The sequence below is a fragment of the Schistocerca serialis genome, chromosome 1 (assembly GCF_023864345.2).
Source record: "Schistocerca serialis cubense isolate TAMUIC-IGC-003099 chromosome 1, iqSchSeri2.2, whole genome shotgun sequence".
Lineage (NCBI taxonomy): Eukaryota > Metazoa > Arthropoda > Insecta > Orthoptera > Acrididae > Schistocerca > Schistocerca serialis.
In genome coordinates this window covers 1,018,701,145-1,018,989,502 of record NC_064638.1, presented here as the reverse complement: position 1 = coordinate 1,018,989,502, position 288,358 = coordinate 1,018,701,145, and the positions used below count along the sequence as shown (strand labels likewise).

At 40.8% G+C, this 288,358-nt stretch overlaps 2 protein-coding genes and 1 long non-coding RNA gene across 3 annotated transcripts; 1 reads left to right on the top strand and 2 right to left on the bottom strand.

Annotated features, from left to right (window-relative positions):
• Positions 1-141,606: 141,606 nt before the first annotated feature.
• LOC126458708 (nucleoporin NDC1) lies at positions 141,607-144,243 on the bottom strand. Its single transcript, XM_050095815.1, has one exon. It carries the CDS (start codon positions 144,071-144,073, stop codon positions 142,397-142,399), a length of 1,677 nt encoding a protein of 558 aa, XP_049951772.1. The 5' UTR covers positions 144,074-144,243; the 3' UTR covers positions 141,607-142,396.
• Positions 144,244-146,098: 1,855 nt separating this feature from the next.
• Positions 146,099-146,768, bottom strand: LOC126458697 (uncharacterized). Its single transcript, XR_007585695.1, has 3 exons — positions 146,662-146,768; positions 146,397-146,503; positions 146,099-146,217 (listed from the first exon to the last, which is right to left on the bottom strand). It is a non-coding gene; the product is annotated as an uncharacterized LOC126458697 (long non-coding RNA).
• A 344-nt stretch (positions 146,769-147,112) lies between these two features.
• LOC126413481 (ras-related C3 botulinum toxin substrate 1) lies at positions 147,113-286,718 on the top strand. The gene is made up of 7 exons (XM_050083267.1): positions 147,113-147,321; positions 147,494-147,640; positions 165,438-165,552; positions 180,656-180,773; positions 197,220-197,380; positions 264,149-264,282; positions 284,551-286,718. The coding sequence occupies exons 2-6, from the start codon at positions 147,525-147,527 to the stop codon at positions 264,224-264,226; spliced, it is 588 nt and encodes a 195-aa protein (XP_049939224.1). The 5' UTR covers positions 147,113-147,321; positions 147,494-147,524; the 3' UTR covers positions 264,227-264,282; positions 284,551-286,718.
• The last annotated feature ends 1,640 nt before the right edge of the window (positions 286,719-288,358 follow it).

The window sequence follows — 288,358 nt, the reverse complement described above, 5'->3', positions numbered from 1 at the left end:
TATACAATTAAAACAGGCTTCTTTTTCGTTTTACCGATACATTGTGTTAATGTTTGAAGTAGCATTCATTACAATTGTTGTTCACCATACCTGGCTCCTTTTTTTTTTTTTTTTTGTCACCTGTCTTCTGTGCGGCATCGGTGTTCGTCTTAACAACATGAAAAATTTCCTCTGTAACAATTATGCAATTAATCTGGAGTACAGCTTCGCTTAAATCTTTGTTTGTGATTTACAATTACTGTAAACAACTAAAATACTTTGTCACATCAATTCTCTCTTCTAACAGCGCGAGTGTGTATTATCTGCACCTATCGTAAATTAGCGCTGTTATAGAATTTGTTAGGGACCCTAATCTCAAAAATATTTAAAAAACATTAACTTTTGTAACAAGGTTTTCTGTGGTCGCAGTAAGTATCTCGTTTTGTTTGTTAACGCTTCAGTTCTGAAGGCCACTGGAAATATTTGTAGCGTATCATACCCATAAATTAAAAGCTAATCAGCAAACTTAGTTTAAAGTTATTTGCTTGCTATTCTGTAAAACATTGCACGGGCATAGTTCAGCCCACAGTGTAAGCAGTTCTCAGTAAGTTGCTGTTCGTAAGCAGCGGGAAATCGTCCTGACTTCTGTCGAGCGGTTGGAAGCTATTGCGAAGGGGTTTGTTGGGATAGCTACCGAGAATCTTGTACCAGATACACCAAAGGTATCTCTATTACTGTCCTCTCCTGTGGACGCTGTTTCTTCTGCAGGAAATGCAGGCTCTATCACGACTCGTCCATTTGACTGTGAGTGGCACGTCAATGATATGTCTAGGCGTTCTGTACAAAGGAGACAAGAGACCAGAGAGACCTCAGGATGTTACATGCCCATAGCGTGGTACTTTTTGCTTGCAAAAAACATGGTAGAAGATTTTATTTTTTATCTTTTGCATATAGTTGAGAGTATGTTGAATCCAAGTTTTCGACCTCCAAACCCCTCGGGACGATTCTTTGTGGCCAAAAAAACCAAGAAATTTTGGTACTTTTTCCAGGCTTTCAACTATTACTTGGAAATTATGCGTCCTACCGAAAATTTAACTATCACCAGAATGAAAGAGCACTAAATTTTGCGTCTAATGACCAACTTCAATGTCAAAATCGGTGCATCCGTTTGCCCGCAGTCAGTTGTCAAAGTTCGTTTATTTTTACCAACTTCCCTAAAAAGTCGGACCCCATGCCTGTAATTCAAAAACGGCAAATGAAAAAGTCATGTTACGAATGATGTAGAGCTTGAAATTTCGTGTTACAAAAGAATCCAGTTTTTCAGATTTAGGCACAATTAAGCGTTCATACACTTGAAAGCCAAAGAAATTCCTTTTTTTTTAAGTCAAAGTTATTCGATGAAATGAAATTTCCAGTGGGAAGGCGGCTCTCTAATGAGCACATGCGCGTTTTCTATTTACATTTTTTTAAATTTCTTCAGTCATGTCTGTTATTATTCGTTTTTATCCATGCCTTAGTTGATAAATATGGGCTGCTATAATGAAAACTAAGAACATAGTAACGGCCAATATGTATTCACATATGAGTTATATAAAAATTTGTACAAATGAACAAATAAAATGGCATGACAGTATTTAAAAAAACACAATTTAAATATCAGAGATTCACATTTCATCAAATTTCAGTTCCATCGAGGTCCTTTTTGGAGGTTGCGGCAGGTCGCGGTCCAGCACCCGTTCTTCAGGATCCGTTGCGGCACCTTCACCAACTTCCTCGTCCTAAAAGATGTCTTCGATCTCTTTCTCATGCTCATCGTGCTCAATTTCTGGGGCGTTCTCGCAAGATAAGCCACAACAGTGTTTACACGTCGAGAAGCAGTTCAGTCCACATACTGCTGTACATCCTGTTTTACATGTGCATGAAACCATCTTCAGTAGCATGTGTGGCGCCGCATCTTTCATCATTGTCGCGGGAAACAAGCGTGATAAGTTTTCTTCCGGCCCCACTGGCATAGATCAGTTCTCTTCCCTAGGCGAGATTGCACTTGATGGTAGGATCGCAATTTGTGCAATCTTGTTGGGTCCGATGTTGGAGGTAACCCTTCAAGCTTGAAACATTTTCTCGGGTCAGACTTAAAAAAAGCTCGTAACTGAGCTCGTTCAAAGTTGCGCAGTTGCAATTCCCGTACAGTGTCAACATCTGCTGTTCTCCTGCCTGTGCTATTACCTCTTGAGAGACTGAGCGTTTAACAAATTCAGCTGCTTGCACTTTGAGGTATGGCTGTTGCTCTACAAGGTTTAGCAATTTCCCTTTTCCGCGGCCAAAAAAGAGTATTCGGTATCACATCCTGTGAAGACATCGTTGAAAAGGGCAAATGCAGGATCGAAATTGAAACAATTACGGAAGTATCACACTCCTGCTGATTTCCCTCTTCCCGGTTTATGGAAGTACAAATTGTTGTTTCCTCGACGCGTTAGAAGGACAAGCACGTGAATATCCTCGCTCGCGATTGCTACACTGTCAGACTCAGCAACTTGGGAAATAGCTGTTCCCACGATTAATGAATCCGCATCTTCTTCTGCCTGTAGTACTTGAATACCTCCGTCCTCAAATTTCCGCATGAGCAACAAAATCGAACGGTTCTTGTTGCTCTTTTTTGCGAGAATCTTCTCCTCTGCTACTGCAGCATTTGTATTTTCATCGAAAATTTATATGATGAATAACCTGGTGTCTTTAAACGACAAGATCTTTCAGAAGACTTTGTTCTCCTTTGCGAAGCATCTCTTGGGTGGCCATCGAATATAGCTGTGATTTCGGATCAGTGGTGCTTTCTCATTTAGGTTTCTTTTCTTAGATGCGCCAATCAATCTTTTGGAGCTTTTTATTTTGGGTTCTTCATTCTGTTGGAGAGGTGTGAATGCATCATAGAGAGATGATTTTGTATCTTTATTGAGACGGTCTTCTGTGAACAACGACATGGGGTATGGGTAAATTACAAATGAGAAAGAGAACTTCAAGTCTTTATTACACTGCTTGATAACACACAGTCTGTGAAACCATTTTAATGGGTTTATGGCAGAAATCCTCTTCTTCCTCATCTTGAGAGCTGTAGTGCAGGATGCAAGTTTGTAATCTTGAGGTTGCGTTGAAATGAGACGTTTCTAAAGTTCTCTCCTTTAATTCTGGAGATGCCCTTAGTTCCTTCTTCTAATGTCTCATGACCATTCATCACCAGTTGCTCCACTGCTTATTGACATACGCACATTACATTTTGGAAATGGTGGATGTTTTAACAGCCAGTCGTTCAGTTTATCACCGTCTGCTGCATTTTGATCTCTGCGTAAAGCTGTTAAATCCATATGTTGCTCGCTTGCTCCTCATAATATATCACAGAATTCATCAATTTTTTGACAAATATCCTGTAAGGATGTCGTCCCTGAAGTCTACTTTGTGAGCGCAGTATTTGAAAACCCATGTCCGCAAGTTAAACCGCCTTTTACTTTCATTGTCTTCATTAAAGTTTGCTCCATTATCATATCAGACCGTACGCACACCAAAATTTATCACTGCACCTAATGGTGAAGTAGCCTCCAGTTGTAAATTTTTTGATTTCAGCAGCATCCATTCGGTCTTCCAATGTGAGCATCTGTTGTAAGTAAAGGTTAGGTTAGGTTAGTGTTTTTTAACGTCCCGTCGACAACGAGGTCATTAGAGACGGAACGCAAGCTCGGGTTAGGGAAGGATGGGGAAGGAAATCGGCTGTGCCCTTTCAAAGGAACCATCCCGGAATTTGCCTGAAACGATTTAGGGAAATCACGGAAAACCTAAATCAGGATGGCCGGAGACGGGATTGAACCGTCGTCCTCCCGAATGCGAGTCCAGTGTGCTAACCACTGCGCCACCTCGCTCGGTGTAAGTAAAGGTGAGTACTTCTAGCGTACAGCAAATACCAGCAGCATGAAAGTATGATATCATTTCCTTAATGGTGTTTAAATGCAAATTCCAATTTCCAGTACACTCAGCCTCGATGAACTGTTTTGTGAGCGTAAGCATGCGAAAAAATTGCACCCATAATTTAGCTGTTTTTTCTCTTGCTTCAGTGCTGCAAATCGCATTTTCAAACTTGGTTATCACCTTTATATAATCTTCGTTCTCATGGCACCTGATCACTGATGGCACTTTACGGGGAAGTAACAATTACTCAGTTATTTTCGTTTCATCTTCTTTGAACTCACTCTCCTGAAAGATGTAATATGACAATATCACGTGAACCAGAGTTCGAGCTCTTACTGCTCGAGCGTAAGCTTGCCCATTCAAAACTTTATCAAAATTGTTTCCAGCAAATATTGTGGACAGTAAGTCTCTCAAGCCACTTCCTGCCATTTTTATAACGATGCACCCCAAGAAGAACATTAGAAGGTGAAACCACCTAATAGTACAATGATCACATAACTAATGAGGAGTTATTGAATAGAATTGGGGAGAAGAGGAGTTTGTGGCACAACTTGACAAGACGAACGGACCGGTTGGTAGGATATGTTCTGAGGCATCAAGAGATCACAAATTTAGCATTGGGGGGCAGCGCGGAGGGTAAAAATCGTAGAGGGAGACCAAGAGATGAATACACTAAGCAGATTCAGAAGGATGTAGGTTGCAGTAAGTACTGGGAGATGAAGAAGTTTGCACGGGATAGAGTAGCAAGGAGAGCTGCATCAAACCAGTCTCAGGACTGAAGACCACAACAACACAACATTGTGTCGTGCAAAGCTGGAGGATAATTTTAAAATGGGAGGCACATTATTTTTGAACAAACCGATTGTCGATGATTTGTGGCTGCTTCTATGAGTCGCCGGCCGGTGTGGCCGAGCGGTTCTAGGTACTTCAGTCTGGAACCGCGCGACCGCTACGGTCGCAGGTTTGAATCCTGCCTCGGGTATGGATGTGTGTCCTTAGTTTAGTTAGGTTTAAGTAGTTCTAAGTTCTAGGGGACTGATGACCTCTGATGTTAAGTCCCATAGTGCTCAGAGCCATTTGAACCATTTTTTCTATGAGTCCATTCCACTCTGGCATGTCAGTGAATTTCTTCCACTTTCCATAAAGCCACAGAATCTCATATCCAGAGATCGATAAGTTCAAGCACTCAGGGCCGTTTAAGCCAACACTATTTGTTTTTTGATAGGTGATCAGCTGAGGCACACGAACTGTAGACAAAAATTAAGAAGTTAAACGTCTTCTTTCCCTATCAATGTTCTTGTCACATTTCACAGCTACATATGCACTGACTATCATGATTCTTCCCATGGAGTGGAAATTATGCACCCCGTCAACGGTGCATATGTTAAAATCGGCGTTATCAAAGATGAACTGGATGAATCCGTCACTGGTTATGTTAGGGTGTTCAAGTCGAGCAATCGAGGACGTCTCAAATAGGGACGCTTCCATATATATGGAGCTGCGAAACCAGTTGCAGTAAGAGCATCGACAATAAGTCTTGATCCGAATCTTTTGTTCAAGAATGTAATGAGTCCAATCAGTAGTTGAAATAAAAATGACCATGGTCTTACTGCAGAAATCACTGCATGTGACAAAGCAACACATTTTTCCCCTTTACCTAGAGTCCCTCCTTTGTTTCTCAAAATCAGCGACTTAAAGAACTGATTCAGAGATCACTACTTGGACATATGACAAGAAATCATCAGGTAGGTGATATTGCGATGTATCATAGACATGTGTATGGATGTCCTCACGAAGTATATCTGCAGCAGCGCGTACAATTCTCAGATGTTCTTCTCGTGGATGTGGTAGCTTCCTGTGATAGAAACTATCAGACAGTATCTTATAGCCTGTAGGCCCTACTTTTGAAACTCACTACTGTGCTCTTTTTATATATTTCAACAATCGTTATTTCTTCGCCATACTTCCGGAAATGACGGGTTTTTATGGTCCTTACATCTGCTTCCTAGCCATTGATTTGGTTCTTTAACTCTTGAAAAGTAAACTGGCATTCTTCTGATTGTTCGATACAGGAAGAAATCGTTTCCATTGCTTCATCTATCTATGTGGATCCAGGCCTTCCTTGTTTTCCACCACCCTTGACCGGCCGGCAAAAACCCGTTTGACAAAACCAATGATACAAGCATCCTTAGCACAAAGGTCTTCACCATGGTTACGTCCCAATAATTCGCAGGCTCAGTCATCATCTCATCTTCAGCTACCCCAATAACAGATCTCTTAATTCAAGTTTCATCACTTTATGAAAAACATTTCGCTTTGCATAGGGAAGTATGCTGAGTTTCTCCAAATTAGCATCAATTTCCTCGTCACAATAAAAACAGTTATTATTAAAATCAAATATCTTCTTGTATGATGGAAGATTCGACTCGACGTTGACGGTGCAGGGCTTTTTGTTAAAGGCGATCCAAACAGTTTTGGTTTACTGTACTTTTTCTGACAAGTACTTCTTCAGCCAGACCAGTTAATAGCTTACTATGTCAAAATATCCACGGGTGTGCTGCCGGTCTACAGTGTCCAACGGGCACAATATTTCGGCGATCATACATGTCGCCATCATCAGGTGAACTGACGGACTGAGCTCCTGTGAACGTGCCGGTACGGAGATCCGTACGCTATGGCTGCTCAGAGGGAACTGGGTTCGGTCGCGGCGGCGGCTGATTTAAATACCCTCCGCCCGCGGCGCGCTCCCTCCGCCGTCCGCGCCCCGCGCCACGGTCGCGCGGTGGAACAGATTGCGACGGCGTCTGAGATGACGTCGGAGTGATGGCTCTGTCCGCCGTGGTCGTCACAACTATACGTTTGCTCGATTTACTCTTGATTAACCCGATCGCTGGTTCCCAAGCCTTGCTAAGATTATAGCCACAGTCACGGTTTATGAGGTCGTCATTGGTGCGAATTTCGATGGCCTCTCTAACTGAGAGTGGGCTACGAACAAACGGAGGGAGTCGCCATGGGTAGCCCACTCTCACCGGTGGTAGCGAATTTGTACATGGAGAACTTCGAGGAGGAAGCCCTGTCGTCATCCGTATGGAAACCTACTTGCTTTTTCCGTTACGTGGACGACACGTTCGTCATCTGGCCACATGGTATGGATAAACTCCTTGACTTCCTTACACATCTAAACTCCATACACCCCAACATCAAATTCACTATGGAGACTGAAACGGAGGGTAAATTACCTTTCCTTGACGTCTTGGTCAAGAGAAGGGCTGACGGCACCCTAGGTCATGGGGTGTATCGGAAGACTACGCACACTGATCTGTATTTGAACGCAGACAGCTGCCACCACCCTTCACAGAGGAATGGGGTACTTAAAACTCTAGTACATAGGGCGCGCACTATCTCTGACGCAGAGAGTCTACCCCAGGAATTGGAACATCTGAGAACTGTATTTCGAAAAAATGGGTACTCAGAGTGGCAGATTCAACGTGCTCTCCGCCCAACCACTGCAGCACAACCTCTTGAGATGGATGAAGTCACGAGGGAGGAGGTAGGCACTGCATTTATTCCTTACACAGGCGCACTCTCGGGGAAAATCGCTCGCATTCTGAAGAAACACCGGGTAGGAACTGTGTTTTGTCCTCCAAATAAAACTCGTGCACTGGTGGGGAGTGCCAAAGATGACCTCGGTTTGAGGAAGGCCGGCGTGTACCAGATTCCGTGTCAATGTGGCAAGTCGTATATTGGTCAGACGATGCGTACCGTCGAAGATCGATGCCGTGAACACCAGAGGCACACTCGTCTGATGTATCCGAGCAAGTCGGCGGTCGCTGAACATTGTTTGTCGGAAAATCACGCCATGGAATATGACCGCACGAGGATTCTGGTACAGACGTCGAGATATTGGGACAGCGTTGTTAGAGAGGCCATCGAAATTCGCACCAATGACGACCTCATAAACCGTGACTGTGGCTATAATCTTAGCAAGGCTTGGGAACCAGCGATCGGGTTAATCAAGAGTAAATCGAGCAAACGTATAGTTGTGACGACCACGGCGGACAGAGCCATCACTCCGACGTCATCTCAGACGCCGTCGCAATCTGTTCCACCGCGCGACCGTGGCGCGGGGCGCGGACGGCGGAGGGAGCGCGCCGCGGGCGGAGGGTATTTAAATCAGCCGCCGCCGCGACCGAACCCAGTTCCCTCTGAGCAGCCATAGCGTACGGATCTCCGTACCGGCACGTTCACAGGAGCTCAGTCCGTCAGTTCACCTGATGATGGCGACATGTATGATCGCCGAAATATTGTGCCCGTTGGACACTGTAGACCGGCAGCACACCCGTGGATATTTTGACTATCAAATACGCCGGGAGAAACTCAAGAATCACAACTTACTATGTGTTGCGATTTTCCTGTCTTTACTGGGTTGTAGTAGCGTTTCCAGTCCTTTCCGTTTCACTTTAACCATATCACCATCTGCCAAATTCCCGTCGCATATAAAACACACCTCCGTACAATCTGGAGCACTTATTTTAAATACACTGACGGCTCAACAAAAGTAAACTCGAACGAGGAAACGAAAATTTTACAAGGCACGATGATCTTGAGGACAATTTTAACAGTAACACCAGATCTCGCAGATGAGTCAATTATCTGTTATGAAGTACTGTCTGAAAGAAGCTTTGCAAATAATGAGTCAGATCTTGATAGAATTTCAGAGTAGTGTAGAGACTGACAACTTGCTTAGAATGTTCAGAAATGTGAAATTGTGCACTTTGGAAACAAAAAAAAACGAAGCATCCTACGACTATAACATCAATGTGTCATGGCTGGAATCGATCATCTCACACAAATGCCTGTGTGTAATAATTTGTAGTGGTATGAAACGGAACGATTACGAATTCACAGTATTAGTTAAAACAGGTGGCAGACTGCGCTTCTTTGATAGAATACCAGGGAAATTCACTCAAAATGTGTGAATTCCTAAGGGACCAAACTGATGAAGTCATCGGTCCCAAGACTTACGCACTACTTAAACTAACTTATGCTAAGAACAAAACACACATCCATGCCCGAGGGAGAACTCGAACCTCTGGCAGGAGTGGCCGCGCAATCCGCGACATGATGCCTCAAAACGCGCGGTCACTGCGTGCGGCAAAATGCACTGAGCCGACAGAGTAGATTGCACACAAAACACTTGTGCGACCCGTCGTAGTATATTGCTCAAGTGTAAGGGATCCATATCACATAGGACTGACAGGGGATACTGAACGTATAGAAAGGAGGGCAGCACGAATGGTCTCATGTTGTTTGCCCCATGGGATATGCTTGAAGATAGACTCTAACAATCCCCTGAAAATCTACTTAGAAAGTTTCTAGAACCGACTTTAAGTGATGAATCTAGAACTACATTACAGCTTCCTGCGTACTGTTCCCACAGGGATGGAAAAGACAATATTAGACTAATGACAACACGCACATAGGCATTTAAGGAATCATGCTTCCCACGATCCCAAGTGAATGGTAGAGTGGGACGTCTTCTCTAACACGCACTTCACAGTGTTTTGCAGAGTACAGATGTAGATGTAGGTGTAGAAGCTGTCTTTGTTCTCACAACAGTTTTCAAATTCTGTAGTTGAACCACAATAGGTGTTTCCCATACCACACAACCTTTCTTGACACATACGTGTTAAGAGGACATTGTGCAATATTTTTGATTTTTATCCTTTGGGAGTCCACTGCTTCACCCCAGATAAGAACACCTGGCACTGACTGCTCAGATATTTTGTGATCAGTTTCCTGTAACGATTTTTAAGCAAAAATATTTTTCTACATTTTTAACGTTTCTTTTTACAATTGGTGCTACAACAGCCTTATGGACGGAGATTAGCTCCACTACGGTAACTTAACCGAAACACTGCGAGTTTATTAGTTACCAGAACATCTGAGACCTTGCTCTTACGAGTTCTGTTCCCTGGTTAACAGTTGCGGATAGTTTTCTTGTTTCATTAATTTGTTAGTTTATTTTGTTTATAAATTTTCTAAACATTATCCTGTAAACTGTGCACTAACTCGTCCCATGAGCAAGTGGCTTTGCCTCGCCTAGTCACACGGAATCTGATAAATGGATAAAATAAATACATAAGGCTGACGAATGTCCTCAAAGAAATGGTGAGCAGTCAAGAGCTCACACGTCAAAGAAATTTAAAAATGAACCTACGGAAAAATTTTATTTGACGGCCGTGAAAACCTGGATAATATTTTCTGTAAGTAAACTGCATATCGGCAACCTCTCGATTCGAATAAGGAACCATTGTGTAGAACGCTGTATCACAACCACTACAAAGTGAACCAGCAAAAGAAGTGAATCGGACACAACATTACCAATTACTATGGCAGGAGAGGGCGCTAGGGCTTATAAAACACTCGTTCGACCTATACTTGAGTATTGCTCATCAGTGTGGGATCCGTACCAGCTCGGGTTGACAGAGGAGATAGAGAAGATCCAAAGAAGAGCGGAGAGTTTCGTCACGGGGTTATTTGGTAAGCGTGATAACGTTACGGAGATGTTTAGCAAACTCAAGTGGCAGACTCTGCAAGAGAGGCGCTCTGCATCGCGGTGTAGCTTGCTGTCCAGGTTTCGAGAGGGTGCGTTTCTGGATGAGGTATCGAGTATATTGCTTCCCCCTACTTATACCTCCCGAGGAGATCACGAATGTAAAATTAGAGAGATTAGAGCGCGCACGGAGGCTTTCCGGCAGTCGTTCTTCCCACGAACCACACGCGACTGGAACAGGAAAGGGAGGTAATGACAGTGGCAGGTAAGGTGCCCTCCGCCACACACCGTTGGGTGGCTTGCGGAGTATAAATGTAGATGTAGATGTAGATGACGTATAAGGAACAGTATCACCGTCTAGGTGGAAACCGTGCATACTGTAACAGTGGCTCGATGATACAGCGCATATTAGAGCGCAATCTGTAACAAAGTATGACTGAATAAATGATCGCTAGTATGGAAACAATGCATTTCCGGACATAAGTTCATTAGAACATTTTTGTTCCGTATCTTCTCGTCAATCAGTCCATAGAGCTTGTACACGGTAGAAAAAATCACCCTGTGTATTGCTGCAAAGTACGTTGGTTAAGTCGAGTGTCATGCCCGGAACGGTTTTTTATTTAGAAGTCGCTATTGTTAAATTTATGGAGGGAAAAGGCGTGCACGAATGGAAAATAGAAACATCCAGAGTTGATTCCAGACCTCACTTTGTAAGTGGACCTGACTGCACGCTGCCCACAGTAAGACATTTCAAGGTGTTGTACATTGCTTCCCTCGCGTTGTTTCCACGTCTCCATAATGAGGTTGCAAATGTGCTGCCATATTTCGACCAACATTAGTGTGTAAAGGAAGTGTTTTTTTTCGATTATGAAACTAAATACGTCACTATTACATGGCAACCTGAGTACGATAATCCGTAGAATTGTTTGCTTCTGTCCCTATGCCGACGGTCTGTACTAGATAAAAGCTATATATCTTCAACGCACAAAACTAATTCAATAATACTGAAATTTTGTTTTATTTTTGATCTGTTTTGTTGAGAAATGTGAAACACAAACCAAGTCGTACGCAGTGCGGCTACACTACCACTATGTAATTGAAGGCAGAGGAGGAGAAAGGAAGGGAAAGGGGAGGAACTGATGATATCAAGTGCACCAAGATTTTACGCGGAATCGGTGGCGACGAGGGAAACTTCGAGCCGGACCGGGAACTAGAACGCATGATCTCCTGTTTAGAGCCCAGCTGCGTTAACCACTGCGCCATCCACACACAGTGTTCACCGCAAATGCGCGGACTATCTTAGCACGCCACCCAGCCCACCCACATTCCCATCCAGTGCCACCTATCCGCAGCCCTCGTCCATGTTCTCCATGCTCGCTAATTATAGCCAAAGGAGGCTGAACGATATTGTGAATCCACATGAAGGTTGTGGAGTCGTTGCCCATCGAGGCGAATTAATTACATGAATGCATGGTGTCTGTTCTTCATACATGTCAGAAAGAACAGGTACCACACATTCATATAAGACGTAACCATTTAGAAATGCGGCACGTTCGCAGTTTTCCCCTCCTTCTGCTGTGACAACGTGATCCTACCCTTCAACGGTCCCAACGTACCCTCTAAACCCACCTTGACCAATTCACATGTTGGTGCAACCAGTGGTTCCTACGTATCAACCCCTCCAAGACCCAGGCGATCATCATAGGTCACACCACCCGCTCCTTCTGTTTCCATGATTTCTGTCTCACCATTTATGGCCGTCCTATCCACCTCACTCCTACCCTCAAATACCTTGGCCTCACCCTCGACCGCCACCTCACCTGTATTCCCCATCTCCTTACTATCCAAAACAAAGCTCACAACAGACTCTGCCTCCTGAAACTCCTGTCTGGCCAGACATGGGGTCTGCACCCTTCCACCATCCTTCACACCTACAAATCCTTGATCTGCCCCATCCTCTGCTATGCCAGCATAGCTTGGATTTCCGCCCCTCCCCGGTTCTATAAAGCCCTCCAAATCCTCGAACGCCATGCGCTCTGTCTCGCCTTCCGCATCTGCCTTCCGTCCCCCACGTGCATCCTCTATGACCGGCCGGCCGAAGTGGCCGTGCGGTTAAAGGCGCTGCAGTCTGGAACCGCAAGACCGCTACGGTCGCAGGTTCCAATCCTGCCTCGGGCATGGATGTTTGTGATGTACTTAGGTTAGTTAGGTTTAACTAGTTCTAAGTTCTAGGGGACTAATAACCTCAGCAGTTGAGTCCCATGGTGCTCAGAGCCATTTGAGCCATTTTCCTCTATGACCTCATCCCCTTCCCCCACCTTCTCCTTTTCCTTGAACACATCCGCACACTATATATTGTCTGCCGCCTTGATCCCCCTCACCCTCTGGTGTCTCCCATCCTCTTCACCCCCAACCCATTGCCGCGTCTTTACCGCTGTGTCCCACCCTCTCTCCATCTCCACACCCTCCACCTCCTTTCCCAATGCAACTTCCACTATCTACCCCTCCCGGATGATGAGCTTCGCCCTGATATCTACCCTTCCTACCAACTCTAACCCCATCTTCCTGCCTCATCTTCAGGGCTCCCTCTCCTCCCCCTTCCTTCTCCTGAGCGGCTTCCCCCTCCTACTCTGCCCCTCTCTTGTGCTCCCTTTAAGTGTCTCTGCACTCCCTCCTGCCTTGTCTTCCCTCTTCATCCCCTGCCCCACCAGTCTCCTGCCTCTTTGTGTACCTGCTGACGCCCCTACTCTCTTCACCCTGCCGCCTCCCCTGCTGCCCCTTGCTCTCCCCTCCTTTTCCATCCTCTCCGACCTCTTCCTTGCAGGTCCCCCTGGCAGTTTTATACTTCACCGTGTGTGCTCCAAGTGCGTTTTAAGTGTGTTGTTCTGGAGTGTTTTTAATAATGTGGCCGACTTTTAATCTGTGCATGTGCATTCAGTGTCTCCTTTGTGATTTAAGACTCGCCAACTGTGTTTTTTAACTTTATGGTAACTTTTTTAATTGTCCCCCCCATGTACATCCCCCTGTCAGTGTATTTTTACCTCCATTATCTCCCCTTACTCTGTTTTATGTTCCCCTTTTTTATCCCCTTATATATGTAACATTTTATTCTTGTTATAGTTGTCATGTCACTTGGCTGAAGAGCGGCGGATTGTGCCGCTGACAGCCCTCCCCTGCTCATATGGGGCAGGGGAATGAAATCACACTAAAGAAGAAAAAAAAGTGACAATGTGGTGTGCTAGTAGGGGAAATGTGCCAGGTAGGCTGATTGCTATGGCCCTCGTGCCAGAGTAAGGCCCGCGAGCCGAATTCTTGGCCATCCTTGACGTTTGGGGATGGCAGAGCGTGAACTTCGAGACATCTGAAAAACGGCCTACATGGAGTTCTCAAACTGACACCGAGCATCAGATTGATCATCGTTTTCTGGGCTAAGAATATTCTTGGCGAGTGTATGGAGTTGCCGCAAAATATGATTCTTTAAGAGACAACAGACTGAAAGTAAGGAAGGTAAAAAGTTATTAGGGCTTTCGTGGCCACCTGTTGACAAACTACCTGTCGGCTTCTGTCTCGGGTTCTTCAGCGGACGTTTGCTCGATAATTTTTCTGACATTTCGCCTGAAGGAGTCGCTAATATTGCCAAAGCACCACCAGCAATGGAGAGTGAAGCTTTGAGAATACCATCTATTCGTGCAGGCGAAACGTCAGAAAAATTATCAAATGAACACTGGCCGATGAACCCAAGACAGAAGCCAACAGGTAGTTTGTTAAGGAAGGTAAACAAGCCTTCGCATTCCAGTGTGAGAAATGGTAGAGATTGCTCTTACAGTGAAGACTGCAGCATTCAGTTACTGCACAAGATCTTGAATGTGGGACTTCCAACAAAAATTTCCATCAGACTACAGTGCTAGGAATTTAAAATGGTCATCTTCACTGTTTGGGCACCTTGAAGTTATAAATTCCACAATTAAAAAGTTCTTTTTCAGAAACTGAAAGCATTGTGTTTTGTTCCAATTAAGCGTTAATTTGTTCTCTAAAAGCAACATAGTAATGTTACTAACTACCCTATTAGCTAGACCATTTAATTACATTCTGTGACTTTCACAATTACGCTTGTGTCATCTGCAAAGAGAAAAAGTGGAATTATCTGTCATATTTAGTGGCAAATCATTAATATGTATCAAGAAAAGCAACGGACCCAGAACGTAATCCTGTGGTACCCATCTTTTACATGAGTCCAGTCAGATTCAAATCTCTTTCCTTTTTGTTGACATTGGAGGCAACTCTTCAGCTTCCTACTTTGCATATGTGCAGAGAAACATTGTTGAGCTTTTCTCCCAATTCCATATTGTTACGACTTATGCAAAAATATTGCATGGCCCTCTAAATCACATACTTTTGATGAATCGAAGAAAATACCTACTTTATTCAATCTATGGTTTAGCCCTGCTAAACACATAAATAAATAAACTGCATTTTCTGTGGCTTCTGCTTTCCCAAAGCCAAACTAGGTGTCTGTCAACGAACTGTGAGGGTGGTTTGTTAAGTCTGGAAAAAAGAAAAAATTCTGTTTCCTAAACAGATCGCCGGCCGGTGTGGCCGTGCGGTTAAAGGCGCTTCAGTCTGGAACCGCGTGACCGCTACGGTCGCAGGTTCGAATCCTGCCTCGGGCATGGATGTGTGTGATGTCCTTAGGTTTAATTAGTTCTAAGTTCTAGGCGACTGATGACCTCAGAAGTTAAGTCGCATAGTGCTCAGAGCCATTTGAACCTAAACAGATCAACTAACTTCTCGACATATTCTCCTTTGAGGGACATACAACTGGTCCCAGCGAACCTCCAGCTTTTTCATCCCATGAGATCGACAGGAAGTGCAAAATGGCTAAGCAGGGATGGCTAGAGGACAAATGTAAGGATGTAGAAGCCTATCTCACGAGGGGTAAGATAGATACCGCCTACAGGAAAATTAAAGAGACCTTTGGAGATAAGAGAACGACTTGTATGAATATCAAGAGCTCAGATGGAAACCCAGTTCTAAGCAAAGAAGGGAAAGCAGAAAGGTGGAAGGAGTATATAGAGGGTCTATCCAAGGGCGATGTACTTGAGGACAATATTATGGAAATGGAAGAGGATGTAGATGAAGATGAAATGGGAGATATGATACTGCGTGAAGAGTTTGACAGAGCACTGAAAGACCTGAGTCGAAACAAGGCCCCCAGAGTAGACAACATTCCACTGGAACTACTGACGGTCTTGGGAGAGCCAGTCCTGACAAAACTCTACCATCTGGTGAGCAAGATGTATGAAACAGGCGAAATACCCTCAGACTTCAAGAAGAATATAATAATTCCAATCCCAAAGAAAGAAGGTGTTGACAGATGTGAAAATTACCAAACTATCAGTTTAATAAGTCACAGCTGCAAAATACTAACACGAATTCTTTACAGACGAATGGAAAAACTAGTAGAAGCCGACCTCGGGGAAGATCAGTTTGGATTCCGTAGAAACACTGGAACACGTGAGGCAATACTCACCTTACGACTAATCTTAGAAGAAAGATTAAGGAAAGGCAAACCTACGTTTCTAGCATTTGTAGACTTAGAGAAAGCTTTTGACAGTGTTGACTGGAATACTCTCTTTCAAATTCTAAAGGTGGCAGGGGTAAAATACAGGGAGCGAAAGGCTATTTACAATTTGTACAGAAACCAGATGGCAGTTATAAGAATCGAGGGACATGAAAGGGAAGCAGTGGTTGGGAAGGGAGTAAGACAGGGTTGTAGCCTCTCCCCGATGTTGTTCAATCTGTATATTGAGCAAGCAGTAAAGGAAACAAAAGACAAATTTGGAGTAGGTATTAAAATTCATGGAGAAGAAATAAAAACTTTGAGGTTCGCCAATGACATTGTAATTCTGTCAGAGACTGCAAAGGACTTGGAAGAGCAGTTGAATGGAATGGACAGTGTCTTGAAAGGAGGATATAAGATGAACATCAACAAAGGCAAATCAAGGATAATGGAATGTAATCTAATTAAGTCGGGTGATGCTGAGGGAATTAGATTAGGAAATGAGACACTTAAAGTAGTAAAGGAGTTTTGCTATTTGGGGAGCAAGATAACTGATGATGGTCGAAGTAGAGAGGATATAAAATGTAGACTGGCAATGGCAAGGAAAGCGTTTCTGAAGAAGAGAAATTCGTTAACATAGAGTATAGATTTAAGTGTCAGGAAGTCATTTCTGAAAGTATTTGTATGGAGTGTAGCCATGTATGGAAGTGAAACATGGACGATAAATAGTTTGGACAAGAAGAGAATAGAAGCTTTCGAAATGTGGTGCTACAGAAGAATGCTGAAGATTAGATGGGTAGATCACATAACTAATGAGGAAGTATTGTATAGGATTGAGGAGAAGAGAAGTTTGTGGCACAACTTGACCAGAGGAAGGGATCGGTTGGTAGGACATGTTCTGAGGCATCAAGGGATCACCAATTTAGTATTGGAGGGCAGCGTGGAGGGTAAAAATCGTAGAGGGAGACCAAGAGATGAATACACTAAGCAGATTCAGAAGGATGTAGGTTGCAGTAGGTACTGGGAGATGAAAAAGCTTGCACAGGATAGAGTAGCATGGAGAGCTGCATCAAACCAGTCTAAGGACTGAAGACCACAACAACAACAACAACAACAACGAGAAAAATAGGTACTGTCACACTCTCCAAAATATTCCGTTGACTGCAACTATTACTTCCTCATTCGATGAAAATTTCTTCCCATCAAAATAAAGTTTGAAGAAGGGGAACAGGAAGATTTCATTTGAGCTTAAGTTTTGTGAATAGGGTGGATGAGGAACCACTTCAAACCCCAGTTCATGCGTTTTCGCCATTGTTATCGCTGACGAGTGCGTGCAAGCCTTTTTATTTTTTTCAGCCAGGGCAAGTTTCAAACTATCCAACAATGAGGCATAATAGGGTCCAGTTATCTATGAGACTTATTCATTGGGAATCGCAAAAATTCAGTGGTATCTCATTAACAGCTAAGAAAATGGTCTTGCCTTCTTCAGAGCACTTTCACCAGCCTTTGTCCATTGTTTTCACTGCTGGTTTGACTCCAGTGTATAACGATGGATCCAGGTTTCATGAACAGTTACAAACTGGTACAAAAAGTCTTGCGGATTGCAATTAAACATCACAAGACATTGTGTTGAAATGCTGTGCCGGATGCGCTTTTGGTCGGCTGTGAGCAGTTGTGGAACCCACTTCGCACACGGCTTTTTCATAGCCAGTTCCCCAGGTAGACTATTATGGATTGGTTCTGTTGAGTGCTTACAGTCCCAACTCATGAATTTTTATTCGGCGGTCTTGCATTATCATATCATGGATTTTGTCAATGGTTTCCTTTGCGCTGACCTCAATTAGACGGCGAAAGCGCGCTTCGTCTTCGATGCTTGTCCAACCATGTTTAAATTCATTAATGATCTTCAAAGATAGTGCGAAGTCTGCGTAAACTTCATCCAATTCTGTTTTGATTTGTGTGGCAGCCCAACCCTTCGAATGAAAATGTTTAACAGCAACACGAAACTCGGTTTTCTCCATTTTCATCGCACTCGCAGTCGACACACTGACGAATTCAAACGGCTGTCAACAATGAACTTATGCTGTACATTATTGAAACCGTTTATACGATCCTTGGATAATAAAGCTTACCAATCACGAAGGCGCAACAAAAAGGTTTCATTCTTTCGTGGAAATCTACCAGACTTATCAAACCACCCTTGTATGTGTACTGTAATGTGCCACTTGTCTCTTACGTAAACCCTTTCTCAAATATTTGACGAAAACAGTATCAGCAAAGAAACTGTGTGTCAACTGTCATCATTACTTCTTCCCTCCGTTTAACGAATTGGTTTCACATTAGGGAATTTCAATTAGTGAAGCAGCTGACCACACCAAAAAGACACGCTGCACAAGTGATTGGATACAAGTCTAAGATGTGGTGCACTGATTTTTATAATCTCCATGGGAATCTTTAGACTTTGGTGACTCAATACTCTAATTTCATATTTGCTAGTTCGCTGTAGCTGCATGTGATACAGTTGTCACGGAACTCTAGCCTTTAAGAGTTCTGCAAATTTGACTGTTCCAATAAAATATAGATTTAGCTGCAGACTACTGACAGGAACTGATTATTAAATATTTTACACAATTCTAGTGGATCACTAGCACTTTTAGTCTCACACAAAAGTAGTGTGATATGTTGAGCACCCACGTCCTGACCTGGTACCTTTTTCACAGCTGTCCATAAAGTTTTAATTTTGCCCTGAAGAGCTTTCTTTTCTCTTGGTGTAATAATGCATTGTTTGAGCCCGTCTGATGACATTCTTCAGTTGTTTGCAGTATGGTCTATAGTGAAATTCTTTTAGCTAGGCTGCGACGGTGGTTTGTATTATGATATATCTTTCGTTTCCTCGTACTTAATATTCTAATGCTGCAATTTATCCAGAGTCGTTGGTTATTACAACTGCATAACAAATGTGTGTGAAACATACACCTCAACCATCGTTACGTTCTGTGCCGTAGTTGAACTTGACAAAATAATGGTGCCCACGTGTTGTCCATTTTAGGTTTTCGTCCTTCTTCTTAAAGTTTGTGACATTGCAGTCACATATCGCTGAGCGATATTTGATTATTTCTCTTCTCATTTCTTGGTTGTTTTTGAGGAGAGTGCAAGGAAATAGCCAAAGGGAGGGGGTTCCAGACCCCCCTCCCCCCCCCTCCCTATCAACCAAATGAAACTACACACTGCCTAGATGCCCCGTAGTGAAATTGAAAGGTATTTTTATTTTCAATCATACGACAAAATGAGATATGCACCATTGATAGTCAACAAGCCCATCGATCTTTCAGTTCTTACTTGTAGTTGAATTTAATGTAACATGTGCTGGCATTTATTGTTTTTGCGCTGTGTGCTATGATAATTTCTAATTATCGATTATTTTGTAATAAGAAAGAGGAAAAAACCGATTTTGACTGGTACATCATCGTTACGGTGAGTGAAAAATTTGTACGCAGTACTATAAGACCCTAATTGTTAGCACTGGAGTCTTAATTTGGAGACTGTTAGAAGTTTGGAGTTGCAATATTTCAGTATTTCACATGGCAGCATAACGGTGAGCATCATTAGAAACAACATTACATTAAAATCAGCACGTCAAAATAGCTCTGGCTTTGCCTGTGTCGCCCAAAAATCGCGTCGATCAACAAATTATCACCCAAAGGGTGCTGGTTGTATTTCTTTTAAGAAATGCTCAAAATTCTATTATTGGTAGCAAAATATCGTCCAATGTACTCACGTGGGTAGTACTCAGTTATGAAAACCAGTTCCGATTCGAAGCGATGGGGAAGGGGTTTCCACAGAGTGAAAGGGGTATGTGATGACAGCACGTTCAGTATTTCGTTCGTTTCTAAAAGATTTTTTCAGTGGGCTGCTTGAATTCGTCAGAGTCGACAGCGCTCTGTGTCTCCCCCTCCCCCCCCTCCTCTCCCTTTCGCCCAAAATCTAATTAGCCCTCGTAATACTATAATAACTAAGCCTGTTCTTCCATGCAAATTAAATCTTAAAATATGCATGCTTTCATGCACTCTCAAATGATTAAACATGGACAGTTAAAGGAACAACGTGGAGTATCAGAATTCCATCTGATATTTTGTTATATTTTTTTAAAAATGTACGACAACTAGTTTTCCAAATTCTCCACCCATTGGGCTCGCCCTACGCATTGAGGTGCTGAGCTGAGTTCAGGCGAATCTATGGATTCGAGAGACGAGTTATTCAAATCCATCCGCCGACAACCTCGACAATGGTTTTCTATGGCTTCTTTCCCATTTTCAGTTTAGACAAAGACTGTGATTGGCCTCTTAGTATGAGCCACAGCCAATTCCTTCCGAAATCCTTTCTTCCCTGAGAGAATCCAGTTCTCTTAAAGATCCAGCCTCCCTGCTTAAATGAAAATAGGTGTATTAAAGATAAGCTAAACGTCTCTTTGGAATCTCCCGACACCCAAAGTCATACAATAACTAAATAATAATGTACATTAACCTTATTTAGGCTCTTGCTTTTATGTGCCGATAGATTTTGTAATGCAGAAAATTATGTTTCTACAATGCAAGAAGTGACAGATGTATACTTAAATAAGGAAATTTGGGATGATATAAGGCTGAATAATTCCAGAGTCCTTGAGTTTTCGCCACCAGAAATTATTCTAGTTTCCCTGTCCAACGAAACGCTATCAGATCTGTTTATTGCAACAGCTCTGTCGGTAAAAATGACGGTGTTCCAAACAATCAGCACTCATCCTTTCCTGACCACTTACTTGCTCGAATGCAAAGTGAAAAAAGAAGAGTGAAAATGACGTTGGAGCATGACTGCCTTTTAGTGGTTTTCGAAAACACAGCACTCCTAAGTAACGAGATTACATCCTGTTTGGTGAAACCTCTGAGATCATTATCGAATAAATTTGTTTACTGTTCGTTATGGAAACTTCTTATTTTATGGACTATTTAGACTCGTCTTCTGCCTGGAATCTCATTGACTGTAGTAGAATTGTGTTCAGTGATGGTTCCCACTTCGAATTTTGCTCCGATTACCGGCGAAGACGTATCTGGAGACGCCCTGGATAGCATTGGGATTCCAACCTGACGGTGGCCCGGTGGCCTGAAAACGAGAACGATTCCTTTCCATAGTAGGACCATTTGGTTGTCATTCATGGCACTTCTACAGCACAGCGGTAGGTCGACGATATTTTACGCCCCGATTTGTTTCCCTTCATAAAAAGCCATCCTGGGCTTATATTTAAACAAGATAATGCCCGCCCACACACAGCGAGAGTTCCTTCTTTTTGTCGTCGTGCTTGCCAAACCCTACATTGGCCAGCAAGGTCGCCGGATTTCTCCCCAATTGAGAACCTTTCGAGCACTTTGGGCAGGACCCTCCAAAGTTCTAACGCATCAGTTGGGCAGAATTTGGTACAATATCCCTCAGGAAGACATCCAACAACTCTGTCAATCAATGCGAAGACGAATATCTGCTTGCATAAGGGCCATAGGTGGAGCAACTTGTTAGTGACTTGTCCCAATTTGTAAAGCTCGTTCTTTTGAATAAATCATCCAGTTTTTCTGAAATTGTAATCGTTTGTTTGTCTGTCCACGTACATCACATCAACCGATTTCAGTCCCATTCAGATAATTTCTTCGTGGTGCGTCCTTTTTTTGCCTCAGAGTGTATTTTAGCTAACTTGGTTAACTCGGTCTATAGTTTGCCCGTTGCCGTGATATAAAGAGAATTGATACTGTGTACAAGACGTTCTAATAACGATTTGAGTGACTGAACTACACTACTGCCCATTAAAATTGCCACACCAAGAAGAAATGCAGATGATAAACGGGTATTCATTGGACAAATATATTATACTAGAACTGACATGTCACTACATTTTCACGCAATTTGGGTGCATAGACCCTGAGAAATCAGTACCCAGAACAACCACCTCTGGCCGTAATAACGGCCTTGATACGCCTGGGCATTGAGTCAAACACAGCTTGGATGGAGTGTACAGTACAGCTGCCCATACAGCTTCAACATGATACCACACTTCATCAAGAGTAGTGACTGGCATATTGTGACGAACCAGTTGCTCGGCCACCATTGACCAGACGTTTTCAATTGGTGAGAGATCTGGAGAATGTGCTGGCCAGGGCAGCAGCCGAACACTTTCTGAATCCAGAAAGGACCGTACAGGACCTGCAACATGCTGTCGTGCATTATCCTGCTGAAATGTAGGGTTTCGCATGGATCGAATGAAGGGTAGAGCGCCGGCCAGTGTGGCCGAGCGGTTCTAGGCGCTTCAGTCTGGAACCGCGCGACCACTGCAGCCGCAGGTTCGAATCCTGCCTCGGGCATGGATGTGTGTGACGTCCTTAGGTTAGTAGGGTTTAAGTAGTTCTAAGTTCTAGGGGACTGATGACCTAAGATGTTATGTCCTATAGTGCTCAGAGCCATTTTTGAAGGGTAGAGCTACGGGTCGTAACATATCTGAAATGTAACGTCCACTGTGCAAAGTGCCGTCAATGCGAACAAGAGGTGACTGAGACGTGTAACCAATGTCACCCCATACCATCGCGCCGGGTGATACGCCAGTATGGCGATGACGAATGCACGCTTCCAATGTGCGTCCACCGCGATGCCGCCAAACACGGATCCGACCATCATGATGCTGTAAACAGGACCTGGATTCATCCGAAAAAATGACGTTTTGCCATTCGTGCACCCAGGTTCGTCGTTGAGTACACCATCGCAGGCGCTTCTGTCTATGATGCAGTGTCAAGGGTAACCGCAGCTATGGTCTTCGAGCTGATAGTCCATGCTGCTCCAAACGTCGTCGAACTGTTCGTGAAGATAGTTATGGTCTTGCAAACGTCCCCATCTGTTGACTCAGGGATCGATCCGTTACAGCCATGCGGGTAAGATGCCCGTCATCTCGACTGCTAGTGATACGAGGCCGTTGGGATCCAGCACGGCGTTCCGTATTACCCTCCGGAACCCACCGGTTACATAGTATGCTAACAGTCATTGGATCTCGACCAACGCGAGCAGCAATGTCGCGATAAAATAAACCGCAATCGTGATAGGCTACAATCCGACCTTTATCAAAGTCGGAAACGTGATGGTAGGTATGTCTCCTCCTTACACGAGGCATCACAACAACGTTTTACCAGGCAACGCCGGTCAACTGCTGTTTGTGTATGAGAAATCGGTTGGAAACTTTCCTCATGTCAGCACGTTGCAGGTGTCGCCACCGGCGCCAACCTTGTGTGAATGCTCTGAAAAGCTAATCACTTGCATATCACAGCATCTTCTTCCTGTCGGTTAAATTTCGCGTCTGTAGCCCCGTCATCTTCGTGGTGTAGCAATTTTAATGGCCAATAGTGTATGTATTAAATATTTCTTTCGTCCATTTTAAAATATTCAAAATAATTATTTTTACTCATATTCTTTTGTTTGATAGTTTTTATTCATTTCTAGATGTTGTATTATTATCTCCAAACTGTAATGGTTTTCAGTTGTAGAAACGAAAATATAAAAATTATTTTTTTCGTTACTTTTGTAGCCGTACATGCTTTTATTTGGGGAATGGTTATTTATTTCTCGGGCAGGCTCTGTTTAATTTTAATGTTGTTTTGCATGAGACCTGGACAATACATGTGCTTCAGTGATGTTTACAGTGGAAGGCGGCTACCGATCGTCATTTGGTACTACGTATCTGTGAAACGGTTCAAATGGCTCTGAGCACTATGGGACTTAACATCTGAGGTCATCAGTCCCCTAGAACTTAAACCTAACTAACCTAAGGACTTCACACACATCCATGATCGAGGCAGGATTCGAACTTGCGACCGTAGCAGTCGCGCGGTTCCAGACTGAAGCGCCTAGAACCGCTCGGCCACCGCGGTCGGCACGTATCAGTACATAGAGACGATTCACTTGTGGAATGGCGCTATAACACCTCTTCAGGTTTTACAAGGGCTGCCCACAAAGTAATTCACCGCATTTTTTTTTCTCAGCCGAAAACAATGTTACAAATGCGAAACGTTACGTATGTATTATTTGAAGTCTCCTGAGCGAGCGCACCAAGTTTGCGTCACTTCCGACAGACAGCGTAGCTGCAGGACAGTTCCCAAATGGCGTCTGTAAGTGACGTACGTTACAAGCAACGCGCCGTCACAGAATTTCGCACTGCAGAGAAGGAAACTGTGGGGAATATCGACAAACGTTTGTGCAAGGTCTATGGAGCATCTGCTGTCGACAGAAGTACAGAACGTCGCTGGGCACAGAGAGTGAGATTATCAAAAGGCAGTTCGGCGGAGCTCCCCGATTTGCAGCGGTCGGGGAGGCCATCCACGGTTGTCACACCTGACACACCTGAACTACCACCCTGGGACTTAACACTTGTTTGGGCCATTACAGGATGCATTTCGTGGAAGAGGACGATGAGGAGGGGAGTCACACAGTGAAGCACTGGCTCCGCCACCGGGACAAGTATTGGCACCGACAGGACATGCACGCCCTTGTTTCACACTGGAGGAAGGCCATAGAACGGGATGGATATTACGTGGAAAAATAAGGTGTGTAGATAAAACACCATTCTTTCGTGTGTTTAATTCTCATTATGTTCAATAAAGAATTGCTGAAGAAAAAAATGCGATGCATTTCTTTCTTGGCAACCCTCGCACTACAAGAACGATGTTCTACTGTGAATTATCTTATTCATAATATCCTTGGAACAGTGAGTCCAACCGTCACGACTCTAATGTATTTGTAAATAAACTTCATATAAACGGCAACATATGTTGTACATCATAGAGGAGTTTAGTAGTATTGAAGACTATATATTAATTCGTTGGCAATAGAGTGAAGTTATCATACTACCAAATAAAGGAATATTTAACTGCGGATTTTAAAAAAAAGTTGTTTCCAAAATAAATGAAGATGATGAGCCTTTTTAAGATCTTCTTTAAGTCAGGCTCCCTCCTTCCTTTTACAAAATCCTGGCTACATCCTTGGAGAGTACAGAGCACTGCAAGTCCCTAAAGTATAATTGTACACGACGAATTCATCTCCCCGTACGAAGATCTAAGAATGTGTCACCACGGCGCCGCTCTGCCACTGTGAGAAAATTCGTTGCCTTACCCACAAGATCTGGTTATTCAATCAAATGTGTCTTGCTAGCCAACATGCTTAGGTGCAAAGGGTTTGACCAACCAGTGGAACATGGCTAACAGCCAATACCAACCTCTTGCATATTAAGATAGCCGGCCGGGTTGGCCGAGCGTTTCTAGGCGCTACAGTCTGGAACCGCGCAACCGCTACGGTCGCAGGTTCGAATCCTGCCTCAGGCATGTATGCGTGTAATGTCCTTAGGTTAGTTAGGTTTAAGTAGTTCTAAGTTCTAGGGGACTGATGACCTTAGAAGTTAAGTCCCATAGTGCTCAGAGCCATTTGAACCATTTTTGGATATTAAGATACGTTGTGTAAGCCAAGAGTGCGAAGTTTTTGCGTGATTCCCTTGTATTCATGCATATAAAGCGAAATTCTCGCTCGTATCTGTGTCAATGACTGGGAATCCTCCCCTCCATGTACTTTTTCGAAAAGTGTGGAGTTTTGCCGTCGTGCCAAGGAGGGACAGAGACTTGCGGTTCAGCCCCCCCCCCCCTCCCACACACACACTACAGACAGAGAGAGAAAGAGAGAGAGAGAGACTTCCGGTCCAGGCCCAATTGGTTCACACGTTTCGCAAGTTTTAAGTAAGTGTCGCATTTTGCTATTGCGTTATGAATTTTCTGAACAACTCACAATTTGCAAGATTTGCTACACAACTTGTGATGCCTGATTGTTATTTTTTGAACTGTTTAATGGCTTTTGGGTATCACTTATACAGCCAGTCTCAGACTATAAAAAACAACAATGCTAATTGTATTGTTACGCAGTTCTTGGCCTTGTTTACATTGTTTGAGCAAGCTGCGCAAATTAGAAAAGCTTGCAGCGTTTCCCAACCAGTCTTCCTCGTAGATGACATATTCGTGGGAAATTCAACACTAAATTGAGCTTCTAGAGAGCTTTATGTTTCAGTATTCTAGGTGACTTTTTGCCCAGAGCGCCGGAGTAGTTTCTCAGTCAACTTTACAAGACTATATTCATTTGTGTAATGATATGTAACACCTACAGCCGTCGTTACCATGATATTTATTATGCGGCTACCAGTTTCGGTGGTTCAGTACGTCTTTAGGCCTTAACCTCTTATCAGAAGGATGGACATACAAAAACTTTATATTTATTTCGTTGGAAACTGATTCTCTGCCATTTTAATTTGGTGTGTGTATAGGTTCAAATGGTTCAAATGGCTCTGAGCACTATGGGATTTAACTACTGAGGTCATCAGTCCCGTAGAACTTAGAACTACTTAAACCTAACTAACCTAAGGACATCACAACATCCATCCCCAAGGCAGGATTCTAACCTCCGACCGTAGCGGTCGCGCGATTCTGGACTGTAGCGCCTAGAACCGCTCGGCCACTCCGGCCGGCTGTGTGTCTAGGTCTTACAGTAAATAAATGACGTATTAAACTCAGACTTGATTTGAATTTCCGAACCAAACTATTGCCTACAACTGATCTACATTTACATACATACGCAACCTACCGTACGGTGCGTGGTGGAGGTTTCCTTGTACCACTACTAGTCATTTCTTTTCCTGTTCCACTCACAAATGGAGCGAGCAAACACAACTGCCCAGATGCCTCCCCGTGAGCCCTAGTTTCTCGTGTCTTATCTTTGTGGCCCTTACACGAAATGTGCGTTGGCGGCCGTACACTTCAAATGCCAGATCTCTCAGTTTTCTCAATATTGTTATTCGAAAATAACATCGTCTTTCTTCCAAGATTCCCTTTTGAGCTCCCAAACGGTCTCTGTAACACCTGCGCGTTGTTCTAACCTACTGGTAACAACTCCAGCAGCCAGACTCTGAACTGTTTCATTGTCGTCCTTTAATCTGACTTGGTATGGAACCCAAACACTCGAACAGCGCTCAACAATAGGTCGCACTAACGTCTTATATGCGTTGTCCTTTACACATGAACCACACGCTCCTAGAATTCTCCGAATGAGCCGATGTTGATCATTCGCCTTCCTACCACAAAAATCACATGCTCTTTCCATTTCATATCACTTTGCAAAGTTACGCCCAGATCTTTAAACGACGCGACTGTGTCAAGCAGGACACTACTAATGCTGAATCCAAACATTATACATTTGTTTTTCCTATTCATCCTCATTAACTTACATTTTTTCTACATTTAAAACTAGCTGCGACTCATCACACCAACAAGAAATTTTGTTTAATTCATATTGTCTCGTGCTACAGTCACTCAACTTCGACACCTTTCCGTACACAACAGCGTCATCAATAAACAATCGTGAGTGCTGCCCAGTCTGCCCGCCAGATCTTTCATGTATATAGAAAATAACAGCGGTTTTATCACACTTCCCTGGGGCGCTCCTGAAAATGTCCTTGTCTCTCATGAATACCCGCCATTGAGGAAAACATTCTGGGTTCTATCACTGAAGAAGTCTTCGAGCCACTCATATATCTGGGAACATATTCCATACACTCGTATCTTCGTCAACAGTCTGCAGTTGAGCACCGTGTCAAATGCTTTCCAGAAACATAGAAATATGGAATCTGCCTGTTGCCCTTCATCCATAGTTTGCCATATATCGTGCGAGAAAAGTACAAGCTCAGTTTCATATGAGCGATGTTTTCTAACCATGCTGATTATCGCTTTCAAGAAAATTTATTACATTCCAACTGAAAATATGTCCAATGATTCTGCAGCATACCAATGTTAGGGCTGTTGACATGTAATTTTGTGGGTTCGTTGTTTTAACTGTCATACTTACAGGAGTCACCAGCTTGGAATTAGTAGAGGGGCAAGGATGACACAAGCACAATTTGTCAGTGTGGGTTGCCTACATCAGAGGCAACTATGCACTCATGGGCAAACCGATTTTTCTCTTTTGGTTGGCAGGTCGTTAACCTATTGTTCTGCTACGAGGATTAAGACCCCCTGTGGATAATCCTTCCTTTTGATTGACAGCTCCTTAACCTATTGTCCTCCATCCCCCTATTCCCCTTCTCCTCCCAACCCCTCAGGAAACTCCAGCCCTTCTCCTCACTGATACAGGTACACTTTCAGGCCTGAATTATTCAAATAGCCCCCTCTCACTCTATCAATTTGATTCACTACTTAATTAAACTGACTGATTAAGTATCCCCTCCTCCTCTGATAAACCCACCCACCCTACCCTCCCTTCTCCCTCTCCCTTACCTGGAAATTGGTGGCTCTGTGGTGGAGAGGAAGGATCTCACGACAATAAATTCAATTACTTAGCAGTGGATATAGTGATTATTTATAAAAAAAATTCAGTTTGCAGGGGCTGCATCTCTCTTGCTCTATCATCCTCTGCTGTTTCGGAAGATGCAGGTCTTGTAAAATACATCGAAAAGAAGTAATTAAATTGATCGCTTGTTTTATCCCGATCGTGCAAGGAATGCCGCCATGAAACACCCATCACACGTAATTGCAGTGCTAAAAATCTCTCGATCGCGAAGCATGCACCGTCCACTGGCCCACACAGAACGCAACCCACACAGGCTGCCTGGAGTCGGTCGGAGTGTACCAGCCGGCCCCACCAAGCGATTTGTCCATCAGTGTCCAAGAGGTAGCTGCTTGGGCCCTCGCACTGACAAACTGTGTTTCACGCCAATCCCCGAAAAACCCACCTCTCTCTGTAACGTGCCACTGCCAGGTCTGCACACGCCGTCGGTCGTGATTGGACCGAACCACAAACAAAGTAACGTTTACCCAGTAAACCTCTAAGGAATACCGGTGAACAACTGAGACGCCTTCCTTCCAGAGCAACTGCCTGACTGAGAATTGATCCAGAAATGTTACTGAAGTTAATAAATAATTAATTCCCAGTCACCTGATCCTGATGTAGGGGATATAATACTGATGCGGTAGCTATTTCACACGCGCCAGTTGACGATGTCACAAAGCTAGTAGCATGCTAACTCGAAATACACTTTATAAAAAAAATCGTTGCATACAATGTCAGAGAGTTGTAGTTTGCTTTGCTGCTGACATAGGAACTAGCACACGATATTTCATTCTGCCAGGGCTCTAAACTGTCCGAGCCTTCCTAGAGCACTTTACTTGTGATGCATTTCGCGAACTGCTTCAGGAGTTACTAAATCTGGTGCTGTCCTGAAGGCGACTCAATGAAAACTGGATATTAGTCCACTATTTACACGTCCAGGGGGAGCCGCGAGCAAATTCGTCATAAGCTGGAAGCTGTCTCGGCCTCTTTGAACTGATGTACAAAGGATGGGCCAGACCCAGCCTGGAACAAAGTTGTTTGCTGAAATACTGTTTCCGGGCCTAACCTGCTCGCTTGCTGCTAAGGTTTCTACGGTCCTCTCCGGACTCACAAGAATATTGGGACTACAGTTAAATGTTACGATTGCTGCTGTAATCTGACACTGATCGATGGACTGGAAATGTCTCTTCTTGACGGCTGTGATTCTGGGACGAATCTCACGTTGAAATTTCAATATCTACAGCGCACATAATTTTCCACTTAAAATATCTCTCATACCCTAATGTCTATCGATGTGCTGTATGTATACCTTTGTCACGATAGGAGACACGGTCATTTTTCTGGAAATTCGAGAACATAAGCCATAGTAACTGAAAAAATTATGATATTCCCACACTCACATCGGCTGTATGTCCCGATTCTCCTCAGTTCTGGGAAATTATTCGACGTTTAAGTCTTCCAGTCAGCACTTCTAGAGTGCACGTCATTTATGTTGGCGGCCGAGTTTAGGTGCGCATCAGACGTCACAAAACACAGTCAGCCAATGAACAGAGAACGACGTTGCCAGATCTCGACTGCAATGCAGAGCACAGACGAGTGTCTTCAGTTTTAGAAACGTTCTGTCATAAATAAAGTAATAGAACAAAAGCAATGTCTTGATAGCAGACTTTCCTTTATAGAAAGTTTGGAAAAAGCTTTCTTTATACCAATTGCTTCATATTCTATTAATTAATTAATTAAACCAAACAAGCAATAAGCCTCCTAATTCAGGCGATAGCAAGGAAATGTGTTTGTATCAATCTCACGAACCGTTTTTCGCAATAAAGAACAGTGGTAATTGTTTATTTCCTATTGTACTTCGACGAAGCATGAGTAATTTATAGTCATGCCAACAGTGTTTGTCAGTATTTTGCGTGACATGTTCAAGTCCTCATGGAGTTATATTTGCAAAAGAGCTGTGGTAGTGTAACGGTTAAGGTGTTGGGCTAGCAAATGAAAGGTTATGAGTTCAAAACTTGTATAGTGCTAAATATTTTCTTTATTTAAAAACAATATCGAAGTGTCTTACTTCACGAATTTTATTCGTTTGAATGCATTTTTTTGAAATTTCTAGTGCATTGTCTCTTCATTAACCCTTTCGCTGCTGCAGACACGTGCTCCCCGCATTCCGCGCTGTGCGCGATATTGTCATCACTGCACTGCTCGCCTGTGCAGACACATGGTGTTCCCACTGCTTTGACACTCTTATCATTCGATATCACAAAAACTATTTGGACAGAAAATTTGATTTTTACACATCTTCTTGACTGATACCTTCCCCCCATAAATGACTTAATTTAGTTTCGATGTTCAACGCACTTATTGTGCAGCATTAAATGTAGTAAACCATTGCACGAAATTTTGAAGAGTTTGCAGAGGTAAAAGTCCATAGCGTATGCTTTCCATATGGTCGATTTTAATTGCCACGATGTGGAGGATGAAATGTGGACAAGATACCTAAATTTCATATAAAATTTACGGTATAACAATACCTCATTTAAGTAATATTGAGAAATATTCCGTCTTTCGCGACTGTAATAAAAGTTTTATTTACACCGGGCGCGAATGATAAGAGTGTCAAAGCAGTCGGAACACCATGTGTCTGCACAGGCGAGCAGTGCAGTGACAAAATCGCGCACAACGCGAAATGCAGGGAGCACGTCTTTGTAGCAGCGAAAGGGTTAACGCGGCCGTGGTGGCTTTACTTCATGAACTGCGCGCTCCCCCCTAAACGTAAACTTGCGAACTATGCTATACTATGGCGCTCCTTCTCTTGACGCGTGCGTCGTGTGCAACTGGCAACGCAGCAACCTCCCGCATCTGGGCGGGCATGCGCGAGCCGCCAAGATAAAAGAATTGAACTATAGTAGGTGCTGCATCTTGCCAAGACTCTCTCAAACAAGTGCTGTAAAAGCGCAGGCATTCAGAACTATGTGATAATCAACAGCGCATCCACGGGGTGAAAGACATTACCGATACCGGTTGGTGTACTGTAATCTACGCCGGAGTAGATAGTGCAACAAGGAGAAAGCGAGGATACACTTACGAGTGCCGAGTGCCGCTGAGTGGACGTTTTGTTACAGACATATTGCCCATCTTTTTTGTTCACTATAGCAGATGCAGCTGAACCCTTGCATTGCTATGTTGTGCAGCTGTTTACGAAATGAATCTATTACTCCTTAGGTTCAGCTATACTCCTCAATGCGTTGAAATCAAAATTCACCACGTCAAATCATTCTGCCATGGGCTCTAAGCTGCCCGAGCCTTCCTAGAGCACTTTACTTGTGATGCATTTCGCGAATATGTCAGAAAAAACCACGGCACCTTTACGTTCAAGCAGCAGCGTAACATTTCTGTCTATCATTTATAGGTGTATAACAAATTATAATACGTCTACACTTGCACCAGCTGGGTGTCGTTTCCGAACTACAAAAAAGCCTTGCGCCATCACATATTTGACAATGAACAAAGGATGTAATTACAATTTTAAAAAAGTCCTATAGTCTTTTGGTGTATCGATTTCACCACTCACACGAAAGCTTTCCGTATTTTTGTTTCCTGTAAATACAGCCAATACACAACGGCGCCTTATATATACTCAGACCGGAAAGTCGGAGTTTGTATCAATGCATTCCATGCATATCTACCATAGATCTACCTACCATTACCCAGATCATACAAATTTCCCGTGACTAAGATATCATTGCGAGTGCAATATAAACCAGAGCACGTCCATTCAGGGTTAATTTTCAGGGATGAAGTGTAGGGGCGGAGAAAACGTAGAACTGTTGTAGTCTAAGCACATTTTTAAGTTTCTGCATCTCCTTAACACTTTGGAGCAGGAGGTGGATCACCACGAGGGATCTGTTGTTGCAGCTAAAAAAATTGAGTTTGTTACGAAAAACCAAAAATTCATTTTTCGGTAAAACAATGGAGAATTTGAGGGAACGACGTGAAATTTTGATTAGAACCGAATGGGATGGGTGTTATAGCGTAAGAAAATGCATTGCGAGGCCAAATTGTAAGCGGCCCATCATATTCAATGATAACTTTGTTGCTGTGGAGTTAGCGAAGACTGCAGTAGAGTTTATGAAACGTATTTATGTGGGGATGTGCATGCTAGACCTATCCAAACTCCACATCTACTGTTTTCATTATGAGTTTGTGAAATGTCATTTTGCAGATCCTCTGTTACTTTACATGGATGCAGATAGCGTCATTTAATGGGCGTAAAAATGAGATTCACGTGAAATAATGAAGTACCACGGTAATTAATTCTACACATCCTCACAGACGGCCGATAATCCTTCCGGTATTGTTCCAGAGAACAAGAAGGTTATCGGCCTTATGAAGGACGAGGCGAACGGATTGCCGATTGTGGAGTTTATAGGTCTGCGATCAAAAATGCATGCCTATCGCACATTGGAAAGTGCTACCCAGAAGCGGGCTAAGGATGTGCGTCGTATGGCATCGAGAGCCTTATGTGTCGAAGACTATTTGTAGTGCCTGTACAGCAGCGTTTAGGGTGCTGCACTGCATCCGCCGCATATGGTACGGTGGACTAGAATTTGACCGAGAGGACACAAGGTGTATATATGCACACCGTTTGTGTGAAAGGAAAAAAGTTTAAAATAAGTTGAAAAGCATAAACAGAAAAAAGATGTTTGTATATTTATTTATTAATACGTTATGTACGCACCATGTGCATCTTGTAAATAGAATAGTTTTTAAGTTTTTCATCTGCCACTAGCCTTCCAAGTCAGAGTAGTTTTTAAATATATATATATATATATATATATATATATATATATATATATATATATGTGTGTGTGTGTGTGTGTGTGTGTGTGTGTGTGTGTGTGTGTGTGTGTGTGTGTGTGTGTGTATGTATGTATGTATATATGTATATATAGCTCACAGTCCATGAAAATTAGTATTATTGTAAAAACCTTCGCTATTGGGGCTGTGGAATATGATTTCTAAGTGTACACAGTCCATTAGAATTATTGTAAAAGCAATGCTACTGGGACTGTGGAATTTAGTTGTAGTAAAAGTATCTCCGCATTAGTTTTTAGCGAAGATTTATAAAAAATTGTTAACCTTCTCATCCAGTGCTACTTGAAAAAATTGTAAAAAATATTCTTGACCAGTGTTACTGTTGTAGCGTGTAGCGTGTATCTCTGCAGTGGAGTAGCAGAGTCAAATTGTACGCCAGGAACTATATTGTATTCTCGAGAACTGAACTATAATCTCAAGAAGTGAATTGTATTTGTGTGAACTAAATACACGAAAAAATTCGTTACCAAACGTCTTTGTTGTTATTTATAAAAGAAAATCTATCCCATTTTGCATTATGTATGTGTACATAAGGACTGTGCAGGTCACAAATGACATTAGTTTTTCTGAAGATGAATGCTATGAAGGCGGTGAAGTTTAAGATGGAAGATAATAAAATATATAGAATGGTTACATGGAATTACGCCTATCGTGCAGCACAAATTGGGTTATGGGAGCAGCGGGCACGTGACATTGTCCGCTTCCAAAGACACATAGCAATATATCTAAAATTATATCTAGGAAAACCACAGACATCTGAACAAACCGGTGTACTATCAAAGCGTGAAAAAGATGGGAAAAAAAGCGCACAGAGATTCTGAGGTAAAAATTCATTCATTTCTCAAAGTAATTTTACATATTTATAGGCAGACAGACTGTTTTCACACATTTTCTTCTTCCGAAGTCGACGAAGAGCAGGACATCCGTAGAATTCCAGTCTTGAATAGCAACAAACATGAAAATTCGATTCATCCATGAGATTTACTCCTTCTTCACGTAGATGATGGTCGAATAATCGAAGCGACGTCACCATGTCTTTATAAGGCATGCTGCGATCATCTCAGTGAATTCCGTGGTAGAAACGTGTTAACCACTTGGCAGTCTTCCGTATTTTAGCGCACATCTCATCCTTGAACGACCTCGGTTATGCAATGTTTGCTGAGAATGTCTCTATTATTCCGGCCTTTTCTGTGTATGCCATATCTTTAAATATGAATTGTCTACGATCATAATCATAGAAACCATGAAGTAAAGCAACAGGCCATGAAAAAGGTAGCGGCATGTCTCTTGGCTATGGAACAGACATTATTAATATTCATCACTTCAGCTATACACCCAATACAATACGTCTTAATTGGTGGTGTTTCATCAGTGTGGTATCGTGCATTCGACTCGTAGTGCTTAAAGCAGGGCACATACTTTGAAATGAGTACATCCCTTTTAAATACGTCAGGTAGAAAATAAAATATGTACCACATAATAATGGTACAAGTTGTATAGGGAACATGTAGTAATCAAAAGCGTTCACGTAGCGACGACTTTCAGTCAATTTCATATAAATATACGAGAGCACAATACACACATTTCTTGATTTCATCTGCTCTAACATGCTGTAAGCATTAACATTCTCTTTTCGCAGCGAATCCGTCGTTCTCATGGCTAATTGTCGTAACATAATGAGGAAGTAGAGCTCTGGAATACTTTTTTCTAAGGTGTGACTGCAGCTCTGTTCTTGAACAAGCGGAGTTGTGCAGTTACTACCCCACTTCAGTAGCGATAACTAATTCATGACCATACTTTGCACAGTACACTCGCTACCACTCCTCAAATTCCTTATCAGAATTACGACATTACCTTATTCACAGACATCTTGCATAACCTTGAGATTGAATAACTGAATGACGATGAATTCATAGTGATTATTCAGTACATACAGGGGCAAACAGAAGTTACTGTACTCTTGGAGTAAAGCATCCTTTGCGTTCAAGCCTATAGGAGGTTGTTACCTAATATGCTATTCCTTTTTGAAAATTCGACTCCCGCACACACGTGTTATAGGAACAGGTCTGTATCATCATGTCGCCGTTTCTCGCACATGTAAAAAACGTAATCTTCGTATGATGCTCTACCGACCTCTTTTGTTTTTTCGTATCAAACTCAGTTTTGCCAACTGCAACAACAGATCTGCCTCGCGGTGATTCTCCTCCTGCTCCAAAGTGTTAAGGAGATGCAGGAACTTAAAAATGTGCTTAGACTACAACAATTCTGCGTTTTCTCCACCCATACACTTGATCCCTGAAAATTAACCCTGAATTGACGTGCTCTGGTTTATATTGCACTCGCAATGATATCTTCGTCAGGGGAAATTTGTACGGTCTGGGTGGTGGTAGGTAGATCTACGGTAGATATGCATGGAATGCGTTGATACAAACTCCGACTTCCCGATCTGAGTATATATATAAGACGCCGCTGTGTATTGGCTGTATTTAAAAGTATCGAAAATACGGAAAGCTTTCGTGTAAGTGGTGAAATCGATACACCAAAAGACTCTGAGATCTTTTTAAATTGTAATTACATCCTTTATTCATCGACAAATATGTGATGGCGCGAGGCTTTTTTGCAGTTCGTAAGAGACACCCAGCTGGTGCAAGTGAAGACGTATCATAATTTTTTATACGCCTATAAAAGGTAGATAGTAATGTTACGCTGCTGCTTGAACGTAAAAGTGCTGTGACTTTTTTCTGACATATCACCAGGCGAAAAAATTACGTGTGTCTAGTCGTAAGGGAAGAATAGATTTGACGTGGTGAATTTTGGTTTCAACACCGTGAGGAGTATAGCCGAACCTAAGGGGTAATAGATTCATTTCGTAAACAGCTGCACGACATAGCAATGCAAAGGTTCAACTGCATCTGCTATAGTGAACAAAAAGGATGGGCAAAATGGCGGTAGCAAAACGCCCGCTCAGCGGCACTCGTCAAGTGTATCCTCGCTTTCTCCTTGCTGCACTATCGACTCCGGCGTAGATTACAGTACACCAACCGGTATCGGTAACGTCTTTCGCCCCGTGGGTGCGCTGTTGATTATCACATAGTGCTGGATGCCCGCGCTTTTACAGCACTTGTTTGAGAGAGTCTTGGCAAGATGCAGCACCTACTAGAAGTGCTGACTGGAAGACTTAAACGTCGAATAATTTCCCAGAACTGAGGAGAATCGGGACATACAGCGGGTGTGAGTGTGGGAATATCATAATTTTTTCAGTTACTGTGGCTTATGTTCTGGAAGTTCCAGAAAAATGACCGTGTCTCCTATCGTGACAAGGGTATACATACAGCACATCGATAGACATTAGGGTATGAGAGATATTTTACGTGGAAAATTATGTGCGCTGTGGATATTGAAATTTCAACGTGAGATTCGTCCCAGAATCACAACCGTCAAGAAGAGACATTTCCAGTGCATCGTTCAGTGTCAGACTACAGGAGCAATCGTAACATTTAATTGTAGTTACACTCATAAATATGTGTTTAGTTCCCAGTATTCTGGTGAGTCTGGAGAGGGCCGTAGAAAGCTTGGCAGCAAGCAAGCAGGTAAGGGCCGGAAACAGTATCTCAGCAAACACTTTTGGTCCTCGCTGGGTCTGGCCCATCCTTTATACACCAGTTCAAAGAGTCCGAGACAGCTTCCAGCTTATGACGAATTTGCTCGCAGCACCCCCTGGAAGTGTGAATAGTGGACTCATAGCCAGTTTGCGTTGAGTCACCTTCGGGATTGCGTGTGTCGCTTGCATACTCTGTGGAAATTTGAATAGATTCAATATGTCAAGTGTTTACGCTGGAAGTATTGATAGCGTTCGATCTCCAACTACTCAGGTCCTCCTGGGATGGGGACCCTCCAGAGCTGGCGGGGCTCTCTGGCTGGCATGAGCTTCCATGGCTGTGGTCCTCAGCCGCGTTGACGACCGGTCTCTGAGCGCTGGCACTGTACTGCAAACCAGTGCGTGTGGGCGTTCGGAAGGTGAGTGCGTGGGATGCAAGATGTTTTGAATGATCTCAGTTATCCAACCGTGAATGGATCATGTTTATTAATTCATCGCGGCAGTATTTGTCGTTGTTGTTGCTATCCTGTCACGTGATAGGCCCTTTCCTGAGCTGAGAGAACCAGTCAATTTTGGAATTCTACAACGCTTTAAAAAAGCAGACCTTTGGTGGTCGGGGACTCTATAACTGTGACAGTATAAACTCTCGTCGAAATTTGAAATTCCGGCTATCTTTCATACATCACCGCATCCAATTATGACATCAAACAGTAATCTGTTTGGTTTATTTAATGAAATTTCTTATCGAAAACGCAACACTGTTGTTTACGCATGCAATCTTTTTATGAAGGCAAACTACTGTGCAGCGCCGATGTTTTTTTTTTTTATTTCGAGTAGTTTTAAACTGTGTGAAGCTAATTGTTTCAATGCTGTATTCAATGCTGTATTAACGATTTTATTGATACTTTCCATGACACGTCGTCTGAAGCACCATTTGTGACATCATCAAGATGTGATATTCTGCACCAGGTTTAATAACTCCTGAAGCAATTCGTGAAATGCAGCACAAGAAAAGTGCACCAGGAAGGCTGGGGCAGCTTAGAGCCCATGGTGGAAGGTTTAATAACTCCTGAAGCAATTCGTGAAATGCAGCACAAGAAAAGTGCACTAGGAAGGCTGGGGCAGCTTAGAGCCCATGGTGGAATGAAATATTCCATGTTAGTTCCAATGTCATGTGCAAAGCAAACTACAACTCTGAAACTTCCTGGCAGATTAAAACTGTGTGCCGCTCACTTTGTATGCAACTATCCCTTTATAAAGTGTATTCTGAGTCAGCCTGCTACTAGCTCTGTGACATCGTCAATAGGTGTGTGTGTGAAATAGCTACGTCTGCCTTATATCCCTTACATCACCATCATATGACCAGAAATTATTTATTTATTAATTTCAGAAATATTTCTGGATCGATTATCAGTCAGACATTTGCCCTGGAAGGAAGGCGTTTTTCACGTGCACCGGTATTCCACAGGGGTTTACCAGATAAATGCTGCTTTGTTTCCGGTTCAATCTAACCATGACCAACGGCGCTTGCTGACTCGGCAGTGGTACATTACACGAGGAGAAACAGAGAGAGAGCATGTGTTTCAACAGGAATTTCTCAGATGGTTTTGTTCGGGGATTAGCGTGACATCCGATCTGTCAGTCACAGGGCTCGAGCGACTACCTCTTGGACAGTGTCACGTCGTGTGGCTGCTGACGGACAACTCGCTTGGCGGGGGCTGCCAGTACACTCCGACTCGACTCTGGGCAGCCTGCTTGGGTGGCATTCTGTGTGGATCAGTGGATGGCGCATGCTTTGCAATCGAAAGATTTTTAAAATGGTTCAAATGGCTCTGAGCACTATGGGACTTAACTTCTAAGTTCATCAGTCCCCTAGAACTTAGAACTACTTAAACCTAACCAACCTAAGGACATCACACACATCCATGCCTGAGGCAGGATTCAAACCTGCCACCGTAGCGGTTGCGCGGTTCCAGACTGTAGCACCTAGAACCGCTCGGCCACCGGGGCGGCGAAATATTTTTAACACTGTAATTATGTGTGATGGGTGTTTCATGATGGTATTCCCTTTATGATCAGGATAATAAAAGCAATCGATTTAATTACTTCTTTTCGATACATTTTATAAGACCTGCATCTCCCCAAACAACAGAGAATGATGAGCAAGGAGATCCAACCCTGCAAACTGAATTTTTTTATAAATAAGCAATGCACACTCTGCTAAGTAACTGAATTTCTTGTCTTGAGATCCTTCTTCTCCAGCACAAAGCCGCCATTTTTCATGTAGGGGAGGGGTAGAATGGAGGGTAGGATTGGTGGGTTTACCAGAGGGGAGGGGTTAATTATTTTATCAATTTAATTAAATAGTCAATCAAATTGATAGAGTGAGAGGGGCTATTCGAATAACTCAAGCCTGAAAGTGTACCTGTATTAGTGAGTGGGAGGGCTGGAGGTTTCCTGAGTAGTTGGAAGGAAGAGGAGGGGGAGGGGGAGGGGGTGGGGGAGGGGATGGGGTGGGAGGACAATAGGTTAAGGACCTGTCAATCAAAAGAGAACAATAGGTTTGCCCATGAGTGCATACTTGCCCCTGATGTAGGCAACAAATTGTGCTTGTGTCAGCTTTGTCTTCCTACAGGGATTTTGCATTGGGTGAGAGATTCGCGATAAATGTGTAAACTAAGTAAGGAGCCAGTGCCGTAAAGTACTCTTTGTAAAACCAAATTCAGCTTCCTTCCGGATCTGGCGACTTACTCCTTCAGTTGTTTCTCTATTCCAGGGATGCTTATTACTATGTCATCCATAAGGGAGTCCGTTCGATGGTCAAACGACACTATTTTTGTAATATTCTCCAGCGTGAACGATTTTTTAAACGCAAAATTTATAACTTCGACTTTCGATTTGCTATCATCAACTGCCACCCCAGACTGAAAACGAGTGACTGGACGGAAGCCTTATTCAATTATCGATTTCACGTAGGACAAGAATTTTCTGGAGTTCTCGGCCAGGTCCTCTGCTCAGGTATGTCGGTGGTTATTGTTGTGTGCTTTGCACATAGAACTTTTCACAGAACCAGGAATATCTACTAAATTTTTCCTGTCGCCAGTTGTGCGTTCTTTATCGAATGGAGAGTGCAACAGCCTTTGTTTCTTCAGCATTTTCCGAATTTCTTTGTTAAATCATGGCCAGTCTTTTCCGTCCATAATCCACTTACTAGGCTCATAGTTCTCAGATCCTGGTTAGGCGACCCTCTAAAAAACAAATATAACCCTTGCATTCCTAATTTGTTTATCTCACTGTGACGATGTTCCATTGCAAAGCAGGTGTCGACCATTTTTATTGAAATATTAAATATGAGAGTATTTTGATCTGTAGTTACGGCCTACGATTTACGAGCAACGCACTGAGCTCGTCACAGATATGCTAAATGGCAGGTTTGAGAGACATAAGTGAAACAGGAGAGCAAGTTTGGTTCACGTCGACCCTGATCTACAACACATAACGCCAACTTAACTATTGACATGCATGTGAATTTCAGTCATCTTGTTGAGGAAATGACTAAGGTAACCGTCAAATAGATAACTTAGTCGCAATTGCGTAATCCTCCCACAATACCTAATCTTCGGCAAAATATGACAGTCTGTAAGAAATTTGTAAAGGACAGGAATAAATCCTAAAAATAAACACTACATAGACTACACTGAATTAATGAATGGAATGGTGAGACACTCGACTCTCCTTCGGAAGGATGACCGTTTAAAACCCCATTTGGCCATCCAGATTTAGCGTTTTTGTGGTTTTCCTAAATCTCTTAAAACAATTACCAGGATAGCCAGAATGAGATTTTCACTCTGCAGCGGAGTGTGCGCTGATATGAAACTTCCTGGAAGATTAAAACTGTGTGCCGGGCCGAGACTCGAACTCGGGACCTTTGCCTTTCGCGGGAAAGTGCTCTACCAACTGAGCTACCGAAGTACGACTCATGCCCCGTCCTCACAGCTAATTACCGGGATAGTTCTTTTGGACAGTGAGCGGCCGAGTTCCTTCGCAGTCCTTCCCCAGATCGAGTTCGAGCTCCGTCTCGGACGACCTGGTCGTCGACGGGGCGTGAAACCCGCACTTTCCTTCCTTCTTACTTATATAGCTCATGCTGTTACTTAAAATATCTTCTGTGTCACACAGATAGAAAGAAAACAGGACGAATGCTAATATTCTACCGATATGCAAACGCAAATTTCTTTCTAGGCTGCTTAGCGAGGTACGGTACCGCAATGCTTAAACTACTGGACTCTCATTCAGTTGGAGCGGCGCTAATATCCTCTTTCTACTGCTCCAGTTAGAGTTTCCCACCGTTTCCCTTACTCACAGAACGTCTAAGGCTAAGGCCAAGATGGTTCCTCTGGTAAATTCAATGTTTCCACATCCACTCCTGCAAACTGTGTCTTGTGCCGATACTCCTGGAGAGTCGAGAGCTCGCAATGCATCTACCTATTGTTTTTTGGGTCAGCCCAAAAAAGTACGTATGAAGTGACCACATATTGTGGCGTTCGCTGTTATTCAGTGGTTTGGTATTTAACTAATTTGTAAATGGAAATGATAATCTTATTTTATTACAATGAGTAATTACTAAATAATTTTTCTCCCGGCTAAAGATTCGATCAAGTTGCTAAAGAACTCCAAGTTAACGTCGTGTTAAAGTGTTGTCTGTAAGTTGTGTAAGTGTCACAAAACCACAGTTCATACAACAGATTCTATACAACTATTGATTAAGATGGATGCAGTTATCTACAGCAAAATGATCATTAAAACCACCGAATATCAGCCGCGCACAACACTGACTTATGTTACCTGAAGCAATATTCTTCGCAACTCGTGCGTAATTAATTTCGGCTCGATACATCAGCTAGAAAAGTTTGTTACAACGTTCGTGCTATGGGCACTGTTTTTTAAGAACCAATCTGATTCGAATTATTTTCATTAAAATGAGTTCGGGACGACCGGTACACATTTATTTTTACACATTTGTATCACCTTCGGCATTTATTCTGCAGAGTTGCGTAATTTAAATTTGAATTTGCCGCTGAGATAATCGTTAAGATGGCGGCACACAATTGATAGAGACTTTCTATTGTTAGAGCAAATAAGTAAATATTTAAAATAATACGATACAAATCGCTATCATCAATGGCTGCGCTCGTTGCAGCGGAAAGAAATAATTAACACAGATAATACTTACTGAGAGAGGAATTAGAGTTACAAGTAATTAATCACTCATATTTATAATAATAATGAACTCTATTTTCAAGTAATAATTAACAAATAATTACAATTTCTTAACAGACCTCAGTTTGATATGCGTCCGCAACTTACGAAAGCCAACCAACAAAAGGTAAAAACAAAGGAAGACAAACGCAGATCATAAAAGCACTTTACAATTATCATTGTCTTTGTATGATACACATCGATGTGTCCAATTATATCATAGAATATTATATAAATAATTAATATTTATAAGTTTTCACTGTTCTTTCATACGTCGAATAGATAATGTTTATAACCGTTAGATGCATAATTTCCTCTCGTAGCCAAAAATTTATCACGTGGATGTTACAATGCCCCTTGGGCTGAGAAAAAAAATTAGTTTATCTATTGTATATTTTTTATCAGTCCACGTAATCCACGTAGATTTGCTACTCTCAAGATGCAAATGTTTAGTTTCAATGTTGTTTTAGACATGACAAAATTATAGTTGAATCGAGTAGTTTAAATGACTTCAGTGTCAGTATTATCTCGGAAATTGCTGCCGATACTTCCCGGATTAACCCCCCCCCCCCCCCCCCCCCATTTGGGTTCACTGGACTCGGAAAACCGGGAATAAAACCATCCAAGGGGCTTCAAGAAAATGTAGACACCTACTTTTAACAGTCAGGCTTGACATGAATGTAATAAAATATGCTGGAAAATGCAAATTTATGACTCTGTTGTAAGCATCTGAGATAATGAATGTTTTCTCATGGTGGGGTATCATAAAATTTCCAAAGTCACTCATTTATCGAATGTCATATGAATTTGCTGCTGACGTCGTAAGACCGCCCCCGTGTCGAGCCGCTGGACCGCAGACAGGTAGTGAGTGGCTGCTGCTGGACCGCCCCCGGCCGAGTCGGTGGGGCGTCGGTTGCCGTCGGCTGCATCGTGGTTTGGATCTGCCGCTGGCTAGAAGTCGCGCTGCAGCAGGTCTTGTTTCTCCTTTCCCACGTCCCTCAATTTAAGACGGGTACATGAAATGTCAAAATATAAGTATCAGTGACAAGATAATTACTATTCTCATCCTTGTGGAAAAGTTTATTAGTGTCCATTTCACTTCCATTCACACGGATGGAATTAGACTGTTTTTGGAGTATGTTCTGTATTTTGACACTGTTCAACACAATGTAGTGATTCACATGTAAGTTTATCACAATATGCACATTTCGAACACTGCACCGTTAATCATACAAGTGTCCGTAGTGTGCTTCGTTTACTTAGCGGAATGTAAATATTTTCGCGACGCGCTGGGTAGCCAACGTTGCATTATTGTTTTGCCGCGCGGCTGGCTGTACAGTCTGTCACATTAAATTTGACACGCGGAAACGCTTCATATCAAACTACTAAAGGTCATCAGTTCAAGTTAATTATTAATACAGTCAACAGTACTCAACGTTCATAGCGTTGTTGCTAACTTTGACACTCCAAGAGCATTCATAAGGTTACGTGATCACAGTTTTTATCACTGTTCATAATTATTCACAATGTAAATCACAGTTCTTCACGCGTCCACTAGTTCCTGCGAAACACGTTTCACTGTTCTGATTGCTGTCAGTAGTTTTCCACAGTACTTAACAGACAATCTATATGCAAATGACACTTTTCAAGTAATGAGGTCTGGTACACTTGCACATAAATTCATATTACCATGACTGAATAACAAAATTTAAAATTTTACACTGTCACATGAACATGAGACAATATAAAACTTTCAGAATCTGCTACATTATCTTGATCATGAGATCATTACTGAACTGTCCAGATAACACTACATTTCCATTTTTATTACAGATACATATATTTGTATATTTCTATTTTTTACTTTTTTATTGGGGTTGTTATTTGCCATGTTTTTGGGACAGATGTCCATGTTCGGTTTATCTAACCGGAATGTTGCTCATAACAGCATTTTAAATGACTGTAATGAAACCGTGTATGTAAATCAGTACACATTCAGATTTCGCTTCACTAGTGGTGAAAGCAGTTTATTTTATTTTTTATTTATTTTTTTCTCAGTCACACAGCTCACACACCACCAACACTCGCTACGTGTGTGGAACTACATGACTCAATCTTATGAAAATATTATTGTTATATCCATTCTTACACATGAACAAATATATTACTTAAGCATTTTAATCATTTCTATCCTACGTATGGAAAGGTAAAATTCCTCACATTTAATACAATAACACTCAAGTGTTTATCAAGTTATTTATCCCTTTTAGAGTAAAAATACATTTATTATGGGGATTCTCTACTCCTTGCTCAAATAATTCAAGAACATTACAGTGTAATACTCGACGTAAAAGCTTATAAACTAATACCTACATAATATTATCACATTATTACTGCTAATTATTTTACCATAAACATAATATTTACAGTTATGGGTAGTGCACTTGCACTTCTGATTGGTCCTTTGCATATTCACTTTGTTTTTCGTAGTCCAGGGGACCGAGTAAGATGCTCTGCAATAGGTCTTGTGCGGATATACTTTCATATTATACTGGTAATCTTTGATGATTCCGGGGCGTTCAATGAATACTTCGAGGTATCCGGATAATAATTCTATTAATTGTCTAGTCTCTGTAGCAATAATGCAAGTTGCCTCCCGTACTTTCTCTTCTATTGTTGTGACGATGTCACTCATGTTGCTGAGTGCATCGTTATTTCGATTTTTGTGACACATCTGTGGATGCTTATGATCCAACACTAACAACTTCTGTTTGCTAACAGAAAGATTCATTTTTCTCATCAGCGGAAGGTTCGCACCGAACTCCCGATTCAGCATTAATGTTATGGATCGCTGTTTGTACTTAAGTGCACATGTCCCTCGGGCGAGATCAATTACAGCTTCCCTTTCCCGAAGGAACTCAAGACCCAGAAGCACCGGTACTGACAAGTTATCCATTAGTAGGAACGTCCATAATAAGCGATCATTTCCCAAGGAAACTTCCCCCTGTGTCTGGTATTTTATACTCTGTGCCTTTTTTCCCAATGCCCCTATAACCTTACAATTTGCAACCGGCAAAATCGGCAATCTCCTTATCTCCGATACCTTCTTGAAATAACTGCGACCTGCCTCGGTAGCGCAGTAGGCAGCGCGTAAGTCTCTCTCAAATAACTGCGTGTTCATAACTGATACATTCGCACCTGAGTCAAGCAGAATAGTAGTTGCCACACAATTTACAGCTCCGGTGACACTTGCTTGGATATTTTCCCTTTGTGGCTTATCAGAGACAGCAGGTTCCTGATATAGCTCATCTTCGATCCTGTTGCCATCCTGATACCGCATCATGTTTATTTTTTGTTCTGTCGACCTATTGCCTTCATTGTTGGCCTCAGTCACCTGCGAAGGCCTACGGGGACCGAAATTAGTTTGTTGGCTTCTGAGTGGTTTGTTTTGTTTCTGAAGGTACCTCCACTATTCTAACATTTTGTGAGTTTTCAGTCGGAGGAGGCCTGTTTGGATTCCACCACGGTGGATATTGATTGCTTGGTATAGGTATAGCCTGTACATAATTTATTGGCTGACCTGAATTGATAGAATTTTGCTGCGGCTGCCAATGACTTGGTCCTGGCTGTCGCCAATATTCACTGTCACCCCGAATATTTTTAGGCTTGTCTTTATATGGACTGTCTGACCTGTTGTCATTTCGTCTCTTTCGGTTGCTATTGTTATTGTTTGGGTTTTCATTGTGGTACGGCCTCTGATTACCATTCGGTTGCTGGTGTTCTTCGGCCTTTTGATAATTACTGTTATTATTATTAGGATAACCAAAATTTTGGCTGTAGGGATTCCTACTACTATTATTATTATTATTGTATTTTCAGTTACTATAAGCTTTACTTTTATTTTTCTTTGGACTACCTTCGCCCCTATTTCCATTATTTCCATTCCATGAATTTTTTCTATTAGGACTGTTATTATTGCTGATCACGTCAGAATTTTTTCTGGCGTCTTCTTGCACTAGATCCAGAGGATCAATTACAGACAGAACTTCTTTCAGATCGGTGTCTGTAACATTAAATAATTTTTCTCTAATATGTATGGGTAATATAGCTTTTAACACTCGCAATAAGTCTCTGGTGGTTACTGGCTCATCTCAGTACCGGGTCATGTTAATATATTTTTCAAAGTACTTTCTTAAGGAATCTGACTTCGGATTGCACATTTCTGCGTTGTAAACAATTTTACGGAGTCGCTCTTGAGTAGACGCTGACCAGAATTGATCAAGGAACGCCTTTTCAAAGTCGTGGAAAGTCTTGAAAGTTTCTGCTGCATTTAATGCCCAGAGCGACGCATCACCAGAAATATGTGAAACCACAAACTGTATTTTCTGTTCTTCCGACCATGATTTTGGAAGAACACTTTTGAAGTTTCGAATGAAAACTACTGGATGTATGTTTTTCTTGCTTTCTTCGTTAAATATTTGAAACTGTCTATGCTTAATTAGGCTTTCTTCATGCATCAAAGTAGTTAAGTGCATGAAATTGCTTTCATTCGCAGGTGGTGTGGTTACTTTATTAGAAGTACATTCTATTCCACTATTATTGTTCCTTGGTCTCACATATTGCTCTGGTAATATCGGTTGATGACCAAAATTTGTTCTTCCTTATGGTGCATTAATATTCGCCGTCAGATTATCTGCAATCTTTTGCCTGTCAGTACCAGAGTTGTCATTACTGCATACTGTCAGATTTTCAAAGTTTTGATTTTCAGAGCTCACCACCCTGGCTACTTCTGTTCGGACTTGCTTTCGGATTTCCGAGGGAATGTCCTCCTGCATTATTTCCATAGCGGTAGCCAAGGCTTTGAATTGTTTCTCTAGTCTATCTACTTCAGTTTGAAGACTATTGACCTGAACTGGAATGTTTGTTAACAGTTCAATAGTGGTTTTTACTGCATCGACCTCCTGCTTAAAATGGGTAGTAATAGCATTATCACGATCGACCAACACTTGATTTATCCTACGGACAATTTCTTTATCTCTTTCCAGAAAAATATTGTTTAACTTCTGTTCGGACTTGCTTTCGGATTTCCGAGGGAATGTCCTCCTGCATTATTTCCATAGCTGTAGCCAAGGCTTTGAATTGGTTCTCTAGTCTATCTACTTCAGTTTGAAGACTATTGACCTGAACTGGAATGTTTGTTAACGGTTCAATAGTGGTTTTTACTGCATCGATCTCCTGCTTAAAATGGGTAGTAATAGCATTATCACGATCGACCAACACTTGATTTATCCTACGGACAATTTCTTTATCTCTTTCCAGAAAAATATTGTTTATATTTTCCATAAATTTCTTCTCCTTTTCTTGGTCCCTGAGCTCCTGTTACTGTTTTCCTATAAGCTTTTCCTGTCTACGTTTTTCCTTTTCCTGCTGACGTTGTCTTTCACGCTCCTGCTCTTTAAGCTCGCGTTGTTTTTCACGCTCCTGCTCTTTAATAGTAAACTTTTCAAATAATGCTGTTAGCATATCCTGTATGGACATAGCTTGAGCATTGCTAACTTCTGCCCCTTGCCCAGAAAGAATATTGTCATTAATTCCTAACTGGTTGAATGCAGGAGTGTCAGTTTGTTTTGGCAACTCCTCGGTTTTACTGTCACTCGGGACATCAGTTTCTAAATTATCATTCATAATTAAATTTTCTAATAATTCGACAGAAATATGGGTAGATTGTTCTACCTGAGAATCTGATGTCATCTCTGCATCAGTATGCTCATTCAGTTTATTTTTCTTTTGTTTAACCATTCTATCACCAATATAGCACAACAAATATATAAATCACTGACAAGCACCAGTTGACACAAAATGATCTTATAACTAACACATATACACAAAAAACACTCAAAAATATTATTCTCGCAGCCAGAATATTCAATTATTACTACTTATGGCTTCAAGTACTGATTTTAATTAAAATTGCACACGCAGCAAATGTTATTAGTGTGCTACTATGTAATTACAGAACATGAACATCTGTTCCTACCTGAACTGATTGACAGTTGTGGACTGCGCTGCTTATGTGAAGTTACTCGTGTGTCTAGCACCAGTGCAGATACAGATTCATACAGCAGTTCGGTAGGAAGATATCAATGTTCATGAAACAAATAAATAAACAACGATTAATAGTTTGTTTTGGTACTCTGTACCTCTAATAGATCACAATTTCAATTATTAAAATAAATAAATGTGCATTGGTGGCCCCATGTTGGGCGCCAGTGTGGCATTCACTGTGTTATTCAGTGGTTTGGTATTTAACTAATTTGTAAATGGAAATGATAATCTTATTTTATTACATTGAGTAATTACTAAATAATTTTTCTCCCAGCTAAAGATTCGATCAAGTTGCTAAAGAGCTTCAAATTAACGTCATGGTAAAGTGTTGTCTGTAAGTTGTGTAAGTGTCACTAAATCACAGTTCATACTACAGATTCTATACAACTATTGATTAAGATGGAAGAAGTTATCTTCAGCACAATGATCATTAAAACTACCAAATATCAGCCGTGCACAACACTGACGTATGTTACCTGAAACAATATTCTTCGCAACTCGTGCGTAATTAATTTCGGCTCGATACATCAGCTAGAAAAGTTTGTTACAACGTTCGTGCTATGGGCATTGTTTTTTAAGAACCAATCTGATTCGAATTATTTTCATTAAAATGAGTTCGGGACGACCGGTACACATTTATTTTTACACATTTGTATCACCTTCGGCATTTATTCTGCAGAGTTGCGTAATTTATATTTGAATTTGCCGCTGAGATAATTGTTAAGATGGCGGCAGACAATTGATAGAGACTTTCTATTGTTAGGGCAAATAAGTAAATATTTAAAATGGTTATTAAACGCTATAAAATCTACTTTCGTATTGTGCACTTTTTAGACTTCATCAAGCAAACATTTGATTTGTTTCTAAGGAAAACACAGACAAACACGTGATACAAATCGCTATCATCAATGGCTGCGCTCGTTGCAGCGGAAAGAAATAATTAACACAGATAATGCTTACTGAGAGAGGAATTAGAGTTACAAATAATTAATCACTCATATTTATAATAATAATGAACTCTATTTTCAAGTAATAATTAACAAATAATTACAATTTCTTAACAGACCTCAGTTTGATATGCGTCCGCAACTTACAAAAGCCAACCAACAAAAGGTAAAAACAAAGGAAGACAAATGCAGATCATAAAAGCACTTTACAATTATCATTGTCTTTGTATGATACACATCGATGTGTCCAATTATATCATAGAATATTATATAAATAATTAATATTTATAAGTTTTCACTGTTTTTTCGTATGTCAAATAGATAATGTTTATAACTGTTAGAGGCATAATTTCCTCTTGCAGCCAAAAATTTATCACGTGGATGTTACAATATACCGTACAGGACTTCGTGGTAATTACGTCTGTTTAGTATCAACTGTTACATAAAAACAGTGACTAACGTGTCATTCATTTTTGCACTTTCAGGGCACGGCATAACGAATGTTAAATGGGTGAAAGGGTGAAATTGTATACAGAAAGAAACAGTGCTTGGCTGTTTAGTGAGCCTTAGTAAAGGCCTGGTGGTCTGTAATATTTTCCTAAGTTACACAAAGTGCCAACAATACAGTGGAGCATTGTGCAGAAACTGTATCATACAAGAGGCGGCCAAAACTAAGAAAACGCAAAAAACACAACACGTTGCCGTGCCTAATACTGTATAGGTAAACAATATTGCAACCTCCCCACAAAATAAATTCTCTAGTGTAACCTCCCCACAAAATAAAATAAATAATATGAATAAGATTCTAATTTAGTGTAACCTCAAAACAGAAAATTCATTGACATTTAACCTCCCCACAAAATTCATTCACATTTAATCTAAGCTCAAAAACAGAAAATTTCCTAAACCTCTCAACAGTAAAGAATATAATTATTTCGTTCACATTCAGTGTAACGTCCCAACAAAAAAAATAAATTCAGTAACCTGGTAATAATACAATGTAACTAACCTCTCAAATAAATTGTCGCTGACTTATAATTTTTCAATAATTGACTGTGAATTTAACCTGGTAAATTTTGGACATCAGCAGTGCTGCGTCATGGCCCTGAAAGATCATTCTGAATAAAAAAAGAAAAATTCTTACCTCAATGAAGTCGCCGGATAACGCATATATATCTGCTCTTAAAATAATGTTTTCTGGCACAGCCCTGTACAATGCTGGCCGATAGATTTGTCATTTATGAAAGGAAGCAAATGATTTTTCTTTTGCAACAATCGGGATGATCATGGATGGAAGAAATTAGTAAATTCTTTAAATTGAAATGAATGGCTGTTAAAAATTACTTTATATGAGAAAGATTATTATTACGAGATTATTAAAACATTTACATGGGACTTGAGATGACATTACTACATATGCGCGAGACTGCTTTTTACCTTATACAATAATACTCAGGCTCCGACATCGCTGCACCACGACCGGCCCAGCCAACACGATACACTAGACCAGACCAGAGCAGACTAGCAACAACTTACTGCTACAGCTACACAGTTCGTGCTGCAGTCAACACTGCTCTCTGGTCAGAGATTCTCTTATACCTTGCATATCGTAGGCAGCGCATGAGCAATACATCGAAATTACATTTGCTCGGACCTCTTACATAACCCTCCACTGGGGGGCAAAAATTTTGGCAGCAATGGTGAGTCAATTGGACTTGCCATGAGCAACAAATTTTTCTATAATCTACTTAATTAACTAAGTTTACAGTCACAGAGTATATACATATATATAAGTGCAGAACATGAAATGAAATAGAGTGCACATGCACTGAGTACAGAACGTATCAAGAAATGACAAAATGTATACACAATTAGTACAAAACATATTAACAAATGACATAAAGTGCACATGCACTGTATATATTTTTTACCATTTTACAAGAACTAGGATAGGAAAGGGAAGGATTGCATCATGGTTGTAGCACAGTAGGTTGCACGTAGCTGCACTGAAAGTCCATATCTTTCTACAGAAGCACAACACCAAGTGAGACAATCTGAAGTTCTCTTCCCTGAAGTATTAATCAGTGTAGCCAAGGCACTGAAATGTTGTATTAATATTCGATGTTATCATTTTGGTAGTACATTAGGTACACCAAACAGTAGGACCGTAATTACATCTCCATTGTTCAAGGTGGTGGACAGCATGATGTGTCAACACCACATTCTTGCAGAATCCATACTGTTTCACCAACGTAAAATTAGTGCAAAATCCAAATATAGTGCTCCATGATCATGAGGATGGACAGGACAAACAGATATTACAGTAATTTCTAGTAATTAGGTCAGAAGGTGAAGGACATTAAGTCTTACGCTAGTCATCATTGAGAATTACACTAGTCTATCAACCGATTTGAGTAATTGTTGGCACTCATTGCCTAGTTACTAAACATTTCTGTACTATGTATGGAGTATTACAGAACATTATTCATAAGTCATCTGATTACACTAAATATTGGCACTCATTGGCCAGTTACAAACCATTTTTATGCATTGTTCAGTAGTCATCATTCAAAACAAGAGTTAATTAATGGCATAGCATTTACATAATTCATCTAATTATAGTAATCGTTGGCACTCATTGGCCAGTTACAAACCATTTTTATGCATTGTTCAGAAGTCATAATTCAAAACAAGAGTTAATTAATGGCATAGCATTTACATAATTCATCTAATTATAGTAATCATTTGCACTCATTGGCCAGTTAAAACCATTTTATGCATTATTCAGAAGCCATCATTCAAAACAAGAGTTAATTAATGGCATAGTTATGCATTATTACAAAACATCATTCAGTATTACTCAGAACTCATCATTCAAGTGACATAACATAAATATTATTTACAAAAATTATTGGCATAGCATTTATGCATTATTACAAAACATCTTTCAGTATTACTCAGAATTCTTCAAGTGACGTAGGACATATTTAAAATGTAACACACTGTAACTATTACTCAAGGTCTGTGGTCCAATAATACATAGATATAATGGATTCAATACATCTGAGAAATTTGCATTATATTTAGAACTAGAAATATCTCTTAAACTAGTAGCATTATTTGGTTGTATAGTGGTAATAGCTGGGACTGGTAAAATTTTTTGTTTTTTTTTGTGCTGGCAATGCATTGCGTTGGGATCGATAATTAATTGCTGGTGCATGAAAATATTTGCTTTTGGCTTATTGCTGCAAATAACGATTAATAACGTCATTCGTCATGAGTCAGCTGTAGCAAGGTTATGAAACAAGTAGAGTATATGTGACCACATTCATGAATGACACACACAAATGGGTAAAAAATGCAAGTACTTGAACAGGTTTAATGACTAACTGCTTATAGCACATTAATTTCATGAATAGCTTCTCCTGGAAAAAATACAAAATGGATTATTGAGCTGAAAGAAGAAACGCATATTATGCTGAAAAGTAGTGAACTTCGAATTAACAGGTAATGCAACGTGTACTCAATATGTATGTACTCTAACTGTCCTTTCCAAAACATTCAGTCATTATACCATATGACATAAGACATACTGTCAAAACAAACTGCAACAAATACTTAAATAACTACATAGCATTTCTTAACTAACAGTAAATATATAAACTTCATCATTATTCTCATCTGCAAAGAAAAACTTGATTATTCATATTACCATAACTTCATTACTATCATCACCTGCAAAGAAAAACCTCATTATTCATATTAGCATATTCTTCATATAACTATTCATCATCATTCGCTATTATCTGCAAAAAATACACTTCATTATTCATTATTCATATTACCATTTACTTCATACAACCACTCATGGTATAGAGTTTCTTATTTCTAGCATATTTCATCACTAAAACTAAGATGTGTAGTTCTGTCTGACAGCCTGCATCAATCGCCTCGTATTCTGAAAGAAAAATAATTAGTTAAGACTGCTATCATACGATGTGTACAGTATATTCTTGTTAATGCTGATCCATTTACTCTTCATGACATGGTATTTCATTCTCTTTCATTCATTCCTAAGGTGAAATTTCCATTTCATAGTAATCCACTGTGGTTTGTTTAAGTTATTTCTTTTACACATTATTGCTTTCTGAAAATGATGAATAAGGATTAATATCTTGCATTTAAATCATATACTCATTAAATAAAAACTTGTTTCTAGTGATATAATTAAGCATACAGCATAGCATGACAGAAAACGTATTAGGTCAAAAACATGGATAGTTTTCAAGTGCAAAAAATGTACACACAGTATCATAATGAAGTGGCAAAAAAAATGTAAAATAGTCAAGATGTGAGATATCATAAGGAAAAATGTCAAAGTCAACTGGTGTTTGTTATATCTTAATGATTTCGTAGTGCATACAAACAAAACGGGAAAACAATCATACATACACGAAAAATGGAAAATGTGCACGGTGTGATATATAACGACAAGAAAAGCGACCTGCTAACCTTACCTTGCTGGGTACTTGCCAAGAAAAAATATGATAATCATCAGCAAGTGTTCATATAAATATAATTGCGTAAGTGGTCATATAAAAATCAGGAAATCGCATTACAGTGTGATAAATCATAAAGTATGTTCATTCAAGAAAGGGTTTAATATTGGAGACATGGCGATTACCTTTGCATTTTCTGGTTCTCAAAGTTTCAACGTGTATTACATTGGGGTGAGGAATGCTGCGAATTCGATATGGACCTGCGTATAGAAGCTCAAATTTACTACATCTACTCTTTCCTCTGTTGGATAAATAATGTGTATGTACTAATATCTTCTGTCCAATGTGAAAGTCACGGCGTGTACAAACCTGTTTTTGCTGTCTTCTCCGGCGCTCTGCGGCACGTTTGATGTTGTTCAGCGCAATGTCAATTATTTCATGGTGTCGTAATCGACGAGATGTAGGAAAGGATACTAGTTCTTTAATTTTGTTAGGTGGTTCAACATTTTTCAGTATAACAGTCGGAGATAGCATAGTAGATTCATTTGGTATCGAGTTATTACATCCTGGAATGACAGTATGTGTGTACCCCAATCAATATGGTTTTTATGGCAGTATATTCTACATAGTTTACCAATTTCTTTCATTAGACGTTCACAAAGGTTCGAAGAAGCGTGATACCTGGATATATAGATCGGAGAAATGTTTCTTCTTCGTAACAGACGTGTCCATAACGCAGATCGAAATTGTGGTCCATTGTCTGAAATTACTTTCAATACGTGTCCTACATGAAATAGAAAATGTTTTACAAATGCTTTCGAAACAGTTTTAGCAGTAGCTTTGCGTAACGGAGTGAAGGTTACAAATTTCGAAGTGAGTTCAACAGCGACAAAGATGTAACAAAAACCCCTATTAGTTCTGGGAATCGGACCAAAAATGTCTACAGCGGCCATGTGTCTAAATTTAACAGGTCCAATGGGATGTAACGGAGGAATATGTGAAGTCGTGTCTGACTTAGCTTTCTGGCAGATTTTACGTGACGCTAAAACTCGTCGTATACGTTTCTCCATGTTGGCAAAATAACAGTTCTGTGTCAGTATAAGAAAACATTTTCTGGCTTCATAATGTGCGTAACTTAAATGAGTATACCAAATTAATTTGTTAACAAGCTCGTCAGGAATACATAATAACCAATTGTTGCTGTCAGGGTGAGAGCGGCGAAACAGAATGTTACTGCGTACAGTGTAATGGTTTCTGATGGTAACATTATTCCTATCTTGCCAAAGGCGTTTAATTTCTTTCTACACGTTGTCTTTGCTCTGCTCCTGTGCTATGTGTCGTAATGATGCCGAAATAAAATTTTCGAATGCAACTTGTTGAATATACATGATGCTAAAATTTGCTTGGCAGAAGTTGGTTGCGATGTCTTGCTGATTGTTGCTGAGAGAACGGGATAGTGCGTCTGCTACAATATTTTGTGTACCGGGAATGTGAACAATTGTAAAATTAAATTCCTGTAACTAAAGTTTCCATCTGCTTAATCTGTTGTGTGTAAATTTTGCTGAAAGTAGAAACTGGATAGCTCTATGATCTGTGTAAACGGTCGTATGTCTTCCATAAAGAAAATGCCGAAATCTCGTAAATGCCCATACAACACATAATGTTTCAAGTTCTGTAACAGAATAAATGCGTTCAGCACGTGACAGAATGCAACTCGCAAAGGCGATGTTTTTAATTACTGTATTACCGTCTTCTTCAATTTCCTGAAAAATGTGTACGCCTAAAGCTGTCTTAGAACTGTCGGTGGCAATGGAAAACTTTCTAGTAAGATCTGGGTGTGATAAAAGAGGTGCGTTCAACAAAGCATGTTTCAGATTAGCAAATTCAGACTGCGCTTGGCTATCCCAGGACCAAATAGTGTTTTTACCTGTCAATTGACATAATCTAGGGATGTCTAAAGCAGAGTAATGAATAAATTTACGAAAAAAGTTAATTAAACCCAAAAAGCTGCGTAGTTCTTTCTTCGTCGTAGGAACAGCAATGTCACGTAAAGCTTGAAGTTTTTCCGGGTCAGGCGCAATGCCTTCTGCTGAAATTACATGTCCACGAAATTTTATAGAAGTTTTGCCAAAGTGTGATTTGCTATGATTAACTGTGAGTCCTTGTGCACGAAAAGTTTGTAACAGTTGTTCAAGAATCAGATTGTGTTCAGGCCAGTTAGCTTCTGCAATAAGAATGTCGTCTACATACGTTGTGATTCTGTCTTTTAGTTCTGTCGGAAGTATTGTATTCAAACCGCGAATAAATGCTGCTGAAGAAATTGTTAAACCGAACGGCAATTTGCAAAATTGATAACAGTCACCAAAACAGAGAAAAGCTGTGTACTTTCTGCAGTTCGGATGAAGCTGAATTTGCCAAAATCCCGATTTCAAATCTAACGTGGAATAAATAGCAGTACCATGAAATTTCTGTAGAAGTTCTTCTAGTGTTTGAGGGCGATCTGTTTCATTAATAATAATGTCATTGATGTGACGCGAATCAAGTACGAGGCGAAGTGAACCATCCTTTTTCTTAACAATATGGAGCGGGTTTATGTATGGAGTAACTGCCGGTTCAATAATTCCTTGGTCAAGCATAGTTCTCTGTGAATGTATGGAATAGGATAACGTTTGGCTTTAAATGTATCGTGCTGTTTAAGTTGAAATTCATACATAAAACCGGACATAGTACCACGGATGTTGTCAAAAACTGGACCTTGCTGTAAAAGAATTTTGCGTAGCTCTGAACGTTCGTCGTCTGTATTTGCACTGCTCTGTTTAACTTTATCAGAAATCATTTGCATAACGTCATAGTCGGCTTCGTCTGGAGTATTATAGTTGTGTACGTACGTATCTGTGAACAATGTGGAATGACAGTTACGTGATGATAGCTGCGTCGTGTTGTACCAAAAAACTCGTACCTAAAATAACGTCTGTTGTCAATAAGGGAACAATCCAAAAATTTGAGTGAAACGTATGACCTGCAATACAAAATTATAAGTGTGTCTGTAACTTTACATCTACTCCTTTACCAGAAACTGCTCCTTTTACTTTAGTTTTGCCTAATGGTAACGTAGGATAAATATTCTCTTTGTTGCATTCTTTGAAAGTTTCTTGATTTATAACTGACATAGGTGATCCAGAATCGATTACTGCTCAAAGTTTGGATGATCCAATCTTTACTTCAATGACTGGGTGGGAAATGGTTTTTTGAATAACTTGTTTTTCCTGCAAAAGAGTGTCTCGGATGTCGTCAAAAGTAATAACATTTTCGTGAACAAGATTCTCTGTGTCAAAAGTATTGCTTACGTTGCTGGAAGATGCAACCTGTACTGTATCTAGTCAAATTCTTTCTGACGTGCTGTTATTCGCGCGAGGATGCTGTGGTATTTCGACTATTTGTACTGTTCTGTTATTTCTTCCTGGCGTATTACGTTCGGGATGAACCGGCTGTCTGGTTCATTCACGATAATTTGTTGTTGCGGATGATTCTGCTGCTGGTAAGACCGACTGTCATTAAACGTACGCTGAAAATTGTGCTCATTACTTTTACGTCTGTCATGATAGTCATTTCTATACGGCGCGTTGCGATACGAATTGAAATGATGTGTCTTCTGTACGTAGTGATTTCCTTGTTGCTGTGTGTTACTATTTGGTGGAGCCGACGCTATACGTGTACGCAGCGAAACATTAAAGCTTGGTTGACCTTGCACATTACATTGTTGGTTAGGTATGCTAACCGGCTGGTTTTGTTGCTGTTGTTGGGAAAAACCTCTATTGTTACCAAAATGTGGTTCCTGTTGCTGATAATTTTGACGATACTGATAATTAAAATTTTCTCTGTTATTAAAGTTCTGGTGATTGTCGTTCCTGGAGCGTCTATTACCTTTGCTATTGAAATAGCGTGGCTAATCGTAATTACTGTATGTTGGTTGGCCTTGGTTATGATGTGAAAAATTTTTGTTTATGAAGGAATAATCTGATTGCTGAACTTCCAAAAGCTGTAACAGATCTCTGAATGCCGAAATATTTCCTTTCTGCTGACCCGTTAAAAGTGATACTCTTAAAGATCGTGGTAATTTAGAAATACACAACTGGATAAGTGCAGATTCACTGTATGGCTCACTTAAGTACTGGTTTTGTTGGACCATGTGTTCAAAAAACTGCGTGACAGTGGAAAAATTTGAGTTCTCATAATTCGGTAAACTAATTAATTGATCCTTGATTCCGCGCTGTGTCGTCTTCGACCAATACGCTGACAGAAAAGCATTCTGAAATTCTTCTACGGAGTAGCATTGTCTCGCGATCGGTCTCATACGAGTTGCCGGTTCGCCTTCCAAAAAACTGCAAATAAATTCAAGTTTGTGTGTTACGGGCCAAGTTGGTGGAAAAGCAAAGCTAAATTGTTGTAACCAATCCAAGGGGTGAATCTGTGTTCTGTCATTTTTAAATACCTTAAATTTTCTCACGGATAGAAAGTGCTTGTAATCAAAATTATCGTCTCTGTATGTATGAACAGGTTCAGGGTTGTATGATGATCTGTTCGTCTGTGACTGTTCGGAATCTAACTCACGTACTCTCTGTAAATTACGTAAATTATACTGGCTGTGTGAGTCTGACAAATGTTCGGAGAGTGGCGTATGCTGTGATGTGTTAAAGGCTGAAATATTTTTCATCTCCGTCACTTCTTGCTGTAAAGATGACAATTTTCTACGTAATGTATTATTGGACGAACCTATCTCACTGATCGTCTGCTGTAAATTTTGGAATTCGGGTGTTTGATTAAGCGAAACTGGTAACATATCGTCTGATTTGGTGTCATTATTATTTTCGATAACATCAATACGGCTGGCCAATTCATCATATTTTTCAGTCAGTGCTTTTACTTCATCATCGTTTTTAGTATCACAAGCATTAATTTGTTTTTGTATTTTACGTGTGGTTTTGTTCAATTTCTTTACGTCTTCTTTAATAGCATCGGGATCCTGTATTAATTCCAACTTTTCAAGTCTGTTGGTCATTGTCTGAAAGACTAATGTGTGTGTGTCAGTTTTTGTTTTAAGATCGGAGATTTCATCATGCAATTCGGTGTTCAACTGCTTGATTTCGTCTGATACTGTAGCAATATTGTTGTCTACATATGTTTTTGCTTTCGTAAACAATTTACGCTTATCTTCCTGTCTCTGTGCAGTGATTGTTTCCGTGACTTGTTGCTTTACTTTATTCTGTTCCTGTATAAATTTACTGTAACGTGTTTCACTGTTTTGTAGGTGGTGATTAAAACGTTCGTCAATTTGGCTGTTCTGTTGGTCAAATTTCGCGTCTACTTTCGCATCCAGTGTGCGTGAAAGTTCTGCTGACATTAATTTAAACTCGTTGCGTAACTGTGTTGCGTTTTCAGAGCATTGTTTAGCGACTGCACTAATTTCATCTCTAAGTAATTTAGTTGTGGCTGCATGTGTATTACTTAATTTTTGTGCCACAGATCTAATTTCTTCACTACTATTCCTAGCACAAGCCTTAATTTCCTCACGTAATTGTTCTTTGGTATCATGATATTGCGCGGCAACGTCTGTAATCTGTTCACTAAGTTGTTTGTTCTGTTCATTAAGTTGTTTGAAATTGTTATCTTGCTTATCATTCGACTGTTTGGAATTGTTGTCTAGTTTTTCATTTAGTTGTTGTTTGAGATTTTCATTATTTTCATCAAGTTGTTGTTTGAGATTTTCACTAGTCGTTTGTTTGATTCATTAAATTGTAGCAATAATGCCATAACGTGATCCATGCCAATATTACCTACTCTATTCTCTGTGCTGTTTAATGGCGTACCTGCAATTGTCACGTTTTGTGTAACCATTTGGTCATTCTCTGATTCTTGAAAAGGTTCGCCAATTGGATGTGCACTATGGGTCACTACCTCGGAATCAAATAAATCTGACGTATTTTGACTACATTGTTTATCTTCGTGAGAAAAATTTATCTGTTCACTATGCAAATTTTGCAAATCAGGCGTGTCAAACTGGGCAGCGTTCATCGTATCGGAACGTGCCGCGTCATCAATTGTTACATTTACTGTGGACATGATTGAATTTGTTTGTTCATCATTAGAATCAAAATCATTACTAGTGGTCGGTACGCACTGATTACCTGTAAAAGGAGGATTATCGCTATTACACTGAGTGTCGCAAGTATTATCGGTCAAATTATTCGAGTCGGCTATTTCACTCATTGCACTTTGCGATGTACTGTTAACAGTTTTTCGCGGCATTTTTCACAAATCAAAAGTAAGCACAAAAATGAAACAAAGACGCAGCAAAAATGGAACAAACACAATTACAACAAAGAGCAATAAATTGCCGATGATCTGTGAAAGAAAGAGTGACAAATTAGTAAATGCGTTGCGCCAGATGCAAACTACATTTAAGTAAATAAGAGCAGATATATGACTACTTCTCAGAAATTCACAAAGAAATACGATCCTGGTCGGTTGTCGCCAAGTGTAACCTCCCCACAAAATAAATTTTCTAGTGTAACCTCCCCACAAAATAAAATAAACAATATGAATAAGATTCTAATTTAGTGTAACCTCAAAACAGAAAATTCATTGACATTTAACCTCCCCACAAAATTCATTCACATTTAATCTAAGGTTAAAAACAGAAAATTTCCTAAACCTCTCAACAGTAAAAAATATAATTATTTCGCTCACATTCAGTGTAACGTCCCAACAAAAAAAATAAATTCAGTAACCTGGTAATAATACAATGTAACTAACCTCTCAATTAAATTGTCGCTCACTTACAATTTTTCAATAATTGACTGTGAATTTAACCTTGTAAATTTTGGACGTCAGCAGTGCTGCGTCATGGCCCTGAAAGATCATTCTGAAAAAAAAAGAAAAATTCTTACCTCAATGAAGTCGCCGGATACCGCATATATATCTGCTCTTAAAATAATGTTTTCTGGCACAGCCCTGTGCAATGCTGGCCGATAGATTTGTCATTTATGAAAGGAAGCAACTGATTTTTCTTTTGCAACAATCGGGATGATCATGGATGGGAGAAATTAGTAAATTATTTAAATTGAAATGAATGGTTGTTAAAAATTACTTTATATGAGAAAGATTATTATTATGAGATTTTTAAAACATTTACATGGGACTTAAGATGACATTACTACATATGCGCGAGGCTGCTTTTTACCTTATACAATAATACTCAGGCTCCGGCATCGCTGCACCACGACCGGCCCAGCCAACACGATACACCAGACCAGACCAGAGCAGAATGCAGACTAGCAACAACTTACTGCTACAGCTACACAGTTCGTACTGCAGTCAACACTCATCTCTGGTCAGAGATTCTCTTATACCTTGCATATCGTAGGCAGCGCATGAGCAATACATCGAAATTACATCTGCTCGGACCTCTTACAATATGCATTCAAAATAGCTTCCAGTCGTCTCGAAATGGATAAATATAAACGGATTTATACTCCACAGTATGGTGATACAGCAAACAGTATGTACGAGGAGAAGGAAACGGTCTGGTTGCCATGCTGAAATTACTGTTTATCTATTCGTCAATGATGCACATTTCGCTTGAAGATGCCTTGAATAAGGCGAACGCGCGTCTTTGATAAATAAATAAACAGTAATTACAACATCGTAACCAAGACTGTTTTCTTCTACTCAAACACAAATACAGGTCCTGTACGGCTTTCAAGAGGATCTTATAATGTCCTTCCTGCGAAATGGTGCCATGTTCAGGGAGCGACCGTGGGTAGCGATCACGCACGCTTCTCTCCAAAGTAGACCACAAAGCCTCAATAACATTGACATCTGGTGACTGTCATGCTAGAGGAGATGCAAAAATTCATCCTCGTGGTCACAAAACCAGTCCTGAACGACGTGAGTTGTACGAACTGGGACCCTGTCGTCTTGGAACACAGCATCACCGCTGGGGAACAAACACTGCACTATGGTATCGACCTGAACAGCCGAAATGGTCACATAAATCTCGGCAGTACACGATCTTGTAGATTACCCATGGGGCGCATGGAATACCACAATACGTCTGCCAAATCATCACCGAGCGCTCGCCGTGTTTCATTGTTGGGACGTAAACTTGGACAGAAGTATAAACAATGTGAAACTAGACCCATCTGACAAAATGACTTTCTTCCATTGTTTCGTAGTAGGCTTCGGCACCACCCTTTCCTGTTATCGACATTTGAATCACCGAGGAGAGGTTTCAGAATTCCAGTTCGCGCTGCACTTACTGCTCATGGAGATCCCTTCATGCTGTTTTAATGCTGACAGGGTTCACGAGTGCAACATTCAGTTCTGCAGTGACTTTTACAGTTGTCGTCCTCTTATTTTTCGTCACAATCCTCGTCCATGACCGTCTGACACGATCGCTGGACACACACCTTCGTCCGTGTTGTGACTCAGTGGATGATGTTTTTCATTTTTTCACTGTACGCGGTATAAATCTGCGATATGGTGCCTCTTGCAAAACAGAGACTTCAGCTACTTTGGTTACGAAAGAACCCACCATACGAGCACCAACAATTTGCCCACGTTCGAAGTTACTTAGCTCCGGTACAGTGCGGACACAAGTGCACAGAACATTTTTCTGACCACGACTGACAGTTGCAACTCACTAAGAACATTGCATATGTGCCATTTTTGCTTGGACAGAACCTGCATTTATATGGAAGCATGCATTTCTGGAAGAGTTGCCACACTTCTGTCCAACCTTTAATAACACTGATCGTCTATTAAATTGTGAACGAGCAACCACATTAGTCCTGTTTATTCAAACAATATTTCAGCTTGCCTATAAATTGTGACTCATAATTTTAGCTCGCGTGTACTTCGCGTCGTAGCGTGCTTGTGCCAGTTTTATTGCAGTGTACGACCACAGCGGCTGGGAAGGTCAACACGAACAATGCTTGTGAGCGAATCGACGTCACACACTGCGTGTATGTAAAACTAGGCACCGGTCATAACATCTTCATTGTGATACTTACCTGTTGTACGTTGCTTGGTGTACTAACAACGTGTAGGTACGCGTAAAGCGACAGCCGGTCTGCTTATAAAATGGAATCTGTCTATAGTTGTTATGAAATGTACATTAAAGATGAATAAGTTGCAGCAAAACAGGAAGCGAAGGAGACCTAAATACGATGACTCAATCAGAGATTATTGAGAGTTTCAAAGGTAGCATTAGGCAACGACGGACTGGAATAGATGAAGAAATTAAACAGAAGTTGAATGGGTAGCTTTGGGATATGAAATAGAGAACGCAATATAGCAACAACTAGGCAAAAAGAAATTTTTGGGTAACACATGGATATTAAATTTAGCTGGTGAAGGGAGAAGACAACGTCAGAAAACAGCGTAGGTAACAAGGAATACAGACACCTGAAAAGTGAGCCTGGCAGAAGGCGCAAAGTGACAAAGCAGGAATTGCAAGAAGAGAACCGCAAACCTGTTCAAGTATGCATGATTATGGGAAAGATAGAAGCAGCGCATGGAAAAATTAAAGAAAATTTTGGAGAAAAGGACAGCAGTTGTCTGAACACAAAGAGTGCAGATAGCAAGCCACACTAAGTAATAATATATACAGACAACCGATGGCAGCACTGGCAGTGGAGGACATATAAAGCGTGTGTGTGGGAGGGGGGGGGGGGGGGGGGGGAAGAGAGAGAAACGCGCAAAACTGTGCAGTCGTGACCGTAATGCGAAAATGGAGCGATTTATCTGCTGTCCAAAAGGGTATGATCATTGACTTTCAGGTCAAGGGTGAAAGCATTTCCGAAACGGCTAAGTTTGTGAAGTGGTTAAAGTATACCGTACATTTCAAAATGGCACCATCCAAAACGAGTGCTGAGCCAACTGTGATGCACCACGAGCACAATAGGCCACATTTTATATCCTACCTGCTTCGACCACCATTAGTTATTTTGTTCCCAAATAGCAAAACTCGTCTCCTCCTTTAATGTCTGATTTCCTAATCTAATTCCCTCAGAATCACCTGATTTAATTCGACTACATTCCATTATCCTTGTTTTGCTTGTGTCGATGTTCATTTTATATCCTCCTTTCAAGACACTGTCCATTCCGTTCAACTGCTCTCCAAAGTCCTTTGCTGTCTCTGACAGAATTACAATGTCATCAGTAAACGTCAAAGTTTTTATTTCTTCTCCCTGGACTTTAACTCCTACTCCAATTTTTTTTGTTTCCTTTACTGCTAGCTCAGTATACATATTGAATAACATAGGGGTCGGTTACAGCCCATCTCACCCCCTTCTCAACTACTGCTTCCTATTCTTGCCCAGCTCTTGTAACTGCCATCTGGTTTCCATACAAAAAGTAAATAGTCTTTCGCTCCCTGTCTTTTACCCCTGTCACCTTTAAAATTTGAAAGAAAATATTCCACTCAACATTGTCAGAAGCTTTATCTAAGCCTACAAATGCTTAACCTATCTTCAATGAGAAGTTATATGGTTATATTGCCTCGCATGTTCCTACACTTTTTTCGGAATCCAAACTTATCCTCCCCAAGGTCAGATTCTACAAGTTTTTCTATTGATCTGTAAAGAATTCATGTTAGTATTTTGCAACTGTGACTTATCAAACTGATAGTTCGTTAATTTTCATATCTGTCAGCGTCTGCTTTCTTCTTGAAGTCTGAGGGTATTTCAACTGTCTCATCGATCTTACTTACCAGATGGAAGAGTTTTGACAATTTTACACTGCTAGAAATATAAACAGTTTCAACATATACCGTTTAATATTTCTAGCAGTATAAAAGTGTCTATACTTTATTTCAATATCATATCCCTAATCTAACATACCAACATGCGCTGTATTGGGAAATTTATACACACAGCATTCATGATGATGTGTTCAAGTTCGAGATCTTCAATAATACTTGCACTGAAGTTGGTATTACTTAGCTGTATTTGCTTGGCAGTAACCTTAAAGGTGGATTAACACTTAACGGAACGTCACCATCAAATCAAAAGATTCTCCTCTGTAGTTCAAATGGTGGCATTCACACATGCCGTCAACGGAATGTCTTCGACACAACACGCCAAGGTTTCTTGGGACGAATGTTTCGATGGGCCATAATGTAGCCTACTTCGTGAGCTACTGTTACATTAAGTACACAGTGTGAAGTAATGTGAAAGTATTCCCCACTGACTGCTAGAAAAGGTCTTAATATGTGCTGGAGGACAATACTGAAGGAATACACTGCAAAATATACAATACGTATCTTCTTCAAAGTGCTTTACTCACGATTGTTGCTGTGGAATAACGAAAAGAAAAACCGAGAGTAAAGTTGATACAGCGTGCAAAAGTTTGAAATAACGAATATTTCAAATATGTGACATATTGGTGGTAAGTTGTCTAGCTGTTTGCTTTCTTGACATATGAATTTATTGTCAAGATGAAGACAGATTTGAATAAAATGGAAACATTGCCGTGTCACTGTCAGCCGAAATACTTCAACACCTGTTCCGTCTGAAGCCCGAAGGTCAACAGATGGGTAAAATCCGACAACGTAAAACATGCCTATATAAGCCTTCAGCTCGCTCATGGTCATTTTTTTAATAAAATAGTGATTTGCAACTACGTCACAAGCTGATTTCCTTTCTGCATTTTGCAAGTTTGTGTATTTCAAGATAATACTGAGCATATTTTCATTGCAAAACAGACTCCAGTATTCAAGCTCTGTCTTTGCTAATCTCGTCACTAAACTCACGCCAGATACTTACCTGATGATATTTTCAGAACGGGTCCAAACTTGTTGTTGAGGTGGAGTTTTGGTCCACTTGGATCCATCTTTACCAAAATAAAATGAACTACGTACCTGCTTTTCCGATCGCTTAACTAATTCCGGTAACGCAGCATTGTGGGCAGTATTTTGTAGCTCATTTAGCGGTATATTATCTTCTTTGTCACTGCCTTCACTTGCATGTTGCCCAGTACCACTACTGCCACTGCGCTGCCTTACACAATCCTCATTTTCACTGCCATCTGTTGTAAAGTCGTTTTCACTGTCTGATAATTTTGCCAGCCAACGACATATACGCTCAGTCTCCCTTTCTTGGTTGTCCGTTTTGACTAAAAACATCCAAAAACACGAAACGTTCATGAAAAATGGCACAGAAATACTACTTCGTAGCTGTGGAAGGAGAAAAAATAACCTCTTGCTGTCTGCACCCGTTTATCTCCTTTCACGGACAGCAGCCTACTGAGTGCGTGCATGCATTGGAGAGGGGAATTCAATAATTACAGCTACTGAGAACTTCGACAATGTGCAACTGCGCAACAAAGAACTGCTAAGAAAACAAAATGAGCAGGGTCAAATTGACCCTACCACATCCTCGCCAGATTAAACTAAATTTCATCAATTCATGACGATCTACCATGAACTACAAAATAGCGCCTCTGGTGAGTATTTTATGAACCAGCATCGTTCTGTCGAGATTCATGTACCGTGTAGTGGAATCCTCAGAAAGCCCTGTGACTGTCGACTTTCGAAAACGTGACGGTTACGTGACGGCGACGTTCTGGCAAGTGTGAATCCACCTTAATGCTTTCACAATTTTTCGTTGGCGTATTATAGGACGTGTAGCGTAGCTAACAGGTATTTGTTCACGTTGTTTGGACTGTAATCAATTCCGCAATGCCCAGACGGTACTGCATTTTCAATTCAGAACTTCAGGAGAAATAAGTAACGTTTTCATCACGCAGTATCGTAAACAATGTGATATAACTCTGTTTGCAATTAAAAGAAATTTAGGTACACAAACTCTCATACATTATATAATTTATTTACTTTTAAAACGGGTATCCGTTCGTAATAGAGAGGGTTTAGAACTGTAACCTCTAAATTTAAAGGGAGGCAAACCTCTGCAGACTCAAATTAATTCATCACAGAAGCATTGTGGCCATTAACAACTGAGTGTTACCTAAGGTAGAGGCATTTCCTACTTACCAACTTTTACGATTTAATTACTTTATAATTATTCAGTAACTAGGAATGTATCTATGATTTAGATTATGTTTGTTATATTATCATTTTGTGCCTACTATTCATCTTGTTGTAAGCTTTAATAATGCATAACAATTACAGAGCATTGTTGCATTCCGAGCAGTGACCAGTTATAAATCTGGTTCCAGCTTCAGCTCCCAGAAATACCGTCACCTCATCTAAAATTACACTCCTGGAAATGGAAGAAAGAACACAATGACACCGGTGTGTCAGACCCACCATACTTGCTCCGGACACTGCGAGAGGGCTGTACAAGCAATGATCACACGCACGGCACAGCGGACACACCAGGAACCGCGGTGTTGACCGTCGAATGGCGCTAGCTGCGCAGCATTTGTGCACCGCCGCCGTCAGTGTCAGCCAGTTTGCCGTGGCATACGAAGCTCCATCGCAGTCTTTAACACTGGTAGCATGCCGCGACAGCGTGGACGTGAACCGTATGTGCAGTTGACGGACTTTGAGCGAGGGCGTATAGTGGGCATGCGGGAGGCCGGGTGGACGTACCGCCGAATTGCTCAACACGTGGGGCGTGAGGTCTCCACAGTACATCGATGTTGTCGCCAGTGGTCGGCGGAAGGTGCACGTGCCCGTCGACCTGGGACCGGACCGCAGCGACGCACGGATGCACGCCAAGACCGTAGGATCCTACGCAGTGCCGTAGGGGACCGCACCGCCACTTCCCAGCAAATTAGGGACACTGTTGCTCCTGGGGTATCGGCGAGGACCATTAGCAACCGTCTCCATGAAGCTGGGCTACGGTCCCGCACACCGTTAGGCCGTCTTCCGCTCACGCCCCAACATCGTGCAGCCCGCCTCCAGTGGTGTCGCGACAGGCGTGAATGGAGGGACGAATGGAGACGTGTCGTCTTCAGCGATGAGAGTCGCTTCTGCCTTGGTGCCAATGATGGTCGTATGCGTGTTTGGCGCCATGCAGGTGAGCGCCACAATCAGGACTGCATACGACCGAGGCACACAGGGCCAACACCCGGCATCATGGTGTGGGGAGTGATCTCCTACACTGGCCGTACACCACTGGTGATCGTCGAGGGGACACTGAATAGTGCACGGTACATCCAAACCGTCATCGAACCCATCGTTCTACCATTCCTAGACCGGCAAGGGAACTTGCTGTTACAACAGGACAATGCACGTCCGCATGTATCCCGTGCCACCCAACGTGCTCTAGAAGGTGTAAGTCAACTACCCTGGCCAGCAAGATCTCCGGATCTGTCCCCCATTGAGCATGTTTTGGACTGGATGAAGCGTCGTCTCACGCGGTCTGCACGTCCAGCACGAACGCTGGTCCAACTGAGGCGCCAGGTGGAAATGGCATGGCAAGCCGTTCCACAGGACTACATCCAGCATCTCTACGATCGTCTCCATGGGAGAATAGCAGCCTGCATTGCTGCAAAGGTGGATATACACTGTACTAGTGCCGACATTGTGCATGCTCTGTTGCCTGTGTCTATGTGCCTGTGGTTCTGTCAGTGTGATCATGTGATGTATCTGACCCCAGGAATGTGTCAATAAAGTTTCCCCTTCCTGGGACAATGAATTCACGGTGTTCTTATTTCAATTTCCAGGAGTGTAATTATTTTTATTCTTCTATTGTGATGTCGAGTTTCTTGAACGTTTATAAGTATTGTAAAAATTATAAAATGTTTATTCACATAGGATTGTTGGCTGGGAGACCTCGAGGTCTGGTCTCAGATGCTTAAACGGAAAGGAATTCTTTTTTTAGCACATAACGACATCTTCCCTTCATGATGTACGAGTTGCGTCTTACGTATATCTATAGAGTGTTTATGTCGCTGATGCCAATGCGAAACGAAGGAGAGCATGAATTCTGACACTAGAACGTACGTGTGTTCTTGTCGAATAGAGGCAAAGGGCAATCAACAGACAGGTCACAACAAACAGTCTCATGTGCCCTCACTCTATGATAAATGCTGGAGTAGATTTTACCCAGGACAGGGAGGAATCGAACTCCCATATATAAAACAGCATCGAAAGTCTGATTACTGTGCAGATTAATTAATGTGTTAAATTTTTGACACTAATCTTGTAAGCGAGAAAAAGTTTAGAAAATAAGAGAAATAATGCTTAAAGTTGTTGGCAGTCGCTACGTGCTCTCATTATGAAACAATGGATGAATGTAATCGGGTGATTTTCACGCATCGCAATGTTTGTGACTACATATCTCTGAACTGTGTGTCCTACAGTGATATAATTTTGCAGGTTCATTCAGCGATTTATGTAGATACTGTCTGCAAACTGTGTTGCGAATAAACTCAGTAGTATGGACGTAATCAGTTAAAGCTCTGTGTCTTATGCTGAAGTTTTACTGCACGAACAGCGAAAATGTAGTAAGTGAACAACTTTTTTCCTTTCATAACGAACAACGAAGATGCAGTAACTGAACAACTTTATTCCTTTCATAATTTTGTGGGGAGTATTAACGATAAAAAGCTTCGTAAATGTATGGAGGTAAGTGTAAAATTTGTTGAAAACCACTAAATGTTCTCATTTACAAATATTGTATGAATGAAGTACGGATATTTGCCCACTGGCAATGCATCTGTCCCAAGACAAACATACATTTTCTAGAAATAATAAACTGCCAATCAGTTACAAACTCGAAGGTTTATTAAAATCCCTTTATCTTGGTTTCAACGTTTATAAAAATGTCTTCTGCAGAAGGAAAATATGGACAACCAGATTACATGCTGTAGCGGAGGTACGTTAAAATATAGCCAAAAGGCTTCCTCAGATATAAAATTTCATCTACATGTTAAATTAAAACATGCACAACATTGTTGTCATTATATGTTACATCCTCACCAATGTACAGCTAGTGCACTAGGTTCAGTAGTAGAATTTTTAAGGTGAAAGGATATCGATGATTATATTCTTTGACGACATTGCTATCTCCAGTTAAAGAGAAGGAGAATTACAGAAAGTGATGAATGGAATGAAAAGTCTAATGAATACAGATTATGGACTGAGAGTGAATCAAAGGAAGCGAAAGTAATTGGGAGTAACAGCAACGAAATTAGCGACACATTTAATGTAAAAGTTGGCAAGCACGAAGCAAATGAAGCTAAGGAACTCTGCTACCTTGGAAGAAAAATAACACATGACAGGCGAAGCAAGGTGGCACAAAGAACAAACTAGCACAAGCAAGGAACACATTCCTGGCTCAGAGATTTGTCTCTTAATACGAAACTTAGGTCTTAATTTAAGGGAGAAATTTCTGATAAGGTACGTTTGGAGCACAGCATTGCATGAAAGTGACTCGAGGACTGACGGAAAAGTGAAAAAGAAGAGAATCGAAAGGTTTGAGATATGCTGCAACAGATGGATATTGAAAATTCGTTGAGATAAGGGATGAGGAGGTACACCACAGGATTGGCGAAGGAAGGAATGTGTGGAAAACACTGACAAAAAGAAGCACAGAATGATAGAACATTTGTTAAGGCATTTGGGAATAACTTTCAAGGTACTAGAGAGAACAATAGAGGCTAAAAACTGTAGGGAAAGGCAGAAATTGTAGTACATTTTTAAAAAAAGGACATATTGAGCAAGTGCTACTTTGAGATGAACAGGTTCACACAAGAGATAGATCTGTGGCAGACCACAAGGTACCAGTCAGAAGTTTGATGAAAAAGAAAAGGGAAAAAAAGAGCAAATACATTTGGCACTTTGTGCAAAGCTACAGTAATGCAGTGATTTATATGTGTGAAATAAGAGAATTCTCTTACACCTGATGTCATTAGATTTGAATTCCAGCTGAAGATAAGAGCTAACATGTGCTAAACAACACCAAAATCATATTTAAGTGTTATTAGTTGCCAACAAATCAGGTGCACACCACCTTCTATACTAAAACAAGACAGGTTCGAAAATGTACTGTTTTATATACTGCCATGAATAACATCAAATGACGATTCTAATTCTGGTTACCGTTTTGTGTGGACATTATTCATCACAAGGGAAAAAAAATAGTCTGGGATCATCGAGAAAAAGTATTTTTGGATTATAACAGCATACATGGGCATGCAGGGACGTCTGGTATAACATAGGTTAGTGGGAAATTGTAAGTTATAGCCACAATTTTTTGAGTTGTTGAGTTGTAGGTTACACCAATGTCAAAGATCTCATATCTCAAATGGAAATGATTAACAATATTACGAAAATGTTAGCTGCTACTCACCATATGGTAGAGATGCTGAGTCGCAGAAAGGCACAACAAAAAACTGTCACGAAGTTAGCTTTCAGCCAACAAGGCCTTTGTCAAAAATAGACAACATACACACACACTCACACAAATGCAGCTCACATACACATGACCACATTCTCTGCAGCTGGAGCCAGACTGCGAGCAGCTGTACATTATGGAAGAGGCAATGGAGTGGGGGTAAGGAGGAGGTTGAGATGGGGAGGGGGAGGGATAGCAGGGGAGGGGTGGGCCATCATAAAGTGCTGCTGGTAGCGTGCAGGGACGAGATGGAGAGTAGAGCATTTAGGTGCAGTTGAGAGGTTAGATGGGGAGCGGGCAAGAGAGGGAGGATTGGAGAAAAGGAGAGCAGTAAAAAGACTGCATGCATTGCTGGAATAGAAGAAAGTGTAGTGCTGGAATGGGAACAGGGAAAGGGACAGATGGGTACGGACAATGAGTAACGAAGGTTAAGGCCAGGAGGGCTACAGGAATGTAGGATATATTGCAGGGAGAGCTCCCACCTGTACAATTCAGAAAAGCTGCTATTAGTGGGAAGAATCCAGATCACACAGGCTATGAAGCAGTCATTGAAATGATGAACATTGTGTTGGAATGCATGCTCAGCAATAGGGTGGTCCATTTGTTTCTTGCCCACAGTTTGTCAGTGGCCATTCGTGTGGACAGACAACTTTTTGGTTGTCATGCCCACATAAAATGCAGCACAGCTGTTGTAGCTTAGCTTGTAGATCACATGACTGATTTCACAGGTAGCCCTGCTTCTGATGGCATCGGTGATGTTTGTGAGCAGACTAAGGTAGGCGGTGGTGGGAGGATGTATGGGACAGGTTTTGCATCTAGGTCTATTGCAGGGATATGAGGAGGGGTTGTGCAGGGATGGATGAGGATTTGTGTAGGTTAGGTGGGTGGTGGAATACCATTGTGTTAGGATAATGGATAGGACATTTCTCATTTCAGGGCACAACGAGAGGAAGTCAAAAACTTGGTGGACAATGTGATTCAGTTGCTCCAGTCCTTGATGGTACTGAGTCATTAGTGGAATGCTCCCCTATGGCCAGATGGTGGGACTTTGAAGGTGTTAGGTAACTGGAAAGATAAGGCACAGGAGATCTCTTTTTATACAAGGTTGGGAGAGGGTAATTGCGATCTGTAAAGGCCTCAGTGAGACCCTCAGTATATTTCAAGAGGGATCACTTGCCACTACAGATGTGATGGCCACCGCTAGCTAGGCTGTATGGAAGGGACTTCTTGGTATGTAATGGGTGGCAGCTGTTGAAGTGAAGGTATTGCTGGTGGTTGGTAGGTTTGATACAGACGAGATACTGATATAGGTATCTTTGAGGTGGAGGTCAACATAGGCTGGCCGGAGTGGCTGTGTGATTCTAGCCACTGCAGTCTGGAACCGAACGACTGCTCCGGTCGCAGGTTCGAATCCTGCCTCAGGTATGGATGTGTGTGATGTCCTTAGGTTAATTAGGTTTAATTAACTCTAAGTTCTAGGCGACTGATGACCTCAGAAGTTAAGTCACATAGTGCTTAGAGCCATTTGAACCATTTTTAAATTTTTTTTTTTAGGTCAACATTGAGAAAAGTGAATTGATGGGGTTGGGTAGGACCAGCTGAAGCAAATGGGGTTGAAGGTGTTATGTTCTGGAGCAATATAGATAGGGTGTCCAAACCCTCAATCCAGATCAAGAAGATCTCATCAATGAATCCACCATGGATCCTTGTTCCTTCCATCTGCGTCAATACAGAAAACTTTCCTTGTGTATTGTGTGTGTGTGTGTGTGTGTGTGTGTGTGTGTGTGTGTGTGTGTGTGTGTGTGTATTTTTTATTAAACTGGGGACATAGAAAAGATGAAGACACCTTGTCCGCTGTAGCCCTCAGTGACTCACAACCCCACAACGGGCCACACCAGCCCATCCACCCCAACCGCCGCCCCACAATGAACCCAGGGTTACGGTGCAGTTCTGACCACAGTGGACTCCCCCACCAGGAATGTCTCATACCAGATGAGTGTAACCCCTAATGTTTGCATGGTAGAGTAATTATGGTGTATGCATGCATGGAGACAGTGTTTGCACAGCAGTCACCAACATAGTGTAACTGAGGCAGAATAAGGGGAACCAGTCTGCATTCGCTGAGGTATATGGAAAAACATCTTAAAAACCAACCACAGGCAGGCTGGCGCATTGGACTTCGACACTAATCCACCAGATGGATTCGTGCTGGGGACTGGCATGCCTTGGTGCTCGGGAAGCAGCATGTTAGACTGTGCGGCTAGCTGGGCGGGTTTAAAGTTCCCTTTCCCCTAGCCAAAACCCAGTCCCACATACTGTTCCTGTGTTGTTGCTTGGCTCATGGAATCTCTGCAAGTGACCTTACCATCAAAGTACTCCTCTACAGCTGCCATCCTTCATTACACAATGACCTCCATCAGTTCAGATTCTGCCAATCGTTAGCCCTCACCAACATGCTCCTGAAAAACCATATCAACCAAACCCAAACCTCCTTGCAATACCTTCTCTCCATCTGTAAAATTCTCCTGGTAAGCAATCCTAAATTTATGGAACCCATAACACACATTGAAACTATTGCCCTCCAGGAACTAGAGCAACATGTATAATGCCAGCTTAGGAAACTCTCCAAGCTGCTCACTTCCAACTCCCACCTTGGACTACCACTGTCCACCACCTCTATGACAACCTCCAAACCTCCCCCACATCCCCTCATAGCTGACAAAACCTGTTTTGCAGACATACTATATTTACCTCACCCTCCAAAATTCCCTCCCACCACCACATAAGACCACCTGAAACACAGTCATGAACCTTTCCTCCAAAAGCCTTACCTCTGCAGAAGTATCAGTCCTTTCCAAAGGCCTCACCTTTTGTCCCACTCCCAAATTCAATCATGCAGGACTTTTTAAAGACTTTCTAGCCTTCTTCCACAATAGAAACACTTTTTCACCACTAACCCTATCAATCAGACTCAACCTAAGACCATTGTTGAACCCTGCCTGACTATGTTCATTCCCCCATCCAACCGTGATCCACCACCACTGTCCCCAAATCACCCTCTGTTAACTTTCCTGGATTTCTTAACCTTGAACCTAGCCTTACTATCATTCCCGAAATCCCTCAACATGTAAACAAACCATATGTCCACAGAAAAATCTGCCATCACACCTAAGAGCTGATCCCAGCCTTATAAGCCTACCTGCTGAAAAAGGTTCCATCACTGTTGTTTTGAACTGCAAGGATTACCTGGGAGAAGGACTCCACCATCTGTCAGACTCATCCATCTACAAAACCTGCCACAGTGATCCCATTCCAGGATCTTCATTCTCTCCTCGAATCCTTAAGCCCATCTCAACCTCTCCACAGAGGCCATCTCTCTCCTCACTCCTACCACCCCCGACACTCCTGCCTTCTATGTGCTTCCTCATGTCCATAAACCTAACCACCCAGGATGCCCCATTGTGCCCAGTTACTGTGCCCCCATTGAGAGAATCCTTGCTCTGGTAGACCTTTAGTCTATTACCCACAATCTACCCTCCTCTACAAATGATACAAACCATTTCCTCCACCGACTCTCCACAGTTCCTATTCTACTGCCAAACAGTGCCCTGCTTATCACTATTGATGCCACATCCGTTTACACTAACATCCCTAATGCCCATTGCCTTACTGATATTGAACACTACCTTAACAATATACGATGGATTCCAAACCAACCAACTCCTTCCTAGTCGCCATGACAAACTATTTCCTCACTCACAATAACTCTTCCTTTGAAGGAGAACAAATCTGGAGTATGGCACCATCCTCTGCCAACTTATTCATGGGCCATCTAGAAGAATCCTTCCTAAACACCCAGAATCCCAAATCCTGCATCTGGTTCGAGTAATTGGTGACAGTTTCATGATCTGGATTGAGGGTGAGGACACCCTATCCACATTCCTCCAGAACCTCAACGACTTCAACCCAATTCACTTCAGCTGGTCTCACTCAACCTTTCAAGCCACCTTCCTTGATGTTGACCTCCACCTCAAAGATGGCTATTTTAGTATATCTGTCCATATCAAAGCTACCAACCAACAGCAATACCTCTACTTCGATAGCTGCCACTCATTCCATACCAAGAAGTCCCTTCCAGGGGTCTCACTGAGGCCTTTACAGATAATTAACCTCCCAACCTTGTACAAAAAGAGATCTCCTGTATTTTATCTTTCCTTCATCGACTCTCAATAGTTCCTGATCCATTGTCAAACAGTGCCCTGCTTATCGCTATTGATGCCCCATCCCTAATGCCCATTGCCTTACCGCTATTGAACACTACCTTAACAATACCTGATGGATTCCAAACCAAACAACTCCCACCGTCCAGCCACAGGGGAGCATTCCACTCGTGACTCAGTACCATCCAGAACTGGAGCAACTGGATTGCGTTCTCCACCAAGGTTATAACTACCTCTAATTGTGCCCTGAAATGAGAAATGTCCTACCCACTATCCTTCCCACCCCTCCCACAGTAGTATTCCACCACCCACAGAACCTGCACAAATCCTTATCCATCCCTGCACAACACCTGCTCTCAACTCCCTTGCTCCATGGCTCATACCCCTCTAACAGACCTAGATGAAAAACCTGTTCCATACATCCTCCCACCAGCACCTACTCCAGTCCTTTCACAAACATCACCTATCCCATCAAAGGCAGGGTTTCCTGTGAAACCAGTCATGTGATCTACAAGCTAAGCTGCAACCACTGTGCTGCATTCTACATGGGCCCTCCAGCTAACCCCCCGATTGCATTTGGCTGTTCTACTCTCCACCTCATCCCTGCACACTACCAGATCAGTTTACCATCTCCCACCTCTACCCTGCTATCCCTCTCCCTCTCCGACCCAGCCTCCTCCTTACCCTCACCTAGTTGCCTCTCCCATAATGCGCTGCTGCTTGCAGTCTGGCCAGCTGCCAGAGGTTGTAGTCATGTGTCTGCATTAAAGGTCACCAACAAACTGTGGTCAAGAAACAACGAGACCATCCTTTTGCTGAGCACACAGCCCAACATGTCGTTCCTCATTTCAATAACTGCTCCACAGGCTGCGCCATCTGGATTCGTCCACCAACACCAGCTTTTCTGAATTGCTCTCCCTGCAATATATCCTATGTGCCCATAACCCTCCTGACCTCAAACTTTGTTAGCTATTGTCCTTACCCATCTAGCCGTTTCCCTGTTCCCATTCCAGCACTACACAGTCCTCTATTCCACCAATGCACCCAGTCTCTTTACTTCTCTCCTTTTCTGCTACCTCCCTCTCCCCCGCCCTCCATCTAACCTCCCGACTGCACCTAGCTGCCCTACTCTCCACCTCTTACCTCTACGCTACCAGCAGCACTTTACTGTCCCTCAACCCTACCCTGCTATCCCTCCCCCCCCCCCCCCAGCCTCCTCGTTACACCCACCTGGTTGCCTCCCATAATGTGCTGCTGCTCGCAGTCTGGCTTCAGCTGCCGGAGACTGTGGTCATGTGTGTGTGAGTTGCATTTGTGTGTGTACGTGTATATTTTGTGTATCTTTGACAAATGCTTTTTTGGCTGACTGCTAACTTTCCGACAGTCTTTTTGTAGTGCCTTTCTGCGACTCAGCATCTCCACTAGTCGGTGAGTAACAACTATCCTTTTTATAATATTTTTACATTCCATCCTGGATTTTCCATTGATGGAAACGGGTTAACAACACTTTGCCAATCACAGACAGAATCAAAGAATTGAGGCTTTGTTGAAACAACCATTTTAGTACCGACCTGAAATTATTTACAGAATATACAAGAAATTTAAATCAGGATACCTGTAGTATCTTCTAGATAATGCACTAACTATCCCTGTTGTTGAAACGAAACCATGCATTCCCAAGAAGAGCAATGGTATGTAGGGTATGTTGAAGATGTGACATTATTTTCCACTCATATAGAGCCCGCGTCACGTAGGACGGCGCTTCCGCGCATAGAGGCGGAGCGATAGGCAAGGGTGGAGGGAATGAGGTCTGTGCATGCATGGCGACAGAGAGCGGGCAAGGACTGCGTTGCCCGACTGTGTTGCTGCAGTCAACAGTCAGGGTCATCTGCCTGTGGTGCATCATAATATACATTCGAATCTATGAGCAGAATAATACATTTTAAAACCGATTTCGGTCAGTCCTCCTTATAGGAGGAATCTTACTTGACGTTTTGACATTGCGTCCACTGCTCCACACCATTAGTCCGAGTGACTTCGGAAAGCAGGAACAGCTTTGTGAAGCCATCAAGTACAATTTTTCTCAAAATGACGGTGTCTACGACAAGTATGATTGCTGCAATTGTCATTTATTGCGATTTGGTCTGTATTATAAGTAAAAAAAATGTAATACACAAAAAAATTAACTTCAAACTCAAATCGAAATCATTATATATGCTTGACAACTGTTTCGAATCCAGATATTTTTTAAAATGTGTATAATTCGTGTTTGTGTGTGCATGTGTTTGTAGTTAAATGTAAATTACTTTGAGTAAAACATAATTACTGGTAGCGAAGACTAAAGCAAAAGACTATCACAAAAACTGTAAATATGTTATCATTCCTTTCACTGTCAACTAGCATTATGAGTAGAAACTAACTCGTTCGACACTGCAGCAGACAGAACAATTTACTATCCACTGAATATGGAAACAGTTGACCATCTTCTATGAATAAGTCGAGGAAATGCTGATCGATAACGTCGGAGACCACTGATATCTCGACTGGTAAACCTTCCTGTCATTTTAAGGCATTTTTCAGTTCATGCCTTAAAAATGATAGGGGTGAACTCGTCGCAGTATCGGAGTTTTTGACGAATTTACCCAGCCGCATTCTCGTTAGTAGTTAGAGCATACAATACTCTGGGCAGAGCTTAACTGCTCTTTGGGCAATATGTGGAACATTATAGTCTACATACTTTATGAGATACAAATTCCCAATCAATAAAGGTTAGGAAGTTCTTAGATACTATGTATGTAACTGATATGTTGACAAACAGTTTTTTAAGCCATGATAATGATGATGATATTTGGTTTGTGGAGCGCTCAACTGTGCGATTATCAGCACTCGTACAAATTCCCAATCTTTACGCAGCCCTGTCTCGCCACTTTCACGAATGACGATGAAATTCTGCGGACAACACAAACACCCAGTTTCTGACCAGAGAAAATCCTCCATCTGGCCTGAAATCGAACCCGAGACCAAGTCATCCAGAGGCAGCAACGCTAGCCACTAGACCACGAGCTGTTTACTTTAAGCCATGAGTCTTTAAAATCAAGAATTAATATTACGTAACTTTGTTCCAAAGTCTATATCGTAATACAATCGTCACTGCTACCTAATTGTAAAGTTAGGATACGTTCAAAGCTTGTATATCCATCCTCAACCCCCGATCAAAGTCTTCTTTCTGAAGCTTTTCAGTGTGCCGCACACAGTGTGCCCACGCTGAATGGGGATGTTGTCTATGGCTTCATACACAAGTGATTCAGGTTCTGTAATGTTGAATATTTTGTTTTTTTCCTCACATATCTTTTAACTTGTACCCAAATTAATTCTATCGTATCATACTCACAGTGATATGTGGGTAAACGTAAACCTTTGTGACCATATTCACGTGCATGAAAGTCAAATTTGTATGTTCTGTCGTGTGACCTGTATAAATTAACAAGCTGCACAAGTTCAGCAAGAGTTTGGTTTATAACGCGCAGAACATTAACATTTTTATTTAAGCCAGAGCACTATATCCGCTTTCTTGGTGTTTGTACTTAGCATTTTCTCTGTAACAGGTGAATGATAACTGACATGGTAATTACAATGACCGACTTTGAAGCAAGGTTTGACAAGAATTGTTCAGTGAACGACATTTTGAAAGTGGCAGTGTTCATTTCCGAATGATCGTCACTGCCGTTGTTCTTACACCCAGTTACCAGTTTACTCTCAAGAAAAAAATATTAATAATTATCATCCGAGAACCTATTCCCATGGGAACTTTAAAACTGCCAATACCATCAGTCATTTTCCAGCAGGTATTCTTGGAATGATTCTGATTCATTCACCCATATTTCATTTTGAACTACATGCTCTTCTTGTATCGTGCATATTTATAAGGGATGTGGTTCGAGCTGCACCTATGTTACTTCTTTCAATCAAAAACTCTCTTCTTAGCATATTTGAAATCAATGTCCTTCAAAATTATTTGCGTTGATGAAGTGCTACCTGTGAAGCCAATTTTCTCGTGCTTAGCAGTAACAAGTTTTTGTTATGTCAGGTATTTACTCCTTTATGCATTTCAAACACGACGTACTTTGAAATATCATTGTCAAAACCGTCGATTTGTGTTAAAGATTTCCTGAGATTTCGATGCTTTCCAGGCGACACTAAAGCACATTTTCCTGACGTTTCTACATGTCTGACAACTTCGTTTGGTATTCTCTGTACAGTTCTCCTGCCGATACATGCTTCTGCCGTTCGCTCTTGTGTCTCAGAATGTCAAGGAGTGCCGCTTTCAGGTCCTCCTCTGAACGAGTTGTAAATGTGGTAAATAAACATACTAGCCTGATCTGACATATTTGTATGGCAGTCACACTAAAACATTTACAGAGACAAATTCATAGCTATACTGTAACATTGACAACTGATTGAATAATTCGGTCACACTGTGAATAAAAGTGTATTGTCTCCAAGCATGGCAACAGCGCAGCATTTGGGAGTGTGATTCTCGCAGTCAAGGTGTAAATCGCGGCTAGCAGTTCGGAGAGAGAATGAATCTTACTGGCTGCTTGCAGTCACCGGAGAGGGATGCGCAGAACGGCTGAAAATCGGGTCGCCTTCCTACATGAAGCGATCTTTAGTGCTTTATATGTTTTTTCTCTTGTTTATAAGTTCTTTGAAAAAAATTTTGCAGTACATTGTCCACATACCTGTCAGAACTTACGTTTTGGAGGACAAAGATAGGTCCAATACTTCGTGTTACAATTTTTGTGTACGATAATCCTGGTCTCACTTAAAGTAGATGGTCCTAACGCCATTAATGAGGACTTTCAGAACTCCAACATCGATTGTTCTGCTAGCTCGCATGTCCCAATAAATGCACATCATCAGAAAAGTGCATTTCAGACTCAAACTCTGCCTCATGCACACACTGCAATAGCCAGCTGCAGTACAGATAGTCGAGCAACAGTATCTGAATTGTTCAGTAGCTACTCTTTGTAAGAATTAAAGCACGCATTTGAGCACAGCTCCATGATCAACTGCTGCTGACACTTCAGCTGATTGGTGCAACAATTTCCTTGGACTCCTAACTCGTCTGGTTTATTCTTGGTTAAAGCTGATAGCCACCTACCACACATTCCTAACAATCCCCAGAGTGAGATGCAGTGACTGCAGCTTACCTGTGGCTGAGAGGTCTGCACGTGTAAGGAGGTCGGCATCCGCAATGTAAATATATAAACCACATGTCTTCTATCTGCATCGGCTTATGTTAAAATTCTGTAAACCATTTTAACTTATTCCGTATACGAGAGCACTGTCGGTAGGAATGCTCCAATTTTTGTCTGCTGAAGTCGGGTATGGTAATTTACTTTACATTAAAAAACAATCACACCTATATTTTAATACAATATGTTGTTGTTATCGTCTTCATACTAAAGACTGGTTTGATGCATCTCTCCACGTTAGTCTATCCTGTGAGGGTTGTTGTCTCTACTTAATTACTACACTCAACAGTCATTTGAATTTGCTTCATCCCTTCCTATTCCTAATTCTTACTCAAAACACTTACCTCCATTACCAAAATGACGATTCCCTGATGCCTCTGAACCGATCCCTTCTTTTAGTCAAGTTGTTCCATAAATTTCGTTTTTCCGCAGATGGATTTTGTACCTCATCATTAGTGACAATACTTTATCCACTAACCTGATCTTCAGCATTCTTCTGTAGGGCTAAATTTCAAAAGTATCTATTCTTTTCTTGTCTGAACTGTTTATTGTCCACATTTCGTTTCTGTACAACGCTACACACCAAACAATTGGCTTCAGAAAAGACTTTCTAATATCTAAACTTGTATTTGATGTTAACAAATTCCACTTTTTAAAATGTTTCATATGTTTATTTATTAGCCATTCAGCATGTTTACCACACAATTGGCTTCATCAAAATAAAATTTACATATTTCATATATGTATAGTTGTTACTAATTTTTACATTATACATTATGCATACATATACATACATCTTTTTAATAGTTTGCAATTTGTACATTTTACTCACATCATCATTTTACATATACATAAATACATGTAAACACATAAACGTCTGACTAATCAGACAATTTCAGCTATAATCATCATACAGTTTACATTCAAGAATTAATTATAAAGTTTTACACATTTAGTTGATAGTTACATTATTTCATTGTTAATACATTCCTTTCAAATTACTTTCAAGATATTCTTCAATTGAGTAATATGCTTTATTTTTGAGTCATGTGTCTAATACTTCCTTAAATTTAAAGTGGATGAGGGTTTTGACAGATTGCGGCAGCTTATTATATAACTTTAGACCAGGTGTTTGTGACTGTTGTGTGTCAGTGACTGCCTAGAATAATGTATATCAAGCATGCAGTGCAAATGTAAATTATTTCTCTGTGTAAATTGTTGTATATTTTCTTTTATGTATATTAAGCAGTTATACATATAGAAACTTGGGAGTGTCATTACGTTTAATATACTGAAATGCTCCTTAAAGCTTTCTCTTGGATCCAATCCTTGTAAACATCTAATTGCTTTTGTTTGCCATTTGAATACACAGTTTCTGCCTGGTGAATTACCCCATAACAGAAACCCCTATTGTAGCTGTGACTGAAATAATGCGTAGTAGCTAAGCATCAATAAACTTTCACCGACAGAATTTCTTAGTTTATACAGCAGGAATACTACATGTGCAGGTTTGCCTGTCAGATAGCTTATACGGTCATCCCATGAGAGCCTTTGGTCTATTTTTAGTCCTGTTACTTTGACACTCTGATTCTCTGCTTTCCGTACCTTCAGATTAAAATAAATTTCCTTTGTTTTTGTGTTGTTTGTACATAACTCGTTAGCAATACACCACACCCAACATTTTTCAAAAAGTTCATTATTTTTGTTCACCACCTCTTGCGTACTCTCACCTGTGGAGATCATGGTCATGTCATCAGCATACAAAACATTTTTGCAAGCTATATAGTTTGAGAAGTCATTAACATAGATAATAAAGAGGAAGGCCCAAGAACAGAGCCCTGTGGAATTCCTCTCATAATTTTCATTAAATCTGACCTTTCATTGTGCACATACACTGACTGTTGCCTGTTATTTAGTTATGACTTAATCAAATTAAGTGGTTTGTCCGCAGTACCATAATATTCTAATTTTTTAACAATTATCTCATGTTATACTGAATCAAATGCTTTGCTTAAGTCTATGAGTGTTGCACAGGTGATCAGCTTCCTTTCAAAAGCGTTGTAGATTTCAGTTATCAGGCTTTCAATTGCTTTTATGGTTGAGTGATTAGTTCTAAATCCAAACTGGCAGTCATGAAGTAAGTTATTGCTCTCAAAATACATGTAAATCTCTGTGTGTGAGCAGCTCTCTATGATTTTGGCTAGTATAGGGACAATTGATATTGGTCTATAGTTATCTGGCATTTCTCTGTCATCCTTTTTCTATATGGGGAGTGTAGCTGTAATTTTGAGGCAGTCAGGAAAAATGTCATCATCAAGGATTTTATTTGCAAGGTAGAGTACAGGAGTTCTAATTTCCTTAATTATAGCCTTTATTACAAAGTTACTCAATCCATAGTAGTCTTCTGTTCTAGAGTTGTTCAACTTGTTTACAGAATTATTTATATCTGTAGCAGTTATTCTACTCCAGTTAAATCTGTTACCTTTTTTATTCTGTGATTGCGAAAGAAAAGCTTCCACATCAGTTAAATCATCTCTGTTTCGTACCTGGGTATTTACTGAATTTATGAAGTGTTTGTTGAGAGTGTTGCAAGTAATGGGATTACTGCTTTCTTCTTTCCCCATGTTTATCTCAGTTTTAACAATGTTCCAGGCATCTTTACATTTGTTTTTAGAATTTAAAATATACTCCTCATTTGCTTTCATTTTTGCTGCTTTAATTTCAGATTTGTATATTTTTCTTAAGTTTATATATCTATTCTTGTTTTCTTGATTGCCTTCAATTTTGTCCTTCAGCATGAATAGAAGGATTCTAATTTTATTGAGGTGCAGGGTGTACCACTTTTTTGTGTGTTGTGGTTTATGCATATTGCTATGGTTACATCTCTTAGTAATAAGAGGGCAATTATTGTCTAATGTATTTATTATATTGGATATGGATGCAGAAAAGCTTTCATTTATATCTTTGTCAATGGTTAGTATTCTAGCCCATTCTATTCTACTCAGTTCATTTCTCATTACTTCAATGTTCTCTTCCTTGAGACTCTATATGTAGTTAGCATCGTGGTACCATCAATTGTCAGATTTCCAATTTTGAGCCATATGCCATCATGGTCAGATATCCTAATTTGATGGTATCCCATTCTACTTGATTCCTACAGACATTGCTAATTATATTGTCAAGGCATGCCTCCATTCTGGTCGGTTTTATTGCTAATTATATTGTCAAGGCATGGCTCCATTCTGGTCGGTTTTTCATTTAAGCAGTAGTAATTCATTGATCTTAAGATATTTAGGATGTATACCATAGTTTTTCTCTTTACACTTAATGTCTCTTGTGATAAGTATTTTATACTGCTTGTATTTGGTAGTCACTAAGTCTGTGAATATCTCCTCATCAGAAGCTGGTAGTCGGTAAACTGTTGCAATTATGGGTTTGTGAGTGTGTATAACCAAGGCAGATGCTTTGAATAGTCCTTCAACAGACAAGCTTGTGAGGTCTATGATTGAATATTTTAGTTTCAAGTTTTTGTTGATATAAATGGACACTCCACCATGGGCATTCTTTGGTCTACAGTAGTTTGTTGCCAGTGAGTAGCCAAATGGTACAAATAGGCGTATTTTCTTACTTTTAATCCAATGTTTATTCACACAGAGAATGCGACACTGAATTTCATTCAGCCAATACTGTAGTTCACTGACTTTGTTTCTTAGGGACTGTACATTTATATTAAACAAAAGTAATTCATTTTTACTGTAAGATGGCATAATGCTTACATTGGGCTTAGTTTGTTTATTTACTTTCAGTGTGTTTTTTGTATTGTGATCTAAAGCTCTTTCCCTGATCTGGTTGAGACATATGTTCCAAATTTCTGATGCAAGATAATTTTTTATTTAGCATACTAAGTATTTTTTGGGCCAGCAGTGTCTTTCCTAAACCACTTAGGCCTTGACCATGTCTTGTATGAAAAGTTCTTGAACTGTAACATTTGTCAGAGGGTTGATGGTAACAACTTATATATTCCTTAAGCATTACATTTTTAAACTGTTTGCAAGTTGTTTCAAAATAATTGTTAGCTTTGGTTATTTCTCTGTTTACACATGATGTTTCAATTAAATCATAACAATGAGGTATTTTAAATAATATAACACTTATGTTTGTTGACTTGCCCAGTGTTGTCTTCAGAGCTGTTGTTGCTGCAGCTGTTTCAGAAATGTTTTTCTAGGTATAGCTACACTACACTTTATATCCTCTCTACTTTGGCCATCATCAGTTATTTTGCTAATTCCCTGATCATTGTCTGATTTAATTTGACTAGGTTCCACCAAATTACAATGTCATAAGTAAACCTCAAGTTTTTATTTCTTATTACTGAACATTAATTGCCTTTCCAAATTACTCCCTGGTTTCCTTTGCTGCCTGATCAATATACAGATTTTATAAAATTGGGGATGGACTACAAACTCATCTCACTCCCTTTTCAATCACTCCTTCCCTTTCAGGTCTCTCAACTCTTGTAACTTCTGCAAACGCTATGAATCACCTTTTGTGCCTTCTACTTAACCTCTGCTCCCTCCAGAATTTTAAAGAGTGCTTTGCAATCAACACTGTCAAAAGCTTTCTTTAAATCTACAAATGCTATAAACATAGCTTCATCTTCCTTTGACCTGTCTTCAAAGATGTTGTGGTACTGGATGGTATGATGGAAGTCTGGGACCAACTGATTGAGTTGAGTTACAGAACTGCAAAAATGTGTTTATTCATTTAAATAACAACATTGAAAATACATAACAAATCACAATAACTTGAAAAAATCACTCCCTAGGGCATCTTTGCAAAAGCACCTTTCTGTCTCGAAATTTAACTTGAGCTCAAATGACTAACAGCTTAGACTTTCAGTAACGCCACCAAAATTCTATTAAAAAGAAACATCAAACATGTTAACAACTGCAAAAAGGAGGCTCATAGGCAGCTTAACTCAACATTTTTAAAAATTTAAATGCATCTTGACAGCTGTTAAAATACCATGCTTTACAACCAGAGCATTTTTAAAAACGCAGCTGAATGGTAATAAAACCAATATTTAATACAGAATTCCAGAATGATTATATAAGATGACACTTATGTAACACCATCTTGGAAATCAAACTTTTAAGAACAGTAGATTCGCTTTAATAAGGAACTTCAGTGGTTCAAGCTTTTATGCCAGACATCTTGCTCAAACTTGGCTGCTATTAAAAATCCACCTGGTTTTATTACACATGAAGAATGGTTTCATGATACATTTAGCTGAACAATCCCTCACCATCGATGCATATTGTTTGGATCAAAATTATGCATTATTCAGTGATTTACCTGAAACAGTTCAGTATTGGACATGAGGCACAACAGGTTACCAACACCAATTTAACAGACACCTCTCTTTTGTCAGACAGCTTAAATATTTTAAAAACCTCTTCCAGTGCTAGACCATTTACAACAGTATGTAATAAACCAAAGCAGTACCCACTGGCTACTGGAACACATTTATGAATCATTTTAAACCATAGCTGATCATAATAGTTAAGCCCATTAATTTCCATGCAACAAAGACTTCATACACTGTGCTATGTAACCTGATTACTAATGGGCAATTCATCTGACAAACATGTTACCAAAGTTTACAGCAAAACAAAACAATTCAGTCGCTCTGACTATGTGGTAGCACTATTGCCGTTGTTTTCATAAAATAGCTTTATGAGTGTAGCCCTGCTCACATTGTCCAAACCCATGTTGATTGTCTGCAACGGTAATGCGCACTGATACTTTTATTTCAACCCTATTTTGCCATATCAGTACCGGTACCTAATGATAAGTCATGACATTAACGCTATTAACAACACAAATTCTGCGGAGCATCATCTGAACATCATTCCCATAAAGTTTGGTACCCATACAGTAACCAATTTGCTGTCTACACTGGCTCAAGTAGTGAAAGTTTAATTATAACAAACCTGTACTTCAATCACAAGCAAGATTACCCCTAGGAGTCTAAGCACACGAGCTCTGCAACATCTTCATGCACTCAGGACCTTTTTGAATCGAGTTTGCCATTGATGGTAGGTTCCTTACGGTCGGCCTAATTTCAGAATCATCCCTCAACTTTTTAAATAATTTCAGTTCCACAAATTAATGCCTTTTATTCACGACCGTGTACCATGTGCGCACCCGCAATCCTTTCTTTAAGAAGGCTGAAGCGGGACTCGAAATAATCTGCGATATCATAAAACTAATTCACTTTTATATATGATGGCACGGAGCGCGAGTGCACGCAACCTGTACAGCACACTTGCTCAGGCTCAAGTGACTGACTTCCACCAAACAGAACGGTGGACACCAAGCTGTACCCTTCCAGTACAATGGAGATTCCGCCTCAGCAACATTAATTTTCTGGTTCAAAGATGCATAAGGTTAGATACTATCCGTCCAGAACTTGTTCGACATCTGTACCCCCATAGGACTCAGAACATGAAAGATTCTAATGGCTAAAATATCCTAGAAGAGCAGCTTTTGATAGGGTGTGGAAAAATTTCCGCTAGCAGTAACAATAAAAGATTATTTATTCGTCACACGACCGGTTTCAGGCTTGTGTCCATTCTCATGTGTTTAAACATTTATATACATGTTTATATTGCTGGAGATCCCTGTATAATACAAAAAATTACTATACTTACACTGTGGAAAAACAGTCACCTCAGCGTAATTATAATAATAATGCTTCATCTTTATTTAAGTACAGAGATATTTTCGAAAAATGTTACTTTGCCACTTTCAGTTGTTCTGCTTGTATCTGTTTAGTCACTGAAAATAATTTTTTTTGTATTTGTACAGTGGTCTCCAGAAATATAAACATGCATATGAATGTATAAATACCTGAGGACGGGCACAAGCCCGAAACCGGTCGTGTGACAAATAAATAATTTTTTATTGTGACTGGTAGTGGAAATTTTTCTACACCCTGTAAAGGAACAGTCACACAGTTCAACATCATCCACTATGGATAAAATGCACTTAAAGCTTTTGATAATTTATATGGGGCCTCTGTTACAGCAAAGTAACCGTGAGGGAACTACTAGTGTTACAGATTATGTGTCTAATTACACAGAAATAACCAGTGAAGGACAACTTGTTAAGATCTTTTGCAGTAGCAGATTTCAACAAAACTATCTACTCTTTGCAGGACAGTGTTCATTGAAGCCAGTGTAGTGGCACTCTGTCCCAAATGGATGATAATAATAATAATGACTTGAAACAATAATTATTATCGATCACTTGTAATGAAAATAGACAAAAATCGTAATACTGAGAAATATTTTTTATTTTTATCCACAAAGTAATCATCATTGTTGATATCTGCAGATATGCCCCCCCTCCCATTATCCACATTGATGCAGAATTTCATCCGCAAAGTAATCATTACTGTGGATGTCCATATTGCACAGCTGCCAACAGTTAACTGCTGAAGCATTCGCAACAAAGTGCCGAGTTTGAAGAGCTCACAAAAAGCAGAGAAGCTCATGTAATTCTAAGTAAAGAAAGCTGTTTGAAAACTGAAACTGATAGCAGTGAGATTTTGGGGGAAAATTTAAGTGTATGTCGAAATTATAGGTAAATGGGAAATGGAAGTGGTGTGTTTGTTGCATTAGACAAGAAACTCAAATCCATTGAGACAGAAACTGAAAGTGCACGTGAGATTCTTTGGGCAAGGCTCAGTATCAGGGTTGGGCATAAAATGATAATTGAATCCTTCTACTGCCCACCAGATTCATCTCCTGATGTAACCAAAAACTTCAGAGAAAATTTCAGTTCACTTGTACATAAGTTCCTTAATCAAGCTGTAATCATCAGTAGGGACTTTAATCATCCACCAATTAATTAGGAAAATTGCAGTTTTGTTAGTGGAGGGTGTAATAAGACATCCTGTGAAACTTAACTAAGTCTTCTTTGGAAACTACTTAGAGCAGATAGCTAGGAAACATATTGGATCTGTTGGCAATAAATGGACCTGACCTCTTTGAGGATGTCAACATCAAAACTGGTATCAGTGACCATAACACAGTTGTGGCAACAATTGTAAGTAGGCTATTCAGGTTTTTACGTTGGTAGCGCTCTGTATGAAAATCACTGACTGTGGCTGGTTGGCATTGTTGAAATATTCGCTAGTGTAGTGTTGGGCAGTTGGATGTGAACAGCGTGTAGCGTTGCGCAGTTGGAGGTGAGGTGCCAGCAGTGGTGGATGTGGAGAGAGAGATGCCAGAGTTTTGAGAAGTTACCATAAGTGGACGATCTGGACGTGTGTCCGCCAGAAAAAGGAAATTTGTAAAGATTGGATGTCATGAACTGATACATATATTATGACTTTTGAACACTATTAAGGTAAATAAATTGTTTGTTCTCTATGCCTATCAGTAGTTAGTGCCTTCAGTAGTAAGAATCTTTTATTTAGCTGGCAGTATTGGCGCTTGCTGTATTGCAGTAGTTCGAGTAACGAAGATTTTTGTGAGGTAAGTGATTCATGAAAGGTATAATTCATTGTTAGTCAGGGCCATTCTTTTGTAGGGATTATTGAAAGTCAAATTACGTTGTGCTAAAAATATTGTGTGTCAGTTTAGTGATGATCAGAATATGTAGAGAGATAAATGTCTGAGTGCGTTCAGTTTTGCTCAGCTGTTTGAAAATCAAATAACGTAAGAGTTTTTCCAGCACTCTCATTCTTAATTTGCAAAGGAGACGTTTCATATGTCTACCCTTAGGCCCATTGCACACTTAGGAGGATGGTCCGCGCTCCGATTTCCGAGCGCGGTTGGTAGTCACGTATTCGAATGGGGCACTACACAGTTACGCTTGTATTTGGTAGTCACTAAATCTGTGAATATCTCATCAGAAGCTGGTGGTCAGTAAACTGTTGCAATTATGGGTTTGTGAGTTTGTATAACCAAGGCAGATACTTCGAATAGTCCTTCAACAGACAAGCTTGTGAGTTCTATGATTGAATATTTTAGATTCAAGTTTTTGTTTATATAAATGGACACTCCACCATGGGCATTCTTTGGTCTACAGTAGTTTGTTGCCAGTGAGTAGCCAAATGGTACAAATAGGCTTATTTTCTCACTTTTAATCCAATGTTTATTCACACAGAGAATGCCACATTGAATTTCATCCAGCCAATGCTGTAGTTCACTGACTTTGTTTCTTAGGGACTGTACATTTATATGTAACAAAAGTAATTCATTTTTGCTGTAAGATGGTACATTGCTTACATTGTTTGTTCTCTATCAAAGTCTTTCATTTGCTAACTATGCCTATCAGAAGTTAGTGACTTCAGTAGTTAGAATCTTTTATTTGGCTGGCAGTATTGGCGCTCGCTGTATTGCAGTAGTTCGAGTTATGAAGATTTTTGTGAGGTAAGTGATTCATGAAAGGTATAGGTTATTGTTAGTCAGGGCGATTCTTTTGTAGGGATTATTGAAAGTGCTAAAAATATTGTGTGTCAGTTTAGTGATGATCAGAATAGGTAAAGAGATAAATGTCTGAGTGCGTTCAGTTTTGCTCAGCTGTTTGAAAATCAAATAACGTAAGAGTTTTTCCAGCACTGTCATTCTTAATTTTCAAAGGGGACGTTTCATATGTCTACCCTTAGGCCCGTTGCACACTTACGCGGATGGTCCGCGCTCCGATTTCCGCGCGCGGTTGGTAGTCACGTATTCGAATGGGGCACTACACAGCTACGCGGACGGTCCGCAAGAGGCATAGCCGTCCGCGCGGCCCTTGCGCGCCACGGACCGTCCTCATCAGTTGAATACACTGGAACAAGTTGGTGCGTGCACAGTCCTGCGGATGCCGCGCACACAGTAGAAGCAGAGTACCTCATTTCAGCCGTAGTATTCGACTAGTGTGGTAAATATGGGTGTGATTTAAGAAGTTTCCAGAATGTTTTGTGAAACCGATACAGACATGTTAATTGACGAAGTTGAAGGAAGGCCTCATATATGGGTTCCGTCGCATGGGGACTACAAGAACCGTGAAATGCGATTGAAGGCGTGGCTAGACGTCTGTGCAAATATAATACCGGCTTTGAAGGTTTGAACGAGGCAGATCAGAAAAAGTGTGGTAAGTAGACGCATATTTTCCTTGTGTTTTTATTGTAGTTCTATACAAAATAAAATGATTTACAGTTATAGAATTATAGACATTCACAAATTCAGTTTATGCACAGTACACACATTGATTATGTAGAAAAATTGTACACAACCGCAAATGTCTGTCATTGAGATAAGTGGTCTGTGTTAAGTGAATTTTTGATCCCTGCCAGGGCACAGCTCCTCTACCGACAAAATATTCCGCAAATTTATCTCGTACAGTATTACCCAATTTACTCACAGGTCTAGTTTCCGCCACATCTTCGAAGCCGGTAACATACAGGGTGTCTTCAAAGCTGTATCTGTTTCTTACTCGAACAAAATTATGCAAAATGCTGCATGTTTTGACAATAGATACTGCTAGATCAAGATTGACATACAGGGGGTGGTGAAAAACCCTCCATTTGTGACTTAATATTCCGAAAGTACATTCAATAAACCTTCGGGCTCAGGTAAGTCGGTAATTGAAAATCTTCTTTTTGTGAGCCATGTTTTTTCACGCATATGGCCTTAACACATGTTGTGTTAATGTGAAGCCTTCGTCTGTCACAAGAACATATGGCACTGGAGAATCGTGTATACATGGCAGCGGCTTTGGTGGGGGTAACACTAATTTTCCATTTTCCCCCAAAAGACGCTGTTTTTAAATACATTTGAATCGCAGTTCCTTCCGTATCCTCCGACATCAATCAACGTGAAACAATAGTCAGTGTCACAGATGGCCATAAGAATAATGGAGAAATAATTATTGTAATTGAAGAAAAGTGATCCACTTTTGATTGGTTTTACTGGACGAATATGTTTTCCATCCAGGCTCCGATGCAATGAGGAAAATTGGCGACGTTTTGGAAACGATGGCTAATTTCGTTCCATTTGTCTGTTGACGGCTCAGGCATGCATTCTTCCCTTAATGTAGCCCAAATAGTGGCGCTCACCTGCCTCGTAATCTGACCAGTTGTTGATGCACCCATTAAATAAGAGTAATGGAGATCTGTTAATACGTTTCCGCTTCCAAGATACCTGTAACGTGTAAAGCATATATTTGAAACTTATGTACATTCACAGAGGAAAGTAGGTTTGGCCAAAAAAGTAGTATACAATGTAGAATAATTATTTTGAAAAAGGATATGAAGAAAAAAGTAGGGTTTAGGGACAATAGGTTTAGGTAGCAAACAAATGAAGAGGTAAGATAATGGAAAATAAATAATGAGGTAAGAAATTTGTGAACATACAAATACAGAAAGCGTGCTTAGATAGGATTTTTTTTTTGGGAACAAATTTTGAAATAAGAAGAAAGGTCTGTGGAATGAAGTTTTGGGTTGGACTGTTAGTACCAAATGTCATACTGAAAACAAACCCTGTCCATTCCTTTTGTGTTATTCCACTATGTGTTTGTGTACCCTTGTGTATTTGTGTTCTTTCTGTCTTTATTTGTTTATCTGATTAGAGTTACGTTGTAGGATATTCTAATACTAAGCTACATTCACTATGATGAGGAGTGCTATGATCCTCAAATACTTTGGAAAAATGTTTAGATATTATTTACTCTGTTATGTTTTCCTTTAATGATCATATTATGTCAAATTAATGTTTGAATATTCTCATTTATTTACTTATGTCATAATTCCTGTAACACTGATGTATATGTTTATTTCTTTTCTTTTGTAAAGCCTGTATTTCTACAAATGTTTTCTATATTATTGTGTTCTTTAATGATGTTTTCTGTATCTTTATAATTGTATTCTTATGCTGTAAATTTGTAATTGTATAGACACCAGTTCTTCAAATTAAATATACAGTAGAGTTACTGCACAAGTTTCCGGTGGTCATAGTATATGCACAATATGTGAGAAATCATAAAAAAGGGACTGTTAGTGCTCACATGTGTGTTGGTAATTCAGCAAGGGGCTGGTTAACAGCACAGCTCGGACATTCCAAAAATTTTGTGAGTGCACAAATGGTGGTTTATGGACTTGCTATATTATCCGCAAGACTCTTCGATGGTGATTGTTTACCCACACAGTCGCAACAGATGGGTGCTGACCATCTCTACGGGGACTACAGTGGGTCTGCAACTTGGTGGCCCACCGATACCACCATCTCTATAAGAAGTACTGTGGGTCTGCTCTGTGATGACCTACCTAACAATATTCTTCAAAACTTCGACTGATTCTGCTGTGGGTTTGCTCTGTTGTGGCCCATTACCTGTCTGCATGTCAAGAGTCTGTCTTTCCATTGGAAGAACAACACTACTTCTTCAAGACTGCATGGAATCCACTACTTCCATGTGCACTTTCTTTTACTGCTCAGACTTTTTACTACTGTGATGAGGATCAGGACTGTCTTCATGGACTGTGAGAACAACTTTGCTTTTGACCAACATTGTATCGATAAGGGTGTGCATTTGATATCACTGTTATTGTAATTATGAAATTTTTTATCAAATCAGTATTGTTCATTGCCCAAAACAATTTGTAAATTTTTTTGTTGGGAGCATTGGGGCTAGGTAAGTAGGCTGTTCAGATTTTTATGTTGGTAATGCTCTCTATGAAAATCACTGACTGTGCTGTGTGCAGTCTGTGGCTGGCTGGCATTGTTGGTATATTCGCTATTGTAGTGTTGGGCAGTTGGATGTGAACAACCTGTAGCGTTGGGCAGTTGGTGAGCCGCCAGCAGTGGTGGATGTAGGAAGAGAGATGCTAGAGTTTTGAGAGCGGACGATCTGTACGTGTCTCAGTCAGAAAAAGCAAATTTGTAAGACTGGATGTCATGAACTGATATAGAGGGTGAGTCACCTAACGTTACCGCTGGATATATTTCGTAAACCACATCAAATACTGACGAATCGATTCCACAGACCGAACGTGAGGAGAGGGGCTAGTGTAATTGGTTAATACAAACCATAAAAAAAATGCACGGAAGTATGTTTTTTAACACAAACCTACGTTTTTTTAAACGGAATCCCGTTAGTTTTGTTAGCACATCTGAACATATAAACAAATACGTAATCAGTGCCGTTTGTTGCATTGTGAAATGTTAATTACATCCGGAGATATTGTAACCTAAAGTTGACGCTTGAGCACCACTCCTCCGATATTCGATCGTGTGTATCGGAGAGCACCGAATTACGTAGGGATCCAAAGGGAACGGTGATGGACCTTAGGTACAGAAGAGACTGGAACAGCACATTACGTCCACATGCTAACACCTTTTTATTGGTCTTTTTCACTGACGCACATGTACTTTACCATGAGGGGTGAGGTAAACGTACACATGTGGTTTCCGTTTTCAATTACGAAGTGGAATAGAGTGTGTCCCACTGGAAACGCGTAGACGTATGTGGTATCAGCTTTATGGTGCACCTGCACATTCCGCAATTAACACTAGGCTAACCCTTGACAGGATGTTCGACGAGCGTTTCATAGGACGTGGAGGTCGCATAAATTGGCCAGCCCGTTCTCCTGATCTTACACCTCTGGACTTCTATCTGTAAGGTATGTTAAAGGAGAATGTGTACGGTGATGTGCCTGCAACCCCAGAGGATATGAAACAACGTATTGTGGCAGCCTGCAGCGACATTACACCAGATGTACTGTGGCGTGTACGACATTCATTACGCCAGAGATTACAATTGTGTGCAGCAAATGATGGCCACCACATTGAACATCTATTGGCCCGACATGTCGGGACACACTCTATTCCACTCTGTAATTGAAAACGGAAACCACGTGTGTACGTGTACCTCACCCCTCATGGTATGTACATGTGCGTCAGAGAAAAAGACCAATAAAAAGGTGTTAGATGTGGACGTAATGTGCTGTTCCAGTCTCTTCTGTCGTAAGGTCCATCACCATTCCCTTTGGATCCCTACGTAATTCGGTGCTCTCCGATACACACGATCGAACAGCGGAGGAGTGGTACTCAAGCGTCAACTTTAGGTTACAATATCTCCGGAAGTAATTAACATTTCACAATGCAACCAACGGCACTGATTACGTATTTGTTTATATGTTCAGATTTGCTAACAAAACTAACGGGGTTCCATTTAAAAAACCGTAGGTTTGTATTAAAAAACATACTTCCGTGCATTTTTTTATGGTTTGTATTAACCAATTACACTAGCCCCTCTCCTACCGTTCGGTCTGTGGAATCGATTCGTCAGTATGATGTGGTTTACGAAATATATCCAGCGGTAGTGTTAGGTGACTTACCCTGTATATATATAATGACTTTTGAACGCTATTAAGGTAAATACATTGTTTGTTCTCGATCCAAATCTTTCATTTGCTAACTATGCCTATCAGTAGTTAGTGCCTTCAGTGGTAATAATCTTATTTAGCTGGCAGTATTGGCGCTCGCTGTATTGCAGTAGTTCGAGTAACAAAGATTTTTGAGAGGTAAGTCATTCATGAAAGGTATGGGTTATTGTTAGTCAGGGCCATTCTTTTGTAGGGATTATTGAAAGTCAGACTGCGTTGCGCTAAAAAATATTGTGTCAGTTTGTGATGATCGGAATAAGTAAAGTTCGAATTGTCTGAGCATGTTCAGTTTTTCTCAGTTGATTGAAAATCAAATAACGTAGAAGTTTTTCCAGCAATGTCATTCATAATTTTTCAAAGGGGACGTTTCACAATGATCTCAATGAGAAACTTGAAACTTTGAGCACTGCGAAGGGACATGTAGAGTAGCTCTGGCTCAGGTTTAAAAGAATAGTTGACTATGTACTGGACAGATATGTACCCAGTAAAACAGATCATAATGGGAGGGAACCTAAATTGCCGCGCGGGATTAGCCGAGTGGTCGGGGTGCTGCAGTCATGGACTGTGTGTCGGGTCTTGGCGGAGGTTCGAGTCCTCCCTTGGACATGGGTGTGTGTGTGTTTGTCCTTAGGATAATTTAGGTTAAGTAGTATGTAAGCTTAGGGACTGATGACCTTAGCAGTTAAGTCTCATAAGATTTCACACACATTTAAACATTTTTGAACCTAAATTGTATGCAGCCACTGTAAAGAAACTTCTAAAGAAACGGAGATTACTTCATAATGGGTGTAAAATAAAGTGTAGTGGTATAGATGAATAGAAACTGAATGAAACACATTTGGCTGTCAAGAGAGCAATGCATGATGTCTTCAATGACTACCATACCAGAATACTGTCAAGTGATCTTTCGCAGAACCCAAATAAAATCTGTTCATATGTAAAGGCTAGTAGTGGCACTAAAGTTTAGTGTCCAGTCCCTAGTGAATGGGACAGGAACCGAAATTGATGGTTGTCAAGTAAAAGCTGAAATACTTAACTCTGTTTTCAGACGTTCCTTTTCAGATGTTCCCAGGAGAAATGACCTAATTTAATCCTTATACGATTGAAAAGAATAATGAAATAATTATTAGGGTCAGTGGTGTTGAGAAAAAGCTGAAATTGTTAAAACTGAGCAAAGCTTCAGGGCCCAATGGAATCCGTCAAATTCTATACTGAATTTGCAGCTTAGTTAGCCCCTCTTTTAACTATAATCTATTGTAGATTCTTCAAACAAAAGTCCGTGCCCAGTTCTTCGAAAACCCACAGGTCACATCCATCTGCAAAAGGGATAGTAGAAATGACCCACATAAATGCCGTCCAATATCCTTGACAGCGATTTGTTGTGAATCTTGGAACATATTCTGAGCTCTAACATAATGAGGTATCTTGAACAGAATGATCTCTTCAGTGCCAACCAACATGGATTTGATAATATCGATCCTGTGAAACAAAACTCTCACGTCACAATGAAAGCGTTGGATCAAGGCAATCAGGTAGACGCAGTATTTCTTGATTTCCGAAAAGCATTTTACTCAGTGCCACACCCATGCTTATAGTCAAAAGTACCATCATATGCATCATATGGGGTATGAAGTGAAATTTGTTATTGGATTGAGGACTTTTTGATAGAGAGGACGCAGAATGTTATCTTGAATGGAGTCACCATCAGATGCACAAGTAACATTGGATGTGCCCCTGGGAAGTGTGTTGATTAGTGTTATAGATTTTGCCATTCACACAGATTTAAACAAATATAACAGTAATAAAGATAATGTCTGACAATGTTTGCCGACAAGATAAAGAATGCAACCTATAACACTAGATTGCGTACTCACAGCAGTTCTACTTTGCTGTTTTTGGTAGGACTTGGAAAGAGAGAAAAATTAATGTATGATCGCCGATTCTCGATTGTGTTCAGGAGACGTAATGTTTGATTACGCAAAGGTGGTTTTGTGACTGACCTTTGACCCAGATTGCCTTCATGCATTCAGAATCTTCGATGAAAATACCTTAGGCACCTATTTGAATATCAACAGTAAAAAAATGGAAATGAATGCAAAACAGTGAAATTTTGTAAAAAGAAATCGGATTGGAAATTGAACACATTAATGTCCTCCCGAATACACTCGAGGTACAGCGATGAAGAACGAACCTGTAACAAAACTTACATGGTGAGTTTAAAGAAGAAGCAGAGATTTTCTGTAAAGTGAAGCATCAATATATTCTCAAAGAAAAGGGCGTTAAACTAATAGACATTCACAAATATACAATGAATACAAAACTTACATTTTTATGTTTCTTTCAAACATGGAGCAATCCAATAATCGCTTCTTTCGTCTGTCCGAAATTTCTTAAAAATTAAATATTCTGGCGAGCGCGAAAGTACTTTTTAGCGTCATACGGTTTACCGAAGCGTTTTGCTTGATGATTACATTGTTTTTGTCACTAAATAAAATATAACTTGTAGCAGTGCTATACAACACGCCTTAACAAATCGGCGACCATACGTAAAAAGGTAATGAAACCTCTAGAACATTTCTTAACAAATGATGGACTGTTCTTTCAAATGTTTCGCAGCTTATTGCCATCGAGCGCTGTGGCAATGATTTAAATATCTGCGCCCAGCGGGTCATAGTGTTTATTTGAAATACTTTAAAGCTGGACGTGCGTCTTGGTGTAGGCGCACATTATGAAGTATTTTGTCTCTTTACACATGCGCTGTGATGCTTAATATCTTTACGAACTACAGCCCGATGGCTGTTCCTCTCTTTTATGACAAATATCTCTTTTGCAAAGTACGTGAAATCGAATAATATTACATTGCTTCCCGCGTGAGGAGCGGTGACTCCGCGAGGATCATCGCGACTCACGTGTAGTCGTAATATTCTTGTTTTCGTGAAACAAGTTAGGATTATTCTTTGAAATTCATTACAATAAATCTCACATATGACATTAAACACAGTAGTTGACACAAGGAATGAAAGGTAAATATATTCGTACACATGAAATTAATTCTGACTTGTTCACAGAGTAATTACATGACGATTGGCTTGTACTCTTTCTAATGTATTATACTAAGATAACAAATGTTCATTTCTCAGTAACAGACAGTGAAATTAGGACAAAGATACACATACATAGGTACATAATACATGGCATAACAAATATTAAAAATAATAAAGAAATAAATCATTTGACTTCACAGGAAGTCTTGGAGCACTGTGCACTCTTGGAAAAATATATCACAAAGAATTGACATTCTTGTTCTACAGTGACTTTTACAGGAACATTTTTGTCATGGTCTCGACGGAGATTTCTTGGGGTAAACACGTAGCACTTCACTGATTTATGGCTACTAAAAAAAATAAATAAATAAATAAAAAATTCAGATTTCACTACACTTGGGTAGATATGACTTGCACTGGGAGTGGCAGAATTTCGGTTAAAAATGGTGCCACTGCACATGAGAGGGGAAACTGATTGCACTTTCACAGGGGAGTAAAATTAGGGCATCACTTTCACTGTGGTGGTTGAAGTGGTCGTCTGGACGTAATGATCCGTTGGAAATACTGTACGTCGTGGATCAGGAAATGGAAGATTAGTTCTGCAACGTGTTGAGCCGTTTGGTGGCGGTCTCTATTTCACTTTACACATGTTCGAACTCCCATTCATGTTCCCATACATGAAAAATACAGAGAAAATCTGTATTAGAATGTGCTTACTTACTAATAACTTAGTCTAAAAGGAAATTGGATTAGGTAAGGATAACAATTTTTTTTATGTTCATTAAGTCTCATACTTTTATGAGTGCTTAGCTTTAGTATTGATTCAACTTTCTTGTTTTATTTTTCGTTGAAACGTTTCGGCATTACTTGGCTTGGTCTATAAATTCGGTAAAAATTGTCAAAGTCGAGCTTAAGATTTTTCTGATTAGTGTCTATATAATTTCATAGATATATGAGTGCTTAACTCATTGTTTTATCATAGTATATTTTGATAGCATTTAAAAACATTTGGCGCACGCGCTCGTTGTGCAAAGGAATTTGGATTGTTGAGTGCGCAGCGTACGCAGTGTTAGGTCCGTTTGTCATCGTCACGTGATAATAACTTGACGGTTCGACAATGCTGGTTGCAGTATTCTGCGAGAAGCAGAGCATTTAGTTGCTACCAGTCGTGCTGTAAGTTTTCCACACTTTCATCGACTCTGGAATAGAGGAGCAGCCAGACACGGCAACTTCCGCATCTGTGACGAAGAATATTTCCGTAGAAGGGTGTACAGTACCGGTTGAGGTAAGTACAACACATATTCACTTGCACTGTTCAGCTTTCACATCGTGGTTTCGCGGTACAAGTACTAATAACATTACTTCACACGCGGAATTCCACTCCATGGAGTTATCACCTTCTCAAATGGTACAAATGGCTCTAAGCACTATGGGACAAAACATCTGAGGTCATCAGTCCCCTAGACATAGAACTACGGTACTTAAACCTAACTAACCTAAGGACATCACACACATCCATGCCCGAGGCAGGATTCGAACCTGCGACCATAGCAGCAGGGCGGTTCTGGACTGAAGTGCCTAGAACCTATCGGTCACAGCGGCCGGCTATCACCTTTTCAGTTCACACGTTATTATCTATTCGTTTCCACATGTCTATGGTCGTCACGTTAAGGTTCACACGCTACATTTTTAGACGTGTCATTAATTGCATGTCTGTGGTCGATCCACACATAGCAGCATATACGTATCCATTAATAGCTTGTCTATGGTCGATTCACACGCAGCAGCATATACATGTCCATCAACTGCTGGCTGCATTAACCCTACAGAGTACAGTGAACATTTGGTATACATATTATGTCTGAAAATTATTTACAAGTGAAAAATAGTCTCTGTGACTACAAGGCCCAACGAAAAAAAATATATGTATATACATGTCTCTTATTTATAGTTTGTGCTTCCAAAGGCACTTTACGTTTACACCTACTTCGAAATCTTGTTATTCTTTTCTTTTTACAATAGTTACTCTTTGCTCAGGTTCAGCTCTTTTATTTTCTATCTGTTAATTACGTCGTTAGTTTGAAGACATAGTCAACGTGGCTTTATTGACGCGATGAACAGTTCATGTTCAAGTTTCCACCAGGGAACTTGGGAAGCTTGGTGTTCCTTATTGTGCAATTGCACACAACAAATCTTAATTGAATTCGCGGTTCGCGGAAAATAAGCATAGTCTTTCAATGACTAAAGTGTCACGACTATCCATACATACAGTCTGTACGTATCAAGCACTCAATCAGCCCTTAAAATTCGCTTCTCTACTGGGTAAGGTAGGAAGGTAGGGATGCTGATTGGAGGAAAACACAATAGAATTTAATAGAGTGAAGAAATCTGAAGACACAATGTCAATGACATGAAATGATGAGCTTAACAAAAATTATTCATTACCACCTTAGTTTTTCATGACTAGTTAGTATAATTAAATCGCCGCCCGGAGTGGCCGAGCGGTTCTAGGCGCTACAGTCTGGAACCGCGCGACCGCCACGGTCGCAGGTTCGAATCCTGCCTCGGGCATGGATGTGTGTGATGTCCTTTGGTTAGTTAGGTTTAAGTAGTTCTAAGTTCTAGGGGACTGATGACCTCAGACGTTAAGTCCCATAGTGCTCAGAGCCATTTGAACCATTTTATAATCAAATCGATACAGTAGTTTCAGTATTGTCTGATACAGCTATCTAGGCATTTCTCTATACATATCTAAAATTACTTAAAGCATGCATTAGCAGTGAACAGAGTCCGTTAGCTACCTTCTGTTCCGTGTATTCGTAAAATTGGTTTCTTAAAACACTCGTCGTATCTCGAAGATTTGGCATAGATAATTCTAATACTAAATTAGTTTACTTGCAACTGATTTCCCTAAGTATGTCAGCTACGCCGCGCTGTAGAAAATTTTTATGAATGCATACGGCTTTCACTGTGCAGTAACAAAAATAATTACGATGCGTATTTCTTTCCTGTTACCTGAATCGTCATCGACTTACTACTTCATTCTTACATGCTAAGTTGCTGCCGTTGTTTACTGCGTTTCACAGGTGGTCTTATAGAAATTGTTGTCAAACACACCTTATTCATAACATAACATTAACCTCGTTAGAGTAAGCAACCATAATCAATTGTCATTTATGAGCAGTCACTCTGGTCCGAATGATCAATTTAATTTATCTCATTCATGAAGAGAGCTCTGCTGTACTTAAAACTAGTTACAGCAGGTGGCACTTAACACGTTCCTACTACATTATTTATTTCTCAGCTCTTTGGCTGCAGCCATTCATGACTCAATTAACTTAAAACTACGAGGCTCACTCCAAAATAAATGCACATTATTTTTGTAAAAATAGTTTTCATTCGTCATGTGTGAAAGTTTTACAGTGTGTAGATACATCATCCCACTTGTTTTCAAACTTAGTTCAACCTGTTCCCGTGAGTGGCGCCGTCACAGCATGTCTTCAAGATGGCTGCTACACTTGACGTTCGTCAGAAGCAACGTGCTGTCATAGAATTCTCGTGCTGTGAAAACGAGACAGTGGGAAACATCAACAAGAGGTTGAAAAAGGTTTATGGAGATGCTGTCGATCGCAGTACAGTTAGTCGGTGGGCAAGAAGGTTATGTGATGAAAGCGGGCACAGCAATATTGAAGATTGTCCTCGCAGTGGCAGGCCTCGTATTGCACACACTCCACACAATGTGCAGAGAGTTAACGAATTGGTGACTGCTGACAGATGCATCACAGTGAACGAATTGTCACGCTGTGTTGGGATAGAGGAAGGAAGTGTTTGCAGAATACTGAAAGTGTTGGCGTTAACAAAGGTTTGTGCCAGGTGGGTTCCCAGGATGTTGACAGTGGCTCACAAAGAAACAAGAAAAACGGTATGCAGCGAACTTTTGGAACAGTACGAGAATGGTGGAGATGAATTTCTTGGAGGAACTGTGACAAGTGATGAAACATGGCTCCATCAATTTTTCACCAGAGACGAAAAGGCAATCAGTGGAGTGGCATCATGCAAATTCACCCAAGAAAAAAAAATCAAACCCACACCTTCTGCTTAAAAATTTATGGTGTTTTTCGATTCTGAAGGACTCTTGCTTGTGGACATCATCCCAAGTGGAACCACCATAAATTCTGATGCATATGTGACGAGACTGCAGAAACTTCAAGCTCGACTGAGTCATGTTCAACCACATCGGCAAAAGCAGGATGTTTTGCTGTTGCACGACAATGCATGGCCACATGCCAGTCAAAAAACCATGAAAGCGATCACAAAATTCGGATGGACAACACTGAAACACCCGCCTTACAATCCTCACCTGGCTCCATGTGACTATCATACCTTTGGGAAACTGACAGACTCTCTTCATGGAACAAGGTTTGAAAATGATGACTCCCTTGTGCATGCTGCCAAACAGTGGCTCCAGCAGGTTGGTCCAGAATTTTACTGTGTGGGTATACAGGCACTGGTTCCAAGATGGCGTAAGGCAGTTGAGAGGGATGGAAATTATGTGGAGAAATGAAAATATTGTTCCTAAAGGATGTATCTACACACTGTAAAACTTTCAAACAAGTAGAATAAAAAATGGATTTAAAAAAATAGTGTGCACTTCTTTTGGAGTGACCCTGATAACTATAATGTTAATGCTCTTGTTGAGGCATGTTGACAGGATACTAATCCTGTGCACTATTCTTAATTATGTATCCTGGTACTTCATACATAGTATGCAATTTATAATTATACACATACATACACACACACACACACACACACACACACACACACACACACATATATATATATATATATATATATATATACATACATACATATATACATATATATATATATATATATATGATGAAATTCTTGGAAGAACTGTGACAAGTGATAAAACATGGCTCCATCAATTGTTCACCAGAGACGAAAAGGCAATCAGTGGAGTGGCGTCATGCAAAGTCACCCAAGAAAAAAAAAATCAAACCCACACCTTCTGCTTAAAAAGTTATTTTATATATATATATATATATATATATATATATATATATATATATATATATATATATATATATATCAGCTTAACTTAGCATATATCTTCAAGGATTTGCTCAGTATTTTTCAAGTCTGTATGGTGATACAATTTTTTTATTCGTCCAGATACAGGATCAGCTAATAGATAGCAACCAATGTACGACTTTCTTAGGATGATAAATGGTCCTTCATGTAAGTGCTGCCACTTGCGATTCTTATGATGAATCAAAGATGGCTTGAAGCGGGTCTTCAATAGCACTCGTTCATTTATATGATTTGATAAGACTTTGCTAATGTGCTTATCATGCGCCTTTTTTCTTAGGTCGGCATGAGTGGTTAAAGATATGAGAGCTTGCCTTAAACTGTCGTCTAATGTTACTTCAGGGTGTTGTAATTTCGGAATAGGGTCTCCCATTCATTTCTTTCTAGTCATTTAGAAACTAGTTCACATGGTGTGACTGCTGTTGATGTGTGAGGTAGGTTATTGACAATCTATTCAAAGGGTGTGACGAAATCAATCCAGCGAGTCTGCTGGTTTGGAATATAAGTTCGTATGAAACGATTGAACTCTTTGAAGATTCTCTCTGTGCGATTACTCTGCGGTCTATATCGGGATATCAAAATTTGCCTGATATTGCTGGTTGCAAGAAAATGTCTCCACCGTTTCCCTACAAAAGTTGATGCATTATCGGATAACATGGCTTCAGGTTTGCCAAAGCGAGGAAAATAATCTTTTTCAATTCTTCTGATCAGTGGAAGTGCGTTAGATGACTTCACTGCATAGAGTTTTACATGTTTGGTAAAAAGATCTAACAATACGACCAGATACTTCCCACCTCCTCTTCTCTGAGGAAGCAGATCTGAATAATCTATACTGACGATTTGGTTGCGCCTTTCAGTACGCATCGGTTTTAAAGGTAAGGCATTTGATAGGTTGAAAGGTTTCGCCTTTTGACAAACGGAGCAATTTATTAACAGCTTGTGAACTTTCTTGTGAAGATTAGGTACATAACAATATGCTGAAATTTTGCGTTTACATATCTCCAGGCCATAATTACCCCAGGAAAGGTGAGTGTACCAGATGAGATGTTCAACATAATCTTTAGGAATATAGACACACCACCTCCCTATCAAAAGAGAAGGTCTGTGGAACACAACTTCATTGTGTATTTTATAAAATTTCGACAACAAGTGATCAGGATTATTTCAAAGACGCTGTTTAATTTTTAACCAGTTGCGCTCTGTGTCTTGAAGAGTGTTCATTCGATGGCACAGATGAAGAAAGTAACTTCGATGCAGTGGACCTTTCATGAGAAGTATCTTGTGATTAGAAATCTGTTCTATTAATTCAGTAGACACCGGCAATCTTTCCAGCATAAGTGACAAGAAGAGCTTCTTTGGTTTTCTGAAAGTCATTTTGACATTCAGAAGTCTACATCCAGTGGACGTTTCTCTTGAGTAAATTCAACAACGCTGGATGGTTCATTGATCTGGAATGAAGCGACGGAAGAATGAGGTTAATCCGATGAAACCTTTTAATTGCCTTTTAGTGCAAGGTACAGTAAAATTTTTTATTGCTGTTAACTTGTTGGGATCAGGAGAGATTCCTTCCGAAGAAATTAGATGTCCTAAAAGCTTAACTTTTCTTTTGGTGAATTTGGATTTTTGAAAATTAGTAGTAACTCCGAAATCAGAGAATCTTTGAAAGATCTGTTGTAGAAAAGTTAAATGTTCTTCCCAGGATGCTGTTGCTATCAGTAAATCGTCAACGTAGATGGTTATTTGGTCAAGTAACTCCGGACCTAGCACATGATCAAAGGCTACAATGAAAACACCAGAAACAATGTTTGGACCAAAAGGTACCACTCGAAAATGGTAAGAGCGACCAGCAAAGATGAATGCTGTGTACTTCCCGGATGATGATGGCAATTTCACCTGCCAATAGCTACTGTTGAGGTCAATGAAGGATAGAAATTTCACACCATGGAATCTTTTAATTGTTCCTCCAGGACTTCAGGTCTTGTGCATACTGGCATGATGATTTTAGTGATATTCTTCACGTCCTAGACAAGTCTGACGCTTCCATCATGTTTAAAAATAGACAGCAAAGGACTACTGTAAGGAGAGTCGGGTGGTTTTATTATTTTCTATTTAAGCATTTTACGAATTTCTTGTTTGACTGCTTCCTTACATCTACATCTACATCTATACTCCGCGAGCCACCTTACGGTGTGTGGCGGAGGGTACTTATTGTACCACTATCTGATCCCCCCTTCCCTGTTCCATTCACGAATTGTGCGTGGGAAGAACGACTGCTTGTAAGTCTCCGTATTTGCTCTAATTTCTCGGATCTTTTCGTTGTGATCATTACGTGAGATATATGTGGGCGGTAGTAATATGTTGCCCATCTCTTCCCGGAATGTGCTCTCTCGTAATTTCGATAATAAACCTCTCCGTATTGCGTAACGCCTTTCTTGAAGTGTCCGCCACTGGAGCTTGTTCAGCATCTCCGTAACGCTCTCGCGCTGACTAAATGTCCCCATGACGAATCGCGCTGCTTTTCGCTGGATCATGTCTATCTCTTCTATTAATCCAACCTGGTAAGGGTCCCATACTGATGAGCAATACTCAAGAATCGGACGAACAAGCGTTTTGTAAGCTACTTCTTTCGTCGATGAGTCACATTTTCTTAGAATTCTTCCTATGAATCTCAACCTGGCGCCTGCTTTTCCCACTATTTGTTTTATGTGATCATTCCACTTCAGATCGCTCCGGATAGTAACTCCTAAGTATTTTACGGTCGTTACTGCTTCCAATGATTTACCACCTATGGCATAATCGTACCGGAATGGATTTCTGCCCCTATGTATGCGCATTATATTACATTTATCTACGTTTAGGGAAAGCTGCCAGCTGTCGCACCATGGATTAATCCTCTGCAGGTCCTCCTGGAGTACGTACGAGTCTTCTGATGTTGCTACTTTCTTGTAGACAACCGTGTCATCTGCAAATAGCCTCACGGAGCTACCGATGTTGTCAACTAAGTCATTTATGTATATTGTAAACAATAAAGGTCCTATCACGCTTCCCTGCGGTACTCCCGAAATTACCTCTACATCTGCAGATTTTGAACCGTTAAGAATGACATGTTGTGTTCTTTCTTCTAGGAAATCCTGAATCCAATCACAAACCTGGTCCGATATTCCGTAAGCTCGTATTTTTTTCACTAAACGTAAGTGCGGAACCGTATCAAATGCCTTCCTGAAGTCCAGGAATACGGCATCAATCTGCTCGCCAGTGTCTACGGCACTGTGAATTTCTTGGGCAAATAGGGCGAGCTGAGTTTCACATGATCTCTGTTTGCGGAATCCATGTTGGTTATGATGAAGGAGATTTGTATTATCTAAGAACGTCATAATACGAGAACACAAAACATGTTCCATTATTCTACAACAGATTGACGTAAGCGAAATAGGCCTATAATTATTCGCATCTGATTTATGACCCTTCTTGAAAATGGGAACGACCTGCGCTTTCTTCCAGTCGATAGGTACTTTACGTTCTTCCAGCGATCTACGATAAATTGCTGATAGAAAGGGGGCAAGTTCTTTAGCATAATCACTGTAGAATCTTAAGGGTATCTCGTCTGGTCCGGATGCTTTTCCGCTACTAAGTGATAGCAGTTGTTTTTCAATTCCGATATCGTTTATTTCAATATTTTCCATTTTGGCGTCCGTGCGACGGCTGAAGTCAGGGACCGTGTTACGATTTTCCGCAGTGAAACAGTTTCGGAACACTGAATTCAGTATTTCTGCCTTTCTTCGGTCGTCCTCTGTTTCGGTGCCATCGTGGTCAACGAATGACTGAATAGGGGATTTAGATCCGCTTACCGATTTTACATATGACCAAAACTTTTTAGGGTTCTTGTTTAGATTGTTTGCCAATGTTTTATGTTCGAATTCGTTGAATGCTTCTCTCATTGCTCTCTTTACGCTCTTTTTCGCTTCGTTCAGCTTTTCCTTATCAGCTATGATTCGACTACTCTTAAACCTATGATGAAGCTTTCTTTGTTTCCGTAGTACCTTTCGTACATGATTGTTATACCACGGTGGATCTTTCCCCTCGCTTTGGACCTTAGTCGGTACGAACTTATCTAAGGCGTACTGGACGATGTTTCTGAATTTTTTCCATTTTTGTTCCACATCCTCTTCCTCAGAAATGAACGTTTGATGGTGGTCACTCAGATATTCTGTGATTTGTGCCCCATCACTCTTGTTAAGCAAATATATTTTCCTTCCTTTCTTGGCATTTCTTATTACACTTGTAGTCATTGATGCAACCACTGACTTATGATCACTGATACCCTCTTCTACATTCACGGAGTCGAAAAGTTCCGGTCTATTTGTTGCTATGAGGTCTAAAACGTTAGCTTCACGAGTTGGTTCTCTAACTATCTGCTCGAAGTAATTCTCGGACAAGGCAGTCAGGATAATGTCACAAGAGTCTCTGTCCCTGGCTCCAGTTCTGATTGTGTGACTATCCCATTCTATACCTGGTAGATTGAAGTCTCCCCCTATTACAATAGTATGATCACGAAACTTCTTCACGACGTTCTGCAGGTTCTCTCTGAGGCGCTCAACTACTACGGTTGCTGATGCAGGTGGTCTATAGAAGCATCCGACTATCATATCTGACCCACCTTTGATACTTAACTTAACCCAGATTATTTCACATTCGCATTCGCTAATAACTTCACTGGATATTATTGAATTCTTTACTGCTATAAATACTCCTCCACCATTGGCGTTTATCCTATCCTTGCGGTATATATTCCATTCTGTGTCTAGGATTTCGTTACTGTTCACTTCCGGTTTTAACCAACTTTCCGTTCCTAATACTATATGCGCACTATTTCCTTCAATAAGAGATACTAATTCAGGAACCTTGCCCTGGATACTCCTGCAGTTTACCAATATTACGTTAACTTTTCCTGTTTTTGGTCTCTGAGGACGGACGTTCTTTATCAACGATGATAATGTCCTCTCTGGTAAGCCGTCAGGTATTTTATCGTTTCGCCCAAGGGGGGGTCCCTCTAACCTAAAAAACCCCCGTGTGCATGCCACACGTACTCTGCTACCCTAGTAGCTGCTTCCAGTGTGTAGTGCACGCCTGACCTGTCTAGGGGGGCCCTACAGTTCTCCACCCAATAACGGAGGTCGATGAATTTGCAACCATTATAGTCGCAGAGTCGTCTGAGCCTCTGGTTTAGACCCTCCACACGGCTCCAAACCAGAGGACCGCGATCGACTCTGGGCACTATGCTGCAGATATTAAGCTCAGCTTGCACTCCGCGTGCGATGCTGGTTGTCTTCACCAAATCAGCCAGCCGCCGGAAGGAACCAAGGATGGCCTCAGAACCCAAGCGGCAGGCGTCATTCGTTCCGACATGTGCTACTATCTGCAGCCGGTCACACCCAGTGCGTTCAATAGCTGCCGGAAGGGCCTCCTCCACATTACGGACGAGACCCCCCGGCAAGCACACCGAGTGCACACTGGCATTCTTCCCCGACCTACCCGCTATTTTCCTGAGGGGCTCCATAACCCACCTAACGTTGGAGCTCCCTATAACTAATAGGCCCGCCCTCTGTGACTGTCGGGACCTTACCGGAGAATCGGCCACTGGCCCAACAGGCGAGGCATCCTGTGGTGGCTCGGAAACGATGTCATCACCACTAGGAAGCACCCCGTACCTGTTGGAAAGGGGTAAGGCAGCTGCCACGCGGCCAGATCCCACCTTCGCCTTTCGGCCAGGCACGCGCGAGCCCACCACTGTCCGCCATTCACCCTGGAGTGATAGCTGACCGGTAAGATGCTCACTGCCGGAAGACGCAGCGACATCAGGGGTTCCATGTGATTCCAAGGCCACCGAAGTAGGCATAGGTCTCACCACAGTTGCCCCAACGCCACTACGAGCCGACGCCTGCGCCTCGAGCTCGATGAGCCTAACAGACAAAGCCTCCACCTGCCCCCGAAGAGTGGCCAATTCTCCTTGCGTCCGCTCACAACAACCACAGTCCCTACACATGACTATGTTTACCCTACTCTATACGGTGACAAATTCCCAAGATAATCTTCTGATGAGCTACTCTGATAATCAAGAAACACTAACTGAAATACGAGACGCGAAAACTACGCTAGGTTTTCCCAGAAAAACTATTTAAAAGCTAAGCGCAGCAAATAAGTACAAAAACGCTTTATACAAACAGTACTCGCTGCTGCTGGTGCTTTCGCTCTGGCTGTCACAAGACAACTGCTGATTCAAGTGACTAGTGGCTAACGGCCGCGAAACAAACAAAAGACGGTTTTAGGGCGCTTTCTGTTCTAAACGATCAAGAAAACACTAAGAAATCTAACACGAAAACTACGTAAAGTTTTATCAAGAACTGTTAGTTACTATGCAGAGCAGATAAACACAAATAGAATCCCTTCTTTAGTGGAAGGTCGTAAACAAAATGCAAAATAAACGCTTTATACAAACAGTACTAGCTGCTGCTGGTGCTCTCGCTCTGGCTGTCACAAGACAACTGCTGATTCAAGTGACTAGTGGCTAACGGCCGCGAAACAAACAAAAGACGGTTTTAGGGCGCTTTCTGTTCTAAACGATCAAGAAAACACTAAGAAATCTAACACGAAAACTACGTAAAGTTTTATCAAGAACTGTTAGTTACTATGCAGAGCAGATAAACACAAATAGAATCCCTTCCTTAGTGGAAGGTCGTAAACAAAATGCAAAATAAACGCTTTATACAAACAGTACTCGCTGCTGCTGGTGCTCTCGCTCTGGCTGTCACAAGACAACTGCTGATTCAAGTGACTAGTGGCTAACGGCCGCGAAAAAAACAAAAGACGGTTTTAGGGCGCTTTCTGTTCTAAACGGTCAAGAAAACACTAAGAAATCTAACACGAAAACTACGTAAAGTTTTATCAAGAACTGTTAGTTACTATGCAGAGCAGATAAACACAAATAGAATCCCTTCCTTAGTGGAAGGTCGTAAACAAAATGCAAAATAAACGCTTTATACAAACAGTACTCGTTGCTGCTGGTGCTCTCGCTCTGGCTGTCACAGGCCTGCGGAACAGAGTAGGTTGTTTTACAAAAAAGATCATGGGGTTTCACCTTCATGTGAAATTCATAGGTAGCTATGATACCTGGTTTTCGGGAAAAAATGTTCACAAATTTTGATAGTAACTCATGCAGTTCATATTTCTATCGGTCGTCGAGACCGTCTGTTTCCAAAGTTTTCGTGCATAGCTCGTCTGCAGTTGGTAACAAGTAAGGATCATTGGTGATGTCGCTAGACTCGTCAATCGCACGATAATAATATTGCCTGTCAGAGAGTATGCGTATTTTCACTTTGCGCTCAAGGTTGGTTATCCTGACTTTTGTTCTCATTAGATGTATGTCTAATGTCCTATCGTTGATTCTTAGCGCACATTTACCTTCAGCTAGATCGATAATAGCACGATTATTTCTTAGAAAGTCCATTCCTAACAAGCATGGGACAGCCACGTTCTTAACTACTAAAATGTGGACTGTATATAGTTGGATTCAAATAGTATCGGTGCTTGTACTTGCAGGCTAACCTTCTGTACCAGGGAGCCCAATGCTCCGGATACAGTGCACCCTTGTACAGGGAGTGATTACAGAGCACACCTTTTTGTATACACACATAGACAAAGCACTGACGTTTGCACCTATGTCGATAACGGCAATGATAGGTATATCATAGACGTAAATCAGAGTTGATGCCTGGACTTGGTTCTCCCACAGGTCGTTGTTGTCGTATGTGTTCTATTCGTCTAATAGGTCGTCCCGTAAGTCACTGTCTTCTTCGTATCTAATTACGTTGATATGTTCTTTAATGAAGTTGCCCCCCCCAAATGTTCCACAGCTTCTCCATGGAGGCATAAAGAAACTGCTACTGTTTTCCATCTTGGCTAGAAATGAACTTTCAGTTATTTTCAACTGATTAGTATTCTGTATATTTGGCTGGGAATTTGCGTTCGTACTCCATACTAACTGTGAGTCACTTAATTGCGGGTCATTTGACATTGCGTTTGTTGCTTGATTCGCCTGTGTGTTGAAAATGGTCGGGTTTCCTTGGTTATTGTGACTGGTGGTGTTCGGTAAAGCATGTGACGAATTGTTTTGATTATTGTTCCTCATCTGTTGATTAGGTTGGTGAGGAAAGGTCGCATTCTGAGGGTGAGAAAAATTCATTTGGTGTGAGGGAGTGAAGTTACTTTGCTGATTAAACTGTTGTGGCCTGTTATAATTGTTCCATTTCCTTCCCCCGTGGCGACTGCCATTGTGTTTCCTGTTGTTCTGATACTGGTAATTACCATTGTGATTTAACGGTGAATTACCGTACTGTCACTGTGTGTTTTGATAAATCGGATTTGTATCTATTTTGATTTGGGTATTTGGCATATGGTTGCTCATTGCGGCGATTGAAATTGTTATGATTACTGTAAGGCTGCATGTTCGGTGGTCTCGTGTTGTGTTGGTATGACATACTGTTGACACTGTTTACTACGTGCTGTCGTGGAGCGAGCGGCCAGTTATTATAGCTATTCCGCACACGCACGTCCTCATATATCACATCCAAGTTGTCAATAACGGAAAGGAAAGCTTCTTGGTCGTCTTTGCTTGCATTGACTAATTTTTCCTTTATTGACACTGGAAGTTTCGACTTTAAGATCATGATGACATCTTTGGTTGAAATGGGCGTGTCCCAATATGAATTTTACGTAGGTATTTTTCGAAATAACGCCTCAGACCTCCTCCTTTGGCGTTGAAATGTTCGGGGTTATAGATCTCTTTTCGAAGTCTTTGTTGAATACCTGAACTCCAGAATTTATTCAAAAAATGTCTTTCGAAATCTGCATAGATGCGACATTTGCCTTCTATTTCTGTACCCCAGATTGATCCTTCTCCATGTAAATACCCTAATGTGAACTGTATTCGCTGTTTGTCATTCCATGAATCGGGAAAGGCACCTGAGAATGATTTTAGAAATACCATGGGATGTATATTCCGTTTTTCAGGTATAAATGGCTGGAAAACTCTATGTTTCAAAACACTCTCATCTCGCTTTAGTTCGACAAGTGTCAGCTGATCAGTGTGACTACGTGACGTTGAAGTTTTTTCACACATATTATTTGCTGTTGGTGAGAATTGCACATGATATTCCGGATAGTGCCGAGAAACTGGTCCTTGCGGAAGCGAATAGTCGCTTTGATTATTGCCTTGCAATTCGATAATTTGTTTCTTAAGCTGATCGATGTCATTGGTCAGCTGTTGCTTCCATCCCGCAAGATCATGGCTCAATGCTCGTCTGATTTCACCTAGTTCAGTGCTTAGTGTCACCAGAAGTCCCGGGAGCAGTCAAAATTTCTACTGTGACAAATTTAACTGTGCCTTCCAGTTCGGATTGTACCTTACTCTCTATGTACTGTTCTTTAGATTGTATCCACTCTTCAAATTCCCTATTGAGTGTAGTGCTAATGCCTGTGGTGACATCTTTGATCTTTTTGTCAATATTGAATCTGATATACCCTGGGCAAGGTTTTCAACTCGTTCGCCAATGTTATTGACACCTTCTGTAAGTTGACTTACTCTCTTTGATTTACAGGCGATTTACATAAGTGTACTTGGCTCTGCAAATCCGTGAACTTTCTACTAGTGTTGGCATCGGCGGATTCCACCATGGAAACAATACTGTCAGTTTTGGCATTCACTCTTGCACTTAGCACGCTTGCGTATGCAGTGGTAATGGCTTTAATTTTCTCTTCCATGGTGTCATTCGAACTTTTCATTTGGGCTTGGATGTCGGTGATAACGGAATTAATGTAAGTCATGCGCACTTGAGTATCTTCTATTCTCAATTCTAAGTTTTTTAATTTGGTGTCAACTGTCCTGTTTTGCTCCTGCAACCTGACATCAAAATTTGCTATTTGACTTCCAAGATTACCCATGTGAGCCTCAAGATTGTCACTTTTGTGCGCTAACTGTCCCATTCGAGTGTCAAGATTACTCATGTGAGTTTCAAGACTCGTTTTCATGTCAGCAAACAATTTTAACACATATGTTAGCGAACATTCACGCGGACTGTGGCGCCGACGCATCGCGTACTACTTCATCGCCCGTTAGTCCTTCACTGTCCGCAGCTCGTGGTCCCGGGATCGATTCCCGGCGGGGTCAGGGATTTTCTCTACCTCGTGATGACTGGATGTTGTGTGTTCTTCATCATCATTGACGCGCAAAGTCGCCTAAGTGGCGTCAACTAAAAAGAACTTGCAATACGGCGGCCGAACTTCCCTGCATGCCATACGATCATTTCATTTCATTTCACCACGAGATTCAGATTTGTTTACACCCATGCGCAATCTAAGACAGAGAAGATATTTTATGATTATGATTTTCACTCGTCAGGTGCGCCAACGATTTCGCGTCGTGATTTCTCAGATATTGCTTCAACATAGTGCACAGTTGAAACTCTAACTCTAAGATGCCAGCCGGAGAGGCAAAACAAATGGAAAGCACTTATGCAGCACTGAAACTGGTGCAGATAGCAGCCATTAAGTTTCACCAAAGTTTACAACAATGAGAATTTTTACAAAATTATTTCTAACAATTTTAAACGAAATGGTGTGAAAGAGACTGTTCCAACTGGAAAAAGGAAACGGAAATTTGGAATTTAGAGAACAAAAGGAAAAGGAATAAAGCGTAGGGAACGAATTCCCATTAGCCGATTGGATACTTGGTACAGAAAGCTTCAAACGTAATGAAAAGTCGTACTCACTTTCGTCGTCTTAAATGCTGCAATTTAGGGCTGTTGTGGTTTCGTACTGCGATTTTTTTTTCTTTTACTGGTTTTTCTGCAACTCGCTTCCAAATCTCCTCCAGTTGATTGCGTGAAAAATAAAAAGAACAGAATAGTTTTCAGTGTTGCCCACAAGATAAATAATGCAACCTATAACACTAGATTGCGTACTCATGGCATTTCTGCTTTGTCTTTTTAGTACAACTTGGAAACAGAGAAAAATTAATGTATGATCGCCGATTCTTTATTGTGTTCAAGAGACGAAAGGTTTGATTACGCAAAGGTGGTTTCGTGACTGACCTCTGACCCAGATTGCCTTCATGCATTCAGAATCTTCGATGAAAATACCTAAGGGACCTATTTGAATAATAAAAAAATGGAAATGAATGCAAAACAGTGAAATTTTGTAAAAAGATATCAGATTGGAAATTGAACAGATTAATGTCCTCCCGAATACAATCGAGATACCACGATGAAGAGTGAACCTGTAAAAAACTTACATACATTGAAAAATCATGGTGAGTTCAAAAAAAAGAATAAGCAGAGCTTTTCTGTAATGTGAAGCATCAATATATTCTCAAAGGAAAGGGCGTTAAACTAACAGATATTAACAAATATACAATGAATACAAAACTTACATTTTGGGTCTAGTGCAGCAGGGGATACAACCCGTCGGCTTTGAACTATGACGTCATTCCTTAGTCATAGATCGTAATGTCTTCACTTCGAGGCATAGATAATAAAGCAGTTCTGTGTTCTAATAAGCACTATCATTAAAATAATTGAATGTAAATCTAAAAGCGATCGCTTGATATTGGGTGCATCATTAAACGTGTGACTTAATTAACTTAATTATTTGTTTTTTATTCGGCCGGTACTTAATATTATTCGTAATGATATTAAGGTTTTTTGCTGTTATGTTTCAGTTTCGTTTCTTTACTGATTGCTTAATGAAGTAGGATCAGTTTATTCTATCTCGTGAGATTTTTTTTTTTAAAGCCAAAAAACTCTTATTACGTACTGAAGGGAGCTAGAACACTAAGACGAATCGCTTCTCGGCTTTTGACAAGATATTGCTTAATAAAGTAGGATCAGTTTATTCTATCTCGTGAGATTTTTTTTTTAAAGTCAAAAAACACTTATTACGTACTGAAGGGAGCTAGAACACTAAGAAGAATCGCTTCTCGGCTTTTGACAAGATATTGCTTAATAAAGTAGGATCAGTTTATTCTATCTCGTGAGATTTTTTTTTAAAAAAAAGCCAAAAAACTCTTATTACGTACTGAAGGGAGCTAGAACACTAAGACGAATCGCTTCTCGGCTTTTGACAAGATGTTGCTTAATAAAGTAGGATCAATTTATTCTATCTCGTGAGATTTTTTTTTTAAAAGCCAAAAAACACTTATGAGGTACTGAAGGGAGCTGCTTAATAAAGTAGGATCAGTTTATTCTATCTCGTGAGATTTTTTTTTTTTTTAAGTGAAAAAACACTTATGCTTTTGACAAGATCAATGTTTATCTCTCTCGCATTCCTTTGTTTCTCAACATTCTCCTCAGCTCTTTCATCTCTGTAATACATGCTCTCTGGCGACTTGTGACGTCATTGTTCAAAGCCGACGGGTTGTATCCCCTGCTGCACTAGTCCCTACATTTTTATGTTTCTTTCAAACATGGAGCAATCCAACAATCGGGTCTAGTGTAGCAGGGGATACAACCCGTCGGCTTTGAACAATGACGTCACAAGTCGCCAGAGAGCATGTATTACAAAGATGAAAGAGCTGAGGAGAATGTTGAGAAACAAAGGAATGCGAGAGAGATAAACTTTATTTCACATATGTAAGGGCCAGTAGTATTTTCACGTTAACGATATCGCGTGTTTGTATCTTAGTATTTCTCCGCAAAATACAATGGAAAGAAATGAATGAAATTACTAGCAAAGAATACATCACGTTACATGTATGTCAGTTGTATCTCGAAAGTCTTTCGAACTGTATTGCTTAAGTGCAGTACGGGATACAAGTTCAGCGTAGTCGATTTCTTAGTTTCAACTAGCATTGCTGTCCTGTTGTTCACTTGATCTATGTATCCCCTGCTTCACTAAACCGCAAATGAAACCCGATACAAATTAAAAGCTCATTCGAAGTGTGTTGCTTAAGTACAGACCGGAATACGAGTTTGTCGTGAGGCGATTTCTTCGTTTTCACTAGCATTACTGTCCTGTTCTTCACCTGAACGATGTATCCTCCACTTCAGTAAACCCTAAGTGGAACACGGGATACAAATTGTAGATGTGCTGTTTATTTCGTCTCCGCTATTACTAACATAAAGTAGTATTAGTTTATTCTATCTCGTGAGATTTTTTGTTTTTTAAAGCCAAAAAACACTTATCAGCTACTGAAGCATCAGTATCTTAGGAGCAGTTTATTCTATCTCGTGAGTTTTTTTTTTTAATCCAAAAAACACTTATCAGCTACTGAAGCATCTGTATCTTCTAATGGGTGCGGGAGTTCCGACTCCTTGGGAGGTGGGTGGGTGTGAGTCGGAACTCCTGCACCCATTAGAAGATACAGATGCTTCAGTAGCTGATAAGTGTTTTTTGGCTTTAAAACAAAATCTCACGAGATAGAATAAACTGATCCTAAGATACAGATGCTTCAGTAGCTGATAAGTGTTTTTTGGCTTTTTTTAAAAAAAAATCTCACGAGATAGAATAAACTGATCCTACTTACGAATAGGTGGAAATACATGTACGTTACATTTGCAACCTGTTTCATTTTATATGTTTTGATTGTTTATTTAACCTTTGTGTTTCACTTGTCTTTTGCTGTTATGTTTTAGTTTAGTTTTTTTATTGATTGCTTAATGAAGTAGGATCAGTTTATTCTATCTCGTGAGATTTTTTTTTAAAAAAGCCAAAAAACACTTATCAGCTACTAAAGCATCTGTATCTAATATCAAGCGATCGCTTTTAGATTCAAATTCAATTATTTTAATGATAGCGCTTATTAGAACACAGAACTGCTTTATTATCTATGCCTCAAAGTGAAGACATTACTATCTATGACCAAGGAATGACGTCATTGTTCAAAGCCGACGGGTTGTATCCCCTGCTGCACTAGACCCCAACAATCGCTGCTTTTGTCTGTCCAAGATTTCTTGAAAATTAAATGTTCTTGCGTGCGCGTAAGTACTTTTTAGCGTCACACGGTTTACCGAAGCGTTTTGCTTGGTGATTACATGGTTTTTGTCACTAAATAAAATATAACTTGTAGCAGTGCTACACAACACATCTTAACAAATCGGCGACCAAACGTAAAAAGGTAATGAAACCTCTAGAACATTTCTTAACACATGATGGACTGTTCTTTCAAATGTGTCGCAGCTTATTGCTATCGAGCACTGTGGCAATGATTTAAATATCTGCGCCTAGTGGGTCAGTGTTTATTAGAAATATTTTAATGCTGGACGTGCGTCTTGGTGTAGGCGCACATTATAAAGCATTTTGTCTCTTTACACTTGCTCTGTGATGCTTAATATCTTTACAAACTACAGCCTGATGGCTGTTCCTCTCGTTTATGACAAATATCTCATTTGCAAAGTATCTGAAATCCAGTAATATTACAGTAGGGACCCTTGCTTTTCATGCTGTATGCTAATGACCTTGCAGACAATATTAATAGTAACCTTTGACTTTTTGCAGATGATGCTGTAATCTATAAGGAAGTACTATAAGGAAGTACTATCTTAAAGAAGCTGCATACGTATCACTGAACAACAAATTTGAAGTGAAAGTGTGTAAATTGCATGATTTTGAGTTAGTTATGTTTATTTCAGTATAAAATGATACAAAACCATCTTCATAAATATTTAGCTCTAGTTTTTTTAAAAAAAATAATCTACATTTTTGTATAAATAACTCACTAACTATATATGCATTCATGTTCCAAGATTCAGCATAACAAATTTTAAGTGAATAATTACTTGAATTATGTTGTGTGTTATGCATTGGTAAATGTCAGTGCCATTCCGGAAGTACAAAAGCAAAATATTAAGAAAAAATGAAGATAATATTACATGAATGAAAATACTTTGTACCAGAGCTATGTAAAGCACAAAAGAAAATATGTAAATTAACTGGTCAAAAATGCATATCAAGAATTACAAATGTTAAATGTCCATATGTACAGTATATACAATTACATGTTTTGTTCAAAGATAAATTCCGAAGATGACTATTTTCACTTAGGTTGATGTTTACACATAAGAAGTCAAGATGACTATGTAAGAAACGCATTTTTCAATGATGTGTTGCAACCAAGTTTTTCATAAGATGACAATATGTTATCTACAATCTCCTTGTAATTTATTGCTCGTTTGTTCTCTAAGAACTGTAAACAGACTGTCTTAAAACATTCCCATCACCTTGTATGATTCCATCAGAAGTATAGTCTTCAAAAAGCTCTCTAACCTGTGGGTCTACAAAATGCCCTCCTTTACTTTGGCCTCACTTCAGTAATGGAATTTTTGCCTTAAGTACTTAAATGTGTCACCATCTTAACAAAGTTTTTCATGATACCCAACTTGATGTGCAAGGGCGGGAGCAGAATATTTAATGTTTTTTTATACCTGGTTGAAGAGATTTTCTGGTGGGCCATTCATGTTTAGTGTAATGAGATGCACGAGCTCGGCTAACCCATTCACAGAGAGAAAGCTGTAATATTGAGTACACCCTCACTGCACACCTAATAGCAGTGTAACCACTTTCAAGCCACCACAAATCTGCCATTGAGAGTCATTATAATTGATGGCTACTAGTAAAATTTTTATATTTTGGTATGACTGTTTCATGTGCACACTATGTCCAACTGGAATAGAAGGAAGCTCATTACGAATATGTAAAAGCACTGGTTTTAATTTCAACTTTGACGAATCAATAAAGAATCTCCACTCACCAGGGTTGTAATTAATTCTGAGACCTTCATTAGACCATTTATGTCTACACATGCCACAAGACTATCTTGCATGTTAAAAAAAGAAGTGAATTGTTACTCTCTTAGATTAGATTAGATGTACTTTCATTCCAGTTGATCTGTAGTGAGGAGGTATTCCAGGATGTAGAACATGTCACAAAAACAACAATATATGACAGATATATACAACTCAAACAAATAAGCTAATGTACCATTCCACAGGTCCAAAGTGGAATGATCGTCATTTTTTAATGAACACTATATGAAAGAATCATTTTACAAATACTAATGCACTGAATTTAAAATAAAAGTTTTTTTTTAAATTTATTTATAAGGTAATAAACGCATAATACATCTACTACAATACTTATTTACAATGAACACATTACTGCACTGAAATGGTGCAGAAGTTGGATTGTACTTATTTACACACACACACACACACACACACACACACACACACACACATAAACACTTATTTACAATGAACACATTACTGCACTGAAATTGTGCAGAAGTTATATTGTACAAATCAGTTGGTTCTACTGAGAAATTCATCAATGGAGTAGAAGGAGTTGGCCACCAATGAATCCTTTAGGCTTCTCTTAAACTGAATTTCATTGGATGTTAAGCTTTTTATGGCTGCTGGCAAGTTATTGAAAATGTGTGTTCCTGAATAACGCACACCTTTTTGTACAAGAGTAAGTGACTTTAAATCCTTGTGAAGATTATTCTTATTTCTAGTTTTGATTCCATGAATTGAGCTGTTGGTTTGAAAAAGTGATATATTTTTAATGACAAATTTCATTAAAGAATAAATGTATTGGGAAGCAGTAGTTAGTATCCCTAGTTCCCTAAACAGGCTTCTGCAGGATGTTCTTGAGTTCACACAACATATAACTCTTACTGCACGTTTATGTGCCCAGAAAATTTAAGTTTGACTTGATGAATTACCCCAAGAATAATCCCATATGACATTATTGAATGAAAGTAAGCATAGTATGCCAGCTTTTTCATTTTTATATCCCCTTTGTCTGGCACAATTCGCATCGCAAATAGAGATTTGTTAAGACGCTTCAGCAGTTCTGTGGTGTGCTCCTCCCAGTTGAATTTATTATCAACCTGTAATCCCAAGAATTTAACACTGTCCACTTCTTCTATCTGCTTGTCATCATATGTTATGCATATACTCGTGGGACATCCCTTACAAGTTCTAAACTGCATGCAGTGTGTTTTTTCAAAGTTTAGTGACAAGGAATTGGCTAGGAACCAGTGATTAATGTCTACAAATATTTTATTACCATAGCTGATCTTTCTAAGACTACACATGATTTGCTCTTTATTGCAATGTTTGTATCATCGGCAAACAAAATGAGCTTGGCTTCTGGTAATGTTACTGATGAAAGGTCATTGATATACACAAGAAAAAGTAAGGGCCCTAAAATTGAACCTTGTGAGACCCCACATGTAATTAGTTACCAGTTGGGTGATGCCTGATAGCTTGATACATGTCTCTTTCCTAATAACACCCTTTGTTTCCTGCCAGAGATATAAGATTTGAATCATTTTGCAGCATTTCCTGTTACCCTATAATATTCTAATTTACTTAAAAGGATATTGTGATTTACACAGTCAAATGCCTTTGACAGATCACAAAATATACCAGTTGCCGCAATTTTTTATCTAATGAATTAAGCACATTTTCACTGTAAGTGTAGATAGCCTTCTCAATATTAGAACCCTTTTGAAATCCGAACTGTGACTTTGACAGTATGTTATTTGAGATAAGATGGTTATAAAGCCAATTGTACATTACTTTTTCTAAAAATTTTGAGAAATCTGGCAAAAGTGAAATTGGACGGAAATTTGATGCTATTTCTTTATCTCCCTTTGTGGTGTAATAGACGACAAGTGGTCTATTGCATGCGTCATCTATCGCCCCTGGCCTAGCACAAAATCTAATTAAATGATAAAATTGAGTTGCGGGTTAGGATTTGTTGGTTATGTGCATAAATACTGCGGAAGTATTTGGTTTTTAAATGTGCAGTTAATTCAAACACCGAGCCAGCAACCGGTGTGGACTTTCGTTTAAGCGGCAAGTAGCGGGCCGCCATGGAGCAAACACAGTGAGGCTGATGACGTCGCTCCATGGAGGTCCAGAATCGCGGTGGCGGGATACTTCGAGGCGGTTGTTGGACTTCGGAGAATTAAAAAAAAAACGAAGAATGTATAATGAGGAACTTTGTGAATAACAGCGAAAGTAGGAAGAAGCAATTTAACGGCCGGTAACGCTGTAGGCGGTACCTCAAGAGCTGACTGTATATAGGTATCAGAAAGAAATCGTTGTAACTCTTGGAAAAAAGGAGTTCTGAATAAGAGTTATTACGAGAAGCAGTCAGACAGCATCAGTTACTTGTGAATGATCGCCATAGGCGACATTTTCTTCATCAGCTGCGCCATCCCCTCTTTCACTCGACGAATGTAGTCAACATTAAGACAGAGCTGAACTACGCAAATAATAAAACTCATCAGTGGGGCGGGGATAGCGCACCTTCTTTAACAGTGGCTTAACTTCAGCAAATTTTAATCATTCAGGAAATATTCCACTGATAAATGACTGGTTACACAGATAGCTTAATATGTTAATTAACTCAGAATCACATTCTTTAATTAGCTTTGTTGATATTTCATCATATCCACTAGATGTTTTTGATTTTAAAGATTTTATGATGGACATTATTTCTGTTGGGGTAGTGAGGGTCAAATTCATATTACGGAAGTCACTTTAAATGTCTGGTCTGAGGTATTCCATAGCAGTATCTACAGAACCTGACAACTCCATCTTTTCAGTAATAGTTATGAAATGTTTGTTAAAAAGTTCTGCAACACTATACACATCTGTCAACATTGTATCATTTACTCCTAAAGCTATTTGTCCCTCTTCATGTCTGGTTCTACCGGTCTCCTCCTTCACTATATCCCATATTGTCTTTATTTTGTTATCGGATATGACTATCTTTTCCTTGTAATATATTTGTTTTGATGTCTGTATTACAGTCTTTAATAATTTGCTGTATTTCTTGTAATGTGCTATAGCATCAACATTGGCACTGTTTTGGATTGACAGATACAGTTTTCTTTTTGTTTTACATGATACCCCTATTCCTTGAGTAATCCATGGCTTCTTTGTAGACTTTGCTCTAAACTTGGTAAGTTTTGGGGGAAAACAGTGTTCGAATAAAGTAAGAACTTTATTAGCAAAAGTGTTGTATTTTTTATCCATGCCATGAGCACTGTAAACATCAGTCCAGTGAATATCTCTGAGGAATGTCCCAACATAATAAATTTTTGGCTTATTGATTACCCTCTTGAGCTCAGATTTAACAGATTTTATATCCTGTTCACTGTTAACATGTAACAGAAGGAACTGCATGTCATGATCTGAGAGCCCATTGACTATTGGTTTTGTAATATAATTTTGTTCATTGGACTTTTTTATAAAGATACTATCAATGGCTGTTTGTGAGCAATTGGCTACCCTATTGAGGAACTTTACAGTGGGAATTAAGTTGAATGATAGTGTTATTAACTCAAATAAGTTCGTATTGGGAGAGTCTTTAAGGAAATCTACATTGAAATCACCAGCTACCACTATTTCTTTGTTTTTGGTTGTTAAATGGGCCAGTACAGCTTCAAGGTGGTTTATGAACAGATTAAAGTTACCTGCAGGTGCTCGATATACACTTAATATTATGAAGGATTTTTTGTGAAATTCTACTTCTGTTGCACATGCTTCCATATGCTGTTCTAGGCAAAATTTATGAATGTCTATGTTCTTAAATTTATTACAGTTCCTGATGAATGTGGCAACTCCTCCTTTCTCCATTTCTGATCTACAAAAGTGAGATGCTAACCTAAACCTTGTAACACTTAAAAGTTCTATACCAGTGGTCACATCATCTGCAGTAAAAATGAACAGAAAATTGTCCTGCTGCAATATTGATGCTAAAATCTCAGACTTAGCTTTATAGAGGCCCCAATGTGTAATGAGATCAGAAGTAATCTCGTACTCAGTCAGTTGTTCAAGTATTGGCAATCATTCCCATGTATAACTGGACGTATAGCAGATGGACTGTTAGGATAGATCACTGTCCACTTCTTCTTCTTAGATATTCCCTTCTTGATAGGAGGAACCATACAAATGCAGCAGTGACTGACATGGTTCGTTGGCTCACACCAAATCAGGGGCACTGCAAAGGGCATTGAACATCCTTTCCCATGCATCCATTTCCTGAGGTTGCTGGCATATGGGTTGCAGATCAAATGTGGAGCCCAGGATTTATCCCGATCACCAGTTTTGCACCCAAAATAACAACTGTAAGCTTTTTTAATCAATGGAGTTATTTGCTGTTTTGTGAAGCATATGCCATTTCTCTACACACACTGCAAAATGTGCAGGCACTGTTAACACAAACACATGTCATTTTTGTTCACTTCAATAGCAGTCAACTTGAACAACTGGTAGTTAATCTGGAAACAAATGTGCAAAAATTACTACATGCATTAATAAAGTCACTGAAGTTGAAGAGGAGGGAGTAAAAAAGATGACTAAATTTATATCCAAAATATTGCACACAAGTAAGACCAGGGACAATAACATAATCCATTGTTATTATGACTTTGACAAACCATTATAATATTTCATTTTAACCCTTTGCCTTACGATTTAAGTTCCTTTAGCGTGAGCCGTAAGTGGCTGCAAGGTACGGATGCGCCTTACGATTCCCGGCGCTCACACACGCTAAGGCTGCATTGCACTACGCCTGGTGGCGTCCGAAGTCGTGCAAACGCCCTCGAGATTTGTAAGTACGTGTGTGAGATACCAGTAACGTGACATTTCTACAGGTATCATAAATAATGACGATTAGTTGCCCATTGGAAACGAAACATTCACTGTCTCAAACGCAACGATATATTCACAAACATTTTATTTCTCTTTATAAGCAAACATATATTGATGAAATACATCTTAATAATAATATTCACAACAATGCAATAATCTAAGACTGGATAATATTTTGTTCAAAACATGCTGGGACCTGTTACGTTAGTACGTTGGCAAACACATTTTCAAACGCAACGTCTTCACAATGACATGTACACGAATTTAATAGTCTTCAATTGTATGACATCTTTCAAAACAATCTGGCACATTTAATGCAACCCTGTTCCTTTTGCATTCCCACGTTGTTTCGCTGCGTCGTTTATGCTTTCTGCACACTACACATGCTCTTGCAGGATTTGCTTTTGATGGTGTTGGGTCAATGTGTCTGGGAAAATGTGCCCAATGTTGCGTGTGCAGTCTTTATGGTATATCGCCGGACGCTAATCGTCCCTTCCGATTATATTCCGGTAAAGGTGTAGTTTTCAACAATGATTCTGCAATATGAATCCTATATTCTGCGTAGCTCTGTCGTTTGCCGCAATGTATTTTGTAATACAGAATATATGTGTTAAATAAAGCAACATCAAATAGGTAAAAGAACATCTTGCGGTATCCTTTCATACATTTTCTCATCACAGGGAAGCATGCGAGCATCTGATCTTGGCGATCAATTCCAATCATGCCTCTATTGTATTCGACGAAACATTTTCGTTTCCACGACGCATTGTAGAGAGGTGTGTGTGGCAATCATTTCTGCTGTTAAATGTTTTGTGGAAAGCATGTAAACGTCTCGTTTATCTTTCCATTTTGGTCCCAATATTCCATTACAACTCCTCACTGTATATTCTCCCTTCTTTAATTTTGCCTTCAGGAAGTCTGTGGGCACATTTTTTCTGTTTGAGCGCACTGTTCCAATCACATTAGTTTTATTGGTGAGGAGAGTTTTGAAAAGTTTCGGTGAAGAAAACCAGTTATCTAAATATAGAGTATGCCCTTTGTGTAATACCGACTGTGATAGTTCTAGAGCTACACTTTCAGAGGCACTACCACTAGCACCATGTTTGTCACTACCAGTGTATATCTTAAAATCATAGCAGTATCCTGAACTTGCCTCACACAGTTTATAAATTTAGATACCAAACCTCGCTCTTTTTGATAGGTTAAATTGTTTGTAGGATAAGCGCCCCTTAAATTTCATTAATGGTTCATCAATGGCAATATTCTCTTGCACTGTGTATACTTCCTTAAATTTTTGATTGAACATATCTATTACTGGCCTTTGTTTGTATAGCTTATCTGTGTTGCTGGCTGAACTGTTATTAGCTAGATGCAGAGATCTACTTATGTGCAGAAATCTCCTGAATGGCATCGTCTTCCTAAATATTGGCGTTTCTATAACGGCCCTCGGACACCAATACATCTGAATCGACGGTTTCCTTACTTCAGCCATAATTATACATAGCGCAATGTATATTTTTATTTCATTACAGCCGATAGGAGACCAATTTTGGTCTATTTTTCTTCTATTCTGTTCATTGTTGAGTACGTCTTGTGCAATACATTCGTCTCAGTTACGATGTTTTCCCAAAATTTACTACTAAATATAACATAGAAAACGTCTAATTTTCTTATGCTTGTACTCACGTGCTGTAAAGCTACTTCCTTTATTCCGGGAATTTCCGTATACGTCCAGATTGTTGGTTCATCTAATCTAATCTTCCTTTTGCCACATCCACGACTCAGATTGTTGCTGGTAGGTTTGCTCTTCTTCGTCAGTATCATCTTCAATCACCAGCCGCTTACACCGTTTTCGTACAGGAGGTAAAACGTCGCTATCACTGTCACTGCCGCTGTCAAAAATCCTGCAAAATCATTGTTGGCTTGCCATCACATGTCTCCCTTTCCTCGTGAACACGTTTGCTACACGTCGGAAACATTGTGAAAGTATTTTTGTAATGTCGGCAGGTCCGAATGCGGCGAAGAACACTTCATGTATGCCGCGTGTACTCGATCAGCTCCGCAACGTGTCAGAGACGTTCTGTTTACATTTGGCGCGGCCGACCGACGACGTCTCTTACACGACATGTGCTTGTTCGGCGCGGTAAACTTACCACGTCTCTGATACGTCTAGGTGATGTTTGGCCAGGTCGGCATTCCTAAAACCAGTGTACATTGTATTCTTACATGACACCGGTTCCATCCTTTCCATGCACACCTATAACACGAATTGCATGGGAATGATTTCCAGAATCGTTTACAGTTCTGTCAGTGGACACAGCAGCAAATCCTCGCCAACCCAAATCTCTCCTCCAATGTTCTATTTACTAATGAATTTTCATTCTCAAACAAAGGACAGGTAAATACAAGGAACATGCACTATTGGTCCAGCGACAAGCCACGATGGCTTAGACAGGTGGAACATCAGAGTCAATAGAGTTAACATCTGGTGTGGGATGCTTGGTACTACAATTATCGGCCCTTATTTCATCACTGGTAGTCTAAATGGCACAGCATATGCCAACTTCCTCAGATGAATTCTTCCTCCTCTTCTGGATGAAGTGCCGCTAAGAACCAGAATGTTTGTGTGATATGAACATGATGGATATCCAGCACATAATGCCTTGCATGCATATCGTGTTCTGAATCAAAGGTATCCTGCCAGATGGTTTGGTCGAGGAGGAACAGTTACTTGGCCTGCTAGGTCTCCCGATTTAAATCCTCTGGACTTTTTTTTTTTTGGGATGCATTAGAGATGTTGTCTATCACGATATTCCAACAACTCCAGAGGACATGCAGGAACGTATCGTGCTTGCTTGTAATTCTCTTCAGCAGGCAACACTGGAAGCAGCAAATAATTCTTTAATTCAATGAGTGCACCAGTGTATCGGTGTCACCACTTTGACCATCTTTAAATGTTCTACTCTTGGGCAATGGTACAGGAGAGTCAATGTCAATTTTGTGTTATGTTTTTACTTGGTTTCCATTTGCTTTCTTACAACTCCAGCAAGTGGACGAGTTTGTGTTCCAGGGCTCAAAGTCAGTGTTGTTTTATGTAATTAATAACATTGTGCTACAGTGAATGGTACACTGTGATACATTTTTGAATAAGCATTTAGGAGAGGAAATGAATTACTGAATAAAAATATAGGGTGCCATTTAAAAAAGTCATGCCACTGTTCATATCTTTGTAAAAAAACATAAGTACAACGAAGGCAATCATATTGATTGATGTCACCCTGACGGCTAAAGAACATTTGCTTGAACCATTTTGTAATTTGCATTAGAACAAACAGTTATTTAGGGTGGGACACCCTGTATATCACTCAGATAGGGATGAGGAAGGTAAGTTTTGAATAATTACTGCACACACAGAGGCATTCAATCAATCGTTCTTTGCATGCCCCATGGAAAAAAAAAATGAAATAAACGTATGGCATACATGAATGGAACAGGACAAAACCCTAATAACTGGTACAATGGGACATACTCTCTGCCATGCACCTCATCGTGGTTTGCACAGTATAGATGTAGATGCAGATGCCCATGGACATAACTGAAACTCGGCTGAGTTGGGGGTATTGGTTTGCCCACAGCAGTAGAGATAGGGCTTGAGGTACAATGATTTTCTAAACCACTAAAATGCTTTAGAGCAACTACTGTCACTATCAGCACAAATAAAAGTAAGAAGAACACTTTACATTTTTGGCCCAAGACAAATTTGGAGAATACAACAACAGTATTTCACACAAATAATTGGGTATTAGACAGTGGAAAGTCTTAGCAGCCCTTATGTGAAATGTTCATTGGAAGAAGTAAAATCACTCAGCAGTCTGCTGCAAATCTTGTCAGCAGTATTTCAGAAGAGACACCAATCTGTAGCATTAGGGTGTCACAATCACTTCATTTATTCTGCTCTTCTTGTTTAGTCAGGTCCTGAAGAAGCCTAGTTGGAGCTGTCACATTGGTCAACTTCACCATTCAGAGGTGCTAGGTAGCTATTCTCACTTCATCAACTTCCTGAATAAGCACCCTTGCTCTGTGACGACATCTTCTTATTTCATAACGTGTGGTCATTAAAATTATGGCACCTCTCTCCCTATGACTTCATTTTGCTGCATTGGCAATAGGCAGTTCAATGCTCCAGATTAGGGCATGACACAACACACCTTCTTTCTCTGAATAAATCGGGTCTCTGAATCTGTACCTGTTTACTTATCTGAACAAAAACATTTTAACGAATATTACAAGTTTTGCCATTAATTCCTGCTGTAGCTTCTAATAGCCATCTAGGTACCGTCATGGAGGAAGCAATGCAGGACTTAGTTATGTGTGTACTACATGATGTACTCCTTCCTGCAGTGCTGTCACATTCACCTAAGCATCATCTAGGATGTCTGTCAGGGACTGCAACAACTTTGCTATAGCCATTCTCTCATCCAATAAGTTCAATCAAGTTTGCAGTTTGTCCAAATCCCTGTCAATTGTCCTGCATAGTTGTCTTCACATATCCCATTAACTCTGTAGTTAATTCCACATCACTGTGGTGTTTTTCAACACATCTTGCTCCAAATGTGCCAAATGAGAAATATGCTTTTCCACAGTCATTCTGTTAGTAGCAGCTACTTGTGCCAGCATGTATTTAGTTCCAGGATGTCATCTCTATCTGCTGATCCAAACACCATCTTCAATAACTCTGTGCCTGCATGTAACCATCCCCTTTTCCACCGTAACAATATAGATGGCACTCAATCCATCACTTGTTACAACTGATCCTGTTGCTGCTCATACGAGAGTTGCAGCCTTTGATACTCTCCTGTATTTTCCTTAATATTCCTTCACTCTCAGCTTTGACATGCAGCTCAACGAATGTTTCTTCTAATTTGTGTGTTTCATTTCTTACTTCCCAAGTTATAGGTTAGCCATAATTGCTACTGATGGTTCATTAGCATGACGTTCTCCTGCCTGGGAAACAGCACTCCCAATTTGAGCTGTTGGTTTCATAGTGCATCCACTACAGCTCCCTGAAGAGATGCAGTAACATCAGAATTATCATACTCGTTCTGGATTTTCTCAGAGGTTAAGCCACCTGGGGGAAAGGAATTCACATCATTCTCACTACCCTCTGGAAAAGTTGGCTTACACAATTCATTACTAAATTAACAACATATTACAATAGCACACTCCTTTTCCTTAGAAACTCAACACCTACCCCAAAAACTTAGCAGAATGCAACACAACCCCATTACAATAAGACAATGATATAATTATTATACATATTCATAAAACTATTTTGTATATGCCACCTCACTGATATCTATTAGCATGACCTGAGTGTAAAAGGCATTACATTTACTTTTTGCTAGTCAGGTTCTGTTTCTTTTCTACCCTTGATAGTTTTAACTTTTCTTGCTAGCACCGGCACTAGCAATTGTCTTGAAGTGTCTAAAGCACCCATAAAAGGCTTGCTGCATCCTGAGTGGACAGTGGAAGTTCTTGTTGGTAACTATAACTTCATGTTCATGAATGATGCCATTTCTCTCAACATAGGATTACACAGCCGACCGGTTGCAAATAACTGTTTTGTACATTGACCTAGGTTTCAACACCTACTAAAGATGTCTTCATCAGAATGAAATTTTGACAAACCCTATAAAACAACACAGAAGATTTAGTAAGACAAAAAACAAATTACTCAAGATGACAGTTGTCATGACATACAGAGGTTGCTTACGTAAAATTACACTGCAAAAAAGCAATGGTCAGAATTTCGAGCAGCTATGCTAAAGTCAAAAATAAAATAAAACGTTGCACTCTTTGTCATGTATGCCTAGCTAGGAACACCATGATCTCTATACTACCTGGATGTAGAAGTCTGGTCTCTGAGTATAGACCTGAAGCGTGTTTGTAGATTCATGTGCTTTCCAGTGTCCCCCATGTTGTAGTTTGGCAAAGAAATTTAGATCAGTCTCTATGTGGCAAAGAATCGCAGACTGATTTCTTGTTCTGAACTTTACATCAACACGTGATGTAACAGGCTGATATGAGAGTGGAATCGAGAATCATTTTCTTTTTGGTTCTAGTGCCATTCCCCAACAGCGATGTTGTAGTTTGGAAAGAAACAAAATATAAGCATCTACGGCTGGCACGATCAGACAGCTTTAGTTCAACATCCAGATAGCATAGAGATCACTGTAGGATCATCATCAGAGTGATCAGACCAGTGGCTTACATTGCTGCCAAGAAAGTTGTGCCGCCTATCGGGCGCAGACAGTAACATGTGGCCATATGAAACGTTATAACACAAATAACTGAGAAAAATGACAGTTACTTTCAAAAACAAAATATAAAGGAAGAGAGCTTACGTATTTTTGAAAATACGCAGTAATCAAGCAGATTAAGTATAACTAAGAGCCATCTATTAGGCTTCACAGAAATTACTATTACATAAAGGACAAAATAATATAGAAAAATGTTACAAACAGTTGTACAATCCAGAAACTAGTTGCATTAAGATAACTTTAGTAGCATGTATCTATGAGGCTTGAAGAAAATGATGTTTCGGAACCAGAGGCGGGAAAATATAGTAAAAATAGAGGAGTCAAAATTCTGTGAGCAGTGAATTGAAACCAACAAAAAAAAAAAAAAAAAAAAATATTTTGTTATGTAGTTGTAACTGCTCATTGAGGATGAGGCCATCATTCTTAGAAATATACTTGAATATCTCCATCTTTTCGAGTACAGCGACCCTATGACCCTTCTTTCCTCTATGTAAAATGGAAATTTCTTCAATGCATTTCGATCTGCATCCGCAAGTTAGCAGATGATCAGCAAATGTTGTGTATTAGTGCCTCTTTTTTCCGATACATGTTCCTTGTATCGGACACTAAAAGACCTTCCAGTTTGTCCTTTATAATAAATGGGTCATGCATCACATGTTATTTATATACCCTTGAATTGTGTATAAGAGCAACTGTGGACTTGAGATTGTGAATGAGATTACTTTGCAAGTTATTGTTCATTAATAACTTTTTAACAATGATCAACTGTAAGTTTTATCGACAAGATACTTCCCCAGAATTTGCTGACTGAAAGTTTGCAACAAGTTAACTTCCACTCACTTGGATCCGACACATTTCAACAAACGACTTTTATTTTCATAATCATGCTATATACAAAAACGCAGTGGCTCACTAAACGTTAAGGAAATGGAGAAGCATTCTCTCCTATAAAAGGAACAGCTTTGCTTCCAAAAGAGCTCTCTAATCTCGAAGACAAACCACTGGCAGAAGCTTTGGAGTATCTCAACATTACGGAAAATGTGTATCCACTATTTCCTGACAGAAACTTCATTTCGGTGTTGTCTTTGAGCCACTGAGTTGGAATGTGTTCCTTCAGTAACAGATGTCCTCATTGTACACAAGTTACAGGGTGTTGCTATTCCTGTAGAACTTCCTTATCATCCTGTGGGAACTGTCAACATAAATGTAAATTTTCATTGACATCATATGTAAGATAAATGTGGACATTAGCTAGACATCAGCAACGAAAGAACCGAGACAAGAGTTTTGGGACAGTAGAACATACTTAAGAAAATGCTGAGTGCTCCACATAACTTCACAGAGGCTCAATCTGATCCACAACGTAAATTTCAACACAGTGAATCCATGTGCGGTTTTTGTGGTTGTAACAGGTACTTCCATGTGTCACATGCGGAGCACCTGACTTTTGCAGTGGAACCACTGAACTAGGAGTCAGCACAACCTACCAGTGGCCCATGTGTTCCAGTGGGAGGAGGAAATTTCAAGAGTTCCATCTCAGCCCCACAAGCAGTTATGAAAATAAGGTTCCACCCATACAGAACCCCACATGCCTATGTAAGCCTTATATCACTGAGACGTGGCAGGTTCCCAAGAGGCTACCAGTTAATGACTGTTACACCTCAACAGCTATGCATGTCATCAGTGTGCAGTACACCTTGAGACAGAGATTTTTATCAACTGATTGGTGAAGCCAAGATGCAGGGCCTCATACAGATCTGTCGAATACATAACTCGTATATAGAAATACTTCAATATAAAATACACCGTTTATACCTTATGCTACAGAAACTCCTAGGACACACTATACTATGGAGCTACTTGTGCATACTTAAAACTTATTCAGAACCACAATAAATAAGAATCAACTAACTATGAGGTACTCATTTTAAGTTACTACCTTATTAGAGGCAATCATTTATGACATAAATAGAAACTGAGTTAACTGTACTAGCAAGGCAAAATACTGTCTACAAATTATTATTGTCCCAGCAAAATTATAACACTATATATAACTGGCTATTTTCTTAAGTTTGTGTGAAATTTTGCAACACTGTATTAATTTGGTATTTCAGTGTAGATAAAAATTGCACCTCTACAAAAACAAGTTGTGTCCAGTTTGTGGTTGGCCAAAATAGAATCTGCAGTGCAAGTTCAGAATGAAGTATTACCAACAATCCAAAGTGTAAAGGAACATCTTTCAGTCAGTTGACAGTCAACACCAAGAGCTGGGGCAGGCTTTCAATAACAGGTTAGTGTCAGAGATGTTCATGAAGGATTTACAAGGAGCCTCAAGAAGCATACATTTGATGCTCCTCATGAACTGTGTGTACCTTTAAAAAAATGGATGAAGTTATACAGCTGTACGTGCATAAGAAGAAATTACTGCCAAAGCTTCAGTCACATTGAGACTTGTACTTGACACACTTAATCACAGTAGTGTAGACCTGAATTTCTATTATGGATCTGTTTCAGTGCAGACTATACATGTTTCTAAATAAATTAATAGATACAACAGCAGAACCTGGGTGCAGGGATTCCACACATGTCGACAGACTATAAGAGTAAGACAGCTCTAAGGTGAATGGTGGGTTTGGCATAATGGTTGACTAAGCCCACTAAAACACAGACACCACACCCCAGGACATCTTATCACAACTTTTATTGCAGTGCTGATATATAACTATCTTAATTTTGCAGCAAGACAGTACATAGATCTGATCAATGATTTATATAACACAGCCTTCTGTATTAGGCAACCTGTTGCACCATACATGCTAATAAGCTATCAGGTAAGCAACTGTCAGTGGTTATGCGAACACTTACTGACCATGTTGTACAAATCCTAGATTTGTGGTATATTTAGTTTACAAAATAATGTTTCTTTGGCATGCCTAATCATTTCAATCCAAAGATAGGTGTTATCACTTGTGACACTCACACTCTAATGTATAAGGGTTTGAATGCTAGATAGTTTTTCACATTCGGTCTTGGTTATAATTGAAAAGGAATATACCTCCTCTTTTCCTAGCACAGTCTTCTTTTTTTTTACCCAACTTTTATGTAAGGCCTGAAGTTGGTGTGTACTTTGAATACCTGTTGAACTTAGCATTGATGCAAATGTCACAGGTAGAGCAAAATTCAACTTTGGAGATAGTGTGAACTGACATATGAAAACAATTATGGGGTAGGGGATCCATTCTGTTTTTATTTTAAAAACGGGACATTTTAAAAAGTTTAGAAAAAATCTGGGACAATTAAGGAAAGACAGATAAAAAAGGGACACAAACTGACCTGAAAATTTTAATGAACATAGAAGTATATCGTTTGTGCCAATGAACTCAGAAGATTCCAAATGACTTTTTACAATTATTCTGCTGTACTGTCACCATACTTTTCACTCACATGTATTTTATAAAGACGTGCATGTTCATTTTAACAGTCTTGTGACATTTCTTTGTCTTAACATGGTTCGTCACGTACAAGAGCACAATTTGATTTTCACAATGTACATTACACGGTTTCTCCAACGCCAGTGGTAAAAGCAAACTCACTTTTTACACTGCTCTTAAAATTACTTTTATTTTGGCATTATGAGTTAACATGAATTGGTATGGCTGACAGTGCAAAACATTAACAGTAAATAAACAAAGACTGTAGAACAAATTGTATAAGTGGCCGGTAGTCCTAAAGCACTTTAGCCACACCAAAAAACAATAAAATTGTGACATTTGAGCATCCCCAAAAAGCTACTGGGACAGTTTGTGGGGAGGGGGAAATTAGACTGTCCTCATAGAAATGGGACGAATGGGCACTGTATTACAGGGGGACTTGCCATGGTGTAACTATGCATTTATCACAATAAGTGGACCAACTAAGTATTGAATTCTGGGCCCTTAAATGCAATAGTTCAAATGTGTCTTATGCAGACAGAGTCAGATCTGTTGTTACAGTACAAATAACCAATATTCATGTACGAAACCTTGTTACCAATTATACAATCCTAGAAGATTTCAAGTTAGAAGTAGAAATTGTGAACTCAAAATTAAATTGCCATAATCTGTTGCAGATCACTGTGTGTAACAAACACACAGTTTACAAACAGAAAATTTCAGGACTTGAAATACATCAGTAATGGAATACATACAAGTTGCACGTAGTAATGTTAAATATTCTCTGGTTTATTAACATAGAAAATAATTTGTAGTTAAACTTTCAAAATGTTGTAGAAATAACACCCCTGGTCAGAAAGACGTCAGATTGCTATGGAATATTATCAGAGAAGGGAGAAAACATGTCGCAAAAGAAAAAAAAAATAGTGTGAAAACTGATCAACAGATGGCGCTGTAAGTGTAAGAATACGTAAATGAAAACACCTGTCATGCACACGACCCACTGAAGTTGGTATAAACAAGCTGGGTACACGGCTTTTGCTCTTTTCGCATCTGCGACGTTCGCTGTGACTGTCTTAATGCAGGATCATACTCTGCTCGTTAAGCTGTATTATGAGAATGATGCCTGTGCACACGTCGCTCCGTAGATGTTCTGGACACTGAAGGGTTTGAAAAAAGGCATGGTCCAATGACTGCCGTGGGTCTGGAGAAAATTATTTGGAAATTTGAAAAGGTGAGTTCTTTTGGTAAACAGCCTGGTAGAGGGAGGAAACAAACTTGATTCGATGTCAGTGGCCACAGCAATGCAGGAAAAGGTGAGTGGTGGTGTGCAAACATGTTGTGTACGGAGAAATGCCCGAACATCGGACATAAGCTTGAGCACAGTGTGTAAAATCCTACGAAACATCCTTCTTTGCTATCCACGTGCACGAGTTGCTTCCTGTTGACCTGCCAGCAAGAGAGACCTTTGCTTTAGAATTTCTTGCTTGCATGGAAGTGGACAATGATTGGCCATGGAAGATTTTGTGGACAGATGAAGCCTACTTCCATCTGGCAGGATATGTCAATACACAGAATTGTTGAACACGGGCAATGGAAAATCCACATGCAAATCAACCAGTACCACTCCATCCTGAAAAGGTGACTGTGTGGGTTTATGGCGTCATTTCTCATAGGGCCATATTTTTTTGAAGAGACATGTGCGTCCAGTCACTCGTAAGCACTATGAGTGTCTTTTGCGCAACCATGTCATTGCAGCTCTACAACAGCAGCATGGATGAAATCATTTTTATGCAGGACGGCGCACCTCTGCACATTGCAAATCCAGTTACGCACCTGCTGAAGCACCATTTTGGAAATGCTAGAATTATCAGCCGCCATTCCCCTACAGCCTGGCTGTCCCGACCACCTGATATTAATCCATGTTGTGTTCAGTGTTCCGACTGCAAACTTAGCTGCACTGAAGGTACACATTGCGCAACACATTCTGAATGTGACCCTGGAAGCACTTCAATTAGGTGTTTCTCAATTTCAACTTGTTGCATAAAATGTTGGACAGCATATTGAACATGCTTTGTGTCAGTCACATGGAAATTAATAACCTGATTTGACTGATGCCTTTTATGCAGTTTTTGGCCTCAGGACAGTTAAAAACCGATGTGAGTGATGCTTTTTGTGCGGTTTTTGGCCTCAGGACAATTAAAAACCAATTTTTCTGATCCGATGTGATATGACCATACTCTAAGGCTTATGTAACTAAAAGAATCGCACCTGTAAACTCATGCGCACCGACTAGTACAGTTTGTTTATCAAACGTACACCTTAGACATTGTTGTACGATTTATTTGTCATTTGTAGCCAACCACTATTAAATTATGATGCTTACAGCACCATCTATTGTTACATTTTGTAACTATCTATTTTTCTTCTGCTATACGATTCCCACCGACAATATTCCATTACATTTTGACGTCATTCTGACCAGTGGTGTTATTTCTACAGTGGTTTGAAAGTTTAATTACAATCACCCTGTACACCACCTCATAATGCAGTACACAGTAGCAGGCTTTGTGCAGCTAACTGTGTGGGGCCACAGAAAGCAATGAAGGCATTGGATTGTAAGATCATTTAAGAATGCACATTAATGCATAAATTCAGATTTCAGTAGACTTGACAGCTCTGTACATAAAAAATAAACTGAAGCATCTGTCAGATTTAAAGAATGGTTATGTTTTAGAAGTTTTAAAATTTAATTCCAGAATTACTGGCCCATACTTACCTACAAGAAACAAAATATTTTGTATTGCCTACAGTTACAGTATATGTAAAGGCACACAACATTGTCCTAGCTTTTGGAACTATTAATAGGTGTACAACTTTGCTTCCGTCGTTTGCCGATAGGTGGTGACAACGGTAAGTAGCGGTCGACAGAAACAGATGTCAATCAGTTGGCTTGGACCTCGGTCAACATAACCTCATTCAAACATTAGTCGATTTGTGCCTGCATCATAAAGTTGTTCTTGATTGAAAATTTCAGTTTATGAGCCTAATTCTCATCATTTGTGGGAATTGTTACTGTTTTGTTTCAATATGAAGAAAACAGTGGCTGAGTATCATCGAATGCTCTCAAGCATGCATGGTAAGGACGCTATTAGTGAAAGAACATGTCGTGAGTGGTTTAAATGCTTCAAGAACGGTGATTCTAACATCGTAGACTGGCACAGTGGTGGAAGAGAGAATGTTTTCAAAGACGCAGAATTGGAGACACTGCTGAGTGAAGACTCGCGTCAAACTCAAGAAGAATTGGCACGATTAGTGGGAGTGACACAGCAACTTGGGTCCCGTGTGAGCTGAAACCAAGAGACGTTGAAAGGTGTTTGTGAACAGTTGCAGAGGCAAAAACAGAAGGGATTTCTGCATAGCATGGTGACCAGGGATGAAAAATGTGTTCATTACGATTACCCTAAATGCAAAAAATCATTGGGCTATCCCAATGCTTCCACGTCGACGGCCAAACTGAATATTCACGGCTCCAAGATAATGCTCTGCATTTGGTGGGACCAGCTCAGTGACGTGTACTATGAGGTGTTAAAACCAAGTGAAACAATCACAGGTGCTCGTTATCGAACACGATTAATGTGTTTGAGCAGAGCATTACAAGACAAACAGCAGCAATACAGCAAGAGGCACGATAAAGTGATATTGCAGCACGACAATGCTCGCCCCCGTTGCAAAAGAGGTCAAAACATAATTGGAAACGCTACAATGGGAAGTCCTACCCCACCTGCCATACTCTCCAGACACTGCTCCTTCTATCACCTGTATAGATCAATGGCGCATGGCCTGGCTGACCAACACTTCCGATCTCATGAAGAAGTCACAAATTGAATCGATTCATGGATCACTTCAAAAGATTAACAATTTTTTCAACGTAGAATTCATACACTGCCTAAAAGATGGGAGAAAGTAGCGGCCAGCGATGGAAATTACTTTGAATGGTACATGTGAAACCAATTTGTTTCATTAAAGCCTCAAATGTTGGAGAAAAAATGGCAGAAGCAAAGTTGTACACCTTGTAGTTCCGTCTTCGTGGAGGATATAAAGAAGAATCAGTTAACTAACAAGAAAGGGATAAGTTAACAAAGGATAAAAAGGAAGGGCAGGTCACTAACACAGATGCTGAAATGAGAGGGACTCACTTGTTTTGAGGATGTGATGTGCCTATTGGCAGTCCTAAATGTTACTATATTACACCGTTCAAACAATATATATTATCATTCTTTTTAAAATGCAATGTCATGAACTCTGAGATTTTACCAACAACAAAATCTAGCTGCTTCTTGTTACCAAGTTCCTTACACATTCTGATGTTTGACAGTGGTGGCTCATGCAAAATTTCACCAATGTGTTGGCCTACAGCCTTTTGACTTACATGGGTAGTAATCCTAACTACATTAATTTGACATATATAAATTTAACTGTTTAAGTATATTTAATTTTTATAATTAATCACTTAATATTGTGAAGAATAAAGAAAAAAAATTTTTGAGACCAGCAGGAAACGAACTAAATTCGCTCAGCAGCGAGTCTGCACTCTTGAACCGCTCGGCAGCTACCATGTTTGTCTAACATCCACTGCTGGAATTTTTCTTATTCTCTATGCATAAATCTTTTAGAGAGCATTTTACCTTTTCCTATGTCCCAATTAGGTGAAATATTCTAGGTACTTGAAAGGGGCATTTATCTGCTTCTATTAACATAATTGTGAACCAAATCAGTGAGCCTCATCTTATGCACATCTGTTGTTTGATTTACTGTAAAAAACTTTCATACTAAAAGGTGTCATTTTCCATTTTTTTTGTTCATTGTTAGTTCCATCTTCTAGGCCATTCTCAAATGATTTTCTGGTTCTACAAGAGAAAACTATGCCTTATGTATTGAAATGTCAGTGTCTTTAAATTTGTGTCTTCTATTCATTTTGGTTCAAAAATGCTGTCTTTTTGGTTTTACAGCTTGAATGGAAATGGCTGCAAATAATTGTTAACAAATAAAATGAATACAACAAAAGTGGAGAATGCCACCTTCTTTTATCAAATGCATTGCTGTAGTGTACCTGCCCCCCCCCCCCCCCTTTTAACTTTCATACTAAATTTAATTTGTCCATATACTCGCTTTTTACAACCACCTGTAGTCTTTTGACTTATAAAGGTAGGAATCATAACTAAACTGAATAAATTAATTTTAATTGCACAAATTGAACTATTTAAATATATTTACCTCATAATTAATTCTTTAACACTGCAAGGAATAAAATAAAATGAAGAAAAAAAAATATTAGTAGCAGCCGGAATCAAATCTAGGCCAACAAATTACCAGTCAGTGCTGCTGACCATTCAGCCACGCTCATCATAAACCCCTCTACTCTGTGCAATAGGTTATGTGTAATTTGGAAGAAAAACTGGCCTGGTGCTGTAAGCAACATAGCACTCATAGTGCTGGAAGGGATGGTGTCGCATCGGAGCATGCACAGTCGAAAACAGACAACTGCATCCCTTCTCAGAGCTGAGTGACTGACCATCATTTTTTCTAGGTATCGTGATGAGAGCGCTACAAAACATGTTTTTGTCCACTTTATTCACATACCAGCACCTATTCAAAGAGAAAGGTCATAATTTTACTGTAATTTCAGCTCACACTCCAAGAGAAATGGATTAATTTCAGTGTAATATTTACAGTGTGCTGTAGAACATAACTGTGAAGTTAACATAAGTTTTTTCACCGTATTTCACCAGTGAGCACCTACATTTGATTGTTCATGTTGTGATGCAGTACAAGTAGTATTTATTTAAGGTTTCTCACATGCAGTGTCATTGGTTTTTCACACCGGTTCTACTGTTTTCACGACTATATGCACAGCACACACTTTTACGAAGTTTATTATACACTCGACTACTCAGTGTATATTGTAAACTGTAACAGTGTTTGTTGTGTATACTGTCTACGATGTTATGACAACGTGGAGGAAAAATCTGCAGATGAACAACAAAATGTGATGTTTAGTAAAATAAAGAGAAAGCCGATGGTAGTTGTGGTGTAACATCACCAAAAAATAAATGTGAAACAGTGAACAACAAGAAATTGTGTTCTGCTCAACACACAGTCCTCAAAATACATTTCATCACTCACTAGTGAGAAATCTACGAACTAAAATGCAACATTAATCAAATATTGTAAGAAACTTCTACTTTAAGTTTCATGCTAAGGATTCTGTGATCAGAGAATATGATACTGTTAATGGGTGTTACAATGAAAACTTACCATCTATTCTCCGACATGCAATAAATTATTCTGACAACTTAATATGATCTTAATGATTAAAAATTTATATTTCACAATAATTCTATGAACCAACCTGGATAACTTATTATTAAAATTCCGTTAACTTTAACACTGATAAAGTATCTAGTCTTTCAATTTTCAGGTGAAATTAATGACAAATTGTGCAGTCCAGGCATACTCTCTGTGCAGCGGCTGATTGGCCTGACGTATACAGAGAAGGCCAGCATGAATCGTCACAGGTTTGTTTGATCTGTGGGAGAGTGTCCCATAGGTACTGATGGAACTGAACTGGTAGACTCTTGAAGATACAAGTAAACTGTCCCGAGAAAGTCTATAAACAAAGTTTCAAGAACCGGCTTAAAATGACGACTCCAGGTATATGCTACAATCCCCTGTGTACTGCTTACATAAGGATCGTGAGGATAAGATCAGAATACCACTGTACTGCATGCAGACACATTCAATCATTCTTCCCACACTCCATCTGTGAATGGAACAGGAAGAAACCCTAATAACTGGTACAATGGGACATACTCTCTGCCATGCACCTATCGTTGGTTTGCAGAGTATAGGTGTGAATGTAGAAATGGAAGATGTCTTTACAATTGCTCCCAGCAGAACCATCACACTAATACGGGATGTTGGCTCCATCCCATAACATATGATGTGGCATGTGATGTATACATGCACAAACAGAAAGATAACAGAACACATACAACATTTCTTACGAGTCTGTATTACTTTTTGGAATGTGGGTTGTGGTGACAGACTGATCTGTATGTTAGTCCAGATCTAGGTTACGTTGACAGATGACAGTCTGGCGCAGAGTTGGCAAAGACACAGAAGGTGAATACAAAACCTTAAATATGGTGACATATCGATATCTATGAGATCGAAAAGTGACAATGGTTGTGAGGCAAACCAGTATAGAATGTTTCAGTTAACCAATATTTTCTACCAGGATTTAAGAAAGACTACTTTTAACAATCAGCACATGGACAGAATTTTAAATTCTCTTGTTGAAACAGTCTTAACATTCTTAGTATATATGATGTCCACTACTGTGCGACTATAGATGTAAATAAGGTAGTGGAAAAATCCTAGGAGAGTGTACATAATTTAGAAGTACAGGGAACAACTCACCAAAGAGTGGAAGCATCAAGTCTTAACACTCATGTAAACAAGACTGAAAACCAGCTAGCTTTCGGAAGAATCCTTTTTCGAGCCAGAGCCCCTCCCCCCTTCCAAAAAAGTGCGTGTGTGCCGTCTGCATCGTTTATGTCTGTTGACTATGCCCCACTCTTCAGTGAGTCATTACCTTCCCTTTCAAATTATTTACTGACTACAGATGTGCTTTATGTGACTATCATTCCCTCTGCCATCAATGCTGCCTATGAAATATGTATGCTTGACATTGCAACCTGTGCGACACAATGGTTAAATAACTATTATCTACAGAATTCTGAAGCTTTTGCTTGACTGAATATAAATACAAAAGAGGAAATTAACGATGAACCATTACAACACAAACAATGGAGTTCGGTGATACAAAATTTAAGACAAGATGGCTTTTAAATGAAAACTTTTATAAAAATATATTCATGCCACTTTCCAAATTTTCATATTCATACTAGGCCTATTTACTACAAAATTCTCTCACATAGTTGTAATGGTGCCATTGAAAAACATGTCGTCCTACTTATCTAAAGAGTATGATTTTTTATTACTGACAGTAATCTTCAGACTGGTAAAATATGTATTTCTTTCAAAATAGTACGAATATACCGCTATTCTGATCTGTTCCATGACTAAAAATTTCTTATTCTTACAATCTTAAAAAAAAATCAAACAAAATAAATAAATAAATAAATAGGCTAATAAACAAACATATACAGTATATACTACCATACATTCAGAGGCTTCAGAAATGCCAGTACCAGCATTGTCAGAAACAAACACCAACCTGTGTGGGCTCAATGGCTAGTTCATTTTTACAGTAGCAAATCCTAGGCAGCGTACTATTTAGTACAACAGGTATGGCAAAAAAGATAAGTTCACCACAGTAAAAATAAATCTACACTAAAATGCAATTTTCATTAGTTTTATAAACAGTATCATAACCAACACTACCAACACTATAAGGAAAAAAATCACATTTTATTTAAAATTGTAACAATGACCTTATAAAACATACAAAATAGTTGTAGCATTTAATCACTACAAACACACACACATTCAACATCATAAGTAAAAATATACATAACATATTGGAAAGAGACAACATTTAGATGTTCAATAAATTGTATTCAGACTTAATTTCATTTTGAGCAAAATTTTCTTGATGTAAAGCTCACAAAAACATACTTTCAAGAAAAAGCTTGTGTGGCAAGTACTTTGCATTATTTAACCTTCCAGCTGATTCCTAAAATTCTGCAGCTCTTGGAAGATATCAACTGGCAGCTTTATCTCCCTCAAATAAATGTCATATGTAATAATTAGCTTGAAGAGACTGCGTTCTAATGCACTTTTGAGTGCTTGTTTCATTCTGTTGCTTCTTGCTTCCACATACCTAGTCCTTTTCTGCACAACAAACTTTGGTATTTTTATTACAGCCCTATTTAGATTAACAAGAGAGATTATTATATTAGGAAGGTCTCTGAGAGAAATACCATAATCATCCTCTTTGAAGGATGCTGTTGTAATAAAAGCTAGTCCTTGAGCTGCCCAAATAACAGGGTATGCTTGAGATAAGGTCCAGTGAAGTCTTGAATCTGGGACAACACCACAAAAATATGAAATCACAGTATTTTTGGATATGTAATCTACAATTTGAGTCCAGTATGACTTTATTGCATCAGAAAAAGAAATATTACTACCAAGTGGAGACACGGATTCTTGAACAGACTCATTTAATGACACTAAAGATAAGTTTCGCATGGACACACTGTTAGCTTTAGGTAATGTTGGCTGTGGAGTCTCTCTCTTTTGTGAAGATACGCCAGCACATTTTTCTCCAGACATTTCCATACAAGCTAAATTGATAAATTCTGTGTATGATTTAATTAACTTTATGCATTCTGAAATAACCCCATTCCAGTTGTATGGATGACCACCAGGTTGACTTAAAATATATAATTGCTGTCGACGTAACAAGTCATTCTCTGCTAATAACTTGAGGTCTAAATATGCCAAATTTTGTATTAATGGTAACTGTTGCAGAGCCATGGCGTCTGCAAGTTTAATTTTGTCTGTGTTGCTCTCATTTATTACAATTGGAAACACATATCTTTCAGTAAGATGCAAGTTTAACAAGTATTTGCCTGCTGTGACAGCAAAAACATAAAAGAATGTCAGCCCATAAAAGTAAAATACAACCATGACGTTAAAAGATGCATTTCCTGCAATTTTCAAAGACAAGAGGTTTGATATACAATTTCTTAAAGCACTGCCAAAGATGAAATACAACACGGCAAACATTACAACTGGTGATATACTTCTGATTATGGATTGTTTCAATAGATTGAGAAATTCTTCTTTGATTTGAATTAACCTCAACTGTTGCACAACTGGATATTGTAGAGCATTCGCTTGTAATATACATTCTGTTAAGAAAATATATACCCCCACAAACACGCTACCAACAATGAGGTATAGATTTTCCTCGACCACAGAGCTTCCACCAGTTCCTGTTGTACTGGGGGACCTCTCGTTAACTACCGATAAATAAAAAAACGATGAAAACGTACTAAGCAGTAAAAGTGACAGTGCCAAACAACCATTATGTAACGTGAGAGTGCGCTGAATGCACGATATTCTGTTTGGAGTATAAGGAGTAACGTTTGCAAACTCTGAGCCATGAAGGTATCCAAATGAAACCGTACATGTCATCACTGGAATAAAAAATACCCAGGTTTTTGGTGAAACTAGCACAGTTACAGCATCCACCATCCATGTCAAGGGGCTCCAGAAATCGAAGTGAATAACAGCGAGGAAAGCACATGCTAACAATATCTCAAATATTATAGTCCACGTAACTGCTGACAATATTCTTCTAGAACAGATTTTCTTTCCTTCATTCATGTTTTGTTCGAAACTGGCTGGAACACACGGACATTAACACATTTCTTCAAGCTAGCCGGCAAAAACACACCGCCAAACACACAAATTGTATAACGGTTCAACACCCGCCAAAACACTGAAATGTCTGAACTAGTGGTGGGCAGGAAATCGCGTATCTGTTAGAAATCACAGTGACTGAGAAGTCACAGATATCACAGTAGCAACTTTACAGAATCTAACTGCGATTTCAGTCACAGTTAGCAGTCGCAAGTAGTATTTCACATTGAAAGACGTGAGCCATCTATTGGTCGAATTTAGCACTGCTTTCTGCGATTTCAGTGACAAGTCGCAACTAAGAGTCGCAAGTAGCAACTAAAAAGCGCGGTTAACAGTGGCATCTGTTGGCCGAAGTTCGTACTACGTCCATCTCTGCGGTACGCTATGGAGTCTAACTGCGATTTCCGTGACAAGTCGCAACTAAGAGTCGCAAGTAGCAACTAAAAAGCGCGGTTAACAGTGCCATCTGTGGGTCAAAGTTCGTACTACGTCCATCTCTGCGATACGCTATGGAGTCTAACTGCGATTTCCGTGACAAGTCGCAACTAAGAGTCGCAAGTAGCAACTAGAAAGCGCGGTTAACAGTGCCATCTGTGGGTCAAAGTTCGTACTACGTCCATCTCTGCGGTACGCTATGGAGTCTAACTGCGATTTCCGTGACAAGTCGCAACTAAGAGTCGCAAGTAGCAACTAAAAAGCGCGGTTAACAGTGCCATCTGTGGGTCAAAGTTCGTACTACGTCCATCTCTGCGATACGCTATGGAGTCTAACTGCGATTTCCGTGACAAGTCGCAACTAAGAGTCACAAGTAGCAACTAAAAAGCGCAGTTAGCACTGCCATCTGTTGAGCAAAGTTCATACTACGCTATTCGCTACCGAGTCAAACTGCGATTTCTGTGACAAATCGCAACTAAGAGTCGCAAGTAGCAACTAAAAAGCGCAGTTAACATACTTTTCTTAGTGTCATCTGTTGACCCACGTACGTACTTCGTTATGAGAGCCTTGTGCCTCACGAGATCGATGTGCTGTGTGTGCATGTGAAGGTCTTATTTCAATAGTGGTACAAGTCCATTTTTGTTAATTTTGAGATATAGAGTCGTAAAGTTAAATGAGTGCTGAAAAATCTGCAGTTGAGATACCAGAAATATTCACCATATGGCTTCTTGCTAGAGATGAACCTTTATTTATGTTTGTTTGGATCACTAATTTCAGAAGCATTATAGACAGAAAAGTGTAGGTAATGGACTTGTACCACTATTGAAATAAGCCCTTCATATTAAATGACGACATGCACATTCAGCATCAGTTATGGTTGGTCAAATACTGCTGTGACTCTGAATGTATTATATTAATAAGAAGCGACATTGCCTTTTTCTCCTGAAAATATCGAGTAACGTAACAAATGTGTTTGATTCTGCTTCCAATATGACAGTTTTGGTTAATACTCCACATGCCTACAGGACTTTGCAATGTTAACACAGCAGAACTCAGACATCTGTATAAGTGTAGAGAAATGAAAAGTCATATGAATGCCTCACAGTTCAAGACTCGGGAGAAAAGTTTTACACCTGGTGTTCTACATGGCAACTTCACACACAAGAACTTTTTGCCGACACTACTACCACCTACATAAGTAAGCTTTTCCTGTGTCACTTTCAAGTAATGCACTTAAGCTATTCCTGATTTAACTGGAAGATCTGTACTTCCCACTTTCATATCAACAGCCTCAAAATGCATATTGTAGACTTTGGGATATGTTACAGGTCAGTGTCACACCAAGATTGTGGAGAAAGGGGGGGGGGCGGCATGTCACTCTCCAACAAGTGTTTACCAATAAATAAGTGGCGGAAAATTACGGGTATAGGACGGCTTAACATGTGGAAAATGAGATTTTTATTATTCACTCAATGTATTTAACATTTATTATTCCTTTAAAATCGCACAACAACTTCAATAAAACACTTTAATCAGTCATACACTTATTTCATAATTATTTCACTTTTAAACTGCAAATCCTCTAAGAGCTCTCTTGAATCTTCACGAGTCTCTCTCAACAGCCTTGATGTGGATAGATATGTATAGCAACCAGTAATCAGTCAGAACTGCGTCTGCAAAAACACCACAAGGATTATTAAACAATTTTTGCTGTCACTAATTACTAGCAATATAATTGACAGAGTAGATTGCTAATATTTGCTATATCACATTTGCTAATATTTGCTATATCACATTCGCAAGAACGATCTCACTGAAGTAATTAAGTCCATCAAAACGCTTAGAAACTAACCTGTCGTCTGACGAAAATGGTCTAAAGACTGGCAATTTCTTCAGATCTGTTGACAATGATATTTTGAATTATCACTTTACTGAGTGACTGAAATGTAGTTCAGGTACCTATGAACATAACAATATGTTAGAATTCATTTTCTAAACACGAACTATTACGGTACTGTGCGGCTACTTACATATTAATTACACTATTAATATTTTCACAGTTGTTTCTTTAATACAAAATTAAAGCCACCGGAAGAATAAACGTAAAACATACTTACCAATGACAGGTTTGTTGAGATGCAATTTTCTGTGTGGACAGATGTAACTTTTTCATACGGTGGTACGTCGCAGCAATCGCAGGAGTCACAGAAATCGCAGAAGTAGCAGAAGTCACAGAAATAGCAGAAGTAGCAGAAATCGCAGAAGTAGCAGAAATCGCAGAAGTAGCAGAAATCGCGGAAGTAGCAGAAGTAGCAGTGGCGGAGGGATACGCGACTTAGGTTCCTTAACTGCGACTCTTAACTGCGACAAATCACAGTTAAGAATAACAGATACTGAAAAGTAGCATTCACAGAAATCACTGATATCGGAAAATCGCAGTTTAGCCCATCACTAGTCTGAACGTTGGAGTCAGAGATACAGTAGTTAACAGCGCTTCGGTGAAGCGAGTTTCTTGAACTGTTCTCATAACATAAAATATTTCGATGTTCATAGAATTCGCCTTAAAACTTTTTATTAATTTCTGTCGAACAGTAAGTGTTAATATATTTAAAGAAGCTTATTGCCAGGAAAAACTCAAAGATCACATTTTAAACGGCTTCATCATTGCAATATGGCACTGTAAATAATTGTTTGGCGCTGTCGGAACTGAAGTATTGCGTGTACTACTCGAGAGGTGTGGTGTTTTTGCTGTGAATTTCTGTTATTAGACAATAAAGGTAACTAGCTTGTCATGGAGTAAAAATAAGACCACGTAATATTTATGCGTGAACATGTCTCATCAAGAAGATTTGTTTACCGTTACCAGAAGTTTGAGATCTGTCAACGGGAGCAGTGATTTTTCTTTGTCAATTGATGTTATGATGCTGAAGTAGTTTTTTCTTTTCGCAGACCATCGGATTTTCGTGCTGTGAAGTGCGCAATGTCTTCGGGGAGACCAATTAAATGTGTTGTGGTCGGAGACGGAACGGTGGGAAAAACGTGTATGCTGATATCTTATACAACAGACAGCTTTCCTGGAGAATACGTGCCCACCGTGTAAGTCAACATTGAAAACCATTCACTGTCTGTTTGCAGGCTGAACGTGTCGTTGCGGATACATAAGTCATTTTATTTAAAGCACAACTTATCAGGCAGCATCATCAGCTTAATAAGAGTTGTAGTTATTAGTTGAGGATTTGACATTGGATATTCAATATAATTTCTCGGAAGTAATTAGAAGAACCGTTTTTTTATTTATTTTAAATTGATTGTGACGTTGACATACTATCCTGTAGTAACTTAGGTTCAATAGCAGTATGAAAATTTCCATTTATTTTTCTACACTAGTCTGCAAGGATGACTGCAGTGGTGATATGTTTCACTGCTGCTTCAGTATGTAACCAAATTTCTGTTTGCTGGTTCATTTGAATGAGATTATTGTTATGAATATATTGTGACCATTGCAAGAATTGCAGCTAAATACATTTATCTTTTTGATGGCTATTCTTCATGTGTTTTTATCATAATAGTATGCAGTTAAGTCCCGTGAAACATTTGTATGTTCTTAATCTGCTCATGTTTGTTTTCTGATCTGTCCCAAGATGTATTGAATTAATTTATGAGCTGTTATGTTATAGAAATTTCTCATGTCTTCAGCAAGTTTTCATGTCAATATTTTTGGCAGGCCTACAGTTTGTAACACAGATTTTTCTTTTATAATTACACTTGTGAGAGAGCCTATAAGCCATCTACCTTTCATGAAGTAGATGTGAATACCTTAGTAAAAGGGGTGTGTGACCGTAACAGTAGTTTGCTAAGAAAGGAAAATTAAGTTTCCATTGAATCCTAACTCAGTCACACTATTGAGAGGCAATTTACTGGATAATCAAATTACCAAATGCACACAGTAGATCAGAAATTTAATGATTTCCCAAGACAGGTGAGGTATGAGTGGCAGCAACTTGAAATTAGCAGAGGTTGAGGACTGGCGGATAACGAGAAGGGAGGATATACTGAAGGGCAAGTTCCCATCTCCGGAGTTCTGACAGGTTGGTGTTAATGGGAAGTATCCAGTTACACCGTCCGGGTTATCTGGAAACTTCCCACTAACACCAACCTGTCAGAACTCCGGAGATGGGAACTTGCCCTTCAGTATATCCTCTCTTCTCGTTATCCGCCAAGCATCAACCTCTGCTAATTTCAAGTTGCCGCCACTCATTCTCACCTGTCTTTCAACAACATCTTTGCCTCTTTACTTCCGCCTCGACTGACATCTCTGCCCAAACTCTTTGCCTTTACAAATGTCTGCTTGTGTCTGTGTATGTGCGGATGGATATGTGTGCGAGTGTATACCTGTCCTTTTCCCCCCCTAAAGTAAGTCTTTCCGCTCCCGGGATTGGAATGACTCCTTACCCTCTCCCTTAAAACCCACATCCTTTCGTCTTTCCCTCTCCTTCCCTCTTTCCTGATGAAGCAACCATTTGTTGCGAAAGCTTGAAGTTTGTGTGTATGTTTGTGTGTCTATCGACCTGCCAGCGCTTTTGTTTGGTAAGTCTCATCATCTTTGTTTTTAGATATGTAACTATAAAGAAGGATACTTTGAATTGCCACATGGAGATGGAAAATCTGAATTGGTAGATGCTTGAAGACAGTTATCATATATCCTTTGGAAGCCTTCTTACAGAGTTTCAAGAACCAGAATAACCTGAAAAGTCTAAAAATAAAAGTTCAGCCCACTACATATTGCTCCCACAGTGTATTTTTTGCTACAACTTCTGTAGCCAAACCTTCCTTTTGTAAATTATCTTCGCGTTTGCTGTACCTTTCCCCATGGCTCCTGTTTTTCTGCCATAGGCGAAAGCTGTGTTTTCAACTAAAATATTTTTTATCAACGGCTGAAAAATAAGTTTCATTTCAAATCATGTGATCGGTAGTCTAGGAATCCACTATCCAGTAGTATCTATTCAATGTAACTGCGCTACAGGAAGCCCTCGTACGAACAGCTCCTTGCTTCTTTTTCTCTCTCTCTTAAATTTCCCATTTTCAAGGCAATTTATGGATATGTGACTAACCTTGTGACCATTTTAACAAACAAAAGGACCTTTTTATGTTGCTTAACCTTGTTTGTTCTTGTCCAGTGTTGTGGTATTCAATAAATGGTGTTTTTTATGGTACCTTCGATTACCGGTATTAGCTTTCAAAAACATCATAGAATGTTTATCATTATATTCATGACGTATTGACATAATATATATGCCTATTTTTATCACCTTCATCAAGCTTAGTTATAATCCACAAATCTGAATCGATTTGAATAATTAATTTTCATTTGGTATGACCAAGAAACATAATTCATTCCATTTAGTTTCTCAGCACAATTTCTTTTCTCCGTCATCTCCATATATTTCGAAAATTGTCTACTGTTGTTAAAAGAACATATTTTCTTTCCAGTAAAATTCCGAACTCAGCTTGACGTCAGTTAATGTTCTCCAAATGCATCACACAGAAATGCTCATTCGGTATTAGCAAATGTTTGATTTTTGCCACATGTAGTAGTGTTAAGAAGTTTTCAAAGATACCCATGGGTTTTAGAGTCTTTGGCAAGGCTGTTTGAACCCTAGTGCTGTGATCAAGGTGGCAAAAGTAACTGGAAATTTCAGTATGCTGTGGCCGTCTTGTTTGTTAAATACTGTTATCAGTGTGGCCTTGTGTCTCTGGCCTTCTGAACAAATTACTGTGTGCATGCTATTAGCTACAAATATAGTGAAATAGACTCTTCATATCATAATCAGTAACACTTTATTAAAATGCACAGGGAGCTGGTTAATGACAAATGCTAGATCAAGGTATTTTACGTGGGAGTAGAATTGGTCCAACAACTAGAACAGGCAGTAGCCAAAAGCAACTTCATCACTAATTAACAGTGGAATGCTAAAATTATTCTAAGAGTAAGCGTGCAAGCATCATAGATTACAGCACTTCAGACACCTGGCGCAGAAGCACTTTGATGTAGTTACAAAATTATGTGCAAAACCCACATGCCTTGCACTACACTGTAGCGTAATTTCTCTCTGCTATATGGGCCCCCATCGGAAAAGGAGAGCATTTTTTGTCCAGAGAGCTTCTTTGCATTGACAGTCATGGGAACCGGTGGTGATGAAGCAGTTGGAACTGGGTTGGGATTGTGCTGTTTTGTTCTCATTGGAATTTTTTCTTGAAAGAGGTGTGTAGGTTTCAACAGTTCAGTGAGACAGTAGTGCTTTAGCCATTGACAATAATGTCGAGTGTGTGGTCTTCTCGTTGAACCACTTCATGCGGTCCTGAATAAGATGGGGGTTTTATGCTGTCAGAGCATAGCATTGTGTGTAGGTCTTGGTGTACATATGAAGGACTGGTGCCACGTCAAGACGGTTGTCGGGTCCGGAGATGGGAGATGTGATCTCTCCACTGACAAATAAATTCACCATGTGTCAAGTTGGGTACCCACAAGGACAGTGGATCAACAAACTCCCCTGGCAAGGGTAATGTTTCACCGAACACAAGTTCAACAGCTGGAACGTCCAAATCCAGTTTGTAACTATTTCTCATACTTAGCAATACTATTGGTAGAGAAGCTGCATCATGCCACATCAGGCTGCCTGTAGCGTTTGTGCCAGCATTCTATCATAACATTGTTGGCAGGGTGATAGCTTGTTGTTCTATTATACACAGTGCCACAGAATTTACTCAGTTGTGCAAACATGTTGGACTCAAACTGGCATTGGTGATCTTTTGTGAATTGTGAAGGACAGCCAAAGTGTGACACACAACAAGAAACAAAGGTGGAAGCTAAGGTCTCTGCCTTGATGTTGTCTATTGGTGCAGCGTCTGGCCAGCCAGTAAAGCAGTCTATCATTATTAATTAATATCATTTGCTGTGCAATGGAGGTAAGGGGCTGACAACATCGATATGAACATATGCCAACCGAGCTGTTGTATCTGGAAAGTTGCCCACTGGTATGTGCGCATATCTGTTGTCTTTGCTGTGGTAGCATTTAATACATGTCTGTACTCATTATTGGCAGTCTTTCTTGACTCGTGGCGAAACAAAGCGATTGGAGACTAGTTGTGTTGTAACATGAACTTTAGGTGGCGCAGGTTATGTGTATTATCAAAAACACACTTCATGAACGACCTGGGTAGGAAAGGGTGAGGTTTGCCACTGGACACTCAGTGCAGCTTGACATCGGTATTCAGAATCTCCACTGTTTGAAGTTTGAGCAATGATTCAGAGTCTTCACGCAGGTTGTGCAGCTCCCGGTATTATTGTTGTGCTGTCGTGAGTTCTGTGAAATGTGTTGAATGATCGATGCTGCTGACATGGGGAGGCTTACGGTCAGCAAAGATACTAAATTCTCTGGCTTCCAGTTGAGATCAGAAATATTTAATGGCTTCATAGATTGCTAAAAGCTCTCTGTCAGGCACTCCATTTCTATTGAGACAGAGACAGCTTGTGTGAGAAGAATCCTAGCATCTGTCATGCTCTTGTGCGAAAAGAATGCTAGTGCCTGTCATGCAAAGTTATTGTGACTCTGCACCAGTTGCTGCCTGACTCACGTCAACTACCAAAGCCAATGGTGCACTCAGTTCAGCGTTTGCGAGTAATACCACCTCCACTATACTCTGCTTGGCTGCTTAGAAAGCCGAGATCATTTCATCCATCTGTAAAACTGCTGAGTTTCCCTTGCTCCTTGGGCTGGTGAATGCTGCTGTTAATGGCACTTGAAACTCCACCGCATGAGGTAAATTTTGGGTAATAGAAATTGATGACACTGAGGAAACAATGCAGTTCCTTACAGGTCATTGGCCAAGTAATCTGCAGGATGGCTTCATCTTTCTCCAGCTAGGATAGCAAGCCTGACAGTGTGATACTGTGGTCCAAAAAATCAACTTGTGCGTGGGTGAAGACGCACAAGGATTTAGAATGAAGTCATACCATTCCAATCTTCTGAACATTTTGGTAAGAAGCTGCTGATGTTGCTATGGGAAGGAGAGAAGACCAGACTCTCATCAAGATAAGTGAAGCAAAAGTTAAGTCCTAGTAGCACAGAGTTGATGAACCTTTTTCCATGTGTGCACTGCTTTTCGTAGGCCAAACATTATGGACCTACTCTAGAAAAGGCCAAAAGGAATGGTAAAAGCTGCATCATTCTTTTATATGGAGACCACCAGGGGTTACTCAATGGCTGCATTATGCATTCACGAATTGTGCCATCAAATTCCACTTTAACTATGGTGAATAGGTTTGGTGCCAAGCACTAGGTTCAGCAGGAGACTGGTGGGCCTTCTGTAGTCAGTATGTGATGCCCCGTGTCACAGGGTATCTCCTTCAGTACTTGTAGTGGTTTTGTACGTGCTGGGAATCTCTTCAGTAAGTCAGTGTATTCGCCACTGGTGTCTTGCACAAGTTTAGCACTGTGCACTGCTGAATCTCAACGAAAACTAACAGCTGTCAACCCAGTGTTAGTAAACGGTTGATAATGTGCCAACAAATCCCACCCATTATTGGTCTTGATCTGTCTACAAATGTGAGATCCCATGTGAAGGTGCACCATAGTCTAAGGTCCAGGTTGATTTGCAGGGCTCTGTACAATTTCAGTGAAAAAAATTCGGTTAGCCGACGTTTAGAAATGAGCTAAGAAAGGTTGAATGGCATTACAACAGCTGTATTTTGAGTAATAGTAACTTTAACAGTTATTAAGTAGCTTTCTTGAAATATTTAATGAAACTTTTCCACTTAGAACCACATTAACAAAACTACTAATAAACTTAAATGGACAACTCAGGGTATAAAAATTTCTAGAATCAGAAAGAGGAAACTTCACAATGAGCTGAAATACTATAAAGACAGACATTTTACTGAGTATGTTCATCATTATAAAGCTAAATTTAAAAAAAGTTGTGAAGGCAGCCAAACAGATTGCAAACAATAAGTTCATTGTACAATATAAAAGTAAAACAAAAGCAGTGTGGTCTATTGTTAAATCAGAGTTAGGTGTTAAAGTAGTAATGAAATATCCAGGATTAAAGATGATGATAGCTTTATTGTAAACCCAGCTCAAATATCAGTGTGTTTAAATGAATTCTTCATAAATGTGGCAAAGTTAGATGTTGATGTAGTAGAGTATCAGAGTAAAATAAATCCCTTTGGACTCCACCAAGAAGCTGAGTATTTTATGCATCTTAAAGAAGTCACTGTAAAGGATGTGGAAAATGTTAACATTAAAAAATAAAAACTCTGCTGGGAGGGATGAGATACACACTACAGTGATTAAAGCAGCGTGTGACATAATAGTACCTTCCCTACCTAAAATACTCAACTAATCTTTTGAACAGGCATGTTTTCTCAATGTTTTGAAGAATGCTGAAGTCTGAACTCTGTTCAAGAAAGGATCGAGGGAAGACATGGGAAACAATCACCCTATTTCTATTCTTCCAGTCCTATCAAAAGTGTTAAAGAAAGTAGCTGCAAACCAGATCAAAACTTTTATTGTAAAAATTATACTATTATAAGTAACCAATTCGTATTTCAACCAGGAAAAAACACACTGGATGCAGTGAATTACTTTATTGAAAAGATATGCAGATCAATGGATCAGGGGAGTAAAGTTACAGGTACCTTCTGCGATCTCATAAAAGCTTTTGACTCCGTGAACCATGACTTGCTTATCTACAAATTAGACAAATACAGTTTTCAGGACAATGCTCTTAATTGGCTAACATCACACTCACGCAACGGAAAACAAAGGGTAACTTTTACCCCAAATGCAGTGACTTATTATTCTAAATGAAGTAAAGTATCACAGGGAGTGCCTCAGGGCTCAATTTTGGGGCCAATCCTGGTCCTATTCTACATAAATAACATACCCATAAATATAAATTCCCCATCAAGTCTGTTTCCAGACGATACTTCTGTTTTAATTGAAGATGATGATGCGGAAATTCTGAGCTATGCAGAAAGAATTTCAAGCTTCATCATAAGCACACTAAATACAATAGAAAACTGGTTCCAGTTAAATGAGTTGAAACTGAAAATTGCAAAAACCCATATTGTTTGTTTGAAAATCAAATATTCAAGTTGTATGTAACTCAAAACACACTGTAACAATCAACTTATGAAAGAAGTTGACACAGTCAAATTCCTGGGGCTAAATGTGGACAAGAACTTAAGCTGGAATACACATATTGACTTCTGATTAAATAAACTATTTAATTTTGCATTTGCAATGCAAACACCAGCAAATTACTGACTTGAGTACACAAAAAATTGCTTATCACAGTTATTTTGAATCTGTTATTAGATGTGAGATAATTTTCTGGGGAAGTTCAAGTAGTGTATCTCGAATACTGAAACTGCAAAAGAAAATTGTCAGATACGTGTGCACTGCACAGCAAACAGTCTTGTCGTCCATTATTTTGGAATCCTAACTGTTCCCACGATATATATTTATGAAATTATGATCTTCCTACACAGCAGACAAAAATTATTTGAGGAGAATCATTTTAACCACACGCATAACACGAGAAACAAAATAATTTTGTGCTACCCCCCACACCAGTTGAAATTATGTGTATGAACTTCACAGTAAACAGGGATGACAATGTATTACAAGTTAATGGGCGAAAACATATTTAATATGAAGCCAGAAATTTTAAAAATGAGGCTACAGCAGATTCTGTGGGAGAGATGCACCTATTTAATAGAAGAATTCATAGAGGATGAAATGATAATTGAGAAAGGGGTAATTAAGTGGTAGATTTTATTGTATGTAAAAATAATAAAATTGTACTATTATTGTGATGCTGTTTTTTTAACATCAGCTGTTCTGTGTTTATGGTGAAATTTCGCCACAAATCTGACGTGTCTCCTGTATCTGAACCAAATGATTTAGATTATGTACATTATGAGCCAGATAAACCACAGTTCACAATTCTCTGTTGCAGTTGTGTTGAGCCAATAATCCTTCCATCTTCTTGGTCAGTAAATCCACTTTGGTGGGTAGTACATCATAATTGACCCGTCTTACCATGTGCAAAGAGAAGCTGTAGCACACCACTGGCACTTAAAACTCTGTCGCAGGTGATATAGCGTCAAATATTTTGTCAGCTGACTCTGCAACAGCATCTAAGGGCATGCCAGTTTGTAATGCAATAATGGCTTTCACTTGGGATGACAAGAGATTACTCCACAGCATGTACAAAAGACTATCAGGCATGTTTCACATATCCACCTTACTCCAAAGGTGTTGCAAATGTAAGGGCTTCTTGGGCTAGGACTTGTCTGATGTTTTCTGTCTGTGAAGCGGAGTCCCTTCATATCAGTTCTGTTTTTAACTTCTCATGTGCATCCATCGTGGGCAGAGTGTTGATCACATATTCAAACTCTGCTGCATATTTCTGTTCCAGCTGACTAACAACGGTTGCGAATTTGGTTGTCTCTGCTGTAATTCCAGCATAGAGAAAGCTCACTTCCATCTGCGCAAACTGTAATACTGGGTTATGTGACCAAGAAGGTAACAAATGCATGGTGAATCATGAGACAGAAACGGGCTCCATCAATGTGTCCGTCATGTCAAACGGGAGTCCTTTTCTGTGATACATTCTGGCTAATTTAACCACATTGTAGTCACTAGTGTTGGTGTGGCCTTGTGTCTGTGGCCATCTGAAGAAATTACTGTGTGTGAGTACTGTTAGTTGCCAATACAGTGAAAGAGACTCTTCAGTCAGAATCAGTAACACTTTATTCAAATGCACAGAGAGTTCATTAATAAAAATGTTAGATCGAGATATTCTCCATGGAAGTAGAAGAATCAACCCAACAACTAGAACATGCAATAGTCAAAAGCAACTCTGTAACTAATTAACAACATAATGCTAAAACTATTCTAGGAGTAAGCACACAAGCATCATGGAATACAGTTCCTCTGATGGCTGGCATGGAAGCACTTTGACAGCATTACAAAATTACATGTGAAAAACAAACAAATTGCACTGCACTGCAGTGTCACTTGTGTCTGCTACAGAATTTCCCCTGACAGATTGTTTCCTGTGAGGTTTCTGAATGAGTAAAGTACTTGTGATTGGGCATTGGTTCCTTCGGATAGAGAGGTCAGAGAGGTTCCTATTGATGGCATAGTCAGTAGCTGTGGAACTTTTGCTCAGTTGAACAAGGATGAGGAAGGAAATATAGCAAGACCTATTCAAAGAAACCAGCCTGTTGTTTACTGAAATATATGGGACCTGGGAATCTCAAAACAGATGTAGGAAAAACATGGATTTCTCATCAAGTGATTTTAATTGGAAATGGTGGCTAATAAAGTTCAGAGCATGGCTGAAACACTTCGGGAAATTCGAGTTTTTAATAGGTAGCAGATGAATTTATACAAACTATATAAAGATACGAACTGACAATTTAATTCATGGAATTAATACTAGATATAAAAATCTATGTGAAGATGTCAAGCCGTGTGCTTTGCTGCAGAAAGATTTCTGTTATTCAGAAACATACATTTTCATTAGGTTGTCAGCACCTGTACTAACATAGGCTACTAATAGAGCTCAGTTTAAGAGAAGGTTAAGGATATATTGGTGGCCAAATCCTTTGTCTTAGTAGAACCAATTGATATATATTTTAGTAATATCGGATAAAATGAGCATTTTGTTAAATCTGACATACACGTCTTCAATATAATATGATCTGTGCAAAGATGATGAGTGATTCCAATAGCTTAAGAAGTATCTTTTGTACTTCAGTATATGTTTAGGGCAAGTTTGCTATTACATCTTAAATATAACTATGTTTCATGTTTTTTTACGTATTCCGCAACTATGAGAACCATTTTACTTATGAACAGTACACTGTGCAGGGAACATTAGCATCTCTCTCTCTCTCTCTCTCTTCTCTCTCTCTCTCTCTCTCTCTCTCTCTCTCTCTATCTCTATCCTTTTTAAGGAAAGTTCTGCAAGAATGTAAATAATTTACAAGTAAATGAAGTCACTCACCATACATTAGAAGGATTGAGTTGTGGAAAAGAAAGAAAAATATGGTAGCTTTCGGACCAGTTTATTGAGGCAGCAGGTGTGCGGGATAGGAATGGGCCGTGGTGTGGGGAAGGGGCGGGGCAGCAGGTGCTGCAAAACATGGCTCTGGAGCCACTGAGTTTATGAGGTGCATGATAACATGGAGAACAGGACAAAAGAAAGTGAGGCTACTTGGTTTAGGTAGTAAGTGCAGCGAGTTAGCAGAGGTCGAGGACAGGAGGATTATGGCAACAACGGATGTGTTGCACAACACCCATCTACGTAGTTCAGAAAGCTAATGCTGAGGAGAGGGAGGGGAAGAGGATCCAGATGGCACAGATTGTGAATCATCCATTGAACTGGAGCCTATTTTGCTCAGCAGCTGTTCCACAAGTAGATGGCCAACTCTGCTTGTGGCCGCAGTATATCTCTGGTTGGTGATCTTGGTCAAGTAAAATGCTGTGCAGAAATTGTGTCAGAGCTGGAATAAGTTTCACACCTGTGTCTTCCAAATGGTACAACCGTATGGTAAGGGAGTGGGAGTGGCGTAGGCATGTACCAGGATGTTGTGTAGGTTTGGTGGGTGGTGGAATACTGCTTTAGGAGGGGAAGGAAGGATTGTGGGTAGGATGCCCTTCATTTCTGGGCACAAAGTTAGTCAAAACTCTAGTGAAGATCGTGATTCAGATGCACCAGTCCTTGATGATATTGGATGATGGGGATGTGGGGGGTGCTCCAGTGCAGCTGGTTCTTGGGGCTGGCAGGAGGATTAAGGCTGATGGCAAGAGATCTGTTTGCAGACTAGGTTTGGGAAGTAGTCTGTGAAGGCCTTTGTGAGACCTTCAGCTTATGGGGAAAGGTAATTCTCATCATTAGAGATAGGCCTCCCATAGGTGTCACGCTGTCTGGGAGATTTTTGGTGTGGAAGGGATGATAGCTGCCAAAATGCAGATACTGTTGTTGGCGATTTTGATGTGGATGGGGGTGGAATTGGGCCAATAGAGAACTGGAGGTCAACATCCAGGAAGGTGGCACATATGACGGAAGAGAACCAGGTGAAACGAGTGGGAGAGGTGTCGGGGCTGTGGAGGAATGAGGCTAGAGTCACTGAACCTGAACGAGTTGGTAGCAAGAATGTTTCCAAGTAGGTATCCAGGTGATTATAGTGTAAGGACGGTCAAGAGTCAGCGAAGGAAGTGGTCTGTTCTTTAACATGAGACTCTAGGCTATGAGCTGTTAGTTGGAGTTGTTGGTTGACAGGAAGGGAGATTCTTTCAGTGGGAGCACAGTAAACAGTTACAATGGGCATCCATGATTATTGGATTGATGGATTTTGGGAAGCCAGTGCAAGGTGTGTTTGTGGAAGAACATTGGGGTGATGAAGGAGATGGATTCAGGGGAAAGATTCTAGGAGGCCAAAGGTTTTGAATGGATATTGAAGATTATGTTTGACTTCTGTGATGGAAATCTTTCCTCTTAATCTTCTTTCTCACTCTAACTACCCCCACTGAAAAAGAGAGAGAGAGAGAGAGAGAGAGAGAGAGAGAGAGAGAGAGAGAGAGAGAGAGAGGGAGGGAGGGGATCCCCCTCACACCCAACTCCTACACAGTTCCATAAGTCCAACAGTTTTGTAGGTTCTCAATATTCATACACCCAACAGTCCTGGATGACTCATTGTAGCTGTTTATTTTGCTCCCATTGCAACAATCTCCACTCTGGTTGACGTTACACCTCCAACTTATTGCTTGAAACTTAGCCACTCGTATTAAAATTATGAACCACTTCCTTCACCAGCTATTGACTGTCTCCGCACTGTTACCATCTGTATTCCTTTTCGTCATCACTCTTGATGACACCTCCCTGTACATCACATCTCCCATGTCCATAGCCGTGCTGTTTATAAATACTAGTTATCCCAGCGTCTTTCTGAATCCAAACCCATTACATGATTTCTTCTACATCTGACCAGCTATATCCTCACCCATAAATACTTCTCCTTCGAGGGGGAGATATGTAAACAAATCCGCTGCATGGCCATGGGCATCTGCAAGACAACCTCGTATGTCAATCTGTTTGTGGGACACCTAGAGGAGACCTTTCTAGCCTCGTAAAACCCCTAATCCATCACATAGTTAAGGTTCACTGACAGTATCTTCATGATCTGGACCCAAGGCCAAGACACAATATCCTCAATCCTCCACAACCTCAACTCCACCTCATCATTTGTTGCACCTGGACCTCCTCAGCCCAGTGTGCCACTTTTCTGGACATTGACCTACACCACTCCGATGGTTCCATGCGTACCTTTGCCCACATCAAACCCATCAGCTATCAACATACCTGCATTTTGACAGCCAGTGTCCCTCCTATATAGTCTGGACACCCTTGGATGTCGTATCTACAATGAAAACAACTCCATTGCCCAGTACAGTGAGATCTCACAAGGACTTTCACACACATATATATATATTCACTATACTTCAAACGTAGCCTGCAACCAGTTTTCCAACTCAGTTTCCTCACAAATTCCTAATCCTCCTAACAGCCCCAAGAACCAGCTGCAAAGGAGGATCCCCTCCAATCATCATCCAGTATCTTCAAGAACTGGAGCAACTGAATCATGCCCTGTGTCAGGCTTCTACACCTACATCTGCGTCTATACTCTGCGAACCACCGTGAAGTGCATGGCAGAAGCTACATTCCATTGTACCAGTTATTAGGGTTTCTTCCTGTTCCATAAGAATGATTGTTTGAATGCCTCTGTGCGTGCAGTAAATATCTTATCCTCATGATCCCTATGTGAGCGATATATAGGGAGTTCCAGTATGCAGGGTGTACATAAAGTCCGGGAACACTTTCAATTATTTATTGCACAAGAACGAAGTCATGCATATTGCATTTTGAAGAGAAACTCTGAAAGTTATTTATTTATTTATTTATTCTTTTTTTTTTTACCAACATTCGATATGCGAACCATGAGTGGCCCAGCAGATGTCAATATGGTAATTGAAATCTGGCCATACCCCCCCCCCCCCCAGCATGGCATCGTCGATTGTATCAGTCACTTCCCGTATTCTCTCCCGGAGCTCTGCTACATCATATGGTAGAGGCGGTACAAGATCTTTAATGTGTCCCCACAGAAAAAAGTCACATGGAGTGAGATCTGGTGATCGGGAAGGCCCTTCCGTAGCACGGCCAATCCATCAATGCGGCAGCTCCATGTCATGTTCAGGTACCCATGAACTTCACGATGAAAATGGGGTGGAGCCCCAACCTGCTGAAAGATGAACGGAGAGTCCGATTGTATTTGAGGCATCAGCCATTGCTGCAACATGTCCAAGTAGGAATATTCAGGGACAGTGCCCTCGGCGAAGAAGAATGGCTCGTACAGTTTTTGACGTGACAAGGCACAAAAAACATTTACCGTCGGGGAATCACCCTCAAAATCTTTGTTGGTGGCTTCTTACTGTACTTGGTTCTAAACATCCGTTGAATACCTGTAGCACACTTGTTTTTGTTGAACTCCAACACACAGAAAGCTCGCTCTGCACCTGAACTTGGCAGGTTTGCGACTAGCACTGACTATCGGCAAATTACCAAACTACGCTGTGCCAGTATACATGGGGGGGGGGGGGGGGGGGGAAAGGCTTTCAGTGTTTCTCTTCAAAATGACGTATGTATGATATCTGTACAATGTTTGGTTCTTCTGCAGTAAATAATTGAAAGTGTTCCCAGACTTTATGTACACCCTGTATTCCTAAAATAATCATTTAAAGCCAGTTTGTGAAACTTTGTTGATAGATTTTCTCAGGATAGTTTACATCTATCTCCAAAACTCTTCAAGTTCAGTTCCTTCAGTATCTCTGTGACACTCCCCCACAGATTAAACAAACCTCTGATCATTCGTGCTGCCCTTCTCTGTATACATTCAATAACCTATGTTAGTCCTATCTGGTTTGGGTCCCAGACACTTTAGAACTGGTCTCACGAGTGATTTGTAACCAGTCTCCTTTGTAGATCGTTTGCACTGCCCCAGTATTCTACCAGTAAACCGAAATCTACCATCTGCTTTATGTGAACATTCCATTCCATATCCTTACAAGGTATTTATGTGAGTTGGCCAATTCCAACAGTGACTCATTGATTTTATAGTCATAAGATACTATGTTTTTTAGTTTTGTGAAGTGCCAAATATTACATTTCTGAAATTTAAAGCAAGTTGTCAGTCTCTGCACCACTTTCAAATTTTATCAAGATCTGACTGAATATTTATGCAGCTTCTTTAAGATAGTACTTCATTATTGATATCTGCATCATCTGCAAAAAGTCTAAGGTTACTATTAATATTGCCTGCAAGGTCATTAATATACAACATGAACAGCAAGGGTCCCAACACACTCCCTGGGGCACTCCCAACCTTACTTTTGCGTCTGATGGTGACACCATCCAAGATAACATACTGTGCCCTCCCTATCAAAAAGCCCTCAGTCTAGTAACAAATTTCACTTGATCATGCTTTTGACAATAAGCATAGGTGTGGTACTGAGTCAAATGCTTTTCGGAAATCAAGAAATACTGCATCTACCTGATTACCTTGATCCAACACTTTCATTGTGGTGTTAGAAAAGTGTGAACTATGTTTCACACAATCGATGTTTTCGAAATCCTGGCATTGAGGTGGTCCTTCTATTCAAGAGACCTCATTATGTTAGAGCTTAGAATATGTTCCAAGATTCACAACAAATCAACCGTCAACGATATTGGTGGTAGTTATGTGAGGTAACTTCTACTATCCATCTTGTAGATGGATGTGACCTGTGCTTTTTTTCCAAGAAATGACACGGTCTTTTATTCGAGGGCTCTGTGACAGACTATAGTTAGAAGAGGGACTAACTCAGCCGCAAATTCAGTATAGAACCTGACAGATTCCATGAGGCTCTGGAGCTTTGTTCAGTTTTAATGATTTCAGCTTTTTGTCAACACAATGTCCCTAATAATTATTTCATTCATCTTTTCGGTGGGAAGGGCATTAAATTGGGGCAATTCACTCGGATTTTCCTTTGTAGAGGAACATCTAAAATGGAGTTAAGCATTTCAGCTTTTACTTTGCTACTCTCAATTGCAGTTCCGGTCTCATTCACTAGGAGCTGGATACTAGCTTTGGTGCCACTAACAGTCATTACATTCAACCAGAATTTCTTGGATTTTGTGAAAGATCACTTGACAATATTCTGCTATGATAGTCATTGAAGGTATCGCGCAGAGCTCTCCTGACTGGCAAATGTGTTTCATTCAGTGCGCCTCTATCTGTAGCTCTATGTTTTGTTTTTACACCTAATATGTAGTAATCTCTTGCTTTTTTAGAAATTTCTTTGCAGTGTCTGTATACAGTCTAGGTTCCCTCCCTTATGAACTGTTCTACTGGGTACATATCTATTGAGTGCATGATCACTATTCTTTTAAGCTTGAGCTATACTTCCTCTGCATGCTCCTGCCCTGTGCAGTTTCAAGTTGGTCACTGGGATGTGATTTTTTATCTAGTTTACCAAACATATGTATGTTTTAGTTGTCCTTTGCACTTTGGTAACCATTGTTGCCACAACTGTGTCCTGGTCAGTGGTACCAGTTTTGATGTTGACATCCTAAAAGAGGTCAGGTCCATTTGTTGCCAATACATCCAGTATATTTCCGTCATGAGTCGAGTTCCTAATTATCTGCCCTAGATAGTTTCCAGAGAAGACATTTAGTAAAGTTTCACAGGATGTCTTATCAGACCCACCACTAACAAAACTGTAATTTTCCTAATTAATTGTTGGATGATTAAAGTCCCCACTGATGATTACAGCACTATTGGGGAACTGCCAGGAAGTTTCATATCAGTGCACACTCCGCTGCAGAGTGAAAATCGCGTTCTGCAAGTGAGCTGAGTTTTTCTCTAGAGCTTTTGGTTACATCAGGAGATGAGTCTGGTGGGCAATAGAAGGATGCAATTATCATTTTATGGGCAACCCTTATACCGAGTCGTGTTGAAAGAATCTCACATGCAGCTTCAATTTCTGCCTCGATGGATTTGAGTTTCTTGCCTAATGCAACAAATACAACCCTTTCCCATTTGTCTATACTTAACACATGCAGTTAAATTTTCCCCAAAGTCTCACTGCTATAAATTTCAGATTTCAACCAGCTTTCTATACCTAGTATAATGTGAGCTTCACTGCTTTTCATAAGCTATTCAAACTCTGGCACTTTTTTGTGAATGCTTTCCGCAGTTTACTATTAGGATTTTAATACTCTCACCTGTGGGAGGCTGCTTCTTCTTCTTCTTCTTCTTCTCCTCCTCCTCCTCCTCCTCCTCCTCCTCCTCCTTCTCTCTCTCTCTCTCTCTCCTTCTCCTTCTTCTTCTTCTTCTTCTTCTTCTTCTTCTTCTTCTTCTCTTTTTTTTTACACAGATACTTCTGGGTTTGCTACAGCTCTGTAGCTGGATTGGATGGAGAATTGCCTAATCTAAAAAACCTTGTGTGCACCCCACACACAGTCATCTACCTGCTGGGTAGCAGCCTCTGATGTACAGTGCACACCTGACCCTTTTAGGGGGACCTTACAGTACTCATCTATATGGCGCAAGTCCAGGAACTCACAACCTGGCTTGCCACAGAACTTTCGAAGTTTCTGGTTCAGTCCGTCCGTTTGACTCGGAACCAAAGGTCACGATCAGTTCTAGGCACAATAGCTGCAAATTGAGAGCTTCATTGAAACTCTATGCACAAGGCTGGTCTTCTCAACCTTCTCTGACAGTCACTGGAAGGACCCAAGATTGACATCAGAGGCCACATGACCGGCATCATTTGTTCCGTTTGCCACAATCTGCAGTTGGTTGTACCCTATTCCCTCAGTGGCTGGCAGAATAGTCTCTTCAACATGTGAATGGCGCCCCCAGGCATGCGTACTGAATGCACCTGGTGTCATTTCCTGTCCCTTGCTGCCTTCATCTATCATCGTGCCTGGAAATTGGAGACATCTTATCTACAATCCTGCCTACTTTTCCTATAGTGGTAGTCTGCCCCCCCCCCCCCCCTTGCCCACCTAACCTACACATCATCTTGGTCCATGCTTATTCCACCCCCACTCCAAACCACATGTCATAGTGGTGATGTACCTGTGGAAGGCACAATTGCAAGACCTTCCCCATGATTCACCCAAGCACATCCTTCTGTAGTTCTGTAACAGATTTATCCTATCCCATCAGAGGCAGGGCGACTTGTGAAAGTAGTCGTTTCATACATAATCTTTGCTTCAAAAACTGCACATGACCACGAACCAGCTATTCACCAAAATGAATGGCCACCACTGAACTGTGACCAAGATCAGAGCACCCAGTTATTGTACATGCTGCTGAGCACAACGTGCTCGAGCTCAGCGGCTGCTTCACAAGTCATGCCATCCAGCCCGTTCCCTCCCAGCACCATCTCTTCTGAACTACTTAGATTGGAGTTGTCCTTGCAACACATCTTTTGTTCCTGTAAGCCTCCTGGTCACAACCATGGGGATTTGTCCAAACACTTGCGAAGTTTGAATTCTTTTTTGTGTACCAACGACTCTAAATGTCCCTGAATTATTTATATTAAGTATTCTTGTTTTATGACTTACTCTACATCCTTGAGAATCTCCTCGAGGAGTGTGAAACGAAAAGTATATAAAATCTAATTGATCTAGCTAGAGAGAAAGTCATCAATTCTCCACCTATTTGCCGTGATGCATTAACTATCTGAAAGTAATAAAGGCATTTTTGTTTTAGGTTTGATAACTATTCTGCACCTATGGTTGTGGATGGTATTCCAGTCAGTTTAGGATTATGGGACACTGCTGGCCAAGAAGATTATGACAGATTGAGGCCATTATCTTATCCTCAGGTAAGTAAAGTAATGCCAAGTACTTGCTGTGGGTGGATATAATGAGGAATTCCATTTGTTTGCATACTGGCAAAAGATAATAAGTCAGATGGATTTTGTTCTCACTGAAAAGATTTCCCTTGTGCAGATGATTATAAACATTTTAGTTTACAATTATTTCAGAATTTACTAGAGTTTCAAACACTGTGATTTAAAAATAAATTTTTGTAGGTATTACATGGGTGGTTTCAAACATTTGCAGAATCACCACCAGATGTCAGCACTAGCACAACAAGGTTCCCGCATAATAATAGGACACCCTTTAGTGAACATGTGAAGCATGCTCTGGGTAGAGATCAGTAGTGCAGATGTCTCTCTCTTGTTGTTCCAGTGTAGTGATTTGTAAAGATGGAAAAAATTGATATTCAAGCAGTGATCAAGTAATTAGTTAAGAAATGTATGAAACCAAAGGAAATTCATGCCAGCTTCCATAACACAATGAGAGACTCAGCTCTATCATATGCAACTGTTGCCAAGTGGACAAATGAGCTCAAATTTTATTGGGACTGTTTAAATCATGGTCTCCCAAGATGTGTCACTACCCCAGAAATTATTGCAAAAATGCATAACCTGGTGATGGAGAATAACTGGCTGAAAATGTGAGAAATTGATGAAGCTTTAGGGATGTCATCTGACTGGACTAACCACATTTTAATAGTGGAATTGGATATGAGAAAATTATCTGCTGGATGGGTGCAGGAACAGAAATGCATGAGAATGGAAATATCCGAACAATGTTGGTCCTGTTTTCAGAGCAACCAATGAGATTTCTGGGGCTAGTTGTGACTGAAGATGAAACTTGGGGTCAACTACCATACCCCAGAGAGAAAACAGTGGTCAAAGGGGTGGAAACGTGTTGATTCACCACCATGAAAGAAAGCAAAGGCAGTATGGTTGGCCAGAAAGCTGTGCACCCTCACACAAGTGTTACCATGGCAAAAATATATGAACTAAGTTACAAATTGTTTCCACACCTGTCTCATTTGGCTGTTTTGGCTCCATCAGACTTCTATCTCTTCCCCCGAGCCCAAAATTTGCCTCACTGAACATAGAGTTTCCTCAAATGTTGAACGGCCAGCTGAATTTGATGAGTATTTTGCAGGCGTGGAGGAATCTAAAGTTAAGAGTAGGGATCAAAGCATTGGAACATACGTGGACCAGTGTGTTAGTATACAGGGGGACTACACTGAAAAATCAAGTTTTACTGTGATAAGTCTTTCCTAGAACTTTTCAGCCTATCCTCGTATGAAGATTTTTCACTGCGAACAGATCACTTAGGTAAAATGAGAAACATATTAGAGGAATAATTGATTGTTGAATGTAAATGAGGTTATAAACAGTGTAAAGACTGTGCAGTGTGAGGATAGGAGATTATTTTATTTATTTATTTATTTATTATCCATCTCTTCAGTGATTTGGCTGTAATTGAAAAGACTGTGTCATCACAGATGAATTCAGCTGCCAATATAATATGGTCCGAAAAGTCCTTGGTGAACATTTCCCCTTCTTTCTCACTTCAGTGTTCGACCTTGAGGTTGATTTGCAAGTTCAGTACTCAATTCCCCTCTTCCGTCTGTCTTCCCCTTCACTTCCACATTTTTAGTGCATGCCACGTCATTCATAATCTGCTGCATGTGTGACATCCTTGGTCATTCCCACCTATTCTTTCCATCAGTAGCTCTTTCTGCTATAGTTCCATTGTTGTTATTGTGTCTCAGAATGGGTCCTATGAGTTTCTCTCTCCTGGTTTGGATGTTCTTCCACAGAGATGTGGTTTCATGTACTCATCTCAGCATCTCTTCATTGGTAACTCTGTCTCATCAGCTGATCCTCATCATCCTTCTGTAGCACCAAATCTCCAGGGCTTCTAGCCATCTTCTCTCTTGTTTTCCTATTGTCCAAGTTGCGCACCCATATGGGGCCACACTCCAAACAAATACTTTCATGACCTGTTTTCATGTTTCCAGACTGATGTTCATGTTGATGAGCAAGCACTTCCACAAATTAAATGCAATTCTAGCCTGCGTAAGCTGCTTACAATTTCTTTCTGACTTCTACCAACCCTTGAAATCCTGCTTCCCAAATAGCACCTCTGTTCCAGATCTTATTTCGAAAGGTTCATACTCTTCTTCGGCACTACATACCACCACTTTAGTCTTTCACTTATTTATTCTCATACCATACTGACAGCAGTGCCGAGAACGCCTTGTAGATCTTTTGCCTCCACGACCAGAGCAATATCGTCTGCATAACAGCACGTCTGTCTTCTGCACATTAATTTTGATTCCCAACTCAAGAGTTTCATGAACTTGATCTGTAGCTTCCTGGATACGAGCATTGAATATAAGAGGGGGGGGGGGGGGAGGGGTGGGGGAGAGAGAGAGAGAGAGAGAGAGAGAGAGAGAGAGAGAGAGAGAGAGAGCACACAAATCCCTGTTGCACACCTTTTCTGATTTTTGCATCTTGTCCTTGTTGAAAATCTCTAATCACAGGCGCATCATTTTCGTAGACGCTGAGTATTGTATGTGTGTCTTTGTATTTTAGCTGCTAGTAAACCTTTCGAGATGTGAGGTCATGGTCCGAGAAACTCTTCTGTTCCTGACGTTTCATCCGGGACTACACTGGACATCTTGCCGGCGAAACTTCGGGAACAGAAGAGTTTCTTGGACCATGAACTCACATTCCAAAAGGTTTGCCAGCAGCTATGTCATCCAGTCATGAAAGCCTTCATTCTTTGTATTTTAGGCCTGCTTTCTTCAACACTGGGAACATCTCTTGCCGGATAACATTATCAAATGCCTTTTATAGATGTACACAGCCACTATAAGCTGTTTTTTTTTTTCTTTTTTTCCCAGTATTTGCTTTTCAATAAGAAGGCTCAGTGCCACGACAGCCACTTGCTCCTCATCCTCACCTGAATCCAAACTGATATTCGCACAGCATGTCCTCCACCTTCTCATCAGTTCTCCTCAAAATTATTTTTATGAGAATTTTTGATGGTGTTAGGCTTAAGGTTTGACACTTTTCACATTTTATACCTACTGCCTTCTTCTGTATAAGAACTGTACTGGATTTGTGGAAGTTTGTTGGTATCTCGCCTGTGTTGTAGATGGACCTATTCTGTTTGTCCCTGATCATTTTCATGCTGTTACCAACGTATTTGTTTAGTTCTGCAGGAATGTTGTCAATACTTCATTCTGCTGTAATTTTTAAGAACTTTCTCAGATTATTCTTGCAGAATGTTGTCTCTTTTGTCATCTTGGTCTGCTTCCTCTTCTTTCCCTATTGCATCCTCCAATAAAGGCATCCTGTCGTACAAATCCTCCATGTTTCCATTCCATCTTTTCATCATGTCGTCACAAAACAACATATGCCACCTTGTCTTGTACTGTACACGAAATTGTTGTTTTGTGTGTGTTAATTTTTTTTTGCTTTTCTGTAGGCTTTATTGGTTCTTCCATTTCGCATATTTTCTTCCCGTTCTCTGTTTCCTCAAGAAAACTTTAATTTGCTTTCCTAGCTTCCCTCTTGACTAAATTTCTTTGCATTCTGTATTCAGCTTTTCCTCATTCATCAGTTGCAGTTTTGCATAATCTTCTGTTTATGATAAGCTGAATAACAATTACTGTAATCTATTTCCTCATGTTTTTGTATCTAGTTTTCCCGACTATTTTTCCTGCTGCTGTATATGTGCCAGATTCCATTTGTTAGTAGTCTTCTTTTACTCCCCCATAATCGAAAGTTTTAGGAAGGTTGCCTGTTTCCTGCGCATAATGACTTGCCAGTCCCCCAATTTTTAGTTTTTCTACCTCCCATTTCTGTTTCACTGTCTGTTTCCTCAGACATTTGAATCTGAATGAATTTTTCATCAGGACCAGGTTGTGGTCACCACCTGTGTTTGCAGATGGATAGCTTTTGCAGTCTTTTACTTCATTTCTAAAATGTGATTTTACTAAATTGTAATTGACTTGTTGCCTCCTTAAGTCACCTGGGGCCTTCCAGGTGTGTCTTGTCTGCTTATAATGTTGGAAAAGAGTGTTTGCAACAACTAACTGGTGCTGTGAACAGAACTCTGTTAGTTGGGCAACTCTTTGATTTCTTTTCCAAGAAAGTCTTTAGTTGCCAACATTTCCCTCTCAGGGTGTATACGACCCGGAACAACCGGGAGATCCGGGAATTTTTTCATCCAGGAGAAAACCGGGAAAAACCCGGGAATTGTTTAGAATTCCGGGAATTTTTCATTGTTTTAGTTTTCAGTTAAATTTTTGTGATTTTGACTGGTAAGAACCAATACTCTAACAAAGGATATTACTGTATCCCGCTACTGCAGAATAATACTGCAGCAACAAAACATGAACGAGAGAAAAAAGAAAACGAAAATAATAAAACTTAAGTTGCAAAGGAAATGCACCATATACAACAACAAAACAGTGCTTATACAAGTGTCTGCCAACAGGAAATTGTGTCAAAGGCTTTAGGAAGACTATGCAATGCTTTATAACAACAAACTGCCTCCGATGAGCGTGACGTGACAGCAGTTTAAATTAGATTTGTTTGAGCTGTTGCGGGCAGGCTCTTGAGCATGCGCAGTTGTGTCGCGTATGAGTTGTACCTTCTCCCGCTTCTGGTTACAGAAGTGTGGCTGGGTGCCACTACTTAATACTGCCTCGGTTCGGAAATATCGTAGATTCGGGGCTGATGCACAGAGCAGTCTGAATTGAGGTGGGGAGCGTCCACGTGACCTGTGTTTACGTTGAGTGATTTTGTTGTTTCCTCTTCATTTATTCCGCTCACGCTATATGATAACAAAACGGAATTTCGTGGCCGGGAGCTATCAAATGAATTAAAATACGTTCACATAATTACGGAAGGCGAAAGTATGTTATTAGTTCCAAATTTTATTTCCACCTTTTTGACAGAACAATGAAGTTATTTTTGCCGGTTTGGTAAAGAGATTTGGCTTTTATTAATCTTTTCTGTTCAGGCAGTCAATTTATTTGAAACGAAGTGTTTTCACACTACTGGCTAGTTTCAACTGTTCGCTGCATTTCAAGTGCACGTATGGCATTGTGCCATAATAAAGAACCAAACATGAGATAATACAGTACTGGTACTCCAAGAAAATTTACATACGAATGTGCATTTTAAGCCGAATTATGCGTTTTAGTATGGTTCACGAAATTCCGATGTTCTTGAACTATCATCTGATGTCTTGTTTATTTATGCCATACGTAAGATCATGTAATGTTTTACACGTACGAACATATGGGCTTCCTGCGTCATCGTAGCTGCGCAAGCGCGGTGACGCCTGTTATTTGGCGTTCTCTTGCAACAGCTGAAACGAACCTATTTCTAACAGGTCGCGGGAAAATATTGCGATTGGTGGTTTGAAAAGCGTTACATTCAAAGCAGATTTCCTTTTACGCAAGATGAACTATGTGCAAGAATGCACGATGACAAATGTTGATCGTGTTAGGACAGCAACCAGCCACAAATTTACTTTGAGTTCCTTTATTCAAAGGAAACCGTTACCGGTTTCGAATCGTTGCGATTCATCATCAGACGGTTTACACGCTTTCTTTCTACATTTGGTGTGTTTTTTACAGATTAATTGTCCTAAAATATAAATAAAACACAATTACAAACACGCCACACACAGATGGTTGCGTTGCAGATTTTCGTTGCATGTGACTTACGTGAAACGTCGGTTTCAAGTGATTGTTTCTATAACGTTCATCCAATCGATGTAAATGCATTCCCACTGCATCCTCGTTGTTGCACACGAAATAGTTCTCACTGTACACTTTAGATTTGTCACTGAGTTCATTCCAACCACGCACCACATGTTTTGGTACATACAAAGAGCTTACAAACATATGGGTGTCACAGATGCTATGATACATCGTAACATTTGACGATGATGTTTGGAAAGGATCATATATTCTTTTACAAAACTGTAATGTCTTTTACATTAGTGTAGAGAGATTGAATTTTTTTAAAAAAAAAAAAAAAATATATATATATATATATATATATATATATATATATATATATATATATATATATATATATATATATATATATATATATATATATATATATATATATATATAAAAACAAAGATGATGCTGAAGAAAACCATTCAGTGGGTAACATTGAGGACAACTTAAAGATTTTACATCTAACAGAAAAAGGGGCCACTATGAATATATTAGAAGAATTAGAAATACACACACACAAAAACAGCACCCCAGACTATATCCTTAACGAACAAACAGAGTTGGCTAACGCCCCTTTCCTGAAAAATTTCCAAAAATTACTTTCCAGCCTCCAAAGCAAATAATATTAATACACCTATCTGCAGATCAAGTAGAAAATTTGTATGCTACTATAATTCTCATGCTGCCAAATGTAATTAAATAATGTACTATTTTACCTATACAGCTCTAGATATATATATAAAAAACAAAATTCAATCTCTCTACACTAATGTAAAAGACATTACAGTTTTGTAAAAGAATATATGATCCTTTCCAAACATCATCGTCAAATGTTACGATGTATCATAGCATCTGTGACACCCATATGTTTGTAAGCTCTTTGTATGTACCAAAACATGTGGTGCGTGGTTGGAATGAACTCAGTGACAAATCTAAAGTGTACAGTGAGAACTATTTCGTGTGCAACAACGAGGATGCAGTGGGAATGCATTTACATCGATTGGATGAACGTTATAGAAACAATCACTCGAAACCGACGTTTCACGTAAGTCACATGCAACGAAAATCTGCAACGCAACCATCTGTGTGTGGCGTGTTTGTAATTGTGTTTTATTTATATTTTAGGACAATTAATCTGTAAAAAACACACCAAATGTAGAAAGAAAGCGTGTAAACCGTCTGATGATGAATCGCAACGATTCGAAACCGGTAACGGTTTCCTTTGAATAAAGGAACTCAAAGTAAATTTGTGGCTGGTTGCTGTCCTAACACGATCAACATTTGTCTTCAAAAACAGCCACGGTCTCCAACATGTCATCATATGACAAAATTGCAATATACGATGAATTTCTTAAATCACAAAGCATTTGACTCTCATTCAAAAATCACTCTTTGAGGACGACCATTTAGAAGAATTTCGAGCCCAAAAGATCAGACATTTATGTTGTTTTAGTGGCACATTTGTGTGATGTAGCTTACAGTGTAACACGAGCAAAAAAGATCAACATTAGCTTCTCTTCCAGCTTATTAATCTTAGAGACCAATATTATATGAGAATACTATGTATATTAATTTAAACCAATAACTTTTCTTACTTGTGTTCGCGCTACTTACGAGTGATTTCCCCCCACCCCCCCCCCACCCCCCCCCGAGTTTTGTTTTCTAAAGTACCGGGAAATTTTACTCCCGCATATAAAACCATAGGACTGATGAGTTTCACAGTGCCGAGGAAGAGTATACTATCACTTAACACGGAAAAAGTGTATTTTCATCCGGGAGAAAGTGTATTTTTAACTGGGAAAAATCCGGGAGTTTTTTTTTTTTTTTCTTTTTTTTCCTTGACCACGTATACACCCTGCCTCTTTCAGTTCTCCATCCACATTTGCATCCCAGCCCTGCATGAAAATCCGGTTTTCCTCTCCCTTAATGTGTGTCATTGCAGTACTTATTTCTTTGTATATTTCATCAGCTACTGCATCCTCTGCTTTGGATGTTAGTATTGCATTATCACAATGTACTTTGGCTTAGTTTCACATTGGAGTATTGTCTGTACAATGTGTGTTGTGTGTGTTATACCATATTGTACATATCCCTTGACACTTGAGCCAGTGTTCTTTTTCCTTTTGAAATTACTCCAACTCCTACTCGTGATCTGTCTTGATCAGTTCCAGTGTCAGTGACTGTCCTCATCAGACCAGATGGTTCCTAATTGGTCGTCTCATATCTGATAGACCAAAGATATTGATTTCCAGTTGTTCCATTCTACTTAACTGCACTGCAGCAGTTTCTCACATTTGAAGTGGCTGTTTTAAAATTTGGATTGTTTTCTTCGCCTTGTCTGCATCTTTTGCAATCCCCGCCAAGAGATCCAGTTGCGGGACTATTTTATCTCCAGAAAATTTTACAGAAGTTGTTGTTGTTGTTGTTGTTGTTGTTGTTGTTGTTGTTGTTGTTGTTGTTGTTGTTGTTGTCGTCGTCGTTGTTGTCGTTGTGGTCTTCAGTCCTGAGACTGGTTTGATGCAGCTCTCCATGTTACTCTATCCTGTGCAAGCTTCTTCATCTCTGAGTAATTACTGCAACCTACGTTCTTCTGAATCTGCTTAGTGTATTCATCTCTTGGTCTACCTCTACTATTTTAACCCTCCATGATACCCTCCAATACTAAATTGGTGATCCCTTGATGCCTCAGAACATGTCCTACCAACCGATCCCTTCTTCTAGTCAAGTTGTGCCACAAACTTCTCTTCTCCCCAATCCTATTCAACACCTCCTCATTAGTTATGTGATCTACCCATCTAATCTTCAGCATTCTTCTGTAGCAGCACATTTCGAAAGCTTCTATTCTCTTCTTGTCCAAACTATTTATCGCCCATGTTTCACTTCCATACATGGCTACACTCCATACAAATACTTTCAGAAACGACTTCCTGACACTTAAATCTATACTCGATGTTAACAAATTTCTCTTCTTCAGAAACGTTTTCTTTGCCATTGCCAGTCTACATTTTATATCCTCTCTACTTCGACCATCATCAGTTATTTTGCTTTCCAAATAGCAAAACTCCTTTACTACTTTAAGTGTTACAGAAGATACTGGCATGTTTTATTGCTGATGCTTGTGATATCTGTGGATCTTTAATGTGGTGGTTTCCCTTTGCTGCCACATCCTGTGCTATTGACCATCAGTTGGTTCTTCTACCTTTGGAAGTGGGTCTCATTGCCAGGACAAGTGTGTGCCCTTCCCAGCAAATGCTGGGGTGACAACTTATCCCAGTCATTCTTCAGTTCCTGTCTATCTTAGCTGTCACATAAAGTGGCGTTTATTGGTGGCTAAGGTAGACAGGAACTGAAGCGTGGCTGGGATAAGTAATCACTCCAGCATTTTATTGCACCCGTGGTCTAGGAGTAGCGTCTTTAATTAGCAAAGTGTCCTCAGTCCCGGGTTTGAACCCCGCCACTGCTTAAATTTTAAATAAAAATCAGCATTGGTGGCCGAAGACTTCTGGCATAAAAAGTCACCCTCATTCTACCAACGATGTTCTCAAAGAGGGCAGTGGAGAAGGCTGAGGCTCAGGGCACTCTTGCCCTAGGGTAGAAAACTGCACGTAAAGGCAAACGAATCAGTAATGGTAAACGGCATGAGGTTGCAGAAGGCAGTGGAAAGCACTGCATTAAAGACAAACAATATGTATCCATAGGACATTATGGCCTGTAATTGATAAAATGTAATGATGATTTCTCCATTAGCAAAAGATTCTGGAATAGTCCCCCTTTCTGATCTATGGGTGGGGATTGCCAAGGGGGAGGTGACTATGAGAAAAAGGTTGATTAACCAACAGGAGGGTAACATTCTTTGAGTCAGGGTGTGGAGTGTCAGAAACTTGAACATGCTGGGGAAGCTAAAAAATCAAAAAGGGAAATACAAAGGCTCAGTCTAGATACAGTGGGGGGTCAGTCAAGCGAAATGAAGAAGACAAGTATTTCTGGTCAGAAACTGTTATAATGGGAGTAGAATTCTTTACAAATAGCAAGGTTGAGCAGAGGATGTGTTACTGTGAACAGTTCAGTGATAGGGTTGTTCTCATTGTAATTGACAGTAAGCCAACAGTGACAACAATAGTTCAGGTATACGAGGTGCAGCTAGAAAAAAACCGGACTGATGCTAGAAAAAACATTTATTTACAATTTCATGTTATCTCCTTCAATGTACTCTCCTCCTCGGTCTCTACACCGCTCCATACGAATTTTCCACTGTTCATAGCAATGCTGCAGATCATTTTCGGTAAGTCCATACATTACTTCCGTCGCTTTTTCTTTTACTGCTTCAACAGTCTCAAATCTAATTCCTTTCAAAGCTGACTTGACTTTAGGGAAAAGAAAAAAGTCACAGGGGGCCAAATCAGGTGAGTAGGGTGGATGATCTAAGATGGGAATGTTGTGTTTTGCCAAAAACGTCTTCACTGACAACGCACTGTGAGCTGGGGCATTGACTTGGTGAAGGATCCATAACTTTTTTCTCCACAAATCGTTCCGTTTTCTCCGTACTTGCTCACGTAGGGTAGCCAGGACGCTAATGTAGTAATGCTGATTCACTGTTTGTCCCTCTGGTACCCAATCAATGTGCACAATCCCTTTGATGTCAAAAAAAAACAATCATCATTGCCTTGAATTTCGATTTTGATATTCGTGCCTTTTTTTGTCGTGGAGAACCAGGAGTTTTCCAATGCATCGATTGGCGTTTAGTTTCGGGATCGTAAGTAAAAAACCACGATTCATCGCAAGTAATAACATTTTGTAAGAAGGTGGGATCACTTTCAATGTTTTCCAGGATGTCAGAACAAATCATTCTTTGGCATTCCTTCTGTTCAATTGTGAGACACTTTGGAACCATTTTTGAACACACTTTGTTCATGTTGAAACTTTCATGAAGAATCTGCCTAACACTTTCCTTGTCAACTCCTGTTAACTCAGACACTGCTCTGATTGTTAAACGGCGATGTTGTCGAACAAGTTTACCGATTTTTTTCAATGTTTGCATCAGTTTTTGCTGACAATGGTCTGCCAGTGCGAGTGTCATCACTGGTGTCTTTGCGGCCATCTTTAAATCGTTTAAACCACTCAAACACTTGTGTTCGCGATAAACAATCATCGCCGTACACTTGTTGTAACATTACAAACGTTTCACTTGCAGATTTTCCTAGTTTGAAACAAAATTTGATGTTAACACGCTGTTCTTTCTGTACACTCAACATTTTCCGACGCACAGACAAAACGTCAACTACTTAAAACAGACGCCACGGGCAGACTGAGTGCAGGAGGCAGATGAAACTCGAGCAGTAGGCAGAGCGAGAGTCACGTGACAGGCCATGCGACTTTCAGCCTTATTGCATTCGTTTAATTGTTTTCACCAGTACTAGTCCGGTTTTTTTTCTAGCCACACCTCGTACATGCAGACATCGCAAGCCGAAGAGATACAGAAAGTATGTGAGGATATTGAATGAGTAATACAGTATGCAAAGGGAGGTGGAAAATCTAATAGTCGTGGGGAATGGGAATGCATTTGTAGGGGAAGAAGCAGAAGAAAGGGTTTGGGCAGAATATGGGCTTGATACTAGGAAAGAGAGAGGAGAAAGACTAGAGTTCTGCAATAAATTTCAGCTAGTAATAGCAAATACTTTGTTCAAGAATCATAAGAAGCAAAGATGTACTTGCAAAAGGCCAGGAGATACGGGAAGATTTCAGTTAGATTACATCATAATCAGGCAGAGATTCCAAAATCAGATACTTGATTGTAAGGTGTACCCAGGAGCAGATATAGACTCAGACCATAATTTAGTAATGATGAAGAGTAGGCTGAAGGATAAGAGATTAGCCAGGAGGAGTCAGTACGCAAAGAAGTGAGATACTGAAGTGTTAAGAAATGAAGATACACCCTTTAAGTTCTCGAGGGCTGTAGATATTGCAATAAGAAATAATTCAGTTGGTAGGTCAGTTGAAGAGGAGTGAACATCTCCAAAAAAAAGTTGTAAAGAAAAACATAGGTGCAAAGAAGGTAGTTCTGAGTAAATCATGAGTAAGAGAAGAAATACTTCAGTTGATAGATGAAAGAAGGAAGACAGAAATGTCCTGGGAAATTTAGGACTGCAGAAATGCAGGTTACTGAGGAATGAAATTCATAGGAAGTGCATGGAAGCTAAGACAAAATGGCTGCATGAAAAATGTGAAGAAATTGGGGAAAAAAAAAATCATTGTCAGAAGGACTGACTCAGCATGTTGAAAAGTCAAAGCAACCTGCGATGAAATTAAAAGCAAGGGTGATAACATTAAGACTGGAGCGAGAATTCCACTGTTAAATGCAGGGGAGAAAGTGGATAGGTGAAAAGAGTACATTGAAGATCTCATTGAGGGGAAAGATATGTCTGAAACGATAGAAGAAGAGCCAGTTTAGAAGAGATAGGGGATCCAGTATTAGAATCAGAATTTAAAAGAGCTTTGGAAGACTTTAGCTCAAAAAAGATGGAAGGGATGGATAACATTCTATCAGTATTTCTAAAGTCATTTGGGGAAATGGCAACAAAACGACTATTCACATTGGTATGTAGAATGTATAAGTCTGGCGATAAACTGTCTGACTTTTGGAAAAATATTGTCCGCACAAATGCGAGAATATCGCATAATCAGTTTAACAGCTCCCTGCATCCAAGTTGCTGAAAGGTAAAGGCGCAAGAGAGTTTCAGTTGATAATGGAAGCAAGATTAAATGAAAATCAAGACATGTTCATAGTATTTGTCAACCTGGATGAAGCATTCTACAGTGTCAAATGGTGCAAAATGTTCAAAATTCTGAGGAAAATATGGGTAAGCTATAGGTAGAGATGGGTACTATACAACATGTACAAGAGCCAAGGGGATGTAATAAAAGTGAAAGACCAAGAATGAAGTGCTCGATTAAAAAAGTTGTAAGATGGGAATGTAGTCTTCGCCCCTACTGTTCAATCTCTACATCGAAGAAGCAATGATGGAAATAAAACAAAGGTTCAGGAGTGGAATTAAAACTAAAGATGAAAGAATATCAGTCATACGATTCACTAATGACATTGCTAGCTTCAGTGAAAGCGAAGAAGAATTACATGATATGCTGAATGGGATGAACAGTCTAATGAGTCCAGAATATGGATTGGGAATAAATTGAAGAAAGTACTGAGAAGTAATGGAAATGAGATTAGTGAGAAACTTAATATCAGAGTTGATGGTACAAAGTAGAAGAAGTTAAGGAATTCTACTACCTAAGCAGCAAAATAACTAATGATGGACGAGTAAGGAGGACATCAGATGCAGACTAGCACTGGCAAAAAGAGCATTCCTGGCCAAGAGAAGTCTACTAATATGCAGCTTTGTATGGTAGTGAAACATGGGCTCTGGGAAAACTGGAGCACCAGAGAGTCGAAGCATTCGTGATGTGGCACTTCAGATGAATGTTGAAAATTTGTTGGACTGATAAGGTAAGGAATGAGGAGGTTCTGCGCAGTATTGGAAAGGGAAGGAATATGTGGGAAACACTGACAAGAAGAAGGGATGGGATGATAAGACATCTGTTAAGAAATCAGTGAATAACATACATGGATCTAGAGGGAACAGTAGAGGGTAAAAATTGTAGAGGAAGACAGAGATTGGAATGCATCTGGCAAGTAATTGAGGATGTAGGTTGCAAGTGCTACTCTGAGATGAAGGGGTTGGTGTGGGAGAGGAGTTCTGCATAAAACCAGTCAGAAGACTACTGACTCAAAAAAGAACTGATGTTGCATCCTCTTTGCCTTGGGAAGGTGTAGATCAGGAACTTCCCCATCATTGGGTCTTTGATGTTAATGGCATTTCCTAGAGCCCTCTGGTACTTTTCTTTGTATTCTGTTTATTGCTTTACTCAATATCCCTCCTACTTCCACCCTTTTCCTCCCTCTCTTTTGTGCCATTTCCTTTTCTGGTTTCTCTTTGGTTCGTAATTACACTATTCATTCTACTTTTCATTTCTTTTCCTCTCAGTCCATCTTTATCATGGGTCCGGGTGGCCGGCCCTTAATTCTCCAGCTTCCAAAAACTCTCTCTCATTCCTCCTTGATTAAGAAATAACAGTCTAGAAAGACAGAAAGATTTTTCTAGTTTTAATGTATCTGTCGGCAGCATTTAAATTTCACCGCCTGAAAGTAACTTTTCTAAGTCAGTTCTACTTTCGCTCTATAATTCTATGTGAATGTTTTCTTGCAAACTGAAATGCATAGATATATATATATATATATAGAGGAGGCCTTTAAGCAGCAGTAGATATCAAATGGTTGGCGGTGGTGATGGTGATGGTGATGATGATGATGATGATGATGATCAACATTGAGTTGTTGAGTAACGTACTGCACTGTGTGCTGTAGTAACACTAGTTAGCAGACAGTAATTTCTATCATCTTTATGTTGGCCATTGCAACTGACTCTTGACTGTTGTGGTTTCACCTGAATTGAAGCCTACTGACATTACTCTGTGAGAAACAGTCATCCCATAACTTCCATGAATCTGGCTTGATAGGTATTCTGAAATGATTTATTTTGACCTCTTGTTTTGCAAACGTTATTCGCCATCCTCTTAGATGACCAACAAAGATTCGTCAACATTGTTACATCTACAAACATATTCTGCATAGCGGAGGGTATCTTGTAGCACTGGTTGTCATTCCCTTTCCTCTACCAGTTGCAAATGGAATCAGGAAAAAAGGACTGTTAAAATGCTTCCCTACAAGCCCTTGTCTCTGTGTCCTTACTCAGAGTGTGTGTTGTTGGCTGTAGAATCATTTTGAGCCTGTTGGAAATGTCAGTTCTTTAAACTTTCTCAATAGTGTTTTGCAAAAAGAATGTCTTCTTTCCTTCAGAGATTCCCATTTGTGTTCACAGAGCATTTCCATGATACTTGTGTATTGATTGAACCTGCTGGTAATAAATCTAGCAACACACCTCTCAATTGCCTCAACTTTTTCCTTAAATCAGACACGAGAATGGGTTGCACAAGTGTTCTATGTGTGTTCTCCTTTACAGATGATCTACACTTCCCTAGAATTCTCCCAATTACATCCTGTGCTGTACTTTGTCATTCACTGAGATGACAAACTTTCAATTATCATTAATTTAGGTGCCCAGTATTATATTTAATAATTTGTATAAGGTTTTTGTGGCAGCTGGAAATCATGTCTGCCCCTATAAATATAGTTAGACATTCTGTGTATTTCTTCCATAATCTTATGTTTGAATGAAATTAATAATTTTATGTTCATCTCAGCTATTTAATGCACAATGTTTCTCTTTCAGACAGACGTATTTTTAATTTGCTTTAGTGTGACAAGTCCTTCTTCCTTTGAGAATGTCACTTCAAAATGGTACCCAGAGATAAAACACCACTGTCCAGATGCACCAATGATATTAGTTGGTATGTATTTGATAGGAACTTTATTTGAGGTATATATTAAATTAACAAAGCTTTGCTGTTTTACATTATTTTTTAAGTGCTTATCCTACTTTAATTTGTGTCATTCCCAATAATTTGAGAATTTTAGCACTGAGTACCTGTATTGGGAGACTCTTACAGTTCTGTATTTCTACAGCAATATGTAAAGGATAAATTACTGCTCACCACATAGAGGAAGCATTAACTAAAATGCTAAAATGTTTTAAGCTTTTAGACAGAGTCCTTCTTCAGAAGCAGAAAACTCCCTCACACATTCACATAAGCACAACTCGCACTTGTATGCCCATTGTCTCCAGGCATTGGGGCTCAAGTGTGACTGCATCTTATGTGAGCAGCATTCTGATGGGTTGGGTTGTGGGGGTAAGGAAGAGGCAGAGGCACGGTGGGGGGAGGGGGGGGGGGAGAGAGAGAGAGAGAGAGAGAGAGAGAGAGAGAGAGAGAGAGAGAGTGCGAAGTGGGGGTGGAGGAAGATGCTGTGCTGCCTGTGGGAGCATGTGGTGATGTGGGGCAGGATAGGGCTGCTAGGTGCAGTACTGTGTTTGGGGGGGGGGGGGGGGGGTGAAGGGGAAGAGGGAGAGAGATGAGGAGAGAAGTAGAAAAGGAGAAGGGACTAGTACATGCATTGGTGGTATAGAAAGTGTGTGTAGTGCTGGAGTGGGAGCAGGGAGGGGGATAGGTAGTTAGAGGGCTGTGACTAGTGAAGATTGAGGCCAGGGGGCTACAGAAATTAGGGATGTGTTGAAGGGAAAGTTCCCACCTGCACAGTATTGAAAAGCTGGTGTTGGTAGGAAGAATCAAGATGGCGCAGGCTGTGAATAAGGCATTTAAGTAAAGCACATCATGTTGTGACATATTCAGCAACTGGGTGTTCCAGCTGTGTCTTGGACACAGTTTGGCAGTGGCGATTCATGTGGACAGACAGCTTGTTATTTGTTATGCCCACATAGAAAGTGGCACAGTGGTTGTAGCTTAGTCAGTAGATCACATAGTTGCTTTCTCAGGTGGCCTGCCTTTGACAGGCTAGGAGATGATAGTGACAGAATTGGAGTAGGTGGTTGTAGGAAGATGTATGGCAGTGGTCTTGAATCTAGGTCTATTGCAGGAATGTGAACCAGGAGGCAAGGAGTTGGAAGCCCTCCAGTGCCCAGTGACAGTGGCTGTGTGTGTATACGCGCATTTGTGTCGCTCTGTCCGAAAGTCTAAACAGTTTAGTATTCTTTTTTGTTGTGCCTGTCTGCAGCTCAGTGCCTCCTGTGTGTAGTAAGTTGAAATCTATCCTTTTCATATTGTTGTTCTGTCCTGGACTTTTCGTTGTTTGACTTGTATATTTCTTTTGGAGGATGTTCTGCAGTCTTAGTAAATGGTATGAAATGCATACTACTTTAATGGTAGTCCACCATAGCTGCTTTTATATATGTGTGTGCATATATTTAATTTGCTATCTGTGATGAGCATAGTTCATTTTTATGTGAAACTTCCTGGCAGATTAAAACTGTGTGCCCGACCGAGACTCGAACTCGGGACCTTTGCCTTTCGCGGGCAAGTGCTCTACCATCTGAGCTACCGAAGCACGACTCACGCCCGGTCCTCACAGCTTTACTTCTGCCAGTATCTCGTCTCCTACCTTCCAAACTTTACAGAAGCTCTCCTGCGAACCATGCAGAACTAGCACTCCTGAAAGAAAGGATAATGCGGAGACATGGCTTAGCCACAGCCTGGGGGATGTTTCCAGAATGAGATTTTCACTCTGCAGCGGAGTGTGCGCTGATATGAAACTTCCTGGCAGATTAAAACTGTGTGCCCGACCGAGACTCGAACTCGGGACCTTTGCCTTTCGCGGGCAAGTGCTCTACCATCTGAGCTACCGAAGCACGACTCGCGCCCGGTCCTCACAGCTTTACTTCTGCCAGTATCTCGTCTCCTACCTTCCAAACTTTACAGAAGCTCTCCTGCGAACCATGCAGAACTAGCACTCCTGAAAGAAAGGATAATGCGGAGACATGGCTTAGCCACAGCCTGGGGGATGTTTCCAGAATGAGATTTTCACTCTGCAGCGGAGTGTGCGCTGATATGAAACTTCCTGGCAGATTAAAACTGTGTGCCCGACCGAGACTCGAACTCGGGACCTTTGCCTTTCGCGGGCAAGTGCTCTACCATCTGAGCTACCGAAGCACGACTCACGCCCGGTCCTCACAGCTTTACTTCTGCCAGTATCTCGTCTCCTACCTTCCAAACTTTACAGAAGCTCTCCTGCGAACCATGCAGAACTAGCACTCCTGAAAGAAAGGATAATGCGGAGACATGGCTTAGCCACAGCCTGGGGGATGTTTCCAGAATGAGATTTTCACTCTGCAGCGGAGTGTGCGCTGATATGAAACTTCCTGGCAGATTAAAACTGTGTGCCCGACTGAGACTCGAACTCGGGACCTTTGCCTTTCGCGGGCAAGTGCTCTACCATCTGAGCTACCGAAGCACGACTCACGCCCGGTCCTCACAGCTTTACTTCTGCCAGTATCTCGTCTCCTACCTTCCAAACTTTACAGAAGCTCTCCTGCGAACCATGCAGAACTAGCACTCCTGAAAGAAAGGATAATGCGGAGACATGGCTTAGCCACAGCCTGGGGGATGTTTCCAGAATGAGATTTTCACTCTGCAGCGGAGTGTGCGCTGATATGAAACTTCCTGGCAGATTAAAACTGTGTGCCCGACCGAGACTCGAACTCGGGACCTTTGCCTTTCGCGGGCAAGTGCTCTACCATCTGAGCTACCGAAGCACGACTCGCGCCCGGTCCTCACAGCTTTACTTCTGCCAGTATCTCGTCTCCTACCTTCCAAACTTTACAGAAGCTCTCCTGCGAACCATGCAGAACTAGCACTCCTGAAAGAAAGGATAATGCGGAGACATGGCTTAGCCACAGCCTGGGGGATGTTTCCAGAATGAGATTTTCACTCTGCAGCGGAGTGTGCGCTGATATGAAACTTCCTGGCAGATTAAAACTGTGTGCCCGACCGAGACTCGAACTCGGGACCTTTGCCTTTCGCGGGCAAGTGCTCTACCATCTGAGCTACCGAAGCACGACTCACGCCCGGTCCTCACAGCTTTACTTCTGCCAGTATCTCGTCTCCTACCTTCCAAACTTTACAGAAGCTCTCCTGCGAACCATGCAGAACTAGCACTCCTGAAAGAAAGGATAATGCGGAGACATGGCTTAGCCACAGCCTGGGGGATGTTTCCAGAATGAGATTTTCACTCTGCAGCGGGGTGTGCGCTGATATGAAACTTCCTGGCAGATTAAAACTGTGTGCCCGACCGAGACTCGAACTCGGGACCTTTGCCTTTCGCGGGCAAGTGCTCTACCATCTGAGCTACCGAAGCACGACTCACGCCCGGTCCTCACAGCTTTACTTCTGCCAGTATCTCGTCTCCTACCTTCCAAACTTTACAGAAGCTCTCCTGCGAACCATGCAGAACTAGCACTCCTGAAAGAAAGGACAATGCGGAGACATGGCTTAGCCACAGCCTGGGGGATGTTTCCAGAATGAGATTTTCACTCTGCAGCGGAGTGTGCGCTGATATGAAACTTCCTGGCAGATTAAAACTGTGTGCCCGACCGAGACTCGAACTCGGGACCTTTGCCTTTCGCGGGCAAGTGCTCTACCATCTGAGCTACCGAAGCACGACTCACGCCCGGTCCTCACAGCTTTACTTCTGCCAGTATCTCGTCTCCTACCTTCCAAACTTTACAGAAGCTCTCCTGCCAGGAAGTTTCATATCAGCGCACACTCCGCTGCAGAGTGAAAATCTCATTCTGGAAACATCCCCCAGGCTGTGGCTAAGCCATGTCTCCGCATTATCCTTTCTTTCAGGAGTGCTAGTTCTGCATGGTTCGCAGGAGAGCTTCTGTAAAGTTTGGAAGGTAGGAGACGAGATACTGGCAGAAGTAAAGCTGTGAGGACCGGGCGTGAGTCGTGCTTCGGTAGCTCAGATGGTAGAGCACTTGCCTGCGAAAGGCAAAGGTCCCGAGTTCGAGTCTCGGTCGGGCACACAGTTTTAATCTGCCAGGAAGTTTCATATCAGCGCACACTCCGCTGCAGAGTGAAAATCTCATTCTGGAAACATCCCCCAGGCTGTGGCTAAGCCATGTCTCCGCATTATCCTTTCTTTCAGGAGTGCTAGTTCTGCATGGTTCGCAGGAGAGCTTCTGTAAAGTTTGGAAGGTAGGAGACGAGATACTGGCAGAAGTAAAGCTGTGAGGACCGGGCGTGAGTCGTGCTTCGGTAGCTCAGATGGTAGAGCACTTGCCCGCGAAAGGCAAAGGTCCCGAGTTCGAGTCTCGGTCGGGCACACAGTTTTAATCTGCCAGGAAGTTTCATATCAGCGCACACTCCGCTGCAGAGTGAAAATCTCATTCTGGAAACATCTCCCAGGCTGTGGCTTAGCCATGTCTCCGCATTATCCTTTCTTTCAGGAGTGCTAGTTCTGCATGGTTCGCAGGAGAGCTTCTGTAAAGTTTGGAAGGTAGGAGACGAGATACTGGCAGAAGTAAAGCTGTGAGGACCGGGCGTGAGTCGTGCTTCGGTAGCTCAGATGGTAGAGCACTTGCCCGCGAAAGGCAAAGGTCCCGAGTTCGAGTCTCGGTCGGGCACACAGTTTTAATCTGCCAGGAAGTTTCATATCAGCGCACACTCCGCTGCAGAGTGAAAATCTCATTCTGGCATTTTCATGTGGTGTGCTGTAAGATCATACATAATATTTGAGAAATAGCTCTTAAGATCTAATAGTGTACCACATGAATGTGAGCTATACTCAAAAATGGTAGCAATATATAACATAAATATATAGAAAGCAAGTGTGGCAGGCAGTCATTACAATAGTATGCATTTCTTGCACTTGTGATATGCTATGTCACAGCTATTTTGGGAACAAATGGCATTATGTCTCTATTTTTGGAAACAATTGGCATTATGTCTGTAATTGTAATGTCCAGCCAACCAAGTATGTTTTTACTATTGATGAACACTTTGACTGTAATCAAGTACATGTATTTAATGGGTTATACTGTACACCTGAAATAGTAAAGTAGTAATGATTGCAAAGGAAGGGATATTTTAAACCAACCAGTGGCAGTTAGGCAGATAATTATCAATCAAAAAAATTGTTTTGGCTGCGTACACAGTTCTTACTTTGGACATTGTCGTACAGAAAAATGTGGAGTTACCTGTGGAAGGTGAAGTAACTTGGTTCATTTGCTCTCTCTCTGTAGGCTACATCACATGAAATAAGATTGTAACTGAGTCTATTTAACAGAAAAAATTCAGCCTAAGTAAAAAACATTTTTTATTGTATGTTGGAAAATGAAATTTATTTTTATGCAAAAGGTACAAAATATTTTTCGGTATTTACAGAATATTTGGTATTAGAACCTGAGCTAACATAAGATGCAGAATGCTCTGCATGACAGGAAAAAGTTATTCACAACACAATTTTCACAGAAATGGACATGATCTCATGTACAGTTCTGTTTGCTTGGGAAGTATTCTGTGCTTACATTATGAAACCACAGCAACAAATTTGTGCTGCTGTGATACTTGTATTCGAGCAAGTCGCAGTATCCCGTGCAACTGTAAATGGAGTGCAAAATATTGTTAGGTCAATTTCTAGGCTACACAGATCCTGAAGCCCTGTATCGGAACTCTAACAAAGTTTCACAATGTTTTGGTAATAAACCAGGAAACACGTTGCCCATAGTAATGGTACCTATGAAATAAATGTCGTGTTAGGTTGCCTGTACCAAGCTAACTTTCACACAGACAAAATCTGCCCATGGAGCGTTAATTTTATTGCATATGTTAATAAATAGTAATTCTTTCCGTTGAAATCCTGTGTTTAACTGGAATTCTGATTTATTCATCCCATGACATACATATGCAATTTTATTTGCATACAGGGGACATGTCAAAAGTTTATAATACAGTTACAATAATTTTACAGTAATAAATAATAGTACTAAAATAAATAGTAACAATGAAATTATATTTCTTGGGCTTGTAACAGATATCCAGCTCAAATTTCCAGTTTGTCCTGCTTGAATTCATCCACTGAGTAATAACATTCTAGTATCAGTGGCTCGTATAACTTTCTTTTAACTGGACATAAATTCATCGGCATTATTTGTTCCCTTATAATTTATTATAAATTTTCATTCCCTTATACTGGGTCATTTTGCTTACAGTTTGAGGCAGTGGGTGGGAAGTATAAAATTTTCTATGTTTCCTGTATCGTGTGAAGGAACTCACACACATACAGGGTGACAATTATTGAACTATTGTTAAGAAGTTCAAACTGCACGGTTGGCCACAGGGCATGATGGTAATTTGTATGCTCTATATGGTTTGGTTTAGCAATGAAGCCTACTTTCATTTGGATGGGTTCGTCAATAACCAAAATTGGCGCATGTGGGGAACAGAATTGGCATTTTGCAATAGAGAAGTCTCTTCAGCCTCAACCAGTAACTGTGTGGTGTGCAATGTCCATTCACGGAATAATCAGTGTGATACTCCTTGGCAGCCGATTGGAACATGAAGGTTTTGGAAGATGACGGTGTGCAATGTCCAGTCACGGAATAATTGGCGTGATACTCCTTGATGGCATGGTGACTACCAAATGGTACGTGAAGGTTTTGGAAGACGATTTCATCCTCATTATCCAAAGTGACCCTGATTTCGACAAGATATTGTTCATGCAAGACTGAGCTCGACCCAATCGAAGCAGGAGAGTGTTTGGTATCTTGGACAGGGTGTGTATGACCCGGGACAAACGCGAGATCTGAGAAAAACCCGGGAATTTTTTCATCTAGGAGAAAACCGGGAAAAACCTGGGAACTTTTTAGAATTCCAGGTATATTTCATTGTTTTAGTTTCCTGTTAAATTTTTGTAATTTTGACTGGAAAGAACCGATAATCTAACAAAGGATATTACTGTATCCCGCTACTGCAGAATAATACTTCAACAATAAAACATAAATGAGAGAGAAAAATGAAAATAACTTAAATTGCAAAGGAAATGCGCCATATACGACGACGACACATAGTGCTCATGCAAGCGTCTGCCAACAGCAAAGTGTCTCAAAGGCTTTAGGAAGACTATGCAATGCTTCATAACAACAAATTGCCTCCGATGAGCATGATGTCACAACTGTTTACATTAGATTTGTTTTAGCAGTTATGAGCAGGCTCATGCGCATACACAGTTGTCGCATTTGAGTAGTAGATTCTCCTGCTTCTGGCTACAGAAATGTGGCTGTTGGCTGTGCAAGCAGTTGCAGCAATCAGCTATGCTACCGGGAAAAAGGGGCACCAAATTCATATTCTTGAGGGGAAAAAAACCTGTTTCACAAAGCGATTAGCATCCAGCGCACGTTGGTCTATCGATTATTCATGATTTTGAAATGCATCCCTGTTGGTTTTTGGACATTTTTGAAGACATTTTAAGTTGATTTCTAAATGAATCGTTAGTTGATTTTTGAATGTGTGCTTAGTGTACATGATGTCCCTGTCAGACAGTCTGTGTATGTGCGGATGGATGTGTGTGTGTGTGTGTGTGTGTGTGTGTGTGTGTGTGTGTGTGTGCGTGTGTGCGCGCGAATGTATACCTGTCCTTTTTTCCCCTTAGGGTAAGTCTTTCCGCTCCCGGGATTGGAATGACTCCTTACCCTCTCCCTTAAAACCCACATCCTTTCGTCTTTCCCTCTCCTTCCCTCTTTCCTGATGAAGCAACTGTTTGTTGCGAAAGCTTGAATTTTGTGTGTATGTTTGTGTTTGTTTGTGTGTCTATCGACCTGCCAGCGCTTTTATTTGGTAAGTCTCATCATCTTTGTTTTGTTTGTTGAGCTACCCTGAAAACCAGTACCATACTTAATGTATATTTCCAAGTACTGACTTTCAAGTAACACAGGAGTGTCTAGGGAGTTGATATTTAATGATAAGTCATTAACATGGAAGAAAAACAGGACTGGTCCTAGTATGGAGCCTTGTGGAATACCCTGAGATAATTTTTCTCCAGTCGGAATAATAATTTGCCCCATTTAAGAAATATGTGAACTCTTTGTTTTTTGTTTGATGAGTTGGGTGTAAGCCATTTTAGGGCACTACCCATAATGCCATACTTTTCAAGTAAATAAGCAAAGATTACAGAACCAAACACCTTTTTGAGGTCATAGAAAATTCCTACCACCTTATTGCTCTTGACTAATGATGTGCTTATTTTCTCAGTGAAACTATTGACTGCTTCTTTGTTGTTTCTCCCCTGAATAAAATGCAGAATATTGTGCATGAAGGTTTGGATTTGGGCAGCACCAACTTTTTCAGATTTTTAGATGTGACAGGGAGTATTGAGATAAGATGATAATTTTTCCTGACCTCTCTTAATCTCTTTTTGAAAAGTGGTTTGACTTGGGCATATTCCAGTGCCTCTGGGAAGCAGTCCTCTTCAAAGCATTGTTTTATTATTTTAGCTAATGAGTTTGTCATTTTGTTGTGTACTACTTCAATAACTTTAGTGGGTATTTCATCCCAACCTGCAGAGTTGTAGTGTTTTAATGCTAGGATTGCATTTTCTACCTGCTTCATAGAAACTTTTAAAAATTTTGTAAGCTACCCAGAGTTTTCTTGAAGGCCAAACAGGTTTACTTTGCTGTGCTAATCTACATCCAAGTGCCTGGCAGAGGGTTCATCAAACAACGTTCAAGCTAATTCTCTACTGTTGCACTTTTGAACAGTGCACAGGAAAAATGAACAGTAACTCTTTGTGTGAACTTAGATTTCTCATATTTTGTTATGATGCTCATTCCTGACGTCTGGTCAGGTGAATACAGGGTTATAAATACAAAATCAAGTAGGGGTAATGCAGGAGTCGGTTTAATAATGAATAAAAAAATAGGAGTGCGGGTAAGCTACTACAAACAGCATAGTGAATGCATTATTGTGGCCAAGATAGACACGAAGCCCATGCCTACTACAGTAGTACAAGTTTATATGCCAACTAGCTCTGCAGATGATGAAGTAATTGAAGAAATGTATGATGAAATAAAAGAAATTATTCAGATAGTGAAGGGAGACAAAAATTTGATAGTCATGGGTGACTGCAATTCAGTAGTAGGAAAAGAGAGAGAAGGAAACGTAGTAGGTGAATATGGATTGGGGCTAAGAAATGAAAGAGGAAGCCGCCTGATAGAATTTTGCACAGAGCACAACTTAATCATAGCTAACACTTGGTTCAAGAATCATAAAAGAAGGTTGTATACATGGAAGAAGCCTGGAGATACTGACAGGTTTCAGATAGATTACATACTGGTAAGATAGAGATTTAGGAACCAGGTTTTAAATTGTAAGACATTTCAGGGGCAGATGTGGACTCTGATCACAATCTATTGGTTATGAACTGTAGATTAAAACTGAAGAAACTGCAAAAAGGTGGGAATTTAAGGAGATGGGACCTGGATAAACTGAAAGAACCCGAGGTTGTACAGAGTTTGAGGGAGAGCATAAGGGAACAATTGACAGGAATGGGGGAAAGAAATACAGTAGAAGAAGAATGGGTAGCTTTGAGGAATGAAATAGTGAAGGCAGCAGAGGATCAAGTAGGTAAAAAGACGAGGGCTAGTAGAAATCCTTGGGTAACAGAAGAAATACTGAATTTAATTGATGAAAGGAGAAAATATAAAAATGCAGTAAATGAAGCAGGCAAGAAGGAATACAAACGTTTCAAAAATGAGATTGACAGGAAGTGCAAAATGGCTAAGCAGGGATGGCTAGAGGACAAATGTAAGGATGTAGATGCTTATCTCACTAGGGGTAAGATAGATACTGCCTACAGGAAACTTAGAGAGACCTTTGGAGGAAAGAGAACCACTTGTATCAAGAGCACAGATGGGAATCCAGTTCTAAGCAAAGGAGGGAAAGCAGAAAGGTGGAATGAGTATGTAGAGGGTCTATACAAGGGCGATGTACTTGAGGACAATATTATGGAAATGGAAGAGGATGTAGATGAAGTTGAAATGGGAGATATGATACTGCGTGAAGAGTTCGACAGAGCACTGAAAGACCTAAGTCGAAATAGGGCCCCCGGAGTAGACAACATTCCATTAAAACTACTGACGGCCTTGGGAGAGCCAGTCCTGACAAAACTCTACCATCTGGTGAACAAGATGTATGAGACAGGCGAAATACCCTCAGACTTCAAGAAGAATATAATAATTCCAATCCCAAAGAAAGCAGGTGTTGACAGATGTGAAAATGACCGACCTAACAGCTTAATAAGTCACAGCTGCAAAATACTAATGCGAATACTTTACAGATGAATGGAAAAACTGGTAGAAGCTGACATCGGGAAAGATCAGTTTGGATTTCATAGAAATATTGGTACACATGAGGCAATACTGACCCTACGACTTAACTCAGAAGATAGATTAAGGAAAGGCAAACCTACATTTCTAGCATTTGTAGACTTAGAGAAAGCTTTTGACAATGTTGACTGGAATACTCTCTTTCAAATTCTGAAGGTGGCGGGTGTAAAGTACAGGGAGCGAAAGGCTATTTACAATTTGTACAGAAACCAGATGGCAGTTATAAGAGTCAAGGGGCACGAAAGGGAAGCAGTGGTTGGGAAGGGAGTGAGACAGGGTTGTAGCCTATCCCCAATATTATTCAATCTGTATATTGAGCAAGCAGTGAAGGAAACAAAAGAAAAATTCGGAGTAGATATTAAAATCCATGGAGAAGAAATAAAAACTTTAAGGTTCGCCGATGACATTGTAATTCTGTCAGAGACAGCAAAGGATCTGGAAGAGCAGCTGAACAGAATGGACAGTGTCTTGAAAGGAGGATATAAGATGAACATCAACAAAAGCAAAACGAGGATAATGGAATGTAATCAAATTAAGTCGGGTGACGCTGAGGGAATTAGATTAGGAAATGAGACACTTAAAGTAGTAAAGGAGTTTTGCTATTTGGGGAGCAAAGTAACTGATGATGGTCGAAGTAGAGAGGATATGAAATGTAGACTGGCAATGGCAAGGAAAGCGTTTCTGAAGAAGAGAAATTTGTTAACATCGAGTATTGATTTAAGTGTCAGGAAGTCGTTCCTGAAAGTATTTGTATGGAGCGTAGCCATGTATGGAAGTGAAACATGGACGATAACTAGCTTGGACGAGAAGAGAATAGAAGCTTTCGAAATGTGGTGCTATAGAAGAATACTGAAGATTAGATGGGTAGATCATATAACTAATGAGGAGGTATTGAATAGGATTGGGGGAGAAGAGAAGTTTGTGGCACAACTTAACTAGAAGAAGGGATCGGTTGGTAGGACATGCGCTGAGGCATCAAGGGATCACCAATTTAGTATTGGAGGGCAGTGTGGAGGGTAAAAATCGTAGAGGGAGACCAAGAGATGAATACACTAAGCAGATTCAGAAGGATGTAGGTTGCAGTGGGTACTGGGAGATGAAAAAGCTTGCACAGGATAGAGTAGCATGGAGAGCTGCATCAAACCAGTCTCAGGATTGAAGATCACAACAACAACAACAGCTCATTCCTCTCTATGTAGATGGGTGCCAACAAAATATTTTCACACTCTGAAGAGAAAGTTAGTGCCTGAAATTGTATAAGAAGATCTCGCTACAAAGAAAACCCATTTGTATTAATGATTACCACTCCAATTCATGTATCATATCCATGGCACTGTCACCCGTTTCACAGTAGTACAAAATGAGCTGCCCTTCTTTGAACTTATGTGATGTCTTCTGTCAATTCTATCTGATGTGGATCTCACACTGCACAGTAATACTCCAGCAGAAGATATACAAGTGTGGTATAGGCAGTTTAGTAGATCTGTCACATTTCCTCAGTATTTGGCCAATAAATCATAGTCTTTGGTTTGCCTTCCCCATGATGTTATCTAAGTGATCATTCCAACGTAAGTTATTCATAATTTTAATCTGTAAGTATTTCGTTGAAACTTCAAACCTTTAAATTTTTGTGATTTATCATGTAACCAAAATGTAATGGAGTCATTTTAGTATTCATGTGGAGGACCATGTGACTTTTCCTTATTTAGTCAAATCCACTTTTCGCACCATACAAATATTGTGGCTAAATATTTTCAATTTGTTTGGTGTCTCTCTCAATAGCTGTCAATACTATTTCTTTGAATACAAACCACATCTGGTCTATGCTTATGCAGTGAGATTGGAAGATGTGGAGACTTGTTTCTAGGGAAGGCCTCAAGCAAGTTTTTATCTGCTTTTCTAAATAGATATATTGTGCTTTTATTTTTTGTGGGTTTGGATGTTATGGCATTCAGTCTCAGTACAGCAACCTTTTGGTCACTAATCCCTGTATCCATAGTGATGCTCCCTACTTGCTCAGGATTATTTGTTGTTTAGAAGTCAGGTATATTTTTGCAACCATTTACACTTCGAGTGGGCTCCTGAAGTAGGTAACTATTTGAGATGAGACTCAAGTCGTCCCCCCCCCCCCCCTCCCCCCCCCCCTCCCTCCCAGTAACTGTTACATTTACATCATAATTTTTGAAATTTCTTGGTTACAGCCTTTAACACCTAACTCAGTTTTAATTATTTATTTTGATGGTTTATAGTTAGCCACTTATTTGCAAATTGTTTTGCTGCCTTGGCAACTCATTTCAATATAATATTATTGAGTGTAACATATTCAATGAAATCAGTATCTTTATTATATTTTAATTCACTGTGCAGCTGCCTTTTCCGTACACTGGAAATTTTTCTGCCCTAGGTGATCCACTTTAATTTATTTCTGACTTTGTTGTTGCAAATTCTAGGTGGAAATGTTTTGTTAGTGAAACCAAGAAAACTATTTAGGAATTGTTCAGAGTTTTTGTCATTTGAGTTACAATGATCAAAATGTCATTTTTTACCCACTTTTAACTTATTATTAACTATTAACAAGTTTTCTTTGTTAAGCTTCTTCTCATGTGGGTTTTCACACTTGAAATGTTTCCGTCTGTCTGTAGAAACTCAATGAACAATCACAATGATCTTAATACCTGAATCTATACAAAATTTACACACATCTTCATACACGTAATTTGTTAAAACATTGGCATACAAGTTGCTGGTTGGCTGTTGCCTCTGGTAGGTTTGAAGAAATTCAGTTTGAAACTGTTTCTTTTCGAGGTCAGAATCTTGAAGTATGGCTACTGTCAAATCTGACATCAATATGAAAATCAGCAGCTATTAGGTTATTTTTGTTTTTCCCTCTCCAAAGATCTCCTAGCTTCTTTTGAAACATAGATAAGAATAGTTCTGTGTGTTAAGATTACTGTAACATTTACTGGTGAGTGCAATGTTTCTACAGAGCAGCTCTCGACACATACATGTTATTTAAATAATTAAAACAATTACCAGTTTCATAATTTATATCACTATCCAGAAGTATATCTTAGCCTCTATATGACTTGTTTGTTCTGTAAAAGGTACTTGCTAACCTGATATCTCCATTTTGTGTAGAATTTTAATTTAAATGTATCATTATATCAGCAAGTAAGGCTGTGTTCATGCAAATATTCAAATGTAGTTATTTAAATTATTGCAAGGCTGTAACAGTGTGTCACTGTGTGCATGTTGGGGGTGAGGGGGTGGCAGGATGGTGTCTGCACCGTTAGTGGAAATTGAAGTTTTAAGAGTGAAAGAAGAGAGAACTGGGATACTGCTGGTTCTGGATGCTCACCACTGGACAAAGGGCCAGGCGGTAGAGAATATAATATGCATACAGAATTTATAAAAAAATGATATTCTTTTTATCATGCAAAATGCATCCTAACTTTTTTAATTTTTGGTGCTTATCTTTGAAAGTTCACTTTTAATTCTAGTGTGTGTTCTTTACATGTCATTTTTCTCACAACTGTCATTAGTAAAGAAAGCAGTTGATCTATGTTGCAAAAAAGAATTAATCATTACCTTTGATGTAAGGAGAGCATTTTTCAGAAACATTTAAGTTGGTGTACTGTTAATGTGATTTTGTGATGAAAACATGTACTTGGACTAAGAGCACTAATTTAAGAAACATTTGTGGAAACTGTAGAGCTCCATGTGCCATTGATATTAGGTGTTTCTGTTGACTTTGATGCTGCAGAGAAATCATCAGAAGTGCTACACTGGAAATCTGTCTATATAAATCAGGAGATAGCAGTACCCGTCTATCACAACAGTTCAGTGTGTTTTGCAGCAGATGATGGTTTGATGAAGAGAGAAGCTATTTTCATCCAGCTAATAATAGGGCTTCAATGGAAGGAAAAGCTCCATATTGTAAAAACTTTACAGACTACTGTATTTACTCAAATCCAAGCCACAGTTTTTTCCGATGCAAAGTAAGCAGAAGTTCTGAAAATTGTTGGCAGGTGCTGCTACAATTAACTTCTGCTGTCAAATGTATGTAGCACTACACAAGCATGCTTTGCAGGCACCAAAATCTCTACATCAGTAAACAAAATTAAAAAAAAGGTGGAAGACGAGCTTTTATTTTCTCCGCCCCGAGTTTCGAACACTGCATTTTCATACATTATCCAACGAAGTAAATACAAATTCCATATTGTTCATCTTCGAATGTAGCAGCATTTCAATGTACTACGAAAATCCGACTGGCAAGACTGTTTGCGATGTTTGTCAGTATGGCAAACTCTACGTTCTGAATTTTTTCCTACCTGTGAGAAGAGATGGTTGCTAATAGGAGCTTTTATGAATTGTGAATCACATGCAGTATTCTCTTCACCATAAAAATAATATGAATATAAACATTTTGCCATGTATTCTTTCGTGTTTGCTGCTATCTCATTTAAATCCTGTCTGCCTAATAAACTACGAAACTAGAGCAAAACAACAGCAAACATGGAAGAATATACATATCATGTCATGTTTATATTCGTATTATTCTTATGCCTAATAGTGATACAATCAGAAATGAAGCACAGCAACTGACTAGATTTTTAAATCTAAGATGACACTAATTTCTGTGAAGAATGTAATGTACTAAAGAGGTGTCTGCAAAGATTTTCAAACGGAGAAAAATTTTCGCTAAACTCTCGTTCAGAACATCTTCTATCATACGCAGTCTATTATTTGGTTCTTGTTGATCGTTGTCAAAGAAAGCAGCAGTGTAAGTAACAACAAATAGCAGTCTCTTGCCATTGTTTCGCTAATGAGACAATTCCTCTCTCTCTCTCTCTTTTGTGTGTGTGTGTGTGTGTGTGTGTGTGTGTGTGTGTGTGTGTGTGTGTGTGTGTGTGTGTGTAAGCCGCGGTAGCGCTCACAAAAGCAAGCCATGCCGCGAGCGGCAACAAACAATGCATGACCCAATACAGTAATGCATTTTCAGGCTAGAGTGACGTAAACACTTATAACAAAGAGAACGGCACTTATCAGATCAAAGAAAAATAAGCAATCAATTCAAACCAGACGAAGCACGTGAAAAAGGAGAAGGGTACCCGTATAAATACGGAAGGAGCGCCTGACGCATAGCAATGGCTACCTGGTAAAGCTTAACTGCTAAGCTTATGACTCGAACCAAACTACTGTAGCTGTATTGTAATTCATTCGACCTAAATTGTGTCTCATATTACAATGGACCAACTTTGTTTCACTTTGGAGGTGCAGCCTAAAACTTTTCTCTCCCCTTGAATTTTGAGTCTCAAGTTTCAGGTGCGGCTTAGATTCGGGAAAATTTGTTTTCCTTGATTTCGAGCCTCATTTTTCAGGTGCGGCTTAGATTCGAGTGCGGCTTAGATTCGAGTAAATACGGTATGCTGTTACTGTTTATGAAAGAACATAATATGGTTTGGAAAGAGTTAAGATTGGAAAATGTTACTGTCTCTATGGAAGAACTACTCCTCTTTTCTGATTGGGTTACCAATTAGTCTCAAGAGCTGTACACCATCATCTTCCCTGAAGTGAGGGATCTGTTAGAAAAATAATACACCTTGCCCCATGACTACAAAAAACTGGAAGACCATGTTCCACACCTTGACATACTCCTCTGGCCCCTGAATTACCTGGTTCTTAACCAAACTAAAAGCTGTGGTACCACCTTGATTGTCATGTTCACTGAATAGATCCTTCTCCACATTGTCTTCAACATCTTTGGGAAACATAGCAAACATCACAGGACATGGGATATCCATAAATGTGTGTTTGAGTCTCTACCATCTCATCTAGCCGCAATGTGTGCTGCAAATAATTTTTATTCCAAGTACAAACAGGAAGATGTAATTATTTGACCAGTGTTGTGTGAAGTTTCAGTGATGGGAAAGTACATGAGTGTTCTAAAGATTATTTTAAGATTACTTGTAGAGTTGTAGTTAAAAGTTTTTAATCATTGCAGGAACCAAAATTGATCTCCGTGACGATCGTGAAACTCTGACAGCTCTTGCAGAGCAAGGCCTGTCACCTATTAAGAGGGAACAGGGACAGAAATTAGCAAATAAGATCAGAGCAGTAAAATACATGGAATGCTCAGCTCTAACACAGCGTGGACTCAAACAGGTATTGATTTTGTCCTTATTTACTGCATGTATACTCTGTGATGTTAAGGAGCATCTTTACAAAATTGTTCGAGGCTGTTCTGTGTTTTGGAGACCCAACCAGGTAGCCGTGCGTGTTAAAGCGCCACTCCTGGGACGGGTAGGTGCACCAGCCGTTAATTGAATCCAACCAGCAGATTAATGACAAAGGTTGGCGTGTAGACCATTCCAGAAGTGGTTTTCAGGTGGTTTCCCACTGGTCTACTACCCAAGTCAGTTACACAAACCACAAACATTTCTAAAGCTTTCATTCACTTTCACATGATTAACACTGGACGTAGACAGTTGGGGTACAAAGATTGTTGTAGAGAGTAGTGGAGTGCCAACAGGAAGGGCATCTGGCCACGCCGTGAACTACCTATCCCAAATTCGTTAAAAACCGTGTGACCTTGCACCAGTGCAGCACAAAGGGACAACAAACAGAAGTCCTTCTGTGTTTGGAAGAGAAATTTTTCATTGTAGTGTATATAAACTGCCAAAAAGATGTTCTCCACAATCTTCTTAACTTGCATACTTTTTTTTATTTAATACTACTTAAATCACTATGTTAGAGAGGAGATTACTTGCAATTTCCATGTGGAATGATAATTCTGTGCCATGCAGGAAGTAACAGAGTTGTCAAACATATCCAGCATTGTTGGCAAGATTGTTGTACTACCTACACGAAGGATACCAACAGATCTGTTTCTTGAGTCGTCTGCGAAGTGTCTATAGATTCTATCTCAGACGCCAGTTATACGTACAGAGTCTTATTCGCATCTCTGTTTCTAGGCTAAGGGAGTACAGTGTAATTATTAATAATACTCGTATACACAAACTGCAAATTAAACAGCATACATCAAGAACAGTGACAATTATTTGTGTTTTTCTGTCTTCAGTGTACTGAAAGCTAAAAAACTCATTCACATTTCTGAAGCATCTGCAGTGTTTATATTGTCAAAATTGTAAGTAAACAAAACATCTTTTTCATAATTATAGTGTTAGAAAATATTTTTCGAAGATTGCTATCATTTGCACAATCCCGAAAAGAGAGGAATGAAGAGACAACACAACATTGCAAAATGTTAACATCCACAGACCACTTCACTTCATAAGCTACGAAGAACCAAGTTCCAGTCAAGAAAGGCTACTGGTAGGAAACGATATGCAGTGACAGAAAACGTGGACTCAAAAAGCCATTGAAACTTCAACCAGTCACAGCTAGTGAGGCATCAAGAATGTTCACATTGTCTTGTTGTAGTTGAGGCAAAGGTAGAAAGGAACAGGTTTCCCGCTATGTAAATGACAGAAGCATTGGAATTTACTTGTAAAATAATCTTCTTGCAGTTGAAAACACCTTTTTCCAACTCACTGCCACCTATTTACACATGGATTGTTTGGAATATTTCACCAAAGTTACACATAAATATCTAGCGAACATAGTAGGATAATGCAGCTCCAGTCCTGGAAGTCTGGCGACTATCACTCAGTCACCAAATATTTTCTGGATAGCATTTTACATATAATTGTTTTTTTGTGACAATACTAGTTATTTGTGGGCATTTGTTTGGCTGTGTCTTGACTGTCATGAAGCAAAACCCTCAGAAAATGGCTCAAAAATTCATTTATTTGATGAATGCAAAACAAAACAGATGTAACTTAAACAAGGTAAACACATTTTATACATGTGCTCTGCACTACAGTAACATAAAGCCAGTTTTATCTAAAGCATTTGCATTTACTACCATCTTGCATTTACTACCATCTTGTTCTTCTGCAGTTCAAGGTGTGGGCACTTCTGTATGTTCAGTCTTCACTTTTCAGTGCCATCTTATTCTGTATCTTCCTGTGTCTCTCCTTCTTGGCTGGGCTTATGTGGGATTCTCTCTGCACTCATTCTTTGTTGGTGATGTTTTCATAATGTTTTATTTAGTTCAATCTTTTAATTAATATTAAAATTATCTAGTTCATTCCTAGTGTCATCATTTCTTGGAGACAACGTAGGCAAGTCAAGGATTATGTATGACAGCTAGATGAAAATTTCTAAGTGGAATGCAAGAGGGAATGAAAACAAAGAAATAGAGCTTCACCGTAAATTAAGAGATAAACAGATTAATTGCGTTTACAATACTATACACAATCAATCTATTCCCCCCCCCCCCCCCCCCCCCCCCCCCCCCCCCCCCAGGGGGTCCACAACTCTTTTGTGGATACGTGCGTAGCGAGCACGGGACCCCGAGCTAATGTGGCCCTCCTTCCTTTCCGGGCTGCATACCTTCCCTTTCCGCATCCTCCCCCCCCCCCCCCCCCCCCCCCCCCCAATCTTCGACCCCCCCCCCCCCTCACCTCTGGTTCTTTCCTTCCCTTTCTCCCCCTCTGGGAGTATGGTTTGTGCCTACGTCCGGAGACGGACGGTCGAAACTCATACAAATTCCTTGCTTTCTACACTTGCAAGTCTTCGTCCTTCCTCTGTCCTTCTCTTTTCCTTACCTCTTCTCTTTGCCCTTTTCTCCGCTGCGGCGTTTGAGACCCGTCTTCTTTCCTTTCCCTTTCTCTTTTTTCCTCCCTGTGCGTGTCTGAAGGCCGACCCATGCATTTCCATGCGTAGCCGATGATGGGGTAACGTGTAATTCCCTGCCCCGGGTAGACAGGTAGGACACGTACGTACCCTCTGGTAACGGCCAGGCCCAGGGAGGGGTGATTACCCGAGCTGATACCTTCCGAAAGTGCCGATTGGTCCCTCCGTCCGTTTGTCGGGAGGTGTGACCTGAGGTGTGAACAATCACCTAAGGCGGGAGTGCCCTCAGAGAGGGCCCCCACAAGGGAGGAGCGCGCCATCGGAGACGCCGGTAATCATGGGGGATTCTTCCGCAATGGTTTCCTCACCTTCCACTATGTCTGCTCACAAGCGTAAGTTCACTGAGTCTCAGCCACAGACAGTTCTTCCATCGTTGCCACAGTTCCTTGTTGTTTCTCGGTCTGACGAAGGTCACGACTTCTCCACGGTCAACCCTTTCATTATTCAGAAAGGTGTCGACGCAATTGCAGGTCCTGTAAAGTCTTGTTCCAGATTACGGAATGGCACCCTGTTGTTAGAAACAGTCAGTGCCCTCCAGGCACAAAAATTGCTGCGTACTTCACTGCTCCACACCTTCCCTGTCCGGGTTGAAGCACACCGCACTCTAAATCCCTCGCGTGGAGTCGTTTATACACGCTCCCTCGATGGATTGTCTGACGAAGAAATTCAGCACTACCTGTCTGACCAGGGCGTAACGGCTGTTCATAGAGCTATGAAAAGGGTTGACACGAACATCATTCCAACCCGCACTGTCTTCTTGACATTTGACAAAGTTCAACTCCCATCGAAAATCAAAGCAGGCTATGAGATAATTTCCGTTCACCCTTACGTCCCAAACCCTACGCGTTGCTATCGGTGTCAGCGGTTCAATCACACCAGCCAGTCCTGTTCCAATCCGGCCAAATGTGTTACGTGTGGCAAGGATGCCCATGAGGGTGCTTGTCCACCTCCATCCCCTCACTGCATCAACTGTATGGGTGACCACACTGCTTCCTCTTGAGATTGCCCCGTTTTTAAGGATGAAAAGCTCATCCAGGAAATCAGAGTGAAGGAAAAGGTGTCGACCTTTGCTGCTCGAAAATTATTCGCCAGTAGACAGCCCACCGTGCCTCAGACAGGAAAATACAGCACTGTCCTTGTTTCTCCTCGGCCAACAAAGGAGGCGGCCACGCAGACTTGCGATCTCACCTTTAGTGCCACAGTCGTCAGGTCGGCCAGCGCAAAGATCGCCCGTTCAACCTCACCACTTTTGCCTGCCCACTCTATGGCTCACCCTTCATCGGGTTCTGCTAAATCTCGAGCCCAAAAGTCAGACACCAAGACTTTGAAAAAAGAACATATTCGTGAAGATTTTTTACGTACCCCAACTTCACACCCATCAGTTCCTCCTTCATCTAAACATCATACTTCCAAGAAGGCTACAAAGAAACCCAGTTCATCTCCTTCTCCGCCAAGGCGTGTCCCATCTACAGCACCACCTGGCGGACATTGCCCTCGGCCGTCTTCCGTGTCGCCGAGGCGCACTGCTGGCGGCCGATCAACCGGCCGATCGCTGGTGGCAGGAGCTGCTGCTGAACAACCTATGGATCAGGATCTTCTGCCTTCGGCTAAATGCCATTCCATGCTTTCGGTCGCAAGCTCTGAGCAGTTGTTGAGTTGACAGCAACCTTGGTCACATTTCTCCATTTTCTGTTCACCCTATGTCCATTATCCACTGGAATATCCGCAGCATGCGAGCCAATCGGGATGAATTGACGATCCTCATACGATCCTACTCGCCGGTCATCTTCTGTCTTCAGGAAACAAAGCTGCGTCCCCATGACCGCTTTGTTCTCCCTCATTTTCAGTCCGTCCGATATGATCTCCCCTCTGTTGAAGGCACTCCAGCCCATGGAGGACTCATGATTCTTCTCCATGATACTCTCCATTATCACCCAATCCACTTAAACACTTCCTTCCAAGCTGTCGCCGTCAGTCTTTCCCTTTCTGTATACACGTTCTCTCTTTGTACTGTATACATTCCATCGTCCACACAAATGGCACGAGCTGATCTCCTTCATCTTCTTGGTCAGCTTCCACCCCCTTATTTGCTGGTTAGGGACTTCAATGCCCACCACCTGCTTTGGGGATCTCCACATCCTTGTCCACGTGGCTCACTATTGCTAGACTTCTTCCACCAAGCGGATCTAGTTTGCCTCAACACTGGGGTCCCTACATTTTTGTCTGCCTCCACGACAACTTTATCTCATTTGGACCTTGCGGTCAGTACTGTTCCGCTAGCTCGGCGCTTTGAATGGTTCGCCCTTGATGATACACACTCGAGTGACCACTTTCCATGTGTCCTTAGACTGCAACCTCACCTGCCATATATGCGCCCGCGACGCTGGAAGTTTGCCCAAGCCGATTGGACACTTTTTTCGTCTCTAGTGACATTCGACGACCATCACTTTCCCAGCGTCAACGATGAGGTCAAACACATTACCGACGTTATTCTTACAGCTGCGGAACGTTCAATACCACGCACCTCTGAATTGCCCCGGCGCCCCCCAGTTCCTTGGTGGAACGAGGCATGCCGTGACGCAATACGTGAGCGGCGACCTGCTCTCCGCATTTTCCGGCACCATCCTACTTTGGCCAACTGTATCCGCTATAAACAGTTGCGTGCGCGATGCCGTCGTGTCATCCGCGATAGCAAGAAGGCAAGCTGGAAATTCTTTATTAGCTCATTTAACACCATCACTCCCTCCTCGGAAGTTTGGCATCGGCTTCGACGGTTCTCAGGCGCGCCTAGTTTCTCCCTGGTCTCTGGGCTCACTGTTGCACATGATACATTAGTGGACCCCGTCGCAATTTCTAACTCATTGGGTCAGCACTTTGCTGAGATTTCGAGCTCTTCAAATTACCCGCCAGCGTTTCTCCCGAAGAATCGTGCAGCGGAATTGCGACATCTTGCTTTCTCCTCCCAAAATCGCGAAAGCTACAATACTGTTTTCTCCATGCGGGAACTACAACATGCACTCTCTTCTTCTCGCTCCTCCACCCCAGGACCGGATGGTGTCCACGTCGAAATGTTGCTGCATTTATCAACCCATCGTCTGTGTTACCTCCTTCGCCTTTATAATCGAATTTGGACAGACAGTACTTTTCCCAGACGATGGCGGGAAGCTATCGTCGTTCCTGTTCCGAAACCTGGAAACGACAAACATCTCCCCTCTAGCTATCGCCCCATTTCCCTCACGAGTAGTGTCTGTAAGGTTTTGGAGCGTATGGTGAATTACCGTTTAGCTTGGTGGCTGGAATCCCGCAGTCTTTTAACACCTGCCCAATGCGGATTCCGACAGCATCGTTCTGCAGTTGACCATCTTGTTGCTTTCTCCACTTATATCATGAACAACTTTCTCCGGAAACGCCAAACAGTAGCAATATTTTTTGATCTGGAGAGGGCATACGATACCTGTTGGAGGACAGGCATCCTCCGCACACTTCTCTCTTGGGGCTTTCGAGGTCGGCTGCCCCTTTTTCTTCGCGAATTTATGGCAGAGCGCACATTTAGGGTGCAGGTGAACACTACTCTCTCCCGTACTTTCTCCCAAGAAAACGGGGTACCCCAGGGCTCCGTGCTGAGTGTTGTGCTGTTTGCCATTGCCATAAATCCAATTATGGATTGTCTCCTTCCTGATGTCTCAGGCTCCCTCTTTGTGGACGATTTTGCGATCTACTACAGCTCTCAACGGACCAGCCTTCTTGAACGACGTCTTCAAGGATGTCTCGATCGCCTCCACTCTTGGAGCATCAAAACCGGTGTCCGTTTTTCTCCCAGTAAGACCATTTGTGTTAATTTTTGGCGACGTAAGGAGTTTCTTCTGCCCTCCTTACATCTAGGTCCTGTCAACCCTCCGTTTTCAGACGTCGCTAAATTCTTGGGTCTTATGTTTGACAGAAAACTGTGCTGGTCCTCCCATGTTTCCTATCTTTCGGCTCGCTGTCTGCGATCCCTCAACACCCTCTGTTTCCTGAATAGTACCTCCTGGGGAGCGGACCGAGTGGTCCTTCTCCGCCTCTATCGCGCCTTAGTGCGCTCGAAATTGGACTGTGGAAGCATAGTCTACTCCTCTGCTCGGCCGTCTATTCTTCGGCATCTCAACTCTATCCACCACCGTGGATTACATTTAGTGTCTGGTGCATTTTACACCAGCCCTGTGGAAAGCCTTTATGCTGAGACTGCTGAACCTCCGTTGTCCAATCGGCGAGCAGTCCTTCTGAGTCGTTATGCTAGCCATCTGTCTTCCATGCCAGCTAATCCAGCCCATGACATTTTTTTTGACGCCTCCTTTGATGTAGGGTATGCAGGCCGCCCTTCCTCCCTACTACCACCGGGAGTCCGCTTCCGTCAACTGCTCCATTCTCTTTCCTTCCGCTTTCCTAAAACCTTCTTGACAACTTGGGGTACAGCACCGCCTTGGCTCCATCCTCGGATCTGCCTGCTCCGTGACCTTTGTCGATTTCCCAAGGATGGTACCCCTTCACTTGTTTATCACCGGGCATTTGCTGCTCTATGTGCACAAATGACGGAAGCCACATTTATTTACACCGACGGCTCGAAAACATTGTTAGGTGTAGGGAGTGCCTTATATTGTTGGCGACACCCCAAATCACTTTCGGCTTCCCGACCAGTGTTCGGTTTATACTGCGGAGCTTTACGCTGTTCTCCAGACTGTCCACTACATCCGCCGCCATCAGCGGATACAGTACGTTATCTGCTCAGATTCTCTCAGCTCTCTCCTCAGTCTCCAAGCTCTTTACCTTGTGCACCCTCTGGTCCACCGGATTCAGGACTGTCTGCGCTTGCTCCACCTGGGGGGCGTCTTGGGGGCGTTCCGCTGGCTCCTGGGACACATTGGTATCTGTGGAAATGAGGCGGCCGATATTGCAGCTAAGGCTGCAGTCCCTCTTCTTCGGCCAGCTATTCAATCGATTCTCTTCGCCGATCTACGGAGCGATTTATGTCGTCGTGTTGTTCATTTGTGGCACGCACATTGGTCGACACTTCCCCATAATAAATTGCGGGACGTGAAAGCTCTTCCTTGTGCTTGGACCTCTTCCTCCCGAACGCGTCGTCGGGAGGAGGTAATTTTAACTAGACTCCGGATAGGGCACTGTCTTTTTAGCCATCGACATCTATTAAGCGGCGATTCTCCCCCACTCTGTCCCCACTGCTCTCAGCTGTGGACGGTAAGACACCTTTTAATAGAGTGCCCCTATTTTAACCCGTTACGCTCCTGTCTACAGCTATCGCCTGATATATCGTCGATTTTAGCAGATGACACACGCTCAGCCGATCGCGTTCTCGAATTTATTAGTGCCAGTGAAATGACGTCAGTTATTTGAAGCTTTTTTCTGGGCACAACCAACCCCTTTCTGTAGTGGATTTTTAAGCCTTCCTTCTGCTTTTAGTTTCTCCAATTTTATGACTTTCGTTCCCATTGCTGCTGGTTTCCATTTTCGGTTTTTTACTGTTTCCTAAGTCACGGACCGGGCGCTAATGACCATAGCAAAAAAAACAATCAATCTATTGGTATCTCACCTGAAATGGGTCATTGGTAATGACAGAAAATGTTTTCCAGTCAGAAAATATGGCTCTGCACCAGTCAGTCATTATGCAAAAGCCATTTGATAGACAGTTAAGCATTGCTTTATAGAACTCTTTGGCATAAAAGCTTCATTGTTGTTTAGTCTACTTCTCAGAGTTCTTGCACTTCTAGAAAACCGAGAAATGTATCCCATTTGATGGCAATTGAGAATTGGATTGGCACTATGTTGTCGAACAGACATTGGTTTTCTGTCTCACTGGAAACGGGGTTCCACACTGCCATTTTTTCGTCTGGTACGTCCTGTTTCAACATAACCACTTCACTTATTCCTAGCTATCCTTTTTGGTATGCCGCATTTTCATATGGTTATGGTATCAACTCAGGTGTGCACAGTTTTATGACAGTACACTGCCATGTCTCAGGCTTTTTCCTTTCAAGCATTAATGCCGCACTCAGCCTCATAGTTAAGGACTTCGGCACATTGAGTTTCCCAGCAGAATGAGTCTTTTGTTATTTCTCTAATTTCTTTGAACATACCTATATTCAGCACTGACTGCCAGATATCACAACTTCTTTTAAAATTCAGGCGACAGGCAACACAACTTTCAGAGCAGTTCAAACATCATTCCATAAGTCGTCAGGAGAGCGACCAATTGTCAAATTAACGTCGCATTCAGAATCATATTCAATCCAGAATGGAGTATTGCTTAAGGTAATCAAGTGTTACAGTGATTAAACTTCGATAATACCATATGATTATTTCGATAGCCAAAAGACCTGATAGTGCTCAGCTATAAAGAATTAATTAAGATCGAACAGCAAGAACTCTAGAACATAAGTAGAGGCTCTGCCCTTCACTCCGTTTTGTTAACTTGTTATTGTTATTTTTGAACTCAGTCTTAGGCGTGAAGCAAATAAAAGTTCTCATTCATAAGGCACTTTTTGCATTTCTTGGCAAAGCATCAGTAGCAGTTATATTGCAGTAATAACAAGTAAGTGATAATGTATGATCAGAATGGCATGAGTGCTCAGTGAATGTGATGGTGTTACACTGTCAGGGTGTATACGACCCGGGACAACCGGGAGATCCCGGAAAAAAACGGGAATTTTTTCATCCGGGAGAAAACCAGGAAAAACCCGAGAATTGTTTAGAATTCCGGGAATCTTTCATTGTTTTAGTTTTCAGTTAAATTTTTATGATTTTGACTGGTAAGAACCAATACTCTGACAAAGGGTAGTACTGTATCCCGCTACTGCAGAATAATACCGCAGAAAAATAAGAAAAAAATAAAAAATAAAAAAAAACCTTAAGTTGCAAAGGAAATGCGCTGTATACAACAACAAAACAGTGCTCATACAAGTGTCTACCAACAGCAAAGTGTGTCAAAGGCTTTATGAAGACTATGTAATGCTTTATAACAACAAATTACCTCCGATGAGCGTGATGTGACAACTGTTTGAATTAATTCGTTTGACCTGTTGCGGGCAGGCTCCTGAGCATGCGCAGTTAAGTCGCGTATGAGTAGTACCTCCTCCCACTTCTGGTTACAGTAGTGTGGCTGGCCGCCACTACTTAATATTGCCCCATTTCGGAAATATAGTAAATCTGGGGCTGATGCGCAGAGCAATCTGAGTTGAGGTGGGTAGTCTCCATGTGACCCGTGTTTACGTTCATTAATTTTGTTGTTTCCTCTTCATTTATTGCTCTCACGTTAAATGATAAAAAACGGCTTTTTGTGCCAGGAGCTGTCAGATGAATTAAAATACGTTCGCATAATTACGGAAGGCTAAAATACATTATTAGTTTCAAATTTTATTTCCACCTTTCTGACAGTCAAGCATTAATCACCTTACAGAACAATGAAGTTATTTTTGCTGGTTTGCTAAAGAGATTTGGCTTAAAATTAATCTTTTCTGCTGAGGCAGTCAATTTATTTGAAACAAAGTGTTTAATTTCACACTATTAACTAGTTTCAACTGTTCGCTGCATTTCAAGTGCACGTGTGACATTATGCCATAATAAAGAACCAAACATGAGATAATACAGTACTGGTACTCCAAGAAAATTTACATACGAATGTGCATTTTAAGCCGAATTATGCATTTTAGTATGGTTCACGAAATTCCAACACTCTTCAAGTATCGTCTGATACCTCGTTTCTTTTATGACATATGTAAGATCTTTTAATGTTTTACATGTACAAACATATGGGCTTCCTGTGTCATCATAGCTGCACAAGTGCAGTGACGCCTGTTATCTGGCGCACTTTTGCAACTGCTCAAACAAACCTATTTCTAACAGGTCGCGGGAAAATATTGTGAATGGTGGTTTGAAAAGTGTTAGATTCAAAGCAGATTTCCTTTTGCGCAAGATGAACTATGTACGAGAATGTATGATGAATTTCTTAAGTCACAAAGCGTTTGACTCTGATTTAAAAATCAACTCTTTGAGGATGACCATTTAGAAGTATTTCGAGCCCAGAAGATCAGACATTTATATCGTTATTAAAAATTTTGCTGGAACATTTGTGTGATGTATCTTAAAAGTGTAACACGCGCAAGAAAGATCAACATTATATGTGGAAGGCTAGCTTCTCTTCCAGCTTATTAATCTTCGAGACCAATATCATATGTGAATGGTATGTATATTAATTTAAACCATTAACTTTTCTTACTTGTGTGTTCGCGCTACTTAAGAGTGATCTTGCTATTGGATCACTACATCACGTGACCTATGCTGCCATCAGCTGGCGAGATCACATGACATGAGCTATGACTGTCTTACAAAAATGCATCACAATCTTGATTTCAATGTTTCGGAAAGTAACATGCAGTGTTTGGTGGAATTCAAATTTATACCTTTGTAATACGAAAATATGCAGCGTACATGTTGCTGCACATCAAAGGTCTTTCAAAACGTGTTTTTCCCTCCTGAGTTGCGTTAACTAAAGTGCCGGTAAATTCTACTCCGGTATATAAAACCATAAACATTCAAAGGATTGATGAGTTTTACAGTGCCGAGGAAAAGTATACTGTCACTTAACATGGAGAAAGTGTATTTTCGCCCGGGAGAAAGTGTATTTTTAACCAGGAAATCCGGGAAAAATCCAGAATTTTTTTTTCCCTTGTCCATGTATACACCCTGACTGTCCACCTGGTTTGAATGATGTTAGTGGTGACACACTTACTTTAGCACTGACTACCTGTGTATGGCAGCAAGAGAGGGGAAGAAAACCAATGTGCACTCCGTGTGCATACCGGGGGGAGTCATTCCAGATGTGGAAAGGGTCCTTCCGGATGCCATGAAGGGTACAGGGTGCACCCATCTGCAGGTGGTTGCTCATGTTGGCACCAATGATGTGTGTCGCTATGGACTGGAGGAAATACTCTCTGGCTTCCGGCGGCTATCTGATTTGGTGAAGACTGCCACTCTCGCTAGCGGGATGAAAGCAGAGCACACCATCTGCAGCATCGTCGACAGGACTGACTGCGGACCTTTGGTACAGAGCCGAGTGGAGGGTCTGAATCAGAGACTGAGACGGTTCTGCGACTGTGTGGGCTGCAGATTCCTCGACTTGCGCCATAGGATGGTGGGGTTTCAGGTTCCGCTTGATAGGTCAGGAGTCCACTACACGCAGCAAGCGGCTACACGGGTAGCAGGGGTTGTGTGGCGTGGACTGGGCAGTTTTTTAGGTTAGATGGCCTCTGGCAAGTACAGAAAGGGCAACAGCCTCAAAGGGTGCGGGGCAGTCAGGACATGCGGGGGCCAAGCAGCAATCGGTATTGTAATTGTAAGCTGTCGAAGCTGCATTGGTAAAATACCGGAACTTCAAGCGCTGATAGAAAGCACCGAAGCTGAAATTGTTATAGGTACAGAAAGCTGGTTGAAGCCAGAGATAAATTCTGCCGAAATTTTTACAAAGGCACAGACGGTGTTTAGAAAGGATAGATTGCATGCAACTGGTGGTGGCGTGTTTGTCGCTGTTAGTAGTAGTTTATCCTGTAGTGAAGTAGAAGTGGATAGTTCCTGTGAATTATTGTGGGTGGAGGTTACACTCAACAACCGAGCTAGGTTAATAGTTGGCTCCTTTTACCGACCTCCCGACTCAGCAGCATTAGTGGCAGAACAACTGAGAGAAAATTTGGAATACATTTCACATAAATTTTCTCAGCATGTTTTAGTCTTAGGTGGAGATTTCAATTTACCGGATATAGAATGGGACACTCAGATGTTTAGGACGGGTGCTAGGCACAGAGCATCGAGTGACATTACACTGAGTGCACTATCCGAAAATTACCTCAAGCAATTAAACAGAGAACCGACTCGTGGAGATAACATCTTGGACCTACTGATAACAAACAGACCCGAACTTTTCGACTCTGTAAGTGCAGAACAGGGAATCAGTGATCATAAGGCCATTGCAGCATCCCTGAATATGGGAGTTAATAGGAATATAAAAAAAGGGAGGAAGGTTTATCTGTTTAGCAAGAGTAATAGAAGGCAGATTTCAGACTTCCTAACAGATCAAAATGAAAATTTCTGTTCCGACACTGACGATGTTGAGTGTTTATGGAAAAAGTTCAAGGCAATCGTAAAATGCGTTTTAGACAGGTACGTGCCGAGTAAAACTGTGGGGGACGGGAAAAACCCACCGTGGTTCAACAACAAAGTTAGGAAACTACTGCGAAAGCAAAGAGAGCTTCACTCCAAGTGTAAACGCAGCCAAAACCTCTCAGACGAACAGAAGCTAAACGATGTCAAAGTTGGCGTAAGGAGGGCTATGCGTGAAGCGTTCAGTGAATTCGAAAGTAAAATTCTATGTACCGACTTGACAGAAAATCCTAGGAAGTTCTGGTCTTACGTTAAATCAGTAAGTCGCTCGAAACAGCATATCCAGACACTCCGGGATGATGATGGCATTGAAACAGAGGATAACACGCGTAAAGCTGAAATACTTAACACCTTTTCCAAAGCTGTTTCACAGAGGAAGACCGCACTGCAGTTCCTTCTCTAAATCCTCACACAAACGAAAAAAAAAGGCTGACATTGAAATAAGTTTCCAAGGAATAGAGAAGCAACTGGAATCACTCAACAGAGGAAAGTCCACTGGACCTGACGGGATACCAATTCGATTCTACACAGAGTACGCGAAAGAACTTGCCCCCCTTCTAACAGCCGTGTACCGCAAGTCTCTAGAGGAACGGAAGGTTCCAAATGATTGGAAAAGAGCACAGGTAGTCCCAGTCTTCAAGAAAGGTCGTCGAGTACATGTGCAAAACTATAGACCTATATCTCTGACGTCGATCTGTTGTAGAATTTTAGAACATGTTTTTTGCTCGCATATCATGTCGTCGTGTCCCCCCCCCCCCCCCCCCCCCCCCCCCCTCCCCCCATGAACTATGGACCATGGACCTTGCCGTTGGTGGGGAGGCTTCCGTACCTCAGCGATACAGATAGCCGTACCGTAGGTGCAACCACAACGGAGGGGTATCTGTTGAGAGGCCAGACAAACGTGTGGTTCCTGAAGACGGGCAGCAGCCTTTTCAGTAGTTGCAAGGGCAACAGTCTGGATGATTGACTGATCTGGCCTTGTAACAATAACCAAAACGGCCTTGCTGTGCTGGTACTGCGAACGGCTGAAAGCAAGGGGAAACTACAGCCGTAATTTTTCCCGAGGGCATGCAGCTTTACTGTATGATTAAATGATGATGGCGTCCTCTTGGGTAAAATATTCCGGAGGTAAAATAGTCCCCCATTCGGATCTCCGGGCGGGGACTACTCAAGAGGATGTCGTTATCAGGAGAAAGAAAATTGGCGTTCTACGGATCGGAGTGTGGAATGTCAGATCCCTTAATCGGGCAGGTAGGTTAGAAAATTTAAAAAGGGAGGTGGATAGGTTGAAGTTAGATATAGTGGGAATTAGTGAAGTTCGGTGGCAGGAGGAACAAGACTTTTGGTCAGGTGATTACAGGGTTATAAACACAAAATCAAATAGGGGTAATGCAGAAGTAGGTTTAATAATGAATAGGAAAATAGGAATGCGGGTAAGCTACTACAAAAAGCATAGTGAACGCATTATTGTGGCCAAGATAGATACGAAGCCCACACCTACTACAGTAGTACAAGTTTATATGCCAACTAGCTCTGCAGATGAAGAAGAAATTGAAGAAATGTATGATGAAATAAAAGAAATTATTCAGATTGTGAAGGGAGACGAAAATTTAATAGTCATGGGTGACTGGAATTCGAGTGTAGGAAAAGGGAGATAAGGAAACATAGTAGGTGAATATGGATTGGGGCTAAGAAACGAAAGAGGAAGCCGCCTGGTAGAATTTTGCACAGAGCACAACATAATCATAACTAACACTTGGTTTAAGAATCATGAAAGAAGGTTGTATACATGGAAGAACCCTGGAGATACTAAAACGTATCAGATAGATTATATAATGGCAAGACAGAGATTTAGGAAACAGGTTTTAAATTGTAAGACATTTCCAGGGGCAGATGTGGACTCTGACCACAATCTATTGGTTATGACCTGTAGATTAAAACTGAAGAAACTGCAAAAAGGTGGGAATTTAAGGAGATGGGACCTGGATAAACTGAAAGAACCAGAGGTTGTACAGAGTTTCAGGGAGAGCGTAAGGGACCAACTGACAGGAATGGGGGAAAGAAATACAGTAGAAGAAGAATGGGTAGCTTTGAGGAATGAAATAGTGAAGGCAGCAGAGGATCAAGTAGGTAAAAAGACGAGGGCTAGTAGAAATCCTTGGGTAACAGAAGAAATATTGAATTTAATTGATGAAAGGAGAAAATACAAAAACGCAGTAAATGAAGCAGGCAAAAAGGAATACAAACTCAAAAATGAGATCGACAGGAAGTGCAAAATGGCTAAGCAGGGATGGCTAGAGGACAAATGTAAGGATGTAGATGCCTATCTCACTAGGGGTAAGATAGATACTGCCTACAGGAAAATTAAAGAGTCCTTTGGAGATAAGAGAACGACTTGTATGAATATCAAGAGCTCAGATGGAAACTCAGTTCTAAGCAAAGAAGGGAAAGCAGAAAGGTGGAAGGAGTATATAGAGGGTCTATACAAGGGCGATGTACTTGAGGACAATATTAAGGAAATGGAAGAGGATGTAGATGAAGATGAAATGGGAGATATGATACTGCGTAAAGAGGTTGACAGAGCACTGAAAGACCTGAGTCGAAACAAGGCCCCCGGAGTAGACAACATTCCATTGGAACTACTGACGGCCTTGGGAGAGCCAGTCCTGACAAAACTCTACCATCTGGTGAGCAAGATGTATGAAACAGGCGAAATACCCTCAGACTTCAAGAAGAATATAATAATTCCAATCCCAAAGAAAGCAGGTGTTGACAGATGTGAAAATTACCGAACTATCAGTTTAATAAGTCACAGCTGCAAAATACTAACACGAATTCTTTACAGACGAATGGAAAAACTAGTAGAAGCCAACCTCGGGGAAGATCAGTTTGGATTCCATAGAAACACTGGAACACGTGAGGCAATACTGACCTTACGACTTATCTTAGAAGAAAGATTAAGGAAAGGCAAACCTATGTTTCTAGCATTTGTAGACTTAGAGAAAGCTTTTGACAATGTTGACTGGAATACTCTCTTCCAAATTCTAAAGGCGGCAGGGGTAAAATACAGGGAGCGAAAGGCCATTTACAATTTGTACAGAAACCAGATGGCAGTTATAAGAGTCGAGGGACATGAAAGGGAAGCAGTGGTTGGGAAGGGAGTAGGACAGGGTTGTAGCCTCTCCCCGATGTTGTTCAATCTGTATATTGAGCAAGCAGTAAAGGAAACAAAAGAAAAATTCGGAGTAGGTATTAAAATTCATGGAGAAGAAATAAAAACTTTGAGGTTCGCCGATGACATTGTAATTCTGTTGGAGACAGCAAAGGACTTGGAAGAGCAGTTGAATGGAATGGACAGTGTCTTGAAAGGAGGATATAAGATGAACATCAACAAAAGCAAAACAAGGAAATGGAATGTAGTCAAATTAAGTCGGGTGATGTTGAGGGAATTAGATTAGGAAATGAGGCACTTAAAGTAGTAAAGGAGTTTTGCTATTTGGGGAGCAAAATAACTTATGATGGTCGAAGTAGAGAGGATATAAAATGTAGGCTGGCAATGGCAAGGAAAGTGTTTCTGAAGAAGAGAAATTTGTTAACATCGAGTATTGATTTAAGTGTCAGGAAGTCATTTCTGAAAGTATTCGTGTGGAGTGTAGCCATGTATGGAAGTGAAACATGGACAATAAATAGTTTGGACAAGAAGAGAATAGAAGCTTTCGAAATGTGGTGCTACAGAAGAATGCTGAAGATTAGATGGGTAGACCACATAACTAATGAGGAGGTATTGAATAGGATTGGGGAGAAGAGAAGTTTGTGGCGCAACTTGACCAGAAGAAGGGATCGGTTGGTAGGACATGTTCTGAGGCATCAAGGGATCACCAATTTAATATTGGAGGGCAGCGTGGAGGGTAAAAATCGTAGAGAGAGACCAAGAGATGAATACACTAAGCAGATTCAGAAGGATGTAGGTTGCAGTAGGTACTGGGAGATGAAAACGCTTGCACAGGATAGAGTAGCATGGAGAGCTGCATCAAACCAGTCTCAGGACTGAAGACCACAACAACAACAACATCATGTCGTTTTTGGAAACCCAGAATCTACTCTGTAGGAATCAACATGGATTCCGGAAACAGTGATCGTGTGAGACCCAACTCACTTTATTTGTTCATGAGACCCAGAAAACATTAGATAAAGGCTCCCAGGTAGATGCTATTTTCCTTGACTTCCGGAAGGCATTCGATACAGTTCCACACTGTCGCCTGATAAACAAAGTAAGAGCCTACGGAATATCAGACCAGCTGTGTGACTGGATTGAAGAGTTTTTAGCAGACAGAACATAGCATGTTGTTATCAATGGAGAGACGTCTACAGACGTTAAAGTAACCTCTGGCCTGCCACAGGGGAGTGTTATGGGACCATTGCTTTTCACAATATATATAAATGACCTAGTAGATAGTGTCGGAAGTTCCATGCGGCTTTTCACAGATGATGCTGTAGTATACAGAGAAGTTGCAGCATTAGAAAATTGTAGCGAAATGCAGAAAGATCTGCAGCGGATAGGCACTTGGTGCAGGGAGTGGCAACTGACCCTTAACATAGACAAATGTAATGTATTGCGAATACGTAGAAAGAAGGATCCTTTATTGTATGATTATATGATAGCGGAACAAACACTGGTAGCAGTTACTTCTGTAAAATATCTGGGAGTATGCTTGCGGAACAATTTGAAGTGGAATGATCATATAAAATTAATTGTTGGTAAGGCGGGTACCAGGTTGAGATTCATTGGGAGAGTCCTTAGAAAATGTAGTCCATCAACAAAGGAGGTGGCTTACAAAACACTCTTTCGACCTATACTTGAGTATTGCTCATCAGTGTGGGATCCGTACCGGATCGGGTTGGCGGAGGAGATAGAGAAGATCCAAAGAAGAGCGGCGCATTTCGTCACAGGGTTATTCGGTAACCGTGATAGCGTTACGGAGATGTTTAGCAAACTCAAGTGGCAGACTCTGCATGAGAGGCGCTCTGCATCGCAGTGTAGCTTGCTGTCCAGGTTTCGAGTGGGTGCGTTTCTGGATGAGGTATCGAATATATTGCTACCCCCTACTTATACCTCCCGAGGAGATCACGAATATAAAATTAGAGAGATTCGAGCGCGCACAGAGGCTTTCAGACAGTCGTTCTTCCCGCGAACCATACGCGACTGGAACAGAAAAGGGAGGTAATGACAGTGGCACATAAAGTGCTCTCCGCCACACACCGTAGGGTGGCTTGCGGAATATAAATGTAGATGTAGATGTGTAAGGAGAGTTTGGGGGCATTGGTGCTTCTTATGGGCAACAACTCTGATGAAGCTCTACTTACTTCGTCCTGCTATGTGAGCAAGCATACGCTGTACACAGACTTGCGACTAGGAACACCTGCCCTGCTACAAGTTTTCACATTTCCGTCCAGAGCAAGCAGAGAATGGAACCAAAAACTCCTAATGTCTGGAAGGAAACACTGGTCCATCTGCTCAATATAATATATGAAGCACATGACTCTTTAGCACCAAGTAGACACAGAGTTTGTTCTTGTGATAATTACATTAATTCTATTGAAAGTTCCATATCAGATATTACCGTCTGATGTGCAGCTGAATTGGCAGTCACTACACGTTACAATTAGTTAGGTAATAAGCTTGCAGCATTCCTGCTTCCATTGCTTTGACCATTAGTTACTTGACTATATAGGTGTTACACTTTGATTCATGTGTTCTGATATGAGTTAGGGGCATCACAAAACAATGTCTAAGGAAAGGATGTAGTTAAAGTGTTATCACACAGAAAGCAAGACAAATGTTCACATATTACTAGTATATAAATTGCTGTCCAGAAAATGTTTGGTAACTTACAAGAGAAACTCCCCGTCGCCCCCCACTCCCCTCATATTTAGTGGTAGAATGGCCCAGTAGATGGCATCAAAAACTGACCATGGATCAAGCATGAAAGCAGGAAGAAGGTGTACTGAACTGTAAAATAGATGCGAAATAGAAAGAGTGAACGGTCCAAGCTCAAGATCTGAAACATCGAGCAGGCTCCGAGAATTATGGCTTCATGGTTGTGTGGTTGTGGTGTTGGACTGTAAAGCGGGAGATCCATGTTTGAATCTACCTTGTGCTCCATTTTTTTTCCTCGCAGAATTATCAGCTTTCTATCCAGTCATTGATTTGTCTATTCTCCTTCTGTAGACTTAACAATTGTCATACTATACATTAGTTATAGACAATGAGTTACGTGGTAAGACTGTATTTCCAATGTCCGTCGCAAGTAAATGTAATGAATGGTGAGAGGTGGCGAGATGCTGCATAGACATCTCACAGAAATGAAAGCAACCAATTAACTTGTGTGAACTATATTGCAACAAAGAAATTCTGGGGTCAAAACGTCCAAAATGGGACGCAAGAGTTGTAACATATGGTACTTATGTTGAACAAATAAGAGGTGCGTACATCTGGGGTCCCTTCTTTACACCTCGCTGTTGCAAACAGACGTTGCATCATGGCACAGACACAAATTTGAATACAATGAACATACATGTTAATGGCCAGATGGACAGTTCATAATTTTTTGTGTGTGTGCGTGGGGGAGGGTGGGGGGGGGGGGGGGAGGAGTGGGGCATCAGAGAGATTTGAACACTTATCTCCCCCTTCACAGCCTACCACCATGACCACATAACCATGACGACAGAGCTATTCTTGTTCGCTCAGTGTGGCATATCTTGAGCTTGGACCGTTCACTATTTCTATTTTGCTGCTTTTTTCACTGTTCAGTACACCTTCTTCCTGCTTTCATGCTCGATCCATGTCCAATTTTGACAGGGGCTGTCCACTGGGCCATCTTGCCACTAAATCTAAGGGGGGTGCAATGGGGAATTTCCCTTGTGAGTGACAGTCGATGGACTTCCAGGACTGGAACTGCGTTATCCTACTATGTTCACTAGATATTTGTGTAAATATTCCAAACAATCCATGTATAAATAGGTGACAGTGAGTTGGAAAAAGGTGTTTTCAACTGCAAGAAGATTATTTTACAAGTAAATTCCAATGCCTCTGTCTTTACATAGCAGGAAACCTGCTTCTTTCTACCTTTGCCTCAACTACAGCAATGAGACAATGTGAACATTCTTGATGCCTTGCTAGCTGTGACTGCTTTAAAGTTTCAATGGCTTTTTGAGTCCACGTTTTCTGTCACTGCATATGGTTTCCTGCACAGTAGCCTTCGTTGACTGGGACTTGGTTCTTCGTTGCCTATGAAGTGAAGTATCCTGTGGGCGTTAACATTTTGCAATGTTGTGTTGTTGTGTTCTCTCTTCAGTCCTCTCTTTTCGGGATTGTGCCAATGGTAGCAATCTTTGAAAAATATTTTCTAATACTATAATTATAAAAAAGATGTTTTGTCTACTTATAACTTCAGCAATATAAATACTGGAGATGCTCCAGAAATGTGAATCATACCTGATGATGAGTTTTTAGTTTTCAGTACACTGAAGACTGAAAAACACAAATAATTGTGACTGTTCTTAATATCATTATTGTTAATAATTACGCTGTACTCCCTAAGCCTAGTAACAGAAATGTGTACATAGTATTGTAAAGCGGTTTCCTGCACAGTAGCCTTTCGTGATTGGAATTTAGTTCTTTGTGGTGTATGAAGTGTCCCTGTGGATGTTAACATTTTGCAATCAATGCTTTGCTGTTGTTTCTTCATCTCTTTGTTTTAGGGATAGTGCCAATAATAGCAATCTTATAAAAATATTCTCCAATACTAAAATTTTGTAAAAACATGTATTGCATACTTATAACATTGACAGTGTAAACACTGGAGGTGCTCCAGAAATGTGAATCACATTTGGTGATGAACTATCTATAATCTGTTCATCATAAGAATAAACCCGATGTAAACATTGAACTATGTATTCTTCCACGTTTGTTGGAACGCCATTGGATTTCCGTTTCACATGAGACTGCAGCCAAGCTGTCTCGAGTACTGTCAAGTACGATAATAATGGTACATTTTGCGTTGTGCGTTACTTACACATTGACTTAGTGATAATATGGGGCAACAGCTTTACCGGTGCAGTTAACTTGGGCAACACTGGTGGTCAACTGGTAAAGCTTGCCTTCAGTGACGTGGCCAGCTGCAGTTCACATGTAAAAAGAGATAAGCACAGGAGCACAGCTTCAAATGTCATCTAATTTTTAGGAAGAATGAAATAATACGCTGCAAATCTCCCACAATACGCTCCTTAGACGAATAGAGAAAAACCACAACACTTAATCGTTTTTAGCTAATGTATTATTGTAATTAAAAACAAGAATGATGAAAATTCCTGACTTAACCATGGGGTAATTTTTCTGCACAAGCTGTGTGTAATGTAAGAGAGTATTGAAGGATTGCCCCTGAAGGTATTACTTACAGTCAGTGATCTGGTAATCTCTTAGCTCTTTTCTTATACGAATCCGAGAAATACATTTCAGTTCTTAAAGTATCACTTGCTATGTTGATAACGAGCCTATCAGCAACAGAATCCACGAAGCCAACCAGGTGCAGCATTTTCTCTTCTTCTTTTATGACGAGCCGTTCTATATCCCGCCAGCATTCGGCAGTGACGAGTGAAAAAGCTGCGTGCATTAGTTCCAGTACGTCTGGTCGCTTAACAGTCTTGTTAGTTCTGGGGCCAAATCCTGCAGCTTGGCTCCGGATCAGTTCCGTTCGGTTCATATTGTTTGGTACAGTAGCAAATGTAAATGCGGCATTTGTATGATGTGCTCGATGCTGTGAAAATGATTGCTTTTCATGTTTCTACAATACTTATCTACCTCTATATAGCAAAGATTCACACAGTTATAGCTTTTGGCCATTAAGGCATTTGTCAGCAGTACACACACACACACACACACACACACACACACACACACACACACACACAACTTGCACACATGTCTGCAGTCTCAGAGGACTGAAACCACACTGCGAGCAGCAGCACCAGTGCGTGATGTGGGAGTGGCGATTGGGTGGGGGTAAGGAGGAGGCTGGGGCAGAGAGGGGGAGGGATAGTATGGTGAGAGTGGCGGATAGTGAAGTGTTGCAGTTTAGACAGAGGGCAGGAGAGAAGGTGCAGAGGGTGAGGGGGTAAGTAGCGGAAAGGAGAGAAATCAAAGGAAATTAAAATACTGGGTGTGGCGGTGAAATGATGGCTGTGTAGTGCTGGAATGGGAACAGGGAGGGGGCTGGATGGGTAAGGACAGTGACTAATGAAGCTTGAGGCCAGGATGGTTACAGGAACGTAGGATGTATTGCAGGGAAAGTTCCCACCTGCACAATTCAGAAAAGCTGGTGTTGGTGGGAAGGATCCATATGGCACAGGCTGTGAAGCAGTCATTGAGATGAAGGATATCATGTTTGGCAGTGTGTTCAGCAACAGGGTGGTCCACTTGTTTTTTGGCCACAGTTTGTTGGTGGCCATTCATGCAGACAGTCAGCTTGTTGGTTGTCATGCCTACATAGAATGCAGCAGAGTGGTTGCAGCTTAGCTTGTAAATCATTGGTTTCACAGGTAGCCCTGCCTATGATGGGATAGGTGATGTTAGTGACCAGTCTGGAGTAGCTGGTGGTAGGAGGATGTATGGGACAGGTCTTTCATCTAGGTCTATTACAGGGGTATGAGCCATGAGGTAAGGGATTGGGACCAGGGGTTGTGTAAGGATGGACGAGTATATTGTGTAGGTTCGGTGCACGGCGGAATACCACAGTAGGAGGGTGGGAAGGATAGTGGGCAGGACATTTCTCATTTCAGGGCACGATGAGAGGTAATCAAAACCCTGTCGGAGAATGTAATTCAGTTGCTCCAGTCCCGGATGGTACTGAGTAACAAGAGGAATGCTACTCTGTGGCCGGACAGTGGGACTTTGGGTGGTGGTGGGAGACTGGAAAGATAGGTACAGGAGATTTGTTTTTGTACAAGGATGGGAGGTTAATTACTGCCAGTGAAGGCTTCAGTGACACCCTCATTATATTTTGAGAGGGTCTGCTCGTCACAGCAGATGCGACGATCATGGGTGGCCAGGCTGTACAGAAGGGACTTCTTGGTATGGAATGGGTGGCAGCTGTCGAAGTGGAGATACTGCTGGTGGTTAGTAGGTTTGATATGGGCGGAGGTACTGATGTAGCCATCTCTGAGGTGGAGAACGACATCGAGGAAGGTGGTTTGTTGGTTTGGGTAGGAACAGGTGAAGCCCCTCCTCCCTCCACACCTTCTCTCCTGCCTTCCGTCTAAACTGCAACACTTCACTGTCCGCCACTCCCACCATACTATCCCTCCCCCTCCCCACCCCAGCCTCCTCCTTACCCCCACCTAGTCGCCACTCCCATCATGCACTGATGCTGCTGCTCGCAGTGTGATTTCAGTTCTCTGAGACTGCAGACTTGTGTGCAAGTTGCGTTTGCGTGAGTGTGTGTATGTATGTGTATGTATGTGTGTCTACTGCTGACAAAGGCCGTAATGGCCGAAAGCTATAATTGTGTGAATCTTTTTGTTGTGCCTATCACTACTCAGCACCTGTGCTGTATGGTGAGTAGCAACTTTCCTTCTCTGGTATTGTTACATTTCTGTGATATAAAATGTTGGGCATTGTCCAAATAAAGAAGATTTGAGTTTTCATTTTTGCTGTAAAAAATTAAATTGTTATGTTTTCTTAATTTAAACAACCTTTATGAACAATGCTTCACAAAACACCAATAATTGAGAATTTCTATTCGAAATGGGAACAGGAATTTCGCTTCCAATATGTAATTAGAAGCAAGGAGAGATGCACTATTCATAAAAAAGATGATGAGTTTTATAATTGCTAGATGCAGGTATTTGAAAGTGAACGAGAAAAAAAAAATGATATTGGGGAGGGGGGCTGAACCAATGCACGAATAACGGTAGGTTCACATTCCATTACGCTACTGACGGCATGACATATTCAACATGTAAAGGATTGTCAACTACATAGTATACAAGGCTGGAAAACTTCAAAGCTGATTATCTCCATAAATTTATGAAAAACATTAAGAACAGCCTGTTTCTCGGCACTTTGGGACCGTGATCCACCCACATGTTTCAGTACGTTACAGAAAGCAGCCTCAGCCATTTTCATAATGCACATTAACAGCACGGCAATCAGAGCACAATGCTGCAGAGGCTGTGACTGTACATGATTCTTGAAATAAAAACTACGTAGCTAAAGCGTGATTAAGAAAACTTTGATGGCTTTTAATACCCTTGACTATCTTAAAGTTTCATTTAACGTAACTTAGTAATTAGATATCTAATACATAAGTAGGACCTACTTCCAAGAGTGTAACAACACCAATGCGGGTGCTACGGCTTCTGACCAATCATCGCGTTTGTGTTTGTTTACATCAAGTTTATTCTTATGATGAACGGATTATAGTTTTCAGTATGCTCAAGGTAGAAAAACGTAAACAGTTGTGACAGTTTTTTATGTATGATGATTATTTTGCAGTTGATGCATCTGAGTATTTAATAACTGTGCTCTACTCCCTAAACCTAGTTACAGAAATGCGACTAAGGTTCAGTGGCGTACATTTTTGGTATTTCAGCCCTCAGCAGCTGTGTGTTGGAGACAGAATCTGTAGTCACATCACAACTGACTCAAGGAACGTGTCTGGTGGTATTCTTCATGCTGGTAGTATAACTGAATTTGGCAACAGTGCTGGGATATGTTTGGCAAGTCTGTAAACAGTGAGTTACTTCCTGGATGGCACTGAATTATCATGCTAGATTCACTTGATCTATTCGTATTACTTACGTTGAATAGCCTGAGTGTTTGTTTCATAAGGTGTGAATTAAGGTTATCAATTACTTTCTAGTTCCACATCTTTTACATCGTGATTTAGCTGTCATAGCCACAACTGGGGCAATAAGAGAGAGAGTAATGCTATAGCTCTTCCCTAACACACCTGTGAAGGAAAGGCTGCTCTGGTTCGTGTTTCCGGTTCCGCTGATGGCCTTATTTGTATCGGTTTTGTGACAGAGCTACAGGCAGCCAGATCTATAATTAACAAGAAAACTTTATTTATTAACTGCCTCGTTTCTGTACTATTCAATAGCAACATGGGACAAAAAGTAAACATGGAATGTTTCAAATTTCAGTGTGAGTAATACCTTGCTAATTCCTGATGATATAGGCTCGTTCATGTTACAGATACGTTATGTTTTTACAGTGGACTCCTTTTTGAGCCACCAGATGGAAAATGCTGTGTTGAGACTGCCTTTTGCTCAAGTATGTTTCTTTTGTTGGACTCGGAGATCAATTTCTTGTTAAGAAGTTAACATACAGGTATCTTTAACACCTCACAACTAACAATATTACTTTGGAATTTTTGGTGAGCGAACTGATGTTCAAGGAAAAATGCAGTAATAGTCATTCCTTTGACTTTTGTTGCTTTTTAAGTTAGAGCATCCAGTACTCCTACTCCAGACTCCTGAACCTTGCCTATTGTATGCAAATGTAGCAAGAAATTTAAATGGTCACAGTTCACCACGTAATTCTGTTAGCGAGGCTTCCTGAATGGGGAAAAATCATTCATTCCAGAACAATATTTCTTGAAAGAAGAAAACCACTTTCTGACGTGCTTTTCCCAAAAGCACTCACCCCACACACAATATAAAGGTTCCAAGCTGCCTCTATTGCCTTAACCCTTTTATTAGACCCATAGCAAATAGTATGTCTCAGATGTTAGGCCTTTTCCCACTTTGACTATTTTGCAATTCTTGAACAACATTTATAAGTTTCTTCTTTGCACAATCCCATATTTGACTGCTAGATAAATACTAGAACTGCAAATAAGAAAATGACAGTTGATAATACATTCAAAGCACCATGCTGCATTAGGCTGGTTGGATAGCACCTGGCATTAGGCGGCAGATGGCGTTCAGCTGGTAGCCAGTGCCCGCTGTAGGGGGGGGGGGGGGGGGGGGCAATGTAAACTTTCCTCTTCTTGATGCAGCCACAAACTGTTTAGTGGAATTGTTTCTTGAAGTTTTTGCTATTATTGGTGTGTTAAAAAAAAGGCATCGGGGGCTCTCAAACATGCGACCTCATATCTATCTTGCACGATGTTTACCAGAAGACCATGAGCAGATACAGCTTGTAGCGGCTAGCAAAGAATTACAGCATTTCCTCCATACAGTTCCACATCCTGCAGTGTTGTCAGTTCATGCATATGGCCAGACTTAGAATTCTGAGGGGCTGCTGGTTATATTGGCCACCTTAAGTGAATGACTCCAACTTAATCTCTGCAGCGGCTCTCAGGTGGCTGGGTTTTATGTCTTAGACTCTACAAAAATTATCAACACAATACATTTAAATAAGAAAACAATTTTGTAATTCAATAATTTAATAGCTATTGTACCATTTTCGTATCTTCTCGCCTGCACCCACTAAGGTGGTAAGAAATCTGGTGTAATTGCCACTTAAAATGTACAGGGGGGCACTGCCACACAAAACAAGAGCCCTGTGATGGTAACTGGTGTCAGAGGGTTAGTTTTTTAAGATTAGAATCAGGAGTTAGGCATCCTGTTATGAAAGAAGTTAAAATAACAGAAGAGAATGCTTAAGAGTGCACGGCAAAGTGATGTTAGGTTATTTCTTCAGAATATTGGAGGATTGAGTAATAAGATAGAAGAGCTGCTTCTCTGTTTGGAAAATTTAAAGAACTGTGAAAAAATAGACATCCTGTGCCTGCGTGTGCACCATATAACCACAGAGTTAAGGAACTTACATATAAAAAATTAAATTTGAGTGTTGTACTCAAGTGGAAGTAATGTGGGAAAAATGGGGAGTTATTACCAGTATTAACCCACACAGTGCCAAGGGGGAAGGAGGTACTTATCACCCACCTTTTGAAAATAATGCAATCTAACCAGTTACTTTATATTTTAAAGTTTTGTAAAAACAAGTATAGTTTTTTGATGAATTCTTCTACCAGATTTCATAAATATTTAAATTTTTTAGTGAAACTTAACCAAAAATTTAAGTCCCAGTAGTAGATGTCACTTAATTCAATGAATGTCATATTCACTATTTTCAGGTTCAGGACTTTCCTTACACATCAATATCTTTTTAAAAAGTGTGTTGTGATTAAAAGTCAACAGCTGTTAACAATTTTTTTCTTTCATGTTGGGCATAAAGTATGATCCCCCACCCCCATCCCTCCCTACCCAACCTCCCACTCCTCACTCCCATTGATAGTACACTTTACTGAAAGTGTGTTGGTACTGTTAAGTGTGTGATAAATGATATTTTCGGTTTCTGGATCCTACTTACCACATCAGTATCTCTTTAAAAACTATGTTGTTAATGGGTCATTCCATGTGAAAACAACAAGCCAAAGTATCAGTTTCAATCTCAACATGTTAGATTTTAGTAAAACGTTTAGTATTATGAGGGATGGCTATGTGGTATATGTCACTTGTATATTTTAATTTTTTCTGAGTTATTGATGTCATAAAATTGGGAAAATTGATGAAATTGTCGATTTATGCTGTTAGTTATTTTCCAGTAGTTTGAAGTGGGAAAACTCTAGACTTTACGAGAAATGAAATGTAATATAATACAGTATGTCCTGTTTGAATGAACTTTTTACCTGCTGTACTAAATTTAATATACATTGCCAACCAGGTAATTACATCCATAAGTTATTTGAATGATTAGACGAAGTTCTTAACTATTATTTAACAGATCAGTCACCGGAGCTGTAATATTATAGGTCCTCCCAGTTGTGGTATGCAAATCAAATTTGCTGATTATGGATTTCTTACGAAGTAAATGAATATCTGGTTTCATGGAATAGGCAAGTGCTGAAGCAGGTCCATTATGATGAAGAAATATTACTTTCACTTGGTTGATATCCTCTTCAACACTCAAAACACTTGCAGTCCGCCACTTGTCATCCTGAACACTAGCAACGAATCCTGATATATCTTCAAATTGATTTCTTTGTGCAATGGTTTCAAGTTTTCTTCCTTGAATTCGTCAGGGTTAGAGTAGGTTTTTGTTATTAATTTGTGTGAAGTAATTGGCATGAAGGCATGCTATTTCTGAGTTCCTGCCACTATCTTCACATTTTAAAAGCATTTTGACAAACTAAGGTCTTCATCCTGATGCTTTTGGGCTGTTAAGTATTTAAGTGTACAACTTCTTATGTTCTCCACACATCAGTTATGAAGCTGAAGAGGTGTTATAATTTGATTATTGCAGGCTAGCTGAAGATGCATGTGCAGCCAGTCGCTTAACTGTTCCTGTTACACCATTGCATGGACCTGTCCCATGAGATGTGCATTTTGGTGGAGTTTTGATTTCAGTTCAGTCTGGAAAATTGCCTGTTGTTCTGTGGTGAATGAATGGTGTAACTGAGCTTTTAGTTTTTCAGTTAAAATGTCAAGAGATTATTCTGCTGAATGGGTTATTGTTTTTAAGATCGATCTGTCGGTATGAATCTATTGTTTGTAACATATCGTGAATCAAATTCAATTCAAACAATTCATAAATATAATGGAAAATCCATGATGGAATGCATCTACAAACAAATCCGGGGTATGGCTATGGGCACCCACATGACACCATCCTATGCTAACTTATCCATGGGCTATCTAGAGGAATCCTTCGTAAACACCTAGAATCCTAAGCCCCTTACCTGGTTCAGATTCGTTGATGAGAACTTTGCCATCTGGATCGAGGGTGAGGTCACCCTATCCACTTTCCTCCAGAACCTCAACAATTTCTCCTCCGTTTGCTTCACCTGATCCTACTCAACCTTCCTAGATGTTGACTTCCACCTCAAAGATGGCTACATCAGTACCTCCATCCATATCAAACCTACTAACCATCAGCAATGTCTCCACTTTGACAGCTGCCCACCCGTTCCATACCAAGAAGTTCCTTCCATGCAGCCTAGCCACCCGTTGTCATCACATCTGCAGTGACGAGCAGTCCCTCTCGAAATATACTGAGGGTCTCACTGAAGCCTTCACAGACTGTAATTATCCTTCCACCCTTGTACCAAAATAAATCTCCCTTGCCTTATCTTTCCAGTCTCTCACCACCTCCCAAAATCCCACCGTCCGGCCACAGAGAAGCATTCCCCTTGTAACTCAGTACCACACTGAACTGGAGCAATTGAATTACATTCTCCACCAGGGTTTTGATTACACCCTAAAATGAGAAATATCCTGCCCGCTATCCTTTCCATCCCTCCCACAGTAGTATTCCACCGTCTACCAAACCTACACGATATACTCGTCCATCTCTACACAACCCCTGCTCCCAACCCCTTACACCAACTAATCCAGTCTGGTCACAAACATCACCTATCCCATGAAAGGCAAGGCTACTTGTGAAACTAGTCAGGTAATCTACAAGCTAAGCTGCAACCACTGTGCTGCATTCTGTGTGGGCATGACAACCAACAAGCTGTCTGTCCGCATGAATGGCAACCGACAAAATGTGGCCAAGAAACAAGTGGACCACCCTGTTGCTAAGCACACTGCCAAATATGACATCCTTCATTTCAATGACTGCTTCACAGCATGTGTCGTACGGATCCTTCCCATAAACACCAGCTTTTCTTAATTTTGCAGGTGGGAACTTTCCCTTTGATGTATCCTACGTTGCCTTAACCCTCCTGGCCTCAACCTTTGTTAGTCATTGTCCTCTCCCTTCCAGCCCCTTCTCTGTTCCCTTACCAGCATTACACAGCCCTCATTCCATCATCGCATGCAGTCTTTTTACTTCTCTCCCTTTTCCACTAAGCACCCCCGCCCCCTCCCCACCTCTCCCCTTCTCTCTGTCTAACCTCTCGACTGCAGATAGCTGCCCTACCCTGTCTTCACCTCGTCCCTGCACGCTCTACAGCTGCACGTCACTGTCCTCCACCCCACCCTACTATCCCTCCCTCTCCTTGCCCCAGTCTCCTCCTTACTCTCACCCAATTGCCCCTCCCATCATGCACTGGTGCTGTTGCTCGCAGTATGGCTTCATTTGCCTACGATTGCAGTTTGTTTGTTTGTTTGTTTGTTTGTGTGTGTGTGTGTGTGTGTGTGTGTGTGTGTGGGCGGGCTGTTTTTGACAAAGGCCTTACTGGCCGAAAGCTTTATGTGCGACAGTCTTTTTGGTGTAAAAGTTACGTATAGGATACCCCCTTGCACTTAATGTATGATACACATACGTAACATGCTTCAAGACTTGTCAGGGACTTGTTTATTATCTAATAAAAACTGCTGGTGTAACTGGAACTGATAACTGTCTGTGAAGTAGGAACGTTTCACTCTGTTTCACATGTAATAATCGATGTTTTTCAAAGCCTGCAGCTGTCATTCATTATTTAAATAATGAAATACTGCACTAGTTACGTATTTTTTCATGCTTAGCAGGACGCGTTTCGAGAATTTTTTTCTCGTTGTCAAGTGCAAATATGTACATAAGTATTTTGTGTGGTGTTTGAATATGTGTTGTTCTGTGTCTCTTGCACCATTGTCATCTTTTTGAGGTTATCAGGTACCGTGCCTAATCAGTTATGTAGACACACACACACATACACACACACACACACACACACACACACACACACACACACACACACACACACAATTACTCACACCGTTTGGGTAACATCACAAAAAATGCATACGTAAATACTGCACTTCACAATGAAAATAAATTCTTGAAATATGTTTTGCTCTGCATGAATAAAATACTCAACTGGTGCTGTGTGTACTCAACTGGTGATGTGTTTAAACTAAAAACATGTGAGCAACGCAAAGTGAATGATAGTGTCAACTAGTGCTCCAGCTGGCCATATGCTGAAACACGCTAAATATGGTTTGACAAAGGTGTCACGATGATCACAACAATCACGTAACTGCGTTTGTGCAGTATAGACAGTTTGGAAATGGTTGTGATTGATCACGATATCTTCATTTGAACGAACCTAGTTACTCTGATCAGCCACCATGCCAAGTAGAGTTTGGTAGCGGCGGGAGGTAAGGCACGAATTGTTCCAACTTTTACACATTCACCAGTTCAGATCCACTGAGTATATTGCCCTGATGTAAAGAAACTTAACCATGCCCAACATCATGCCAGTGTCATTTCTTCTCCACAAACATTCTTTCTTAATGCGTAAATATTGTGAAAATTAAACATGTTGATGCAAAATCTGATAAAAATTACCATTGTTGCATAGGAAATTTGACAGGACCGATAAAAATTTTTGTAAACGGTTAAATTCTGGGAATGCAAAAGCAGGGTTATACTGTTTAACACTTTAGTAGAGCAGGAGTACATACTAAACATGACGGGCACTTTTTTTGTCATCAGTCTACTGTGACTGGTTTGATGCGGCCCGCCACGAATTCCTTTCCTGTGCTAACCTCTTCATCTCAGAGTAGCACTTGCAACCTACGTCCTCAATTATTTGCTTGACGTTTTCCAATCTCTGTCTTCCTCTACAGTTTTTGCCCTCTACAGCTCCCTCTAGTACCATGGAAGTCATTCCCTCATGTCTAAGCAGATGTCCTATCATCCTGTCCCTTCTCCTTATCAGTGTTTTCCACATATTCCTTTCCTCTCCGATTCTGCGTAGAACCTCCTCATTCCTTACCTTATCAGTCCACCTAATTTTCAACATTCGTCTATAGCACCACATCTCAAATGCTTCGATTCTCTTCTGTTCCGGTTTTCCCACAGTCCATGTTTCACTACCATACAATGCTGTACTCCAGACATACATCCTCAGAAATTTCTTCCTCAAATTAAGTCCGGTATTTGATATTAGTAGACATCTCTTGGCCAGAAATGCCTTTTTTGCCATAGCAAGTCTGCTTTTGATGTCCTCCTTGCTCCGTCCGTCATTGGTTATTTTACTGCCTAGGTAGCAGAATTCCTTAACTTCATTGACTTCGTGACCATCAATCCTGATGTTAAGTTTCTCGCTGTTCTCATTTCTACTACTTCTCATTACCTTCGTCTTTCTCCGATTTACTCTCAAACCGTACTGTGTACTCATTAGACTGTTCATTCCGTTCAGCAGATCATTTAATTCTTCTTCACTTTCACTCAGGATAGCAATGTCATCAGCGAATCGTATCATTGATATCCTTCCACCTTGTATTTTAATTCCACTCCTGAACCTTTCTTTTATTTCCATCATTGCCTCCTCGATGTACAGATTGAAGAGTAGGGGCGAAAGGCTACAGCCTTGTCTTACACCCTTCTTAATACGAGCACTTCGTTCTTGATCGTCCACTCTTATTATTCCCTCTTGGTTGTTGTACATATTGTATATGACCCGTCTCTCCCGATAGCTTACCCCTACTTTTTTCAGAATCTCGAACAGCTTGCACCATTTTATATTGTCGAACGCTTTCTCCAGATCGACAAATCCTATGAAAGTGTCTTGATTTTTCTTTAGCCTTGCTTCCATTATTAGCCGTAACGTCAGAATTGCCTCTCTCAGCCCTTTACTTTTCCTAAAGCCAAACTGATCGTCACCTAGCACGTTCTCAATTTTGTTTTCCATTCTTCTGTATATTATTCTTGTAAGCAGCTTCGATGCATGAGCTGTTAAGCTGATTGTGCGATAATTCTCGCACTTGTCAGCTCTTGCCGTCTTCGGAATTGTGTGGATGATGCTTTTCTGAAAGTCAGATGGTATATCGCCAGACTCATATATTCTACACATCAACGTGAATAGTCGTTTTGTTGCCACTTCTCCAATGATTTTAGAAATTATGATGGAATGTTATCTATCCCTTCTGCCTTATTTGACCGTAAGTCCTCCAAAGCTCTTTTAAATTCCGATTCTAATACTGGATCCCCTATCTCTTCTAAATCGACTCTTCTTCTATCACATCAGACAAATCTTCACCCTCATGGAGGCTTTCAATGTATTCTTTCCACCTATCTGCTCTCTCCTCTGCATTTAACAGTGGAATTCCCGTTGCACTCTTAATGTTACCACCGTTGCTTTTAATGTCACCAAAGGTTGTTTTGACTTTCCTACATGCTGAGTCTGTCCTTCCGACAATCATATCTTTTTCGATGTCTTCACGTTTTTCCTGCAGCCATTTCGTCTTAGCTTCCCTGCACTTCATATTTATTTCATTCCTCAGCGACTTGTATTTCTGTATTCCTGATTCTCCCGGAACATGTTTGTACTTCCTCCTTTCATCAATCAACTGAAGTATTTCTTCTGTTACCCATGGTTTCTTCGCAGCTACCTTTGCACATATGTTTTCCTTCCCAACTTCTGTGATGGCCCTTTTTAGAGATGTCCATTCCTCTTCAACTGTACTGCCTACTGCGCTATTCCTTATTGCTGTACCTATAGCGTTAGAGAACTTCAAACGTATCTCGTCATTCCTTAGTACTTCTGTATCCCACTTCTTTGCATATTGATTCTTCCTGACTAATGTCTTGAACTTCAGCCTACTCTTCATCACTACTATATTGTGATCTGAGTCTATATCTGCTCCTGGGTACGCCTTACAATCCAGTATCTGATTTCGGAATCTCTGTCTGACCATGATGTAATCTAATTGAAATCTTCCCTTATCTCCCGGCCTTTTCCAATTATACCTCCTCCTCTTGTGATTCTTGAACAGGGTATTCGCTATTACTAGCTGAAACTTGTTACAGAACTCAATTAGTCTTTCTCCTCTTTCATTCCTTGTCCCAAGCCCATATTCTCACGTAACCTTTTCTTCTACTCCTTTCCCTACAACTGCATTCCAGTCACCCATGACTATTAGATTTTCGTCCCCCTTTACATATTGCATTACCCTTTCAATATCCTCATACACTTTCTCTATCTGTTCATCTTCAGCTTGCGACGTCGGCACGTATACCTGAACTATCGTTGTCGGTGTTGGTCTGCTGTCGATTCTGATTAGAACAACCCGGTCACTGAACTGTTCACAGTAACACACCCTCTGCCCTACCTTCCTATTCATAACGAATCCTACACCTGTTATACCATTTTCTGCTGCTGTTTATATTACCCGATACTCATCTGACCAGAAATCCTTGTCTTCCTTCCACTTCACTTCACTGACCCTACTATATCTAGATTGAGCCTTTGCATTTCCCTTTTCAGATTTTCTAGTTTCCCTACCACGTTCAAGCTCCTGACATTCCACGCCCCGACTCGTAGAACGTTATCCTTTTGTTGATTATTCAATCTTTTTCTCATGGTAACCTCCCCCTTGGCAGTCCCCTCCCGGAGATCAGAATGGGGGACTATTCCGGAATCTTTTGCCAATGGAGAGATCATCATGACACTTCTTCAATTACAGGCCACATGTCCTGTGGATACATGTTAAGTGTCTTTAATGCAGTGGTTTCCATTGCCTTCTGCATCCTCATGTCGTTGATCATTGCTGATTCTTCCGCCTTTAGGGGCAATTTCCCACCCCTAGGACAAGAGAGTGCCCTGAACCTCTATCCGCTCCTCCGCCCTCTTTGACAAGGCCATTGGCAGAATTAGGCTGACTTCTTATGCCGAAAGTCTTCGGCCGCCAAATGCTGATTATTTATCAAAATTTAGGCAGTGGCGGGGATCGAACCCGGGACCGAAGACGTTTTGATTATGAATCAAAGACACTACCCCTAGACCACGGGTACGATAGGCACTCCTTATACGAATGTAATACAGTTTCAGAACCAGAAGTGAGTTCTTTTAAATTGACATCTATTACCATCAATTTTACATTCTGATGTTGGATGCCTATACACACACACACACACACACACACACACACACACACACACACACACACACACTCACACACAGTGCGTACCTGATGCATGCGAAACATTGTCAGTTGTATCTTAGTTTTTTTTCTGGATGCCGCTGTTTAAAATACACACATGCTTCATTTAAATTGTATAAAAGCAGTCGCATTTGTTTTTGAGCTCTTTTGCCATCTTCCTCTACAGAGACAAAGTCCTTTGTTCCAAGCATGCATCTGCTAATGTTATCTCTAATATAAAATGCCTCAACCACTTTTACAGTATCTGAACTCAATATTCTGCCAGGTTTAGATTCAGAATAGACAATATCCCATGTGAAACTTCCTGGCAGATTAAAACTGTGTGCCCAACCGGGACTCGAACTCAGGACCTTTGCCTTTCGCGGGCAAGTGCTCTACCATCTGAGCTACCGAAGCACAACTCATGCCCGGTTGCTTTGGTAGCTCAGATGGTAGCAACCGGGCGTGAGTCGTGCTTCGGTAGCTCAGATGGTAGAGCACTTACCCACGAAAGGCAAAGGTCCCGAGTTCGAGTCTCGGTCGGGCACACAGTTTTAATCAGCCAGGATGTTTCATATTAGCACACACTCCGCTGCAGAGTGAAAATCTCATTCTGGAAATATCCCATGTTTTTAACTAGATATTTTGCCTTTCTAGCCATGTGGTTAGAAAAAAGAAATTCTTATTCAGTTTTCTAATATTCCATCTCTGTGGTAGTATTGTAAGTACCGGGTGATCAAAAAGTATGTTGATAGAGACACTAACAGACACACAAAATTCAAGCTTTCGTAAGGAGTCACTCCAATCCCGGGAGCGGAAAGACTTACCTTAGGGGGAAAAAGGGACAGGTATACACTCGCGTGCGCGCGCCCACACACACACACACACACACACACACACACACACACACACACACACACACACACACACACACACATATCCATCCGCACATGTCATATATATTATATATCCTTTCATCTTTCCCTCTCGTTACCTCTTTCTTGATGAAGCAACCGTGGGTTGCGAAAGCTTGAATTTTGTGTGTGTGTTTGTGTTTGTCAGTGTCTCTATCAACATACCAACGCTTTCGTTTGGTAAGTTACATCATCTTTGTTTTTAGATATATTTTTCCCATGTGGAATGTTTCCCTCTACTATGTGTAAATATTGCGAAAATTAAACATGTTGATGCAAAATCTGATAAAAATTAACATTGTGCTCATAGGAAATTTGACAAGACTGATAAAAAATTTTGTAAACGATGGGAAAATATTAATTCTGGGAAAGTAAAAGCAGGGTTATACTGTAGTAGAGCAGGAATACATACTAAACATAACAGGCACTCCTTATACGAATTTAATACAGTTTCAGAACCTGAAGTAAGTTCTTTTAAATTGGCATCTATTACCATCAATTTTACATTCTGAGATTGTTTTATATATATATATATATATATATATATATATATATATATATATATATATATATATATATATATATATATATAAAAACAAAGATGATGTGACTTACCGAACGAAAGCGCTGGCAGGTCGATAGACACACAAACATACACACAAAATTCAAGCTTTCGCAACAAACTGTTGCCTCATCAGGAAAGAGGGAAGGAGAGGGAAAGACGAAAGGATGTGGGTTTTAAGGGAGAGGGTAAGGAGTCATTCCAATCCCGGGAGCGAAAAGACTTACCTTAGGGGGAAAAAAGGACGGGTATACACTCGCACATACACACATATCCATCCACACATATACAGACACAAGCAGACATATTTAAAGACAAGTTTGGGCAGAGATGTCAGTCGAGGCAGAAGTGCAGAGGCAAAGATGTTGTTGAATGATAGGTGAGGTATGGGTGGCGGCAACTTAAAATTAGCTGAGATTGAGGCCTGGTGGGTAACGGGAAGAGAGGATATATTGAAGAGCAAGTTCCCATCTCCGGAGTTCGGATAGGTTGGTGTTGGTGGGAAGTATCCAGATAACCCGGACAGTGTAACACTGTGCCAAGATGTGCTGGCCGTGCACCAAGGCATGTTTAGCCACGGGGTGATCCTCATTGCCAACAAACACTGTCTGCCTGTGTCCATTCATGCGAATGGACAGTTTGTTGCTGGTCATTCCCACATAGAATGCATCACAGTGTAGGCAGGTCAGTTGGTAAATCACGTGGGTGCTTTCACTCGTGGCTCTGCCTTTGATCGTGTACACCTTCCGGGTTACAGGACTGGAGTAGGTGGTGGTGGGAGGGTGCATGGGACAGGTTTTACACCGAGGGCGGTTACAAGGATAGGAGCCAGAGGGTAGGGAAGGTGGTTTGGGGATTTCATAGGGATGAACTAACAGGTTACGAAGGTTAGGTGGACGGCGAAAAGACACTCTTGGTGGAGTGGGGAGGATTTCATGAAGGATGGATCTCATTTCAGGGCAGGATTTGAGGAAGTCGCATCCCTGCTGGAGAGCCACATTCAGAGTCTGGTCCAGTCCCGGAAAGTATCCTGTCACAAGTGGGGCACTTTTGTGGTTCTTCTGTGGGAGGTTCTGGGTTTGAGGGGATGAGGAAGTGGCTCTGGTTATTTGCTTCTGTACCAGGTCGGGAGGGTAGTTACGGGATGCGAAAGCTGTTGTCAGGTTGTTGGTGTAATGGTTCAGGGATTCCGGACTGGAGCAGATCCGTTTGCCATGAAGACCTAGGTTGTAGGGAAGGGACCGTTTGATGTGGAATGGGTGGCAGCTGTCATAATGGAGGTACTGTTGCTTGTTGGTGGGTTTGATGTGGACGGACGTGTGAAGCTGGCCATTGGACAGATGGAGGTCAACGTCAAGGAAGGTGGCGTGGGATTTGGAGTAGGACCAGGTGAATCTGATGGTACCAAATGAGTTGAGGTTGGAGAGGAAATTCTGGTGTTCTTCTTCACTGTGAGTCCAGATCATGAAGATGTCATCAATAAATCTGTACCAAACTTTGGGTTGGCAGGCCTGGGTAACCAAGAAGGCTCCTCTAGGCGACCCATGAATAGGTTGGCGTACGAGGGGGCCATCCTGGTACCCATGGCTGTTCCCTTTAATTGTTGGTATGTCTGGCCTTCAAAAGTGAAGAAGTTGTGGGTCAGGATGAAGCTGGCTAAGGTAATGAGGAAAGAGGTTTTAGGTAGGGTGGCAGGTGATCGGCGTGAAAGGAAATGCTCCATCGCAGCGAGGCCCTGGACGTGCGGAATATTTGTGTATAAGGAAGTGGCATCAATGGTTACAAGGATGGTTTCCAGGGGTAACAGATTGGGTAAGGATTCCAGGCATTCAAGAAAGTGGTTGGTGTCTTTGATGAAGGGTGGGAGACTGCATGTAATGGATTGAAGGTGTTGATCTACGTAGACAGAGATACGTTCTGTGGGGGCTTGGTAACTAGCTACAATGGGGCGGCCGGGATGATTGGGTTTGTGAATTTTAGGAAGAAGGTAGAAGGTAGGGGTGCGGGGTGTCGGTGGGGTCAGGAGGTTGATGGAGTCAGGTGAAAGGTTTTGCAGGGGGCCTAAGGTTCTGAGGATTCCTTGAAGCTCCGCCTGGACATCGGGAATGGGATTACCTTGCCAAACTTTGTATGTGGTGTTGTCTGAAAGCTGACGCAGTCCCTCAGCCACATACTCCCGACGATCAAGTACCACGGTCGTGGAACCCTTGTCCGTCGGAAGAATGACGATGGATCGGTCAGCCTTCAGATCACGGATAGCCTGGGCTTCAGCAGTGGTGATGTTGGGAGTGGGATTACGGTTTTTTAAAAAGGATTGAGATGCAAGGCTGGAAGTCGGAAATTCCTGGCAGGTTTGGAGAGGGTGATTTTGAGGAAGAGGAGGTGGGTCCCGCTGCGATGGAGGACGGAACTGTTCCGGGCAGGGTTCAATTTGGATAGTGTCCTGGGGAGTTGGATCATTAGGAGTACGATTAGGATCATTTTTCTTCGTGGCAAAGTGATATTTCCAGCAGAGAGTACGAGAGTAGGACAGTAAATCTTTGACGAGGGCTGTTTGGTTGAATCTGGGAGTGGGGCTGAAGGTGAGGCCTTTGGATAGGACAGAGGTTTCGGATTGGGAGAGAGGTTTGGAGGAAAGGTTAACTACTGAATTAGGGTGTTGCGGTTCCAGATTGTGTTGATTGGAATTTTGAGGTTTTGTAGGGAGTGGAGCTGGAAGCGGGAGATTGAGTAGATGGGAGAGACTGGGTTTGTGTGCAATGAGAGGAGGTTGAGGTTTGCTGGAAAGGTTGTGAAGGGTGAGTGAGTTGCCTTTCCGGAGGTGGGAAACCAGGAGATTGGATAGTTTTTTGAGGTGGAGGGTAGCATGCTGTTCTAATTTGCGGTTGGCCTGTAGGAGGATGCTCTGAACAGCCGGTGTGTTGAAAGCGGCAAAAAAATTTTTTTGGTCATGGTTTGGAAGTGGGTTACGTATTATTGAGTATATATAGGCGGGATAAAATTGTATAGCAGATTACGGTAAAAAGGAGAAGGTGAATACAAAGTGAAACTACTGGCAAATACAGGAAATATAAATCCAAAGATGTTGTGACTTACCAAACGAAAGCGCTGGCACGTCGATAGACACACAAACATACACACAAAATTCTAGCTTTCGCAACCAACGGTTGCTTTGTCAGGAAAGAGGGAAGGAGAGGGAAAGACGAAAGGATGTGGGTTATAAGGGAGAGGGTAAGGAGTCATTCCAATCCCGGGAGCGGAAAGACTTAATTTAGGGGGAAAAAAGGACAGGTATACACTCTCGCGCGCGCGCACACAAGGTATACACTCTCGCACGCGCGCGCGCGCACACACACACACACACACACACACACACACACACACACACACACACACACATATCCATCTGCACATACGCAGACACAAGCAGACATTTGTAAAGGCAAAGAGTTTGGGCAGAGATGTCAGTCGAGGCGGAAGTAAAGAGGCAAACATGTTGTTGAAAGACAGGTGAGGTATGAGTGGCGGCAACTTGAAATTAGCGGAGGTTGAGGCCTGGCGGATAACGAGAAGAGTGGATATACTGAAGGGCAAGTTCCCATCTCCGGAGTTCTGACAGATTGGTGTTAGTGGGAAGTATCCAGATAATCCGGACGGTGTAACACTGTGCCAAGATCTGCTGGCCGTGCACCAAGGCATATTTAGCCACAGGGTGATCCTCATTACCAACAAACACTGTCTGCCTGTGTCCATTCATGCGAATGGACAGTTTGTTGCTGGTCATTTCCACATAGAAAGCTTCACAGTGTAGGCAGGTCAGTTGGTAAATCACGTGGGTGCTTTCACACGTGGCTCTGCCTTTGATCGTGTACATCTTCCGGGTTACAGGACTGGAGTAGGTGGTGGTGGGAGGGTGCATGGGGCAGGTTTTACACTGGGGGCGGTTACAAGGGTAGGAGCCAGAGGGTAGGGAAGGTGGTTTGGGGATTTCATAGGGATGAACTAAGGGGTTACGAAGGTTAGGCGGATGGCGGAAAGACACTCTTGGTGGAGTGGGGAGGATTTCATTAAGGACTCGACTGACATCTGTGCCCAAACTCTTTGCCTTTACAAACGTCTGCGTGTGTCTGTGTATGTGCGGATGGATGTGTGTGTGTGTGTGTGTGTCTGTGTGTGCGCGTGTGCGTGTGCGTGCGAGTGTATACCTGTCCTTTTTTCCCCCTAAGGTAAGTCTTTCAGCTCCCGGGATTGGAATGACTCCTTACCCTCTCCCTTAAAACCCACATCCTTTCGTCTTTCCCTCTTTCCTGATGAAGCAACCGTTGGTTGTGATAGCTTGAATTTTGTGTGTTTGTTTGTGTGTCAATCAACCTGCCAGCGCTTTCGTTTGGTAAGTCACATCATCTTTGTTTTATATTAAAAAAAAACCCATGTCATTCCAAGCATGTGTGTCAGTTTTTACCTCTGCATCTACATTATTCCATAGTTTATTAAGTTTTCAAATTTATACTGACTTTTTGATCACCCGGTATTTGGATTTGCTCACTCCTCTTGGTAGTATATTTAATTTTTTTTTTTAAGCTGTGAAATTATTTCCATCATATTTTATAATAAGTTCTTCATATTAATTGGAGGGAATTTAAAAAAAAAATTTTTTTTCAAAAGATCTATCCCTTTCTTTGTTTTTTTTTTTATTAGGATACTGTTTCTCTTGCAATTGCTGCTTCTTGATAGGGGATACCCCCACAACCTGTAAGCTGCTATTGAGTGACTCTACAGTAACTTCAGAAGCAGCAGTATTAATGTCATCATCAGAATCCCTTAGGACTATATTTGGGTCCCCTTTTGTTTCTTGTTCTAGACTATCATTAGATTCCCTTTTTCACAATTTAGTAAGCTTCATTCTGCATTTACTAAAGACTTTGCAGGTAAGTTCACACCAGTTATCAAATTCACCATAGATTCTGGAATATTTCCTAAGAATTTCACAACATGATTGTGCTTCCCTTCTTTGAAAGGGTTGCAATGAAAGAGCTGTTCACATACATTCATTGTAAACAGCAGAAATATGCCACTTTGCTGAGTATTGTTGCTAGAAACATAACCTGCATATCACACCCAATTAGGCTGCCACCTGTGGACAAAATTGTAAATTAGGTTTGGTTTCACACACTCCTATCTTTCAACATAGTTTCGTCGTAACTGCCGTCTGCTTCATGTCTGCTGTGCAGCGAGCTATGTTAATTTAAGTATAAACTGTATTTTTATTACTTGTCACTTCTTCTTTCGTGTGTTTTTGCTTTTAGGAAGCTTTAATTGTCGAGTGCTGGTAATAGTGTTCCATAGATTTCGTGTTTGTTTTGAATAGAGTCAGAGTGAGTCCCTTTAGTCAACCATAGTGCCAGTAGTGCTAGTGTTTGTTTTCAATACAGTCCAGAGACAAGTAGTGCTATTTTCATTGTTTTCTACAAGAAGTGTCTAGCAACCACAGTTTAGTCAACAATCAGCCGCCTTTAGTGAATTAGCAATCTAGTTAAAAGTTGATTAACTCTCTACAGTAAATTGATTTCTTAGGATGTGTGACTGCTGTGTACGGACGCAGGAGGAGCTGGCCACTGTTCGCAAACAGCTGAATGTGTTGATGGCCGCGGTCAGCCGTCTTTAGGCTGCTGCCTTGGAGTGTAGCGGCAGTGGGGAGTCTGGTGCTTCGCATGGTACACCCCAGGTGTTATATGCTTCACCCACTGTCCCTGCTGTCGAGACATCTTTGCGGGTACCGGGCGCGGTTGGGTCACCCTCTCCTCAAGGGGAGTGGTGGGTTCAGTGCCATTCGCGGCGCACGAGGCGGAGGGTCAATGTGGAGGCTGGCCGTGTGGCATCGCCCGCTCTGCCTGTGAGTGGACATGTGGCCATTCCTTCAGCAAGGTCCGAGCAGGCACACGGGGGGAGGGGTTTATTAGTTATTGGGAGCTCCAACGTTAGGCGGGTGATGGTGCCCCTTAGGGAAATAACGGAAAGGTCGGGGAAGAAGACCAGTGTTCACTCTGTCTGCTTGCTGGGGGGTCTCATCCGAGATGTGGAGGAGGCCCTGCCGGCGGCGATAGAGAGCACTGGGTGCACCCGACTGCAAATTGTTGCTCATGTCGGCACCAATGACTCCTGCCGTCTGGGTTCAGAAGTCATCCTCAGTTCGTACAGGTGGTTGGCGGAGATGGTGAAGGCAGAAAGCCTCACTCGCGGGGTGGAATCTGAGCTAACTATTTGTAGTATCGTTCCCAGAACCGATCACGGTCCTCTGGTTTGGAGCCGAGTAGAAGGCTTAAACAAGGAGCTCAGACGATTCTGCAGAGATCTGGGGTGCAAATTTCTCGACCTCCGCTATCGGGTGGAGAAATGTAGGGTTGCCCTGAATAGGTCAGGTGTGCACTACATGCTGGAAGCGGCTACAAGGGTTGCGGAGTACGTGTGGAGTGCACATGTGGGTTTTTTAGGTTAGAGAATTCCCTCCCTAGGCCCGACAAGACGCCTCCTGAGACGCGGCAAGGTAGGAGTAGGCAAAATGCAACAGGGAATAACAATATTAATGTGCTAATAGTAAACTGCAGAAGCGTCTATAGAAAGGTCCCAGAACTACTCCCAGTAATAAACAGTCATAATGCCCACATAGTACTAGGGACAGAAAGTTGGCTGAAACCAGACGTAAATAGTAATGAAATCCTAAACTCAGATTGGAATGTATACCGCAGAGACAGGCTGGACAGTGAAGGGGGAGGCGTGTTTATAGCGATAAGAAGTGCAATAGTATCGAAGGAAATTGACGGAGATCCGAAATGTGAAATGATTTGGGTGAAGGTCACGGTTAAAGCAGGCTCAGACATGGTAATTGGATGTCTCTATAGGGCCCCTGGCTCAGCAGCTGTTGTGGCTGAGCACCTGAAGGATAATTTGGAAAATATTTCGAGTAGATTTCCCCACCATGTTATAGTTCTGGGTGGAGATTTTAATTTGCCAGATATAGACTGGGAGACTCAAACATTCATAACAGGTGGCAGGGACAAAGAATCCAGTGAAATTTTTTTAAGTGCATTATCTGAAAACTACCTTGAGCAGTTACAGAGAACCGACTCGTGGCAATAACATATTAGACCTTATGGTGACAAACAGACCCGAACTATTTGAAACAGTTAACGCAGAACAGGGAATCAGCGATCATAAAGCGGTTACTGCATTGATGATTTCAGCTGTAAATAGTAATATTAAAAAAGGTAGGAAGATTTTTCTGTTTAGCAAAAGTGACAAAAAGCATATTACAGAGTACATGACTGCTCAACACAAAAGTTTTTTGTCAAGTACAGATAGTGTTGAGGATCAGTGGACAAAGTTCAAAACCATCGTACAATATGCGTTAGATGAGTACGTGCCAAGCAAGATCGTAAGAGATGGAAAAGAGCCACCGTGGGACAACAACTGAGTTAGAAATCTGCTGCGGAAGCAAAGGGAACTTCACAGCAAACATATAAACATAGCCAAAGTCTTGCAGACAAACAAAAATTGCGCGAAGCGAAATGTAGTGGGAGGAGGGCTATGCGAGAGGCGATCAATGAATTCGAAAGTAAAGTTCTATGTAGTGACTTGGCAGAAAATCCTAAGAAATTTTGGTCTTATGTCAAAGCGGTAGGTGGATCAAAACAAAATGTCCAGACACTCTGTGACCAAAATGGTACTGAAACAGAGGATGACAGACTAAAGGCCGAAATACTAAATGTCTTTTTCCAAAGCTGTTTCACAGAGGAAGACTGCACTGTAGTTCCTTCTCTAGATTGTCGCACAGATGACAAAATGGTAGATATCGAAATAGACGACAGAGGGATAGAGAAACAATTAAAATTGCTCAAATGAAGAAAGGCCACTGGGCCTGATGAGATACCAGTTCGATTTTACACAGAGTACGCGAAGGAACTTGCCCCCCTTCTTGCAGCGGTGTACCGTAAGTATCTAGAAGAGCATAGCGTTCCAAAGGATTGGAAAAGGGCACAGGTCATTCCCGTTTTCAAGAAGGGACGTTGAACAGATGTGCAGACCTATATCTCTAACGTCGATCAGTTGTAGAATTTTGGAACACGTATTATGTTCGAGGATAATGACTTTTCTGGAGACTAGAAATCTACTCTGTAGGAATCAGCATGGGTTTCAAAAAAGGCGGTCGTGTGAAACCCAGCTCGCACTATTCGTCCACGAGATTCAGAGGGCCATAGACTTGGGTTCCCAGGTAGATGCCGTGTTTCTCGCCTTCCGCAAGGCGTTTGATACAGTTCCCCACAGTCGTTTAATGAACAAAGTAAGAGCATATGGACTGTCAGACCAATTGTGTGATTGGATTGAAGAGTTCCTAGATAACAGAACACAGCATGTGATTCTCAATGGAGAGAAGTCTTCCGAAGTAAGAGTGATTTCAGGTGTGCCGCAGGGGAGTGTCATAGGACTGTTGCTTTTCACAATATACATAAATGACCTTGTGGATGACATTGGAAGTTCACTGAGGCTTTTTGCAGATGATGCTGTGGTATATCGAGAGGTTGTAACAATGGAAAAATGTACTGAAATGCAGGAGGATCTGCAGCGAATTGACACATGGTGCAGGGAATGGCAATTGAATCTCAATGTGGACAAGTGTAATGTGCTGCGAATACATAGAAAGATAGATCCCTTATCATTTATCCACAAAATAGCAGGTCAGCAACTGGAAGCAGTTAATTCCATAAATTATCTGGGAGTACGCATTAGGAGTGATTTAAAATGGAATGATCATATAAAGTTGATCGTCGGTAAAGCAGATGCCAGACTGAGATTCATTGGAAGAATCCTAAGGAAATGCAATCCGAAAACAAAGGAAGTAGGTTACAGTATGCTTGTTCGCCCACTGCTTGAATACTGCTGAGCAGTGTGGGATCCGTACCAGATAGGGTTGATAGAAGAGATAGAGAAGATCCAACGGAGAGCAGCACGCTTCGTTACAGGATCATTTAGTAATCGCGAAAGTGTTACGGAGATGATAGATAAACTCCAGTGGAAGACTCTGCAGGAGAGATGCTCAGTAGCTTGGTACATGCTTTTGTTGAAGTTTCGAGAACATACCTTCACCGAAGAGTCAAGCAGTATATTGCTCCCTCCTACGTATACCTCGCGAAGAGACCATGAGGATAAAATCAGAGAGATTAGAGCCCAAACAGAAGCATACCGACAATCCTTCTTTCCACGAACAATACAAGACTGGAATAGAAGGGAGAACTGATAGAGGTACTCAAGGTACCCTCCGCCACACACCGTCAGGTGGCTTGCAGAGTATGGATGTAGATGTAGATATACACTCCTGGAAATTGAAATAAGAACACCGTGAATTCATTGTCCCAGGAAGGGGAAACTTTATTGACACATTCCTGGGGTCAGATACATCACATGATCACACTGACAGAACCACAGGCACATAGACACAGGCAACAGAGCATGCACAATGTCGGCACTAGTACAGTGTATATCCACCTTTCGCAGCAATGCAGGCTGCTATTCTCCCATGGAGACGATCGTAGAGATGCTGGATGTAGTCCTGTGGAACGGCTAGCCATGCCATTTCCACCTGGCGCCTCAGTTGGACCAGCGTTCGTGCTGGACGTGCAGACCGCGTGAGACGACGCTTCATCCAGTCCCAAACTTGCTCAATGGGGGACAGATCCGGAGATCTTGCTGGCCAGGGTAGTTGACTTACACCTTCTAGAGCACGTTGGGTGGCACGGGATACATGCGGACGTGCATTGTCCTGTTGGAACAGCAAGTTCCCTTGCCGGTCTAGGAATGGTAGAACGATGGGTTCGATGACGGTTTGGATGTACTGTGCACTATTCAGTGTCCCCTCGACGATCACCAGTGGTGTACGGCCAGTGTAGGAGATCGCTCCCCACACCATGATGCCGGGTGTTGGCCCTGTGTGCCTCGGTCGTATGCAGTCCTGATTGTGGCGCTCACCTGCACGGCGCCAAACACGCATACGACCATCATTGGCACCAAGGCAGAAGCGACTCTCATCGCTGAAGACGACACGTCTCCATTCGTCCCTCCATTCACGCCTGTCACGACACCACTGGAGGCGGGCTGCACGATGTTGGGGCGTGAGCGGAAGACGGCCTAACGGTGTGCGGGACCGTAGCCCAGCTTCATGAAGACGGTTGCGAATGGTCCTCGCCGATACCCCAGGAGCAACAGTGTCCCTAATTTGCTGGGAAGTGGCGGTGCGGTCCCCTACGGCACTGCGTAGGATCCTACGGTCTTGGCGTGCATCCGTGCGTCGCTGCGGTCCGGTCCCAGGTCGACGGGCACGTGCACCTTCCGCCGACCACTGGCGACAACATCGATGTACTGTGGAGACCTCACGCCCCACGTGTTGAGCAATTCGGCGGTACGTCCACCCGGCCTCCCGCATGCTCACTATACGCCCTCGCTCAAAGTCCGTCAACTGCACATATGGTCCACGTCCACGCTGTCGCGGCATGCTACCAGTGTTAAAGACTGCGATGGAGCTCCGTATGCCACGGCAAACTGGCTGACACTGACGGCGGCGGTGCACAAATGCTGCGCAGCTAGCGCCATTCGACGGCCAACACCGCGGTTCCTGGTGTGTCCGCTGTGCCGTGCGTGTGATCATTGCTTGTACAGCCCTCTCGCAATGTCCAGAGCAAGTATGGTGGGTCTGACACACCGGTGTCAATGTGTTCTTTTTTCCATTTCCAGGAGTGTATTTTAGGGTAATGAGTGTATCACTGGATAAAACTAATAACAACTTGAAAGCTATGTTGAGTTACAGCTTGAAACTTTCAGGTTGTATTAAACACACACGGACTAATATTACATTACTTTATCAAAATTTTAAATTTGTGCGTTTTTCACAAAAAGTAATTCGAAATTTTGGTCAAAAAATTTTTTGTGAAATTTGAAACAAGCATATAATTAAAATATATTAAATGCATGTTTGACCATCAGCTCAGTTTTAATTTAAAACTGAAATGTTGACCAGTTTCAGTCACTGACCATCTTCACGGATTAGGGTTAAAGCAGTTTAGCCCACAACATCCCATATTTTGTTACTTAAATAACGACTACGTCTCATATGTAGGGCCATGAATTCTAGTATAATACACAGAACTTTGAAGAGCAAATGTATAGTGTTTAATTCATTGGAGTCAGACAATGTACACACACTCACTCAAACCAACTCTCACACACGACCACAGTCTGTGGCTGCCAAGACCAGACTCTCTGAGTCTGGGCTCGGCAGCTGGAAACTGTGTGTGTGTGTGTGTGTGTGTGTGTGTGTGTGTGTGTGTGGTCTCATTCTGATAAGGCATTTTTGGCCGAAAGCTTACTTGTTTGGCTTTTTGTTACGCCTATCTACAACTCGGCAACTCCGCTATATGGTGAGTGGCTGTCCTTTTCGTAATATTGTCAGTATTCAATCCTAGATTTTCCATTGTTCTGTAAGAAAGACGATAGAAGAGATTTTGGTTACTATTGATCAGTTTCACTGCCGATATCATTTTCCGATATTATTGAGATGATGTTTTCTAGAATAGTATCCCACCTGAGTGACAATAATGTTCTCAGTAAATCACAGTTTAGACTTCAGAAAAGCTACTCAGCTGAGAAGGCCATTTACACATTCATTTGCCAAATTTTACAGGTATTAAATAACAAAATAGTTATTGTTGGTATGTTGTGTGGCCTACATAATGGGGCAAATAAACGTGGGCAGTGGGACAAATAAAAGTGGCCCGAAGAATGGAGTTCCAGGGTACAAAGAAACACAGTAGAGAGAAGGAAATGCAGTGCTAAGCTGACTTTAGCAGATGTTGAAAGTGACCACCATTTACCCCTTGGCGATTTTGGGCCCTGGTCAGCAAGATGCTGAAGCTGGACTGCTGGAATTGCTGCAATCTCATCCAAAATGTTCTGCTGCAGTTCTTGAAGATTATGATGGTTGTTGCAATATGCCTTAGGCCCGAGAGCTCCCCACCCAAAGTAATTGCACACTGACAGATCCGGTGACCTGGGTGGCCAGATATGGCTGCGATCAAACTGATGTCTGTTAACATCTCTGTCACGTGTGAAGATTGTGTAAATATGCTCCCAGATTTGGCTGGCTGTATGGGCAGTTGCATCATCCTGCTTGAAGTAACTGTAGGTCTTTTCATCCTCTTTTTTAATGCTGGTTATGTGGATAAATTCCTGTGCGATCATATCCACTCATGTGGTTCACTTTTATTTGCCCCACCTCGTATCACAGGCGTCTGACTGTATTGCAGAATTGGTGGAATAGCCAAACAATGGATAATGTCATATCTAACCAAAAGAATACAGGAAATTATATTTAATAATTCATCCAGAGTAATCAGGAAAGCTGTTCCTGACTGAGGAGAAATCACTTATGAGGTTCCCTAAGGCTCTGCCTTAGGTCCACTATTGCTCCTCGTATAGGTAACAACCTTCCACTAATATGCAACAAGCAGAACTACACTGAAGAGCCAAAGAAACTGGAGCACCTACCTAATATCGTGTAAGACGCCCCCACTCCTCCGGGAGCATGCAGAAGTGCCACAACACGACATGGCATGGACTCGACTAATGTCTGATGTCTGAGTGCTGGAGGGAATTGACACCATGAATCCTGCAGGGCTATCCATAAATCCATAAGAGTACTAAGGGGTGGAGATCTCTTCTGAACCGCATGTTGCAAGGCATCCCAGATGTGCTCAATAGTGTTCATGTCTTGGGAGTTTGGTGACCAGCGGAAGTGTTTAAACTCAGAAGAGTGTTCCTGGACCCACTCTATAGCAATTCTGGATGTGTGGGGTGATGCATTGTCCTCCTGGAATTGCCCTAGTCCATTGGAATGCACAGTGGGCATGAATGGATACAGGTAATCAGACAGGGTGTTTATGTACGTGTCACCTGTCAGAGTCGTATCTAGATGTATCTGGGGTCCCATATCACTCCAGCTGCACACGCCCCACACCATTACAGAGCTTCCACCAGCTTGATGAATCCACTACTGACATGCAAGGTCCATGGATTCATGAGGTTGTCTCCATACCTGTACACGGTCATCCGTTCGATACAATTTGAAATGAGACCCGTCCGACCAGGCAACATGTTTCCAGTCATCAAGATTCCAATGACGGTGTTGATGGGCCCAGGCGAGGCGTAAAGCGTGTTGTTCAGTCATAAAGGGTACACTAGTGGGCCTTCGGCTCCAAAAGCCCTGCTTGTTGATGGCCCAGCATTGAAGTCTGCAGCAATTTGTGGAAGGGTTGCACTTCTGTCATGCTGAACGATTCTCTTCAGTCATCATTGGTCCTGTTCTTGCAGAATCTTTTTCCGGACGCATCAGTGTTGGAGACTTGATGTTTTGCTGGATTTCTGATATTCATGGTACACTTGCGAAATGATTGTATGGGAAAATCTCCACTCCATCACTACCTCAGAGATGCTGTGTCCCATTGCTCTTGCACCAACTACAACACCATGTTCAAAGCCATTTAAATCTTGATAACCTGCCATTGTAGCAGCAGTAACCAATCTAACAACTGCACCAGACACTTGTTGTCTTATAGAGGCGTTGCCGACTGCAGCACTGTATTCTGCCTGTTTACATATGTCTATAATTGAATACACATGCCTATATCAGTTTCTTTGGTACTTCAGCATAGTTCTTTTTGCAGATGACACTAACATTGTAACCAATCGAAAAGTACATGTGGCAACAGAAGAAATGGTTAAGAATATCCTTGAAAGTTATTGAGTTTTTTTTGTGATAACACACTCAGTTTCAAAACGGCACAATATACTCAGTTCTGCACATCTAGTTGTTGTGCACTAATGGGTACACTCTTAGTTCCAAAATGACCTAACGTATTCATTGCAGCACATCTAGAGATACTACCTTAATGATAAGTTTTACACATAGTAACGAAATAATGACCAAGTTCAGAACTTCAAAATAGTTAGGTCTTCATTCTGAATGAGAATTTGAACTGGAAAAAACACGTTTTGGAACAATTTAGTTCAGTTACATTTGCTCTTCAAATCCTTGCAAATCTTTGGGAGAGGCAAATCAGTAAACTGAATATTTTGCATATTTTCATTCAATAGTGTCGTATGGAAATTTGACACAGCAAGTAAACCAAGAACTCTTTATCCAAGCACACCATTGTGAAAGACTTAAGAACCATTTGTTTAAGGAGTTAGGTACTTCAACTACTGTTTCACAGTGTATTTATTCCCTCATTAAGCTTGTAAATAATCAATTGTAGTTCAGAAGTTACAATGAACCAGAAGAAAAAATGACATTCAGTACTCCATACTAAGCTTGTTGTTAGCACAAAAAAGGGTGCCAAAGCTGCAACAAAATGTTTGATCGCTTACCTAGTGATATAAAATGTCATAGAATGAAATTAGCTTTGAAAACAAGCAGAAACATATCTCCTTGACAACTCCTTCTATTCTGTAAGATAATTTCTATATTTGTATTCTATAAAACTTGGTGGGGAAGAGTTACTAACTTACATATGTAAAAATGGTCAGCATATGTCCATATTTACAAATTAATATGTAATGTGAATGTAAAATGACTTGTTCCACATCATTACACTCAGTCATACAAATTATCCATGGAACATGAAGAGGAACAAAAATTACTACATTGTTCTTTGAGTTTGATGGTATTTCACCTGTCTCATATATCTTGCATACCAGGTGGCATAGTTTTTTCATGACTGGCTCTCCCTAGGATCTCAATAATGTTGAAGGAATGTCATGTGTGCCAGGGTATTTTTTCAACTTAGATCCTTCAGTATTCTGTAAGATTCTTCTTGCAGGAACACAGTTCACATACCCTTTTCATCTGCTTCCTTTTCCATTTGTGTAATTGATGGTTAGAGGCATTGTTCTACCTTGGTTTAGTTACTTTATTTGCAAGTATTTTTATTTATTGCATTTTGCGCCGTTGGTCAAATTCAACTTTGCAGGCCATTCTCAAGTGCTATAGGTGGCATGGCGACATATCATAGCTCTCATATCAATCTTGGCAGGAGGAACCTTGTCTTTTGCTGGTTTGATGATTTTCCCTTTACTGTAGCATTTCTCAAACCTACACATTTAACTTATATTATGGTTCTGTCCTATGTCTCAGTCAATAACTGTCTAATGCTCCCTTTGAAACTGTTGACAATTTCTGGTTCTGTTAATGTACCCAGGTCCTATCTCCTTAATTTTCTCCCTTTCTACACTTTCTTCAGTTTTGATCTGCCAATCTTAAACAATAAATTATGGCCAGAGATTGCAACTGTCTCAGGAAGTGTTTTGAAGATCTTTTTTTCCTTGTCCTGCTCTTCCTACTGTTGATTTCCTGTGCCCCATCAAAACTAAATTTTCATAGTGATTTGAATAATTTCTTTTATTTCAAGGTTAAATAAGTAGGAGTCACTTTGTGGGCTTGGGTTAAGAGAGGAACAGTAGGTAGGATATAGTCAACAGTGATTTTGTTGATAGTCGTTGCCCCCTTTCTTGCCTTTCCATCTTACTTCCTGAATTGTCTTGTCCATCCAATACTCTCCAGATGAAACTGGACTCAAATTTGGGAGGATGATGGTTCAGACCATCATTCAGCTACACGAATTTAGGTTTTCTCTGATTCCCCTAAATCGCTCCAGGCAAGTGCCATGATAGTTCCTTTGGAAGGGCATGGCTGATTTCGCTTCCCCATCCTTGACACAATCCGAGCTTGTGCTCTGTCTGTAATGATCTCGACATCAACGGGACATTAAAGCCAGTCTTTGTTTCTTCTTTCCTTCCTTGTTGTATTGTTGTTCTTGTTGTGGTCTTCAGTCCAGAGACTGGTTTGATGCAGCTCTCCATGTTACTCTATCCTGTGCAAACTTCTTCATCTCTGAGTAATTAATGCAACCTAGGTCCTTCTGAATCCGCTTAGTGTATTCATCTCTTGGTCTACTTCTACTATTTTAACCCTCCACGATACCTTCCAATACTAAATTGGTGATCCCATGATGCTCAATACGTGTCCTACCAACCAGTCCCTTCTTTTAGTCAGGTTGTGCCACAAATTCCTCTTCTCCCTAATTTTATTCCGTACCTTCTCATTACTTACGTGATCTACCCATCTGATCTTCAGTATTCTTCTGTAGCACCACATTTCAAAAGATTCTTTTCTCTTCTTGTCCAAACTATTTATCATCCATGTTTCACTTCCATACATAGCTACACTTCATACAAATACTTTCAGAAACGACTTCCTGACACTTAAATCTATACTTAATGTTAACAAATTTCTCTTCTTCAGAAACGCTTTCCTTGCCATAGTCAGTCTACATTTTATATCCTCTCTACTTCGACCATCACCAGTTATTTTGCTCCTCAAATAGCAAAACCCATCTACTACTTTAAGTGTCCCATTTCCTAATCTAATCCCCTCAGCATCACCTGACTTCATTCGACTACATTTCATTATGCTCGTTTTGCTTTTTTGATGTTTATCTTATATCGTCCTTTCAAGACACTGTCCATTCCATTCAATTGCTCTTCCAGGTCCTTTGCTGTCTCTGACAGAATTACAGTGTCATCTGCAAACCTTAAAGTTTTTATTACTTCTCCATGGATTTTAATTCCTGCTCCAAATTTTTCTTTTGTGTCCTTTACTGCTTGCTCAATATACAGATTGAACAACATCGGGGAGAGGCTACAACCCTGTCTTACTCCCTTCCCAACCACTGCTTCCCTTTCATGTCCCTCGACTCTTATAACTGCCATCTGGTTTCTGTACAAATTGTAAATAGCCTTTCGCTTCCTGTATTTTACCCCTGCCACCTTCAGAATTTGAAAGAGAATATTCCAGTCAACATTGTCAAAAGCTTTCTCTAAGTCTACAAATGCTAGAAACGTAGGTTTGCCTTTCTTTAATCTTTCTTCTAAGGTAAGTCATAGGGTCAGTATTGCCTCGCGTGTTCCAACATTTCTACGGAATCCAAACTGATCTTCCCCAAGGTCAGCTTCTACCAGTTTTTCCATTAGTCTGTAAAGAATTAACGTTAGTATTTTGCAGCCATGACTTATTAAACTGATAGTTCGGTAATTTTCACATCTGTCAGCACCTGCTTTCTTTGGGATTGGAATTATTATATTCTTCTTGATATCTGAGGGTATATCGCCTGTCTCATAGATCTTGCTCACCAGATGGTAGAGTTTTGTCAGGACTGGCTCTCCTAAGGCTGTCAGTAGTTCTAATGGAATTTTTCTACTCCGGGGGCCTTGTTTCGGCTTAGGTCTTTCAGTGCTCTGTCAAACTCTTCACACAGTATCGTATCTCCCATTTCATCTTCATCTACGTCCATTTCCATAATATTGCCCCCAAGTACATCGCCCTTGTATAGACCCTCTGTATACTCCTTCCACCTTTCTGCTTTCCCATTTTTGCTTAGGACTGGTTTGCCATCTGAGCCCTTGATATACATACAGGTGGTTCTCTTTTCTCCAAAGGTCTAATTTTCCTGTAGGCAGTATCTATCTTACCCCTAGTGATATATGCTTGTGCTTCCTTACATTTGTCCTCTAGCCATCTTTGCTTGGCCATTTTGCACTTCATGTCAATCTCATTTTTGAGATGTTCGTATTCCTTTTTGCCTGGTTCATTTACTGTATTTTTATATTTTCTCCTTTCATCTATTAAATTCAGTGTCTTTTCTGTTACCCAAGGGTTTCTACTAGCCCTTGTCTTTTTACCAACTTGATCCTCTGTGGCCTTCATTATTTCATCTCTCAAAGCTACCCATTCTTGTTCTACAGTATCTCTTTCCCCTGTATTTGTCAATCATTTCCTAATGCTATCTCTGAAACTCTCTGCAACCTCGGTTCTTTCAGTTTATCCAGGTCCCATCTCTTTAAATTCTCACCTTTCTGCTGTTTCTTCAATTTTAATGTACAGTTCATAACCAATAAGTTGTGGTCAGAGTCCACATCTGCCCCTGGAAAAGTCTTACAATTTAAAACCTGGTTCCTAAATCTCTGTCTTACCATTAAATAATCCATCTGAAATCTTCCAGTGTCTTCAGGCCTCTTCCATGTGTTACGACTTCTGCACCATTTTTTAGCAGCAGACACGGTGACTGCGCCCAAGACTGAGACGGCGTAGAGTTTTACAGTTATTTATTGAACTTTCTTTACAATTTCTCCCTCATCGTCGCTGCCCAGCCCTGCAGATCCCTCCGCCTGGCTGTTGGTGTGTAGATTCTCCGACAATGCATGCAACACGTGCCGCTGATCACACTCAGGAGCCTCAGGCCACCAGTGCTCCGATGAAGCCAGGATGCCTTGTGGTTGAGATGAACTCGTCGCTGCTTGGCGCCACAGTACGGGCGCGCCCACGGAGCTGTGTCGCGGTGAGGTCAGCTGCCAACGCCTACTGCACCGGCGGCTGGGAAGCCGTCAGTCATGATGTAACAGTGATCCTGTCTCCCCACACTAGTTACTGGAAATCTAATCTCTATATACATCTTAACTAGACCCTTTGTTACCTTAATCCTAGCCATATGATAAAAAAGTGACACACTCACTTCAATTATCAGCACTACGTGCTCTACCCCCTCTGGAAACTCTCCCTCTGCCTGCTTCAGACTCCATCTGAATTTTTCTGGTGACATCAATGTCACACTCACCTGCCCGTGCAATGCGTAATGTACTGCCTCTTGCAATTCATCCATCCTCACTCCTACATCACCAATGCTGTTAACCAGTTCCTGCAGCAATTTAGCCATTTCCAGCTTCCTTTCCACTATATCCAATCGCGTTTGTACCTGTTCCAGATCCGTATTCAATAATTTCTGTGTTTGTTCTATATATGCTCGTAACCCTGTAGCCATCCCACGCACCACGCGTGTCACATTCAACAACTCTGAACCTAATACCCGTATCTCTGTTGTGTGTATATCCACTAATTTCCCTATGCTTTCCTCCCTCTCGTGAACAACTGTTAAAGAATTGTTCAAACACTCAATATCGTCTCTATCCGCTGTTCCAAAAATTGTTTTCAGCAACTTCCCACCTGCATTCAATCAACCCCCCTTTACTCTCTTTCTCCTCCCTGGAATCATGCTCACGACTTGGCGCAGTTGTTCCCTTATTTCCTTACATGATCTATCCAAAGCCTCGTACTCTTCTTGCATATCCTGTAATATTCTGTTCTTAGATGCAACCGTTTCCACACCTCCTGTAGCTGCCGCATCTCGTTCCTTACCTGTAGGATGTTGAATGCCAGCCGAAGCGTCCCCTCGTGACTCGTGAGGACCACATCCGGTTGTTTCCCGAACAACACCTCACTTCACAACGGCATATCCTGTACCTGGTCAGCTTGTGTCAGCTGCCAGAGGACTACGCCTCATACTATCCACTTGTACCCCATCCTGCATCACCTACAGAATGGAGAGAGAAGGAAAAAACTCCCATCACTACCCCTTAATATCAATAAAATAACCCTAGTCCATGCACAAAAATAATACACACATGATAATTACTGCTGACTTCACATCCCTCGAACGCAACTTATACTTAATACCCGGTTTGCCGTCTCCTTCTGGCGCTTCTTTTCACTTTCTGCCAGAAGGAGAAGTACATATACACGGATCTACTACCCCCTGGAACGGCTTAACTCTACTAACGTGAACCACCATTGTCTTGGTAGGCAATTGTAATTTTACACTGACAGGTGATGTCATTTCCACTACCTGGTACAGTCCCTGGAACTTGTTTGTGAAAGTCTTGGTTCTCCCTTTTGGAACATACGGATTAGCTAGTAGCACCCATTGGCCTACTCTGTACGGTGACAACTTCCTTGTTGTACCTCCCATCCATTCTTGTCGTTCCAACGCTTTTGTGTTAGCTCGTCTAACTCTCTGCCATACTTCCTTAATGGTTTTCACAAATTGCCGTACATGCTTGCCCTCCGCTCCCAGCCTTGGACGAAGCATGCCAAAAGGTGATGGCATCTTCCGCCCATACACCACTTTGTACGTCGACAATCCTATCGACATATGTACCTTACTATTATATGCACTGGTTATGAATTGCAAGTACACATCCCAGTCGGTGTGTTGACTATTTACATAGTGACTCAACATCTTAGCGATCGTGCGATGCACTCTCTCTGTTTGACCGTTTGCTTGCGGGTGGAATGGACTAGTCCGTAGTTACTTTACCTTCAGTAACTTACACAGTTGCTTCATCAGATCAGACTTGAAATTAGTACCTTGATCCAAGATTAAGGACTGAGGTATCCTATACCTGAGCAATCAATTATTAACTAAAGCTTGTGCCACCGCACTTTCTTTCTGATCTGGTAATGCGACCATGACTAAATACCTAGAAAAGTGGTCAGTCACTGTTAACACATACTTATTCCTTGCTGTACTCCTATTAAATGGGCCTAATACATCAATTCCGATTTGTTTCAAAGGTCTGTCTGCCTCTGGTAATCTTTGAAGCTGAATCTTTTGATGGCTCAAGTCCGCACACTGTGCGCATGGCACACAATTCCTGATGTACTTGTCCATGTCTTGATGTTGTGTCCTCCACCAAAACTTCTCCGCTATCCACCTATCAGTAGCTTTTCTCCCACCATGTCCTGAAAGAAAATCGTCATGTGCCTGTTGCAAAACTTCAGATCTTAACGTTGTTGGTACGACGACGCGCGGGCCTCATTTCATCGACCTGCAAAGTAACCCGTCCTGTACTAGGAACTGCGGTTGCTTTCTGAATAATTGGCAATCACTATCCATGGCTTGTGCCCTTTTCCACTCATCTTCAGTCTCCCCTGTTACTTGTAATACTGCCACTTTCCTACTCAATGCATCAGCATTGGCATGTTTCACACCTGGCTTGAGTATCCCCCTGTAATCGAACTCACTGAGTTTCAGCACCCATCTCACTAGCCTACTCGCTGGGTCTTTCAGACCTAATAACCAGTTCAGAGCTGAATGATCCGTCAAAACCTTAAACCTTCTACCGTACAGATACATCGAAAGTACGAAATCCCGTATATTACCACTAACAATTCCTTCTCTGTCGTGGAGTAATTTTGTTCCGCCTTGTTAAGTTGACGAGACGCGGACGCAATCGGATGTTCTTTGCCATCAATTTCTTGCCCAATTACAACCCCAAGAGCATGATTAGACGCGTCACATTGTAGTATAAACTCCTTCGAAAAGTCTGGAAACTTCAAAACTGGATCTGATGTCAGTATCTGTTTCAACTCTTGAAATGCTTTCTCGCACTCTGACGTCCTCTGGAAGGTAACACCTTTTCTTAGCAACTTAGTAAGTGGCCTCCATATTTCTGCGAACCCCTGTACGAATTTTCGATAATAGCTCGCAAGACCAATATACGATTGCAGTTGTTTAACTGTTACGGAACTGGAAAATCTCGATCTGCAGAAGTGAGACGAGGATCTGTCCTTGCCCCGTCCTGACTGATAACATGCCCGAGATAATTTACTTGTGCTTGTGCAAAATGGCATTTGTCCAAACTTAATGTTAGCCATGCTGCCTCTAATCTTTTAAACACCTCCTCTAACCGTTCCACATGCTGCTCTATATCTCTTGAAAAAACTATAATGTCATCCAGCTACACCATGCATTTTTTCGGTTTCAACCTGCGGAGGACTCCATCCAACAACCTCTGAAATGTTGCTGGAGCGTTTTTTAGTCCAAACGGCATTCTTTTATACTTGAAGTGACCTCAATGCATCGTAAATGCTACTTTTTGCCAGTCCTCCGGACATACTTCAATCTGGTGATAACTGCTTCGCAAATCCATAGTAAAGAAAAATTTACACTGCCCTAGGTTGTCTAACGTTTCTGTGATATTTGGAATCGGATATACGTCCGCCACTGTCCATTCATTCAAATGTCTGTAATCGCAACAAAAGTGAATTTTTTTTTACTCGTCCAGTGTCTTCTTCGGGTCTAGGACCACGCTACTAGACCAAGGACTATTATTGTGCTGGATTATCCCACCTTCCAATTGTTGCTCTATTAATTGCTCTACTACTGGTTGTAATTGTTTCAGTAGTCTGTATGGCTTAAGATACACCGGAGCGTGATCCCCAGTCGGAATACGATGCTGTGTTATCGGTGTAGCAGGTAATGTACCCTGTGCTTCAAACAAGGCTTTATACTTTAGTAATAATGCTTCCATACCCCAATAATCATTTCCCCTTAAATGATTTACCTTGTCACAAAGTGCAGAAGTGCTGATGGTTTGCTTTACATCATAGTCTAGCCTCGAACTATTGATGTCCTCTTCATCCATTAACTCTACTGTGGCTATTACTAATCCCTTCGGCAGATCGACATCATCCCGCCCAAAGTTACCTAAACTCACCGGAACCATAAACTGCCCGTTTATGTCCGTTACCCGTGATACACTCCTACGAATAAAGCAATGCTTTTCATCTAAAACCTCATTACTCGGCAGTGGCTCTACCAAGAATAACCTCTGCTGTGGCACATCGACATCCACTGTACCCAGATCAACTGTACCTGTTCGTACTTTGTCACACGAAATCACCTTTAATGCACTTGTACGCAGTTTAGTTGGTATCACCTTAGCTATCGGTGCACCGTGCGACACCGAAACATTTGCAACGGCTGTACCCATTGAGAACAAGTTCCCATCGAGTTCCAGCGTATGTTGCGAAAGGTCAATTTTGGCGTGATGTTTAATCAGAAAGTCCAACCCAAGTATCGCTGAAAATCCCTGTCCCACAGTTGACAACACCTCCATTTGCTACCGGAACCACACGTTTCCTATCTTAAACTTGAGCTGTGCTGTCCCTAGTGAATCTAATTTTTTATCACCTACTGCGCGCAATCTGTATCTCGAAACTTCCAATCCTTTCTTGTCCACGAGGTCCACACTGACAACTGATACATGCGCTCCAGTAACCACTAAAACTCTTCGCCACTTATCTTTTATCCAGACCATCAAACTACAATCCGTCTCTTCGTGCACTCTTTGAGTACCTCTTTTTACTGGAAATGCCTCCCGACAGCTGGAACACTCCCTTTTTCGTTTAACAGTTTTTTGCCTGCTGTATCATTAACCCGTTTCTTGGCTTTACACTGCCATGCCTTATGTCCTGTTTTCTGACAATTGAAACACTGCGGTTCCCGACATTGTCCCTTAAAATGACCTTGCTTCCCACAACGGTAACACTCTTTGGAAGACGAAAAAATTTTCTTGTCATTGCGACTTCTAGTGGTGCTGTCCACTTCCTGCAAATGTGTAGCTATGAGCAATGCTGCTGCTAAGTCACTTGGATTTTCCATTCGTATCCAGCGTGAAAAATCTGCATGACCCCTCGCAAAAATGCATCTAAAGCTCTATTCTCTGCTTCTTTCAATAGAACTTCATTTGCACTCGCATCTTGCGTTAACTCATACGTGTGCGCATTCATTCTCCTAATTGTGTCTGATTCAGTACTTCTACCGTTTCACCCGTTTTTTACATCATCCTCCCCAATTTTTCTCTAAAAAATCTGGCACTGTTTTGTTTCCTAAACCTTTAAAATAATCCCCCAGCCAACTCTGTGAACGTAGTAGCATCCTGTAACCCTTCTTGGTATGCCACATAAGTCTTTGCGTCACCTACTAACCGTAACCTCGCCATTTGCAAACACATTTCATCCGACCAGTCACACAGTCTAGCCGTACAACGTATGTCACCAATGAAAACATTCACATCCTCTGATGTTTTACCCGAGAAGGAAGGTATCAAATTAGCCGCTGAACAATCTGCCACGCCGGAAAAGACAGTACCCTTGTATTGTCCACTATCGCTTCCCGAGCCTGATTGAGTATTTTGCAACAATTGTTGCTCCATCCTCTGCATGTGCTGCTTCTGCAACTTATTTTCTTCAATCAGTTTCTTAACTTGCTCTGTCAATGCGACTATGGCATCACTTGTCCCAGTTGCACGTGTGTCTGGCATTTTCCGTGTGGTATACCTCACCTCACGAAAATAAAATTGTATTACCCAGAAGCAAGTTAATTCCTAGCACATCTAATGGCAAGCCATCTAGACTTACTACATTGCCATGTTACATGACCATAGAAGCCACACACATCACAAGTGCTTGGTACTAATTTATCGCAAGGAGCGACGTGACCTGTTAATCCACACACTACACATTTAGATGGTACTAAGTTAACGTGACTATCATTCCCACAAAACTGCGATAAGTCCACAGGGCTGCTAGGCCTTTCAAACGACACTCTCACATCCCATAATGTTACCCTCGACATGTCTAGCTACACAGAAAACATAGAGAGAAGGCAGTTGCTGGACTCACCGTATTCGGAGTTTCTCGGTTGCTCGGCACAGTGCTAGTCAAAGTCGTGGCATGGGTGCACCTGACACCACTTGTTATGACTTCTGCACCACTTGTTAGCAGCAGACACAGTGGCTGCACCAAGGACTGAGACGGCGTGGAGTTTTACAATTATTTATTGAACTTTCTTTACACTTTCTCCCTCGTTGTCACTGCCCAGCCCTACGGATCCCTCCGCCTGGCTGCTGCTGTGTAGATTCTCCGACAATGCGCGCAACGCGTGCCACTGATCGCACTCGGGAGCCTCAGGCCACCAGTGCTCTGCTGCACTGTGTTTGAGATGAACTCAGCACCCCAGTACGGGCACGCTCACGGAGCCGCGTCACCGTGAGGTCAGCTGCCGACACCTGCTGCACCGGCGGCTGGGAAGCCGTCAGTCGCGATGTCTGCAAGGTCCCACCATGGACGGACCACTTGCCGTCGGGCCGGGTTGCCGTGAAGTCCGGGCGTCAGTCCCCAGCGGCGCCTATAACCAAGACCGCACTGCAGCCGGTCCTACTGGAAGTTATCGCCATAGTTTGTCAGCCATGGTGCCGACCGAACTTGGGCCGACCTCCAGAGCTTGAAGTTGACGTCTGGCGGAGAACTGATGACTCCTGTGAGCTGGAACAGACTTCCGGAATCGTCACCTACGAAGATTGAACATTCGGACACGGACTATGTCCGTCCTCAGATTCGAAGTGCTTCCTGCTGGCTTCTGTCTGTTGTTGCCTGTGCTCCACTATTTATATCCGGCAGGACGACGTTTATTACCCTTGGTGGTAGCTTTTTGTTATTACTCCCGCAGTATATTGCAGCGTAACTTAGCGTGCTAGCCTCACTTCCCCTTACTCAGCACTCTCCAGGCTTCGCTCGGCGCTTGGTCTGTGTGCATCCTTGCGTCAGTCTGTTGGTAGAGTGCTGCTGTCAGCAAGGCTATCTGTGCATGCTTACTTCGCAACGCCTCGGTTGCCAGCGTGCCTCTGTTTTGTCATTCTCTACTGCGTGAAGCAACGCTTACTACATGTGGCCGCAACACATGTATACAACCTTCTTTCATGATTCTTAAACCAAGTGTTAGCTATGATTGAATTATGCTCTGTGCAAAATTCTACCAGGTGGCTTCCTCTTTCATTCCTTACCCCCTTTCCATACTCACCTACTACTTTTCCTTCTCTTCCCTCCCCTACTATCGAATTCCAGTCTCCCATGACTATTAAATTTTCATCTCCCTTAACCATCTGAATAATTTCTTTTATCTCATCATACATTTCTTCAATCTCTTCATCATCTGCGTAGCTAGTTGGCATATAAACTTGTCTTACTGTGGTAGGCGTTGGCTTCGTGTCTGTTTTGGCTACAATAATGCGTTCACTATGCTGTTCGTAGTAACTTACCCGCCCTCCTAGTTTTTTATTTATTATTAAACCCACTCCTGCATTACCCCTATTTGATTTTGTATTTATAGCCCTGTATTCACCTGACCAGAAGTCTTGTTCCTCCTGCCACTGAACTTTACTAATTCCCACTATATCTAGCTTTAAACTATCCATTCCCATTTTTAAATTTTCTAACCTACCTGCCCGATTAAGGGATCTGACATTCAACGCTCCGATACATAGAACGCCAGTGTTCTTTCTCCTGATAATGATGTTCTCTTGAATAGTACCCGCCTAGAGATCCGAATGTGGGACTATTTTACCTCCGGAATATTTTATCCAAGAGGACGCCATCATCATTTAACCATACGGTAAAGCTGCATGCCCTCAGGAAAAATTACGGCTGTAGTTTCCCCTTGCTTTCAGCCGTTCATAGTACCAGTGCAGCAAGGCCATTTTGGTTAATGTTACAATGCCAGATCAGTCAATCATCCAGGCTGTTGCCCCTGCAACTACTGAAATGGCTGCTACCCCTCATCAGGAACCATATGTTTGTCTGGCCTCTCAACAGAAAATCCCCTCTTTTGTGGTTGCACCACAAATCTCTTAAGGCACACAAGCCTCCCCACCAACGGCAAGGTCCATGGTTCATGGGGGGACTTTCCTTCCTTATCAGATGAAAAAGTAGTTTTACAAAGTCAACGACTTCTGTCAACTTTTGTGAGTTTTTGTGCTTGTCTCTAACTGGTAAGTAGAAAATTAGTCTTGTCTGTATTTCATTGTAGTTTCATTTTCAGTATTTTTGCTATAGATTTTTATGCTATAATATAAAACATTTAGTTTAAGGACTACACAGAATATGATAATTTTGTTATTATTTATTTGCAACTGATAATTTAAATGTATGTTTGCGATTTAGCTATACATTAGCCAGGTGAGACCCACATTGTGTGGATCTGTAACTTTTTAAGGGCAGTCGTTGGATTTATATTACTTGTTGATGACTGGCTATGTGTATCATGTTTTGAAAGTAGGTTATTACTAATTTATTGTTTCAAAAGAATTTATGGCAGAGAAATTGATTGATTGGGTTGCAGTTTGTCAAACAGCTTGCAGTAATGTACAATTTAGAATGACTCATAAGAAGGATGTTTATTCTGGAAAATATGTTCCAAAGTGTATGAAGAGAGTAAAGATTCTTATTATTTGGCTTACTATAATATTTACTGTAGCTGTAAAATTAATCAGAGTAACTTAGGGCACCTGTGCTCCCTTAAATATATATTTTTCACATGTATGAATCTCAGTTAAATAATTATGTAATTGAACAGTTGAAAATCCATGATGGACTGTAACAATATTATGAAAAGGAATGTTACCACTCACCATATAGCGGAGATGCTGAGTCGCAGATAGGCAAACATAAAGACTGAAGCCATGTGTGTGCGAGTTGCGTTTGTTTGAGTGTGTTTGTCGTCTAATCATCACGAAGGGCTTACTGGCCAAAAGCTTTATTTGTGACAGTCTTGTTGTTGTGCCTGTTTGTGACCCAGCATCTCCGCTGTATGGTGAGCAGCAACTTTCCTTTTCACAATATAATTATTTAATTTGATAGATAAAATCTACTCACCAAGCAGCGGCAGAACACACACACATAAAAGATGGTTGTAATTCACTGCTTTTGGAGCCAGTGGCTCCTTCTTCAGGCAGAAGGGATGAAGGGGAAGGAAGAGGAGTGAAGGAAAAGGACTGGAGAGATCTAGGAAAATGGATAGATTTCGGGAAGGTCACCCAGAACTGTGGGTCAGGGGAGACTTACCGTACAGAATGAGAAGGAAAGACTGATTGCTGGAAACTGCATCAGACGAGATTTGAAAACCTGAGAGATTAAAGGTGGAAGACAGGGTAATATGCAGACAGAGATTACTACTTAAATATCATGCATGAGTTAATAAGAGTGAAAAGCTAAGTGCATTGTATGTGACCTGAGGTGGGAGGGGGACGTTGAAAAAAGATAGATGGGAAAGACAATGAAAGATGTAGAAAACTAAAACGGAGTTAAGCAAAGAGCAGTTGCAGTGAAGAAATGCTGAAACAGAAAAACATAATGCAAATTAAGGCCAGGTGGATGGCTAGAACTAAGTACATGGTGTAGTGCTAGTTCCCACTGTGGGGTTATGAGAAACTTGTGTCAGGGAAGAATCCAGATGGCGCATGTGGTGAAACAGGCACCAAGGTCATGAATGTCATGTTGCAGAGCATGCTCTGCAGCAGGATATTGTGAGTTGCCAGTATACACCTCTGCCTATGCTGATCATCCTAATTAATAATTTGGTGGTAGTCATGCCGATGTAGAAGACCAAACAGTGTTTACATAACAGCTGATATAAGACATGTAGTTTCGCAGGTGGCTCTCCCTTTGATAGTATATGTTTTGCCAGTTACAGGGCTATCATAGGAGGTGGTACGAGGGGCATAGGCAAGTCTTGTAGTGGGGACGGTCACAGGGGTAGGAGCCATGTGGTAGGGAGATGGGTGCAGAAGGATCATAGGGTGTTACAAGAATATTGCGGAGATTGGGAGGGCAGTGGAAAGATTTTCTAGGTATGGTGAGGAAAATTTCAGATAGAATGGATCTCATTTCAGGGCATGATTTTAGGTATGGTGAGGAAAATTTCAGATAGAATGGATCTCATTTCAGGGCATGATTTTAGGAAGTCATACCCCTGTCGAAGTAGCTGATTAACATATTCCAGACCAGGATAATACTGAGTCACCAATGGTGTGCTCCGAAGTTATTTTTTGGCAGGATCAACAGTACCAGGATTGGATGTGATGGCCCAGGAAATTTACTTTTTAACTAGGATGGTTGGGTAATTATGTGCAGTGAAGGCTGAAGGCTGAGATGAGAATGGTGGTGAATTACAGTAAAGAGTCTGCTTCTGAACAAATACATTTTCCTCTGATGCCAAGGCTATATGGAGGGAACGTTTCACATGGAAAGAATGGCAATTGTCAAAATGTAAATATTGTTGTTTGTTGGTAGGTTTAATGTGGACGGAATTTCAGATAGAATGGATCTCATTTCAGGGCATGATTTTAGGTATGGTGAGGAAAATTTCAGATAGAATGGATCTCATTTCAGGGCATGATTTTAGGAAGTCATACCCCTGTCGAAGTAGCTGATTAACATATTCCAGACCAGGATAATACTGAGTCACCAATGGTGTGCTCCGAAGTTATTTTTTGGCAGGATCAACAGTACCAGGATTGGATGTGATGGCCCAGGAAATTTACTTTTTAAGTAGGATGGTTGGGTAATTATGTGCAGTGAAGGCTGAAGGCTGAGATGAGAATGGTGGTGAATTACAGTAAAGAGGTGAGGATGAGATCAACATCAAGGAAAGTGGCATGGAATTCGAAATAGGACCATGGGAAATTTAATTGGGAGAGGGTATTCAGAGTTTGCAGGAATTTTAGCAGGTCAGCCTCACCATGAATCCATGTGGTAAAGATTTCATCAGTGTATTTAAATCAGACCAGGGGCTGAAGACTTATAGATCCCAGGAATGCCCCCTCCAAGCAACCCATGAAAAGGCTGGCATAGAAAGGAGCCATCCTGGTTCCCATGGCCGTACCCCTGATCTGTTTGTATGTCTGCCCCTCAAAGGTGAAGTAGTTGTTGGTAAGTATAAAGTTGATTAATGTAAGTAGGAATGATGTCGTTGGTTTGGAATCAATTGGGCACTGACTGAGAAAATGTTCAGCAGCAGACAGACCATGTATGTGGGGGATGTTGGTGTAGATGGAGGTTGCATCAATGGTGACAAGCAAGGTGTGTGGTGGGAGTGGGACAGGCCCGGATTTCAGATGTTCTAGGAAATGGTTGGTATCTTTGATGAAGGAGGGGATAATTTTGTCAATAATTGATTGTTTTCTCAGTTAAATAATCGATGTATTACTCATTATGAAACATGTAACTCACTATTTAAATGAAATGCTGTGCCTCATACATGAAGGTTAGAATGTTCTAAGTGGATCTGAAAATTTGTGAAGACAATATAGCACTTTTATAACCACAGAAATGAAATTTTACTGAAGTTATGCTAATGATGGCGGGACAAATTACCATGATTTTGCTGTATTTCTGTACGAGTTTCATGCCTTTTCATAACACTAATACATATCATGGTATTTTTCTTTACATTATGACATCTGATGGATTAAGCTGTAAAGATGACAATGCCGACAGACAGATGAATGCATGTGGTATGAAATGTAGAAAAGAAGTTGCTGTAATTGACTACTGCTTAATATAAAGGTGAAGAGAAACATCAGTGTTAAGAATTGCATTGAAGTTTTCAATGTTTTGACATTATGTTAAAACTCTAATGCTGGAATGATTTATAAGGGAACCAGAAGTTATCAGACATAAAACAGTGAGTTTTCTTTGGATTAGGAAATAGGGAATTCAGAGAGCACTGCATGTACACACTTTATTTCTTAGCCACATTTTACTGTTAATAGTATTACTCATTGTTTATAGTTATACATTTTCAGGGAAGCTTACAACCACCTTGCTTGTAAGTCCTCAAATATTTGTGCAGGTACCTTGTACATGTGCATCCAGCACTGCAAATTTTTGCAGTGATAATCTTATATATCGATACATGAAATTCATTATCATACAACTAAAAATCAGTATATACCCTTTCCTGATACACTTAGTATTGCTAGAATAACTCATACATATTTTACTAATTCATGACATGCTGTCCGCAGGTATTTGATGAGGCAGTCCGTGCTGTATTACGACCAGAACCTCAGAAAAGGCGCCAAAGAAAATGTGCTATACTGTAAAAATTAAGAACAAAAGAACTATATATACAGAAGTGTGTAACTCGATTACACTTAAGGTAAGAGTGTGATAAACGTTTATAAGGGAAGTAGTTGTGTGTTTTAGTTTAAGTGTGCTCGAGAGAACTGAAATGACTTCTTAACAGTTATGGTACTTACAAGAAAAAACGGAGCAGAGCTTGGCGTTCAAACTTGGTCAGTTAGTACAGGAGCTTTCATGTGTAAAATTGTCGTGGCCTAGCCCCCGCAGTCTTGAGCTTAGATTTGTTTGAGCGCAAAGTTTATATTGGTGGCCAGTTCGTTGTTCTGTGGCAAAATAAGACTAAAGTACTGAATTAAAAAAAAAAAAAAAAAAAAAAAAAAAAATTGTGGTTCACCCAAATATTAGGGCATGCAGCAGATATGGTAAATCAGGATTAGAATACATTTTTCATGCTAGCAGTGGCATGTTTTCAAGGATTCCTTCGATGGATTTTATTTATAAACTGATGACTGATAAATATGATTTATGTAAGTACTGCAAAATGTTATTTGATTATATCTGAAAATACAATCTAAACACTTTTCACAGCAGGGGACTTCAAAAAGTAAGTTACACGCTACCATTGCAGGCCATGTAACTTTCATTGAATGCTGCGCTACACACACAAGTGACACAGACACACAACATTATTTTTCAACATAGTCACCAAGTGTGTATAAGCAATGGTCTGAACGTTGTACCAATTGCTCAGTTTCTCAGTGATAGCTACCAGCTTCTTGAACATTTCCCATTTCTGTGTGGCTTTGATCGAATTATTGGCACCATTTCCCTACGGCTCTATGGGACATTGCATTTGGTCCATTACCCCACCAGAAATTTATGGGGAATCTGTGCAATTTAGATACTTTTCCCACAAAAATTGTACTGCCCCTCTTACTTCGACTATGGAGCATGTTTCCTGTTGCTGTGCTGTTTATTTCCCACACTGTGATGCATCTGTTGTCCATATGGCATTGTGCATGCAGGAAAAGCAGAACATCTCATCTAACAACGCACAACTCTTGTTACGCAGTGATCTTAGCTTGGGAAGACAAGCATAACTTATTTTTTGAAATCACTAAGTATATTGTCCATTCTACAATTTTTCTATGACATTTTTCTGCAAAACAGTGACATATTTGGCATTCAGCAATCTGTGCAAATGTGAAACTTCTATGTCCAGGAAACACACATGTGAAACAACTTCCTGCATTTTATTCTTCATCTCATGTAGATGGCATGGAACAACATTGCTGTTGGTGGTGGCAAAGGCTTTGTCTACTGGAGCATTTCCTTGCATTGTCTTTGTCAACACATTCCTCCACCTCTTCTTCTTCTTCACTCTCTCGTTCCTCTTGTATTCTCTCATCTGAATGTGAAATTACGGGTTATTGTTGAATGCAGACCTAGTGTTGCATTGAAAGTATGTATCGCCACATTGTTGTGAGGAAATAAAAGTAATATAAGATACATTAACTTATTACATCTTATTCTTAACACCTTCTGCTTCATAATTACGAAAAACAAGTAGGTATTACCTTTATTTCTTAAAGCCACACTAACACTGCAGAAAACAGGTTTCTTCCATCAGATGCAGAAACTTGCTGGGAAATTGCAGAAATGAAAACAAACAAGTGTTGCACAGAAAGCACATAGCGTAAAGTACAAGCTGCTAACAGGCACAGTAAGTTTAGTTATTAGTCTGAGCTGTGTGTGTGTGTGTGTGTGTGTGTGTGTGTGTGTGTGTGTGTGTGTGAGGGGTGGAGGGTGGGGGGGGGGGGGGGGGGGAATGGGATATAGCTTATATGCTACATGAGGACTGAGGAGGCTAGACAGGGAAATGTAGAATCCGCAAGAAAAGTAATTTCACATCTTAAATTTTGGAAGTGTGTGTTATGTTTAATTTTTTAATTGTTCATTCTTGTAGAACAAATACTTTCCATGAGGTTAATTGCACAACCTCAAAAGATTATACACTCCTGGAAATGGAAAAAAGAACACATTAACACCGGTGTGTCAGACCCACCATACTTGCTCCGGACACTGCGAGAGGGCTGTACAAGCAATGATCACACGCACGGCACAGCGGACACACCAGGAACCGCGGTGTTGGCCGTCGAATGGCGCTAGCTGCGCAGCATTTGTGCACCGCCGCCGTCAGTGTCAGCCAGTTTGCCGTGGCATACGGAGCTCCATCGCAGTCTTTAACACTAGTAGCATGCCGCGACAGCGTGGACGTGAACCGTATGTGCAGTTGACGGACTTTGAGCGAGGGCGTATAGTGGGCATGCGGGAGGCCGGGTGGACGTACCGCCGAATTGCTCAACACGTGGGGCGTGAGGTCTCCACAGTACATCGATGTTGTCGCCAGTGGTCGGCGGAAGGTGCACGTGCCCGTTGACCTGGGACCGGACCGCAGCGACGCACGGATGCACGCCAAGACCGTAGGATCCTACACAGTGCCGTAGGGGACCGCACCGCCACTTCCCAGCAAATTAGGGACACTGTTGCTCCTGGGGTATCGGCGAGGACCATTCGCAACCGTCTCCATGAAGCTGGGCTACGGTCCCGCACACCGTTAGGCCGTCTTCCGCTCACGCCCCAACATCGTGCAGCCCGCCTCCAGTGGTGTCGCGACAGGCGTGAATGGAGGGACGAATGGAGACGTGTCGTCTTCAGCGATGAGAGTCGCTTCTGCCTTGGTGCCAATGATGGTCGTATGCGTGTTTGGCGCCGTGCAAGTGAGCGCCACAATCAGGACTGCATACGACCGAGGCACACAGGGCCAACACCCGGCATCATGGTGTGGGGAGCGATCTCCTACACTGGCCGTACACCACTGGTGATCGTCGAGGGGACACTGAATAGTGCACGGTACATCCAAACCGTCATCGAACCCATCGTTCTACCATTCCTAGACCGGCAAGGGAACTTGCTGTTCCAACAGGACAATACACGTCCGCATGTATCCCGTGCCACCCAACGTGCTCTAGAAGGTGTAAGTCAACTACCCTGGCCAGCAAGATCTCCGGATCTGTCCCCCATTGAGCATGTTTGGGACTGGATGAAGCGTCGTCTCACGCGGTCTGCACGTCCAGCACGAACGCTGGTCCAACTGAGGCGCCAGGTGGAAATGGCATGGCAAGCTGTTCCACAGGACTACATCCAGCATCTCTACGATCGTCTCCATGGGAGAATAGCAGCCTGCATTGCTGCGAAAGATGGATATACACTGTACTAGTGCTGACATTGTGCATGCTCTGTTGCCTGTGTCTATGTGCCTGTGGTTCTGTCAGTGTGATCATGTGATGTATCTGACCCCAGGAATGTGTCAATAAAGTTTCCCCTTCCTGGGACAATGAATTCACGGTGTTCTTATTTCAATTTCCAGGAGTGTACCATAAGAAATCAAGGTGTAGCGGTATGCAGAGTATATTAACATTTCTCTGTGGGTAATAAGACAATGACATATACTTAAAATTGCAAAACAAGCTAAACAGATGTTTTGGTCAACATATATACATTCGGTGGACATACGTTCAGTAACCCCCCCCATGAACCATGGGCCTTGCCGTTGGTGGGGAGGCTTGCGTGCCTCAGCGATACAGATAGCCGTACCGTAGGTGCAACCACAATGGAGGGGTATCTGTTGAGAGGCCAGACAAACGTGTGGTTCCTGAAGAGGGGCAGCAGCCTTTTCAGTAGTTGCAAGGGCAACAGTCTGGATGATTGACTGATCTGGCCTTGTAACAATAACCAAAACGGCATTGCCGTGCCGGTACTGCGAACGGCTGAAAGCAAGGGGAAACTACAGCCGTAATTTTTCCTGAGGGCATGCAGCTTTACTGTATGATTACATGATGATGGCGTCCTCTTGGGTAAAATATTCCGGAGGTAAAATAGTCCCCCATTCGGATCTCCGGGCGGGGACTACTCAAGAGGATGTCGTTATCAGGAGAAAGAAAACTGGCGTTCTACGGATCGGAGCGTGGAATGTCAGATCCCTTAATCGGGCAGGTAGGTTAGAAAATTTAAAAAGGGAAATGGATAGGTTGAAGTTAGATATAGTGGGAATTAGTGAAGTTCGGTGGCAGGAGGAACAAGACTTCTGGTCAGGTGACTACAGGGTTATAAACACAAAATCAAATAGGGGTAATGCAGGAGTAGGTTTAATAATGAATAGGAAAATAGGAATGCGGGTAAGCTACTACAAACAGCATAGTGAACGCATTATTGTGGCCAAGATAGATACGAAGCCCACACCTACTACAGTAGTACAAGTTTATATGCCAACTAGCTCTGCAGATGACGAAGAAATTGAAGAAATGTATGATGAAATAAAAGAAATTATTCAGATTGTGAAGGGAGACGAAAATTTAATAGTCATGGGTGACTGGAATTCGAGTGTAGGAAAAGGGAGAGAAGGAAACATAGTAGGTGAATATGGATTGGGGGATAGAAATGAAAGAGGAACACGCCTGGTAGAATTTTGCACAGAGCACAACATAATCATAACTAACACTTGGTTTAAGAATCATGAAAGAAGGTTGTATACATGGAAGAACCCTGGAGATACTAAAACGTATCAGATAGATTATATAATGGTAAGACAGAGATTTAGGAACCAGGTTTTAAATTGTAAGACATTTCCAGGGGCAGATGTGGACTCTGACCACAATCTATTGGTTATGACCTGTAGATTAAAACTGAAGAAACTGCAAAAAGGTGGGAATTTAAGGAGATGGGACCTGGATAAACTAAAAGAACCAGAGGTTGTACAGAGATTCAGGGAGAGCATAAGGGAGCAATTGACAGGAATGGGGGAAATAAATACAGTAGAAGAAGAATGGGTAGCTTTGAGGGATGAAGTAGTGAAGGCAGCAGAGGATCAAGTAGGTAAAAAGACGAGGGCTAGTAGAAATCCTTGGGTAACTGAAGAAATATTGAATTTAATTGATGAAAGGAGAAAATATAAAAATGCAGTAAGTGAAACAGGCAAAAAGGAATACAAACGTCTCAAAAATGAGATCGACAGGAAGTGCAAAATGGCTAAGCAGGGATGGCTAGAGGACAAATGTAAGGATGTAGAGGCCTATCTCACTAGGGGTAAGATAGATACTGCCTACAGGAAAATTAAAGAGGCCTTTGGAGAGAAGAGAACAACTTGTATGAATATCAAGAGCTCAGATGGAAACCCAGTTCTAAGCAAAGAAGGGAAAGCAGAAAGGTGGAAGGAGTATATAGAGGCTCTATACAAGGGCGATGTACTTGAGGACAATATTATGGAAATGGAAGAGGATGTAGATGAAGATGAAATGGGAGATATGATACTGCGTGAAGAGTTTGACAGAGCACTGAAAGACCTGAGTCGAAACAAGGCCCCCGGAGTAGACAATATTCCATTGGAACTACTGATGGCCGTGGGAGAGCCAGTCCTGACAAAACTCTACCATCTGGTGAGGAAGATGTATGAGACAGGCGAAATACCCTCAGACTTCAAGAAGAATATAATAATTCCAATCCCAAAGAAAGCAGGTGTTGACAGATGTGAAAATTGCCGAACTATCAGCTTAATAAGTCACAGCTGCAAAATACTAACACGAATTCTTTACAGACGAATGGAAAAACTAGTAGAAGCCAACCTCGGGGAAGATCAGTTTGGATTCCGTAGAAACACTGGAACACGTGAGGCAATACTGACCTTACGACTTATCTTAGAAGAAAGATTAAGGAAAGGCAAACCTACGTTTCTAGCATTTGTAGACTTAGAGAAAGCTTTTGACAATGTTGACTGGAATACTCTCTTTCAAATTCTAAAGGTGGCAGGGGTAAAATACAGGGAGCGAAAGGCTATTTACAATTTGTACAGAAACCAGATGGCAGTTATAAGAGTCAAGGGACATGAAAGGGAAGCAGTGGTTGGGAAGGGAGTAAGACAGGGTTGTAGCCTCTCCCCGATGTTGTTCAATCTGTATATTGAGCAAGCAGTAAAGGAAACAAAAGAAAAATTCGGAGTAGGTATTAAAATTCATGGAGAAGAAATAAAAACTTTGAGGTTTGCCGATGACATTGTAATTCTGTCAGAGACAGCAAAGGACTTGGAAGAGCAGTTGAATGGAATGGACAGTGTCTTGAAAGGAGGATGTAAGATGAACATCAACAAAAGCAAAACAAGGATAATGGAATGGAGTCTAATTAAATCGGGTGATGCTGAGGGAATTAGATTAGGAAATGAGGCACTTAAAGTAGTAAAGGAGTTTTGCTATTTGGGGAGCAAAATAACTTATGATGGTCGAAGTAGAGAGGATATAAAATGTAGGCTGGCAATGGCAAGGAAAGCGTTTCTGAAGAAGAGAAATTTGTTAACATCCAGTATTGATTTAAGTGTTAGGAAGTCATTTCTGAAAGTATTTGCATGGAGTGTAGCCATGTATGGAAGTGAAACATGGACGATAAATAGTTTGGACAAGAAGAGAATAGAAGCTTTCGAAATGTGGTGCTACAGAAGAATGCTGAAGATTAGATGGGTAGATCACATAACTAATGAGGAAGTATTGAATAGGATTGGGGAGAAGAGAAGTTTGTGGCGCAACTTGACCAGAAGAAGGGATCGGTTGGTAGGACATGTTCTGAGGCATCAAGGGATCACCAATTTAGTATTGGCGTGCAGCGTGGAGGGTAAAAATCGTAGAGGGAGACCAAGAGATGAATACACTAAGCAGATTCAGAAGGATGTAGGTTGCAGTAGGTACTGGGAGATGAAAAAGCTTGCACAGGATAGAGTAGCATGGAGAGCTGCATCAAACCAGTCTCAGGACTGAAGACCACAACAACAACAACACGTTCAGTAAAAGGTAATAGCCATTGTGGAGATGCTGATTCATTTATTCCAATCCAAGTGGCTCATGAAATGTATTTATTGTCTCTTTGCTTAAAGATTTGTTAAATTTGTGGGCAATAGTGACAGGAGTATTGCGTTACACAGATTCCTTACATTCAGATATATTTGTATTGGTGTTGCAGAAGTCAGGACTATTGCACAGCTGGCCACAGAGAGATTTGTTGACCATGGAGACAGAATTAATTTGTCGACGAGGTCAAAGTTCAGAATACAAGCAAGGTTATTTGTCATTTAGCGGTAACTTTGCTCAGAAAAAAGTTTAAATCTGGACTAGTGCCATAGGTATATACTTTGATAGAGTGGAAACTAACAGGTTGTTTCAGTTCATATTATGCCTGACTTGTAACTAAAAGGCTTTGAATGTGTCCAATTGGTATTATGAAGCTTGTCATTTGTGCATTGTATGCCAGTTTTTGTTTCTTGAACCTAATCCTAATAGTGTATACAGTTGCTGAATCATGGCTCCTCCAAATTTGTTCAGGGCAAGGTGTACTACATAGAAGAACTGGAGGTAGCAAAAACAGCACCTTTGCTTATGACTGATATTGTCATACCACATCCAGACTTTTCAGAAATAAGTGGATTATTTTTTATTTGTTATTTTCTTTTAGTCTGTTATCTAGGAGCAAAACAGACCAAATGATGGAGACAAGTTAGAATTACTAAGCAATTCCGTGTTTAATTAAAAAATCACACAAAAGTATCTACTTAAAAAATATAAAAAAATTTAAAAGATGGCGGTGGCCATTTATCCTGGTGTACATCTGATTGGCAGTCATACTGGTGTAAAAAGGTGTGCAATGCTTGCAGCAGAGCTGGTATATGACATGGCTGCTTTCCAATCTCAACTTCCCCTTGTTTGAAATCACAAATTTTGTAAGTCAAAATTCTAGACTATCACATAACATCTCACTACATTCCAGAAAAGAAACATAGATTTCCTCATTTGTCTGGGTAGTTTGCCTCTGGCATGCTGAGGTGCAACTCAGGGTTCACAGGAGTTGTACTGCAGTGCTACTCAAGGTTGAAAGGATTGGGAGGTAGCTGCAGGATATCAGGAAATCCTTCCTCGTTCTTCTCGAGGTTTATTTCCTGGCTGCCTCTGGAAGGCTGTTGAGATGGATCTTCTCTGGCATTACATCTCGTTGTCATGATGTATGGCCTCTTCTTGGCTGTCTCTCGGCTGTGTGGGCTTGTAGCTTGTAAGCTGTCAGCAATTTCAGCTTGTGCCAAAGCTCCTGGCCTCTACTTGGCTGTCTCTCGGCCGTGTGGGCTTGCAGCTTGAAAGCTATCAGCAATTTCAGCTTGTGCCAAAGCTCTACATTCTGTATTATGTTATGCACAGGTGTATTACCAAAGACACCCCTATGTTGGTGTGTAACATGTTGGCTAACGGCACACTACCGGACAATGTGATCCCTGTGTACTGATTACTCCACATTCACAAGTATCTGTGGTATGCTGTCATATTTTTATCAAGTATCTGGGGTGTGTACCATGGCCTGAATGGTTCTATGTAGCTTCCTTGATCAGAAGGAAGTATGACATTGTTGATTTTTCTTTAACATTAGGAAGGAACAGATAGGTTCTCCTTTCTGTTTCTGCCCTGTCCCAGATTTCCTGCCTTTCTCTATCAATGCATGCCTTTATTTTGTTATTTTATGCAGCTTTTGTGTCTATTATCTCTTCTAAGTCATCATATTCAACCTTCTTGATTTATGGCTATATGAGCCCCAAATGTTCAACCACATCCCACAATAGTGATTAAGATTGCATTTTGGTACGTTCTTTTTGCACTTAGAGACAGCTGGAAGCTTCTTTGGCCATTGTTGCTATTTTGTTCATTTTAATGCCTATCTGGCAAACAATTTCTGTTTGTTTGGATTTTGTCAATGCTCGTACCTAGGTACCTATAAACTTGTTTTCTCTTCTTAGAACGGCCATTTAGTCTGATTGTGTGATCTCTTTATCATGATAATATATATAAACTGTATTGTGTGCTGCTGCTGTTAATTTATTTTGTGCACACCAATTGCAAAGTTATGCAAGAACGTCCCCCACTATTTTCCTCTAATTTAGCTCTTATGTTGTCAGATACTATAATTAGTATATTGTCTGCATAGGCTATGCAGCCTCTAGTGTGTGTCATAATCTACAGCTGATTCAGTGAAAGCTCTATGCCAATATCCCATAATTATGGACCACAAACAGAGCCCTGTGGGCAGCCTTTGGTGATGTTTTTCGCAGTTTTCTTTCCGGAACGTTCCAGTTTCACCTGCCTGTCTGTGCAGTAATCTCATAAGCTGTTACAGAAATTCCTGAGACAGTCCATCTGTCTCGGTCTTTTGAACAGTGCGGGCCACCATATGTTATCGAATTCCCCAACTGTTTCAGTCATTATGACTACAGTGAATACTTGTCATTTGATGTGTTCAAAGTATGCATTGTGAGATCTACTGCATCCTTAGTGGGTTTCCCTTTCTTGAAACAGTATTGCTGGGGGCTCATGCCAGTTACCCATCTGTGATACCTCGGGCGGCGGCACACAAAATTTTCCTGTACTTTGGCTAGGGCATTCAGCAGACAATCAGCCTGTAAGATTTCAGTTCTTGTGAGTCTTTATTGTACCCCCTTTTTTAGTATAATGATATTTGAGATTTCGCATGTTCTGGGCACCCGTCCCTGCAAAAGACTCTCATTTAGCAGCATTGTTAGGTATGAGACAATTTGGTTTACTAGCTGTTGCAACAATCTGTTATAATTCTAACTGGCCAAAGTGCTTTCTTCTTCTTTAACTTCATTATTGCCAAGCTCACTTCTTCCTGGACAAATGGAATCTCAATTCTATTGTTCACATGATGCTTAGTACTCAGAGCGAAGATACTGATGGTACTCTGTGTCTTTCATCATCATATTGCATGGCAATCTCATTAGGCACTCCTCTGGTGTCTACCAGTCTGTCATCATCATGCCATCGGAGTACCTCAATCTTAATAATACAGTGGGTAATCAAACCTTGTTTGTTGGAAGTTTGTCTGGAAAACCTCATATTTCTGTTACCATTTGGTGCTTTATGTATGCCTCCCATTTTTCTACTCTGGTTTGGTGTAACAGTTCTTCATATTGTTGCTTAACTACTCGATAGAAAGCCGTCTTTGACATTCTGTTTCCCCTAAGGATCTATGATAATATCTCCTCATCTGCCTCGCTTTGCATCTGAATGACTGTAGGGCTGGACTTTTATACCCCCTTGCCAGCCACTGTGGCCGAGCGGTTCTAGGCACTTCAGTCCAGAACCGCGTTGCTGCTACGGTCGCAGGTTCGAATCCTGCCTCAGGCATGGATGTGTGTGATGTCCTTAGGTTAGTTAGGTTTAAGTAGTTCTAGTCTAGTGGACTGATGACCTCAGATGTTAAGTGCCATAGTGCTTAGAGTATTTGAACCATTTTTTTAATAACATTTTGAGTTCCAAATGAATGCTGGAAGCGCTTTGTTTTAAGCAGTCTGCAACACTTGCACCCATGTATTGACTATGGCTTCAGCGTCAGATCCACTTCTTTGACACGATTGCCTCTTGAATTCTCCCTTTAAAAGTTCCTAGTTTGCTTTGCATAGATTGTATATTCACTCAGCTGGATGTTGGCATCTTAAGTCATTATCTGCATCTGTAACGGTGAAATAATTGAGATGATTGTCACCTGTTGTAAGTTTGTTATGGACGTCCCAGTTTGCAGTGTAGTCACTGACTTTCAAGTTTGCAGGTATTATATCTATATTCGTTACCACACCTGCAGGAGTTTGGTAAGTGATATGAAGCCCAAATTCTTGTATAGACAATCAGATGGTGCACAGTGAGAGCATATTGGTTACCGAGCGAGATGGCACAGTGATTAGCACATTGCACTCACACTTGGAGGACGACAGTTCAAACCCATGTCCAGCCATCCAGATTTAAGTTTTCCTTGAATTCACTAAATTGCTCCACGCAAATGCAGGGATGGTTGCTTTGAAAGGGCACACCTGATTTCCTTCCCCATCTTGACACAATCCGAGCTCATGCTCAGTCTCTAATGACTTCAAAGTGGATGGGACTTTGAACCCAATCTTCCTTCCTTTTTTCCTTCAGGATATCAGTTTCTTTTCTTTATGGTTTTTTGCAGTATGTCCATAGTCATGACAGTTGTAGCATTTGATGACAACAAGGTAGTCCTGCACCCTGATTGACTAAAACCCTATGTATATTCTCTTCCGTGTAACCTACTGTGCACTGACCTTTGGATTTACCTGCAGTACATATTTTACTGTCAGCTTCCCTCGCGGCTCTGTTTTAAATTTGACTTGTGTTTCTTGTAAGAACCGCTCGCTATCTATAGTTATCTTCAAGTTCTATTTATCTTTTTTTAGCTCTGAAATTTTTGTCAGCTTCCTACTTTCCTTTTCTGTTTCAGATATGAGTATATTGTTTGCCATCTTCGTTTTCTCAGTTCTGATCTCTTTTCTTTTTTTTTTTTTTTTCAGATCAATTAGCCCTATGAGATGCATGTGTATTTCCTTTGCATCTTTTTTGTTCTTAGATTTGGTGAATAGTGTGCTACATTGCTTGGCTTGTGCACTTTCAGTCTTTGATTTTGTGGTGGCCACTTAAGTGAATGGAGCAGTGGCTGCCACACTAGTGAATGACCAGACTGTCTTGTCTTTATTTTCCTTGCTGAGCCTACGATTTTCATTTTCAAATTTTTTATATGCTCGGTCAGTTTTGCTGGTGATATTGCCCGATGGGTGAGTTTGTATTTTAACTCTAGTATTTTTGTGGCAGTAACCTTCACGTTTACACAGAATTCCTCATCAGTGTATTTATATTATGTCCTCAGGTTTGTCTGATCTACTAGTTTCTGAGTACTCGGAAGCTTTTGTTTTTGTGAAGGGCTTTGCTGCACTATGTATCACTTTTTGCATCATTCATTTTGCATGGATGAGATGCCAAGGTGTTTTTGTGGAATCACTTAGCTTATTAGTGCTCATGTATATGTATAAACACTATTGTTGCTGAAGCATCTACTCTGTCCACAATCGCTGATGTCTCATGTCTCGTCCATCTCTAAAGGTGATGTCTCCAGTATATGGTACTATGTCAGTCTGTGTCAGCCCAGTACTGTTCTTAGCCCCCACTCTTTGCTCCATTACTAAATTGGTGATTGATTGATGCCTAAGGATGTGTACTGACAGCTCATCCCTTCTTTTAGACAAGTTGTGCCATAAATTTCATTTTCCCCAGTTTGAGTCTGTGGTGTCATCGCCAGACACCACACTTGCTAGGTGGTAGCCTTTATATTGGCTGCTGTACATTAGTATATGCCGGACCCGCATGTCGCCACTATCAGTGATTGCAGACCGAGCGCCGCCACACGGCATGTCTAGTCTAGAGAGACTCCCTAGCACTCACACCAGTTGTACAGCCGACTTTGCTAGTGATGGTTCACTGTCTACATACGGCCTCATTTGCAGAGACGACAGTTTAGCATAGCCTTCAGCTACGTCATTTGCTATGACCTAGCAAGGCGCGATATTCAGTTACTATAATTCATATCTTCAAGAATGTATTCTGAACAGGTAATATTGTGAATCATGTACTGTCAAGAGCGACGTTCATCATTAATGGATTAGAGTTAAGTATCAAACTAATTACGTCCGCTTTCTGAATTCTCATTCCTTGTCATGTTCCAGACCTCACGTCAGTATAGTTCTTCCCGCCTCACGCCAGCCTACGTGAGCTAAAACGCGTGCATTTTGGCCTCCACTCGTAACACGGTGTTGGCTCTTCTGCTAACACAAAAGATTCAGTATCGCTTCATTAGTTATTCAATCTACCTATCTAGGCTTCAGCATTCTTCTGTAGTGCCACACTTCAAAGGCTTTTATTCTTTTCTTGTCCGAATAACTTATCGTCCATGTTTCACTTTCGTACAATGCTACACTTCAAACAAATAGCTTCAGAAAAGACTTCTTAATACTTAAATTTCTATCATTAACAAATTATTATTCCTCAGAATTGCTTTCTTGCTATAGCAAGTCTGCTTTTTAAATCCTCTTCACTTTAGACATATGCTAACCAAATAATTCAGCTACTGCTTTTAGTGTTTAGTTTTTTACTCTAATTCCTCATCATTGCCTGATTTATTTCGATCACATTCCATTACCTTTGTTCTACATTGCTTGATTTCATCATACGACTTCTTTCCAAGATTCTTTCTATTCCATCCAACTTTTTTTCAACAGTCCTCTGGACACATCCAATGAACAGACACCACACATTCTGTCTTTTGATTTTCCCTATCAAATGAATCTATGTCTTTCTTCTCCAATGGAAAATCCAAGATGGAATGTAACAAAATGTAACATTCTTCTCCAGCCATTCTACAGTGTCATTCTCCTTTCTGGTGCATGTTGGGGTTTTGTTTCACTGATTAATGTAATATGGTACATTATCGAATATCATAGCTGAATTCTTGTCTGTGTTTTGAAGCAAAAAGTGTGTTGATAACTGTTCAAATTTCATTTGATTTGAACAACAATAAGGCATTTGCAACAAACCCACTGATTGTTCCAGCATATGATAGAATGAGCCTACTGCCTTTTCCATCTGGAGCTTTCATTCTTCCTCGTGCAGTCTCATCAGCCCATGGAGTCGGTCTGTAATAACCAGCAGTTACCCACATTTTGTCCAACCAGACGATTCTGTGAGCTTTGCACTTAGATACTGCCCTCAAGAAATGGACTAGGCAATGATATCCTCCAGTTCAGGCAGAACTCTTCTTCCAGAAAATGTCTTCCATCAAAACACTATCTTCTTTAGTACCACTGAAGGGCCAGTTTCCCTCCCAAAAACAACTTGCTATCTCATAGTGAGAGAAGCAGTTGCTTCTAGGTGCTATATTCTTTCCTTGTGCAACTCGTTCGACAACTTGATAAGAGGCCCATAATTGTCCCTTTCTTCATAAAAATAGCAGCATACATTAAATACAAGCTCAAGATATTGGCTCCTTAAGTTAGTGCCCCTACTTACTTTTCTGCAGTTTGGGGAAAAGGCCATATCACGTAAGTTTGAGATGAACAATATGAGACTAAATCAATTGGTAATTCACGATTGGTGTCAAATACTTTGCAGCCACACAAAAAGTGTAGCACCAGGTGTGACCAAGAGTTGTACAAGTGGCTGGCAACACTGTCACCAAGCCAATGTTTACGAATTCCAGAGATCAGTTTGGTGCTAGATCGTCCCCTCCATACAATGCACTCCACATGTGTGAAGTGTCAGGAACCTTCTTTTAGCAGCCTAACTAAAGTGTTCAATAATTCTGCTGTGGATAGTGGTTGTTAAAATGGAATTTCATGCATGATACTGAAAGCAGATACAGAATACATATTACGTAAAATCAAGGAAAGGCAATTGCTCACCTATAGCTGATTGATGTGTGGTGCATAGAAACACACAATAGAAAGCAGTATTCACATTAGTTTCAAGCTCTTGCCCTTCCTCTAACAAAAGTGCGATTCACATGCATAACCACATAGACACTCAAACACACACATGAATAAGTATTAGTTATTGTTTCTTTCAAACAGAATGGATATTATATAGTTCCAAATATCTAATAGTATTATGGTTTGAGGATTAATAATCTATTGGTACCCCGGGAAAGGAAATTGCTTATATCAATAAACTCTGATATGGAAATTTTAGGATTCAAACCACCTTCTGTTTACTTAACTCATTTCAGGTGAATGTGCAATTTTTCCTTATTCCTTGGCCAACATGCTTCCCCATCAATTTCCGAATGAGCCGCTGCTTCATCTGTAATGATTTGATGGTAGATGAGGCAATCCTAAAACTAAATTGTGTCGTTCATAACATAAATGGTAAATGTTCAAGCACCAAAAATGTAAGTTTGCAAATAAATACTATGGAGGAAAGTTATATTATCACCTCAGACTATATGGCATGTAAAAATGTCACACCGCTGTTTTTCCTCATTAACCCTGTTAGCTCATCTTGGATTCTGTAGAATTCAAAGCTTCTAAACTGTAGATGAGTTCTAAAAAATTTGGAAACAGAACATCACAGCAACCAGAAAATACATCTCAAGAAGCATTAATACATTTGAAGAAACACAGCTGTTATATGAAACTTGTTAGCAATTTCGTCTAACATCTGTGCTTTAGGGTCCAGAAATGAAAGTGTGCAATATATTTAAGCATTTTAGAGATGTTCTTACTTTTACTTATGTCAGATCTGGCCTGTATGACCAGATACACTTTTTCAACAAGAACTTGTACTTCAAATCAATCTGATGTCTCTTGACATATAAATAAGTTTTTGTACTTGAAAATGGCCCAAGACTGAAATTTGGCTTGCATGGCAATAAAATAAAAATTATTACAGTCAAATGGTGGCAGCATCATTCAAAAAAAAATTGTGGCTGTCTGTTTCCTTACACCATTCATTATGATTTACCCATGGGTCTGGCAATACCTCATCTTCCTCATTTTTGTGGTCTTCTCCATGGTTTCCTATTACTGTTTCATATCCTCTTCTATCATTCCCAGCTCTAGTGTTAAAGTCTCCTATAATCACAGTCTTATTAGATGTTTCAGCATCTTCCAGTTTAGTGATAAACTCTTCCTACTCATCTGTTTCACATCCTATTTGAGAAGCATAAAAATGGACTACATTAAGAATATTTCCTTCTTACCTCACTTAGTCCGGTTATCAGTATGTTCCTTTCTGTCATCAACTGTCTGATTTCGTGTATTCTTGCATCTTTGTCAAAGGATACAACATTAATAGTGCCAATTCTTTTATATTTCTTCAGCCAGCTCTGTCTTTCACTGGGATGCTGGCAGATCTGTTCAAAAGCTTTGTCACTTTTGGTATTGGTTTCGGTCCGAGGCTCATTTGATTGTTGAAAGCAGATTGGTTATCCACTTCTGGCTTGCTGGGTCTAACATAGCTTCACCAGAGCCCCACTGGCTGGCACTTTTCAGAATTCCTGTAGGGCCTTCACAGCTACCATAGTGGTCCTGAGGCACACACAGTCCCCAGATGGAGTGAACGAGGGGTTGGACTTGTGGGAGAATAACTCGTGGGCAGAATGGTTCAAAAACAGAACAGAAAGGAGCATAGCAGAGACAGATGGAAATGACTAATCAGGGCAGCAAGGAAAATGATAGCATTGGCTAAGAAAAGTTTTTGGGAAAAGGAGAATTTTAAGGATGTAAAGACGATATTATACCACACATTAGGCAACAGAAGGAAGCAAAAAGAAAATACTTCAAAAGTCATCAACAAGAAGGAAAACCCTTGCGGGAGGAAGTAGAAGTTTTGAAAGTTCGGAAAGAATAATTGCAAAAGCAATATGAAGTACAGGATGAAACAAATACATGTGATAAAGTAGAGGGAGATGAAAGAAATATGACCATCACAGAGGAAATAGAAACAGAAGATCTGCAGATGTTGGATGTAGAGAAAGCTTTATTAAAAATGAAAATTGGGAAAGGAATAGATGACATCACAGTGGGAATGATCAAAGCCACAGGACCTTTTGAAATTCAGTGCCTCTATAGAATAATGAGGATAGTATAGACATACGGAAAGACTGCTCATTATTGGACAAAGCCATTTATTGTATCTATATTTAAGAAGGGTGACAAAACGCTGTGAGCATTATGGAGGAATAGCACTACTGTGCCACTACCTGAAGATTTACGAAAAGATAATTGTGCAGAAAATTGGGAATAAGATAGAACCACAATTAAGAGAGGAACAACAAGGATTTCAACCTCTTAAGATCAACCGTAGATGCCTTATTTACAGCCAGACAGTTGTAGAAAAGAAATGGGAGTTCGGGAAAGACATCACAATTGCATTCATAGATATAAAGAAGGCATATGACACTGTTAGAAGGAAAGAGATATGGCGAAGTCGAAGTAGACTGAAGTTGTCAAAAGAAATGTGACTGAAAATAGGAAACATGCACAAGAAATGTCAGAATTGTGGTTTAATAAATGGCAAAAAGATTGTAATGCTTTCTAACGGACAGAGGGGTCATCAAGGGAGTGTGCTCTCACCAGTGCTTTTCAATATAGTCATGGACATCATCATAAGGAAAGTTCACCAAAGGTCAGTAATAGTTCATATTAAAATTGCAGCATAAGCAGATGATGTGATGATTTGGGAAGAAATGAGTGGGAAATGGGAAAAGAAATCAACACCTGGCAGAGTGTAATTGAAGAAGCAGGCGTGGAAATAAGCTTAACAAAAAGTAAAGTAATGGAAATCAGGAAAAAAAAGAAAAAAAAATCAAGGATGTGAGTTGTAGTACCGTAGCTACTGTTGAGTATCTAGGAAGTAATATAACCAAAAAGAAAATAACAAGGATGACATTTTGGAGACAATAGAAAATTGTGCATAATTTACTTATTGCATGTCTGACATAATTAGAAATTGGAAAATATCTGCCAAAGCAAAGATCATGATGTTCAAATCATATTTTATGCTAATTTTGACCTATGGATCAGAGTGCTGTACTTGGAACACAAACAACAGAGATGGATTTTCTAGAGGGCCCCCCAATAAGGACAGGATGAGGAATGAAATAGTATGAGCCACTCTCCAGATCAAGCCCCTAAAGGAACCTATGGAAAGTGATATGCGTAAATGGTTTGGCTACATTAAAAGAATGTGACCAGAAAGACTTCCAAGAAGAGCCCTAGAATGGGTGAGTCTGGAAGACCACGAGCGAGATGGAGAGACCAGGGGAAGGATGATATAAACCATAGAGGACTGCAATGGGAGGAGATGCTAAATGATACTGTGGCAGAAAGAAGCAGCTTCAAAGAGGCCCTGTGAATGACTCTCATAAGCAAAAACGTTTCAGGAAGAAGAGGAAGACACTTGCGATTAGTTATGTAGCAGTTACAGCATTGGCAGAAGAAGATGGCCATTAGGAATGTTTTGTCAGGATTACTAATTGACTATATTGTCCAATGTATGAATAGTTCTTAATATACTATCGAAACCTACGACAAAAAATAAAGCTTTATCTAGTAGAGAGAGGAATTGTTGCCAGCATGCAAGGATGTGAAGAACAAGACCTTGTATGACTGCATAGCAAGAGAAGAAGCTGTTACATGTGCCCAAGTGAGAATGACACTAAGCACTCCACAGTAAGTGTGATTTGTTCCCCATATGTATGTCAAAAACACTAAATTCATATGCGTACCATATAAAAATAACAAAGAATGAAAATTTTATACCGTGTAATATAAAATATTATACTTCTGTCTTATGTTACTGAAACTTAGTTTTAAAAAATCATTTATTTGGAAATGAAAGATGATTAAAAGGGAATGAAAATGTGTATTTAAAATGATTGTCTCATGTTACAATGGAGTATAGCATGCTTCTTTGTGTTTTAGTTTCAGTTCAAATAGATCCGACGCAAGTGTGTATCAGAATATGATACTATTTAAGAATTAAATACATAAAAGGTGCAGAATTCTAAAAACACTCTAACCATATTGAAGCACAGTATCAGTAAGCACAGCAGTTAGTCAGCGAGAAGAAGATCAGTGTAGAATCTGTTTCAGGAAAAGATCATGCAGCAGACATTTTTATTAAGGGTCTACCAGTGAAGATTGTTATCAACAATGAAAACTTTGATTGGAATGACTGAGTTAAATATTTGATTCAATAATAAATTGTGACCATTGTGAAAGTGTGTAAAGGTGTGTTAAGTTCTTAGATGAGTTGCTGCTGTCCTTGTTGTGTTGTCATGAGTAACATATTTTTAAATAACACTGATAAAGCTTTGTTTATGCAGCATATTAGTTAGGTATTTTATTCCTGACGGAGTTCTGAGTGAACTGTGCGAATAGTGGGATGGTGGTGGACATTACATAAAAATCTGCTTTCAAGTTCTTAAGAGCTGTAGATGGAAAGCACGAGTTGTTTAAATTGCAGGGAAATCAGATTTCTTGTGATATCTTCCATAATTATAGCAGTAGCACCATTCTACTCTAAATATGAATCACAATTAATTGTAGCTGTCGTATTAAATCATTTAATTCATATTGATTTGGAAAATGTTATTTGTCATTTGATTTTCTCCAGGATATCCTTTGTCTTGGAGAGTAGTTGGTACATGCAAGCTTGCAGGTGTGTGCAACAAGTCTCTGAGATAGTGGATGGTCAGGGTAGTCAAACCCACTTGCAATTTTCAAGTGATGTAGCGTTTCATTCACTGAAGTACGCTGAACGTCATCCTCCTATTCTCTCTCATGGAACAATATTATGAAAAGGATAGTTGCTACTCACCATATAGCAGAGGTGCTGAGTCACAGGCAGGCACAACAAAAAGACTGTCAAACAAGTAAGCTTTTTCCCAAAAAGGTGTGTATGTGTAGCATTTGTGTGTGTGTGTGTGTGGGGGGGGGGGGGGGGGGGTTGCTGTTGTCTATTTTTGACAAAGGCCTTGTTGGCCAAACACTTATTTTGTGACAATCTTTTTGTTGTGCCTGTCTGCGACTCAGCACCTCCACTACATGGAGAGTAGCAGCTATCCTTTTCATAATACTGTTACATTCCATCCTGGATTTTCGACTATTCTTTCTGAAGTGCCATAAATTTATTTATATTGCAAGTAGAACTGCTTGAGAGTTGTGGCTTGAAAGTGGGTGTGCAACATCCACAAACCATATCAAGCACTTGTTTTGTGTCGTGATTGATCAGATATGTTCCAGAGTAGTTCTTGCAGGTGTGTAGAAACTGTTGGCTTCTGAATTTCTATTTTGACTCTTTTACAGCTGCAAAAAACTCTACATGAACTTTCTTTCCTGCAAACACCACCCAGAAAGAAAAGAGAGACTGTAAAATTGTAATTATTTAAAAATAACATTTTATAGCTGTTTAAAATGTCTGCAATTTTACGTTGTTCACGAACATTCTAAAATTTGTTCTTCCATTCAAAAATAATTTTGCCTATGTGTTAATATTGTCTTGTTGTTTAAGATTTAAAAAAACTGTACTTGTAAAATATTCACTTAAACATATATTTCAATTAGGCGATGATTACAATTACAAGCCTTTGAGTTTTCATCAGACTGTTAAAAACCAAACAGTTTTCTGCAGTACTCATGTAGAACAGAGTATGTAATTGTCAGATTCAAATAATTTCCCTTAAAGACTTAAAATGTGATAGAAAATATAAATATGTGGAGTGAGTTTAGTGAACAGTGACTCAAAAAGTCACATGGTGATTTAGTGGCATTTGGTGTATGTAAAATGGAAGTTGAATTCTTTTTAATTGATCTGGAAGTTGAATTCTTTTTCATTGTTCTGTTTTTCAGTCACTGAAGTCTGCCACTGGAAGACTGCCTCTTCATCCAGCACCTGCATTTTAAGAATATGTGAAGAGTATGACTGAATTATATGACCAGTGGGACAAAAAAACCATTGTGTTCAGAAACAACTTTTTGGTTTATACAAGTGATTTGTATTTGCAAAACTTGAACTGCTTAGACTAAAGTTTTATTTTTGCTGTTTTACAGGGTGATCTTCTCTGTAGCTCAGGAATTTTAAAGTGAATGTAATACTTATAGGTTAGTGAAAACTGTTTGAAACGCAAAACTACAAGCTTTGCATGTTCATTAATTTTCTCTCTTTTTTTTGTGCTCTATTCCTTTTTGTATGGGTGAAGAAGAGTGATGCATAGCTGTTACAAGGAGTAGTAAATCATTATTTACATAAATGAATTACTGTGCCTCACACCAGCATCAAGATTGTGACAAATAAATTTCCACAATAACTTGTGTAATGTTTCAACTACTACTTTAAATTAGATGATTGAAGGCAGTATTTAAGTGATAGGTGATCACTGCTGTTGTATAGTTACAGAAATTTTGAAAAGAACATGTGTTTGATATGCCACTGGCAGTTCTTTTCTCCAATTACAGTAAGTTCTTTATGAACCAGATCCCATTGTTTTCATGATGGATCACTCTTTTGGATGGCTTACATTACGGATTAGATTATCATCATGAAAGCCGTATTTTTTCTTACTAAGCTTGTTAATCGCAGATAAGAGTGACAATAGATCTCACAGTTTTTATGCTCTTTAAACCCTTTGCATGAGATGTTCAATAATAAGTTTCTCAGTTCCATTTTTACGCAATGGGACTTTATGTTTACCACTGTTTGCCGTCCGTGATCACTGTACCTAGTATGGCACCCAAATTGATTAGAGTTCACATTATTTCAAATAATCTTTTCATGTGATGGAAATTTCTACCGTAAATCATATATCACATTGGCATTTGGGAGTTTTGTCACACAATATGTGACTCTGTGGCCAGTGCAATAGAAACATTAGCAGAATCTCTCTTCATGTGTTGTCTTCATGATAATTGTCTGTGTCATGCCTTAATATCTTTGTTTCCTACTTTTTAAAGTTTGAATCATATTGTCAAACAATTGAAGAAATTTGCACAACATCAAAGATGGAAGTGGAAGGAGTAGAGGAACATATGTGACCTCTTTTCATGGAGTCATAATAATAGTAGGTCTTCTAAAGTTTAGGAACATAAACAGTGTGGCAATGAAAGTATTCCAAGAAATTTTATGTACCTAATGTTTTGAATTTCTTTACTTTTATTATTGAAGACTTCACTGTTGAAGTAGTAAAGAAAACCTTGTGGCTGAATTATTATTGTATTGTAATTATTGAAGACAAAGATCTGTAACTGTTTGTTGTGTCATACCTTTGTATAAATAAAGATGAATCTCCTTGTGTATGCTGCAGTAGCGTAAATTCATCAAAAATATTTTTCAGTAATGTTTTTACAATTACTTTTTAAACAGTAGTGATCATGTATTACGTTGTGTATAGCACTATTTAAACTCTAATGGGTGATCAACATCAGAACAAAAAGTATTATGAAATATTTGGAACGTGTAAGAATGTTTGTGATCATGTATGGACAGTTACCTTCATTATATGTGCTGTTAAAAAAAACTTTTCTTTTCATGTTGATGCTTGTTTTTTGGTAAACTTTTCCAGTAAAATTATGCTTTTTTCATTCTTTTAACACAAATTTGGGATATCACTCATGTTAACTTTTTTTGAACAATAAATATAAATGTAAATGTAAAAGTGATCTTGCAGGTTATATGCAGAAATGAAAACTAAAGTCTCAGGTCTTGGAAAGAAGGCCCCTTTCATTCAAATTGAAATTTTTGAATAAAATTCCTACGTAGTTTCTTTTCATTTTGTTTCCTGTATGATGATTTTTATGAAATAAAATGTCATTCAGTATATTTCAAGTTCCCAAAATCTTGTTGCAGTTTCAACAATGCTTAACTTCCTTGAATACAAAATAGAAAATTCAGCTTACATTTCTTCCATGTATGGAAGAAATCCATTGTATGGATTTCCTTTTACATGGCTCTCTGATTTTTGTGAGCTTTTTGTGTTATGTTAATTTTATATATATATGTCACACACATTTTTTTTTGTTTTTTTGTTTTTTGTTAAGTAAGAAGTAAACAATGGAAAGTCCAGTATAGGGTAGGAATAATAATAATGGAAAGGATAGATTGCAGCTTACCACTTAGAGGAGATGTTGATTTGCAGACAGGCGCAAGAATACTAGAAAAATTTAATCTTTTGGGCAAAGTCCTTCCTCAGAAGCAGAATTCTCACACATTCAAGCAGCAGCAGCAGCAACAAGAACAACAACAAGTGCTGCCCGTGAGAATGTGGAGATACATGGAGGGGAGATATAGCATTGGCTGGGGTTGTAGTGGGGGAGGAGAAAAGAGAAGAAAGTAGAAAAGAGGAAAGGACTTTGTAGGCACATTGGTAGGATAGAAAGTGAATGTGTGTACTGTAGCAGGAGTAGGAAAGGGGATAGGGAGGTGGAGGATAGGGACTAGCCAAGGTTGAAGCCGTGGAGGTTACAGGAACAAACGATATGTTGTAAGGATATTTTCCACCTGCGCAATTTAGAAAAGCTGGTGTTGATGGGAAGAACCCAGATGCACAGGCTTTGAAACAATCATTAGTGACTAGCATCTTCCCCCCATCCCTACCCTGCTATCCCTCCCCCTCCCTGCCCCACAACCCATCCTTACTTGCACCACCCCCCTAGCAGATTGCTACTTACATCAGATGCAGTTGTAGTTGGGCCCTAGTGGCCAGAGACAGTACCATGTGTCTGAATAGTTGAGTGAATGTTAAGAATTCTACTTCTGGGGCAGGACTTCGTCCAAAAGCATAAATGTATTTAGTATTCTTTTCACTGTGCCTGTGTGCAACTCATCTATGTAGTAAGCAGCACTCTGTCTTTTCCATTGTTATTGTAACAAGTAAATTATTCACTGTCCATGGATTGTGAAACTGTTAATATGTAAAATATAAATAACGTTTGAAAGGTGCATCACTGTGCTGTTCTTAAACAGCTAAGTTTTGTGTTCAGATGGTAGGAGTGTTACTGCTGAAATAAATAAAATGAAGAAGGGATACAGTGCACCTTATCTCATAAATAATGCGGCTAACAATGTCTGATGTGAAAAAGTCTAAAGTTTCTTGGAACATCTCGTTATGCATAACAACTAGGTTTTGAATTTACATTGTTTCTGCCATGACAACCTCTAACGACTGTATCCCTCCAGTTTGTGAGAACTTGTTGTGAGACACGATTTTAGCCCACTCTGCTTAGATACACTTTATTAATATTGAGGAATCTTTCATGCTGTGAATGTCTTTTCTGAGACTTGTTTGTCAATACTTTTCATATTTCTGTTTTATAGTACACATTACAATTTTGTTAGTACAAAGTGCACGTAAAGATATTTGTATTGTCATTCTCCGTTGAGTCTTGCCAGATTGCAAATCTTGATTTTCATGCTCATGAGCCATTCTTGTTGCTATCCATAATCACAAATTTACATTAGCTACAATATGTCCACCTCATGAAAGGAATGGTCTCAGTATCATTAAAGTCTTTAAGTTACACCATATAATTCACATAAACTGTTTTTGAAGACTTGTCAACATTACTCCTCATGTCTGCTGTCTCCAAGCCACTCTGTTGTTATTGAATACTATTATGTTATTCTGTGAGAGATGTATTGAATTATATATCATACATTTGAAAC

Bases quoted from the DNA above. Each gene is read 5' to 3' on its own strand.
- LOC126458708 (XM_050095815.1), bottom strand. From the start codon at position 144,073: ATGAATGAAGGAAAGAAAATCTGTTCTAGAAGAATATTGTCAGCAGTT.
- LOC126413481 (XM_050083267.1), top strand. From the start codon at position 147,525: ATGTCTTCGGGGAGACCAATTAAATGTGTTGTGGTCGGAGACGGAACG. The intron at 165,553-180,655 runs GTAAGTAAAGTA...TTTCTCTTTCAG, and splicing joins GGCCATTATCTTATCCTCAG to ACAGACGTATTTTTAATTTG. The intron at 180,774-197,219 runs GTATGTATTTGA...TAATCATTGCAG, and splicing joins TGCACCAATGATATTAGTTG to GAACCAAAATTGATCTCCGT.